Source organism: Antechinus flavipes, chromosome 1, assembly GCF_016432865.1.
Source record: "Antechinus flavipes isolate AdamAnt ecotype Samford, QLD, Australia chromosome 1, AdamAnt_v2, whole genome shotgun sequence".
Classification (NCBI taxonomy): domain Eukaryota; kingdom Metazoa; phylum Chordata; class Mammalia; order Dasyuromorphia; family Dasyuridae; genus Antechinus; species Antechinus flavipes.
This window is the reverse complement of record NC_067398.1, coordinates 425,062,580-425,350,937: the sequence shown is the minus strand read 5'-3', so window position 1 is coordinate 425,350,937 and position 288,358 is coordinate 425,062,580. Positions and strand designations below refer to the sequence as shown.

General features: G+C 33.8%; 1 protein-coding gene across 2 annotated transcripts; it reads right to left on the bottom strand.

Annotated features, from left to right (window-relative positions):
- Window positions 1–57,471: 57,471 nt before the first annotated feature.
- CDH6 (cadherin 6) lies at window positions 57,472–222,358 on the bottom strand. 2 transcript variants are annotated; one of them, XM_051969888.1, is made up of 12 exons: window positions 222,167–222,358; window positions 135,653–136,004; window positions 93,290–93,584; window positions 90,804–90,923; window positions 88,752–88,919; window positions 87,355–87,542; window positions 85,359–85,612; window positions 80,428–80,564; window positions 77,491–77,612; window positions 73,107–73,224; window positions 72,758–73,009; window positions 57,472–60,324 (listed from the first exon to the last, which is right to left on the bottom strand). In XM_051969888.1, the coding sequence occupies exons 2-12, from the start codon at window positions 135,878–135,880 to the stop codon at window positions 59,834–59,836; spliced, it is 2,373 nt and encodes a 790-aa protein (XP_051825848.1). In that variant the 5' UTR covers window positions 135,881–136,004; window positions 222,167–222,358; the 3' UTR covers window positions 57,472–59,833. The 2 variants fall into 2 exon arrangements, with proteins under 2 accessions (XP_051825848.1, XP_051825849.1); XM_051969889.1 differs by lacking the exon at window positions 222,167–222,358 and adding an exon at window positions 142,648–143,827.
- Between the last annotated feature and the right edge of the window lie 66,000 nt (window positions 222,359–288,358).

The following is a 288,358-nucleotide window of genomic DNA, read 5'->3' as shown; positions in this document are numbered from 1 at the left end:
TCTCTGCTGTTCTTTCTAGGTCTACACCTGCAGTGTGGCTTCTTATGCCCAGGAGTATATGTCTGCCACTCATTAGCTTATAGCTTTGTGTTATAGATGTAACACCAGCAAATTCCATGAATGTTTTAAAGTCCATCATTTTAACAAAATACTTCAAATCTATATATTACCAGTGAACTTTATTAGTGTCATCTTACTGGTCTATAAACTCCTTGAGGTTAGTGAGCCATAATTTTTTCTTATTTGCAATATTTGAAAATATTCTCCGTAGGTTCTAGCATACTGTTCTGCACAAAGAAGACAATGTCTTCTTTATTCCTGAATTTGGAGTCAGAGAACCTAAATTAAAATCCTAATTCTACTATCTGGTACTTTTGACCTTGGATAAAACATAGTCTCCCTTGGAGGTTAGTTCCTTCACCTGCAACATGAGGTTGTTAGGCTAGATGACATTTAATATCCCTTCTACCTCTAAAATAATGATTCTAGCTTTACTCAGGAAGGGTTTCTCTTTCTTGTCCTCTCATCTCTGATACAGCACTGGCCTATGTAGAGAGCTGAAACTCCAAAAAGGTGTGCTTGAATCAGACAACCAAGCACTTATTCAGTCAGAGTCAGGATAAGTAAAAGTCCTTGGTCTTTAGGAGGAGAAGTAAAGGAGAAAGACGAAACTGCCATAAGCTCTCCACCTATCTACCTCCCTTCTCCACATTCTTCTCCAAAGTGACTCTGGCTTGTCTTATTCTACCCCCTAATCCCTCCTACAATTATCTGTATATACCAAAAGATCGAGCCAGAATAGTGACTCCCTTTTTCACGTTCTTCTCCAAAGTGACTCTGGCTTGCCTTACTCTACCCCTAATCCCTCCTACAATTATCTGTATACACCAAAAGATCGAGCCAGAATAATGAGAAGGCCATTTTTCAAGCATAGGCTACTAGAGTATTGGCCAATAGGTAATTAGCCTGAAGTGCTCAGTTGTCTGATTCCAGTGTACCTATTCAGAGTTGTAGCCGTTTACAACAAACCACTGCAGTATCTTTGCCAAGAAAACCCCAGATGGGGTCATGAAAAGTCATACATGATAGAAACGACTGAATAACATTAGACAAGAGGAAAAATGTGAACCAGAATTAACAAAAGTTGAAGTATGGACACAGAACAGCTTTTGGAGATATGGAAAAAGATGCAAGGAAAGAAGACTGGGTCAGATAAAGGAATTTTAAAGTTCTTGATCTTGGAGGTAGAGTACTTTCCAGTGATGATAAGATTAAAGGGATGACCATCCCTTTGTGTGGCTGAAAAAAAGTGAAGGTAGAAATCATGGGAGTTATAGTTAATTGGCTGGAAGCACAGGGTATTTAAGGGGTTATCAACAAGCATTAGGAGAAGGGAGTAGAGGCAGTTATCAGCCAGATGTTGAACTTGAGAAAGGGAAGAGAATAACCTCTAGGGCCAATAGGTACAGTAGTCTGGATAAGGTTGTATATATATTATGTATTTCTCCAGTAAAAGGATCACCTATTACTAGAGAAATACCAGGAGTGCAATGTTTGCGGGTGAAAAGTGAGAATGGGAGGAGGATTTGAGACAGGGGAAAATGGACTATAAGAGGAATAGATCTAAAACAAAAAGAACTGTATTACTTATTGAAATAGTGGAGTAGGATTGAAACAGTGGAGTGGGATGGAATAGGAAAGGGAGGAGCACTGAGCTTTGTGTCAGAGTCCTTTTGCTTGGCCAAGATCTTGATGGCAAAGGGCCTGAAGTCCTAGAATCTGTTCCTGGGAAAGGTCTGTCCATGGAACAGAAGCCCTTATTCTATCCCTACATCACAGAAATGGAGAGCTACACCCTGATTGCTGTATCTCAAGGGAGAATAGCAAGTACACACCATAGAACTAAAGTAAAAAAAGATACCTCCATATCTAATCTGCAAGTGGAAAAGGAAACAGGGTATCCATTCATGCTGGTCAAAGATCAGAACAGCTCCTGCTTCCTCAATGTTGATCCTCTAAAGTGGTGGTTGCTCTCCAGCCTTCCCTAATGCTATTCACTTTTCAGGAATCTTGAAAACAGTTGGAGCGCTATATTAAAGGGTTAGAAGACTGTTGCTCTTTGTTCTCAAAGAGGACCAAAATGACATCATTATGTTTAGAGTCAAGTTACACTATGTCCTACTGTGGCTAAACAGACCAATATGAGCTTGGAATGTTCTGGGACAGGTCAGACACAAACAGTTCCTATGAATATATAGGGTGTATTCTCTAACTTTGTGCATCTCATTTTTTTTTTTTTGAACCACTCAATCTGTGCACAAAACCTTTTCTAATGAGGGCACGCCACGCTGGGTGGTCCTGTGCCAGTGTCTCCCATGTCGTACAACCAATTCCAAAGTTCCTAAGAAAGACCTTGAGAGTGTCCTTTTATTGCTTTTTCTGACCATCATAAGAGTGTTTGCCTTGGGTGAATTCTCTGTAAAAATCCTTTAGGCAAGCATATATTTGGCATTAGAACAATGTGGCCAGTCCATTGGAGTTGTGCTCTCTGTAGTAGAATTTGAATGTGTGGTAGAGAAAAAGCTTCAGTGTCCCATACCTTCTCCTGCAAGGTGGTCACAGAATCTTCCTCAGACAATTCAAATGGATGAAATTCAATTTCCTGGTATGTTGCTGGTATGCTGTCCAGATTTCACAGGAATACAAAAGGAGGTCAGCACAATAATTCCATAGACTTCACTTTGGTAGTCACTCTAATATCACTTTCCCAGAGGTTTTTTCCTTCATAACCCCCAAACTGAGGTAGCTCTGGCAATGCTACTTTCCATTTGACAGCATTCACTTGGGATTTTATAGAATGAGGCCAGGGTAAGGACCATCAAAGTCTTTTTATGATAGAGGTATCCAAGGTCTTTATTAAACTTTCTCAGTAGGGTAGAAATAATTATTGAGAAACCATCGCTCAAGTAGGAATAAAATTTTGAATTAAGTTCAAGAGTTAGACACTCATGAAACTAAAAGGATACAATATCAGAGGGGCAGACCCACCAGCAGCTATTTCAATAATCCACCCATGAGGTGATAAGGACCTATATAAATTACAGTTGTCACAATATGAGAGAATGAAGTATATTCAAGAGATGTTGCAAAAGTTTGGATATGAGGGGGAAGACAGTGAAATATACAAGATCTAAGTGGGAGGAGAAGTTGAGACAGGGGAAAGGTAGAAGGTAGAAAGGCAGGAGAAAAAGTTTAATGGGGAAGATAAATGAATCTGTTTTGGACATAGTGAATTTCAGATGTATATTGGCCATCCAGTTCAAGAAGTCTAAAAGGAAGTTGAAGATGTGAGTTTGAAGGTCAACAAAGAAATAAGTAAATTTGAGAATCATCAGCATTAAAAGTGGCTAACTAAATCCATGGTAGCTGATGGGATCACCAAATGTTGTGGTTGTCGTTTTGTTCTTCAGTCTTGAAGAGGACTTTGGGAAACTGATGTTATGACTTGCCAAGTGAATTGGATTTAAGTGAGGGACAGTTGTGCAGTTACTAGCCTCATTCTGTTCTCCAGAACCATCTGAATCCAGTGATACAAACCAGAATGACTGAAGATGTCCCAGATGCAATGGGAGACCTTGGTCTTTTTAAGCTAAGCTATTTCCTATCTCTTAGTTTATCTGAGGCAACTACCAAGTAAAAGTTCCATAGAAGGAAAGTCCCAGATAGAACTCTAAGGGACAGCTGTGGTTAGAAGGCACCTTCTGGAGAAGGATCCAGTCATGAAAACAGGAATGATTAGATGGGTTGAAGGAAAATCAGGAAAGAATGGGGTAGAGGGCCAAGTGTACTTGAAACAAGTAATCTTACAACAAGGTGTTAACTCAGTGGAATTGAGATAATGATTCTCCAGTTTACATGTACTTAGTACTTAGTATAATTCTACAAGTTGACCCCTATTCTACAAGATTGACACCGATGATGATGTACTTAGAGTATATAAGAGCTAAAAGATCTGGGAGGGAAGACAGACTGGGAGATGGAGAAGACAGAGGACTGGAGGCTGGAGGACAGACCCAAAGATAAAGACCCTCGTGATGGCTGTCCTATCTCCTTCACAGTCTGTCTCCTTCATCTTCAGATGGCCCTTGGTCTTAGTGAAGAAGTGAAACAGATTCAAAGGCTTCAGAGAAGTCAAGAAGAATAAAATTTAAGGCCATTGAATTTGACAACTAAGAAATCAAAATCATAATTTTGAAGAGGATAGTTTTGGTGAAATGATAAGGTCAGACATCAGATTGGGGGGAGTTAATGAGAGAGTGACAGGAGAGAAAGTGGATGTGCCTAAGGTAAATGACCTTTTCAAAGGGCAAAAGAGAGAGGATGACAACAGGGATGGAAGAATAAATGAGGATTTTTCTGAAGATAAGGAAGATATGAGCATGTTTGTAGTAGTATGAAAAGAGCCACTGGAGAAGGTTTGAAAATAAGTTAAAGAAAAGGGATGATAGGAGACTAATATGTTGGAGGAGATGGGATGGAATGAAATCATTTGAATGAGCAGAGGAATGAACCTTGGTAAGGAATAAGATGAAGGAGAAAATGACAGAAGGAATATGGATTATAAGAGATGAGAAAGAGGGGAAAAGAGGGAGTTCATAGTAAATGCCTTATTATTATTTTTTTTTTAGCTATAAAAGGAAGGGGCTAAAGTGATGGGAGATTTGGTGAGGGATATTTGAGTCCAGGGATTATAATAATGTTCTTGGATTTTTGTCTCTCATGAACTTCTGGAGTGGGGTATCAGCAGTGTTGGAGTACTAGAAAGGTTTAAAGGATTCAAGGCTAGTTTGGGAACATTATTGAAAAGCTGTTCATTGGATTGAGAGGCCAAGGAGCTATGTTAGAAGTGTCATCAAGGTCCTGAAGATGATAAAACTGAAAAACAATCCTATGAAATGAAATAATCCTTGGCTTTAATCAAGGAATCAAATCTCCATATTTCCTTGAAAGGCCTTGCTGCCTAGATATTTAACTCCAGATGGCATTGATATAGTCATTTGTTCTCATAGCTTTCCACCTGAAATGACTCCAGTTGTGCTTTGAATACCCTAAGGCTGCTACTATTTACCAATACATGCCTTCTTGAATTTCCTTAGCTCTACTGCTTTAAAATTATTCACCTTGAGGAAGAAATTTTTTATGGAGTTTCAAAAGAAAGTATGTTAATAATTTGTATTCTCAGTATTGGCCCATCGTGATTTGAGACCCCCTGAAAAACAACTTATAATAGAAATGCCGAGAGGCCCTTAACTGTAGTGATTCTGCTGCATGCTTCTATTATTATAATAATAGGGGTCTCCAATGTAACTGTTGAGAATACTAGCAGCCCCTGACTAGAATTCATCCAGAAAGATCAAGAGAGAGTCCTAATTGCCTTTCTTCTCAGATCAAACAATTGACTTAATTCTCCAGGCCTACACATAGAAATGTGTTTAAGGAGATTCAAATAGGTTGCTGTAGAGGATTAAGGTTTTCTCTGCAGATTATACTTTTATGCCTTGTAGTTCATAGCTTGGAGTGTTAAGTAGTTTTGTCAAAATAAGCAGAGCTGGGAGGATTTTAAAAACTTATAAATCACACACTCAGAATAACACAAGGGACAACTTTTTTTTTTCCTCTCACAATGATCAAACCATTCTTAATGGGTGGAGTTTGGGGGAAGGGGAGAAATTAGGCATATTAAAGATTAGTTTGAAATTTCAAGAGGCATCCTAGATAAGGGGAAAAAAAACTTCTGTAGGCTTATTGTGTTTATATTATCAAAAATTGTTTCAAGAATGATGAGGCTGAAGAAGCAACATAAATAGAAAAAAGGGATTTACATGTGAATGCTCAAATGCCTGAAGAGAAAGAAGGCCAAAGGAAATGTGAAATCAGACCCTTGAGGCCTCTTAGCAGTACTGTTTTAATCAGTTATTTTATTCTATCCAACCTCAACTCTGCTTATTTAGAAAGTAGTTGGTTACAAAATAAGCCCTAATTTTCTACAATTGAATGTTCTAATAAAAAGAAATGAAATTTTAAAGTCATTCAAACTAAATTCTGTCCTTTTGCTCCATCCACCAACGGCCAGGCCACCATAGATAACTTTTACTTTAGGTGATGCAGTGGAGTGTTAATTCTGGAGTCAGAAAAAGTCCTGATTTCAAATCTGGCCTCAGATATTTACTAACTGTGTGCCTTTGGCTAATTACTTCACCCTATTTGCCTCAGTTTTTTAATGTGTAAAATGAGGTGGAGAAGAAAATTCCACAGGGGTATCATGGAATCATGAGGACACCACTGAAAAACAACTGAACAAAAACCTCACTTTCTCCATCATTAGAATGAGGATACATTCCCACATAAATGGTTTAAAGTATTTTATTACCTATAAAATGCCATATAAAAATCACATAAAATAATCCATTCTTTATTCTTTAGTTATTTTTCAGCCATATCCAACTCTTGATGATCCATTTGGGGTTTTCTTGGGAAAGATACTGGAGTAGTTTGTTATTTCCTTCTCCAGTTCATTTTATAGATGAAGAAACTGAGGCAAACAGGGTTAAGTGACTTCCCCAGGGTCACACAAGTAGTAAGTGTCTGAAACTGAGCTCCTAGGGAGATAATATCCCTCTTGTACTTTGCCCTTTTTCTTTTTTTTTTTTTTTAAGCTTTTTAGTTTCAAAACATATGCATAGTTTTCAACATTCATCCTTGTAAAACCTTGTGTTTCAATTTTTTTTGGTCTTCCCTCCACCTCTTTCCCTAGATGTTAAGTTATGTTAAACATGTGCAATTCTTCTATACATATTTTTCACAATTATCATGCAGCACAAGAAAAATCAGATGAAAAAGGGAAAAAAATAAGAAAGAAAACAAAATGCAAGCAAACAATAACAAAAAAGTGAAAATATTATGTTGTGATCCACACTCAGTTTTCACAGTCCTCTCTCTGGGTGCAAATGGCTCTTTCTATCACAAGACCACTGGAACTTACCTGAATCACCTCATTGTTGAAAAGAGCCACACCTATCAGAATTGATCATCATATAATCTTGCTGTTGCTGTACACAATGTTCTCTTGGTTCTAATCACTTCATTTAGCATCAGTTCATATAAGTCTCTCCAGGTCTCTCTGAAATCCTGCTGATCATTTCTTAATATTCCATAACATTCATACACCTCTCAAACTCATGGGCATCCACTCAATTTCCAGTTCTTGCCACTACAAAAAGGGCTGCTAGAAATATTTCTGCACATGTAGGTTTTTTTCCCTTTTTATGATCTCTTTGAGATACAGGCCCAGTAGAGACACTGCTGGATCAAAGGATATGCACAATTTGATAGATGTTTGTACTCTGTCCTTTTTCAGACAATATCTGGAATATTGTCTTTGTTCTGTTCATTGCAGTTTAAAAACAATTTTTACAAATTGAAACATATCTAGAAGAGGGCAAGTGGTTAGTAAAAGTCCATTCCATTTTGTTGAGGCTCAAGGGGGACCCCAAAAGTGTTGAGGTTCCAGATCAGTGTCACAAGGTATCTCAAAAGAATTTGGAGCCTCAGAGCCATCTCCAAATCAAGGAGCAAAATTTATTATAATTGTAACACCAATTAAACCTGGCTAAGATTCAAAAAAAGTTATCAAAGAACCAGGGGCAAGAAGATAAATTTATAGAAATACATATATATATATATATATATATATATATAAAATAAGAAAAAATTAGAAAAACCAGGTGCTTCATGTCACTGATGTGCTAATTATATGGCTTAGAGGTGAAGTTGAAGAGTGGTCTGATATGCACCTAATTATTGTCTCAGAAACTTTGTTATCTGATGGCCAGCAATGTTTGTGGAAATACAGCATTCCCAAGGTCAGGTTACCTTAGCGTTATTGTTACAATCTCTCTAAGAGCTACACCACATCAATTTGAGGATAGGTTTAAAAAACTAGGGATGTTTTAGTATGTGGAAGGGAAGAGTCAGGTGCCATATAACAGTTGTCCAAAGCTTTTTTCCAGGCCACAACTTCAACCCCAGGTTTCCTTTCTATGAGCAGATAACCTTGTCACTAATTTATGGGGGGGGGGGGGTAATGAGGTCATTCATTGTGAATTCCCTCTAGTTCTTCCTTCCACCCCTAGTTTAAAACATCTCTACGTCCTCACCCATCTTCTATATTCCACTTCTAAACAACCTCCCTTGGTTATTTTATGTGTTTCTTTGAATTATAACCTCATTATAGATGATTCCCATATTTGTATATTGAGGTCTAATTTCTCTCCTGAACTTTTATTGACATCCAAAAAAAAAAAAAAAAAAAAAAGCACCTACCATGTTTAAAGCCTTTTGCTAAGTGCTGAGGTTACAAAATTTAAAAAAATAGTACCTGCCCTCAAGAAACTTATATTCTACTGGGGAAAATATATACACAGCTAAGTAAATATAAAATATATGCAATATATTAATATTTTGTGTAATTTCAAGAATAGGGGATTAGGACAAACTCTTAAAGGAAATGATCTTGATCTGCATCTTAAAGTCTATAAGGGATGTTAAGAATCATTGGTAAAGAAGAGCAACATTCCAGATAAGAGAAACAATTTATATAAGGCCATGAGATGAAATGTCATATATGGAAACTAGTTAGCAAGTGAGTTTGATCTAATGTAGAATATGAGGAAGAATCATATGAAGGGTGTGTGTGAAACTGGACTTTAGGAAAGACATAAAAGATAGATCTAAGGATTTGGAATTATCTACACAGAAATCTTTTTTTTAACTCAAGGGAGCTAATGTGACCATTGACAGAGAATAAAGAAAAAAAGGAAAAAGGTTCAAGACAGAGTTTAGGTCCCATATCTTCAACTACCTGCCAAATGCCTTAACTGGTTATCCTCAAACTCCTTTTGTCAAAAAGTGAATTAATCATCTTCATACCTTCTTTATACATTTCAACTTCCCCATTTCTGTTGGGAAAAAAAATCGTCCTTCTAGTCTTGCAACTTTGAAATCTTGGCTATACTGATTTTTTTTTCTCCCTTATTTGATCAATTGCCGCCTCCCAGTAATTCTATTTCTACAACATTCCTCATATGTCCTGTTCTCTCCATAATGCTTACTTAGTTCAATCCCTTATAACTTATTACCTGGAGAATCATAATAACATTCTCCCCGAATTCAGAGTTAAAAGAAACGTCAGGATTCAGGAAATGGAATCTTCTTGATAACATCTCTGTGAAATGGTCATCCAAACTCAATTTGAACATTTTGGAAGGGGTGAGTGGAAGTGAGGTAGCATAACATAGTGGACAGCCATTCTTGATACCAGGAGTACTTAACTTCAGGTTCTGCCTTTGACATACTGGTTGTGTGTTCCTGGATAATGATCTCAGAAACCTCAACTTAAACTTGCAGTTTGGGGTCATTAGAAAGATGACTACTACTACTTAACTATTTAGGATTCTAGGGTTAACTCTGAAAGAGGTTTCTAGGATTGTTGAATACACAACCCCATTGATGTTCAATCAGTCATTTGGACTTAATTAGCTTTTAGGAGGATTTGCTAGGATGTTATAATAAGAGTTGATATAAAATATTTCACCTTTAATTCCTGCAGCATACTCTCTCACAAGTACACAGGCAAAGTCAAGAACGAGAAGCTTAAGCTTGGAGCGCAATTGTAGTGAGACCCAAATAGAGAAAACATGTGGCCAAAGGGCAAACAGAGTTTCTGCTTACTGCTGGTCCTTTTGGGACATTTGTAGTTGATGTTTGCAAAGGGACACTGTTTCTTTAAGCTATTTCTTTCCTCTAGTGATTATCCTGTATCTGACAATACCTGGGTATATCCATGGAATGTTCTCTATGCTTTGGGATATAGCCTCTCTTTTCTGTGGTGACTGTTGGTCTCTGATAGATCTTTCTTATCTCAAGTCTATACCTTATCTCCTAATATCTTCTCTCCAGGGATGTGGTCAGCAGTGGAGGCAAGAGGTGAGAGAGAGAGAGAGAGAGAGAGAGACAGAGAGAGAGAGAGAGAGAGAGAGAGAGAGAGAGAGAGAGAGAGAGAGAGAGAGAGAGACAGAGACAAAGAGAGAGAGAGACAGAGAGACAGAGAGAGACAGAGACAAAGAGAAAGAGAGAGAGACAGAGAGAGAGAAAGAGAGAAAAAGAGAGAAAGAAAGAGAGACAGAGAGAGACAGAGAGAGAGAGAGAAAGAGAGAGAAAAAGAGAGAGACAGAGACAGAGAGAGAGAGAGAAAGAGAGAGAGAAAGAGAAAGAGAGAGAGAAAAAGAGAGACAGAGAGAGAGAAAGAGAGAGAGAGAGAGAGAGAGAGAGAGAGAGAGAGAGAGAGAGAGAGAGAGAGAGAGAGAAATCTCCCTTGCTTCTAAAATATGATTTTTTGGGGGGTTAGCCTGTCACAATATTCCCTTCTCAAACCAATTAAAGAGAAGGTTGTATCTCATGAAGTGAATACAGGATATGAATAATCTTGTTTACACATTTTTACAATTATAACCATTCCTGTTGATTGAGATAAGGATGTGGATCTCTCTGTGACACAGAAATGGTGTCAACATGCATTGGAAAAGAGAATTCCCTAGTTCTGATGTTCTCTACATTAGTAAAGTCACGTGTTCTTTCTCTATTCAGATCCCATCCTTATTCTAGCAAGGAGGGAAACAATTACCTCTTGATATACAGGCCTTTTTACTTTTGGAGAGTTAATACCCATTTCTACTAATCCTGACTTCTAAGGCCAAGTAGAACAAGTATAACCCCTCTTTAACATGGATACCTTCTATATAGTTGAAACAGTGAATACGGTCTTCCTGTTTGAATCTTATCATTTTAAGACTAATAATCAACCAGAGGAGTGTAGAATATAGTCAGAGAAGTATAATATTTCTGGTGTGAGAGTTGCTGAGCCCTTTTCAAGACTGTCTTCCATCTTTGATGTCTAGCTGATTTAACCAATCTTATCTGTGACTCCAAGAAGATGTGGAATGCACAATGGCCACACCTTGGTAACCTATTTAGACAAAAGGATTAAACCAGGTTGAGGGTAATTGAGGGATTTTAAATCCTTTGATAAATTTAGGATGAGGGAGGGATGTCTACCCTAAGTATAGGAAGACTTCCACTGAGAAATTGTGTGGACAAAAATATTTTTTTCCAATAGCCATGGAGATGTCATGGAACACTTAGAGCTTGATTAGTGTGGAACATGCCTTGGTCATCCACTGCATCCTGAATCACTGCCACTGTGTTGACTCTGTTTTACCACTGAACTGTAAAGGTCAATGACTTTGTGCAACTCTGCCTCACTGAAATCCAATTTATACAGGAATAAAAATATATCACCCATATCATTTTACCATTTTTACCTACTTCAAAGTTCTGTAGTGACAGGTAGGTGATAAAGCACAGGTGAGGATACACCAGGAGCTATAGTCATAACTGCACACAGGTTTCTTTCTGAACTAAAGTAATAATGCAAATAGCCAATCCTCCACATGTTTGAGCAGATTTTTTAAAACTGCAGTGCTCACCTCCTAACATGTAGAAAGGGCTAGAAAAGGTACTATAAAAATTGTCTACTTTACCCAACTCTGACCCATTTACTGCAGCAAACAGGAATCCCATCCCATGTTTAAAACTTCTACAAAAAATATTTAAAAAAAAACCTTTGCAAAGATAATTCCACTCACCATTTGTACATGGAATGTTAATAAAGTTTTGGACAGCACGAAATCCAATAGACCTAAAAGACAAACAGCTCTTGTTGCAGAACTCAGGAGGCAGCACACTCAAATAATAGCTTTGAGTGAAACAAGGTTGGCAAATGAAGCCAACTTACAAAAGTCAGAGCTGATTACATATTTTTCTGGAATAGCTAAAGTGAAGAGAAGGACATAGGTTTTGCAATCAGAGTTAATCTAGTCAACTATCCTATATGCCTACCAAAAGCAGTAGATGACAATGACAATGTGCCATTTTCAGGAAAGCACCCCATTACCATGATCAGTGTCTATGCTCCCACAATAACAAATCCTGATGAGACCAAAGGAAAATTTGATGAAGCTCTGGAAACCCTCCACATCAATATACCAAAAGAAGACAAACTTATAATTCTGGGTAACTTTAATAAAAAACTGGGACAGACTACCAGACATGACAGAAAGTCCTTGGGATGAATGGAACTGGAAACAGCACTAGCAATAGTCACTTACTACTGAAGACTTCTGTGTCTCATGATCTCATCACCAGTGCTGTCTTCTGTTTACCTGAAAGCAATTAAACTTCATGAATGACGGTACTGGCATTTAATAGACTATGTCATTGTAAGGAGAAGAGAAAGACAGGTGTGAAAGTGAGGAAGGCAGCAGAGTACTGAACTGATCACAGACTTAATCTCTAAGTTAAATATTTGCATTCAACTAAAGCAGAGACCCCAAAGCAAGATGACTACCAGAAGAATTCATATCAGCAGATTAGAGTGCTTCTCCCAGTAGGAACAGTTCATTGCTAATTTGGAAGAAAAGCTAACCTCACACATGCTTGGCAACAATGGAGCAGAAGAGGACTAGACAGCTTTTAGAGATTTCATATGGTATAGCACTGCATTTACTCATCTGGGTCAGAACACTCACAACATCAAGATTGCTTTAAGGAAAATGATGGGGAAATTAAGAAATTGCTATGTGAAAAATGGGATCTCTACAGTGTTAGATACTTAAAACTTCTTAAGAAAACAGCATTTAACTCCATCAAAAGTAAAGTGCAAACAAAACTTAGAGAAATGCAGGATTCTAGGCTCAGTAAGAAAGCAGAGGAAATTCAATTTTAGACTGATAGTAACAATCCAAAGTGCTTTTATGATCCCCTGAAGGCTATTTATGGGCCAAAGACCCATAGTACATTTCAACTACTCAGCACTGATAGAGCCACATTGATCAGTAAAAAGGACATGTTCTTGGAGAGATGGGCTGAACACTTCCATAGTGTTCTCAGCAAATCATTATCAATCAATGCTGAAGCCATTGCTGTTTACCTCAGGTTGGAGTTTACAGAGCTGTTGTACTGACTTCACTGTTGTATACCTATGCAATCTGGACAGTACACCAGTGCCATGCCAATAAACTGAATTGCTTCCATTTGAATTGTCTTAGAAAAATTCTGAAGATCACTTGACAAGGTAAAGTACTAGACACTGAGCATCTTTCTGTATCTAAAGGGACAAGCATTCAAACTCTACAGCAGAAAGGACAACTCCAATAGAGTGCTCACACTGTTCAAATGACAAATATAGATTTACCAAAAAATAATATTTTACAGAGCATTCACACAAGTCAAATGCTCATAGACAGGTCAGAAGAAGTAATATAAGAACACTGTCAATGTCTCTCTATTGAACTTTGGAACTGATAGCATGACATAGGAAACCGTAGCAAAGGACCACACAGCATGGTATGTCCTTATCAAAGAAGGTGCTATATCCTATGAGCAATGTGAGATGCACAAATTTAGAGACATTTCCACTGCAAATGTTCACATGGGCTATGTGTACCTGATCTATAGTAGATGCTTTCAAGCTTATATTGGTCTGATCCACCACAATCAGGCACAAAATACTTCAACTCCAATATAATGAGGTCACTTTGGTCCTTTGTAAGAACAAAGGACAATAATTCACCAACTAACCAACCAACACCCGCAATTTCTTCTGCTAATTCTGGTGTAACAAGGTTTTTAGCTTCTCTGCCATCCTTGTCACTTTTATGCTTGCTCCAGTTTGTCAAAGACCTATTTAAAATGTAACCTACCAGGACCTCCAAAAAATACTCCAGATTTGATATGACCAGAGAATTCTATCCTAGAGACTTACTAGGTTTGTGACTTTGGGAAAATTGCTTGAATCCTGTCGGCTCAGTTACTTCATCTATAAAATCAAGGTTCTCAACTCTATGACCTCTAAGATATAGTCCAGCTCTAAATTTATGATCCTAAAATCCTAAGAATATTATTTCCCTTGTTCTGGATCCTGAATCTTTCTCCATGTACTTAAGAATAGATTGGCATTTTTATCTATCATGTCACATTGTTGACTCATATTGAGCTTGCATACCTTGGAAATCTATATATTTCCCCCCATTTTTCTGCCCTTCTAAACTGAACTAACCTTTCATAAAGCTCAAATAATACTCTAATGCATCGATGTGTGTATATGTGTGTGTGAGTATGTATTCCATAGCTCCCTATTTCCTCTACAATAAAATACTCTCAGATCTAGCATTTGACTCTCTATAATGTAGTTCCATGCCTTATTTCACATTAATTCTTTTTGTACATTCTATGTTCCAGTAAAATTAGATTACTAACATTTTTTAATTTATTTCATTAAATCTCAATTACTTTTAAAAGTAATTTAAAATTTTAATTTTAAAATTCCATATTCTCTCCTTCCTTTTTTCTTCCCTCCTTTATCTCTTGAGAAAGTTAGCAATTAGTTATATTGCAAAAAAAAAACCATACACAAACAGAAAACTTAAGAAAAATAAACATTTGTATAATATTTTCTATGTGCCAGGCACTATTCTAATTGCTTCACAATTAATAGTTTGATCTCACAATAATCCCTGGTAGAGGCAATTATTATCTCATTGTATAGATGATATGATTGAAGCAAACAAAAGTTAATTGATTCACCTAGTATCACATAGCTTATAAGTGTGTAAGGTTCAGATTTGAATTCAGATCTTTCTGATTCTATGACTGATTTTTCTATCATTCCAGCTGCCCCTTAGAATCTAATAGGGTAGGTAGCATAAATATGACTACATCTAATTTATAAAGGAGGGAACTGAGGCTTGAAGAATATAAATAACTTGCCAAGATTATTTAAGATATAAGAACCACCATATTAACTGAGATCTTTTGCCTCTAAATCTCAGAAGTCTGGTCAGTATATCACACTTACTGAATGTTTGTTGAATTTATAGAAATTAATGACCTTGCTATAGATTATATCTACTTGACACTGAAATATTTATACAAAAATTCAATATGAAATTTTCATTTTTAGTCCAGTTGTTTTAGAGACAGCTGTAATTGCTAGACCTAGTATAAAAGTCATGGAACAGTTTTTTACTGTTGTAAAAATCTGAATTTAGGAAGCTGTGCTTATCTATGTTTATTTAATGTTTCAAAGTTTACAAAACACGTTCATTACCATAACTCTAATAATTATTGTAGGTAGTGTAAGGACTATTCTGCCCATTTTTACAGTGAAAGATCAGAAAACTGAATGAGTTTAAGTAACCTCCTGCTCACACAGTTAATAAATATTAATTGAGATTAAGAAACTTAGACTAAAAAGGATTCTTAGATTATTCTGACTCTAAAACGTATCATTTCCCATACATCATGATGCTGAACTAATCATATTCTTTTGACATTACATTGTCAAACACGACATTAAATTTAAGAGACACTGGTATTCTTTTTCAAGAGGAAAATCTGTGATTTTGTATTATATATTGAGCTGATTTTTTATTTATTGTTGATTTTTATAATTGTATAATTTTGATTTTATAATAAATAAATATTTATTGTTGATTTAATTTATAATCGATTTATATATTAAGGTAAGTTTTAGAAATAGTTTTTTTTTTCTTTTTTGTGGATGACCTAGAAGGATGTTGCAAAGTTTAACTGTACAATGAAGCAAAAGCAGAGGAAGTCTATTTTAGAATCATCCCCTGAATTGGTAGTTAAACCATACCTATTACTTTCACTGTGCCTTTTATGCAAGGATCTATGATAACAGTTGTATTTCAAAGGAGTATGACCCTGCAAAATGAATTTGTGTGCAGCCTTAGCCACTGGGAAATTCACAGTCAAAGTCAGTGTCTATTTTGTGTGATCAGATTATTGAAGGTACACATGAATCTGTCTTTTAAGAGCTTAATAGCTATTTTCCTTGCTGGCTATTTTATCTTAGCTTGAAAGTAAATGGTATATAAATAAATAAAATAAAACTATAAGCCAATGCAATAGTGTCAAACTCAAATAGAAATGGACCCCTACAGGGGATATATTGACTTAGAATACCACAAATTATTATTATCCATGTTGTGTTGTATTTTTATTTATTTTATTGAAATTCCCCAATTACATTTTAATCTGGTTCTGGCCATAAGAGGGAATTTTGCAAATTTCATAACTCCTGATAGAATGAAGCCTTCAAGTCAGGAAGGCCTGACATGATAGCTATGTGATCTTAGTTATGTCATTCTTAAGCACCTCTCAAAAAGAATTTATAGAGGCAAAGACAATTTCCATACCAAGAATCCCCTCTATTGATGAATAACAGTTCAATTCTTTAAAATAAATGAAAATAATAAGCCTATTTACTGCTGCTGACTTAAACTGCCTTATTTTCTTTGGTAATGGTAGTTGTTTTTTTTAGCACTTAATGTGATGTTTTATAAAAAGGTGACTTTTTTTCTTTACCTACATTTGAAAGAAAATTCATCTATTTTTAGTTAATAATGAAAGTTGGGTCAGAGAAGGTCATGCTAAATTGGAATTTATTAGTGGTAGTCAGAAAGATAGACTTGGACTTCCTCACCACTTACTACTTAAAAGCAAACTTTGCATTTAATCAATAAAGAATTGAAAGGGTAAACACTGAGATGCTCTGTAATTTAAAACTGGAATGCAAACGGGTCTCCAAGCATTTTGCTGTTTTCCACTATAATGCTGTACATATCCTGTATTCCTGTGTTCTATGAAGAGGCCCATGAACCATACTATCAGCTTCACATATTGACATTCTTGTGATATATTGATGCTTTCTATGGGATTATTATTCATCATGACTGAAGTCAGATAAATAAATGAAAACTATAGCTCTCACTTCCCAAGTAATGACATACCCATCATATGGAGATGTGCTTGAAAATGTATTGAATCAAAGTGGTTCATTTTCAAAGGGACCTCTGGGTGTAACACTAGAATTTGTGGGATATCTAATAAGACTTCCTGGGCACTCAGCTGAGTATTTTATGACCCACAAATTCCCGCAATTTCTACAAGGTCACTTCTTGCACATTTGGACTGACAACATGCATGCACGTGGTAATATAAATAGCATATAACTTCCAGGAAACATGCTATTGTAGCCTTGGCCATCTCTAATTGGGACAAGCAACTGCAACGTTTTTTTCACCTTTTTATAGAAAGTGCGAAGTGCAATTATTTGACCATTTGCTTTAGTATAAGAAAGGTCTGTTATGAAAAGCCTATTAAAAATTAGACTTTCAAACAGAACCAGAAAATTGAAGAGAGGTTACTGTTGTTGCTACTGCTGCTGCTACTAGTACAAGACAGGTCAGGAAGAAAGCAGGCTTTTTTTTTAATCTTTATTATGTTTCCAACAATATCTTAATATTTCTGATATCTCCTTAGACAAAAATGTAAATATCATACATAATTTTCTAGGTATGCTTTGGCATTTCTCCTGGAGTCCCCAGTTAAACACTGTGCTAATAGCCCACTGTTTTCTTCTTAGGCTGTTTGATTAAAATATGAAGTAGACCGTTTCAAAATAGCCTATGCCTTCTAAGATTTTTACCCTTATTCATATCAATGTCATGACATACATATCTGTTATTCAATAAGGAGTATGTAAAAATAAGCACTCTTATTACAATGCCTGGCAGACACATAGGTGCTTAATAAATGCTAACTGACTGATTAACTGACTTAAACAACTTTGCAGATAAGCAGGTGGTTGGTCATCAAGGGTGTATAAAATTTTTCCTTGACTGGAAAATATTTTAAGTGATTTTTAGACAAAAAAGAAGCATTTACTTCAATGTTCGCTATGTATAATCTTGTAGAATTTTTCCTTTGTTAGCTTTATTATTAATAGTATTGGCTGATATTCATAAAAGCCAGAAAGTGAACATGAATTGTTTTCCTCATTCAGCATATCTCCCACTGATATAGCAGGTAACACCCAGTAGGGAAACTCCCCATGCTAAAAACAAGTCCGGAATGAGTTGTGTCTGACACTGGCAAGTAGTTCCAGACTTCTGAAGGGAAGAATTCCACTTAGCACTAGCAACATGGATTATGAGAAATGACATTGAAAAGAGGCAGCTCTCTTAATTGAGCAAAGATGGACAGAAGCAGCTACACCCAAAGAAAGAACACTGGGAGATGAATATAAACTGCTTACATTTTTGTTTTTCTTCCCGGGTTATTTTTACCTTCTGAATTCAATTCTCCCTGTGCAACAAGAAAACTGTTTGGTTCTGCACACATATATTGTATCTAGGATATACTGTAACCTATTCAACATGTAAAGGACTGCTTGCCATCTGGGGAGGGGGTGGAGGGAGGGAGGGGAAAAATCGGAACAGAAGTGAATGCAAGGGATAATGCTGTAAAAAATTACCCTGGCATGGGTTCTGTCAATATAAAGTTATTAAACAAAAAGAAAAGAAAAGAAAAGAGGCAGCTCTCCCTGATGGATTTTCAGATGGGTTACCTGGTACTAATACACTCATTTTTTAAACATTCTGGTTTAAGAAGCAATGATAGAGAACATTGCTACTCTGGGAAACTGGCTACCTGTCCATTTGACACTTTAGTGGATCCACTCCTGACTATGCAAGAGATAGGCCCTCTCTTTTGGTGGGCCCAAAAAATGGATTTCAAGTCTGTTCTGCTGTGTATATGATTTGGCTTCTATTACTGTCTTTTTCCTTCCTTTCTTTTTCTGACATCCCATGTAATTTACTATTTCCACTAGATGGCAGACAGAGGACATTTACTTATCTGATATATATATGTATGTATGTATATATATATTGAGTTCCTATTTCATGCAGTGTATTATTAGATGCTGGACACAGGGTACATTCAAACATAAATAAAACAGTCCCTGTTCTGAAGATACTTACAATATAGTAGATTGTAATAATGGGGTCAATGACCAAGGTGGTCAGTTTACATGGCTGCATAAATGACTCCATGCAGGAGATCACATACATCTACCACTAAAAACCTTCACAAGAATTATAGATGACTCAGGGTAGAGCTAGAACAGCCACTCTGGAATATGGGGTGATTTTGAGATAGGAGTACCAGTTACAATGGTCTGGTAATCTATAAAATTATAGATAAAAATCTGGTAGAAATCTACATGTAGATCTATTCCAGTAGACTCTATATTCTATCTATCTATCTATCTATCATCTATCTTTCTATCTATACATCTGTCTGTCTGTATCTATCTATTGGTATATTTATCTGTCTATCTGTCTATATACTATCTATCTATCATCTATTTATCTATCTTTCTATCTATATATCTGTCTGTATCTCTCTATTGGTCTATTTATCTATTTATCTATCTGTTTATCTATTTCTATTTCTATCTATTTGTCTACCTATTATTTGTCTATCTGTCTATCTATCTATCACCTATGTGTATGTCTGTGCTGTTGTTACTCATCCTTGTTTTCAGAGAGGACCAATGACATCACTGAGTAAAGTCTCGACTTGTGGCATGAATCTGAGTTAATTGAGGCAGAATTGCACCGTCATCAGCCTCATTCTCTCTGCCAGAGCCAGCAAAATCCAGGGGAAAGACAAAAGTTAGAATAACTGGCAATCTTCGAGCGGTAGTTTGTGACTTTGGTGTTTTTGTCCCCTGATCAAGCTCCAAGTGCTCCATAATACTTGCTTCAGCCATCTTAACAGCTATTAGAACAAATCCACCCATTCTGTCAGAGGGAGCCTTTGAGAGTAGACATTCTTCTAACTCACAATAGGGTTGAGGCCTCCTGCCATTTTTCTGGCTTATTTTTTGAGGTGAAATGGAGCAATGTCCTAGCTTACCTTTCATTCTACTGTTTTCTCATGATTATCCACAACCAATTACTTTGAAATAGATGTCTTTTCCATATTTCCACCTAGATGGATTTCAGTATAAAGATAGAAGGGTTTTTTGTTTTGTTTTGTTTTTAATGTAGGACTACCTACATTAGTAGTAGTTTTATTCCATGGAAAGCAGCATTATAGCTAGAGAGCTAGACTCAAAGCCAAGAAGACCAGGGTTTAAGTTTTGCCTCTGAAACATATTGGCTTTGTGATCCAGGGCAAGTAAATTAAATCTAGTGATCTCAGCAACTCTTTTTTTTTTTTTGTAATGGCTTTTTATTTATAATATATATGCATGGGTAATTTTTCAGCATTGACCCTTGCAAAACTTTCTGTTCCAACTTTTCCCCTCATTCCCCTCACCCCTTCCCCTAGATGGCAAATAGACCAATACTTGTTAAATATGTTAAAATATATGTTAAACACAATATATGTATACATATCCATTATTTTGCTCAGCAACTTTTTAAGTCTATATTGCAGCTAGATGGTGCAATACCCTGAAATCAGGAGGACCTGAGTTCAAATCTTACCTCAGACACTTTCTACCTGTGTGATCCTAGGCAAGTCATTTAATTGCAATTGCTTCAGCAAAAGACTATATATTGGGGAGTAGAGGGAATAAGGGGGGAAAAAAGATTAAAGCAAAATGTGTCCAGAGAACAAAAGAAAATCTACAAGGAAATAAAAAAAAAATGGATAACTCTGAACACAATATTTACTATTTTATTATACAGGTTTTCTTGAAATGGAAATTTAGTGCTTTATAGTTTGAAACCTTTTATGTTCTGCTGTGCACATTAATTTTTTTCTTTTTAAATTTTTATTTAATTTTAAAATAATAATAATTATAAGGCCTATATGTTATAATGAATGTGCGGGCCTACAAATGAAGAAGGAATTTCCTTATTCCAGAGTTTCCTGGAAAAAAATATAGTACTCTAATATTTGCAAACTACTTAAAAATATATCATCTTATCCTCACAACAGTCCTGGGAGATAGGTCCTTTTATTTTATTCATTTTACAGGTAAGAAAACTGAGGCAGGAAGATATTGATTTGTGAAGGGTCATTTTGAATTCAGGTCTTCCTGACTCCAGGCAAGTCTAAAAACTGAATAATTGCCTCTACAAATGAAATGCTAAATTCAATCCTTATCCTAAGGGTATAGCAATATGGGCATATTCAAAGACTAGGGATATTATAGTTGCAATTCATGCTTCATATAAGGATTATCCCAAAAGATCACTAAGGTCCCTTCCAACTTTTGTATTTTATAGTATTGTAGAACTTGAAAGGATAATAAAGATAATACAAAATGAGAAACTGGTCTGAGAGCCAAGAAATATTTTTCTATGAATCTCCCCTGAAAAAAACACACAGGAGATTAAAATGATGCAACTCATAACACATTTTTTTTTTTGGCAAATTTAGATTTTCCAATAAGTAACTGAGCATGAAGTGGAACTGAATCTATATAGATTTTTATTCTCAAATTTGATAGCAGCCTACTTTTTAAGAGTTTTCTAGGGATCCTCTAAAAAATGGCTAACTTTGCTGAAATTCTATTAGTCCTTCTGCTACTTAAGGCAGTCTTTGAAAGAACATTGGCTCAATGCTGTGAAAAACAATAGCATAACAATTGGACATCACATAATAAGAATTTAATAAATCAATAGGCTTCTGATAAGGGAGATGCTTCTCTTAACACACCATGATTGTATTAAAACTCTATACTTGGAAAATTGATTTGTCTCTGAGATCTCTGTCACATATATTCATAGAAAAGTCTTTAAAAATATTACCCTAGAAGGCTACTGTTTCTGTCTGGAGACTCAGATTTGGAAATTTCTTTGTTAAAATTTCAAATAGAATGATCTATTGGTGACCTGATTTTGATAATTAATTATTACATTCATAGGATTAAAAAAATAAAACAAAACCAATATGTATTTAATGATTAAACCTCCCCTGTAAGAACAAAGAACTTGTATCAATCTCACTCACCCACATTCCTGAAACTGAATCTTCCAAAATACTCTGGCCAAGATTCTAATTTGCAACTTAAATATTCAGCATAATTTTCCCCATTTTACATAGCAACCTTCCTCACCTCTCCTACATTTGACAGCAAGTCAGTTAATTAGCCATATATTTTGGGGATTGGCTTATGCTTTGAAAGACTTTGTAACATTTATAACAAGTCCAGAAAAAAAAATTGACTTCTATTGTCTCGGTGCAACACAAAAGTGTTTAAAAAGAATTAAACACAAAGAAATCAAATCAATCATGATCTTTGTACTTTTTAAAATTTTCCTGGACAAATAAATATAGTGTATAGATTAAGAAAGCACCTATAATATGCCTAGCATTGTACTATATATAGTAGATAAAAAGAAAAAAAGAAGTAGTCCTGCTCTTAAGCACTGCACAAGTACTCACAAAATATTAAAAGAACTACATAAACCCTCTTGCTATGGAAATTTTATAGCATATCATAAACAAAAATCATAAAGGATATAATAGATAAAGCACTCAACTTTTTCAGATTCTTGATTTTTAAAGGGATATAGTGCAACATAGAGCTGTTGGTGGGAGGCCAAGTGTTTATTAGACATAAATACATTCTAAATTATTTTCTTTCTCCTAAGTTACTAAGATAATTGAAACATTAAGACTGTTGGAAATTTAAGAAATCATCTAACCTATTCCCTGTTAATATGTAGGATTTTATCTAAACCTGATACATTATTACATGGGGAAATATTGATTATAATTGTAATATGCTTTGGTAAAAAACAAAACCAATATAAATATATTTAGTAAAAAGCAGTCAGATTGGATATTATGCACACCTATGTTAAAGGGCTCTGTCTTGGAAGTAACATATTTGTGAGGAATTAAGGGATTGATTCATAAGATATTTAAAGGGGAAGATGACCAAAAGGTGTGTGGGAAAAAAAAAAAAACTCAGACATTACTAATACTGAAAATGTAGATATCAACATATACTAAATTATGTGCCTAATTTCCCATCTATTTAAAACATTTATGAAACTGCTACATGTGAATCAAGGTAATGGACAACAGAGTTGCTAAATAATTTCTATTCTGTATCCAGCACTAACACAGAGATCTCCTGTATTCTCTTTCTGAATAGATTTCAATCCCTTTACCATCTTTTGGAGGCTTGAGATATAGCTACTGAGGCTGCTTCTGCTTCCATCTGCTGCCTCCAAGGCTGGTAGCTGGTAGTTGTTCATGAACCATGCTATGATTCTGGCCAGCCTCACCTAGTACCACAGCTCTTCTTCAGACCTCCTAAGTTGTTTTGAGCTTCAAAAAAAGGCATAACTCTGAACTTTTGTTGGTTATGCTACTTTAGGATTCAATATGACACAAAGTTTTAAAATTGTAGGGGAATGTTGAAAAAATATTGTTAAAGTGCTCCTTTTACTCTGTCATCTTGGATCTACCTCCTTATAAATACATTTTAATTGTTTTTTTTAAACTCTTAAAAAAATTTAAGTCTTATCTCTTCTAGGAATTCTATTTAAGTTTGTGCCCAATCTGTGTTTTTCTCTGAGACACTGCTGATAGATGTTTTGCATTTGTATCTTAATAGTCCCACATTGTTCACATAATAGTTCACAATAGTTTTTTTGCCCAATTTTTCAGCCTGGACTTGGCTTTGGACTGAATGTTAAGATTGCACTCTTCCACGCTTCTGGAGAAAAGGTCTGAGCAGGTCTTGTTGCTGTTTTCTGGGGATATTGATTATTGTGTTATTCTAAGATTTTAGAAAAAGGCTGAAGACCTGCGAGTTTTCTGTACTCCTTAAGTGATCTGATCCAGGGCAAAGTTTGATTGTTGACCTTTAGTCAGAGCTTTGAAAGTACCTGAATTATGTTTGCATTTGTGCAAGAGTAATTTACTGCTGACCTGTCTCTATCAGATAGCAAAGGTGGTGGTGGTGGGGAAACTCTCTTGTTTCATAGTGTCAGAGCTGTAGGGTCTCCTTGTCCTCTGCTTTCTAGGCTAGTACTGAAAGGGAAATCCTGCTCTGAACTTGGGGTCTGAGATGCAGAACAATTACTGAGGAAGCCAGAGATTCCCAGAGGTAGGATTTAGGAGGAGGAACATTACTAGTTTTTTTAAGCTAAAGCAAAAATATGAAGTTAGAGATGGATAATTATATATGAGCAACAGCAATAGGGCCAATATGGATAGACTCTTAAATGCTGGGAGTGTAGTCTTTTTTAAGAAGACTGGAAAGAAGGAAGGGGCCACCTAGTAAAGATCTTTAAATACCAAACAAGGACTTTATGTTTGATAATGAAGTAGCCATTAGTTTATTGATTTGGTTGGGAAATATGGCATGGCCAAATTGTACTTTAGGAACGTTATTTTGGCAGTTGTGAGGATAAGTAGTGAGAAAAGATTTAGGCAGGGAGAATATGCTTAGTATAAACATCAAATAAAAAATAAAAGCATTCTAATGTATGCTTACTAGGAGTGTATAACTTGTGCAAAGTCTAAATGGAAGAAAGCATTGTAGAAGGTGAGGTTCTTAAGATGCTCTTCATTAAGACATAGAATATTATAATATATCTTAAATGAGATCCCCAGATCTTGAAAAGAGATTGTACAACCAATATATATTAATTAAACTAAGTTCATCAAGAACACATACTATAACATGCAATTCAAAGCTTTGAAGCACTCTCAAGTGGGAGAATGATTGATTTTGCAGTGTTTGGTTCCAGTAGAGAGAATTGTGGTCAATAGCTAATAATTGTAAAGAGACAAAGTTAGCACAATGTTAGGAAAACCTTCCTAATGATTAGACCTATAGAATGGACTTCCTACAATTGGAGATTTTCAAGTATAATCTGAATTACCATTTATTGAATATGTTGGAGAATTCTTTTTGTTTATAAGTTTTGTCTAGATAGTCATGGAAGTGTCCACTATTCTAAAATTTTGTTATTAGCCCTAAAGTTAATAACTTTAACCCTAAGCCCTAAAGCTTACAACTGTCCCCTGATAAGAATTAGCTTTTAGATAGCTTTAATTTTTAGGACATTCCTTTTTAAATTAAAAGGAAATGTACTTCTACTACTGCCTTATCTAATACTATATAACATAATAGCTCTTTACATTAATAGAGGTAATAATTATCACTTCAATCCTTCTCTTTTCTTGACTTGTTCCTTCTTCTGATTTACATGTGGTGTAGTCTCAAGAGCCCCCACAATTTTGCTATGTATGCTCTTAAGTTTATTAGTATCCTTTCTAAAGTGGTCCAAAAGGGACACAGTGGTTCAGATGTGTATGACCAGGGCAGAAAATAGTGAGATTATCATTTCCTTTTTCCCATACTCTGTGACCCTCTTAACATTGCTTAGGCTAGTACTGACCATATTTTGAACAATTGTTTATCTTAATTTCAAGCAGAACTTTTTATTTAAAAAAAAAAAACTACTATACTTCTCTAGCACCTCACTACATTCACAACCTCCCGAATATACTCCTGACCTTCCTGTGGATCACAAATGCCTGATTCCAAAAAGGTTGTCTCTGTTAGAGAGGAAAAGAACTCTTACATTAAAATATTAGCTTTGACTTCTTTACAATAATCGTTTGAATAAAGATTTTAAAATATTTTTAAAGTTGCCAGCATTTTTTTTTCTAACAGCTTTGATTTTATGGTTTATTCCCAGTGTTCTCACTAATATCCTGAGAATTCTGCTTGCTCAGCACCACTTTTCTCTCAGATTATCATGTATTCAGAAGAGATGAGCATTGTCTTTCTGTGTGTATATAGTACTTGCCCCCTAGGTATTCAAACTCTTTCCTTCTGATTAAAAAGCCTAGCTACAATATTCAACACTTTTTAAAAAAATGTCTTTTCCTGAGTCACCATTGAATATTGTGCCTGGGGATTTCAAGGTCAATATTTGTGATAACTAGATATGGAAACTTTGTAATATGTTGAATTACTACAGGCATGAAAAATCTCTTTTTTTATTTACTTTGTGAGAGTGAAAATGAAAATGTAAAATGGAATGTACAAAAGCTTAGGGAAATATAAGTATCACATCTAATGTGTAATGGAAATAGCTTTACTCCCCACACAACTCTGCATAAGAGTTCAAACAAAAGAATTATCTATCAATAGTGATGCACTTCAAATGCTGTTGTTGGTAAATGATTTTGTGCTAATTTTATCAAAACTATAATATATCCATGGAAATGGAAATAAAATGCATTGGTTTTGAAATAAATGAATTTAACCAACAATTCAAACTGGACAAACAAAAATCGATGAAAATACCTAATAAGAGGCTGAAATACAACCAGAGAAGCCACCCCTCTGGTTAGTTCTACAATGTATGTAATCTGAAACAGGGGATATAAATTTTTAGCAATAAGAGATTAGGTGGTATTTCATTTTCGAATTTAAGAAGGGCTTTTCAATGATCCCAACTTTCTTGCTATGTTAAAAGCCTGTGCCTTCTCTGCCAATCAGGTGTCTGCAACATGTTCCCTGTGAAGTTTATTTAGCCTGGAAAAAATAAGGCTCCGGGAGAACATGATAGCTGTCTTCAGATATTTAAAGGCTGACAAATGAATGAGGGATTAGACTTGTTTAACTTGGTCCCATAGGGAAGAACAAGGAGCATGGGAGGAAGTTGCAGGGAGGCAGATTTATGATCAATATAAGGAAAACTTTCTAACAGAGCTGTCCAAAGTAGAACAGGCTGCCTCAAGGGTGTTGTGTTCCCCTTCACTAGAAATTCAAGCAAAGATTGAATGAACTCTCATCAATAATTGTGGAGATAAGATCTCTACTCCAGAGCAGATTGGACTACAGAATCTCTGTGGTTCATTCCAACTCTAAGATTACATATGTGAAATATATATGATATATACTCTAAGAAATTTTATAGAAGAAGGAATAACCTGAATATAAAAGAAAAAATACGTATATATACTTAAAAATTAATTGAGCAAGTTGTTATTAACTAACTACTGTATTCAGGTATGGTACTAAGCATTGAAAATATGAATAAAAAATGAAACAGTAAGGAGCTTATATTTTACGAGTAAATGAACAAATCTAGACTTTATCAAGCATGATTTTCAGTTATGAAGATTAGAGAAGTGAGCAGGAAAGAACACTAGGACCCAAATCAGGGTTAGAGTGATACACAATTGAATTGTGTAGATCATGCTGTTGGAGGATCAACATTACTGGGTTCAAGAATGGAGTTTCTTATAAAAACTAGAATAGCTGATGGACCTTGGTGATTCTGATAGGAGGGATTTCCTGATAATATTTTAATTGATATTGGTTAGATAAATCTCACAGATAAGTAGCATCATAACCTAGCAAATCATTTTTTAGGGGAGAATATAATCTCAAACTACACCAGGAAATCTGGTGCCAATCAGGTTATATAGGGAGAGGAAATTATATCAGGATCAAGGAAACCATCAGGAAAGCACTGTTCCAACATCATCCAAAAAGTCCATTTTGTGATAAGAAAATAACATTATTGCCTTTTGCCTTCTTCAAATGAGTCCTACGTACAAACATAGTTGAGTTAGCTTTTCCATGATAGAAAATGATGTCTAGATGAAGCTGTTGAACATCCTGGAGGATAAAAAGGTAGTGAAAAGGAACCAAAAGCTGGACTTTGAGATGGACTAGTCATCTAGGGTATTGTGGATGATCCAGGTATGCCAGATTTACCCTGGGCACAATTTTGCTTTCTTTTTCCCATAAGTAAACTAATCGACCATCATTAATTAAGTACCTTCTATGGTCCGGATGCTCAGGATATAAAGACAAAAATGAAGTAATTCCTGCTTTCAAAGACCTTGCATTGCATCAGGGGAGACATCATGCACATATATAAATATCTCCAGATTAAATACAAAATAAATACAAAGTTCTCCCATCTCTTAGAATACTTTGTTCCCTCAAATATTTACTCAAGAACTGCCTTCTACACCAGCTTCCCCTCCCCGCCCCCCATATACTTGTTCCCGGATTTCCCAAAATTACCTTCTATATATTTTGTCTACATTTTCTATATATTTATGTTGTCTCCTCTAAGAGAATGTAAGTTTTTTGAGATCTCTTTTCTTTATCTTTATCAGAGGAATGAGTTACTTCTCCATTCATATGTCTAGGCATAAATGTTCTACATTTGAGCCTCTCCCTGTGTATTACCTATTTGTGTTATCTCTTCCAATGGAAAGCATGTGTTTTTGTAGTATAATACTTCAGGTTTAAATGAGAAATATTTTATTGTTTTTTTAATGATGAAATTTTATTAAATTCTTTGATTGGGATTAATCATGTTCTCTAAATAATGCAGGGGGGTCATGAACTATTGTTTTAAGTGGATTAAGAATTGTAGAGTACCTTCAGTACAGGATTATTAAATTGGTAGATGGGGAAATAATGTTGATATAGCTTATATACATTTTATTAAAACTTATCATTAAGTATCTCATACTCTTCTTGTGGAAAAGATGAAGAGATGTTGGTCCCAGAAGATAAAAGAGCCACATCATGCAAAGGATCAAGAAGAAGCAGTTTAATGTCAAGAGTTCTTAGAGTGAGGAGGCAGAGCCAAGATTACAGAGCCAAGATTATAAATAACTTTAAAATAACTCCTAAATAAAATTCTGGAGTGACAGAGCCAACAAAGGGCTAAAGTAAGACATTCATCTAGCCCAAGGCAACTTAGAAGATTGAAAGGAAAGATTTGTGATACAGACAGTAGGGGGCTCCCAGAGACCACATGGATGTAAAACCTATGCTGGGAGTAGGCACTACAGGTTGTTCTGTTTCTAGGAAAGTCAGAGACAGTGAATCTAGCAGCTAGTCAGAAAGAAATTACTAAAGATCTCAGTATTAGCATTTGATGCAAGACTGGATGCTGTTTGTCAGCTTCTTTGAATATATTCACTTTTGGATCACCATTCAAGAGCAGAGAGAAGCAGTTTTGATGACAAGGAAGCAGGTGTCCTGAAGAGCATCAACCTTTCAGATCTCAGGGGAGCAGGGACTCTGAGAAGTAGTATTGATTACAGTAACAAAGAATCAGAAACCCTTGATAAATAAGAACCATAGCACAATAGGAAAGCAGTGACCAATTCTCTTCCCTGATCACACTCCCATAAAAGCCCTAAAAACTTCTAATCTTCTTGAACTAACTCTGAAAACTAGTGTACAAAAAAAGCCCTCAATCTTGGAACAGTGTCCTCCTTTCCCCTTTCTTTCATGCCAGAAACAGAGTTCAATTTTAACAAAAAATTAATCTATTGATTAGGAAAAAAATGAGCAAACCATAACAAAAAGAACCTGATTATAAAAAGCAACTGTGGTGATAAGATAAACACACAAACCTAAAAGAAGGGTTTTTGACATAACAAGACAACTATAAGCAAAGCCTCAAAGAATACAAGGCTACAAGAATTCCTGGAAAATCAAAAAAAAAAAAAACCACCTTTTTTTTTTTTTTTAACTCAAATAAAAGTGGTAGGGAAAAAAAAACAAGTAAAGAAATGAGCACAAAGGAAAGAAATTATGTAAAGGCAATGAACAATTTGGTAAAAGAGGCACAAAAGAATACTGAAGAAAATAATACCTCAAAAAACAGAATTGGTCAAATGTAAAAAAGAGGTACAAGCTTCACTGATAAAAATATTTCCTTAAAAAGCATAATTGGCCAAGTAGAAATGGAAATACAATAGCTTACAGAAAAAAAAAATCCTTAATAATAAAAGTCCATGAGACATCAAGAAACAAAAAAAAACAAAGTCAAAAGAATTAAAAAGTGAAGAAAAATTTAAAATATCTCATTGGAGAAATTACTGACTTGGAAAATAGATTGAGGAGAGATAATTTAAGCATTATTGAATTGCTAGAAAACCCATGATCAAAGAGTTTAGACATCATATTTCAAGAAATGGTTAAGGAAAAATACATGGATTTCCTATAACCAGAAGGTAAACTAGAAATTGAAAGAATCTACTGATTATTGCCTGAAAGAGATCCCAAAATAAAAACTTCTAGAAATATTATAGACAAATTTAAGAGCTCCCAGGTCAAAAAGAAAAGAATTCAACCAATTAGAAAAAACCATTCAAATACTGAGTAGTCAGAGTTAGAATCACCTAAGATTTAATAGATACCATGATAAAATACTAGAGAGCTTGGAATAAGATATTATGGAATATGCTGGGATTATTATGGAAAGAGCTAGGATTACAACCAAGAATAATTTACCCAGAAAAACTGAGTATATTATTTCAAGAGAAAAAAATGACAATGAAATAGAGGATTTTCATGCATTCCTGCTGGAAAAAAAATGAAGCTGATTAGAAAATTTTACTTTCAAATATAAGACTAAAGAAAAACATAATAAGGCAAACATGAAAGAGAAATCATAAGGGACTCAACACAGTAAAATAAATAAGAAAAGAGTTAAGGAGATGAATGCAATTTTAGAAAAGTTAGAAATGATAGATCTCTGAAGAAAATTGAATGTAAGTAGAAAGGAATATACCTTTTTTTTTCTCCTCAGCTATTTATGGAGCCTTCACAAAAATTGGCCATGTATTAGAGCATGAAAATTTTACAACTCAAATGCAGAAAAGCTGAAATATTAAATGTGCTCCTTCTAGAACACAATACAATAAAAATTACATTCAATAAAAGACTACAAAGCATAGGTTAAAATTAATTGGAAACTAAATAATCTAATCTTAAGAATGAATGGGTCAAAGAACAAATCATAGAATCAACCAATAATTTCATAAGAGAGAATGGTGGCAATTAGACAACCTGCCAAAATTTGTGGGAAGCAGCTAAAGCAATATTTACAGGGAAAATGTATCTCTAAATGTACACATCAATAAAAAAGAGAAAGCGAAGATCAATGGATTGGGCGTGTAACTAAAACAAGAAAAAGAAAAGAAATACTAGATAAAGAATAAATTTCAAAATTATCAAACACCAAATGGAAATTCCAAAAATTAAAAGAAAAACTATTGACAAAACTGAAGTAAAAAAATTCAAGTAAATAAAACTAGGAGCTGGTTTTATAAAAACACCGATAAAATTGATAAACTATTGGTTAATTTGATTATATAAGAAGAAAATCAAATTACTAGACTCAGAACTGAAAAGGATAAACATATCAACAATAAAGATGAAATTAAAGCAATTGTTAGGAGTTATTTTGCTCAATTATATGCCAGTAAAATTGACAATCTAAATAAAATGGAAGAATATTATAAAAAAATGAATTGCCTAGATTAACAGAAGATGAAATAGAATACTTAAATAATGTTATATTAGAAAAAGAATTTGAATAAGATACAAAAGTACTCCCTAAGAAAAAATCTCCAGGACCAAATAGTTTCACAAGTGAATTCTATCAAACATTTAGAGGAAAACTAATCTTAATACTTTATAAATTTATATGTATACATCTATCTCTCTATATTTATATATGTATGCCGTTTTCCAAGTGATAAATGATCAAAGGTTAATAAACGATTTTCAGAAGAAATCCAAGCTATCAGTCAACACATGAAAAAATGTATCAAAACACCATTGATTAGAAAAAATGCAAATTAAAACCACTCTGAGATACTATCTTACACTTATCAGATTGACTAACATGACAGAAAAGGAAAATGACAAATGCTGGGTATATATAAAAAATTAATTGGGATGTTAATGCATTCTCAGTGGAATTGTGAATCAGTTGAGAATATTCTGGAACTATGTCCAAAGAGCTATCAAACTGTTCATATTCTTTGACCTAGTAATATACCACTACTAAGTCTGTCCCCCAAAGAAATAAAAGAAAAGGAAAATGATCATACACCCCCTTTGATGTCCATCAATTGGGAAATAGTTGAACAAGTTGTGGTATATGATTGTGATGGAATACTATCAGGCTATAAAAAATGACCAGCAGGATGGCTTCAGAAGAACCGGAGAATATTTACATCAACTCATATAAGTTTATCGGAGGAGAACTAGGAAGAATATTGTGCTCATTAACAGCAATAGTATAATGATGATCAACTGTGAAAGAGTTAGCTTCTCTGATCAAGATAATGATTCAAGACAATTCCAAAGGATATGAGGAAAAATGCCATCTTTCTAAACCAGCGAGAATTGATGAATTGTGTACAGATTGAATCATACTTTTAAACTTTATTTTTCTTTTGTGTGTGTATGTGTTTTCTTTCGCCACATGATTAATATGTTTGTGTGACTTCACATATGTAATCAATATCAAATTGCTTGATTCTCAAGAGGTTGGGAGAAAGTTGTGAGGGAAGAAAATAATTTGAAAATCAAGTTTTTTTTTTTTTAGTAGCTTTTTATTTACAAGTTATATTCATGGGTAATTTTTCAGCATTGACAATTACAAAATCTTTTGTTCCAATTTTTCCCCTCCTTCCCCTACCCCCTCCCCCAGATGGCAGGTTGACCAATACATGTTAAATATGTTAAAGTATAAGTTAAATACAATATATGTATACATATCCATACAGTTATCAATTATTTTTAAATGTAAAAATTTTTACATGTAATTGGGAAATATTTAAATATATTATCTAATCTACCTACCTACCTACCTACCTATTATCTAATCTTTTAACTTTAGTGGAAGTTAAGGGTTCTTTGTATCTACATCTCTTTGCAAGCTTTAATCAATGTTCCTAGGGGAGGTTTTACATGAGACACAAGTGAAAGAGAGATTTTTGAGATATCAATAAGATTAAATTTGATTTATATAACCCAAGAGCTTGAATTTCTCAGTCATGAGTTACACAGCTAAGTTTGCAAAAGCTCATTTGCAGAGTATTGGCTACCACATGATGAATCTTTTCATCCTCAGTTGAGAGACAATCTTCTATAGCCAGGCTTGTAGTATATATTGGTAAAGAGAGCACCAACTGAAAATTATTAGCCCTTCAATAATATGAAACATATTTATAGGCATCTAGGGAGTACAGTAAATAGAACCAGATCCAGAATCAGGAAAGCCTGAGTTTAAATTCACATAGTAATTGTATGATCATAATCAAATCATTTAACCTGTTTCCTTATCTGTAAAAATGGGTCTGATAATAGACTTTACCTCCCAGGGTTATTGTGAGGATAAAATGAGATGATATTTATAAAGTGATTTAGAAACCTTGAAGTGCCATATAAATATTAGAATTATATTCATCTACTTGATAAACATCAATTAAATAAATACCTTGTGCAATATATTGTGCAACACTGAGGAATCTTAAGGTCTCTAGCTTTAAATCTATTACCCTTTGACAAAGAACTTGTTCTTGAACAACTAATCTAATAAAGGGAATGTGTTTACACATATACACACAAAAAAATCAAGCTACATGGGATGGTAAGTAAGGGAGTACAAGCAAAGTAGAGTCAAAGTCCTGTGAGAAGTTTGAAGAGAGAGGGATAATTTTAATTTGAGCATGGGGTAAGGAAAGATGACACTTGAATCTGTACTTGAAGAGAGAATTCAACATATATCACTGAGGGAGCTATCCATTCCAGACTTGGGGGATGAAATGAATAAAAGCACAGAAATGGGAAAAATCAAGATAAGAACAAGGGATGAAAAGTAGTTCAACTTGATAATAAAATGTTGGGAGTCAGGAGACCTGGATACTAGTAACTAATTTAGACTTATTAACTACAAGACAGCTCCTAGACTTCAATTTCCTTATCTTGTAAATATGAGAGCTGGGCTTGCTAGTCTTTTAGGTCCCTTAGGGCTTTTCCATTCTACTATGGGGAGTAAGATCATGACACCATCATTTATGTGATTCTTCCAAAATTTCCTCTAGTTTTTTTAACCTTTAAAAAACTATTAGGAAAACATTTTTTAAAAATTTTAAAGGCTGTTCTAGTAACCTGTTTAGAACTTTAATTGGAAAATGGGTTGAGCCTTCTTCCAATTAAGCTAATTGAAGTGAACCTCTGATTGGGTCCTGGGAGAGGAGGAGTTCCCCAGCTGAGCCTCATAAAAGAACAGCTGACTTTAGAAAGAAGGAGAGAGGAGCAGATGTTTAAAAAGGCTGGTGAAAGAAATCAAAAGGGATTTTAGTCATTTATTGACTAATACATGCAGGGAAAATAGCCAGAAAAGTTCTGAATAAAAAGCCAAAAAGCTTCACCTGAGGATTCCAAGAAATGTGTAGGAGTCTACTACGAGTATTTTAATTGGAGTGGAGAAATCAATTCTGAGGGGAAAAAAAGCTTTTCCAATCTTCCCCTGCCTCCTCCACTCCCTATTCTGGACAAGTACATGCCTTACCTACAACAAACTCCAGAATATTTGAAATCAAAATTCAGAAGCATCAAATTATCTTCTTTTCTGTCTCTTCTTTTTTGATCTTCTGATCATCAGGAAATAGACATTAAGACAGAAGCAGAAAATTCTGAAAGTCAAATAACTTGAACTGAATGAAAGAATATTAGTAACATTTTGAGGAAATTTTAAGGATAAAATGTTGAATTTGGTTCTCACTATTGCCTCCATTGTGCTGAATGCTATCCCCCATACTTCTGGGTATCCTCATGGACTAATTTGGTCTCCAATCTGATTTGCAGCTTCCTCTGTGCTGATGGCTTTGAACTCTCAGAAATTTTATAGCAAATCAGAAAAGAAGGAGGAATTCAGATTCTGACAAGGAGAATAATGCCAATGAAATCACTAAACCTTCAGAAAGTTTTTTACTTAGTCATGTCATTAGCAAGAAACATTTAAAATTATCTGCTAATGCCTTATATCCTGGGTTTTGGCCAACAATGGGTTATGTAGAGAGCATTCACTGACAAACTGGACAATAATCATAGACTATTTATATTGTTATGTGCCTTATATAACTTGCCTTTGGTCTCAGACCCTGTAGAATAGGGACTGAAGAAAGTAGCAAGGGAGAATTGACCTGCTGATTGGTTTTAACATGAACTTAGCCAGAAAGGTGTGTGTGTGTGTGTGTGTGTGTGTGTGTGTGTGTGTGAAAGATTAGAACACTTCTTACTGAGGAAATTATTTTCCTAATCTAATTAAAATAACAGTAGTAGATTCCAGTTTCTGAAGTCTACCCTTGACCTTAGATAAGAATAGGCTTGTGACAAGAAAAAAGGGAGGTTTAAGGAGTCTTTGCAAGTAGCTTCAGAAAATGCCATGTTGGATTGAAAAGAAAACAAATAGCCATCAAGATCTGTTAGCTGAGGACTGGGATAGAAGAACCATGAAAGACCCCTGGAAATTAGTATAAGGTGAAAAGCTTGCTGATTCTCTAGCCAATTTGTTTAAAAAAAAAAAAAAGATTGGAGGACTTCCCTTTTCAGAGAAAAGAGATATTTTGTTCAGCAAGGCTGGGACTAAAAAGCTAGGGACATAGAGTCAAAAAAAGAGGGTTGGTGTTATCTCTTATAAACCCTAAAGGCTGAATAAATTCTAGATACTGAAGAAGAGAACCTTGGATCTATTTCCTTTATTTTTTATAAAAGACAATGAGCCAGAAAGGAGTGTACTATGAGAAAATTCTACTACTGCTTTGGTAAGAGAAACCTGGGATGCCAGTGTTTCAAGGACAAAACAAGAGATGAGAAAGGAGATAGGAAAACTGTTCACATGTGGATAGCAACACAGATGTTGAGGATGGGGGCAGGGAAGGCAAATTCATTCATGAGCTTCTCCTGGAAGTTAAATTTATTTTTGTACGATACTTTCATATACATTATTTTCTCAAGTGACCCTCTGAAAAAACTTTTTAGGTGTCTTTTATGGGTATCATTTTCACAAAAGAAAAGTTTTAAGGAGAGACAGGAAACAACAAGTGATGATGAATCAAAATACTACCACCATTTGAACCATCATTTTCTCTCATACTGAAAAGAAGTGGGGGGAGAGAGAGCAAACTATAAGACAGTCATTATGTTGTATATTATAAATATTTTCTCATTTGATTCTCAGCAATTTTGTGAGGTATGCTAATATTAACCCTATTTTATAGGTGAGAAAACTGAGGCATACAGAAGTTAAAGTATTTGCTCAGGTCACACATCTAGTAAGATTTAATAGACTCTAACTCAGGTCCAGGTTAGTTATGAACTCAAGTTTTTCTGATCTCAGATCTGATGCTTTCTCTATTGCATACCATGTAGATGCCTCCCTGAGATGGAAACAGTGAGATCTTGAACGTAAGAGTTTTGAATATAGCAGTCGCCCGATAGTAAAAAAAAAAAAAAAACAACTGGACTGACTTTTGTAACATTAAAATTAGTACTGGTGACTCCATTTTGCTTTTATGCACCATTTAGTGAAGTTGTTTTTATACCACTGAAGTCCCCGATTTAGGATGTTTCACAAGTACTCCCCCTTCCCATTATCACCTGATAATAAATGTCACAAAAATCCCCTTTTTCCTGTCATCTTACTGTCTCCCAACCCCTTCCACCAATAAGAAACAAGATCTCCCTCTCTCTCTCCCTCCCTTCCTCCCTCCTTCCCTCTTTTCCTCCTTTCCTCTCTCTGTCTCTCTCTCTGTCTCTCTCTGTCTCTCTCTGTCTCTCTCTCTCTCTCTCTGTCTCTGTCTCTCTCTCTCTCTCTCTCTCTCTCTCTCCTCTCTCTCTCTCTCTCTCTTTCTCTCTCTCTCTTTCCATTTATCTATGTCCTTTTGATCTTGTGTTTCCTGGTTTTTTATCTCCCTTCAAATATTTTGCTTAACTATAAGAAAGCAGGTTTTAGAGTCTTGACTATCAAGATTTCTGGATCAAGTTTGTTTTATAGTCAAATGCATCATCAAATAAATTGTTGACTAGATGCAATTATTTGATTTCTTTCTTTTACCATAACATAACCATAATCACCATTTGATGATTAAAGGGACTGAAACTAATAGACTGCATATGATGATGGGACCTTAGCAAAAGAAACATCTTAAGTACTCTGATAAGATTTCTACTGATGGACTTCCTTGGCAAAGGATCATCTATTCTCAGACCTCCACATTCTTCTGAACCAACATCCAGATGGTTAGATCCTATGGAGGGAACCATGGCAACTGGCTTTAGTAAGCTGACAGATACCCCATCAGGGGTGTTTGGTTGGAGAATATTTAGAAGGAGATAATTAAGAACAGAGCTCTAAAATTATACAAAGACTTGTCTAAAATAAATAAAAATCTCAACGAGTCTCAAATCTCCCTTGAAGAAGGGACTTTCAATTACTGAAAATTAAAGGCTTTGAGATTGTTTTTAGAAAATTGCCCTCACTGTCTTTGATTAACAATTTTTTTCTATGTATTTCTCTTGTATCATTTGTTTTTTCATGTGGTTTTATCAGTGAAAAGGGAAAATTTAAAAAAAAATGGAAAAAGTAAAAACCTTTTCAAGGAACCTGAGTCTTCAGAAATAAAGCCTCTCTCTCTCTTCTTAATATGGTCAAATTAAATCACTAGATTTAAATGTTGTCATAGGTGATTATAAATCCAGGAATAATTTCTGAAACTGAATCATTATATATTCTCATTTACTGTGAGATACAATATTTAATGCGGTGTATCTACTTTAAAGTAATAATTTTCTCGGGGAAAAAAGTAGCAAAGTTTTCTTTAAGTTGTCCTTATCTGTGACATTCCTTAATCATAGGCTTTCTACTTAGACTGAGGTCATAAGATCTTAACTGACCTGCTGACAATTCATGATAAAATTCTTAAGTATTAGCTCAGAGCCAAAGCGGGAAGCTTACAAGTTTACATACAGTAAAATAACAATAATAATAATGTTTATCTGAGATTATTTGGTGATCATTTATGAAAATCATGAATTCATATCTGTTGATAAATAGTATGTATTGTAGTTGTATCTTTGAACCAACTTTGTAACAATAGATCTTAAATTCAAAGATTTTAATCTTGCCTTAGATATGAACAGGAAATACATATTGGAAGCTTACTATAATCAGAAATTTTTCTTGGTTTTGAGAACAACTATCATGCATATACTTTATGCGTGAAACTCCTGTAACTATGCTTAAATTTAAAAAGAAGGTTAAATAAAATTTCTATATATGTGCTCATTCTTAACTATTAACACAACATAAGAAAAAACATAAAGCCCTAAGCTGCAATTAATGAAATTTTGGTATTTGAGGCAAAATTCCTAGGAATTATAATTTGATATTATTGTAAATTTTGATTTCAGGTATGACTGTCTGAAATGTCATAAGTCCAATAGTCCACAATTCAAGGGAAATGCCATGTGCTGCAAAAAGGGAATATATTCTGGGAACTGTTATAGGTGGATGTCTATCCCTGGGGAAAAATTAACAGGATGACATTGGTGTAAAAATACTAAATTGTATTGAATCTTATTACTGCCAGATTTTAACAGAATTACCAAGGAGTCTCTGCAAATGAATTGGAACCAGAGAAGCCAATTTACTAGGAAGAGTCTCCTTCAAAGCTGCCTTAAGAACAGAACTTATTTCAGAATGTCCAAAGAAAGATGTTTCTAGAGACCAGAGACAGCTACTTGGGATTCTAGATGAAATGTGCTCATTAAATGGACATTGGGAATGAGTTTCCAGGTTACACCAGAGACTTGACATTATTTAATATTAATTATTATTATTGTATTGCTCAGGCTTTTTGCTTCAAGGTATTTATGTTTGCTGAGTTTACTTGGTTATCATGGTAATGTATAAAGCTCCCTTCTCAAATTAGTCCATGGTGAGTCCTCTTAAGTAGTTTGATTTATAGCCTGATTTAATTTATTTATAGAGTCTATTTAACAAGGTTTGTCTCCTTTGGGAGTATATCATATTATGACTATGCTTATACTCTCTCTGTCTCTTATCCCACCCTTTAGTACCCCTTAAAGTAGCCCTATCATTTCTTTTAGAAATCCTTAATAGAAAAAAAAATTAAATAGGTGATCCTTGGATTTGAAAAACCTAAAATCACATTACATGAAAAAATTAGCATCAGTGACTCCATTTTGTTTTAACAACCATTTTATGAAGTTACATTTCAACTCCTTTAAAGTCATCTGATTTAGGGGTTTTACAATAATTAGCTTCCCCTTTACATTATCACATGAACTTAAATAATATCACAAGAATGCTCCTTTCCCTTTCACCCCAGTGTCTCAACTTTTTTCCATTAATGAAAAATGAGATATCTCAATCCTTATGTTATCTGTTTTTAATTGCTTCCAAATTGTATACTAAATGTAAGAAACCTTTCGGGTCCTTGGATATTGAGAAATTTTGGACTTTTTTTTTTTTGGGGGGGGGGCAACTAAGTGCATTGTCAAATAAATTGCTGCCTGGGTATAACCATAAAATTTCTTATCAACCATAATTGGAGATTAGGGATAATCCTTGTGATAATTTACCAAGTAGTTTACTTTTATTCCTATCCTTGCCTTTGGGCTATGGATAAGTGGTAGGGGGACAGCATTTTTGTTCTAGCTGTAGGGCTAGAGTCAGAGAGCCATGTTTAATGAAGAAGCCAGTCAGTTTGGTGAAATAGAAAGAACATTGGATTTGGAATCAAGAAAAACCTGGGTTTGAACCTTCCTTCTGATACTCATTGGGATAGATAGGAGGTGGTGTGGAGAAAAGCACTAGTTTGGAATCAGGAAAACTCATCTTCAGTGCAGAGGGCTGGAACTCTGAAAAGGTGTACTTGAATCCAGAACAACAGAATACTTAAGGCTAAGTACCTGCTCGATGTGAGATAATGGTTCTATATACATACATTTAGATGATATGGTGATGTGATGGTTCTCCTCATAATTGGCTCCTGCTGAATGTGTTGTGATGAGGTAATCATAGGGAAGGACTAGAGGTCTGAGGGGAGAGTCAAAGTCTCTTTGCTGCAGTGCTCTCAGCAGGGAAGACTTCAGAATCCAGAGTCCGGGATCCATCTTTGACGAGCTACATGGCAGTTTGCCTGCCTCCTTCACTTTTCCTCCTAAAGACCAAGGACTTTGACCGATCCTGACTCTGTCTGATCCCAAGGCCCTCCAAAGAGCTAGCCCAGACATTACACTTCAGAAGTTCAAATATGGCCACAGATATTTACAAGTTGTATGATTCTAGGCAAGTTACTTAATTCTGTTTGCCTTATCTGTAAAATGAGTTGGAAAAGGAAATGTCAAACCACTCTCATACCTTTACCAAGAAGACCTCCAAATGGGATCTTGGAGAGTCAGACATAACTAAAACAACTCAACAACAATAAATCTGACAACTTGCATCTATCTGTCTCTTACTTTCCTCACTTGTAAAATGGGACTAAATATCTGAAGTATTTATACCAGATAGGGTTGTTGTAAAATGAATCAAATGAAATAATGTATATGAAGTGCTTTGCAAATGTTAATTCCTTTTACAAACACCATAAAGTCCAATGAGTTTAGCAAAATCCAACACAATTATTGAAGTAATCTATGAAATCTGGAGTTTGATAAGTGTTTCTTCCAATTTATTGCACTCATATCTCTGAAATCTGAGCATGTTACGCCCTCCATTCTTGAAACTCTCTCCCACTGCCTTCTGGCTTCCCTTCAAGTCTAAGTTAAAATATCACCTTCTATGAGATTTTTTTTCATCTTGGTTTCTTCTTCTGAGACTGCCCCCAATTTGTCCTACATTTTTTGTATTTGCACAAAGTCACTCTTTCACTAGACTATAAGGTCCTTGGAATCAGGGGCTTCCATCTCTTATCCTCTTTTTTCTAATCTAAGGCTTAGCATAATGCCTGGCACTTAGTAGGCCCTGGTTGATTAGTATGTATGTATGTATGTACATATGTATGTGTTCCTCTATGTATGTCATCGAATATGATAATTTCCTACTGTTAAAGTTTGTTACTCTGAATTATTATTAATTGGAAAGCTTTTGCCACCACTTTTTTGTTTTTCTCCATGACAATGCTTATTAAATGACAGCAAACGGGTATTGGTACTTATGCACCCTTTTTTTGTTGCATGGTAATTCATTAGAGGTGTCTAAAATAATTGTGTTCAGAAGGGAAAGCAAGAATTTACCTCTAATTTCTCTTTTGGGCAAGTCAACCCATACTTTAAAAGTAGCAGGGAACATGTTTGTTAATGAAAACTTATTTTGAATGAAGAACAAAAAGAAAGGCAATTAGAGTTAAGTGACTTGCCCAGGGTCACACAACTTGGAAGCATTAAGTATCTGAAGTCACATTTGAACTCAGGTCCTCCTGACTTCAGGGCTGGTGCTCTATCCACTGTGCCACCTAGCTGCCCCAAGGAAAATATTAGATCTCTCTATTTCATCTTTTATTTAAATTCTCTCCTCAAAAGCCACTAATAGATTCTCATTTCTTAAATATTAGAATTTCAGATTTCTCACTCAGAAAGGTCCTCTTTTACTTGAACCCAAATTATATTTTCAGTCCTACATGGCCTTATTTGAATATCCACAACTTCAGTTTCTTAACTGCTGTGACTAATGTTAGCCATGTCCCAGGCTCTGAGAACAATTTGATCCAGAGGCAAGGCAGTTATCAGTATCTCTAAGTTTATGGCTCAAGTGATTCAGGTGATGAGGCTTTATAAATTGTTGGGGAAAGAAGGAAGAGGAAAGGGAAAGTAGAAAGGAAAAAAAATAACCAAGTGAATGCAGAAATCCAGAAGAATAGTCAAGAAAGAAAAGAAGGTCTTCTTAAATGAGTATTTCAAAGAAATAGAAGATAAAATAAGAGATATCAAAAAAAAAAGAAAAAAAAAAAGAGCAATTGACACAGATTAATCATGCAAAAATGGGCATGATTAAAATCTTAGTGACTTAACAGAAGCAGAAGAGATTAAGTAGAGGTATTAAGGATATACAAAAGAATAGTAAAAGAAAGACTTTAACATCAACCATCACTATAATGGTGAAGTTACTGATTTGGAGCCAGATTTCCTGGAGAATGAAGTCAAATGAACCTTAAAAACCATTGCTAACAATGAAACTAGTGGAGGTGATTGAATTCTAGCTGAGCCATTTGAAATTTTAAGAGATGATGCTGCTAAAATACTACATTCAATATATCAAGAAATTTGGAAAACTCAACAATGGTCACTGGATTAGGAAAAAAAAAAAAAGAAACACATTTATATCCCAATCCTAAAGAAGGACAATGCCAAAGAATGCTGAAATTACTGAAGAATTGAACTCATTTTGCAAACCAGGAAGGTTATTTAAGATTCTTCAAGCTGGTCCTCAGCAGTATGTGAATCAAGAATTACCCGAAGAGCAGGATGATTTTCAGAGAAAGGAACGATAGACCAAATTGCCAACATTTATTGGATTATGAAGAAAAGTAGGGAGTTCTAGAAAACATCTACTTCTGCTTTATTGACCACATAAAGCCTTTATCACTCTTCTTTGAATGAGTCTCAGGTAGTCTATCATTCTAACTTTTGCTTAAGACATTTCATATCTGGAATGAACTTCTTTACCAATGACTTCTCTTTCTTGTAATCCTACCTCAACTTGCAAGTCTTTGGTGAAACTTTTCCTGACTTCCATCTTAGGGATTTTTATTTTTTCTGAACCACTAAAGCATTTTCCTGTATCATGTAATTTGACACAGATTGGTCTGGTAGGCCACTTGTAAGCAATAGGGGCGTTTGAGATATCAACCTAATTTGGACGACTCAAAAGACAAGCTTTGGGTGAATCCAAACCTGAGCTGAGTGGATCCAAGTTAAGCACTGGTTGGGATCTAACCATTCCTTACAGTAGCTATGAAGTCAACTTTATCTCTGCAGTAAACTTTTGGGTTAGACAATTTCTAGTCACATATAGCTAGGTTCAAACAATGTCAATGCATGATAAAAAATGAAAATATTTTCCTTACATAAACTGTCTGTATAGCTCTTATCTATCTGACTAGACCTCGAGCTCCTTAAAGGCAGGACCTGTTTTTCATAGTTCTTTGTATTACTGAAAGTATCTGATAGGTAGGTGCTCAAATATCACCTTCTTCAGGTAGTCCTTCCTGTTTCCCCCAGCTGATAATGCTTTAACTTCTTAAATTGCATTCTTTCTATTACATATTCATCTAGTTGTGTATATACTACCCCTCTCACTAGAATGTAAAATTCTTGAGAGAAGACTATGTTTTTAGCTTCTTTCATAGTGTCTGGAACATAGTCTATGATTTTTTTTAATCAGATTTTTTTTTTTACAATTCATTTTTATTTTTTCATTCTAATTTTTTTTATTTAATATTTTCCCCAGTTACATTCAAAACATTTTTCAATTTGTTTTTAAGATTTTTGATTTCTAGATTCTCTTCCTTATCCCCACCCACAATTAAGAAACCAGATGTGAAGTTATGTAAAACATTTCTTTAAAAGTTAAGTTGTGAAAGAAAACAAAGATTTCCCACCCTAATAAAAATAAAAACCCTAAAAAAATTAAGTTAAAAATAAAGAGAGAGTGAAATAGAGAATGCTTTTATTTATATTCAGACTCAATCAGTTCTTTCTCTGGATATGGATAGGATTTTTTCATCATAAGTCCTTCAGAGTAATTGTGGACGATTGTGTTATTAAGAATAACAAAATAATTTATAGCTGATCATCCTGGAACATTGCTATTATTTTGTATAGAATATATTTCATTTTATTCATGGAGGATTTTCTAGATTTTGTTTATTTTTCCCTGAGAACCTCTTGCTTATCATTTCCCAGAGAACAATAATATTCCATCAGAGAAACTTGCTTGGAAATTTTTTTTTTTTTTACAACTAGCATTGCTAATTGTATTCTCCTCTATTTATTCTCTTTCTCCTTTCACCCTATGCCTCCTCAAAAGTGTCTTACTACCTACCACTCCTGTAGAGCATCAGAAACAAGCAGATCTCCTAAAAAGCTATGCAGGGGTTAACACTCTCTGGGCAACTGTGGATTGATTTGCAGCAGGCTCAACCCTCCTTCATGAGCAAGGCTGAGACTGGGAGGAGCTGACCCGATAGATTCCAAGAAGTGTTGCTGGCACAAGTATGCAATCAATCTGGGAGTCTTCTATATGGACACGTAGGCATCAGGAAGCCATGTCCAGTATAAACATAAGATGGCCTTGGAAAAGAATGCTTGTATCAGGAACCATACATCACAAACTAGACAATTTTATAATTGTTTTGGAATAAACGGATTGGTACTATTAGTTTTTGCTTAATGTTAATGCCTAGCTAGAAGGTAACTATGGAATGTAAACTAATTAATTAACTTAGAGACATCTGGCACTATTGCTACCTTAGCTTAAAGAGCATATAAACCCTGGCTCTCAGGTCAATAAATGGACTTCATTGATGAAACTCCCATCTGTCCTGTGTCATACTATCTCCTCCATGGGACCCTTGAGTTGTTCTCACATTCCCTCCCCTAATATACCCTCTTTTTTATCAACTACCCCTCCTTCCCATATCCCATTCCTCTCCTTTTTTCCTGTAGGGTAAGATAGATTTCTATGCCCCTATTGAGTATATATGTTATTTCCTATTTGAGCCAGTCTTGATGAGAGTAAGGTTCATTTACTTCCCCTCTTCTCCCCCACCTTCCTTTCCAATATAAAAGATTTTTCTTAACTCTTTTTTTAAGGCAGATAATTTGCACCATTCCACTTCTCCCTTTCTGTCCCTACAAGTACATTCCTCTCTCACTCCTTAATTTCATCATTTAAAAAAAAATTTATTCCTTCATATTCCTAACTACCATAATAATGAGAAGGTTCTAATGAGCTAAATGTCATCTTCCCTTGTTGGAATGTAAACAGATAAACCTCATTAAGTTTCTTATGATATCACTTTCTTGATTACCTCCTTATGCTTCTCCAGAATCCTGTATTTGAAAATCAAATTTTCCATTCATTTCTTGTTTTTTCTTCACAAATGCCTTAAAATCCTCTATTTCATTGAATGACCATCTTTTCCTCTGAAGAATTATACTCAGTTTTGCTAAGCGGGTGACTCTTGGCTGTAATCTTAGCCCCACTACATTACACAATATCTTATTCCAAGCTCCTCCCTCCTTCCCCCTCTTCCCCCAGTTCTTTAATGTAGAAACTGCTAGATCTTGTGTTATTCTGGCTGTGGCTCCACTATACTTGAATTATTTCTTTCTGGATGCTTGCCATATTTTCTCCTTGATCTGGGAGTACTGAAATTTGACTGCAATATTCCTGGGAATTTTTATTTTGGAATCTCTGTCAAAAGATGATTGGTAGATTCTTTCAATTTCTATTTTACCCTCTGGTTCTTGAATATCAATAGAGTTTTCCTTGATAATTTTTTGAAAGATGATGTCCAGGATTTTTTTTGATCATGACTTTCAGTTAGACAAATAATTTTAAAATGATCTCTCCTAGATCTATTTTCCAGGTCAGTTGTTTTTCCAGTGAGATATTTCACATTTCCCCCCATTTTTTCCTATTTTTGGTTTTTGTTTTATTGTATCTTGATTTCTCATAAAGTCATTAGCTTCCATTTACTCAATTCTATTAAGGAATTATTTTCCTCAGTGAACTTTTGTATCTCTTTTCCCAACTGGCCAGTTTTGTTTTTTATGAACATTCTTCTAATTAGCCTTTTGTATTTCCTTTTGCACCTATTTCAATTCTGTCCCTAATTTTTTCTCTATCTCTCTTAGTTGGTTTTCAAAGTCCCTTTTGAGCTTTTCCATGACCTGAGCCCAACTCTTGTCTTTCTTGGAGGCTTTGGCTGTAGGAACTTTGACTCTGTTGTCATCTTCTGAATGTGTGTTTTGATCTTCCTTATCACCATAATAACTTTCAATGACCAGAAACTTTTTTTTTGTTGTTGTTTTCTGCTCATTTTCCTAGCCCATTACTCTGCTTTTAACTCTTTGTTAAAGCAGGGCTCTGTTTCCAAGGTGGAGAGTACATTGTCCCAAACTTCAGGGGTTTTGTGCAGCCGTTTTCAGAGATCCTTCTAGGAATCTGACCACAAGCACTCTTTTCTGCCCTGGAGCTTTAGGTGTCTCTGTCCCACTATAGCTGTAAGATCTAGTGTGTTGGCTAGGCTCTGTTGACGAGGGCTGAGCTGGGACTGACACCAGACTTCCACCCCATTGCTACAGACCCTCTCTGCTGACCTTCCAAGTCCATCCTAGTATCCCTGGTCCAAGAGGTCCAGAAACCTCCAACTCTGCTGCTGATTCAGAGATACCACCTCACTGATATGTGGTATGGCTGGGCCTGAGCTAGGATTGCATGCTGGACTCCCACTGTGGTTTCACAGTCCTTTTCTGCTGACCTTCCAGCTCCTGTTTGGTGTCTTTGAGCTGAAAGGTCTGGAAATGACTAGTACTGCCACTGATTCAGAGGTCAGGCTCAAGCCAGGGCTGAGTCCAGGACTGCATGCTGGACTCCCACCTTTTCTGCTGAGCTTCTAAGTTACCTTTGGCAGGAAAATATTTCACTCCATCTTTTTGGGGAGTTCTAAAGTTCTAAAATTTGTTTAGAGTAATTATTTAAAGGAATTTGGAGCAGTTTGGGGGAAAACTTGGGCAAGTTCCTGCCTTTATGCTGCCATCTTGGCTCTGCCTCCCTTAAATAAATATTTGTTGACTGAATGATCAATAATAAGTATTTGGTGATTGATTAGATATAGGTTTCCAAATATCAGATGTGCTTACAGAAAGGTATACTTTTATTTAAATTTACTGTTAAATAAAAAACAAAAACACCCCCCCCCAAAACAAACAAACAAACAAACAAACAAACAAAAAAAAAAAAAAAACATGGTGGAAGAGGAGACAGGAAATAGCACATCTCATCACTGATTTAAAGGTGAATGCATTACTGTTCTGGCACCACCATTCACTAACGAGACCCATAATTCATCCCTCTTTGTCTCTTCCATTTTGTAGAATGCTTCATACTTTTCCTTTCACTTCAGGTTTGTTGTCTGTTACTCCCAAATAGGGCCAGCAGAGGGTGCTTCAACATCATCTCTGCCATTGAGGTTTGCTAATTATTAACTTTTGATCCTCTATGAAAACTGGGTTTTATTTTATTTTAATTTTTTAAAGTTGAATATATGCATAAATCTTTTTAACTAGACAAAAGTAATGGAAAGGAAAAGAAATGTAAGAAAAAAAAAAAAAAACAACAAAACAATATCCCTGGCTTACCTGGATTTAGAGATTAAGTAGAAACCACTTAATTGGACATCAAAAAAGACCTTTGAATATGGGTGCAGTGACTTACTACTGATGATGTTGGTCAAAGCATTTAACAAAATTCTAGAGAAGAAAGAAAGGTAAAGGTCATTCCAAAAGTGTCAGTGGAGAATGGGGAGAAGTAAATCAGGTAAAACATACGGGAGGAAGTAACAATTGAGTTGAACTTTAGAGGATAAGGATTCAACCAGCAAAAAGGAAGAGGGAGAACATTTCAGTTATTAGAAATACTTACTTAATAAAATGAAAAATGTCTAAATAGAATTAAAATTATAGAACTGTTATTAATTGCATAATATAGTATTAATGTATATGAGAGATGCCTTTCTTTTTTATGTGTTCCACCATATGTGTTCCAAACTTTATAAAAACATCCCTTTTACCTCCTATCTGTATTCAAAAAATAAATAAATAATCTTGACACTCTTTCTAGTTCTAAAATCCTAGGAAACCCTGAAAGCAGGCTTCTTTTTCTGACAATTAATCTTAGGAACAGGGGTCTATTGGAGCCACTTCAAGCTGTCAGATTATTGTTAAATATTTAGCGTGAGCATTTACATCTCAGAAAATTGGCAAACACTAAAAATTAGGACTTGAGATATTGTCAGCTCTATCCATCTCCCTAGAGGTGAAATTTTTGTTAGCTACAGTAGATCCCAACTTATAATTTGAAGATTATATAGGCATTTAAAACACCCACACCCACACCCACACCCACACACACCTTTCCTGGGATTTAGAAAAAGAACGGACCATAGGCTTTGTCTATTCCAATTCCTTCATTTCACACATAAGAAAACTGAGGGAGGCTTAAGAGATTTTCTCAAGCTGGTAGAGGTAGTAAGTAGCATGATTTTGATTCAAATTCAGGTCCTTTGACTCTAAATCCAGTGTATTTTTTACTCAGACATTGAAAGTGGTATGCAAAAAGTCTATCAAGAGAAAGTTGAGTGTAAATGTCTTTTCATGTGCCTGTGCCCTTGTTGGAGAGGAAGAAGTGGGAGGGTGATACCACGCACGACCTTAACAGTGCAGCCTGGAAGAACTGAGAGGGTGCTGAACTTGGCACCTAGTTTAGATCCCTGTTTGACTTTGCACTTTTTTGGTCATGTTTCCTTGCCTGCCAAATAGTGATAAAAGATCTGTTACCCATTTGACAGGGCTCTTGAGAGATTTGGATTTGTGGCTTGGTGTATATGAAACACTTTGAAGATTTTATGGTGCTATCTCAATGCCAGTTATTCTTAATAAAAGGCTAAGAAAGAGGTGCTAGGAAATTCTGAGTTTGAGGAAATGAGAAATGTGAACAAATCAATGGCCACGGAGAGACCAAGACTGCCTGCCCTATTCTACTTTCCTCCTTTACTTATAATTAATGTGAAAACTAGAGATGAGCCATAGGGTGAAGAAGAAAGCCTGATTAATGTTTCCCCAACCTAGTTGTGAGCATCACTGCCCAGCTTGAGTCCTCTTTTAAAATTGGAAGCATCAAGATTTTCCAGTTAATTCTGACTGTTATTCTTTTAAATACTTTATAATGATTACTTTAAGGCTTGCTATGTTCTTGAGTTGCTTTATTATATCTGGAGAGCCAAAAGCTTTTGAGAGAAAAAAATTCAGTGTAATATGCAGAATATTTTCTTTAAGAATAAATCCATTACACAAAATATCATCATTACATTAAGACCTATCCCTGTAAGGAAAACCTATTTGAAGCTGCAGTCTTGGAAGCCTTTAAGACAGCTTAGATTTCATTGCTCAATAAGTACATTCTTCTTATGGCACATGGGTCAAGTTTGGCTAATGTTTGTAAAGGATTTTGCTGGCAGCTAACTCAAAGATAAATAAATAGAGGATTGAGGCTCATTCATTGTTAACAGACAAAGAGTTACTAGCTGCCTTTGTTATTCTTGCAAGATAAAGTCCTAGAGGGCGAAATCTTCCCAGCCTCTAACAATATTCAGCATCTGTGAAGTTGAGTCCCTCTTTTCCTTTAAGATGCAGTTCAGGTACCATCTTTTGAATGAAGTATTTCGTGTTCCCCAATTGCTAGTGCCTATCTCCAAAGTACTTTGTATTTAATTGCTGTTGTGTATGTGTGTGCACATATGTATTTATTGACCATATTTTTAATCTCTCTATATTTTATATATATAATTGTTATTTTCTCCATTAGAATGGAAATTCATTACAAGTAGGAATTTAAAAAAATTTTTTTTGTATTTCCAGGACATAGCACGGTGCCTGGCCCAGAATAGGCATTTTTGTATTTGTCAGTTGATTAATATGACCACTTTATTAATATTTGTAGAATTGGATTTTTTTGTTCAGCATTGCAGTTCCCAACTAAAGGTCAAATGTTGAAACAAAATGAGTTAAGAAGTCATGTATATATTGCAAAATTTAATTATTCATCCTTCATGAATTTTATGTGTGTATATGTGTATTGTGTATGTATGTATATGCACACATATACAAAATACACACAATACTTTGTAAGCTTTCGGAGCAATGCAAATAATAAATAGCATTATATGATAAATACACACAAGAGTTATAAAACAACTCTAGAACTAGCCAGTTCTATGGAAGAACTAAGAGTAAAGATCATTCCAGAAGTATAGTGGTGGAATGTAGAGAGAAGGGAATCAGAAAGACATAAAGAGAGGAAGTAACAACAGAGATGAACTTTAAAGGATGGATATTCTACTAGTTAAAAAGAAAGGGGGAGGGCATTTCAAGCATTAGAAATAGCTTGAACAGAGTAATGAGGGCAAATTTTATTTTGAGAGTATGTAGAGGGGAGGTGTGATATGGTATGTATCAAAGTAAAAGAAGAAGTACTATATTTCAGAAGGCTTTGACTGCCAGACAAAGCAATTTGGATTGTTGAGTAGTTGCCCAAGATTCTTCAGCAGAATAATGACATGACTAGATTTATGTGCAAGAAAATCTATCCTAGAAGTTATATGGAGTATTAATTAAGTGCAGGGGTTCTTAACATAAAGTTCTTGATCTTATTTTAAAAAATATTTTGTTTTTCAACTTCATTTTAATTGGTTTCTTTTGTAATCCTATGCATTTTATTTATTTAAAAGCATTATTCTGAGAAGAGGTCTGTAGCCTTCATCAGGCTATAAAGGGACAAATGTTAAGAATTACTGGACTAGAGTGGGGAAAGAGTGGAGATGAAAGGGCATGTTAAAAAGTTAGTAGAAGAGCTCAGGTGATAAGGAAGAAGAATTTATATTAGGGTGGTGGCAATGAGAAGAGAAAAGTGGATGGATTCAAGAGATATTTTAATTAGATCTATTTCTGTTTTTGCTTGATCTGAGATTAGGATTACTATCCTTGCTTTTTTTTTTTTTTTTTTTTTTAACATAATAGATTCTGCTCCAGCCTTTTACCTTTACTCTGTATGTATCACTCTGCTTCAAATGTGTTTCTCATAAACAACATATTGTAGGATTCTGGCTTTTAATCCAATCTACTATTTGGTTCCGTTTTATGGGCGATTTAATCCCATTTATCTTCACAGTTAAAATTACTAACTCTGTATTTCTCGCCATAGTATTTTTCCCATTATACTTTTCTTTTTCCCTTCCCCCTTTCCCTCCTTAACAATGTTTTGCTTTTGACCACCACTTCACTCAATCTGCTCTCTCCCTTTTCAGTCCCTCCCCTTTCTTATCCATTTCCCTTTTTAATTCTGTTCTACCTTTTATTATTCTTCCCCTTTTCTTTCCTCTTTTCCTTCCTACTTTCCTATAGGATGAGACATTTTATATCAAACTAAATAAATCTGATATTCCCTTCAAGAGATATTTTAAAGAGAAAGTAGATAAAATTAGTCACTAATTGAATAGGAATTGAGACACAGGAGCAGTTAAAAATAACCAATTTGGGAGACAAAGTGAGTATTAATATCACAATTAATAAATGAAATGAACACTGTGTTTTGTGGAAAGGCAAAGGTTTAAGTTTGTACATATTGAATTTGAGGTCCTAGCTTTTTGGCAACCTAGTTCTTTCTGTAGACAAATAGAGACTGAGTCTGGATCTTAGAAGGAAGACAGAATTGTAAATACAGATTTGTAAGTTATAACTATAGACATTATCATGGAACTTGTAGGAATGAACACAGAAGAACAATGCAAATAGTCTAGAGACAATTAGCAGACAGCTTAATTGTGAACATTTCTGAAAAAAAAACATTTTTATTTGTGTAAAATTTAGGTAAGAGTATTGAGGACAGGGAAGGACACTTAGAAAATTATTTTCAAGTTTAGTGCTAGAATGGATCTTAAAGATCCATTTTTTGGATGAGGAAACTGAGTTTCCTCAAATTTAAATAACTCAAGAAAGTTTAAATAACTTGTTTAAGTCACAGAGATGGTAAGCAGTCTTGATTCAAACTCAGCAAATTTGATTTTTTTTTTGCATCTTTGACTTAAAAACTAATTCTCTTTACATTACCATTATATTTTGAATAAAATTAGTACATAGTATGAAATTTCTAAAATAGTCAATCTGTAGGTATTAATGAAATGTTAACTTTTAAAGAACCATTCTGTAAATTAGCTGCAAGATAGTGGATTTATGACATATTGTCTTGGATCAAAAATACTTAACACCCAAATATAATGGTTTTGAAAACTGAAATTATTTGTTCTATAAAGAAATTAGCTTATTACATAGTAGGCACTTAATAAATGCTTACTTACTGACTGATTCATTAATGGGTAGCATGAATTTTTCAGTTTAAATAACTGCATTTTAGAAATATCCCCAAAGGTCAGAGCATTTTTTTCCACTTAATAAGGTTGAATTGGGGGTTGGGGAGGTGGAAGGGCCAAATCTTTTTCATGGAAATTTTACTCTTTAGACATTCATAGATGGACTGGACCCATTATTCCACTGAAACAGGGACTTCTGGAATAAGGAAACTCTTTTCCAAAGGATATTTCTGAAACTGATAGTTTTAGAGAGTTGTTTGGAATACTAAGATATTAAGTAACATTAAATCACATAGCCAATTTAGCTTGAGGAAGGTTTTTTAGTATTCAAGGTCAGGTTTCTATCCATTATACAATGCTATCTCTCTTAGACAATTATCCTGGTAGGAATGTGTGTGCTAGCAATGAGTTGGACTTAACTAGTTTTAGACTATTAGGGCTGGAATCAAATGTGCGGTATAACAATCATGTTCCTGGAAATTTTCACCAAAAAAAGAGTCAGACATAGAATTGTCACCTGATTGTCCAAATGCTTTACTTTGTGGCAGCATGTCCATCCATATGGAATTATTTATGTCAAGTTTGAAAAACCTAGCTACTCTTGAAGAAAGAAAAAGAAAAATCTGCAGTGACATCTGTGGCAATGTGACGTAAAAAACATGCATAGTGGTAAATCACTTTGTATATGACAGACACATTATAGTGAGTTGAACCAGAATCATAAAGTTGTAGACCTGTAAGTGGTTTAAAAAAAATCTTATGCTTTTGTTTTTGTTCTGGTTTTAAACGGAGATCATGGTCTTCATATGTAATTAATTCAATGGGTATGGATGTGGGGATGTGAGTAGTAAAAATAAAGGAAAATTGGGAGGAGGTGGTGGTATAAAACTGTCTTTTTAAAAATAAATACACATCAGCAATTAGAATTCATGGAGAAACTTTTTTTCCCCTCTTAATGCAGTAATTCAATAAATAATAGCACTATTTCCCAAGTCTAAGCCGCAAATAAGTCTGCATAACAATGGTGTCTTGAACCACAAAATATTGAGAACCATTATCAAGCTTTGGCCCTAAATGTCTACATGTTCTGAGTCTCAGTTAAAGCTCTGACAATGTATCTGAAAGCTCAAAGCAGCAGATCCAGAAAGGTCAATTTGACTCATTCTTTAGAAAAATAATTTTAGCTTTGTAAACATTAAACTATGGTTTGAGAGAATTGGAGAAAAAAAAACAAGTTAGAAAAAAAACAATTTATTAAGTAATATCATATAAATAACTTGTTACAAAAATTGATTTGCAAAAAGGCAAATTTACTCTTTGTGAGAAATCACGTTTTAAATTGCATTCTTTTCAAATCTATAAGTCTAACAAAACGAAAAAGCCATTTCGGTGAACAAGACATAGGGGCAGGAGGGAGTACATATTGCCCATCTGACCATAATGAAAGGGTCAGCCACACTGAGATGAAAAGTAATCATTCTAGCACTATTTTCATACAGAAAACCTTCCAAATGTATACTATTAAAATATGAAAATCTTAACTGTAAATGATTCTTAGTGCCAAGTAGTAATTGTTCCATCAGTCTCTCTCTCTGCTGAACAAGGGAATGACACTGAGAGTAACTGCATGATCAGAACACTCCAGCTAGTAAATCTTCAAGGGTGGCATCAATTTCAATTTCTACTTGGGAGTATTTTTTAATTAAAAAAGATCAATACCCTCAAACATTTATTTTAAGGGTTTAAAATCACAAATCACAGTAGGGCTCTGCAGCCAGATTGGCTTATCTTGGAACCAGTTAAATTGCATGGAACATTTATTATAAGGCCTTTTCTTTTTGCAGTTTAACTTCCAAAACATTAAAAATAAGCACAAGAAATCTTGTATTTTTGAAGAGTTCCACTTTCCGCCCCCTCAGAGCAAAGCACTTTTACATTGACCATCTTGCTGTATTCACCTGAATGTCTAATAAGTCTATACATTTGTCTCTTTAATCAACACTAAACTAATAGATCATAGAAAACTAAAAGCTATAGAAAGTGTCTCCAGACATATTTACATAAATAGTGCAGTCTCATAGGAAAGACCAAGATCCCATTAGAGTGAAATGCTCTCTCCACAATGCTGGACCCATGCCTCATTTATCAAATTAACCCCATTTGAGGGGAAATTTGAGTTTGTAGCCCATGAGTTTAAAAAAAAAAGAAGTGTAGTTAAGCAACTTGTAAAAGCTCTTTTGAAATTAATCTAATAACCCAATGGCTCTTCTGCTAAGTGCCACAGTCCTGTCTGAAATACAGCTGGTAATAGCATTTGTTTCCATTTGACCTCCTTTTGGTGCTTTCATCTCCTGGCACTGTCAGGCTAGCGTTTTCCCCAAATTAAAACATGAAAATGCATCGTAAATAAGGTATTACAAAATGGTGAGCAGATTAAAGATTGTCTCAGCAATGCTTAAATTAAATCGGCGGTGCAGAGACTATCATAAACTAGTAGCTTTAAAAATGAGATATTTCTTTATTAACTTTTAAGAAGTGTGAGAGTCCATGTATTGCCTTTCTAAGAGTGTTCCCTCCCATGTTAAATACAATCTTGTTCCCATGTTTTTAGGAGAGAATCATCCCTTTAGAAAATTATCCTATAAATAAGCCAAAGGGAGATTAAAGATGTTGTAGCTTTAACACTCACTGAACTCCTGAGTATATGGGTCCATCACTCCATGCCTCTGAAAGGACAGCTCCTTCTTATATGCTAAGAAATAGTTCATATACCAGATTCAAATAACATCTGTTAATCTTCCTGGCTTCATTATTTGATAAAGACACCCAGATTGGAGTATTAATTTAAACACAATGGGTTGCTGAGATTTTGGACCACCTGCCACTAGGTCACAATTTTAGATAAGATTTCATTTAAACAGAACTACATAAAATGAGATTACATGAAGCTGACAACTTTCCCAGGAAACACTTCCCAGCTTGGGGAGAGGAGCAGTCTTAGTATGTTGGAATTTTACACAGAATTTAGGACCCCCTGCTTCTCATAAAATGAAGGCCCAGGGCAGCGGTTCTGTAGGTCTTTTCAGTTTCTGTCTCTGGGGGAAAGAAAAAGCTGGGATATAAACATGTCCCATTTTAATTTGCAAATTGCCTGCAGCAACAACCACAGAGCCACCCTATAAGTGTTCTCCTAGTTTTAGTCACTCCTGTTATTTGTGAACCTTAAATACACAGAAGTCAGTATTACTTGACTTAAATCAACCATATTATTTACACACACACACATACACACACACACACACACACACACACACACACACACTCAAGCCAAGGGAAGCATCAAGATATGATTTGCCACTGAGCAAATTACTATGTTTGAAACCTCCTCTGGTTTTGTATTTCATAGCATTTTACAAGAATCACAAAAGAAAAATTTTCTAAAAGTTGTTTTGGCTTAACAAAGCCAGAATATTTGGGAGAAATAATCTCTCTCTTTCTTTCTCTGTATATGTGTATGAAGTTCTCTGTATGTGTGTGTGTCTGGAATTGGCTATTTAGTTCTTGCCTAGCACCTAAAAAAATGAAGTCACTTTGGATCTGGGAACCTCTTTGAGATTTTCCCTTTCTATGGCCACCCAGAGAAAGATGACAAATATTCTCATGTTAATATATTGATTCATGATTCTTTCCCCTATAATTCTCAGCGAGGCAGATTTCTTTCCTACCATTCATTGCTATATTTCACATCTCTTAGGTTTTGTTTATTGATTTTGTATTTTCGTGATTATTTTGTTGTTGATTTGGCAACTGGCTCTAAAGTTATAGCAAAATTCTTTAATTCCTCCCCCTCTCCCCCATCTTTACTTTGTATTAGTGATGATTTTTTCTTGAATATAAATGTGCTTGAACCCTATTAATGTCCTTGAAATGACCCCTAAGCCCCTTAAAAACTAAGAATAATATATAATGTTCACATTTGACAACTTTTTGTATCTCAAGTGAAAAGCAAAAGGGTGTAACACTGTTAAAACTTTTCTTCTATTCCCTGCTTTTTCCTCTTCCTCCACACCACCATCCGATACCAGATGAGGTGCAATGAAAAACTCAGCTGAAATCCTATTTTTTAATAGCTAGCTGGCACTTTCAACTAGGTTTCTAGCACTTGCTTTTTTAATTGCACACTGAATGGTGTTTTAATTGAGATCATAGTGGGAGAGAAGTGGGGGTAGTGGAATAGAGGAATAAAAATTTGCCTCTTGTTAATTGTTCATGGAAAAATAGCATTCATATTTGATGGATGAGTTAATAAGTACCTCAGAGAACATCATACCGATCCTGTCTTACATGATCTAATTCCTTGGGGATTCATTTGATCAGTTTTTGTGGTAACAAGCTAAATATTCATTTAGATATTTAAACAAAAAACATGATTAGCCAATTCTGGATAAAATGTAGCATTTTAGGGGCTGCAATAAAAGACTTGTCAATCAAACCTTGAATTTAATTCTAAAGAACAACATACTCTTCTTAGGAGTATACAAGATCACTGCAAGCTGACCATATCTAAAGAATAGGTCTTCTATCTGGAAATGAGCAAATTAGTGTCAGGCGCTCAAGAGGAAGACCCGTCTGTGTGGCAGGCTTCCATTTGGCTAAATGTTTTTCTTCCAAGCTTTGTTGTATGACCTGAAACAGAAAAAACTATGGCCCTTTTAATTTTATACTAAATACTGTGATTAAGGTGCTGTTATATTTCTATAAATGCCTAATTATTTTAAATTAACTTTGCTGTTAAATGTTTCAGCAATATCCTGTGGTTATAACATACATAGGTTAATTATAGTGAAATCTAGCTTTTTTATGAATAGCTTAGAATGAAAATCCAATAAATGAGAAATATTCACTTGTGAAATGCCACTTGGTTGGTGTAGAGTGTTTATAAAATGAGTATCATTCAAGAAATAACAAGAAGGCAGTGAAGTGCATTGGGAAGGGTCGAGAGATTAACCTGTGTGGAGGAATGCAGTTTTGTCACTTACTAATTGACTTTGGGCAAATCCCTTACCCTCTCATCCACTTTCTACATTTATAAAATTCTCCATTGGACAAAATGATTCCCAAGATCCTTTTCAGCTCCATTAATCTAATTATAAGAAGGGTAAATCCCAGTTCTGCCACTTACTGCTTGTATGACTTTAGCTAAATCATTTAATGTCTCTGGACCTCAAATTTCTCATCTATAAAATGAGGGTATTGAATCAGATGACTTCTAAGTTCTCTTCTGGATCTAAATCTATGATTCTATAAGTTTGAGGGTCTTGAAAAATGTTTTTCTGTATTTGATTATGTAATAAAAATACTACTTTTCCCTAATTTTTAATCATTATTAATTTTGACTCTTCTATCTACTAAATGGTATATCTCTTTATTAACTTAAATATCTTTATTTTTGTGAGAGAATAAAAAATGGCAATATCCTAATACTCAATTCACAATCAGAATATCTATAGTAAATTAATGTTAACAGAAAATAAATCCCTAAGACAAACCAGTGTATTAAGCATATCTATAAGTTTTTGTTTATATATAAACAAATTATATTTTAAAGATTTAAGTTTATAAACAAAGATTGCTAAAGTTACAGTACCTTGGACATTCCTTATCATTGCACATGATAGGGTTTTTTAAATACAAGATCATGATGATGGTATCATGACATGAAATTTACTAAAAAAAATTTTTTTAAAACTTTTTCATAAATTAGCTCTTTCAAATAAACCACTACATGGATAGTAAAAGTGCAATAATAGGAATGATGCTTTCAACTATTTTTACATTACTTCTTTGTCATGATGTGGAACAATGCTTTTAGTATTAATTTTCAAGGCAGGAATGACAGAATTGCCATGGGAACAAAGATAAAATAAATGTAAAAGAAATGCATTTTTTAAAAAGTTGACTATTATTTTAATTAATACCTTGAACAACCTTGTTTCCCTCACTCAAGATATCCAAGATTTTCATTTGTCTTCTGTAAGCATTTTAATGATAGACTTCCAATTTTATCATTAAATACTACTAAGTCCAATTTTATCCATCTATGGCTATATCTATTTATCAAATCTATTTAAGTAAATATATAGAAATACAAGTAAATTAACAAAACTCAGTTGCAAATTTTAGGTCTCACCTCACCACCAATAGCATGATTTGAGTTATTCATATGTCACTAAATTCACACCAATCAAGAAAAATTTAGTTCAATTTGGTGAAAAGCCTAAAATGCCAGATTTAAAAAATATAGCAAATATTTTATTACTTTCACAAACATGCAGTGAAATTGCTGACAAGAACAGGAGAAAAAGAATTGAACTATCTCTGACAATTTTTATGAGCTTTAACAAATAGCATTATTTGTGATTAGCTCATTTATAGTTTAGAATCTAAATAATATAAACAGTTTATATAATCTCAATTGATAATTTCAATTAGTTTGCTGGTCTTCAATTTAATAAAGTTAAATATTTCCTTTGTTTACACTCCTGATTGCTTGTCAAATTTTTGATTTTCCTCCCCCATATGATGCCTCTCACATTCTTATTATGTTACCTCATAGAGGAAGTCCTCTTCAGTTTTCAAGAGTTATGTGAGCAAAGGTCAAATTGGAAAAGCTTCCAGGATGGGGCTGGTAAAGCACTGCCTTTCATTAATTAGCCTATCTCAGTTTATAAAGGCTCATCACCAAAAGGTTGGTTACCAGGTGATAAATGTTTTTGGCTTCAGTAACTCAACAAGAGGGACTACTGAGGTTTGAAGGAGTTGTGTGACCTGCATTGGTGGGGAAATATCCATAGAGATGAAAGCTCAAATCCTTAAAATATTGAAGCATAATATAATGCAAGGATAAAACTTCAGCATGCCTATATATGGTTCTGAATTAGTAGAGAGAGAATTAAAATTTTAAACTTCCACTTTGTGATTTTGACTAATTAAATTGGTGAATGATAATCACTTAATGCTTTTTGACTTGAAGTTTATCATAAAACTATGATAAATTTATATTGAAATTGTATATTCTTAGTTGGGCTGGCCTACCATATTATATCCAAAGAACAGTGTACCCAAAGATAGATTGATCTATAGAATTTGTACCCTTGATTTCTAACCAACTTCATGCTTTTGGAAGAGTAGTTAATACTGAAAAAAAAAAATACTCAAAGAACAGGAGATAATGGCTAATTGGTATTTCTGAATTACCTGTAAAATTATAGTATACATGACTTTTCATCTCTTTGTCAGTCAATACTAATATTCATAATTATTCTTCCCCCATTACTTTTACTATAATACTGTATTTAGGTTAAATTGCAATTCTTTATCACATCAGTATTGTGTAATGTACAGTTAGGACAGTCATCTGAGTTGAATCAATGAAAGCTAGTCAAAAGAACAGGTGAGTGGAAACAATAATATCCTCAAATATACATTGAGAGAACAAGTAAAAATATTAGTACTTGTCCTCTCTACTACCACTGTGCCTGAAAAACTGGGTTGTTAAACTGGATGCACTAAAAAATAAAACTTTGTCTCTTGGAAACTCATAAAAGTTTACTAGAAAAAGTCTCTAACATTTGATCCACACAGACAGCAGTCATTAACATTTGGAATTGGTAGAATAGAGGACCCTTTCACAGAGCTGTGGATAAATATAAAGAAATAGCCACTTCACATATCTCAATGCTGTATTGGAAAATGAAAAAAAGGCAACATATTAAGAGTCTTTGTCACTGTCTGTGCCACCATACATGTCTGCCAGCTTCTTAAACCGCGGCCCCCAGTCACTAAGGTAATCATAGTCTTGATCTCCATCTGTAGTGACAGACTCCAAAGAGCTCAGGGATTCTGCCACGGAACCATTGCCTTCATATGCATAGGTAGCTAAGGAGTCATATGGCGGGGCAGTAGGATCTGTATCATTTTCCTTTAACCTTTGGTTAATGAAATCTCTGACATCAGTGTTATCCCGTACTGTTGGAGTCCGTCGAGGAAGAAAAAGTGCCTCTGGCACAATATCTCTGCGTAATTTATTGTCTTCTATGGCTTCAGGATTTCTTAGTGTGCCAATATCAAAGGCTTGAGTATCTTCCTCTCCACCACCTTCATCATTGTAACTGACAATGTTATCTCTGATGTCCTCTTTGGAAATGATCAAAGGTTCCTTCTTCCTCTGCCGTCTTAGAGCTGCAAAAAGTACCACTGTCACTAGGAACAGAAATAAAACAGAAGGGGAAGGAAAAGTTAATTTGCTACCCAATTAACGTCAGGGAAGAAATATTTTGCTCAAACAGCCAACTTTTAAAAGTTGTCTGGAAAACTGCAAACTCAACTTTCATGTTTTGAGAATGTTCCCTACCTCTTTGTGCTCAAATTAGGAACCAAAAAGGAATAAGAATTTGAAAGAAGCAAGAATACAATCTAAGTGGAAGATAGAACACAGTCATCATTTTGTCAGTCATTCCTTTTTTTTTTTTGCCTTTTTGAAATGGCAAACCAGTCTCAAGGTAAAAAATAAAATAGCAAAAGGGCTCTAATAAGAGTGCAAATTATGCTGAACACCTAAAATGCTATGAACCTGGTTATGAGGACAAGGCTAGCACCTTTTGGAATGTGAAGAACTCTATATCCAAAATAACTTTGGCAGTAGAATTTCTAACCTCCCCCTATTCCCCTGTGAATAGTATAAAATTAGTCTAAAGTCCAAAGAAGGCTAGTGAATGTGTTTGTGTATCGCTATGCTTGACTGCTGTGCATGGAAACCTGTCCAATTGCAGGTAATATCTAAAGATTCAGGATTTCAAAAGTAATCATAGTTGTTAACATTTCTGGAATGATGACTAAGAGTCATGAACGTTTAAAGCTATCTTGGATTTGAGCTAACAAGCCTAAATGGGGGCGTCTTTTGCTGCTCAAAGTCACTGTTGTTTATTGAATTCTGTGTTTCATGCTTTACAGGAGGCTTCACTTTTTTAAAAAAATTGTGTCAATGAGAATTCAATGTATTTGAACAGTTCAATTCAAACTGATTATTTATAAGTCCATCCATCTGCAAATGAGTAGTTTCTACATATACTCTGCAACAGATACACTTAGAAACACACCGAAAATCCTAGGTTTGAATCCTATCTATCGGTTACTACCTTTGTGGCTAATCATTTAACCTCTCAAGACTTCAGTTTCTTCATACTTAAAATGTAGGGGTTGGAATGTGTTTTCATCATAATAGGATCTAATGATAGACATAAGGTAGTTAGGTACCACAGTGGATAGAGAGCACCCAACTTGGAGTCAGGAAGACTGTTCTTCCTGAGTGCAAATCTTGCCTCAGACACTTAGTAGCTGTGTGACCCCAGACAAGTCTCAAGTTTTCTTATTAGTAAAATGACCTAGGAAATGAAATGGCAAATCACTCCAGTATTTCTGCCAAAAAACCCAAAACAAAATAAAACACCAAATGAATTCATGAAGATGGGGACACAACTGAAAAATGACTGAAGGACAACAAAATGATATACATAGTTAAAGAAAAACTGCATTATAATGAGCAAATAATATATATATTCAGATCTATAACTAAACATTTTAGATCTCAGATAAATTCGATTTAGTGTTATGTTTGTATTGGGAAGGTTGGGGGATTGGTTCTAATGTATAACTTCTCTTGAGCATGTTTGGGATAATCTAGAGTCAGAAGTCGTAGAAGTTAAAGTTACTTAGGAAGTAGGATTTCAAAGTATTTGAGCCAAATATTGGCTATATTGAGAAAGAGGGAGAATAATTTGGGTCTGTAGATGGCAGCAAAAAAGATCTGGTTAGGATAGAGTGAACTTGAAAAACACTCACATATTTTCTTGATTGACTTTCAAATCTCTTTTTTCCTCAGTTCTACAACTTCTTTCTCTTTTCCTCTCCTCTAATTCAGTTCTATACTTCCTGTGGCTAACCTAGACATAGAATTGTTCCCTCCCTATTATTGACTTACAATGGCATCACATATTGCTTTCAACTCTAGTTGATTTTGCAGCAGTGGGGGTGAATATTGAATCTCTCCTCCACAAGATCTTTAAAGCTAAATGAGACCCATCTGAATCAACAGTCTAAACTGAATCTTGCTTTGAGACAAAATAGTTAATAAATTCTATACTCACTTGTATTTTTCCCTATCTCTAAAATATTGGTTAGGCTAGTTTTTCCATTATAGATGACAGTTATCTCCTACACTTGTTTCGCCTGGGGGAAAATTCAAGATGCACCTTCCTTGACTTAGTTTCCTGGTAGCCTAAAGTTAGAGTCTTTCAGACTTTATTGATATCTCTAAAAATTGCCACATCCTGCTGACCAGAATCATTTTCATATATACATGAGAGGCCAGGCAACATCTATTCAAGCTATTGAAGGAGCATCATCATGGAGTATCATTTCTATGTTATGACTGAGTAAATTTCCTTTTGTTAACTGTTAAATGATCTACAAATGTCTCATTTTGTTCCTGAACTCAAACCTGAACTAACAGGGCAAACCTAGCAACATTCCAAGGATTGCAGGATTTTAAATAAGATATTCCTTCTAAATATTATTGGGTTTATTTGAAACCTTTTAATGAATCCTTAAGAGTAAGACTCTATAGCCATCCAGTGAATAACTACTTAGCAATTACTCCAAAATTAGAGGCCCTGGGTTCAAATCCTACTTCAGATACTATCTGTGTAACTTTGGACTGATCTCAACCTCTCTGGGTCTCAATTTTCTCATCAACAAAATGATGTTGTTAGACTAGAAGGGCCTCTGAGACTCCTTCCAGTTCTGGGTGTGAAATCCTAAGATCATACTATTTGATTGACAGCTGAATTAAGTTTAAAAAAGCCTGTTTTTAATGTAACTGTATGAGGAAATTAGGAAATTTCTAGAAAGGTTGTGATTGGAACTGGTGGAGAAGTATATTTATGAGTAAATTTATAGATTAGCAATAAACTGAAATAGACATTCCTTCTGACAAATCCATTATCATTTCCTATCATTCCCTGACGTGTGTGTGTGTGTGTGTGTGTGTGTGTGTGTGTTTGTGTTAGGATAGAGTCACAAGATCATAGACTGAATTGTGAAAGAGACATCAGAGGTCCTTTAGTCTGGGTTCAAATCCTTCCTCTGACATTTACTATATTTGTTATTTTGGGCAAATCACTTAACTTCTGTGTTCAATCCCCTCCTTTATAGATGAGGAAATTGGCCCAGAGAAATGAAGGGACTTGCCCAAGATCACACAAATAGTATCAGAGGAAAACTTTCAACCTAGATCCTTTAGAACTAGTTTAGAGTCATCAGGTATCTCTGAGATAACTTAATTCAATCTTATAATTTTTTCCCCAGATGAAAAGTACATGACGATGTTATTTGTCTGACAGTGGAGAGAAATATCTACCTGTTCATTCATAGTCCTCTGTTCAAACTTGGAATCAATGGTATATGTTGATTGGCTGTGGACAGAAGTGTGACATGACATCAAAGAAATATCAGAGTCCCTTGTTTTCCTGTACTCTCAAAAGTAACCTAAATAATCAGTGATTCAAATTCAGGTAAGGAAGGCTTGTTTATTGGAGTGCCTTAGGAATTTATTTTAATGAATAATTTAATGTTATTTTTAGTTAACTCATCAATAATTTGTAAATAATGATCCTTCTGAAGTACTTAAGGGTGCTTAAAAATTTTATTTTAAAATGTTTCTTAAATATTTCTCCCATAGGCTTGTTTACACTATTAATGTTATTAATAGTAGTGCTATTATGCTACTTGTGCATTCATATGCACTATCCCTGTATTTCTCCCAACAACCTGGTGAGAGTAACTATTATCATCACCCTTTTATTTATGAGAAAATGAAGCTCATTGGGTAAGTAACATAATGTCACAATGGTAGACAATTCCAGGGTTGGGATTCAAACCATGGTCTTTTATGTGCAGTGCTCTTTTCTTTATACTTTGATGTCTATACTATTCATTAAAATCATGGAATTCTAGCTCTGAAATGGATTTAATACATTCTTAGATTTTGCAAAATAAAGACTTAGGCCAGGGTAAGTCTGAATGATCACAAATACAAATTAGAATTGTATTTTTTTTAGCTTATCATGAAAATCCAATAATTGAAATGGAATGATTTATTTTGCTTGTGCTATTGGTATGTCTAAGATTGTATGGCAAAGTGGATATAGTCTTTAGAGTCAGGAAGATATAGATTCAAACATCACCTTTGATGTTTGCTCCACATATCTCTCTAAGACTAAATTAGAAAGAAGTTATTAGTGGAGATAGTTTCTATCCCAGAAATTATCCTACTTTGAACTCACAGAATGGACCAAAAAATCCATAGTTTAAATGAGCCATATTTTTCTTTGCGAAGAGAGCTTTGGATTTATGTAATTGTCTATAAGCAACAGCACAAACTTTGAAAATTAAAATGCAGGCTCCCAAAACTGAATGAGGAAAATATTCTAGGAAAGTGCTTCAGTGCTATAAATTCTATGAACGGTTAAGGATCCTCCACTTTCAGCCATTCCCTAGTGCTATAGCAATAGGTGTTAGAATCAGCAACAGCTTTGGTAGCAGTGTTATTTTCAGTCTCTGGACAAATGAGAATCCTCAAACTCTAAGGCTAGATCTAAAATGTCATATACTTAACTATCACCATATCAGGATTTTCTCCATCATATGTTATTCTTTTTTTAAAGTATCCTATTTTAAATTTAATATTAACAATAACAACACATTAATTTGACATTTTAAATCTTGGTAGGTAGCACAAATACTATTATACTCATTTAGACTTGTGTAGCAGGGGTCTTCAAACTAAGGCCTGTGGGCCAGATGCAGCAGCTGAGGACGTTTGTCCCTCTCACCCAGGGCCATGAAGTTTCTTTATTTAAAGGCCCACAAAACAAAGTTTTTGTTTTTACTATAGTCTGGCCCTCCAGTAGTCTGAGGGACAATGAACTGGCCCCCTATTTAAAAAGTTTGAGGACCTCCGGCTCAGTGTCTGAGTTGAGATTTCAACCCAGCTCCTTGACCCAAAATTCATTTCTCTTTTTCACTTCTTTTTTCTGGGAAAACACCTCCTATTTTTCATGAGGTAAGTCACATTCTCTGAGGGACACAACTCTATTTCTTCTACTTCAATGTCATTCTTCTTGAGTATGTCTCAAGTATTGTCTTAGGTACTGGAGGCAAAAATCTGAGATAGTTTATAAAAGGTAGATAGCAGAAGGAAGACACCGAAATAGATGGATGTATAAGAAAAAAGAACCTGAAAGAACAGAGAAAAAGGAAGACACCAAGGACACCAGACAAGGGGCTTAAAAGAGAAATATAAAAAGGTAATAAGGAGATGAAGAGGGGAAACTGTCCCTGAGTTTAGTTTGCTTGGGCTAAGGGAATTTTTTCCCTACAAAGTTGATTAGAGTCATTGACATAATTAGCATTAAGATCATCTGAAGGACACTAAGGAAATTAGAGGCCTAAGTTTTATTCACTTGCTAGATGTATGCTTTGGGGCATATTTTTATGGGCTTGGTTGCCTTTGTTAACAATTCCTTATCTGCCTGAAAAAAAAAAAGACTAAACCAGGTGTTTTCTTATGATCTTTTCAACTGTTAAGACCTATTATACTTTCTTATTAATGAATTATTGATACATTTATAATTGTTTAAAATTCTATGAAGTATTTTATGATTAAAATGCTTTTCTAAGAACCAGGAATGAAAGTAAAAAAATGACATAATTTTTCAAAATTAGGGATTAATTTTTTTTTAGGGAAGGAAGGAATAAGGCATAGCCTCAAATAAGCATGATTCAGAGTAAAATGTGATAGACAAAGACAAAGAACTCAAAATAAAGTACGTGATGGTGAGAGAGTACAGGATGAGATGAGGGAACAACTAGAAGACCTGTTTGAACAGAAAGGATATGAAGAATACTGTGAAATAAAGCTGGGAATGGAAATTGGAACCCAAATGAAGAAATCCTTAAGTGACAAGTCAAGAAAAGACACTAGCTCTTATGATCTAAATTGCCAGCATGACCTTTTTCTTTTTTAACCTATTTAATGACCAGAATCTAATAAACAGAGAATTATAATAGAGGTTTGCAGGCTCTTTTAGGAGTCTTAAATTCAGAATCACCAGCAAAATTAAAGGATTGGGGATAAGAAATAATTAAATTCAAGAAATGAGTGTTTGATAAACCTGAAAACATAAATTACTTGGGGAATGACAAGATTTGTTGGAAAAACTGCAGATCAATATCGTACACAATAAACCATAATAAGCTAAAAATTCACATGTGATATGAATACCAAATGTCATATCACAAACAAATGAGAAGAGGAAGAGTTCTGGGTAGCATTCGTAGCTATAATTAGGGGGTAAAGTTTTGATAAAAAAAAAGGGATATAGTCAATCACAAAAGATTATTTCAATTACATAAAATTTGAACAAACATTTGCATGAATAAAATAGAGTTAGGATAGGAAGAGAAGTAGTTAGTTGGGAAAATAACTTAGCAAAATTCTGTGTTGCATCACAAATCTTTGATAAGCAACTCATATCTTAGATATACAGGGAACTAAATTAAGTCTGTTATTGTTCAGTCATAACCAGCTTTTTGTGCCCTATTTGGAGTTTTCTTGACAAAGATACTGAAATGGTTTGCCATTTCCTTCTCCAGTTCATTTTACAGATGTTAAAATTAAGGTAAACAGGATTAAATGACTTGTCTAGGATTACACAAACTTCTGAGGTTGCATGTGAACTCAGGTCTTCCTGATTCCAAGCTTACTGCTTTATCCTCCATGTCACCCAATTGCCTCTGAAACCATGTATATAAAACCAAAAGATATTCCACCACAGAGAAATAGTTAAAAGATGTAAATAAACAGTTCTCAAAAACAGAATTACATACTGTTAATAATCATATGAAAGATAGATTGCTTAAAATTACTAATTAGTGAGACATAAATCAAAATATTCCATTTTCAACTGTTTACCCAGAAATCTGGCAAAGTTGACAAAAATGGAAATGGTCAATTTTGGGGGAGTTATAGGAAAACAGGCATAGTGAAGTATTGTATGAATTTTTCCAATTTGCAAAGTAATTTGGAATTTTACTGAAAAAGTTACTAAAATATCTATACCCTTTGCCCCACTGCTAAATCACTGTTAAGAAGAAAAATCCAACATATTCACAAATATTTATAGCAGGACTTTTTATAGGTCTATTTACTTAACCTTAGATCACAATGTGCATGGAAGGGAAATTTAAAATAGGAAAGATAGATCATGAATGAGTTTAAGTGTCAAAGGTGGAGTTTATATAGTAGGGAGACATTGGAGTTTATGGAGTGAAAAAAAAAGTGACATAATTAGATCTGAAGTTTTAGAAACACACTTTTGCAGCTATGTGGAGAATTGATTGCAATGGGAAAAGACAGGGAGACCAATTAGAAGCCCATAGCATTAAACCCCAACCAAGATGATAAGGATATAATACCTAGAACATATTAAGTACTTAGTGAATATTTATTGACTGATTGACTGAGCTAGACTGGTGGTTATATAACTGGAAAAAGGAGGTTGATTATGGGAAATATTCTGGACATAGAAATAAAATTTAACAGCTAATTGGATTTGAGAGGTGAGGGAGAGAGAAGAATGAAAAATAATAGGGAGCCTATGAACCTAAGTAACTGGAAGGATAGTACTATCCTTAATGGAAATATGCAAATACAGAAGAGGATTGGGGAGGGGGGAGAAAATAATGATTTCTATTTTGGACTTGGTGAGTTTGAGAAGCCTATGGAATATTCAGTTTGAAGTTTGTTAGAAAATAGGCAATAGGTTCAGTAAAGTAATATTAATCAAAATGAACATATATATATATTATATATATGCATATATATAAGAAATAATAAAACCCTATATAATTATTATAATAGAAATGGAAATATTCAAAATATTTATAAAATTCAAAAATTACCTGGGAGTCCATTTACCAAGCTTATATAAATATAATTACAAAATTTTCCTTAAAGAAATAAATTAGAGATATATTCAGTGCTCATGGATAGACTGTACCAGCAAAATAAAAAAAAAAAACCATAATGCTATTTAAATTACTTAACAGATTTATGGATATACCAATCAAATGCTACAAGCCTGAAGTTTAGCAGACAGACTATAATTAGCTATAGAGAGCTGTTAATCATCTGCATGAGATGAAAATTAAACCCATAACAGCTGATTAAATCACTAAGAAAAAATATAGAGAGAAAAGAGATGAGGGCCTGAGACTGGATATTGGGTTATACTTGAAGTTAGGAAGTATGTTATATATTATAATCTAGCAAGGGAGACAGAGAAGATCAGATATGTAGTAAGACAGTTAAAAGAGAACAGTGTCACAAAAAACTCAAAGAGGAGAGAGAGTGTTGAACAATGGCAAATGCTACAGAGATAGAATAAGGATTGAAGGGGGGGAATCTGTTAGATTTTGCCCCTGGATACATTATTTTGGAACTTCTTTGACTTTTTCATCATACCTCAGGAAGTTCATCATTGAGAAAACCTTATCATCTAAAAGATCTACTCATCAGTAACCTCTGCTTCTCTGACTGAAAGGTGGAATAATGAAACTGTAAAACCTGAATTTGAGGAGGGGTTCAGTATATATATCTTTTCATTTCCTATCTGGCTGCACTACTTTGGAAATTCTCTGATTTCACCACGCCAGGTACCTCCCACCTTTCCCTCATTTTCAGTTTCTTTTGTGTGTATGTATTCTCTTACTCCATTAGATGTAAACTTCTTGAAGACAGACTACCCTTTTTTAATGAGGTACTGTATTTTCAACACTTAAAACAGTGCTGGTATTTATTGATTAATTAAAAGATCATTTATAACTTCTAAAAGTTTCAATTAAGTAATATGGCCAGAAGACAGCCTGGAAAGGGTTTTGAAATAAACCAGGGTAGAGAGTTTTTTCCCTATTAGTGGGGAATGCATATAATTTACATTTAAAAGTTTAAAGTAAGAGTTTTGAGACATGGTTTTTAGAAACACATTGAGAGTAATTTTTCTTAATAGTAAAAATAGTATAGACATCTATGATTTCATTTTTGCCACTGTTTTGTGACCAGAGATAAGCCACTTCAATTCTCTGAGTTTTCTCATTTATAAAATGGGTATAATTGTACCAGGCTACCCAACATAATTATTTTAACTACACTACGTACCACAAATGGCTGTAGAAATAGCAGGTATTACTGTCTGCAATGTTTTAAGTATGCTTCTCTATGAAGGACTAAATAAATTCTTGATTTCTTCAGATATTTAATCCTATGGAATCCCATACTGTTATTTTTGAGAGAACAATTCTGATTAGTCACATGAGAATGAGAGAGAAATATGTATGATATTATTTGTCTTCTTTAGAAAGCTACACAATATAAAGTAATTTATGGTACTTGGAATTTAGATGTTTAATCTATATGATGTTTGGGTTTAGACAGTGTAACACTTAATATTTAATATTAGTGTATTGCATTTCAAAGTTACTGATGACTTCTATTACAATTAAATCAAGTGATGACAAATTCTCATTTCTTTTTTTCTTGTAGTAGAATTTTGCTGTTATCAAAAACAATGCTACTACTACTACTATTATTATTATTACTAAGTGTTTTACACACAACAACCCTGTTAATTATTCATATTGGAAGTGCTAAAAGTGTTCCAGATAAGAAGGCTCAGGCTTAGAGAGTTCCTTGGAGATTCCTCATCATAAAATATGATTTTTTTATCTTTCTCTCTAATTCATAAAATATGATTATTGAACTAAATGTTTAAAGCTGTTTATAGTCCTAAGTCCTTTGATTTACCCAAGATCACATAGCTCATAAGACATAAAACTTGGTCTTTAAATTCTAAGATTAGAATTCTTTCCTTTTCTAAATCCTATTTTTTGAATTTTATTTGAGGTAACTGAGCCATTAGTTGGGATTTGGAAATCTCTGCTGTGTAGAATGTTTTACTGTAGAAGGATATCTTCCTTTGTGAAATAATAGATGGACTTCTATATTTTCTTTTTGTAAAGAAATTCACATTTTTTTACATAGAATTCCCTTAAAATTTCCAAGGTACACTGCTATGGAAAAAAAAATAACTTGTAGTAAAAATCTTGTTTGTCTTTAATATCTCCCTAACAGGTATCATGTAATCTTTCTACAGACAATGTCAGATATTGAGTATTTGCATTTCCTCTTAGTTTTGGAAAAGTTACTTGATTTCTTCTGGCTATCAAGATTTCTTTCATAGACTTCCATAAAAAAAGCATTGGATTTAAGATTATGTGAAAAAAACTTTAAAAAAACAACTTCTATCTCTGTAAGGCTCTATTACCTACTCTTTGATTTCACCAACTTTGAAAAGATTTTTTAAAAAATCTCTATTATGCTATTATTTTTATTGACTTACATCACTAAAATCACTGAATTTTGTGCATCTTTTCCTTTGCATCTTATTTATTTTCATAGCTTTAAATACCTCCTTCATCCTTAGTTGTCAAAAACTCTCACAGTTCTGATGATGAGTTTCAAAGTTTTTATAATAATTGGTAGCACTGATTCAGACTTCCTGAATATTTCATTCTTATATTACTTTGGCATCCTTTTAGATAAAAATACAGGTACTCATTTTATCTTTCACATTCTTTGAATATGTCATCTGCTTGCTTTCTTTCTTTTTCAGGTAGTTGGGTTATTTAACTATAATGCCCTACTTTATCTATTGGGAACATGAATTTTTCCAGTCCAGTCTCCATATTTTGAAGGGTAGCAACATTTTCTTGCTTCTCAAAAACTGCATAGTTGCTAAAAATTTCTGTCAACTTTTATAGGAAGAATTATGACAGGTCCATTGAGAGTAAAAATGGAAGTTGGATCAACATTTGCTCTTGATTATGACAGATATTCAACTCATTTCTCATGATTCCTAGATGTATGTTTTTCTCTGTAGTAGTTATCTTCCAGTGTATTATGCCATAGAGTCATTTACTGTATGTTGGCCCATAGGATGGTTCTAAGAAATTGATCTGTATTGGTTAGCTAAAAGTAATGGCTTGTGACCAGGGGTATTTCACAGAATGGCATTTGTGAGCAGTGATTGTGGAAGTTCTTTTAACTTTGGAGAAGATCAGGAGCCCTTAAAATAGGCCTAGCTGACATGTCAAAAATTCAGAATCAAAGATTAGTGCAAACCATGGAGAAACACATAATTTTGAAACTTTCTAGAGATAGTATTGTCAGGGTTCTTATATGGTATCATTAAATCTGAAAGAGCAGGATGAAAGGAAGGAGAAGAAAGGAAAAGGAAAAAAAAAGTAACAAAAAGGAATATTTTCCTCAATCTTTAAAAATTGTTTTATTTATTTTTTTGTTCTATTTATTGTCATACACTAATTTCATCAATGTAAAGAATTCCTGTTATGGAAACTGTCACAAAACTCCATATGCTGATAGAAACTTTTTATAAAGTTGTTAAATAAAGTAGTGTGGGAGAGAAGCCACTATAAGTTAAGAGATCACAAAAAGTTTTTTAAGCACAAGCTAATGTTTTAGGAAAAGAAGAACTCTGGGAGGCAGAAAGAAGGAGGGAGTGAATTTTAGGAATGTGGGACAGCCAGCATAAAGACACAAAGATGGGAGATAGTATGTCATGAGTAAAGGAGAAACAAAAGGCCCATTTAGCTAGATTTTAAAGTGTGGGACAGTAGTGTCCAATGAGACTAGAAAGATAAAGTTGGGGCCAGGTTTAAAAGCTAAACAGAGGTGTTTACAAATGTCATACATTCTATGTTCTGTTGTCTAAGACTTTGAGAACCCAGTTATTTCCAAGCCACAATGGAGAGGGCTTTAGTGGAGGACAAATTAAATATTTTATATCTTTCTTTCCAACAACATAAGATCTTATTCAGATAAATATAATGTAACATATGTAAATATAATGTATAATATATTTACATATGCATAAATATAATATATTTTATCCTTTAGCCAAGTTAAATATCAACATAATTGCTTACATTTCTATTTAGCTGTCTAATGGCTATGGAATATTCTGTTCTCAAAAAAAACTTTTTAGATAGATGGATACCTATATTATAGTCACAATTTTACAAATGAGAAAATTCAGGTTCATAAAGGTTAAATGTTTAGCTACAATTATGTAGTAAATAGCAGAGTAGTGATTTGAACTCAGAACCCTCTGCTCCCAGTTAATTTCTCTTTATATTAAACCAAAGTATCTTGCTAAATGAGAAATGTTATTAGAAGGTCTCAAATCATCAATTCATACCTATACTCATCAAAAAATGTTTTTTGGAAAAAACATACTGCTATTCCATATTTCTTATTTTTAGCTTCTAAAGACAGTCAGATAAAACTAGTTCATCACTGAGGTTCCATTACCCATAACTCCACTCTCTCCCATCTCAGTACATATATTTCAATGGGGCAGGTGGGCAAAAGTTAATGTTTCATAATAACCACTGTTCTCCCTTAACACTAGGACATAAGGCCCACAGAGAAGCAGTTTACCTAGAAGTATAATGATGCACAGGAGGATGGCAATCAGAGCACCAGTACTTAGTCCAGTTGGATGAATAAGTGCCTCTGCATTACAGGACTGCATGTTGCCGTGATGATCACATGCACAGACACGGATGGTCACGGTCCCTGTGCTGCTTTGAATTGGGTAGTCATTGTCAGAGATCACCACAGGCAGGAGGTAGGTGCTCATTTCATGTCTATTGTAGCCATTTTTTCGAGTCAAGATTCCTGCTGTGTTGTCTGAAACCAGAAAGCAGCATGGGTAAGTAAAAAAAAAATTATTAAACAGAGTAAGGATGAGAGGACAATCTTTGGAATGCAATTTGTATTAATTTACCTTTGTTGTCATGAATGGTGAAGTTTGAACTGCCGGCAGCTTCAGGAGCCAAGGAGAAGGAAAATTGGTGTCCACTGTAAGGGTCATCCTTGTCAACAGCACTCAGGGTCTGGATCAACTACAATTGAAATAAAGTTGCCGAATTGCTTTTCTGACTGAGATGGCATGACATCTCCATTTGCACTGAACTGCTAAGATTAATGATGAGATTTAAAAGACTGATGGGGAATCTATTGTATTCAAAAGACTGGATGATTGGAAAATCCTTGGATGTAAAAAAAAAAAGCCATAAAACATTATCATTTTGATCTATCAAACGATATTATTTCACTACCTGGTAGAACTGAGGCCATTTGCCAAGGCGGGGAAAAGTCTGTTCAGCAGCTTGCCTTAGTAATTAAATTTCAAGTACAAGGAAAGAAACTTGACTAGATCCTTCCCCTCTCTCCATGTAACCCTGACATGGATGGTTTAGAATGATTAGGTCTGATTTTGACAAAATTTAGCATAATTTTTTTTAAACTGAAAGCAAGAACTTATTTCATGAGGAATTTTATTGAAATCTCACTAATTTGGATTGATGAGGAAAAGGCAATCTAAAAAAAATCTGTAAGGTCCCCTCACAGCTTTCAGAGACCAATGAGATAGCTCCCCTGGGGAGGGGATTGACTAGAGTAGCTGCTCAGGATTTATAGGAAAGGAAATCTAGGAACAGAGAAGGAGCAGCCTAGAGAGGACACAAACTATTTAGTGGAATAGAAAATATCCCAGGATCACTTGGAATGGCCAGCATCATCTTTCATAGGAGGGATTTTATATTTCACAAACTAATTATATGAAGACCAATAATTCTACCATGGAACATTAAGATTTTCTTGAGGGTTATTGAATCACAGACAAGTTTATATGACTCTATAACTCTTCTAAGCAGAACCCTAAAATTTGAACTCAGAACTCATTCAGATTTCACCTGAAAGAATAAGCCACTGAAACATGGGGTCACCGAGGTTGAGTTTGGATTGCCCTTTCTCTCTATGCCTTGAGAGAGAAACAAAGAATGCTGAGTTGATTCACATATCTCCATCCCCATCTTCTCTTTTAGTTCATCCTTTCTACCAGAAAAAGTTTTCCAACCATTTTGTACTGTTTGTCCTGGGTGTGGACAGTATGTGTCCAAAATAGTATGTGATGGTGGGGTTTTTATTCCTAGGATGGGAGAAAAGGGGGTATCTTCCTATTGTAGAATGTAGAGTAGGATTGTGGTCAGTCTTAATTTTAGGCATCTAGGAAGGACACATTTGAATTTTCAAAGGAAAAAAAAAATATAGGGACAAAAAAGGCAAACCATAAATAATGGAGTCTGCACAATATTACATAAAATACCCTTCCTTCCTTCTTTCCTTCCTTCCTTCTCTTCTTCTCTCCCTTCCTTCCTTTCTTTCTTCTCTCCCTTCCTTCTTTTCATCCTTCTTTCCTTCCTTTCCTTTCTTCCTTCTCTCCCTCTCTCCCTTTCTTCCCTCGATCCCTCCCTCCTTTAATCTCTCCCTTCTTCCTTTCCTCCCTCCCTTTGAGGAGGATCCCTCCCTTCCTTCCTTTTCTAACTCCCTCCTTCCTTCCTTCTTTCCATCCTTCCTTCCTTCCTCCCTCCCTCTTTTTTCTTCCTTCCTCCCTCCCTTCCTCTCTTCTATTTTCCTTCCTCCTTCCCTCCTTTCCTCTCTTCCTTCTCTTCTCCCTCCCTCTCTTCCTTTCTCCTTCCATCTCTTCCTTCCTTCCTCCCTCCCTCCCTTTCTTTTCTCCCTCCCTCCTTCCTTCCTTCTTTCCATCCATCCTTCCTTCTTTCCTCCCTCCCGCTTTTCTTTTCTTCCTTCCTTCCTCTTCTTTTTTTCCTTCTTCCTTCTCTTCTTCCCTCTCTTCCTTCTCTTTCCCCTCCCTCTCTTGCTCTGTCCCTCCATCTCTTTCTTCCTCCTTTCCTTTTCTCTCTCCCTCCTTCCTTCCTTTCTTCCTCCCTTTTCTAATTCCCTCCTTTCTTTCTCCCCCCTCCTTCCCTCTCTTCCTTCTTCCTTCCCTTCCTCTCTTCTTTTTTTCCTTCCTCCTTCCCTCCTTTCCTCTCTTCCTTCTCTTCTCCCTCCCTCTTTTCCTCCCTCCCTCCATCTCTTCCTTCCTTCCTCCCTTCCTTATTTTCTTCCTTCCTTTCTTCTTTCCTTCCTTCCTTTCTTTCTTCTTTCCTAACTCACTCCATTATTTCTTTCCTTCCTTCTTTCTTCTATTGGGGTAGGGAGGATAAGGAAACTATTCATATAAGGCTTTCCTTTTTTATTCAAAGGAATGCACTATCAATATACATAGAATGCGAGTGCTAGTAAGAAGGAAGCTTTTGTGAGAAATTTTGTGAAATGGTACCATCTGATTAGCAAACATTTTAAGTAGTATCACCATGTATATGAAAATTTCAAAGAATGTTAATTTGTCGATTTAATTATGAAGTATGATACACTGATTTTTTTCCTAAGACTTTTTAGTATAAAGCATTGGCAAAGGCATTCAGAAATAATATTGAACGTCACAAGAAAGCTAGCCAGGATCTTGGATTATGGATTTTTGTCAAATGGACAATGTGTTCAAAATGTACCCTCAACAAGAATGCTGAGATCAGTGAGTTTTTAATGGGGGAAATATTATTAAGGGACTGGCCAATGGTTTATAGTTTAAGAACAATTCTGTCAAATAGAAACAGAAGCCTCTAAACCAGGGATCCTCAAACGACAGCCCATGGGCCAGATGTGGCAGCTGAGGACAATTATCCCCCTCACTCAGGGTTATGAAGTTTCTTAATTTAAAGGCCCACAAAACAAAGTTTTTGTTTTTACTATAGTCCGGCCCTCCAACAGTCTGAGGGACAATGAACTGGCCCCCTATTTAAAAGTTTGAAGACCCCTACACCATAAACAGGAATCTCTAAGGTATGCATATTGACATAAAGCCACATCTTATTGTCATCCATGCTTTATTCAAAAATATTGTGTAAAATATTTTCTAATTACATTTTAATATTGTTAAGCAGCATTGGGGATTGTTGCCCCATCTGCCTTAGAGCGTATAAATTATGTCTTATCTGGTTCAAATCCACATGGAAGCTTCCTTCCAAGAACATATAATGGAGGGACCTTTCTCCTCTCATCAGAGAACTTTTCTTCTGACTTTTGTCTTAGCTTACTGCATAGTGATGAAAAGCCTAGAACTAAGTATGCCTACAAAATATTTGATGGTCTTTTGCTTTCTTCCCTTAAAGTGGGCACTACTTAATATAATCCTTAGTAGCGAAGGGACATCAGACTCACTTTCATACTTGGCCATCATTTGAGGATGATTGCATGGTGCCTTGTTTTTATTCTTTCCTAATTTTAGATGAATGGATATGGAACAGACCAGCTTATGACCTTGTAAACTTTGAAAGTTTAGAAAAACCATTAGAGGTTAAACCAGGAATTCTTAGTAGAGTCTGTTGCTAACCACAGCAGCTGAGTTCAGTAAGAAGCAAGCCCAGAGGAATGATCTGTTTGAAACACTCATGAAAAAATCCTGTTCAGTTGAACAAGGGTAAAATGTGCCATCAGTGGTGAGACTATGTTATACCAATATGTGAACTTGGTGGGAATTCCATGAAAGGAAAAAAGGACTTTCAAATTTAAGAAATATCCATTACTGGCCACTTTTAGATTGTGAGGAGGAACTGAATGGGTATGGAGGGCAGAGTGTGCCCCCCTTTATAAGGGATATTGTTATACTTTAGTTTATATATGTTATATATTTTAGGTTCAATCTGGTCTGTTATATCTTCTCAATAAATCAATTACCAATTGATTTTGGGGTGATATCATCTAGTCAAATGATTTAGAGAGAAGAAGATATTTGGTGGGGTGCTTGTCAATGAAAGTGCCATAAGACCACAGTCAGTCCTTCAAGGTATTCCTAAAATCCTGAGGATAAAAATATTATTTTGCTGCTCATTAGTGTGAATGGAAGTTTTGGAAGACTCCTTTAGATTCCATACTAGAAAAGCCTGAGTTAAAGGATTGTAAAAGGAATTCTATTTATTAATTTGAAAGCATATAGTGATTCAAATGAATTAGAATTTTTTTTTTCCTAGAAAAGATCCCATGGTTTAATGAATAGATACAACTAATGTGTATCCAGCAGCATCTTTTTATACAGTGGATATGAAGTTGTAAGTAGGTTAAACTTCTTCCCTAGATTTTTATTTATAGGACTAACTTTCTAAGTAGAGACAGCAGAAAATAAAAGTTTAGAACCCAACCCAAGCTGATTTATTACAAATTTTTAATTAATGAGTTTTGATTGTAATTTATTATTTCACTATACTCACCTGTTCTGCCTTTGCTTTTTCACAAACAAAAGTTTCATAGAATTCAGCAAACTCTGGGGCATTGTCATTAACATCCAGCACTTTGATAAATAAAGGTACACGACTACTTTGTTTTGGATTGTCTGTAAAATGTCATAAAAGAAGGAGTTTTCATTTACCAGATTGATCATTCATTTAGTGCAGCAACAATAATTAGCAAATTCACTTAAAATATAGATGAGCATCCTGTGAGCCATAAATTAAGTGAAACTAGAAAACAAAGTAACTAAGTGATAAAAATATAAGTTTAAGTTCAGTAAGAAGGGGATATAAGGTAGAGTAGATTATCCAAAAATGGCTTTTTTAGAGTAATTAAGTTCTAAAAGAGTGAAGCAGTAGATGTTAGAAAAAAGCAAATGAATAGAATATAAATAAAATCTGGGAAGGAGAATGAGAAAGGTATATGAAAGGCTGATGAACTATAAAATGCTGATATGGAATAAAGATATAACAAAAATAATGACTGAAAAACCTAAAGCATACAAAGTCTTTTGATAATTCTGGAGGATCACTTAATTGTGTTATGACATGAAAGACACTGGATTAGGAGACAGTGTATGGCCAATATCAAATGTTTAAGAAGTACTTGTTGGTGAATTGGGATCACTAAATCTCTTAGAGACTCAGTTTCCTCTTCTGTAGAATTCAGGTTTGGTAACAAATAAGTAATAAAATATATTCCAGATCTAACATTCTATGGTTCTCTGGATAAGTTCATAGAGTGGAAATTGAAATTAAATGAATTTCATACTTCATTACTTGAGTATCTATGATTTCTATTAAATTAATTTCTATTAGCTTGGATTCAGTGACTCTGTGACCATCAACTAATATCACATCATTCACATCATCATCATTTCCATCTCCTCCTCCTGCTCCTCTTCCTCTTTAGTGTTTATATAACACTTTAAAGTTAGATTTGAATTAACATCTACCTAACTGTAGATCTAGCACTATATCTCTCACAATCTTTGTAGACTTGAAAGATACTATAGAAAGTTGCCATAACTCAAAAGTGCATCCCTTTATGATAGACTGGTAAAGGATCTTTCCAAATTTACATAAAATAGTTCTCAGGCATCACATCACTGGATCCATGTTCTGGTTTAGAGGATCTCCCAGAACTTCTTCTCTATTGGCACAGTAGAAGAAAAACTCAGGGTCATTTGTAAGCTATTATTTTCATTGAATGGGTATTTAAATGAGGCATTTAGGTGGCATGGGTGGGGAGCTTTGACTACTAAAAAAGTTCTTTCCTATTGATAATAGTGATAATGATAATAATAACAATAAAGCAATGTTTTAATTTCACAGACCTTCTTTACTGTCTTACATTAGCTGCATTCGATAATTGACGTTTTGCAAATCAATCTTATTTTATGATCTCTCTTTATAGCTTCCACTTTGGATCACTTTTTGTGAAATCTGTCATTGTTATTCACTAGCAATAGTTTTCTGGTTGGTTTTTGATGGTTATCATCCCATACTTCATGTACCACAGGAGAACTGAAATAATTATTTTTTTAATATTGAAGTTATTGCAAAGATAGAAGCCTGGAAGATAACCTTCCAAGAGGAGAAATACTAATATTATAGGGTATCCTTATTTAAGAATATAGATGTGTTTACATGAATATACACATACATATACATACATATAACATATATGTATATACATGCACTCATATATATGATTTCCTTCATTCCTGTTCCATGGGTTACTAAAGACTAGGACACTGTGAAATATATGATTAAGAAAGAAGAAAGCCTGGTTCTTGTGATCAGAGCAGGAGATGACCAGTTTATACCCTCTGTGTTCTACTGATCTATCCACAGTATCAGAAAAAACTGATAGAGAAAATTCAGCACATTGCACAGAGATGGGAGGAAACATTTACTAGAGGAAATAAAGAGTTTCAGAGAATGAGCAGGTGAGGATGATGTTTGAACATCCATATTGATGGGATCCTAGAGCCACTGGAAATTATAATGATAATTTCCTCCTGGATCAATGTTGAATGATAGCATTTAAGGAATCTATGATTGCAGAAGAGCAGATGAAGGGTAAGTAGGGGACTACCAAAGGACTACGGGTTGGTAACTGAAAGACAAATAATCTTTTGAATTGTGAAGAATCATATTAAAAGAATGGTGGTCCTCACATAATGAAGTTTTTGGCTATAACAACTCAAGAATACCAGTAGATAGAATGCTGGTCATGAAGTTGGAGGACTTGAATTCAAATTTGTCTCAGGCACTAGCTGAATGGACAAATTACTTCACCTCCATGTGTCTTAGTTTTCCCAACTGTAAAATGGTAATGGCACCTACTTCCCAGGTTTGTTATGAGGATCCAATGAGATATTTGTAAAGCCTTTAATATAGTTCCAGATATATAGTAAGGTCTAAATAAATAAATATAGAAGGTTCTTAATAAAGCCTTTCTCTCTTCTCCATACAAATACATGGAAAGATTTTATTCATCAGAAGTAAAACAAGTAAATAATCTATCTTTTAAAGTTTTGAAGTAGATACAGATATAAATAATTAATAGCTTTGGCAATAGACATGAATGTAGATATAAATTTACATACATAAAGTATATAATATGATAATGTGAGAATCTACTTTGAAGTCCTATCTATAACATCTTGGTAGGTATACTAAGTAAATCAAGGGAGAGAAAGATAATTCTATTTTGGTGATTTCAAAAACTCTCCATGTATAAATAGATAAATGCTGTAGGAAGAAAAAAAATCATTGCAGACTATCTATTATGGTGCTTCTTTTCCTCAAGAGTTATTGAGTAGGATCATCTCTATACTATGACAACCTTCACAAACTCTTAGTAAGACTTCCTGACATGAGAACTAGCTATAATATTTTGATCTGACTTACTGATCTCTGTTGCTATGACAGTAATGTTGTGCCACAGCAATGTTTCTCGGTCGAGAAGTTTAGAGGTAAAAATGGAACCATTTCCAGAATCAATGTTGAATATTCTGTCCATATCAGTGTGTCGATCTACAGAATACCTGAAATGGAGAGCAGAATTTAGAAATAATTTTTTCTTGACTGCGGTTCTAATGTATCCTCAAATTACCACAAGATACCACAATTTACTAAAAGAGTTAGCATTTCATTGTTGTTCCTATTTTTCACATTAAGATGAATGATCCAAGCCACTTTCTAACTCATTTTTCTAAACTCATAACTTTCTAATGATAAGTTAAAGTATAGATTTAGATGAACTCTATAATTTAAATTTGAAGGATTTTCAATGATTTGTCATTTTGCATGAAATTTAGAAGGAGGTCTTTTAATAATTACTATCTTGAACTGGGAAGAGAGAGGAGAAGTTCTGTTTTAGTGGTTCTAAAACAGAGCTTTGCTCTACTTGAACTTTTAATCTTGACAATATGAAATATTACCAAGTTGAAAGTCAATGAATTGTCTTTCATGTACAATGTATTTTTAAATATTTGTCTATTATAGTTAATAGGACTTGTTCCATAACCAATTTAAAAAAACTAATAATTAATGTCATTTCTAAATGGAAAAGTCTACAGAATATTGATTAACAAGCTTGTTTCTTATAGCATAATAGTTTCCCATCATATTCATATATTACAGTTTATTCAATCATTCCTCATTAGATGGGTATATCACAGTTTTACTTTTTTGCCGTCTCAAAAAGACCTACCTTGTATATTTTTATACATAAAGGAAAACCTTCTCCTCTATGGATCTCTTTTGGCTATAGATCTAGTAATGACAGCTGGTGAAAGTCTATTCCCTGTTTATAAGCTTTTCAATGCAAAATTTCAAGTGAGTTGTAGCTATTCACAGGTCCATCAACATGAATGTGTATCAGTGTACTTACTGCCTTACAATTCCTCCCAAATGGACAATTTCCCATTTTTGTCATCTTCATCACTCTGATGAGCATGATATACAGAAGGGGATCTTGGAAGGCTTTAACATGTATTTCTCTAATTAGTAGTAATTTGAGGTTTTCTTTATATGGGTATAAATAGACTGGATTTCTTCCCTTGCAAACTATCCTTAGATCATTTATCGACTGAGGAATCTTTTTTTTTTTTTTTTTGACAAATTAGAAACAGATCCTTATATATCTTGGAACTGAGACTTTATCTTATAAAGGTTTGCTACAAATACTTTTTCAAGTTCATTTCCTTCTTAATTCTAGTTTAATCAGATTTACTTATGCAAAATCATTTACACTTGACTTAATTGATATTATTTACTTAATCTTCTGTGATCCTTTTTATTCCTTTTTGATCCTGAAATTTTCTTCTCTTTGATAGGCAATTTTCACCCCAAATTTCTTTAATTTGTTAATGATAAGACCTTTTATATCTAGGTAATGGAGCCATTGAGCTTATTTTTTTCTAATCTATGAGGTGGTAATATAAATCTAAAATCTTTTATACTACTGTTCATCTTTTCTAGTGATTTTTTTGTCTAATAATGAGGACTTTTGGGTTTATTAAATATCTGGATATTAGATAAACTTGCTTCTTTTGTGTGCTAGGAGATACAGTGAATAGTATCTTGGGTCCGGATTCAGAGAGACCAGAAGTTCAAATCTGATGTCAGACACTTATTAGCTATGTGAACCCGGACAATTCATTTTAACCTCACTTTCTACCTCACTTTCATCATTTTTAAAATAGAGAAAATAATAGCATCTTCCTTCCTGGGTTGTGAATCTCAAATGATGTAATATTTGTAAAATATACTTAGTGTCCATCATATATGCTGAATAAATTTTTCCTTTCTTCCTAATCTATTCTTCTGATAATTTTAAAACCAATACCAAACTGATTTAATAATTACTATGTTTTAGTATAATTTGAGATCTAGTTCTACTAGACCTCCCTATTTCCATTTATTTTCATATTTGTCTTGAGATTATTTTTTCTTTTTTTTCCACTTGAGACTCTTGACTGTTTTCTCTTCTTTATATGAATTTTTTCCTAGTTCTACAAAGTAATTATTTGTAGTTTCATTAGTATGTATTGAAATAGTAAATTAATTTCAATATTTAATTTTTATTTTATTGCTTCATTTTATCCATGAGTACTACTAATTTTTCCAATAATTTGTGTCAGTCTTTATTTCTATGAATAGTTGTTTGTTGCTACATTTATGTAGTTCATATATACATGTATATGTGCATATATTAAGATTCATAGCTTTCCAAGTATTTTATAAGTTCTATGGTAATTTTAAAGGGAATCATTCTTCCTATTTTTTCCTGCTGGTTTTTATTAATATAGCATAAAAATACTAGCGATTTGTATGAATTTGCTTTATAGCCTGCAAGTTTGATTTTATATAAATGTATGTATTCATAAACTTATATCACACACACACACACACACACATATATATATAACATGTAAGTTTATATAGAGATATATGAAGTGAACAAAAATACATTGTAGCATATAATATATCCTTGACTCCTCATTCTCTCTCACCCCACAAAAATATCATTATTTGGCAGGTCTTATTATTTCTACCTCTATAATCTCTTTCACATCTGTGTGATAGCTCTTTACTCACTTCGTCTATTTAACTGGCTTTAACTCTTGTTCATTTCCAATCCATTCCACACGTGGCTTCCATAATGATTCCCCTATGATCACTCCTTTGCACAATAAACTCAAATAATTCCTAGATTGACTGTAGGATCAAATATAACTTCTTTGTCTGGGTTGCGAAGTCCTTCACAACTTATTACCCACCTCTCTTTCTAACCTTAATAACAATTACTCCTTTTTCTTCCCTTTTTTTTTTGGTCCAGTCAAACTGGCCTTCTTAATATTCTTTCCATGATATCCTATCTCTTGTCTCTATGGTTTTGCATTGGTTGACCAGCACTTCACACAATACCTAACATATAAGAGTCGCTTTAATAAATGTTTATTGACTTGCTAGTTGTTCCTTGTGCCTGGAATGTATCCTTTTATCAATTCCTCCTTTTAGGATCTCTTGGTTCCTTAAAAAATACCTTCTACATTATTCTTGCCCAGGGGATAGTATCCTCCATTCTCCACTTCCATTCCCATTCCCTTTTATTTTGAGTATCTTTTGAATGTTCTTCTTTATATATGTTTTCCAGCATATATTAATGTAAACTCCTTATGGGAAGGAAATATTTCAATTTTTTTTTGTATCTTCAGTATTTAACATAGTGCTTGGGAGTTAGGGCAAAAACAAAAAAATGCAAAAGCTCCTATAGAGCTCACAGTCTCATAGAGGAGACAACATGAAGACAAGCTACATAAAAGATAAATTAGAGACAATTGATATTGATGTATTCCATTGCATCAAGGGAATGTTTCTGGGGGAAAAAAATTCTCATAATTAGCTTTCAGATTGACTTGGTCAGCTGCTTCCTTCTTTGTATGACAAAGCAGGAGATAGAGATGACATTTTGAGACAAATAAAAGCATAGAGATGAAAATCTGCTACATGTAACAAAAAGTTGGACAACTAGATGATTATTTCTTTTTGTTACTATGATTCTGGTTGATAAATAAGAAAGCAATAAATTGAGAAACAATCATTGTGCATATGTGTAATATAGCTAGTTAAGCTTGAATTTCATCTTGCCAATGATTTACAAGAAATGATGGGGTATATTTGGATTACTTTGCCATGGCTACCAGACCCAATAGATATACATTAATTTTCTGCCTATACTTTCTCAGCTTAGGACACAGATACTTTTTTGCTTGAGCAGAAGTAATCTTAAGGTGTAAAGGTGGGGAATAGGGCTAAGAAAGATGAAGGTTGAAGAGAAGTAATACTCTTTAATCATGAAAACCTTAAGTTTAGATTCTGAGAGAAAAATGAAAAAGTAATAAAAGTCCCATTTTTACTTTCAAAGGAGACAGCAAGCATAAAAGTATGTATCCAATAGACTCTAATCTGTTTGAAGACAGGAACTGTTGTTTTTCTTGCTGTTTTGTTTTTGTATCCCCAAAATTTAGTACAGTGTTTTGCATGGAGCAGTGCTTAATAAGTATTTGTTCAAATAGTTTTTTAAAATTTTAATGTGCCATAAAATATAAGGAATTCTCAACAATATTGTCATAACTATTTTTAAGTATTTTGAAGTGTGGTTTCAACTTTTGATCTTGGATCGTAATTATGGCCTTTTAGGTTCAAGAATGGTATAACTCACTGTCTTCAAAAATACTATCTTGGAATTTCAAAGAATCAATTTTATTATCCCTTTAAGTTTAGGCTTTCCCTTAAATAAGATATTTTAAAAATATGAATTATTTTTTAGTTACTAAAACAGTGCATAGTGTATTACTCCTTTCAGTACATAGTTCCCTTGCATCTTACTTTAATTATTTTAGGCCTCCAAATTACTCAGCACAAATCCAGGAAGTTACTTATACCCTGAAAATTTGATTCAACCACTAGGTCATTCTGATCACTTCTAAAAAAAGCAGATTCAAGTTAGATGCAGTTTCAGGATTCATTTTAGCTCCATTAATCCATGATTTCAGCATTTTTCATGTATTGTCTATCTAGCTTCCAGTGGAGCATAATTTATGAATAGGGAATTTGTAAGGTACAAGAATTTAAGTTCATTTTCTTATATAGCAAATTTTAGATCAGCATTCTTTCTTTCTCCAATACCATATACAGATACTATGCCTTCTGCTGTTGTTGTTTTGTTTTCTGTCTGTGAGCAGAAGGTGTACTCAAATAAAACATGTAGGCAGATTTTGGGATAAAGACAGATCGATCACAGAAAGACAATATAATAGTATTTTGCTTACTTGACAGGATTCTTGGCAGCATCAGGGTCCTGGGCTGACACTGAGCCTATTGTACTGTTTATCTGAGCATCTTCCCTTATTTGCATGACATAGGCTAGTTTGCCAAACACAGGAGGTTCATCAACATCTTCCACCATGATCCTAACTGTGGCTGTATCTTTAAATGGTCCCAAGTAGAGAAAACGGGACTCCACGCGTGGATTGGAAGCTTCCACTTTGAGGGTATACAATTTTTTCTTTTCAAAGTCCAAAACCTTAGAAGGAAATTGACATTTGTATTGTAGTCACAAAATAACAAGAAACATAATTTGCTTTCTGTATAATTTGCTTTAAAAGTAAAATAAGTAACATGACAACTAGAAAGCTTTAAAGACTAATGGGGTTAAAGGTGCTTTCCTATTGCTCCTGTTCTTTCCCACTGGAAACATTATATAAAGCATTTTCTTATAAATGTGGTGAGCCAATAAATGTGGTGACCCCTTTTCTTTCTGTGTGTGGGTTTAGGATAGTTCCTAAAGACATTTCTTAAGTAGGAAAAAAGTGATGCTATATCCTAGATGGAAAGGGAAACATATAAATATATTCAATGATAGGCACAGCTTTCATGGATAATGAAAATACAAAAACAATCTTGGGTATGTGGACTGCCAGCTGTGAGCTGCTTCCCCCCACCCTGACTCACACCAGTTAGAAGTGGAGGGCATTTAAGTCTAGTCAAATTTCCTTATTTTACAGATGAAGAAACTGAGACCTGGAATGGTTAAATGCCCAAGTGTTGGAGGTAGGATTCCTGGCTGATTCCCAGTTGCATTGCACAGAATAAAAAAGATATACAATTTTATCCAACAGGAAGCTGAAACATTTTGAATATCTTAAAGAGCTCTGCAGGACACCCTCTACCCCCAAATCTCCTCATTAAACGAAGATAATAATGACAACAGTTGCATAAATTGCTTAAAACAAGTATCAGTTTTGTGATTAAAAAAATAAAATTCATAGCCTCCATTGATTTCTTTAAAATGGAAAGAGATTGGCAAAAGGAAACAAGTCTCGTCATAAACTCAATTATTTCTTTACTGAAAATCATTCACTCTACTAGATAAAATTCCAGTTTGCATCTGATAAGGTACAAGGTATTAGAGACTAAAGAACATTAATGTTCACTAATGGGTTTACTAATTGTGTTATGTTGTAAAATGCTGGTCTGAGGAGAATCAAACCATGTTTTAGTGTGTTTTCAGATAATGAAATATGTAATTCAAAGCTGGAGAGTTCCAAATTCATATTACTTGAAGCCAGGAGCACTGATATTTCCAAGACAGGTCAGAGTTTAAACTAACAAGAAGACTTTATGTCATGAGCAATAAAAATAACCCATATGGAACTAATCATAAAATCAGAAAGCAGTGATTTTCTTGCCTCAGTTTATAATCTGATTTAAAATTTTCACCACACTCTTTGTTCTGTATGTGGTACTTATTTTTTATCAGTCTTTGGGTGAACTCATTTTTTCTTTATCACACAAAATAGTAGATAAGGGGAAAATGTAAAATAAAATGACAGAAATACATCTTTATGTTCAACTGGTCATATTGTCCTGGTAATAAGCACCTTAATATACATAAGTATCTTGTCACCAACTGGGGACCAAAATTTTTTTAGAAATAGTTTGTGATCAACCATATCTTATAATCTATTGAAACTACAAACTAACAATGTATTATTTGTTTTTATGATATTGGTTAATTTGTTCTTACTACCATGGGCACATCAATCTTGCTTAAGGACATTAAGGGCTCCTAAGATTAAAGGTTTCAATATATGTTAAAAGAGGGTTTATTGTAGTGCCAATGTCCAGTAATCACCAATGAAAACTGATAGTAATCATTTATAAAAAAAGAAAGAACATTATGTAATATATTTATAACATAGAGAATAATAATAGCATAGTTTTCCTGACTTTAGAAATAGAAAAAGGCAGATGGAAAAAACTCACCTTTTTAACAGTGATAATTCCTTCCTGTGTTTCTTGGTCAGTGATGACATCAAACATGTCTAGACCCTCCCCATCAGTGATGCTGTACTCAATTTCTGCGTTTTCACCTACATCTGCATCAATTGCTTTGATTCTGCCTATTGGTGTACCAGGAGGAGCTGACTCAGGAGTTTTAAACTGGTAAGTGCCTAAAAGAGAAAGAAAGACACACAACATAAAGTGAATATAAGCAAATTGAAAGCAGGAAGTGCTTTCTACTTGCTACTAGTACAAAAAGCTCTTCATGCAAAATATATATATATACAAATCATTAAAATCTTTTGGAGCCTCCTTTTCTCATATCTAATTTGGGAGATGATGACAACTGAACAGCCATATATGCAGTATTGTTGTGAGGCTGAAAAGCAAAACTGCCTGTTAAATACTTTGCAGACTTTAAAGTGCTAGAGAAATGCCATTTATTCTCAAAACAGTAATCTGGGCTCCTTTCACCTATAAACCTTTACTTTCATGACGAAAAAAAAAAATTACTGAAAATCACATTGAACCTTTCTTAAAAGATTCTCTTGTCCAGATAAGTATATTCTGACTCCACGTGTTAGGATAGCTTAAAATGTCATACTCAAATCAGTCATAGAATAGAAAAAAATTATAATAAACAATGGACTTAAATTCCAATTACCACTTGTGAGAATTATAGAATAAAAAATATTAAACTTGTGATGAATGTTAGAGATGATCTTTCTAAAAAGGAAATTGAGGCAGAGGGAAAGAAAATGACTAGTCCAAATTTATGTAGATAATAAATGATAGAGTGAAACAAGATTACATGTTTTTAAATTCATGGTCCAACTATTACTATTAAAAAACTAAAAATAATAATATATCATTCTCTTAAGACATTGTGAGGATTAAAAAATACTATAATTGGCTAAAATCCATAAAATACAAATATAAAATGCCTCAGTGATCAGCAATATATTTGTGCATATATTCTGGAGTCATAGATTTTTGCTTACAGTAAAGTTTGTTGATGAGGAAGGTAAAAGCAAAAATGCTGCTTTTAAACAACTATTTACACTTAAATATTAATCACTACCTTATATAAAACACTAATAAAAATAATATTAACAAAAATGTTCTATAGCATGTAGTCATATTAAATATAATTATATAATATTATTAGCACCAAAATATTACGTAATATAAAACACTAGAAACAGCAGTCATCACCATCTATTTAAGTGTAGGTAATATATTTAAAAATTTTAAGTGACAGTACTCATTGGATTCCTCTTATTTACAACAATGATAATAACTGAAATGAAAAATCAATTCCATAGCATATGGTGTATAAAAGGGCTTTGCAAGAAATTCAATCTGTCAAGTATCCATACTCTGAGGAAAACGCGGAGGATTGTCATTCACGTCAGTCAGGGTGATGTTCACTGTGGTGGTGCCAGATAAACCTCCCATCTGGCCTCCCATGTCTTTAGCTTGAATAACCACTTGATATTGCTCTCGGTTTTCTCGATCCATGTTGAGCAATGCTGTTTTGATGATGCCTACAAATATGAGAAATCAGAAATGGGAGACATGTAGACACTATTGACTTACAAAATGCATTAAAAGATTCATCAGTATATAATCATTACCTATGACTAGTAAAAATATTGTGTCACAATTCAGGTCATCAAATTATGATAATTCCATGTGGCATTTTAGGATGTTAGCTGTGTGATATAACATCTATAAATAATATATGACACTTATCTTAAGCAAGGTCACATATTATATTGATCTTATTAAATCTTTTAATTTTCTTTCTGATTTACACCATTTTCTCATTTAATTGGTTGACAGCTAAATGTGCTTCATACTACCTAGCTTCATACTACATAGCTACCTAGCAATTATGGTATTTTTTTCATATTTGCAAAGTGCTTTACAGGCATTTTCTCATTAGATCCTTATAACCTTGTGAGGCAGGTTCTATTATAATTCCAATTTTACCGATAGGCAAATTAAAGTTCAGAAGAGAGGTTAAATTATTTTTTCAAGGTCACAACTCAATATGTATTTAAAGAAGGATTTGAACTAAGGTCACCCTGACTTCTACTCCAGAACTCTATTCCTTATATAATTTTGCCTCTTAATGACTAATAAAATGAACATATTCATAATGAAGGCTGGAAAAAATACGGTAACATTTCCTTCAAAATTGTGAGGAAAAAATCCCACCAGACTGTGGGTAAAAGACCTGAGTTTGGAGTGCCACCTCTCTCACTTTTGTCATTGTTAACTGACGGTTAAGTCAACACCATCAGCATTCTGAATTTGAGATCTATAAATTGGAAGTAAATAAAACTTTCACTACCTGTTTGAAATACCTATGTGAATGCAAACCACTATCATGTTCATCATCATTATTGTTATTATTAGAATGTTAGGGCATTTAAAGTTTTCCTACAGCTGATTAGAAGCCGGTTTCCCAATAGTGAAGGTATATATTATTATCAGAGAAACATAGAAGACTTAGTTTGGAAAGATTTTCAAAAGTCAGCTTGTCCTCTAAGAAGAATGTTGTTTTATACTGTTAACACTCTATCAAAGATTACTGGAGAATATGATCTATTTTTCTTTGGTAATATGTTGCAGTAATAAAACTATTTTTTAAAAAGAAGATAACTACTTCCCCTTACTCCCAATTTTTTTCCCCTAAAACAAACCCTTCACTTTAGAGTTCAAGTTTATTTTTTTGATGTTAACTCTAGAAGAATTAAACAGCTGCTTACCATTCTTTGATTCTTCAACTATTTAGATATAAGCTAAATAATCATTTTTTCCCCATTGTAACTTCATTCTTCTGATTCTGTATTGACTTTTCTTCAAGGTTATACCCAGGCTGGAACGGTGGAAGCAGTGCAGGGTTTGTAGTCAGGAAGAATTCAGTTAGAATCCTGCCTTTAATGCTTTATGAATTTGGACAAGTTATTTAACCTCTCTAAGCTCAGTTCTAAACTTATAAAAACCAAAACAATTCTAAAATAATAAATTCAAAATAATTTTCATTTATGAATCTAGCTATCATAAGACAGATTGTTAATTTTGGTAGAAAAATGCTTAAAATGAATTTGAAAAGGTGAATTCATTTATTTCTTTAATTCACAGGGAATATTTGGCCTTCAGCTCTATCCAATCATAAACAAATAATTTAAATCACCTGTAATTTTTATTTTAAAATGATTGAGTGTTCATACATACATTTTAATTATATTTATTACACTTGGCTTTTTTGATTAAAATAATTCAGTTGTCACATTTGCAGATGTTTTACTCTGAGGAAAATGAAAGTACTTTGGTGTTTTCATGTAACATGTACTAGATTGATTTAACATGTTATTTAAATTAATGATATTATAAGGGATTTAATGATATGAACTTCTAACCTGTTTCAGATTCAACTGAAAAATAGGGTTGTCCTTGAAGAATACTGTAGACTACTTTAGCACTGTTTCCATAGGTGGGATCATCAGCATCAGTTGCAGTGACTTGAACAACAAAAGTACCTGGAATGAAAGAAAAATAAATTTATGTTGATTTAAGAGATTGGATATTACATTTTTAAAAGGTAGATACACATCAAATGAACACAAAATATTACCCTTGAACACAACCACACTATATCATAATTTAGGAAGAAAAATAAGAATTACTAACAGCTAGAAAAGTGCAAAGAATGACAATTTAGATAAATAGAGGAATGGTGCAGTTTTCTTAGAAAGATGAATTTAAAATTTTGAACTTCTGAGAAGCTCAAGAAGGATGATATAATAGAAGAAGAATTACATTACAGTTTAGACTTATCTATTACCACTTCTGCTATTCAGCAAGCAATTATTAAGTTCCTATGATGTACCAGACACTGTGCTAGGCACTGAGGCTATAGAGGGGAAAATGAAATGGTCTTAGATCTCAAGGAGTTTACATTCTATTTAAAAAACAGCAATAAAAATATATACACTATCAATACAAGAAAATTGGTAGGAAGTGCTAAATCACTGTGTAGCTTGAGGATAATCAATTAACTTTCCTAGAACTAAATTTCCTTTTCTATAAAATTAGGCTGAATGACCTCATGTATATCTTCCAATTGTACTATCCAAATGTTTAATAAATATAAGAATTCAAATAGTATATGTTAAAATCTGCAAAATTAAGAAAGAGAGATATGGAAGAATATCAGCTCAGTCATTAAAATCTAGGACACTAAAACCAGGAGACATTTCTTTACCTATAAAAAGAATTAATTTTTGATTAAGTAAAAGGACAAAAACTTTATTTAACAATAAAAAAATTACTAGTCACTAAATAAAGTTTTTCTCCCTTTATTTAACCAAAATTAGTTCTTATAGCTAAACAGATAATTAGATTCATGTATTATTCAAAGACCTGAAATAAATCATCTTTGGGCACAGTGCTCACTGCCCTTCAGATATGAAGGGAAGAAATAAGTTCACTGAATATTTTTATGCCTATTTAGGAAGAAATGAACTTAGTGTTTGAGAATAACTTTTGACCAATGTTACAAAATTTTTTTGATGTATCTTTTTTAACTGATGAGAACTACTTTCTCCACTTAAATATATTCATTTATTATTTTAAAAATATATTTCATAGGATGTTAATAATAAAAATAAAGAGAATGATTTTCATTAATCTGACACTCAAGAGTTATTGTTATTTATTCCAAGCAGGAGGGGATATCTTTCCTTGAATGGCCTTCTCTTAAAAAGTTTTCATTCATATTGTAATAATTTTGCTCATGGATTCTGTTTCCTAGAGGAAAAAATGCAAATAACAAAACCTATCATAGCCAAAAGTTTGCTAAGCTACCCGTTATTTTAATAAATTGAATTGTTTCAAGACTGGGTAGATCTACATAAGTAGACTATAGAATTTATGATCTCACTTCCAGAAAGACTATAAAAAAGCTTTCTTTTTATTATTTCAGCATTCTAAAATGTGGCTGTAAATGTTAATGAAACTACAAAGCAAACATATAAGTTGCTTTGATTCTAATAGTACCATAAAGGAAGTCTCTTGATAAGGTTTTCAGTTACAGCAGAATTTTTCTTAATTTAACTTTTCTTTTTACCTTCCACTAATGTTTAAGAATGAAATCCCTAAGTATTAGATTTTATATAGGTAGTGGGAGTTATGGATAAAAAAAATCAATTTAACATGTCAAGTGTTGTTACAATTTCTTAACCTCCTTGATCATTGATTCCTTGATCATTACCTCTGATTACCACTTATATATCATGCATTTTTAAAAGCTTCCTTTGGTTTTATTTCAAAGACATTTATTTTTGCAATGTCCAGTCTATCAATGTCCTTTTTGGATTTTGTTTTCCATTAACAATGGTTCTTACCTTCAGAATCTTGGAATAGACATTTGGGGATTTACCTATTGCCATTTTGGGATGTTGAAAACTGAATCCAATTGGGATAATAAAGAGAAAGGGATAGAAATATTTTACAGAAAGTGGGAAGACTCTTATGTTCCAGATTCAGAGGAATATCAGGAAGAAGGAGAGGGAGCAGAATTTTTGATTCCAGTATGATAGGAAGGGACAAGGGATTTCATTATCTAGTTTCTTCACACAGCTCCATTCTTTTAATATATTGGAGAAAGCATTCTCTTCTGTGATTTGTGGAAGATAAATCAAGGATAACATTCTTGAATATTGAATCAATATTTAGAACCAAGAGTGACTTTAAAAGTACATTAATAAGATTTGGGGGACATGTTTATTTTTAAAAATTCAGCATCTGAATTAATCTAATGACATGAATTTCTTTATTATATCATTTTTAATAGATAAAATAAAGAAACAGATAAATTTGGGCATAATATTAAAATATCACTTACCAACATCAGACATTTCAGGAACAGTGGCAGTGTAAACATCCTTGGTGAACATGGGCTCATTATCGTTGATATCATGGATCTTTATGATAAATTCAGACTCTGGTTCTACTGGTCTTCCTGTTCTTCTATTTATAGCCTGAGCCCTAAGGATATACACTGGCTTCTCTTCTCTGTCTAATCTCTTGGTGGCCTGAATGTCTCCAGTGTTTTCATTAATAATGAAGAGATCTCCAGCTCCATCTCCTGAAAGGATATATTTAAGTGATCCATCTCCTCTATCTTGGTCTGAATGTAACTACATAGAAAAAAAAAAAGAAGGCAAAATTAAAAAAAAAAAAACAAACAAGATGATGACATATAATTTGTCAGCAATCATTCATTCTCATCTAAAGTATTCCAGGATATTTCATTTTTTGTTATTATTTTGTACTTTCTAATAAATTCACCTTACAATTAGATGAAAAATATTTCTAGTCCTAGAAAGATTGAATCTGAAAAGGGTCCTGTAGATGTCAATGACTTAGCTTAGGTGATACTTTGAGGACTTTTTGTTTGCTAAAATTAAAAAAAAGAAGGGAATGGAGGTGACTGATCATTATGTTCCAGGGCCTAGCATCCCTCTTCTCATATGCACTTTAAATAAATATCAAACTACATATTTAAATCATTTTAATTCTTTGTGCTAATTATAATTTTTTGTGCTTGTACTTGTCATTGATCTCCAGATACCAGGTCTCTAGACCTGGATATTCTCTCCATTAGCACAGACTTCATGTAAGCATCCTCAAAGCAGGGACAATTTTATTTTTGCTCAGATATTTGAAGCACTGAGTATGATTCCTGACACATAGCACATGGCACATTTACTAAATGCTTATTGATTGGGAAAAACAAAATAAGACAAAGCATTAATATGGTTTTGCCCTAATCCCAATGATATAATTAACAATATCATGTTTGAAGGCTCTTTTTTGACTTCAAGAGGCAACTCTAAAATTTCAGGTTTTCATATCAGTTACAGATATTTTAAAGTGCTAAAGCCTTAAGCAAAGTTTCCAAAGTTGTAGATCACAGGTGCTACCATTTCACAGGCCATCCGATAATCCAAAACTAGTCACCAGTTGGTTTTTATTTAGAACTGAATCTGAAACTAAATGTTCAGGACTAATGTGCAAGTATAGAAAGGCAGCACATAATTATTCTGCTGTGTAGTTTTAATGGAAAAGGCTATGCTCAAAGGACACATGGTGAAACATACTATTTACCTCTGGATAGAGAACTGACAGATTCATAATGCAGATTGAAACATTTTCTTTCTGTCTCTCTGTCTTTTTCTCTCAATGTAGCCAATATAGACATTGGCATAACATATACATATTCATAAAATGTATTTGTTTATTTGTAATGGGGTTTTGTTTCTTTTGGCTTCTGAATGGATGGATGAGGGCATAGGAGAAAGAGAATATATGGAATGGAATAAAAAAAAGAATAAAAAAAAAAACCTCTGTGCTTAAAAAAGAAATATCACTACTGGTTTGATTCTTACCTAATCTCATCATAAGATAATTAATGTTCAATTGAATAAGTGAAATTGCTTCTGGAATTAAATTTAAAATAAGGATTTTAGAAGTTAGATTGTAACCTCTTTATGGGAGTGGCTTTTATTTTCTTTTATCTTTGCATATTTAATTTCCAACATCATGCATTTTTAAAATATCCATTGCATTGAATTTCCTCCTACTCCATTCTCTCATTTTAATCTATAAAAAATTGAGGGTTAGAAAGCTTATATGATTTGCCCAAGAGCAACCAACTAATTGCTGTGATGGTGGGAAGATTGGAAGAATTTGGAAAACCTCAGATATTTGAAAGACTCTTATGCAAAAGAATTAAATTCATTTAGCCCTGCCCAAGAGGGCAAAAAAAAAAAAAAATAGAAAGAATTGGATGAAGGGTGCAGGAAGGCTGATTTAGGCTTTTTGTAAGGAACTATTAGAATTATTCAAAAGCAGGATGAACTGTTCTGAAAGGGAGTATATTCTTCTTAGCTTGGAGGAGGGTGGAAATTGTATCGAAAGCTTTTGGTGAAGTACAAATTGGGCTAAATGACTCTCAGGTCCCTTTTGATTATCAGATATAGTGAATATGTTATGGTCTTGGACTTATCCACCACAGAATCATTATGGTATCATAACAGAAAATGTCAAAAGCCAAAGAAACACCAAGCATAGGGTTTCATTCAAATTTCTCCAGGTGGTTATAACTTTACTTATTAGTTTGGGAGAAAATAAAAGTGGTTTTTAAAAAAATCATATATAGTTTTTGGAAGCAATCAGATAGAAACAAAAGGAAAAGAAATCTAAAAAGAGTTGTATAAAAGTGAGAAAAATAAAAAGAATGGTGTAAATAGAGATGTGCTAAAGAAACCTTAAAATATGATGGCAGAAAAAATAATGTGACATTAAGGGAAACAACCCTATATTGGGAACCAAGAATCTTGGATTTTGGTCCCAGTTTGGTGGGATCTTGGCCACATCTCTTAACCTCTACTGGACATCAATTTCCTTTTCTATAATACAAGGCAAGTAGGCTGGACATCATTTCTACTTCTATGACTCTCTGATCATATAAGATATACCCATCAGAGAAAGTTTAATTGTTCCATTAGTTTTTAAAAACTGAAAAGAAAATTAAAATACTATTTAATCAACTCAAAAACAACTAGTTTAACAATGCCTAAATCAAATATATCCTCAGTTGTAAGTCTGTGCCACCATTTGTTCCCTTATAAATGAATGGTCTTAATTCATATTGAAGAACATTGAGAACTAGGCTCTGCTGATTTTGAAACATACTTTTTTACATATAGGTCATAGCAAGTATAGTGTATCTTCAGTGGTTAAATCTGATACCAAACCCATCATGTTTTCACTGGGCAAAAATTGATGTTTGCACATATGATTTATTTGTTCATATTCAATTATCTAGATTTGTCCTTGACTGGATAGTTATCATGACCATTGACAAATAATTACAGCAAATTTAGTGCTGAAAACTATGTCTGGTCAAAGGATTTATTCAGATAAAAGTAATCTAAAACTTATTTTTAGTTGTCAAGATAGACCATTCTGATAACTTATAGAATAAACACTTATGACAACATAAAAGGGAGGATGAGAGACCAAATAATATGTACTGGGAATAGATTTGAGATTTTGAGTCTGATTTATTAATATTTGAAAACTTGTGGAAATCTCATCTTTTTACCCCAACAGTGTTCAAAAGTGAAGCCATTTAGCCTCATCATTCAAGGACATAATATCTATATACCCTGAAATATAACAGGCTCTGGTGACTATTTTTATTCTTTTTTTTCCTTCCCCACCTTCATTTCCCTTAAAGTACTGGCACTTTCTGATATTTTCTTAGAGAAAGACAGAAGCAATGACACTGCTAGTGACTTTATAGTGATAACTATGAGACATCAGTAGTTTATTGAATACTCTGATTTTAATTGTTTTTCCCCCTTCTGTGATGTCATTTATCATAGCCACTGTAAAAGACAGAAGTTAAACAATAACAAATAAAAGGTTGTAGACGGCCTTAGGCATGGACTTACTAATTTCAGTATAATGTTGTTGTTCCATTAAGTTTAATCATCTGGTTCATTCTTAATGATTTGCCATCAAGTAAAAATTAGCCAGCACCCTCAGAACACTGCATCTGTGAGCCAATGGCATCAGGTATCTTTTTACTAAAATACTTGATAACAATTTATTTTTGAAGGAACTCTTTCTTTTTCTTTTTCTTTGGGGGGGGAGATTACTCATTTATTCATAAGATTATTGTTTTTCAACTTTGGGAGATCTTAAATTTCATCTGGAGACTAACTACATATTCAAACAGATTATGATTTTTTCCCTCAATGTCACATAAGTAATAACGGGAAAAGCAGGGATTTGAAGTCAGAATTTCCAACTTTAGGAGCAGTACTCTTTTTATTCTACCATGTTCTTTTATCCATTCTGCCATTTTGTTTTGTTTTGAGTTATATTTTGGCATATATTACAATGAGCATGACCAAATGAAATAGATAGTTAGAGCAAAACCAATTAGACATTTCACTCCTATTACATTTGGTCCACCCACACTGTCAACAGTATTTTGAAGCAAATTCAAAGTTATTTTTCTATTCCAAGGGGTTCTTAATGGTCTTAAGAGCTTCATAATGTACAATACTATTCTTATTAACTACTCATGATTGACTCCCTGGCTTTGTCAGTAAGCAAAGTGAATCTTTTAAGAACAGGAGTTATTTTGATTGAAAAGGCTAGTTCATAAATACTAGCTTAATTTAGTTACTGAGGATGAGTTGTCTAGAATAGTACAAAGGATACACTGTAAAGAAACCTAGCTATTGCTATATGTTATTGTATTTTGAAAAGTTGTTATGACTGTTACTTTTCAATGTTTGTGGAATTTTGTAATCATAAATATTTAGTCTATAAGGTCATTCTGTGAGATGTAGAAATCAAAGAGAGACTATAGAGAGAAATGACAGTTTGACTGGAGGTGAAATCAGGAAATGAATACTATACCTATGGCAAGAACCTCTCTAGGCTAAAGAGGCTGCTTTTTAAGAGAGAAAATATCTTTAATCTAGTTAAGTTAATAAGCCTTTAACCAAATCAAACCAGCATAATGTTAATGAGCCTAGCAAATACTGTGAGGGCTTTCAAAAAGAATGATAGTTGCATTTAGAATCAAGAAGAAGTGACTGTTTTTTTTTTTTCTTTCTTATATTACATAGAGATTAAATCACTGAATGAAGATTTATTTAAGTGAGAATGTTTTTATTAGACAAAAGTTTCTGATACTTTTAACCCATATTGTAGCCTATTTTGTTTATCTTTGCCACTACAAAAGTCACACTAGAGTGTGTAAGAATTATTGAGATAACAAATTGACTAAGTTAGTTAAAGTGCTTTAAGTTTTGTGTCAACAAAGACTTAGAACATGTTACAGATGAAAAGTATGTCTATATTTGCCTGAGAAACAGACTAACTAAGTTCATTATTTGGAAGTTGATCATTAGGTAACACATTTTGTGAAGGATAATCTAAGACACAGAAATAATACAAAATGATCCTATGTAGTCTCATTCAGTTTATATAATAATGACACAGAGAGATAGAAAAGAGAAGAGAATGTTAGAATCTGTTCTTAGGTGTGATTGTGATAAAGGCAGGGAGCCAATCATGCGTAGTTAATAAGAAAGATATTGTACATTCGTTGCCCTTAAAACCATTAAGAACCCATTGGACTAGAATAACTTTGAATTTGGGTCAAAATTCTATTGATAGTGTGAATATGAATCATAAATAATATAAATGAAATGTCTAATTGGCTCTGCTCTAGATACCTATTTTATGTAGTCATGCTTACTGCCATGTCTGCCAAACTTTCATTCAACTGTTGGTACTTCTGCCTTCCAGTCTTTCATCTCTAATTGCTTAGTAGGTATCTTCACCTATAAGTCTCACAGATAACTGTAACTCAGTATGTTCAAAACAGAACTCATTACCTAACCTCAGATTTTCTCCTTTTCCTAACTTCCCTATTATTATCTATGGTTCCACCTCTTCCTTACCTAGGCTTGCAGCTTAGGTTTCATGCTCAGCTCCTCATTTTCTCTTCTCCCTTAAGCATGATTGCCAAGTCCTATGGTGTCTTCATATCTATCATAACCATCCTCTTCTCTCCACTGTAACTGCCACCATTCCAGACAGATCCTCATTACTTCAAGCCTCAATTTTGTCTTCTGATCACTCTCTCTGCCTCCAGTCTATTCTTCACTCATCAAACTGATTTTCCTAAAGTGTAGTGATCTTCCATATCAGTTTAATCATGTCACTCCCCCACCCCACATTTTGTAAACTCCTGTGGCTCCCTATTATCTCTAGGATCAAATATAAAGTGCTCTGTTTAGTTTTTAAAGCACTTCACAAACCCAGCCCCTTCCCACCTTTCTAGTCTCCTTGTACTATACTTTTTGTATTTTGAGCTCCAGGAATACTTAGCCTCACTGATATTCCTTGAACAAGAAACTATTTCCCAAATGTGAATATTTCACTGGTTATCTTCAGGACTTGGAACTTTCTCCTTTATTTCTGTTTCCTAGAGATTCACCTTAATATTAGTACCTTCCTTCTCAGTTTATCTACAATTTATCCTGCAACTGTCTTGTTTTTACATAATTGTTTATATTTGACAGTGGATTCCTTGAGCACAAGGCCTCAAGAAATTAGCACTGTTCCTGGAACTTAATAAGTACTTAATAAATGCTTGTTGACTTAATAGTTGATTTCTGCCCAATAACCAATAGACTATACTATTGGAAGAATTGAAATAGATCTATTTTGGAAAAATTTATAAAATAAAATAAAATTGCAGCCATATAAAAGGACTGCTTAAAGGTTCTCAGAGAGGTGAATAAAGGAGTTAAGGTAGTTGGTTTCACTGTGCAAAGAAAAAAGAAAAACTAATTTTATGGTTCCCTTAAAATTCTGGTAGGACAGTGTTACTACTGAGCTTATATTCCAAAGAGATCATAAAGAAGGGAAAGGGATCTGTATGTGCATGAATATTTGTGGCAGCTCTTTTTGTAGTGGCCAGAAACTGGAAATTGAATGGATGTCCATTAATTGGAGAATGGTTGAATAAATTATGGTATATGAATGTTATGGAATATTATTGTTCAGTAAGAAATGACCAGTAGGATGATTTCAGAAAGGCCTGGAGAGACTCACATGAACTGATGCTGAGTAAACTGAGCAGGGCCAGGAGATCATTATATACTTCAACAACAATACTATATGATGATCAATTCTGATGGACCTGGCCATCTTCAGCAGTGAGATGAACCAAATCAGTTCCAATGGAGCAGTAATGAACTGAACCAGCTATGCCCAACGAAAGAACTCTGGGAGATGAGTAAGAACCATTACATTGAATTCCCAATCCCTATATTTTTGCCTGCCTGCAAATTTAATTCATAAACATACTACTTTAGGATAAGATCCTTTTCTGAATCCTCAGATACAGATAAATATGGGATTCAAGCTTCAGAAAAGTCAGATTTTTTTCAGCAGCATTCACATTTATGGTGAAAACCAAGTCTCAGAAGTCAAGGCAAAATAATACTTCCCACCTTTGCTTCCAGGACCTATCTCTTCTCATTCAGATTTCATTTTCTCATTTGATTGCTCATCCCCAAACCTCATTATTAGTTTATTTTCTCTAGGAATAAATGGATGGATGAATGAGTAAAAGAATGAATAAAAAAACAGTAACTAAGACCTTTTTTTTTTTTTTTTCAAAGCACTGTGCTACAGATGAAATACAAAATTAAGACATTCCTTGCTCTCAAGGAAGATACATATTAATAGGGGTGAAATAACTTGTATAAGAGGTTTCATATGCAAGTCAAATAGAAAGACCCTATCCTTCAAAAAGTATAGAAGCAGATGGAAAAATCCTTTTAAATGACATGCTCATTGATAAAAAACTATTTTCTGATATTAAACCCTTTGAAAGCACCCCTGCACATTTCCTTCACAGGCTAATTGTATACTATTTCAAAGTCCGATTCTTTTTGTACAGCAAAATAACTGTTTGGTCATATATACTTATTGCGTATCTAATTTATACTTTAATATATTTAACATCTACTAGTCATCCTGCCATCTAAGGGAGGGAGTAGAGGGAAGGAGGGGAAAAATTGGAACAAAAGGCTTGGTAATTGTCAATGCTGTAAAATTACCCATACATATAACTTGTAAATAAAAAGCTATTAAAAAAAAAAGAATTCTGCTAGGAGACTTTTGAATTCCCTTCTAACTCTCAGGGTCTGTGAGTGTATGTCTTTCTGTGTATATCAGTTTAAGGTACAAGACCATTTTTAAATTATCCTTAGGGAAGAGGATCAATGATTAGGAGTAGCATTGCTTCATGAAATAGAAAAAAAAAATCTGTTGAAGGAGAAATGTTATCCTAAAATTTGTCATATGACCCAACTGAGCCATTTATTTAGAGAATATTTGTAAATGAAAATTAATGGTAACAAATAGAGGTGAACTGGAACAGATGTGCTAATCTCTTTATGATAATTTATTCTCATTAGCAATAGTAGTTGGAAACACATTTGGATTAAGTCCACTTTGCATCTGCTGCTTTGCCTGGTTCCAACTCTATCAGTTAAACTCATCATTTCTGATCTCATCACCATGCTGTTAACTCAAGCCTTGATTATCAATGGCTTCTTTTAGCCTATTCTCCCTTCCTATGGAGGAGAGAGACCAAACTCCCCTTAAATGTCTTCCTTTTAAGAGAGAAGAAGCTGGACCCTTCCCATTACATTTTGCATCTGTTCTTGTTTTCAGCAGCATGGAAGAAGATGCCCCTTACATGATACTCTGTGGCGACTCCCCACCCCACACTTTTCTGGCTTCTTTTGTTTGTTATTTCTACCTTTTAGGTTGTAAACTCTTTAAGGAGAGGAGCTGCCTTTCTTTCCATTAACTGTAAACCTAGCACCTACACAATGCCTGGTACATAGTATTTAATAAATGTTTACTGAATTGAATTGGATGTGACTTTACTACTTAAGTGTCCAGTGTAAGGTAATAGCACTTAACAAATTTAAAGATGCATCAATTTAAAATTGCATCAGTTTCAAGATATTCTAAAGATAGAAAGATTCCAATAAAATAAAAAGAACACAGTTCTTTGGGGAAAAACAAGGTGTGGGGAAGAGCCAAAGGATTGAAGTCATCAACAATGGCTAGTTCATATACTTCTTTTTCTTATCTCTATGAAATTTTTGCAAATAATATATGTATTATACTGTCAGAATTCTTTGATGTGTCAGTTTTTCTGAATTTCTTTGCTTCCCATACCTTTTTAATTTTTATTGTAGGAGAAGACTTACTGGGTAAAGAAAGTGGGAAAGGGTAAGATACACACACATATATAGGCAAGCATATCTACCTACATAGTAATGTAAAAACAAAGATATCTTTGATGAAAGCATAAAAAGCAATACTTTAAAAGGTGACTTCTCACAGTAGAGTACCTCTTGTATGTCCAAATAATGCAAGATGTTTTGACAGTTATTTTTTTAAAAAACACATAAACTCATAAGAATAAAATATAGACTTGAATGTTCTCCTAGGCAAACCATCTCTGACATGTACACTAAAATGCTACAAAACTCTATGACAAACACAACATTGAGTAATGACATTAAGCACAAACAAGGAAAATTCTGATCATTTAATGTCCAAATGAAAGGATTCACAAATTAAGGATAGCTTCTTTAAATCTTCCTATTTTCAAAGACAACATATTAATTGTATACTCTACAAAGTCTTCTTAGTGAAACATATAGTGATATATCATGCTAACACATTGATTTAAAAAAAAAAAAGAAAAGAAAATTAGATATTGGCCAGACTATAATTTTCAGCTAAATGGATCATGAATATGTCTTTGACAAGTGCTGAATATGTATGATTCTCTATGTACAGAATTTTAAAAGGAGATGGGAACAAGGAAATTGAAGAAGATGAGGATTTAATTAGAGAAACTGCCCAATGTGACTGTCACAAAATCCCTTCTAGTTAATGCCAATTTGGGAAGGTTCTCAGGTCATAGGATGGACTTTTTATGGTAAATTTTGGAAGAACACAAATGAGACTCTCATGGGAAGGCGGGCAGGCAAACATGGGTTGAAATCTGTATCACTGGAAGAAACTATAGAATTTCAACATTTACTATGTGGCTATAAATCAAGAAAGACCATGATTTTGAAAGAATCACGGGCATAAGTAACCCAAAGGACAATGGAAAGATTCAAGGTGCAAGTAAATCAACCAAGTTGTGAACATATTCTTACTTTTCATCACTTCCTATCTATCTTTATCCATTATTTGAGAATTGACCAAAAAAAGACATTAATAAGAAGTGATTATAGATAGAAAGAAGATAGATCAATCTTATATCAGGAATGAAAGGTGAGAAATGATACAGCTGAAAGAATTGAAGAGTCATCTCCTGTATATTAAATGGAATTTTTATGAAGGATTTATAGACAGATACAGACCAAAGTTGCATAGGATGAGAATGCATAGGATACTTGTGGTCAAAATTGGTAGAAGGGACATTCATATCAGCAAAATCCCAGATTTATCTAAGTAATTTAAACTCATCCAAGATCAATAATTCAACAAACATTTCGTAACTACAACAGCATCATAATAGGTATATAAATACAAAAAAAAAGCATTGAGGCAATCTTAGTCTTCAAGAAACATATTTTTTAAAGGGAGATGACATATATGGCAACAAATATAATACATATTAAATATAATTTAACAAACTTGAGAAAGGAGAGATCACTTTTGAAGATTTCATGGAGGAAGTGCCACCTGAGTTAGATCTTTGGAAAATTGCATGAGAAAAAAATACAGAGATGAGAAAGAAAGGATGACAATGGGAGGGGTGAGTAGTATAGTATGGCTGGAACTAGGGATCAGAAAGGGGAATGATGTGACAAAAGAATGAAAAAATATTTCAGAATCATATAATGCAGTGGCTTAGTCTCAACACATGGCAATTTATTGTGATTTTGTCTTAGGTACTACTCTGAGAATTTGTTTAGTCTAAGCCTTGGTAGTCAATTAAAAAAGACCAGGGAGACAGTGGTGTAAATCAGATGGAAAAGCTTCTCATCCAGGTAGTCTGGTTGACTAAAACAAACTAATCACAAAACAAGCATTTTATCATTTTCAAAACAGTTTGATTGTTTGGATTTAAGGAGGCAGAAGTAAAGATAATAAAGGTAAAAAAAAAGTTCATTCCTGAGATTTCCAAATCAAAATGAGAATGGCAGGTGCCATCTTTTTATTCACAATGCCAAGCACAGTGGCTTGTGTGTAGTAGGTACTATGATACATTGTTGTTAAATATCTTATTTCTTTAATTGAACCTGGCAGATTTCCCAAAGCAATAAACTCTTCTTGTGCATGGAGGCTGTTCTAAATAACCCACCCTCACTTTGTCTTCCAACTTGATCCAGAGCAGTTACAAAGCATAGATATCTCTGAAAATATAGGGCTTTGAATACCAGGCTCAGGAATTTTGACTTTATTTAACAGGCAATGAAGAGCTATAGAATGATTTTGAGCAAAAGATTGACATGATCTGTGTATCATTAAGAAGATTACTTTGTCAGCAGGGAAAGAATAGAAGCTGGAAAACCAGTTAATAAATTACAAAATCCAGACAGGACATGTCACTGTTTTAACTAGGAAAATGGCAGTAAGAATGAAAAAAGATTGAAAGGACTTAGGGATGTGTGGAAAATAGGATCAACATGACTTGGCGATTGATAATATATATGTGAGAGGGAGTGAAGAGTCAAAGATGATGTTGAAATTTTAAATAAGGGCAGCTAAGAAGATAGTAATGCTATCAACTGAGTGTGAAATATTGGTGGTACATCTAGCTAGATACATCCCAACAAGTAGTTTGAAATATAGTACTTATTTTTTAGAATTATAAACAAGAAGGATTCACAGTCTTTTTATGACATTTCTGTATATATGGCTTTCACATTCCTGTGGTTGCCAGACTATACAATGATGCCACAGAATACCTGACATATACTGTCACCTTAGTGGCAGGAACCTGAAGGGTGAGGTAAAATTCTTAGCTGGAAACTGAAAAGCCTAGTTAAATATTGCCTCAAACCTCAAAATAGTGATAAATGTGACTGGTAATATCACACTCTGTGAAAAGAAGTGAACAGAGGTTCATTATAGGTATAGAAAGTTGAGGCTAGAAGTAACCTTCCTGACTCTCTTTAAAGCTTAAGGAAATAATTCAGCAAACTTGTCATAGGCACTCTTCATTTCTAATGAGTCAGATCCCAACTTGAGTTATCAAAATGAAAAAACTGGTGGAAAGCCACTTTTTCATTTAGGAATAAATTATTTCATTATAAAGTATGTTTATTTCCCAAACAAAATAAAACTTAGCTCTAATTTGTTTGGCTAGACTCTGAAAAAAAAGAAATTATAATCTCTAATCTATATAAATTTATGATACACAGGTAGAATGGACCTTAGAGGTCTAGTCCAAAACCTTCATATAACAACTGGGGAAACTGAAACCCAATGAATTGAAGTTTCTAATCCAAAACCTTCATGTAACAGATGGGAAAACTAGGACCCAATGAATTGGAGTTTCTCGACTAGGTAAATGGTAGAGCTGGAGTACAAATTCAGATTTAACTTCAAAGTCAGCAATTTCTACATCTACATTCTACATTTGAGCTGCTTCAAATCTGAGAGTGTAAACACAGATACAATAAATGAAACATGTAAATAAAAAAAACCAAAAACTCTTTAAAAAGCAGTATAATTAAGTTGCATTTGGTTTACATTATATTTGTCAGTGTTAAGTGTTTATATTTTTATGTCAATGTCTATATGTACGTATATATTTATGTAAAGAAAGATAAATGAATAGTTGGAATGAGACTAATGGGAAATAGTTCCCCTGGTAGATTTAAATGTAGACATAATTCAGTAAGCTTTTACCACTTATATGACTTATAGAAGAAAGCTTTCTGGAGATGGTGTGATTTTTAAAACTTAAAAAATGGGAGATTGTAGCCTAGCACTCATATGGAAGAGAGGAAGTTATGATGTGATTTGGAAAGTCAGAGATGAGAGTCAGATGATCATGTAAAAAAAAAGTTAGGTGCTAGTGTTTAGGGTCAACAGCATCATTTGTTTATATCAAGCATCTCTCCAAATATAATTCATGTAAGGAAATGAACGAGTGTGTGTGTGTGTGTGTGTGCGCGCGCGCGTGTGTGTGTGTGTGATAGCTAGGTAGTACAGTGAACCAATCATTGGGCTTAGAATCAAGAAGACACATTTTCATGAGTTCAAATCCAGCCTCAGGCACTTACTAACTATGTAACCCTAAGCAAATCATTTATTCCTACCTGGCTCAGTTTTGTCATTTATGAAATGAAATGGAGAAGGAAATGGCAAACTATTCCAGTTTCATTGCCAAGAAAACTCAAAAATGGGATGATGATGACTCAGGCAAACTGAAACAATTTAACAACTATATATAATAAGCAGAAATACTCATGAAACAATTTAATGACCATATATAATAAGCAGAAATACTCATGAAACAATTTAACAACTATATATAATAGGCAGAAATGCATATATATATATATATATATATATATATATATATACATACATATATACATACATACATATATATGTGTGTGTAGCCATATAACCAGATAGCCAGATACAACACACACATATATTCTATGACTTTGATATCTTTGAAAATGTAACAAAATAGAGCTGCAGGATAACCTCCACCCCAAAGTTGTTTCAGTTACTTAATAAAGTAACGGACATTTTGAGAAACAATGTGATTTGGCAGAAGGAGCACTTGCCTTAGTTTTTTAAAAAAGAAACAAATCTGTAGCTTAAGTACTAGATAGAATACCTTTACATGTTGATGTTCATAAATGGTTAAAAATTTTATAGTTTTATTATATGATTTTGATTTTCACTGTTTTATTATGTACATATTATACCTCATTTTAATCCATATTTCAGTGGTATAAAACCAAGACTAAAAACCTCTAATTGACTACTTCCTTAAGATGATATGACTAATAAGGGATGAACCACTTAAGTGTTTTTATTTATTTGACCTGTGTCATATACTTCAATGACACTATAAGATCCATGAAAATAGGGGCTTTCTGAAAGTTGTATTAGTCCCAGAATATAGCAAAATGTTTTACATATGGCAGGTACTTAATAAATGTTACTACTAATTGAATCATTGGCTAGAATGAGAATTTAAATCTTTTTAAGCCTAGTCCAATGCTCCTTCCATTATATCACATTGTTTTTTAAGACATCTTTGATATATGTCATTTCCATTTGAGATTAATTATATTAAAGGGATATGAAAGAGCATTTAGTTAACGGAAACAATTTTGGGTTAGAAGCTAAGAAACTCAGGTTCTACATCTAACATTAGCTTCAACTTCCTGAATTATCCTGAAGTTGTTATATTTTCAAAGACAACAAAGTCATATAGAATCTTATAATGCCAAAATCTTCTGAGACCATCTAGATGTACCCATTTATAGGTGAGAAAGCAGAGACAGCAAGTCACTTCTTTCTTTTAATTCCCAAGTCAATAATAATTCCATTATACTATGCTGGCTTTCAATGATAATTCAGAACATCCACGTAAGAATAAATATGTCCAAGTCATATTCAATATTTGATTAGTAAGTACTAAACTTCTTTCTTATGCTCCTGCAAAATTGTGGAGTAGAGTGGAAGACTATCCTGAACAGCTTATGTCAAACTCTTTGGTCTTATAATATTCTACATTTGTATATATGAAACACCAATAATATTTTAGTGTCCCAAAAATGTCAGTGCAGATTTTTAGCAATGAGTTACTAGAACATCAAATGTCTTTTTGCCAAATATCTTACAACACAATCATTCTTTGCATCAGTCATCCAGAAATTCCTTGCAAGCTGCAATATTACTCAGGACCATGGATCAGAAAAGATTCAGAAGTCAGTACAACTATTTCATTTTATAACTGAGGTCTATAAAGGTCACAAATGTTAAGTGAGTGATGGGACAAGATCTGAACCCAGGTTCATTGATTCCAAATCCAATCTCATGGCTGAATGAATGCCAGAGACTTTAATGTCCATTACATCTAGTTAGTTTTTTAGATCTTCTTAAATTTTAATTGTAATTAACCTATTTAACTTAAAAGTCTCAAATTAATCTACTTAATCCATAATAAATATGTGCCAAACTCTGTGTAATACCTAATGTAGAAATGGAATGCATCCATTTATTTCATGATAAGCATAAGGGAAATTTATATTAAATATTACCTAGATATTTCCATGAATAGTAAATATTCCTCAGAATAAAGTCTAACTATGAGTTAAATAAGGTTTACATTTTATATAGTTAAATTCATATTCCACAATATAGCTACAAACTTATTCTATAAATAATAATTTTTATATGGGACAATAGGATAATGATGACCAAAATACATGTGAATAATTTCCCTTTGTTCTTAACTTTCAATGAACAGTTAATATCTTAGAATTCCCTAATCAAAGCATAAAGTAAGCTAAAATAATTTTACTCTGTATTAATGGAATAGATTCATCCCAGCAAAACTGTGATGCAGCTTGAAATTTTGTAAACTAAAACACACACATACACATACATACACACATATATTTGATTCATTAAAGAATTAAATTTGAAAAATCAAGTCAGCAAATTAAAAAAAAAACCTGCTTTATAGATTTAGTAACCACCTCTAATTGATTTGTCTCTTTAATTGGTAAGTTTTTAATATGTTGTGATATCCTATACCAGAAGAAGATTGAACTAGATAGTCTGCAGAGACTTCCCAATTACTTGGTGTTGTCCTTTAGTCTTCTTGGGAGAAGGTATGAGATGTTGCAAGAAAGCATACCTTCACCATACCCTTCAAAAACATCAGAATGTAAACAAAATTTTTCTAAATAAAATTATTTTTAGGAAAACAGTTATTCACAATAAAAACCAAACAGAGAAGTTTCAATACAATGGAGAAACATTATGGATCAAAAGAAACAGACAAATCTCCAGAAAATGAATACGTTATAAAAACACACCAAGAAGTTGGGGGGAAAAACCCTCCGAATTCTTTACAGCCACAATAAAAAGGATAATGAACAAACAAAAGGAAATAAATGAAGAAATAAAATGAACACACACATATATATATCACAATATGAAGCAAAGAAGGAACTGAATAAGACTTAGAAATTTTAGGACAAATGATGATGAAACTCAACATTTGAGAAATTTCTACGTAAAATACAAATGTATCAATAGGCTCAATGACAAACATAACAATTCTAACTTCAGGAGAGAATTACAGAAACAACACAGAAAGCAGAAAAAAATAAGTCCAGAAAATCATGCCACTGGAAACAGAGTTGGAATTTATGCCAGCAAAAGTAAAAGATCCAAATTTCCAGAAATCTTATATGTGGCATAATAGATAGAATATTTGGAGTCAGAAAGAACTGATGTCAAATTATGCCTCAAAAAATTGTAGTCCCTACAATCATATAGGGAAATCATTTAATCTCCTTCAGCTTCAGTTTTCTTTTCTCTAAAACAGAGGGGGTTATATTCAGTAACTTCTAAGGTTCCTTCCAACTACAAATTTATTATCCAAAAAGAAACAAAAACAAAAAAGCCACAATTAAACATTTTGCATTGACACATTATAAAATAAATTACTACCCTTCATTAAGTTTCTGTGATCTTTTGTTTTTATTTTGAATATTTCCAAATTGTGATGAAAAAGCAACTGGGGTTAAAAATTAGTGGCTGCACCCAACTGAAATTGAATTAAAACACTGTTTTGGGAGACTTTACCCTACCTCCCTCTGGCCTTTTGAACTATCACAAATGACAGTATCTACAATGGACAATAATTGTAGAAAGTGAGTTTGATATTGAAAGCAGATATTATACTTCAAATAGTTGACCAGCAATAGTTTTCTTGAGTCCATCTAACCTTTTATGAATATTTAATTTCTGTAAGGAATTGTTACATTGCTGAATGACTACTTCAGCAACTTGTGGCACTTTTCATGTCAGTATTCTTCCAGTGAGGTCATAGAATTACAGAATTAGAGCTAGAAGATATAGAGTCCATTTGGTCTATCTCTGCTATATTACAAAGGAGTAAACGGAAGTGAAGAAAATATTTAAGTTGAGTTACTTGCCCAAGTTTACACAGCTAGTAAGTATACAAGGTAAGTCCATTCAGTCTATCTCTGCTATATTACAAAGGAGTAAACGGAAGTGCGGAAAATATTTAAGTTGAGTTACTTGCCCAAGTTTACACACTAGTAAGTATACAAGGTAAGATTTGAATTAGGGTTTTTCTGATTCCAAGTTCAGTGTCCTAATAATTCTGCCATATTGTCTCGTAAGTAATATAGCAATAATCATAGACCACCATTATCTCCAAAGAATCATGCTTGTTTGTAATGGGCTGAGGCTTGAGTTGATGCACTGAGGTCCCAAGCACATGAGGCTAAATAGTAATTGGACCATACTCTATTAATATATAAGCTTGGAGAAAGAATGGCCCCCACCCACTCTTTGTGCAAGTCCTGATGTGTTGTATAGGAAATGACGATTTTGGTGGGTGGAGGCAGGGGAGTGGAAAAGGAAGGGGAAAGAAAGACTTTTTGCATTGCCATTGCCACGGTTTGCTCAGCTCACATCTCTCTCTGTTAGCTGGCTTCCTGTCGCAGCTGCCCATATTGCTATTGCAATCTTTCTTACCTATATTTGCTATCACAATCCTTATTCATCTCTTCACTTCAATAAATATTGAAGATTTTTCCCTTAACCTGAATTCCTGACTCCAGCTGATTTTAAATACGCGGTCATTACACTTGTTGGTGGTCTAAAGGATACTGAGATTACTAGTGTCTAAAGCAAAGAATATTTTCAATAATGGCTTGTGCACCATAAGTGAAGGAAAGACATTTTATAAGAAAATTTATAAAGGATGAAAGAAGTGGGCCATTCATACAGAAAGAAGGAGAGGCAGATGGGGCAATCTGAGTGTTTCACTGAGATTCAAGCAATATTATTAGACCTAAAAAACCCTTTCAGTAGGGTATCTTCTAGATATCCTCTAGAGAGAATGTGTCAAGGAATGTGTCAAAGATTGTAGAGGATCAGAAGATATGGTTCAGTTTTATCTGTAATGATGTCATCTCAAATCACTGAAACTGCAAAGTCTTGAAGAAACATCATTTATCTAAAGTATTTACTGTATATTAGTATGCATAATAAATAATATGCTAAATTCAATTAGACAATTGTTTATTAAGTTCCTGATATATGTTATGTACAGGATCAAGTACTGAAATGGACCCAAGAGTAAACAGTACATGGCTCCTGACCTAAAATATTTTAGTGTATTATTTAGCGTATTTTAGTGGTAGAAAGATAGAATCCAAAGACTTAGCATTGATTTCTAGCTCCACTATTTACTATCTATGTAAACTTTGGCAAATTGTTTAACTTCTTTAAACCTCAATTTCCTGATTGAGGAAGATAATGAAGATACAAAATGAAGATAATTTTGTATTCTTCATGTTCTTAGGGATTAAGATAATATCAGTTATGGTTGTCAGACCACTTGATAGCACAAAACTTTATATAAAATTTTATATGAATGTGAATAATTATTGTGCAGGAGAAAACACAATGATAAAACTTGGAAATGAATTATAAATGAGATAAAAAGAGGTAGGAGATTCCAGAGGCAAAAAGTAGTGTGTTACTTCTAGTTAGAGCTATCAAATGCTGATCCTACAACAACAATTATTCATTTAGAAGCAAGAAGAGGTGAATTTGCTCTGAGTACAGGTGAGTACAGCATTTTATGATTAATGTGTGAGTTTTAACATTGATCTCTTGGTTTTCCACTGGGATACAATTTGCTATTTGAGCTCTTTCAAGAGCAATATGACGATGATCTTACACATATACCCCTCTACTTTTGGTTCTTGAACTATTTTGCTTACTTTGGGCAATTTTGCTTGACTTTATTTCTATGCCCTAGGGGAAAAATAGTCCTCTTGTTTATGTCTCTTTTTTTTCTTTTCTTTGCAAGATAATTGGGTTAAGTAATTTGCCCAGGGTCACAGCTAGTAAGTTTCTAATGTCCAAGACTAAATTCGAACTCAAGTCCTCCTGATTACAGATCTGACATTCTATCCACTGCACCATTTTTTTCTGCCCTGCTTTCATCTCTTGGTTTTTAGCCCTCTGATTTTGACTTTGAATTGTGTCCCTATTTTGTTTCTGCAAGAGCAGTCAACCTCAGTTTCTTTTTCTCTAGCTTAAAGACTGACCCTATTGTGAAGGATGCTTGGCTGTTTCATGCAAAAGTCCTTATGTCTATACTGAGCTAGTTAGGAGTAGGAGGCAAAAAAAAAAAAAAAAAAAATTCAAAGAGATTCATAGATTTTTGAAGCTAGTTTGGATTTTTAAGGTTAAAAAAAAAGGGGGGGGGTTGTTGAAGGAAGTGTTTTCCAGACAGACCCCGGGAACAACATTTTGAGTAAAAGGTTCAGTCACAAAATATCACAGGACAAATTTGAGAAATGGCATGTTGCAGGGAAAATTATAAACATGTGCCTGTTTCATAATGCTCACTGATATATTAAACTTGTTCTTAGTGATGGTTTTGAGCACGAAATCTCCCTTTTTAAAACCATGGAAATGAATGCAGCTGTGTTTATTCTAATGTGTGATATACACATTTGCATATGGCTGTATTTGGAATATAACTCCTAACACAGACACTGAATGGTTTAAGAAATTCTTTTTGAATATACAGCATACTTTCATAGTTTTAAAACTATAATCTTGTCTCCATTTTTCTAACTACCCCCCACCATTAAGTAAGTGCATTTTCTGATAAAAAAAATCCTAACTCCACTGCATTATCTCTGACAAGAGAACATTTATACTTTTATAGTTGTTCGCAACCAACATCATTAAAGTTCTCAACTTGCAGAATTAGAACCTATTATCATAATTGGAAATTGTGAGGGGAAAACACAGCCAAAAACAGTTTCACCAAATCTTCTTCACAGCCAAAACAACATTTTTTAGGTTCGAGAACAAGCACTATTCTAATGTTCATTTACAAAACTTGCCAAAATGCCAATTGCTTCCTCATTTTCATGTTGAAAATGTTTTCTAGATTAAAAAAAAAAGAATTTTACATGCAACTATAGATATATTCGTAAAGCCTCTCTACATTTTGTAAATGACGTAGACAAGAATTGGATTTTGTTTTATAGGATTGAAGCCAGATGAAATTACCGAGTTGGATGATTTACATTAGGGAAATCAAATTCCTTATTTAATATATCTCCATTTTATGCTGTATATAGTGACTCTCTTGAGAATTTTCTGTAAATATCTGAAAAAGTGGATTTAGATTTTTGTTGATTGATGGATTGATAACAAAAACATTAAACACTTTTACTGTACACAATATATTGTGGAAGGAGAAAAGGAGACAAAGAAAAGAACGTTTTAGTCTCTGTCCTCAAGGCAATTTACATCTACTAAAGGAAGATGACACAAATAAATACATCATGATATAATGTAATTAAAGAAGAGGAATATAAAGTGCTATTAAAGTAGCAAAGAGAAATAATTATCAAATAAGAGTATCAAGATAGGCTTTCTGGAAGAGAGAACAATGGATCTGAACATTAACAAGTGGGATGTCAACAGATATATAGATAATGGGCATTCCAAGTTTAATAAATGATATGGGGAAATGTTTATAGACAAGAAGGTGGGAAACATAGGTTGGGGACATAGATTGATTCAGTTTTGCTGTAGAGTAGAATACATGAGATGTTTCAAAAGGCAGGAAAGTTAAATGAAAGCCAGATTGTTGTAGAACTAGAATTCCAGGCTAGGTAAATTGGTTTTTATTCAGTAGGCAATGGGGAACTATCAAGGATTTCTGAGCAATGGAATGATATGATCATACTTAGGAAAAAGGAAGACTAATCTTTCTATTTTATTATTATTATTATAGCTTTTTATTTACAAGTTATATGCATTGACAGTTGTCAAATCTTTTGTTCCAATATTTCCCCTCTTTTCCCCCCTCCCCCCAGATGGCAGATTGACCAATACATGTTAAATATGTTAAAGTATAAATTAAATACAATATAAGTATACATGTCCAGTTATTTTGCTTCACAAAAAGAATCAGACTTTGAAATAGTGTACAATTAGCCTGTGAAGGAAATAAAAAATGCAGGTGGACAAAAATAGAGGGATTGGGCATTCTATGTAGTGGTTCATAGGAAGACTAATCTTTCAATTGTATGCAGGATGAGTTGGAAGGTAGAAAGACTGAAGACAAAGTCCCTGATAGTGGGCTGCTAATAATAATCCAGAAGAAAGGTAATAAGGTCTTGAATTAGAGTAGACATGATGAGGAAAAAAACATAAATGAAAGATGGTTTGGAAATTACTTTGTACATATTTATATTTATTCATTTTATATTTATACTATACACACATGTAGTATTGTCTACTCCTTCGGGGATTATTTCATTATTTGTAATTATATTTCAAACATCTAAGATAATGCCCAGAACACAGTAGAAATTTAATAAAATGACTGTTTGATTGGCAAAGGTCTATCTTTCCTACCTTTTCTTGTTTCTGTTCCCTCTCTTCCACCTGCCCTCACCACTATTAAATACCTCTGATCCTTGACATTACTGTGTATATTTTTTATTATGTATATGTATACATGAAGTTAAAGCAAGTGGTATAGATAGAGCAGTCAGGTGATGCAGTGGATAGAGCATTGGACTTGGGAGTCAAGGAAGGCTCATCTTTCTGAGTTCAATCTTCTCAGACACTTACTATTTAGATGACACTGGGCAAGTCCTTCCTGTTTGCCTCAAGTTTCCTTGTCTATAAAATGAACTGGAGAAAGAAATAGCAAACCACTCCAGTATCTTTGCCAAGAAATCCCCACATGGAATCATGAAGAGCTGGACACAATTGAAATGACTCAATGACAACAAAATACGTGTCACTCCTCCTATAGTCTGCAAGTTCCCTGAAGGTAGGAATTATTTCATTTTTGTCTTTTTATTATCAGTACTTAATACACTGGCAGGGTCATAAAGGCCCTTACCAAATACTGATTGGTTAAGCCAATTGCTGTATAAGAAAGGATGGAATCAAAGATGACTTCAAGGTATAGTTATATTATACTTGAAAATGCTATTTTTCAGAAATTAGTATGGAAATGATTAGCTCATTTGTAGGCATGTTGAATTTGAGGTTAACTCAGGGATTCCAGTGAGGTCAAAAAAGAAAAGTTAGACATGTATTGGTCTACCTGCCATCTAGGGGAGGGGGTGGGGGAAAGGAGGAAAAAAGTTGGAATAGAAGGTGTTGCAAGGATCAATGCTGAAAAATTACCCATTTAGATGTCTTGTAAATAAAAGGCTATAATAAAAAAAATAATAAAGGAAATGAATATCACTAAAAAAAAAAAAAAAAAGATGTTAGATTCCCTTATAGATTAGTTACCTTCATAGGAAAAAAAAACAAAAACAAAAACAAAAAACAACTTTTTTTTTTTTTTCTGGCTAAAAGCAACAGAAGGAGAATCCATGTAAAAAGGTAAGGATACTCAGTGCAACGGCATCACTACCTCTTAAAACAAAATAAAACATACAAAACACATGTCCTATGATTAGTTATTGTTGTTGTTCAGTGTTTTTTCCCATCATGTCTGACTTTTCTTGACCCCATTTGGGGTTTTCTTGGCAGAGACACTGGAGTGATTTTTTGTTTCTTTGTCCAACTCATTTTATAGATGAGGAAATTGAGAGAAATATGGAAAAGTGACTTAGCCAGGATTACACACCTAGTGAATTTCTGAAGTCAGATTTGAATTCAGGAAGGTAAATTTTCCTGACTCCAAGTCAGGTGCTCTGTTTACCGAACCATTTAGCTGCCCCATAGCCAGTTAGTATTATTCTTTTATTCAAAGAATGATTTACAATTATTTTAATGTAATCATTCAGTAGGTTATTTAAATATAAAATCACAAAGAAGCAAATTTAGTCTAGGAATCTTTTTTTATACATCTGATTAATCATTCTTTCTACAAAAGCAAATAAAAGCCCAACAATAATTAAGTCTGAAAGCCCTCTGCTTCTATCTTAATAACCCCCTTAATTATTTCAAATTATCAGAAAAGTCTTATGGATAATGATAACTAACACAATGACTTGGCAGATCTTTGTATTATTTTATATTTAGCCCCTTTAAAATACTCTTTATTTAGAAAGTGAACTGGACTTGGGTTGCTAAATCTCATATATGAGCAATACTTTGTGATCCTGAGTAAGTTGCTTAATTTCTTTGAGCTTAGTTTCTTCAATAGTAAAATCAGGATAACAATGCTTAAGCTATCTACCTCCTTGGGTTGTTAGGAGGAAAGTGAATATAATTATAACTTAAAGTGTTATGGAAATGTGAAATGTCATCATCTTTCATTTGACTGGGGCTGCGGGAAAGTCAATGTGAAAATGAATGAATATTTTCCCTGGAATTTTTGTATTGTGTATAAACATTCTCAATTCACACTCAATAAACAGCTTCTCGATGCACTCAAATAATCGCATAAAAGCTCTAGCATTGACTGTGATGCCAATTTACTTTGCTCAATTCCATTTTGTGTCCTTTGGTAGATTTAGCAGCCACTGAAACCTACCTTGCATTATGGGGAAGAGAATTTTTGGCAGTGTGCTAAAAGCTAAGGAGTTCTTAATCTAAGCTCAAGAGAAATTTATTAATTCCCTTGACAATTTTCTTTTACACTTGAATACCTTGAACTGACACTTTAATGTCAAGAGGAAGTAAAGTAACTACCAAATGATAAAAACTACAGTATAGAAGTAGTTCCCTTTTCTTGGATTTCAAGGTGAACTTCATCTGCTCAAAGTTCTTCAAACATTGCATAAACCAGGTTGGGGATCTTTTCTATCGATTACAAAATTCCTTGGTTCTATTTGTATGGACTGAACTAAGTCTCAGACAAGGTTATTTTGCAACATTCCACTGACACAAATGATATAAGACCTAATGGGTTTTATCATTCATTTGGGATTTTATCAATTAAACAAATGCCTTTTAGTTTATTATCAGCTCCAAGCTATTTCTCCCCCTAAGTATGGTTTATTGCCCCTAGCTGCTATCCCGGAGGGGCATAGATTCGTGCATGCTGTAGTGTATGGTTCCTCCCAGGCAGATTGTGACAGCAGACTGGGCTGTTGTTTACTCCAACATTTTCAAACTCACAAGCTCACACTAAATCAAGCTGAGTGCCAGATACCCAGGCAGAAATTGATTTAGTACAGCATTGAATCTCAGCAGTTCAGATCTCACTTCTCTGGCTTAATGTGTAGTCTCTTTAGCCATTGCCATTACTAAGCATCATAGACCATCCTTTTCACATACACACTAATGCACAAATATTTAGCCTAAGTTGAGGCATATGTGTGTGTGTGTGTATGTGTAGGTATATATACATATATATACACACAAAAAGCATATTGATATCATCAAAAGCATATTAATTCTGGGACTGAAACTTTTAAAAACTAATTCAGGCATGGTGTATGCCTGAAATGAGGGTACTCTACAGAGGTCAAAAATATACTATAAATTCTTTTTTATGTGTATCTCAATTGGGATTTTAGAATTTAAAAATGTTTTCTAAGTATACTCTGTAGAACATTTTCGAAACTTACCATTATAGTCATAGAAACAGAGGTAATAAATCCTAGGGAAAAAAGTGGTAAGCTCATTTGTTAAAGGTTTCTTTTCCTGGGAACCTGCTTACAGAATCTTGAATGATTACACCTCTCTAGTTTGCTCTCTGGCAAACCACCTGTGAACCTTATGTTGAAGAGAAATTGATATTTCACAGTTGATTGCACTGGTAAAAGATGCAATACCTGGATAGTAATGCTGTGATTAAATTAGAAAATATGCATATTTGAAATCACTAATAATGAAATTTTCTTGGGACCAATGAATATAGGTTGATAATATGCCAAAGAGCCAATTGTTACTTTGCTTTAAGTTTAAGCTCTTTGGATTGCACAGAATTTTTAAATTTTCCCCACTATGTCATTGGGAAACTTTCTGTAGCCTTCAGTAGATGTAGACTTTAAAATAACAAATAATAGCATCCTTCCTTTTCTTGTGCTCACAAAAGTTCCTCCAGTGTATATGAGTCTGAAGATAACTGTGATCCTTTTTGGTTCTATCATCACTTTTCTGGTTTACTTGTTTTTTTCCCCCATCTTTCTATCTTATTGTTTCACTGGATTGAACCTAAACTTGTTGATTTTTTTTTTCTGAGTACAATTTCTGCTATTACTTGCAGGATTTCTGTAACAGTTATGAAATGGCATTTGACTAAGATCATGAGAACAGATTTACAGCTGGGAGAAGCCTCATGTCATCTAGTTTTGATTTGTCATTTTACAAATAAGAAAACTAAAGCCTAGGGAAGCAAAATGATTTGTCCAAGATTTTATGAGTGGTAGATGGATGAACTAGGATTATCCATTTTCCATTTTATTACATAGAGCTTTAAATAGTAAATAAATTGTAATCTTTTTGAATGAAACATAGAAAGGGACTAATACACTATTTTATCAATCATATTTCTCTTTAAAAGGCAAGAAAAACAATGGTTTTTTTTTTTTTTTTATGTGAGCAATTGCTCACATCTATGTGAGGACTCTCACATCTATGCATCTATGGCAGGACTCCAATAGATTGTTAATGGTTTTCTTTGGAAAAGACAATTCATGATGTGGGAAAGATTAGAAGGAATAGATCTAACAAACTCAATTTCTTCATCTGTACAATAAATGGGTTGAATGAAATGATTTCTGAAGTCCTTTCCAGCTCTAAATCCATAAAGGGGGAAAATGTAGATTCTATTCACATATAAACTACAAACTATAATCGTAAAAGGATGCAAGCAAAACTGTAATCTCCAATAGAGAAATAATTAATTGCTCTATGTTCAGCCTTTTCTCAATTGAAAACAACAACAACAAAAAAAAAACAAGTAAAAGATAACAAAAACATGAACTTTAACACAACAGTCATAGTATGAGGGAAGAAAGTAAACTAGATTCTCTTTTTTGGGGGTCAGTTTTGAATAACATCTAATCTTGCTTTTAAAAAATCATGCAAGGGGCAGCTAGGTGGTGGAGTGGATAGAGCATCAGCCCTAAAGTCAGGAGGACTCAAGTTCAAATCTGACTTCAGACACATAACAATTCCTATCTGTGTGAGCTTGGGCAAGTCACTTACCTTTCATTGCCTTATCATGTGAGCAAAATCCAAATAAGAAAGTTGTTATAACTTTTTCATAGCATAACATTTCACTTTAATGCCAATTTTGTCTTGGTAAGTTTTTTTTTTAATAATCTTATTCTAAATTATATTTAATAGCACAAATCATGGAGAGGCAGCATTAAGACGAAATTATTTTTCAGAAATGAATATTCCTACAGGGAAAGTTAAAAAATGATTGGTGGAAAATATAGCTAGTAAAAATGAATAAAAAACTTGTGTCCCATTTCACTTTCCTTGATGGCACATCACATTCACCTGCTGCCATCAGCTACTTTCTAGTGCATCATGGGTTTCCCTACTCTTTCTCAGGTTTTTTTCTTTTTTTACCCTGAAAGAACATTTATTTGTTTGCACATTGGTATTTCTTGTGAATTCTTAGAAAATGAATTTACTTTTTATCCTTCAACTCTCTGCTTTGGCTTCTTCCAGTTTAGCTTTTCATTTCACACTGTTAAAACCACTGTCATTGAACTGATATTTAATTCAAATAAATGCAGCATTTATTAAGTATCTACTATGTGTGAGATACTTTGTTAGGCACTGGAAATGCAAAGATAGAAAATAACATCTTTTGCCTTTTAGCAGCTTATGATCTGATCAGAGTGAAGAGATATGCATGCAAATAACTAGTATGTTAGAATGTGAAAGAGTCCATATTTTTTTCATAGCTAGAGAGATTTGAGGAAGGAGGAAGAATATGAGCCAGGTGTCACTGAGATGCTCCTTTAAAGATAGAGAGTAATTTATTTTTGTTTCTTATTATAATTTAAAATTTGTATCACTATCTTTTGTTTTTATACCAACTCCAACCTATTCATTGTTTTCTTCATAACCTACACTCTTTCTACCGTTCATTATTTTTCCTTGCTAGCATTCCCACTCTGGTCTCTACTCAACTTTAACCTCTTAGAGAACCAGTTCAGTTCTTTCCTCTATTCTCAAATTTCTTCTTTATTTGTTTTTTTGCCTCTCATTTTGTCAAATCCCAATCTTGAATTGTCTCCATCAACTACTTCTTTTATTCCTTTTTATATACAGCTAGACAGAACTGAAAAGAAATCAAGAAAGGGTTTATAACAAAATTAAGTCAAATCTCAACTAGACTCATTTCAGCAAAACCATCTTTTTATTACTTCCTAGTTGATTTTTGATTATAAGGCTATTTCAGATCTTTGCTTCCCAAGCTTTCTCTACTTTCTCAATTGGAGACCGTTCACTGAGAATTCTTCTTTTCCCCTCTTCTTTATCTGACAACTTCTTGACAACATCCTTTACCATTTCTTCCTTTATTCCAATTTCTGATGAAGATATAGTTCTACTCACAAAGTTAATTTCTCTATATGTACTTTTCATCTCATACCTTCCTTTCTCTCTTCTTTCTTGGTTATACTCCTTTAAAAAATTATCATCTCTTCTTCCTTTCCTTTCACTCACTTCTCTGTCCTCTGAATTAAGATTTGCATTATTCACTTGAATTCATCAATTCACTTGATATTTCTCCAAAGTTATTGAGGATCTCCTTTTTAAATTTTTAAAAATTTATTGACTAAAACAAGAATTTTAAAAACAACATAATAAAAAGATGATTGTAATGAAAATGAAATCTTTTGTTTTACCACTTTAAAAAATATATAACAAAGTTATCATGAAATTTTCTTTCCCCCTTTCTATTTTTCTCCCCTTTCCCTATCCTAAAGATGGTTACCATTAGACACAATTATGTATATATGCGTGTGTGTGTGTATGTGTGTGTTTGTATGTGTGAAATCTATATATACTTCTATTTATCACTTCTTTCTCTGGATGCAGATAACACCTTTCTTCATATGTACTTTATTGTTAATTTAGATATTTCTAATAATAAAAATGACATTCCCTCAAAATTGATTTTAAAACAATATTGCTATTACTATGCATATTCTCTTGATACTCCACATTTTTTATTTTCATTATTTTGTGATAATTTCTTAATTGTCAAATCTATTCATCCTTCTTGATCTCTCTCAAGCATTTCACACTACTGATCATCCTTTCTTGCTAGAAATTTTCTCAGTATTGGGTTAGACTATCTATCTAACCACTCCTTACGGTTTCCTTTACTGATTCATCATCAATTCCACTTCCATTAACATTGGATGTTGTATAAGACTTTGTCCCAAGTCGTCTTCCCTGCCATCCCACTATACTTTCTCATTTAGTGACCTCATTAGTTTTCCATATATTCCCTAAACATTTCTGCACGTTTCCTTTACTGATTCATCATCAATTCCACTTCCATTAACATTGGATGTTGTATAAGACTTTGTCCCAAGTCGTCTTCCCTGCCATCCCACTATACTTTCTCATTTAGTGACCTCATTATTTTTCCATATATTCCCTAAACATTTCTGCACAGAAAATCCTCAGATCTGAACATCTAGTTTTTGTTTTTGTCCCCTGTTCTTGTTCTACATCACACACATACTACTTATTAGAAAATTCAAATTGGATATCTTTTAGGCATCTGAAACTCATAATGCCCTAAACGGGTACTCATTATATTTTTTACCTAAAACAACTCTTCTTAATTTTCCTTTTACTATCAAAGACATTGCCATCCTTTCAATCATTATTGAATCAATCAATTCAATTTACAATCTTGATGTCACTTCAACTTTTCACTCTCACTCACCCAATATAAACAAGCAGTGGACAAACCTTGCCATTTCTATCACCATAATATCTTTCACAAATGCCTCTCTCTCTACATAGTCACCACCCTTGTTTAGAGTCTCAATACCTCTTCCCTGGATTATCAAAAGAGGCTGCTGTTTGTTCTATCTCAAACTTTTCCCTAATCTTAATCTAACCTCCACATGATTGCCAAAGTGATTTTCCTAAATACTACAGGTCTGACCACACCATCGCCCTAAATAATAAATTCAGTGAATGCTTATCATTTCTATATCCAATTAAACTATGGTTTAGCATTTAAAGCTTTTTATAATCTTCTCTATTTTTCTTATTTTAAACCTTACTCCCATCTATATATTCTCTTATTTAGAATTTATATTATAAATTATCTATTATATTAGAATATGATTTATGGAACCACTTGTGATTTTAAACACATGATCATCAATTCCCTATCTATATCTTTGAGCTGGGTGACCCTCAAGCTTCCATGTCTTCCCTCCCTTCCTCTGCCTCTGGAAATATCCAGTTTCCTTTGAAACTAAGCTCAATAGTCATCTTAAGGCTACATGAAGCCTTTTCTGATCTCTGAAATTGTTTTGTATGCTCCCCCTCCAAATTGTCTTTTTAAATTTTATGTCTATTCCGTATATACTTTCCCCCTCAATCAGAATAAATAATGAACTGTTTCAATTTTGTTTTTGTATTCTCAGAGATTAGCACAGGCCTTGGTGTCTAGAAGGTATATAATAAATGTTTTGCTGATTGACAAGCAATACTACTTCCATATATTCTCCTTCCTCTTCTATTTTATTAGTTCATTCCTTGTTACAAATTATAAAAGATAGGAAAAAGTGGTTCAGGAAAATCAACCAACACATCAGTCAGAGTTATAGTACATACTGTGGTTCTCCTATAATTTTCCACTTCTATAAAGAAATGAAGTATTTGCATTTCCTCATCTTTTCTTTAGGACCAACCTTAATCATCATAATTTTTCAGAATTCAGTTCCACTGTTCTTGTTCTTTTCATTTACATTGCTGAAGTTAATGTGTGTCTTTTTTCCTGGTTCTATTCGTTTCGTTTTACTTATATTGACAAACTATTTCTCTTGAAAGAATAGTATTTTAATTGGATATATCTTTTCTAGAAATGTGCAAATATATTAAGACAGGAAAAGACAGGAAGTGATCAAGCTTCCAGTCCAGTTTGCCTAAAGAATAGGGTGTGGGATGATATATAATTTGTAATAAAGCTTGAAAGAAAAGATTGTTTGAAACTAGATTTTGTAGAGCCTAAATGCCAAATTAATAAGTTAGTATTTTACTAGATAATATAGGGAAAGATATTGAAAGCTTTTCAGTGTGGGAGTGACATGGTGAGATTCAAACATTAGGGAGGTGATTTTAGTAATACTTTAAAGAATGACTTTAAGAGAAGAGAAACATACAAAAAACTAGTCAAGAGGTTATTCCAATAATTGAGAAAAGAGGGAATAATGATTTGAGTTAAGCTATTAGTATAAGATGGAAACAAGAAAACATGATGATGATTAGATCTGAGGCATGAGGAAAAGTGGCATTAAGAGAAATACATATTAAGGAGGTACAAGATAAGGATATGGAGATGATGAGTTACATTTTGACATGTTGAATTTTTGGGGAAATATAGGTGGAAGTATTCATCAGATTGCTAGAAATTTAAGATTAGAGATTAGAGAATCTTTCCAAGAATCTCAGATGAGGATTCCAAAGACCACATAATTCAATTTCAACCTAAACAAAAATTCTTTTTGCAATGTGTCTGAGAAGTTGTGCCTGACATTACTATGGAAACAGAACCCATCCCCTTCTAAGACAAGGCAGCCCATTCCTCTTCAGATAACTCTAATTGCTGTAGAGTATCCTCCCACCCACCCCCCACTCTCCACCCCACTCCCCAGACATCAAATATAAATTTACCTCACTGTGATTTCTACTTGTACTCTTAATTCTGTCCTCTGTAGCCAAGCAGAAACCCTCACTCCCCTATTCCTGGAATAGACTTTCCACTTCCCACTATCTCCCTACATTAACTTGAAAAACATTAACTTGTTGTCAAGCACTTTGGCCCTTATTTATCACTGATGATCCTTGCCTACTCCCAAATTTCTCCCATCAGGGATTCCTTTCTGTGAGTTAAAATGTGCCTGAAGTAAAGGCTGATTGTTTTTTTTTTTTTTTTTTTAGCATCATTGGTCAGTCTAATTATTTGGTCCAAACTTCTAAGTCCCAAAACAGTTTCAGTGAATTGGGACACCTTCCTTTCCTTCAAAGCTTAACCTCATATGAAATCTATTCCATTATATCTTTGTTTGCCTTTCCAGGTAAAAGATTTTTTTTCTCCTCAAACTTTTCATAATAGTTGCTCTACATCTTTTCTCACTCTTCCTTATATCATTTTTATTTGGGAATATGCCTTCTTTTTCCATTAGATCAAAGCTTCCTAAGTACAGGATCTGTGTTTCACCAGTCTCAATGTCTGACTTAGTGCCCTGGATCAACAAGCATTTAAATGTTTATGTAATGAATGAAGTCAAGCTGGAGATTCCAAGTGGAATGGTAGAAAGACTTGTTTATCATGACTACATTTTTAAAAAGTAATACCAGGTTAGGTCATTCCTTCCAATTCTTTCTATTGTTCAACATATGCCTTTGTAAGAATGCCATTTTCTGGAGAGCAATTTGGAACAATGCCCAAAGGGTTATAAACCTGTGCATACCCTTTGATTCACCAGTATCAATACTCTGTAACCCAGAGAGGTCATAAATGAGGGAAAATGTTTGCATCAGCCCTTTTTGTAATGGTCAGGAACTAAAAATTGAGTGATTGCCCATCACTTGGAGAATAGCTGAATAAATTATGGTCTATGAATGTAATGGAATATTATTGTTCTATAAGAAATGATAAACAGAATGATTAAAAACAAACTTGGAAAGATTTCATAAACTTACGCAGAACCCACAGAACATTGTATACAGTAACAAGATCAACTATGATGGACTTGGCTCTTCTCAACAATGCTGTGATTCAAGGCATTTTTCAATAGACTTGAGAGAAAATGCCATTGGCATTCATAGAAAGAACTCTGGAGAATAAATGTGGATCGAAGAATAGTATTTTCACTTTTTGTTTTTTTTTTTTTTTCTTTCTCGTGATTTTTTTTCTTTTAGTTTGATGTTTCTTGTCCATGACAAACACAGAAATGTGTTTAAAAGAATTGTACATATTTAGCTTATATCAGTTTACTTGATATCTTATGAAGGAGGGAGGTAAGGAAGGGAGGGAGAAAAATTTGGAACACAAAGTCTCACAAAAATGAATGTTGAAAAAACTATCTTTGTGTGTATTTAGAAAATAAAATACTAATGAAAACTAAAAAGAAAGAAAGAAAGAAAGAATGCTATTTTCTCTCTTTTCTTTTTTCTTTATAATTTTCCTGAGGGTTAGAGTCTGTACAATAGCAAACTTTTTTGGTTTCCACCTTAGATTCCAATTTTTTTTTTTTTTTATTCAGAGGAAAGTTTTGTGGACAAAAACTTTCTGATCAGCTATTAGAGTCAAGTTCATATCTTTTCTTATCTTTAGTGTCACCTTCTAGTCCCAAAACATCTACCTCAAGAGGACTTATCATCAGTATCTCTTTGATTATTTGTATATTTCTTTTGTAAAGATTGGGAATCAAGTCTGTTCAATGCTATTTTGGAATTCCTTCTTTTCTCCCTCCTTTCATTTTTCATCAGTATTTTAACAATAGTGATATACTTCCCATTAGTAAAAAACATTTCCCTCATCTTTCTCTCCACATTTATTCTTAAAGTGCATTATCTGTGATAACTTCTTATACTCTCTTTCTGACTTTAATTTCTCTTTCCTTCAGTTACCTCTAAAGTCCCATCTAAAGTGATCTTTTATGCCTTTAGCTCTGTCACACCATTCTTGCCTTCCAGTCTTCTGAAAGCCACTCTTCCATTTAAAATGTTTATCCTTATCTTTCACAAGTGAATAGATTTTAATCTTTTAAAATGCATTTCCTCATGAATATATGCAGTATGTGAACAAAGAAGTTGAAGGAAATATAAATATTTCTCCAGTGAAATACTCTGTAATGTTGCTTTTCTCCGTATTCCCATGAATCATAATTTTAACTTCAATTCTTCATTCAGCCTTCAACAATCCTTGTTACATTTCTTTTTTGATGCATTGAAAAAAAAAAAAGGCACCAAAAACTCTACTGATTCTTTCTTGTCCTTTATGGGGAATTCTCTTCTTTTCTTCACTCGTATTCAACACTGACTTGAAAGAGAAGTTTTTAGTGAATGCAGACACATTTAAAGTGCATACTGATGAAGATTATATTTCATTGTCACCCAAAATGCTGTTTGGTGACATCAGATATATGCAATAAGACAAAGAAAGCTACTTTGTTCCTATGTGTCAATAATATAAGAAGCCCTAACATTGTCTGAGATCTATCATGACTGTAATGAAAAATCAATGAATCATTATTTATTAAGTATTTATTATGTACCAAGTACAAAGAAAAACAAATATCTTTTGTATTTTGCTTCTTGGCCCATTATTTAAACATATGATGCTGATTGCAACATGTTCTTGGCTTCCCATGTTTAAAATGATATATTGACACTATTCATAATTTCAATTAGGCTGGAAAATTTAGTGGTTTCAATTTGTAGGTTGTAGTATAGATTTACTTAGCTATTAACCACTGATTCTCTGCAGGTTGGCATTTTATTCATCACTATGTTTAAAAGGAGAAGAGGCTAAAATGACATTTTCTTTGTGAGAAAGTGATACTTTAAAGCCCAATCATGTTATATTACAAAATTATCCCAAAACGCCATGGATTGAATTATAATTCAAAGCAAGTTTTCATCCCATATTTACTTGGACCTTAGAAAAATTACATTTTGAAGTAAATTAGAGACTAGGATGCTATTGACATGTATCTCATGCTCATTCAAATGAAAAAACCTTAATAGATAAGAAAAAGGGATTTTTGACGAGGGTAAAAATCTTGTATAAATCTTGACCTTTGTGATAAACAAATCATAATTATCAACTTAGTAGTAGTATATTAAGTATATAGGGATTCATTATATGAGTATGAAATACTAAAATTAATTTTCTGGCAACTTATATCCCAGTTCAACTTATGGGTAGACATGGAATCAGAGAATAGGTCAACGAATATAGATGGTTATAGTTAGGTAGGAGAATTGCTTGAAACCTCATCCACCTTCCTGTAATTGTGAGTGTTCATTTTGTATTTCCTTCTGAAAAACAGACTTGTAAGCAGAAGAAAAGTCCCCATAGGCAAAATGATACAGAAGACTCAAGCAATTGTATCACACATCCAAGGCTGATTCCCATTTTAGTTTGATTATCTTATTTAGCTGCTTAGTTTTCTGTCACTTTCACTGCCTGCAGGGAATATGGTAATAGAAGCAGCTAAAGGCCCTGGTCAGATATGCTCATTCCTTTGCACCTTGCATGAGCTGCCTTGTATGGAGTTCACTTCAGCTGTTAGGAAGAGCCTGCTGCTGCCCCAGACATTTCTCAGCATCCCTTCTATATCATGAAAATGCTTTGAGCAAAGCACTTCCAGATGCAGCAAGATGAGGAGCTCATCTTTTCTTTTGTTCCTTTAACAGCATTCCTGTATTTAGAATAATCAAATACTCTCCCAGAAGCTATGATATTGATGATTCATGGCAAAGTGGTAGTAACTGCAGAAAGCAGAACTCCCAATTTCCTCCTGACACAGATGGATTCAAAAAGATAGCAAATGGTGTCTCATCATCATGCAGCAAATAAGATGTTTCCCCTAGTGAGAAGAGACCAAGGCAGTGGCAGCACTTGGCCAAAAAGGGAAGCAGAAAGATTATGATCAAAATTGATAAAGAATTCTTTGTCACAGACATAATAAAATGGAATAAACTTAGCTCTACAGAGAAATATAAAAGAATATTCTCTAAAAGTGTGTTTAGTGAGTAAATATAGATACTACAAAATACAACAACTAGTGGATAGAGCACTGGGTCTAGAGTCTGGAAGACCTGAGTCCACATATGGTGTATAGTGTCACATACTTTATAGCTATATGACCTGTGCAAATCACTTAACTCTATTTGCCTCAGTAACCTCATCTGTAAAATGACTTGAAGAAGGAAATGTGTAACTACTGGGAGGCAACCAGGGAGGGGCATGGGGAGAATTTTCTTATCTTTAAATGAATCTTTGGAGTCCTTAAGTAAGCCTATGTTGCAGTGGGCCCTTGTTGAATTCCTTCCATTGACAGGATTATCTTGACTCCACAGTAATCATATAGAATCAGGAGAACAAGCAACTCCAAGATTATTCCTTGACTATATAAGGCTCTACCCTATCCCTTGTCAATTCCTGGTTCATTAAGAATTGACCTCCTTATGACAGGAAATTCTCTAGGAACTTTGACTGCTTATGGTATGTTTTTTCTTGTTATGACTAGTTGATCAGGAACTCAGCCTGTCCTCCCTCTCCCCCTGCGTTGTTATGGTGTTTTCCCCCATGATAATGATGAGATCTGCAAGGGAACTTAACCTGTGTCTTTCCCCCTTGTTAAATTGGTAAACTCCCCATTGAAATTTAACTTGCCATTAACAGCTTAATAAAACCTTTGCCTTTTGATTTGGAGATGGTCTAAGCCTACAAATTCTCATGACACCTCATGATATCTTACAACATTGGCCCGAAGCCCCAATATATTTTTGGGGTTCAGCCCTTGCACCCCACCTTTTCCAAGGTATTTTTGCAGCTTCAGGACAAAAATAATCTTTATAATATACTATATTGCAGCAAAAATTTACAGGGGGAAAAAAACCTTAGACATGTTTATATGTGTATGCATGTGTGTATATATGAGTTATATATTTTATATTTGGATTCAAAAATTTAATAACAGAAAAACAGGATGTAGAAGGGAATGACTAGAAACCAATTTATGAAAAAGAGATCTGGAGTTAATTAATAGTATTACATGGTAGCCAAAACATAATCCTAAACAAACAAAAAACCTCCACAATCTCAAAACAAAGAAAAATCCTAACTCACCTTCCCCTAAAAGGGGAGAGGAGAAGCAGTCAGCTAAATGGAATAGTAAACAGAAGATTGGGTCTGGAAGCTGGAAGTCCTAAATTCAAATCTAGCCTTAGACATTTATTAGTTGCATGACCCTGAGCAAATTACTTAACCCTGATTGCATTTTTTTTTAAAAAGTGTTTTATGGTAACAATGTTACATGGTAGCCTGTGTAGACTGCATTAATAAAATCAGTAGGTCCAAAATGATAGAGGATAAAGGATTTTAGATTTAGATTTGAATGATATCATAGAAATCATCCCTTTGTTTTACAGATAATGAAGCTAGAAAACAATGACACTAAGTGATTTGACCAAGATCTTGAAGATAGTAAGTAAAAAATCTTTGATTTCTGCCACTAGTTATTTGACTCTAGATCTGTCATTCTTTTTGCTGCCCATATGAGTGATTAAACTTTATACTTTGAGCTAACCAGACTATAATTGTTTTAATATATTCCAGATGCTAGATTTTAGAAAGGACACTGACAAATTAGAGCGCATCTATCAGAGGCTGATAAAGACACAAAGAGAACTCAAGATTACTATATATGTTATAAAAGTTGCCTGAAAGAATATGGTCATTCTAATTTAGAGAACAAAGGAGTTTAGAGCAGAGTCATGACATCTATTTTCAAGCATTTTTGAAAGGCTGTCATATGGAAAAGATAGAATAATATAAGTAAAACCTCCTAACAATTAGAACTATCTCAAATCCTCAATGTGTAGAGTATTCCCTTTTTCTAGTATTGTTGTTCATCTCTCACTTTCAAAGAGGACCAGTGATATCCCAGGGTAATATATTAACTTGTGTATGAATTGGATTTAATTTAGACAGATTTGCACAGTCATCACTCTCTCTCTTCCTGAATCACTGAAGTCCAGTGGCAGGACAAAAATCATGATGGCTTCTGTGGCCTAGAATGCAGTGAATGATGTTGGAATTTTCAATTTCCAAACAAGCTCTAAGTGCTCCACAATGCCTGCTTCAGTCATTTTCATGCTGTTGGAACAAATTGTTCTCATCTCACCATTCCACTGTGGGAAGTCTTCACATAGATATTAACCTACCTCACCAACGAGACCTGCCAATTACTCTCAGCCTGGTTTAGCCTATCTACTGAGAGAGGTTTTAGTGTGACCACTGATAGTTTCTTGGAGCCACAGATGAGAGTTGGGTGATAGGTAGATTCAAAAATGAATGAGCAACCCTGAAAGGGGCTCAGCAAGCCATTAATAGAGGTTCTAATCCTTCTTCAACACTTCATGTACCCCACAAGAGTTCTTTAATCAGAGACTGGATGATCATTTTGATGGTGGTGGTAGGTGGGAGATGTACTAAAAGGGATTCTGCACTAAAAGACATGAGTTAGACTCATGACCTTACAAATTCCTTTCCAATCTCATCTTTTGTGAAGCCACAGAAAAAAACAGGCTTCTGAGAGAAGTAATGAAAAATGTCTAAACAATTAAGTGTGTTCAAGAGGTTGTTCCCCTTTAGTGGAAGCCTTTATAGGAAACCTACCTCTTGAAGGTTTTGTTCAAGAGAATTCTGTCTGTATTAGACTTGATGTGCACAGATTTGTGCATTCCAATTAGTACATGTTTTTGTAGTACATTAGTAGTAGTAGTACATTAAATGCCCAATTTCTTATCTAATAGATGGTAATATGGCATATAGTATAAAGAGTTAGAAATTCTACCATTTGCTAATTGTATGACCTTGCATTAGTCACTAGGGTTCTCATAGATTCAATTTCTTTATCTGTAAGATGAAGATGATAATGACTACACTGCCTTCTTCACCAACTGCTATGAGAATGCCTTGTGCTAATGATGTATGAAAGTCCTATCCAAATGGAAATGATCTTATTTGTTTTCTTATTGAACCTAATCTTATCTTATTATTCTGCTGGATTCCTTATGGGAAAAGGAGAATGACAATTACATCTCTCAATGAATTGCTGAAGGATATGAAACTGGTAGGAAGGGAGGAGCAGCAGGAAAACATGGATGGGCAATTTCTCTCTGCAATTTCTTTAATTAATAGGACTAATGCATGCCAAAGATACAGGGAGTATGTTTGGGATACTTATTTACTAGCTGATTCTTAGGTCATAGCAGTGTTTATGGCCTCTTTTCCATGATGTAGTCTTTACCACATGACCCATGCCTTTGTTAACCTCCAGATCAAATTGCTATCATTTTCTCTGTTTATTCTTTAAAATTGCTCTGAAAGCACTTCTAGTGATTCCAGTGTTTAAATAAAGAGCAGCTGGAGACTGGATGTTTCTAATAAAACATCTTTGATTTGGACTTTGCTTTCTCTATGAGGAAGGTAAGACATAATTTTAGCGTATTTAAAATCACTGGGCAACTCCAGTCAATGGTGTAATTCTCCTCCCTTGCTAACTCCTTTTTGGAGTTAGTCTGCTTGCTATGTGCCACAATGTCAGGACCTGAAACTCCTTTTAGGGTTAGCCCCATAATCCTCCATTTGCTTTATAGGATCTCCACAATTTCCCCTTGCTAATTGCTAAAACCCCTTTTCCTTGCTAAAACCCTTGTGGATTTAGTCTGCTGTTAGTAGCAATATAAATCTTTCCTTCTTGATTTGGAAAATAAGATAAAATAAAATCATTGGGCAAGATCCATGTGTTTACAAAATAATATACTTCTGAATCTATACATAAGAGTGAATAATAAATATGTATAAAATGCGTATAAAAATGATAAAATATAATTCATAGTGCCATTTTATTTTTGACCTACATAAATAGAAGGTACTTTTATTTGTTCATTAGACTGGGGTAAATGAAGTGACTTGCTGTCTACCCACAAATCAGTAACTAAGCAGCCAGGATATGATTTTTATGCTTAGTCAGAACAGAAATTGTACAAAACTATGGAAATCCAGGCTTGTTGTTTCAGTCCTTAGTGATTTATATAATACACTGTATTTAATACTATAATACACGTGTGCATACATATCCATATATACAGATATATCTATATACATATACATATGCATATCTATACATACACACATATACATCTATACACAAACTAACGTAGAAACATCAACACACATATAATACATTCACAAACATATAGATACATATACAGAAATGTTAATAAATATATTCATAATTAGGAAGTAATCTTAATAGCAATTTGTTAAAGTTCCACTTAAGACTCTGACTCTCTTCCACAACAATGCTATACTCATACCTCCTCCCCATATATATATACATATACACATAATATACATGTATATATATATATATATATATATATATATAACTACCTATACATACATCTGTATTTACATAGGAATGCATGTGTGTATATATGACTATAGTATTGTTGTAGAAGGAAGGATGGATGGAATCTGAATTGATTTGTTAATGTTTCTGCCTTGACCACTTTATATTCCTAATTCTTTTCTTTCCCATTCTTTTTTTTTTTTAAATTTGAGATTCTGTCAAATATCATAATCAGACAATTATAGAGAAGTGAAAAGTCAAGATTGTATTAGGATTTGTCAATTATCCTCTTGGTATCAGACTTCACAACTTGTTTAGCAATATGACCAATTTCACTCATAATTCTTTTTTAAGTTTTCTCTGTGGTTAGCCTTAGACTGATCAATAAAATATGCTTTTAAAGATCTAATTCCTCATTCATTCAGAATAAGAAACACATGCGGGGAGGGCAATAGCTACTGAACACTAGCTATACACTCAATAAAAGATTGAGAGAATTGTGATCCATGACAAATGGTAGATGGAAGCTGCCTTTATAAATGAGTGAGACTACAGCAAGGAGTATATTGGGAGGCACTAAGTTATTCTCTTCCTTCCAAAGCCCCTCTTTCTAAAGTATCAAATTTGCATATATTTCATGTTATCTTAGAAATAAATCGCTCCCCTAATAAAATGTAAACCCCTCAAGGGCAGGAACTGATTCGTTTTTGTCTTCTCATCCTTAGGAATTAGCACAGTGCCAGGCACACAACAGATGTTTTAAAAATATTGTTCATTGATGAATTGATTTATTGATTGTCCTATCACAATAGCTTACACTTATAAAGCACATGAAGGCTTGCTTGCATAATACTCTTCTTGTAATGATTCTGTAAGGAAGGTAGTTCAAATACTATGACCCTCATTTAAGAGATGAGGAAACTAGTTAAGTGACTTGTTCATGGTCACACAGTTAATGTGTCAGACCCAGGGATTCAATGCCAGTTCTAAGTATCAGAGCACATTTTTTATTTTACCACACTGCTACTATCAATCACATTAAAAGAAAATATAAAGTAACTTTTTTTTTTTTTTAGATTGATCCCTGCAAATGCCATTCTTTGGCTGGAATATAGAGACCATTTATACTTGATCTACCATGACTTTATTCAGTGCATATATGTTGCTTCATTGCATATAACATTTAAGATGTTTTCATCAGAGAATATAATTTCTGCAATTTTGTTACAAAGTATTAAGCTATTGACTAATCTCAATTTTCTTGTGTGCCTCTTATACAACTTCATCCACAATTGATTCTGACATCCTATAATATCCTGTCCCTTCCTTCTTAAAATTATGACAGAATTGTTGCTACAATGCACAAACAGAATTCGAGAAGCAAAGCTTTAAAGCACATTATTGAAGTAGGATTTAGGGATGCTGAATAAAAAGCACCATCTGTTGTTAGTACTTAACACTAATAAAGCACTTTTATATTTTACAAAATGCTATATAATCATTTTATATCAAATATCCTCATAAGAAGTCTATAAACTTAGAACTACTCAAATTTCAGAGAGGAAAGGTACTGATGAATAAAGAAATTAAAATTTTTCTTCAGGGCATCATTACTTCTGAGATTCATAGTAAATGTGTGTGTGTGTGTGTGTGTGTGTCTGTGTGTGTGTCTGTGTGTCTGTGTCTGTGTGTATGTAAGGGTAAGCTAGCTCCTCTGGGTCTTACCCTTTGCTCACCCTTCTATTGAATATTTCCTCTCAAACATTGTTCTCCATTAATAATTCAGTACATTTGAACAATGATCAGAAGAAGTTTCAGAGCCATTGAGGACTTTTTCTTCATTGAAAATAGGGGATATTTAGATATAGGGAATAACAATATATGGTACCTTTTTCTTTCTTCTGGGATATTTTATCATTTCCTAAGGTGTGAGTTCTGACACTCTACTTCAAATATGTGTGAAAGTTTCCTGGTGAACACTGGAAGCTCTTAGAATCAGTAGCATTCATGTTATTTACAAGCTTTCTTAGAAGAGATGTTTGAAAAGATGGTGATAATCAAAACTTGTCTGTAAAGATCGTATCTTTTAAAGTCTCCTATTTTGCTGTATCCATGTCCATTTTCTCATCTCTATAGCTGAAAGGATGACTTTTTTTTTTCTCCTGACAGTATCATTATCCTTAAAGAATCAAACCTTTCTGTCTCTTACATCTTCGCTTGCTACAGAAATTCTGTGCCAAGAATGTAGCTGACAATTTAATTTCTGTGAGGCTCAGGCTGAGGACATAACCAAGCCTCATTTCCCTGACTCAGCTCTGGCAGCTCTGTAGGGGTTACTGTAAAGAAATAAACAAAATCTCCAATACACTTCTGGGTCAATAAAGTGATCAGATGAGACTTGCAAACAGCCTCTTTACATAGATATTTCTGTGAACTTGACCTACAATTTACAAAAATAATTTTAATCTTACTACTTCTGAAAGCTTTTGAGGGCAAAATCTCCCACCACCTAACCCATTACCACATAGGGTGGTAATGTAGTCAAGGGCTAAAGCATTCTTCTTCTAAATGAATGAGAGGAGAGCATGGAGTGGTAGAGCAACCAGGAAATAGTTAATTTGGAGCTGACAGGCAATGTGCTAAGCTTAGACTGTTGGCTTTCACAGTGAGAAAATGAAACTTTCCATCCCTCAGAGAGCAAAAGCTTAATCACTATCACACTATTTTTAATGCATCTTGCTTTATAGCATAACTGGACTGCATTTTTCATGTGAAGGTAAAAATTAAAGGATTTATGATAATCCTATGTGGATGGTTGTGGGTGTTTCATTTTGACGAGAACATTTTCCTCTATTCTTTGTTAACAGTTCTCAGCTTCTTGCTATAGTCTTCTTACCCGAAACTACTCAAGTGAAAAAAGTCTTACCAGATAAGCAACAATTCTTAGTGTACAGAGGCTCATATCCTCCCCAGCTATTTATGAGAAGTGATTTCTTCAGGCTTTTAAAATCAGAATGTAAAAGTGTGCAAAGGAATCCTACCTTGCCAACATACTGATAATCGGATCCTGTGTATTCCTCCAAGAGGAAGAACTGATTCCACATCCAGCTCCTTTTTGCTCGATTAAGCTCATTCTTGCTACTTCCAGATAGCTCCAGTGTCTTTTTCTTCTCTGGAAAGCCACTAGTCCTCTTAGAGAAGGGGCTTGAGAAACTTTGGTAGGGCTGACCAACCCAAAAAAGCAGCAAGAAGTAATGGTAAGTTCTCATTATGATTGCAGGGCTCAGTTGTAGTGCCTTTTGCTGTCCTTAAAGTGCTCAGTGTTACTGCACTGTATTCAACCTCATTCCTTCCTTCTTTCTTAGTGTTCGTTGCTTAGGTCTCGGAGGATATCTGAAAGAATAATAACATATCAAGCATTTTTAGAGATACTTAAAATTCAGTGTTATAGCAAATAAACTGGAAAAGTAGAACAGAAAATGAAATAGGATTCCCTCTCTCCCCTTTCCCCCCACCCCCACTATCTCCCACTCCACCAAAAAAAAGTCTGCTATCAATTTGGAAAGGCAGAAAATGACCTTTGAACACACTAAATGAAATGTGTGTTGGGTAGGAGACAAGTGCTTTATTTCCTATTTTCTATTACTTAGAAACCCCTGTTTAAGTATCAGCTTTGATATAGAACAAAGTGTCACAATGGATTTATTTTACTAACTCTTTCACATCTTCACATGTGGGCTGAGATCTGGTTAGAGGAAATTAGTCTGGCTGTTCCTCATTCTCTTTGCATTTCTCTTTTCCTGCACAAATCCAAGGGAATGAATATCATGGGCAATTGCAATATAGTCCAATTGATTAAAACCTGGCCTCCATTATGCCTTATGTCTAGTGAATCAACTGTTTAAACTAGATTCTTTAAGAAATTAAAATGTCAATTTTTAATTTGCCAACAAAGCTTTCATGGAAATTTCACATTTACCACATTATCGCAGTGATGGTAGTGAACTTCAAGAGCCTTACAAAGTATGGTACTATGAATTTGGGGACTGTAAGGGACCATCTGGTCCCCCACCCCCACCCCACTTTTTTTTTGGTCTTACAGAAGAGGAAGCAAATGTTCAGAAAGGCAGGCAACTGTGAATGGGTTTCTTTGCACAGCAATGGATATTTGAAAGGTGGTTTTTTTTTTTTTTTTTTTTTTTTTTTTTTTAGGAAAGGGTAGGTGGCCATTTAGTTGAGAAGTACTTTGACCAGGTATTACTTGTATTAGGTGGAGAACTATGGAACACTCATTCAATTTAAAGACCCAGAGAAACAGCAGAAGTTAATGGCAGAGCTGGATCTAGAACTTAGGTCTCCTGATTCCCCAGTCCATGGTTTGATTCCATATATCCTATACTTCATGATTTCATGTGAGAGATTAAATTTTTATTAAAGATCCAAGTTTTCATAAACAGGATTTCCTTTAGGCTTTGAATGGTATTTCTGCAGATCCTGGGCCCATGCTACTCTGCACATCTGCTACAAATTGGTTTACCAATCTGAACAATTAAAACAATGAACACACATATTCTCTTGCTACTCCTAGTCCACATTTCTCAGTAACAATCCAAGGCATAAAACCATACCATTAACTTCTTTATCTGATTACTTGATAATGGAATGAGTCTGTTTAAACAACAACAAAAACGGATTCCAAGTACTTCCCAAAGCAGAACACAATAACAATTAACCAGTTATGTCATTTCCAACAAGGCAATGAACACATTTTATATTCACAGATCAGCATTTTGTTTTGATTTCTTTCCCCCTGCACTAGGGAGATTTGCACACTTGGCTCTTGTTACCGTTAACAGGAGGTGCAACTGTAACTACCTTTTGCATCAGTGAAATTGATAGCCACCTATCATCTGGCTTGGTGGAGACTTTCTGTTGAGATAGAAATAGGGCTCTTTATGGTATTCAGCATTTTTTGAACCTTTATTACATTATCGTACTTCTTCCTGACAACAGGCAGGGGAAGTTGGAAATTCCACAGGTGGATAAATGAGTACTGTGACAATTAACACTGTTGGCTGAGGGCCAGTGAACAGGATTCTTGCCTTTAGGTTGGCTTTTGGTACAGGTGCAGCATGATTGATGATCCATTAAGTAATGAGCAGCTTCTCTCTTTTTCTTCATGGCATATGGATGAGGTGTGCACGGAGGAAAGCCTACTAATAAATCTACCCTCCCTCCCCACCTTTTCCCTTTCTATTATACTAGTTCAGATATATGTGAGGGTTCAGATACATGAAATCACACTTTCCCTTTTTCCCATACTCTTAATTATCTGCATAGAAAAATCCTGTGGTGAAGAATTAGACATGTGTGCTGCATCCAATGTATCCCCTATGGTGCTGGCAGGAAAAGAATGACACGGGGAATGGCCCTGTCAGCTGTTTTAAAAGGCAAAATCATAAAGGGCAGTTTAAAGGAAAATCTATACCCGTGAGTTTTTTGTGTAAATTATGCAATCTGGTGCCACTCAGATGTTCAATATTAGCTCTTCTATAGTATTACAGATATGAAATATAAAATGTTCATGGGCAGATTTTTTTCCTTTCAGGAAAAATGTGCCCTAATGGCAATCTGAAGTGTGTTAACCAGTGACTCAAATGTTGAAACCTAAGGTTGAGGGGCTATTTGCAATGAAACATTCAATATTATAGAATTTCTATGAATAATTCTATAGTAGAGAATGTTAAAACAATGAATAGGAGAACTTAAATCACCCAGTGTTTCCTTGCACTGCATTTCTAGAGTGGAACTTTATACTGATATATTCAGTAATAGAATACAGATCAGGTTAGACAAATTCTAAGGATTCCCATCTTCTATCTTTTTTTAAACTTTTCTAAAAGCAACAGAAATTAAAGTAGAAGTTGTTACATGTGGAGATCTATTCCTGAGAATAGAAATGTGCGCAAAACTCTAATGAATCCTCTAATTGTTTTTTTCACTGCTGTGGAAATTTCATTATGTGATTCATTAACAGTATCAAACAAATGGGGGGGGGGGGCGTCAGAAAATGTCTTCAAATGTTACAACGATGGAATAACTGAAAAGTCTTTAAACTAGAGTCTGCAAAATTATTTTTCAAATATTTTGATAATTCATTTCAAACAATTGTTTTCCTTGGTAATTCTATGAATTTTGTTTTATTTTTATGCATTTAAAGTCATTTTAAGAAAGAATCCATAGGCTTCACAATACTGCCAAAGGGGACTGTGAAAAAAACAAAAGTTAAGAACGTCTAATTTAATTGAAGGGAACATAAATAGAAATACAGCAGAAGTACAATACCGCTTGAAATTTGAACATTTAAAACAAATCTTTATTTGTTCTGGTTAATTTTGAAATGATTTTATTTCATTCAGGTTAAAAAAAATAGGAATTCCATTATCAGTTGAAGAATTTTCTTCTTGTGAAAAGAACATGGTATCCTATAATTGCTATTTTGAGAAGCAAATGTTTCAAATATTTATATGTAACATGTTGCTATTATGTAGTTTTATCAAGTATAAGAATTTGCCTCACTTCCTACAAACTGCACAGAAATTTTAGATTATGCTTATTCCTAACCAAGAGAAAAACCAACTTAAATGGTGATCAGACCAGTAATAGGATTCTAAGAAATCTTAGTTACAGGATGATGATTTGAAATATCATCTTCAGAAGGAGAAAAGGATACATACTATGCTGAGACTTCAAAATGTGTGTCAAACCTCTTGATTCTGGGGAAGCTAGAGTAATAGCTAGCTAGCTTGTCAAGGCACAATCAAACACATGCCAGTTCATTTCAAAAAAAAAAAAGAGCAAAAAATCAGAACTCAAGGTAAAGAAGCAAAGATGAGATAGAAAGAGGATTTTAAAAGGAAAGGTTTGGTATCTTACATAAGTAAATGTTTACTCTAAAGAGAATTTTTTTTAGGAAAAAAAAAAAAACACCCAACATCAAATCCTCTTCCCTTGTCCTTATGCATTCTCTAGCAATGCAGAAAACTTCTCTGAGTCCCAACTCCAGCCCCCCCAACAATATTATTCAATATCACTCACTGTCATGCATGAAAGTAAAAAGCATTAAATAACTTTAATATATACTCTTATTTTAATTTCCTTTTCTTGGTTTTATTTTCATAATTATCTATGTTTGTAGGACAGGTGTGTGTATTTCTTGCACTTTCTGAAACTACTCATATATGCAATTGGTTAATTCAGTCAAGACAAATATATGCCAGGATATGGGTATCTCAGTCATAAGAAAGATATATGGTCTCAGTCTAATTTTTAAAATGATGAACTTTTGGGCAGAAACTAGCCCAGAATATTTCCACTTATGATAATATATAACTAATTCAAATTCTACTAATTATGAATTTGTAAAATTTCAGAAAAAAAAAGCTGAAATCTTTCTTTTGAAAGCCCAAAGGACTTTTATGATCAAACCCTTTAGGGGTAAAATTTAATAGTGTAAATAAGATTATATAGGAAGATGTCTAAAATAATAATAGAACAAACTATTTTGAAAAGTCCCTCAAGCACTTTTGAAGGAACATTTAGCATATAAACACTTGATATGCTAATTCAAAAACCAGTCTCAGTTATTCATTAAAATGGAATGCAGAATCATAGGATTATAAATTTAAGGAGGGAAAGAGATCCTCTAAGGATCACAACAAAGTAACAATTTAAAAACTGTTAGGTGTTTGAAGCACTTTTCCACCTGGTTTCAACCTAATTTCCTAGCTTTATCATATATTACTCTTTTTGTTACTTTAATCAAATTGACCTTCCCTCCCTATTCCTCACACAGGAGTCTTCATTTCCTATTTCTATATTTTTTGGCAGGTTGTCCCCCATTCTTGGAATGCAACCCTCCACTCTCACCCCCAATTCCAGCTGTTAGAATTCTTAGTTTCTTTCAAAGCTTAATTCAAGGATCATCTACATGGGATCCTTCCTAATTTCCCACAGCCAGTAGTTCTTCTTGCACAGATTATCTCAAATTTATATGTATATCTTTTGTATGTTTATGGGATCATCTCCAGTCATCCTGATGACTCCCTCCCTTTCTTCTTCTCTCCCTCCTTCCCTTTCTCCTTTCTTCACTTCCTTCCTTCCTCTTTTCTTTTCCTCCTTCCTTTCTTCCTCCATTCCTTCCTCCCTCCCTCCTTTCCTTCCTTCCACCCTTATTTCTCTCACTCCCCCCCTTTCTTGGTCTCCTTTCCCTTTATCCACATGGGGAATCATACACTTATAATACACAAATATAAATTTTGTTTGCTGAAAACTTGCAAGACATTTTAGGTTTTATGGGCTACATTTTCCCCCTTTTTCCTAGCTATTTATTCTACCATTAAAAACAAACAACTGGGGCAATTAATTCCTTTGTCCCATTTGGTTTCATTTATATTTCCTTTAAATACAACACTGGAAAATTACCAATAAAGCCCATTGGTATTGAAATGGAGTCACTTGACCATTTCTTAAACCCAAATCACTCTTTCTTACTGTTTGGCCAATAATAGGTCCCAGCTGAAGCCTCACTAGCTTATTTTTTGTGTTTTGATGAATCAATTATCTATGTTCGGGACAGAAACCCTGAGGGTCTTCCCCTCCTTGTTTGATTTTTTTTTTTTTTTTGAGTAGGCAAACTAGTCCATCTTTTGTGTCATTTATTACCCATCTGTAAATCATTGAATGAGCATTGCTTCAGATAAACTGAAATATAGGAAAGACCTTAGCTTATAAAGTCCAAAGTCTCTCACTGCATCTGGAGTCATCTGTAGTATCCCTGATCTATGTCTTGTCACTTGACTCAGATGATTCTGGAGGAGAGTTAGGCTGATGACTCTGCATAGTCCTGCTACACTTAAATCCAATTCACTTACAAATCAAGACTTCTAGTTCCTGATGTCATTGTCCTCTTTGAGAAAGAAGGACCACCAACATACATATTTATATATGTACAAATTGTCTCCCCAGATAGAAGGTAAATTCCTTGAAAAAAGTAATTAAAAATATTTCTGATGCTTAAAAGAGTGCATGCTACAAAACAGCATTTAATAAACAATGTTTTTTGATTAAAAGAACACACTTATGACTTTTACCATCCTGCCTTGAGAATTAGTAAAGTAATACAACTACATTTTCTTTACCAAAGCTTTAGAATTAGACTTTTCACTAATTTATTCCCCTAATTAATTTTGGCCAGAACCAGGTGATATTAAAGCATTTTTCTTGACTTGGAGATTCAAATGAACTTGATCACTTTAGTGGGCTATAGCAGTGTTGAGGTTTGTTTTGCCTGTACCCAGAGGATAGAATTAAAGCTAATGAGTGAAAGTTGTAAGGAGTCAGGTTTCATTTTCATATAGAAAAAATAAAACAAAATAGTTAACTATATTCCAAATTGAAGCACTGCCTTATTAGTGAATTCTGTGCACTTAGACACTTATAAAGGACAGTTAAAAAGGTAGTGGGCTAACCAGGAGAATGTACTGTCTCAAGAAAGAAGGTATGAGAGAATAGAGTGCAGAGGTGCTGCATTCCACAAAGTCAAGGAGGATGAGAATTTTTTTTTTTAAAAAAGGCGGTATTAGTAAATTAAATAATTTGTGCTTTTTTTTTTTTTTTTTAAAGCTTTTTCCAATGGAGTGATTAGAGTAGGGATTAAATGAAAGAGGCTGCAGAAAAAGGATATATCAACTATAGCCATTTTTTTAAAAAATGGTGGTAAAACCAAGTTGAAAGATAGATGATAGTGACAGCCCCTCTACCCCCTTCCCCAACTTCAGATTGAAGAAAAAATTTCTCTAATCATTCTCTATGCAGCTGCAATTTGGGATTTCATGATCTCCATTGAAAACTCATACCTCTTCAGTATTTACTGCCCCTGGAATCCTTCCCTCTTTCTCATTTCACAAATTAAAGGGTAGACATTGAAAATCTTTCAGATCCTTTACTTTTTAAGGAGGGCACACAGGACATTTACCTAATAACTTCCTACCCAGGCTGGGGGTCTTCAACATCCTTCTCCCTCTTCCCACTGAACTACTCTCTCTTTAACCTTCCCAACCAAGCTTTTTGGCTTCTTTTTACATGTTGGCTTCCCCTTTTAGATTGTGAGTTCTGGAGGCATGATTCTGTAACAGGAAAAAAAGAAAAAAGAAATATGAAGTTAACAGCTTAAGAACTCCATACACATCTCAACTCCAAGTCTCTAAGAATTTTCAATGAAGTTCTGGTCAGATTTTGATCTACATCAGCAGCAGACTCATTAATATGATGGAACAAAAGACTTATCAAATTCATCCTTCTATTTCAATGGTTCCCAGCTCAAAACTCACCTTAGAAACTTTCTAGATTTACTTCACAGGTTGTTTTCCTGAATATTCCCCTACTATCAGGACCTCATATTTACATAGTAATATCTAACTAATAAATGACTTTTACATGCCTTAGTGCATTAAATCCTCACAATAACCCTATAAAACCCATTTTACATCTCAGCCATCATGTTCAGAGTGTGGAAATGAGTTGTCTATGGTCACATAGCTGGTAAATTGTAGGATCACAAATTAAATTTGAAGCAGTGATATATTATATTGGAAAGTTCATTTTCTCTGAAATTGGGTTCATATTCCAGCTCTTCCACTTGGTGATTTGGTCTCTTAATGTCTCTTGAATTCAGTTTCTTCATCTGTAAAATGAGAGTGATCTCTAATGTTATTTTCAATTCTAAATCTTAGAAACCCACTTCTAATTCTAATTTTAAAAATACTTTATTACAAAATTTCTCTAAGAATCCCAATTGTTCCCAATTTGTACAATATTGTCAATGGTTATATTATTCTGATTTTTCAACTAAAGTGTAAGGTGCTTAAAGGTAGAATCAATACTTTCTTTTGCTTAAAATTCTGCCCATAACTCCTAGTATAGTGCTCTCTACATAGCATGCTTTTAGTTAATGTTAACTAAGCAATATTTAAGCCTTATCTAAGGCACAGAGGTATCTCTGTAATGTTGCTATCTAATTCACAGAGGAACAATTCAGTCTGTGAGTTATGGTGAGGAAGTTAAGCATAGGATATGAATTCAAAAGACCTAGTTTATGCCTTGTCTTCTTTACATACTAGCTGTGTGACCATGAGCAAAACATTAAGGTCTCTGAGCTTCAAATGCCTTATCTATCATTTAGGAATAAAAATAAGTTCATTACCTGACTCAGTGGATTGTTGTGAAAATATTGTATTATATATAGTAAATGTATCAATATGGGTTGTAACTATTATCATATTATTAAAGTTAAATCCCTTAATTCTTGACCTATTTTCTCATTTTGTATCTTCAACGGAGACAGACACAATTGTTAATTATGAGTATTTAAGTCATATTTTTACTTTATCATTTTAATGATCCATGACTTTTGGATATGCACCTTCAGTTCATCTACTCAAATCCTGACATCCTTCTAGTCCCATAAAGTTAATTTTGGTGAAGGTAAAGGGTGTTAGACCAAGAAATTGGTCATGATTTTTTTATTGTCACAGCAACTCAGGAAACAATGCTAGGATCATAGATTTAGAACTAGAAGGGAGGTTGGAGACGATTTAAAACTCACTTAAAAAGATAAGGAAGCCTGAAGAGGAGAAATAATTTGCTCAAAGTCACACAGGTGATAAGTGGCAGATATATGTTTCAAACCTACATCTCTAGACTCCCAAATCAGGACTTTTCCCAATGCACCACACTCTCTCTTACCATATCATGTTGTGACCTGCATTAATGGAGGTAGTAGCCATACTGATAAAAATCACAGGATTTCTTAAGCAGGAAAAGGGCTCAGAGTTAAAAAGAAAAAGATCAAAGAACTGTGAAATAAAAGGAGAAGATCAGAGATGTGAAATGCCCCTATAATATATTAAATAGAATGAAGAAGAATGTAGATCTGCAGGCATTTTGATGGAAGTTGAAATACTAGTTAAGGCAAAATCTTCAGGAAAAATGTAAGCTATTCCATCTGAAAAGTTTTATACCTAATCAGGTTTTGCTCAAGATCAATTTTCTGATCTCACAAAGACTTTCTGTGTTTTGAATAAATCGCCAGATGCTTTGAATAAAAATGGAAACATGTCATTGCCAATCATTACCTGCTTTGACCTTCTTCATCAGATGTTATGACATCAGGAGCCAATTTTCATGTTTTGGTGCATATTTCAAATGAAACCTTTACCTCTAAAGGCCTCATTTGATTTCTCAGTAAATGTCAAAGTCATTGTTGAGTGAAATTGGTGCAGCTTTATGTCCATAATCAGTTTTATTGAAATGTGTCACACAACACTGGCATCTCTCACCATAGAGCATTTTCTTTTTGCCAATGGGTTGGGATGGCAACACAACCACTTACTTGAGCCAGATTTCTTTGTAAATGCTTCTATTTGTAGATAATATGCCAATCTGTTTGAAAACTGATGTGCTTCCAAATGACTTATTTCCACAATATTATACTTGCTTTGAAATTATGTTTGACACACTGTATTAATGAAAACAAAAACAAAGTATATCACTGCTCCTAGTCTGATCAGTCTTGCACTCAGCAGGCACTCGGTAAATATTTTCATATTTCAAATATTTGTTGAAGGAAGTACTGAAAAAAAGTACTGAAGTGGCATATTAAAATAAGACAAAAACAACTTTGGTTAGACCACCTGGAGTACTTTGTCCACATCTAGCTGCTGTATTTCAGGAAGGTGATTGACAAATTGCAATTTCTGTAGAGAAGGTCAACCATGATGAAAAGAGACTTGGAACCACACTAAATAAACACTGATTGAAAGAATTAGACCTGGATAAAAGAAGACTAATTTAGGAATCATATGAGAATGCTCTCCAAGAAGCTATTATGTGGAAAAGGGATTAGATTTATTCCTAATAACTCCAGGTATCCTTTAGGGCTCTCTCATGGTCCTCTTCTCTTCTCCTGCTATATTATTTCACTTGGTGATCTCATTAGATTTCATGGATTCAGTTATCAGTCTCTATACTGATGACTCTTAGATCTACTTATGCAGCCTTAACCATATTAAACTGGATGTATGTAGACATCTTAAATTCAACATGTTCAAAACTGAATTCATAATCTTTCCTCCCCAAACCCTCCCCTTTTTTCTTACTTCCCTATTATTATTATAGCATCTTTCCAGTCACTCTACCTGTTCCTCTCTTTCCTTATTTGCTATCTCTTGGCTTCCTTCAAGTATTAGTTAAAATCTAACCTCTTGTCAGAAAACTTTCTAAATCTTCCTTAACCTTACTTCTTGCCTTTCATCTGAGATTATCTCCAATTAATTCTGCATATCCTTGTTTGTACATTGTTTATATTTTGTACCTCTTACCACTACCCATATTGGACTAAACTCCTGGAAAGCAGGAACATTTTTTTTTGCCTGATTTTGTATGCCTAGCACTTAACATAATGTCTGGTACACAGAAGATACTTAATAAATGTTTGCTGACTTAGCTTGTTCTCCTTGACTCTAGATGGCCTGATGGCCTTTGAAACTTCCAAGTGAAAATAGTGAGACTACTTTATCAAGATTATTTTAGATAAAATTCATTCTTTGGATAAGAACTAGATCAAATAACTTCCAAGGTCTCTTCCAGCTCTGAAAGTTTATAGTTCTGACCAATGTCACTTCCTTCACCCAGCTTATCCTTTTAGGTTTCATGTTTTAGATTCAGGTCCATTTAGTAGAAAAGGAAGTGAAGTAGGAAACGAAGGAGAAGATGTTTTCTGTCAAATATGCTTTACCTTAGCTATTTATTGTAGGGGGTTTTGACATTTTCAGCAGCAGAAACTATTTTTAGATTGTAGAAGTGCATAATTTATTGAGTCAGCTTTTCCCTGTGCCTGTACTATACCTTCTGCTTATAAGTTGGGTCCCTTTTGGAAGCTACAATAACTTAGGTTAATCAATGCCCTTGAAACAAGTCAGGAATAAAATAAAATTATGAGTATAAAATATTATTTGAAATTTCATCTTCACAAACATTATTAAGTGCCTATTGTTCTTAAGATGCTCTTTTAGAAATTGAAGTGGAGATAGAATTTATAGTTTATATATGAAATGGCACCTATCCTCATGAAGTTTATATTCTAAAAAGACATTATACCTTTTATAATGACAAATTATAAAGGTAGATAAAAGCCAAGTGCTATGTAAGATCTGGGGGGTGGGGGTGGGGAGTGAGACTAGAGAGGCAAAAGGCTATTATCAGGAATTTGAGGAGGCTTTCCTGATGAGATGATCTTAGAATTAGCATTTGAAAGATAAGTAACAATTCAACATGGTGGAGAAGAGAAGATATTCCAGGTGAAATGGGAAACAAGGTTACTTGTGGCATGGAAGTGGGAAAGGTTAGGGAGAGTAATTTGGCTGGGAGTGGGTGATAGAGTATATAGAGGGTAGCTGAAAAGGAAAAAGGAACAAGTATTTATCAGGCATGTACTATATGTCAAGTGCTCTGTTAAACACTTGACAAATTATATTTCACTTGATTCTCAAAAAACTCTTAAGGTAGGTGCTATTATCATCTCCTTTTCACAGTTGAGGAAAACAAGATAAATAGCATTAAATGACTTGCCCAGTATCACACAAATAATGAATGTCTGAGACTGGATTTGAATTCAGGCCTTCCTGACTCCAGGTCTAATATACTCTTATCCACTGTACGACCTACCTGTCTCAATAAAAGTACTACAGACTCAAATTGTCAAGATCCTTGAATACAGGGATAAGAAGTCTAAAATCTACTTAGGAGATAATAGGAGTCATTGAAGAACTAGGAGCAAAAAGAGTTGTATGATTTGACCTACAAATGAGGAAAGTTAGAAATAGCTTTTCTCTTTAATATGTTTTATTTTCATGTTTTTTTTTTTTTTGTCTCCTGATTCTATAGTTTGCACTTTTTTCAAGTTATGTAAAAGAAGTAAGGTTAGCCCTGTGTAAAATAAGAGTTATCAAATTTATATTATTTGCCTTTCTATGCCAATCTTCCTTTTTATGCACTCATTTCTATGGAGCTATGTATAACTTAACCTCTCAGTTAAATAAATATAAAATGAAACCTCAATTTGTTTGCTTCTCTAAAATGAAAAAGTTGCACTAGATAACTTTCTAAGTACTTTCCAGATACAAACCTATGATCAGTCCCAGTTTTTTGATTTTCCTTTTTCTTCCTCTAGGAAGTCAATTGTTTCTTACTGATTTCTGAATGTCCCAAATTCACCACTTTGTCATCTTTTCTTTACTCTCCCCCAAACTCTAGGCTCTAAAATTACCTCTCATTTTTTTCTCAAAATGCCCATGTGTTAGGATGACAATGTGATTATAATAAACAGATTCAGGTAAAAATTACTCATCACTTAATTCTCCTGGGATGTTTGCAGGTTTTTTTAGGATGTTTTTTTGATAAAAAAAGAAACAAAATAAGTTTAAAAAAAAAAAAAAAACCAAATTGCTACAATTTTAGGGACCATGATAAAATGAAACAAAGACTTTCAATCCATGGGGAGGAGAAGCTATTTTTGGTCCAGGAATATCTTTTCAGAATCTTTTGTATGTTATCACAAAAATGAGATTGAAGTGGAATTAATCAGATATAAATTTTTTGCTGGGATAGTACATACAATATAGGATGATACAAGTTAAAAGTATCAATAGATCAAGGAACATGGCTTCTCAGCCTGGCTTTGCTACTAATTTCCAAAAATATTTGGGCAAATGACTCACTTAGATTTTGTCTTCTCACCTTAGAAATTGGATTGATGGTCATCTGGAAGAACAAAAGGCTATCAAGCGAATAACTGGGGAAAAAGAGGAAGGAAGATAGCTTAGTACCAGATGTCATACTATATATAAAATGATAATAATCAAAACAATCTGGTATCAAATAAATAGAATGGTTGATCAGTGGAATAGATTAATTATATAATACACAAGTATGGATGCCCACATTAACTTAATGTTGGATAAGCTCAAAAATCTCAGCTATTGAAATAAGAAATCAATATCTGACAAAAACTTCTGGTGAAACTAGAAAGCAGCATGTCAGAAACTAGTATATATCAACATCTTACACTACATACAAAGATAATGGATACATGACTTAGGCATAAAAGTGGATATGAAGCAAATTCAGGAAACATGGAAAATCATTTATCAGCTTTGTGAAGCTGATAAATTTTATTGTCAAATGAGAAAAAAAGAGGATTATAGGAAATAAAATGGATAAGTCTGACTACATGAAATTAAAAAGATTTCACATTCACAAAAGTAAAAGGAAAAAAAATAAGGAAAGTAGTAAGCTGGGGGAGGGGGGAATTATAGCAAGTTTCTCTGATAGAGGTTTCCTTTATCAAATATATCAGGAAGTGAGTCAAATTTATAAAAAATAAAAGTCATTTTCTAATTGATAGTCAAAGGATATGAAGAAGCAGTTTTCAGAAGAAGAAATCAAAATCATCAACCGTCACATAAAGAAATTCCATAAATCACTAATAATTAGAGAAATGAAAATAAAAATGACTCTGTGGTATCACCTCACATTGGTTAAAATGACAAAAAGGGAAAGTGACAATGCTGAAGAGGATGTGAAAAAATAAATTGACTAATGCACTTTGGGTGGAGCTGTAAACTGGTCTGATTATTATGAAGAACAATTTGGAACTACACAGAAAAGAAATTAAAAAAATAAATTGTATTTACCAGTAGGAAGCAAGGAAACAAGTATTTAGTATGTATTTTGACAAATCTTATTTCATTTGATCCTTATAGCAACATTGGATTTTTTTGATATATTTGTTGGCATGTCGTATGCCCCATTAGATTGTAAATTCTTTGAAGGTAGGATTATCTTTTGCTTCTTTGTATCCTGAGTGCTTAACACTGTGCCTCTTCCATAGCACGTGCTTAATAAAGATTTATCAATTGATTGTCTAGGTTGGATAAGACATTCATTGCATTCCTTTCCAACTATAATAATTTTGTGATTCATAGGATAAGAGGGCAGTCCTCTCCCTTTCAAAAGTGTCACAGATTCTTAAGATGTCTATCTAAAGGACAGATTTCAGGGAGTCCTGAATTGGGACAGTGGGGAAGGGAATTGCCTTCATTTCAATGCAATTTCTTTCCTTTGCAATTCTATATGTTTTATTTTATTCATTTTAAAAAATTCTTAGAAATAGATTCTACCACTACCAAAGGGGCCCATGACACAAAAATGTTATGAAAATTTGTATTGTACAGTCTCCTTATTAGAGATTCATTTCAGTTAACAAGGTCTTTTAAAATGCACCTTTGGGTAAAATCTGTTGTTTAGAACAGTCACACTTTAATTAGACAAACTTTATTCCAATACTTTAAAAAACAAATTGTAATTGCAGTGATGATTGTGAGCACTCTTTCCAAAGAAGCAGATTCTAAATCCTTCTATAATTCAGATACCTGGCAGCAAATCCTACAATGAACTGCTCACAGTTTCCTGAGGCTGGACCTCCCAAAACAGATGCCTTGTCTCTTCTGGTGCCACAATCTAAGCATGTCCAACCTGAGAAGACCTTGCAGAGATTTCATTGTGCTGACTCAAGTTTGACTCACGATCAGGCAGAATTATGGGAAGAATCAAACACCTTTAGAATGAGACAAAGACCCAGAAAAACCTTTTCTTCAACATTATTTTTCACTTGAAGCCCATCTTAGAAGAAGGTTGGGTAAAGTGGATTTTATTCCTGTCACAATTTTTATTTATATTTTTGCAGAGGTGGGGACTGAACTAGGTTTTCATTCTGCTCCTGGTGTAATCCCTGGGGTCCACATTAATTCTTTTATAGAAGAAGAAATCTACTTAGCAAGTGATATTATATAACGCTTAATTTTTGAAGAGCTTTCACAATGATTTTAAATTAATTTTTCTTTTGAAGAACTCTGGATGATTAGGCCCATTTTATAGGGAAAATTTAGTGTTGTTGGAAAATGTCTTAAAAGAGTTAATTCAATTTGTTGTATTTCCTTTAAGTGGATAAATTGCTGAAGACATGAATAAAGATATATATGTATTTATTGATCTAGGTCTATCCTTGCTGACTGACCAAAACATTAAATTTGGATCAGATAGAAAGATTCTCTATCTTGCAGTGGGATGTTGAACATTTTATTGGTTTTGATTAGCTTCATTTAAAAACTTTAATTAGAACCTCTGTTTACTTGAGCCAAATTGTGCATAAAGTATTATGCAAAACATTTTAAAAGAGAATTTTAATTATATCACTAAAGCAATGCCCTTGTTCAATGTTTACCAACATTTGCCAGAAGAAGTTAATTAATACATATTTAAGTAAGTGAAGGATGAAGATGGAAACTAAAATATATCTATATATCATTTATTCTTCCTCAAATCTCACTGCAGTTGTCAAAGAAGGTCAATCTTTAATTAAATGATGACTATCACAGGGCAAGAGGACAATTAAGAACAATAGGAACCAAGAAAAACAATGAAAGCCAATGGGGAACTAAATTATTTTAAAATTTATGAAAAATGATTGTTCAAAATAATCACTCTATGTGAGTTGAACTACTTCAGCCATCAACTCAAGCACTTTTCAATTCTGTTCATTTTTTCCTTTTTTTTCCCCTAGAGTCAAATATAATAGCTTAAATCTGAAATTGATGTGTATAACATTAGTCTGAAATGGGAACATTTTTCAGATCATAAACAAAGTAAAAGAGTTTTCAAATATAAGAGTACTTGAAGTTCAAGAAAAAATCTTGAATAACATGATATGTAACTATAAGGATAGACCTTATAGAATTGAATTTTAGATACTTATCCTAATTCTCTTGCAATTTACCAAACTCACATAGCTTCTCAGTTTTCTACCTCTTTTGAACATAACTCCATTACTATTGATAATCAGTAGACTAATATTACTGTTTACTGATGACTAACTTGATATATATGTGTGTGTGTGTATATATATATACACACACACACACACATATATATATATATACACACACACACAAACACATATATCTATGTCTATATGTTATATATAGGTACATACTAGGAACACATGCATGAATACATGATATATATATGTAAATATAACAAATATGTATGAATATTTATAGTTATATATAGACTACTGTGAATAACAATTGATGTGATTGTTTTCAAAATTAATTATTTCCATTTTACAGACAAGGAAACTGAGCTCAAAGAGGATAAATGACTTCTCCAAAGTCACACAGCAAGGAAATAATAGAAGCAGATTATGAAGGCAAGTCTTCACTCCTATTTCTACTCTCCTACCCAGGTTGCCTCTATGCAAAGTAGAGGATCATGATTACTTGATAATATACTAAGCTATTAAGATAGAGTCATTTTCACTAGGCTTAGCTTTGTGAGAATTAAAAAGAAAAATTATGCAAAGTATTTTTGAAATCTTTATGAGAAAGAGCAAATAAAAACATCACAGGCATCATCATCATTACCACTTAGGGAATTATTCATTTGAAAGGTATCTCTAGGGAATCATCCTTTAGTCTTTCTTTATCCTTAATCATGTTTGATATTAGAGATCACCTGATTGGAAGCTTCCAAAGTTCAGTAAAATATTCTCATATTCCAAATACAGGCAGTTTTTCTAAATTTAGCTTAAAGCAAAACCTTTTATAACACATACCTACTCTGGTAAGCAGGAGAAATATTTGACTATTATCTTTGCAAGAAATGATGGATTGGCAATCAGTCATGTATGGCAAATGAATTGCCATTATTGATTGGCATATTGATTATTAATAGAATTTTGAGTATTGGATTTTGGAAAGATACGTGCATGATTTGGAGAGATGCAAAATCTGTCTTGGTGGCACATAGCTCTTATTATTTGTTTATTTACTGATTGACTAATCCTGTACCTTCTCTAGTTGTTCATCCACACCTGAACTCTGGGGATCCAAAAGTTCAAGGAGGTATTTATTTTGTGCATCCCTGATTTAACCTTTTTTGATGCCTGGCCAAATAGATGCTCCTCCTCTTTCCATAAAGGCTCATTGATTTTTGTATTCAGCATTTCATATCAAAGAGTAAAATATCAATATATATTAATTAACAAATGAATTGATTATTGAACTCAACAAGTATTTATTGAGTACTCACTACATGTGAATCACATTCTGTGCTATGGAGTAATACATTCTAAAATCTGAAATCTTTCTGTTTAGTTTTAAGGTAGATGAAGAACAACATCTGAAAGAGACATAAAAGGAAGCTTGTTGAAATGGGGAAAAAATCTTATTTGATTTTTTTTGTTGTTAAAACAGAAAGAAAAAAAAAATTAGTCAGGGGACATTTCAATAGTGCCTTTTCTTTGTCTCTTCAAATTCACTTGGTAAAAAGAGCTCAGTACTTTCAGATACATTTTCCATGATAATAGAGAGATTGAAGTGTTCCAATATAACAATCAGCACAGCTGCCAATTATAAAATGAATCTCCCTGAATGTGCAAACGAACTCAGAACATCCTTTAGACCTACAAGCAATTGTCATTTCTAGCTATTGCTGGGGGATATCTGCAGAGTCTGGGACTATTAATGGAGTGTAATCTAATTGTCCTTTCTCCACAACAGAGTGGAAAGTTGTATAAAATGATCGTTTTTTTTTTCTCCCTGTAAGTATACACCTGCTTTTGAAATGTTATAAAAGCCTCCTTTGAAGGCAAGGAGAAAACTTAGGTGAAATTTTGGAGCCTCAGCTTATTAATTCCAGCATTATATTATAATTCCAGGAGGCTACAGTGCTGCTGTCAATGGCGTAAAACTTCTTACAGATAACCTTAAATAAAAAACAGGAATCCATAGTTATAAATATCCCCATTTCACATTTTCCTTTAGCAACAGCAAAAAGTCTCAATTAATTGAATTGCAGCCAACAAGGAGAAATGCCAGTAGTGCAATACTCCATGATCTGGGTCATGGGTAACCATTAATTAGGATGCTAAGGATCAGCATTAAGGTACTCAAATTCAAGATTTCCATTCCAAGGCTTCCCTGCCCCCTTCCCAGGATGGGTATGGAATGAAGGGGACCAAAAAATACCATCTCAGCTAGCATGAGAAATAAGGGTGCCTTTCCTCTTGTTCTATTTGTTTTTAAATCCTTAAAATTTTCTAGAGATATAAAGCCCAGCCACTCCTACCCCGTAGCATTGTTAATAATTTCTGTAAAACATTTTAGGTGAGACAGAGTTGTAGGGTGCAGTAATTTCCATATAATCATCTTAAAATGAAAGTTCTGTTCCTAAGCTGTCAAAATTCAGACCACAGGAAGCTTAAAATGTTTAGAGACTAGTGGGTTAGGGCTGACCTGGTCTTCTTGACAAAGATAGGGTAACAGACCTGAAATCTGAAATGGTAAATAAAAGAATTTAGAGCCCAAATGGACTTGAACAAGTTGTAATTACTTAAGCTCTTCTGTGGCCTTCTTGAATATAAACACTCTAGGTATTATGTGGAAAAGAATAGCCAAACTAAGATATACTTTCCTAGGAAAGGCAAGATCCGTATATCAGGAGTGCTCTGAGAAAAAACAAAACAACAACAACAACAACAACAACAAACTTTAGAGATCATCTAGGTCAACCCCCTCATTTAAAAAAAATAGATTTTAATTGACATCTTATATTTTTAAATCATGTAGAATTTCACCTATATTTTTCCTGCTCATCTCTCCCAGAGAACCATCGCTTGTAACAAAATTATTTTACAAAAGAAAATGGGGAAGAAAAAATTCTACAAAATAGTAAATATATCGAAAGAACCTGACATTTATGCAATATTCCACACTACCTATCTTCTTTCTGCAAAGGAAATGGGAGACTGTCTTTCTTTTTTTAGGGTCAACTTTTAACCCTCTCATTCTGGGTGAGGAAACAAGGTGGGAGGCTGCCTAAAGTCACACAGATGATAAGAAGTACAGCTAGGAATTGAAATCAATTCTTCAGATTCCAAAGGTGACTTTTTTCAACTGATCAGAGATGATTTCAGTAGCAAAACTGTGTAGGAATAGAGGAGGCACAGAAAAGGATGAGATACTAGTTCCTTCCTTTCTAAGAATCTCCTAAAATCCAGTTTAAGACTTAATTACAGATGACAATTTTTAAATGAGTTTGGCCATTGTGTATCTCTCAAAAGAAAATTTATTATTCCCAACTGGAAGAAAGTAGGATCCATTTTCTCAGAGAAAGGAACAATGGAGAAATATTGAACCCTAGTACAATGTGGGGGAAAGAGTGAAGTAGCTGATTAGAACTGGAACCTAGGGATTTAACATCTAGGGCCCTTTGTCTCCACTCTTTCTGGAAAATGGGGAGGGGGGGCAATCACTGGAACAGCAACACTGAACTTGTAGAATATTGTAGAAAATTTTAGAAAACCTTAATTTTTTTTTTTTTGTTTTCTTTCCCTTTTTATTCTAGAAAAAGTTAGTCCCAGCTATTAACTTGATGACTCTTTATTGTAGAGAGATTTGCTTAAACATCTCAACAAAAGTGTTTTATATTCCTTCCTGATACTGAAAAACAAAGACTCAAATTGAGCTGATCTTAAATTTATAGAGAACCACCAATTTAGGGTATAGCTTGGTTATAACATAATTATTTTATTGTGAAATGACATGATCAAGACAAATTAATATGGTGCAGGTTTGTATCATTTTCTGATTGCCATCTCGTTTTCTTACTACAAAATCAAGAATGTCAGTCTCTTTTATTTTCAGAAAACTCAAACTTTCTTGGTTCTTTAACTTTTGAGAAAAAGACAACTCCACAAATTTCCATATTTTCTATTTCCTTTTGGCTGAATGAAACAGGAAGGAACAGCAAGGAGAAGAGAGGAGGGGTTAAGTGAGTTTAGTAACAATTGGAACAGAAGTTTAAAAACAACAACAAAAAAGATTAACATATAACAATTCAAAGTTCCCTGAGTCCCAGGATAGGACAACCTAATGAGACATTTGTAAACTGTGACATATTCATGCTTAAAAATTTATGTATTGGGGAGCCCAGAGGAAATATGTCCCCTAAAATCTATTGCTAAAAGCTTGACAGGAATAAACTTTTTCCTGAAGACGAAACACAGCTTCTCATACTATCTGGATTTATTGTTCGTGTAAGTTTCTTCTAGTGAGGGATTTCTGGAGAGGAAATGTAGGTATTTTTTCATGTTGCTTTATGGTAGGTGAGTTCAAACAGGAAGAATTCCAAGAGAAAATCAGTACAACTTGTTAGCATCCAATTTATCACTCACCTATGCAAGATTTACTACTTGTGTTAACCTGAAGGAGTCTGAAGAATAATTATAGGACTAAAACAAGTACCAAAGTAAAGAGATGAAAAGAACTATTAAAGAGAAGGCTGTCATGAAAAGAAATGGTACAATCAAGAGAATTTTCACAGTGTTCAGGAAATACTTTATTATAGATTTCTTTTTTTTAAATTAAAATTGTCTAGTAACTTAGTTTGAAAGTGAAATATGCACATTTATCAGTGAATATATTGGATCTACATAATAGGACAAAGAGGGAAACATGGAGAATGATAAAGGTGTTGGCTTTTTTTTTTTTTTCTGTCTCCTATAAGTCATTACTGATTTCAGCCTACAGAAAATTTCTGTATACATTATTTTAAAATCATTTTGAATTTGGTTTGTCATCTAAGGAGATAAACAATAAATTAATAGCAAGAAAGTATTCCCCTCCCCCCATCCCTATTTCCCCAGAGAAAGCTTCACTGGTCCAAGTGAAAGGTAGGATTTTTTTTTTTTTTTTTGAGAGGAGGTATGAGGAGGAGAACCATATATATTATTAAATGAAAATCCCTTAAACAATTTCTCTTATGTTGGCTATGAACCTTTGTATTTATGAGATTGATTTTTAATTTTTTTAAACTAAACTACATTAAACCTTAATGGAAAAATCTTTAGAATAAGATTGTAACAAATAAATAGCCTCCAACACATAGATCTTTGCTATTGCTGCCTTTTCTGTGTTGCAGTCATTTGGGGCTAGAAATTCATTTTTATGGGAATTGCTTGTTTTATCAGTAAAATCACTGAAAATCACATTCTGTAAAACTTTGGAAAACTTGATGAGAAATGTTTATAGGATCAAAGGATGATATATTTGGAGTTGGAAAGAACCTCAGAAGCCATTAAGTCCAACCCCTTCATTTTACAGATGAGGAAACTGAGACCCTGAGAAATTAAATGACCTACCCTGATTGCAGAAACAATGACAGAGACAAGTCTTTCTAAGCTTAGAATTTTGATATGATAGGGTTTTACCTATTTATTATTTTGCTGCAAAATAGTTCCCCCCCATTCCTGAACACCTTTCTGATACATTTAGAGTACTTTATGAATTCCAAGTCAACTCAATACACATTTATGAAGCTCTTTCTATGTACCTGGTACTGTGCTAAGTACTGGAGGTGCAAAGAAAAGTGAAAGACAGTATCCTTGCTCTCACAGTCTAATATTTAATTACAATAATATAATTATAGTTGTTTGAATTATTTTGGTTGTGTCTGGCTCTTCTTGACCTCATCTGAAGTTTTTTTTTTTTTTGACAAAGCTACTGTTGCCATTTCCTTTTTCAACTCATTTTACAGATGAGGAAACTGAGGCAACAGGGTTAAGTGACTTACCCAGGGTCACACAGCTAATAAATATCTGAGGTCAGATGTGAACTCAGAAACATAAGTCTTTCTGATTCCAGGTAAGTCACTTAATGTCTTCTGAATTCAGTTTCTTATCATGGGCCTAAAGCCCAAGGTAAGATATAAACAAGAAGAATTGGAGATAACCTCACAGGGAAGGCACTTAGATTAAGGAGGATAGATAAAGTCTACTTGCAACTATCTGAGACTTGAAGGAAAGGGAAGGTCATGAACCAGATGAGAAGTGATAGAGTTCAAGGCACAGAGGATATTCAGCAAAAATGCTTAGAGATAGAAGATGAGGTATCTTGTGGGAGGAAGATCAAGGAGACCAGAATCTGTGAATTTTGGAGTATGTGAAAGGGAATAAGGCATGAAAATACTGGAAAGCTAGGAAGAGGCCAAGTTATGAGGCAAATAGAGATTTTTATATTTGATCCTGAAAGTAATAGGGAATTATTAAGGTTTATTGAATGAAGAAGAGGGATGACATTATCAGAGGTATTTTGAGTAGACATCTTACTTTTAGACCTTAGATGTTTCAGGATGCATGTAATTAGTTACATCTCTAATACTACTGAAGAAGAGATAGAATCAGAAAAGCTAACATAGGGTTATGACAGACTATTGAGCTAGAATTAATCTTAGAGATGAATTCATAGGATCATAGCTTTAGAGAGCTCAAGAGGGTATTAGCTTCTGAGGTCTCTTCTAGCTCTCAAATGTCTCTAATATTATCCCCCTTCTTTATTCAAGAAACCCCAATAATTGCTGAGGCAATTGGAATTATGTGATTTGTCCAGGGTCACACAGCTAGGAAGTATTAAGTGTCTGAGGCCGCATTTGAACTCAGGTCCTCTTGACTTCAGGGCCTGTGCTTTAATCATTGTGCCATCTAGCTGCCCCATTTTCCCTCATTTTATAAATGAAGAAACCAAAATATGTTTATATTCAGTGTCACCAAGGTAGCAAGTAATGTTAATAAGATTCCTGTTGAACCCAGCTAACATTTTAGGATAAATAATTAATACTGTTTTAAATATAGGCAGCTATGCTGTTGAATGGATAGGATACTGGGTCTGAAATCCAAAAGACTCATCTTCCTAAGGTCAAATCTGGCTTCAGACATCCTTGGCAACTCATTTAACTCTGTTTACCTCAATTTCCCCACCTGTAAAATGAGCAAGAAAAGAAAATGGCTAACACTTCAGTAGCTTTGCCAAGAAAATCTCAAATAGGATCAGAAAGTGTTGGACATGATGGAAACCGATGAAAAAATAAAAACAACATAGAATCATAATTTAGACTCATGCCCATTGGCTGCAAATACAGTGCTCTCCTGTGCACCATACTACAATTTTTTCTCTGATAGCTGACCACTACTCTGGTATTTTCAACTGCCACCTATCCAGTGCAAGTCTCCCTAACTTCAGAATCAATCGAGATTCTGAGAATTTTCTTTTCCTTTTGCAACTAAGTTCTATTTTTTTTTAAAACTAGGTGGTTAGATGCTGTAATGGGTAGGGTTCTCCTGTACTTGGAGTCAGTAAAATGTGAGTTCTATGCCTGCTTCAGACACTCACTTAGCTATATGACTGGGAAATTTAGTTAAATTCTTTCATCCTCAGTTTCTTTATCTATAAAATGAGAATATAATAATAATTACCTCACAGTATCATGATCAGAATCAAATGAAATTAATATTTTGCAAATTGTAAATCTCTTTGCTAACCTTAGAGTACTATTCTAATGATTAGAATCCTAAATTCAATTGTCAGGAAAGACTCCTGAGGCTGACAAAAGCTGAGGATTCACAGAGACCAGAAAGCAGTCTTTGTTCATAGCTAGTCTTGGGCTAGTTTGACTCATACCAATTAACTGATTTGATAAAAACAAATCAACAACCCCCATCCCCCACTGCTCAACAAACAAACAAACAAATATTGCCTCATTTGTTTTGGGCAAAACAGTTTACAAAGGCCAGTTTCTTAAACTACATTGAGGAGATACTGAATTCAGCAAGATATATCTTTAACTTGCAGAAATAGGCACTGATATTTTTCAATTATTTCCTCCTCTCCTCCTTCCTTCCCTCCTTCCCTACTTCTTCCCTCCCTCCTTTCCTTCCTTTTTTTCTTCCTTCCTTTTCTCCCTCCCTCCCTCCTCTCTCCTTTTCTTCCTTCCTTCCTTCTTTCCTCCCTCCCTCCCTTCTTCTTTCCTCCTTCCTTCCTTTCTGTCTTCCTTCCTTCCTTCCCTCTCTCCCTGTCTCCCCACCCCTTTCTGGAGACTCAAAAGTGTTAACTAAACGGGTGTCTGATCCAGGATTAGAACTCAACTTTTGCTGACGCCATGTACTGCAATCCTAGTTTAACTGCTACTCTTTGTTGCAAGGAAAAGTTCTATTTGGGCTGTACTGAAAAATGACCATAGTGTAAAATCAAAAAGCATCAGTAAACCTTTTTTTTGAAGCCAGAAAAGATAAGTTGAATGAATAAATGGATGAATGAACAGAAGCAATATTTTATAGTGCTCAGTCCAGCATGATCAAGGACAGAACAATTTAAAAGTGCAAATCTAAAGTTTACTTCAGACAGTTTTGGTGAGTTTGGCATCAAGCCTAAATAACAGAATTTTTAAGTCCTCCATTGTGTTATTTAACATAGTTCTAAACTTTTAATTCTTTTTTGCAATTTCTAATTGATTTTCTGTTACTGAATTTGTATTATAACATCAAGATGTTAGTGCAGAAGAATATGTCCAGGGGCAGCTAAGTAATGCAGTGGATAGAGCACTAGCCCTGAAGTCAGGAAAACCGGTGTACAAATCTAGCTTTAGACACTTAATATTTCCTAGCTGTGTGACCCTGGGCAAGTCACTTAACCCCAAAGGCCTCAGTGGAAAAAAAAAAAAGAATATGTCCAGAGAAATTTACTCCTTCTAATGAGTGGAGGTTGTTTGAGAAGATTTTTACATGTTTTAATTTATAAAAATTATATGGTGGTGGTGGTGGTAGTTGTGTTGTTGTTGGCTTGATTCTGTACCTGAAGCTCCTCACCTCTCTAATTGTAGTAGAGTGTTGTATTTTAGTATGTTCTCTGGGACTGACATTGGTTTATTTCAATTACTTACTGCCTTTACTTGAAATTTCTTTACATTGGATTTTACTTGGTTGACTTTTATTGTTGCTTCTTCTAGTTCTATCTGTTTCTGAATTGGCTCAAACAAAATTTTCAACGTTTGTCATGTGCATTTCTTAGGATGTAACAGTGTTTCTACTATATTAACATTTTATTCAATCATTTCCCTATTGATTGGAACTTTACTTCTTGGATCTTTTTTCTTTCTTGGATTTTATTTAAAATAGGGGTAATGTCTAAAATGTATTTGTTTTACTTTTTATATTGCAATGCCTCTTTAAATCCAGAAAGCAATGCTAATCAATTTTCATATTCTGAAAAAAAAAAAAAAACCCAACAAATTTTTCTACTTGTCGAATTCAAGAAATATCTATGACTTCATACATAATCTGAACCATCAGATCATATTCCTTTTGCCAGTTGATGAAGTGCCTGAGAAAATATTTAAAATCTTTCATACTTAAGAAGGGCAGTCGATTAGTAATAGTGTATATGCTAGAGAAGGATATTACAAGAATCATTCAGTGACCGGACATTCTTTTGTGTGTGTCATATGAGTAATCCAGGTGTGTACCACAATGTACTAGCTCCATCCAGAAGGCTTGATGCTTCTCATGACATAATTATTAATCTTAAGGGAAAGTATCTCTTCATGGAACAAATTCCCTCTCTGACCTCAGTACACCATGATACATTCCCTCTCCCCACACCTCACAGGCTGAAAAATCATTCTTCTGCCTAATTCATTTGTGCCCAGTTACAGAAGAAAAAAAATGCTAGTAAGTAATGGATAAATGGGGTTAAGGAAATGATGAGAGAGGTATTCTTTTCAATTGTCTGTAAGGTCCTTTGAAGAATTGTCCATGTTAAAATGATATGCTTTTTCAGGGCATATCATGAAACTTTCCCCCTTCCCTTGATAAAGTGAAGGCCAATGAAACTGGTGTTCATACTTCATTCCAGTGCCAGAGAGATATGGATTCTTGGCTACTCTCTGCCTCTTCTAATTTATAACCTTTGAGGAAGAGCATTTTTAAATGAATACTCTTCTTTTTCTATGACAGACACTTCACTTATCATCATACAATCCACTATCACTCTTTAACCCATCTCAAAGATTAATATATGTGTGACTTTCTAGCCACACACTTTGTTGTGAAAGAAGCAGCTTCTACATTCACCTTGCTACAGAGTAGGTTTTAATTAGCCATACATTTATAGGCTGTTCAGTCAACCTTATCTTTGGGGATGGTTTTTTTAGATTATTTCATATTTCATACAAAAGTCTCTTAATGATCTAAGTTTATCATTTTAATTCCTAAACACAAATAAGAAAAAAAAAAAAAAGAATGGACTTTCCACCACAAAATAAAGTAACAGAGATATTCTTTTTTGCAGATGTGAAGTAACAATGAACAATTACATAGCATTTTAGAGTTTGCAAAGCACTTAACATATTATTATCTCATTTAATGTTCACAGCATTTCTGTGAAGTAGATCTTACCAGTACTGCTATACTTATGTTACAGATTAGGAAATCTGAGGTTCTGAAAGATTCAGTATTTTAGCTATAGTCACATAGACAATTTCAGAAGTCATATTCATGCCAAGTTTTTCCTGTCCACTACGTCACTTTATCCTTATATTGTGTATATAATCATTGCTCCCCTTTTAATATATTAAAAAATCCTTCTGAGAGAATTCAGAGGACTGGAAATGATGCAGCTTGACTTTTAGTTCTAATTCTTATTACTAACTAATTTTGTGGCCTGGACAAAGTATTTAATCTATCTGGGATTCAGTTTTATTGTTTGTAGAATGAGGGTTTTAGATAAGACCATATTTCTAGAATTCCCTTTTAGCTCTAAAATTCTGTGATTAAAATTCTGATTATATTGATTTCTTACTCAAAAACTTCAAATGGTTTCTCATTGCTTATCAAATAAAATATAAACTCTTTCATTTAACATTCAAGACTCTTCATGATTTGTCTCCACTTTACCTTTCTATTCCTAACTTCCAAAACCCGTTAATAATTTAATCAAACTGGACAGCTGCCAAAGTAATTTTCCTAAAGTGCAGGTCTAAACATGTCACCTTTTCCTCCCCCCTCCTCCCAATTCTCCATTTGCTTCCTCACAGCTCTAGGAACAAATACAAGTCTTCTGTTTGGCATTTAAAGCCTTTCACATCCTGCCCCCAACCTCTTTACATAGCACTTTTAACCTTATTGCACATTATTTTCCTGCATGCAAAGTCTATGATACACTTGGGCATCTTTATATTCCTCATTTATAGCATTATATCTTTGAACCTCTGTGCCTTTGATTTGGTTATATACCATGGCTGAGATACACCTCCACTTTGCTTATACTTCTTGGAAATCTTAATATTCTTCTAGATTTAGCTCAAGCACCACCTTTCTTATGATTCCTTTCTTGACTGTACCCCTTACCCAGTAACACTTTTTATCTATTTTGTATAGACCTATGTATGTACAAATTCTCTCTTCTGAAAGAATGTAAACTCCTTGAAGGAAGAGATTGTTTCACTTTAATCTTTTCTTTTTTATCTCCAGCACCTTTCACAGGGTCCAACACCTAGTAAACACATAATACGTTGCTTATTGCTGAGTAGACTGATTAAATGAATTTTCTCATCCTTATCAACCTTTGATGCTTTGCTCTTTTGATTATGTCTGCCTGATATAATCTCATTGTTTGATTCTTACCCATTCTTCAAGGGCCAGGTCAAATGTCACTTCCTTCATGAAATCTTTAAAGTAGCCTGGTGAAATATCAAAAGCATTGGAATTGGAGCCAGGGGTCCTAGATTTGGCTCATAGCTCCATTATTATCCCTATAACATCTTTGATCCTCAGTTGTACCACCTGTAAAATGTAAATAATAACTTCAGACTTGGAAGGCTACTTGGGAAATCTTGCTTTTACTTCTGTTCAGTGAATGAGCAGCCCATTGAGCATATTCACCTTTCTTTGTATCTCCAATCTGTCTTGCTACTGGTAAAGAAGTTTCTGAAAACATTTGTACAGGACATCAAGGAAGCATGAATCAATCAATGTCGAATACCCTTTGCATATAAAGTCCATTTAGATAACATGCTTTATGTCCAGTGCACTTTCAATAGAGTAGTGCATAAGGAAAGAAATGAAATGAATAACTGAATAAGGTAAAAAAGCAGACCTATCTTCTATAAAAACCCTTTTATGATCTCCCTTAGTGCCAGAACTTCCCTTTTTAAATTATCTCCAATTTATCATGTATATAGTTTGCTTGTACATAGTTGTTTTTCTATTACCTTTCTCATTAGATTATAAACTTCTTGAGAGCAGGGACTCTTTTTTTTCGGGGGAGGGGAGAGGGTGCCCTAGTCATAGCTAAGTGCTAAATAAATGCTTGTGGAATAGCTGAGTAGCTAAAATTAAACTTTTAGAAAAATCAAAACAGAATATTGAGACCAGGTTTCTAGTCTTGGTTCATCCTGCTAATTGGTTCATGACATCAGGTAATTTGAATCAAATGACCACAGAATTTTAGAGGTGAAAAGAACTTCACTGACTTTTTAATTCAATCTATTCCTATTAAAAAAAAATACAAACAACAACAACCACAAAACCCCACTACAGTATGACTTTTAAGTCAGGGATACTTAACCTGTGGTCTGTTAACTTTGTGTGTGTGTGTGTGTGTGTGTGTGTGTGTGTGTGTGTGTGAGTTTTATTTCAGTGTAATTGATTTCCTTTGTAGATAATTTACTTTATTCACTTAAAAACATTTTGAGAAAGGGTTCATTTCCAGGCTTCAAAGGGGTCCATGAAAAGAAAATGGTAATGAATCCCTGTTGTAAGTCATCATCTTTTTATGAAAAGGGATATTTTGTCATCTGGGGAAATAAATTCTACTTTTGAATAACTCCAATGGTTAGGAAGCTTTTCCTTCTATCCCTAAATCAACTCTTTGCAAATTCCAACTAATTATCGAACCTGTGGTCTTCTATAGTCAAACAGATCAAGTTCTCTACATGGCAACTAAGAAAATCCAAGAAAGCTCTCCCCCACATTAAACATGATCAGATCCTCTTACTGCTCCTCATTTGACATGGGATTCAGAGGTCTTGGATTCTTGAGTTTCCTCATCTGCAAATGTGGATCAAAATGCTTTCTATCAAAATCATCAGGTTGGGAGGCTCATCTGAGTTAATAATGTGTGCAAAAGACTTTGTAGTATTTAAGGTAATTAATACAGTGTTACAATCATTTATGTATAAATGGTTATCTTTTTAACATTAATAGTTTGAACTGTATAATCAAACTTGCATGAAATAATGACGAGTGAAATGAGTAGAACCAAGAGAATACTGTACACAGTAATAGCAATATTTTTCTAAGAACAACTTTGAATAACTAAGTCATTTTGAGTACTATAAATACTCAAAACAACTACAAATGACCTATGAAGGAAACTGCTATCCACATTCAGAGAAAACTGATAAATAAAAATAATGTATAATATGGTTTTGTGTATATGTATAAATACATACATACATACATATTCACATCTAATGGTAGCCTTTTCTGGGGCAGGGTGAGGAAGGAAGGAGAAAAAAAAAGTATACAGCAAAGAATAAAAGAAAAATTAGAAGAAAGCATAGAAAGGCAGTGTAGCTTTGGAAATTAGATATGGTATTTATTATGTAGTTTTTAAAAAAGTAAACTGAAAAACTGAAATTTATGGTTTTTATTAGATCCTTTTTTTATGTTGTACTGTGTATTTGTAATTGTTTTTGGTCTTATAGTATTTAAGTTCAAAGTGAATTAAAAATAGTTTCAATTATATAAAATATTTTGCTTTTTAATAAAGTAAGCATTTTACTTAAAATAATAACAATAACAATAATCAATCTTTCTAAAGACAACACTATTATGGAGTTTGTGAAGAAAAACATTTTTTTTGAAGATTAAGTTATTATGTTATTACTGTCCTAAACATGCTTTGTTCTTTCCATTTGGAGTGGGAGCAATATTCTAATGATTGCTCACAAGAAGTTTTTCCTTAAAAGGTTTGAGCTTTCCCCCAGACTTCATATGCTCAAGAGAGGTGCAAAAAAAAAAGTTCCTTCCAGGTCATCTTAAGTTAAAAATAGCCACTAGGGCTTCATTCTGGTTCTAAGGGTTGGCTACCAAATCTTTTTTTTTTTTTTTTTTTTTTTAATTTATATAGCTTTTTACTTATAAGATATATGCATGGGTAATTTTTTCAGCATTGACAATTGCCAAACCTTTTGTTCCAATTTTTCCCCTCTTTCCCCCCACTCCCTCCCCATGTTAAAGTATATGTTAAATACAATATATGTATACATGTCCATACAGTTATTTTACTGCACAAGAAGAATCAGACTTTGAAATAATGTACAATGAACCTGTGAAGGAAATCAAAAATGCAAGCGGACAAAACCAGAGGGCTTAGAAATGCTATGTGTGGTTTCATACTCATTTCCCAGAGTTTTTTCGCTGGGTGTAGCTGGTTCTATTCATTATTGAACAAATGAAACTGATCAGAATTGATCATCATATAGTATTGTTGTTGAAGTATACAATGATCTCCTAGTCCCGCTCATTTCACTCAGCATCAGTTCATGTAAATCTCTCCAGGCCTTTCTGAGATCCTCTTGCTGGTCATTTCTTACATAACAATAATATTCCATAACATTCATATACCACAATTTATTCAGACATTCTCCAATTGATGGGCATCCACTTAGTTTCCGGTTTTGGGCCACTACAAAGAGTGCTTGGCTACTATATCTTGATGGACAACTAGTTTTACTCAGCTGAATCAGTTTTCTGTATCTTGTAATACCGAACGTAACTATCCCCTATTATGGCTAAGTAAATATTTTTTATCAATTGTGTGAAAGGAGTAATATCAACTAAGTTAGGAAAAATAGGTGGAAGCTAGACAACTGAAGTCTTTAAATTCTAGGTTGAGCATTTTGTTTCTTCTTTCCACAGATAATAGAAAGCAAATAAGCCTGTGTGTTTCATTTTTTTCCCAATATGGAATTTAAATTACCGGAAATGACTGGCATTAGTCAGTTCTAGCTCATAATACTACCCTAAAATGATGTCTCCTTCAAAGGGATATATGGCTGTACTTTTTTTTAATGACCTGTGCATTGTAATTATTTCTGTTTACCTTTCAGATTAGATTGTAAACCTCTTTGAAGCAAGGTCAGATCATATTCATTTTTCTATTCCCCATACCATCTTTGCTCATTAAATCCCATAGTTCTTTCTTTTCTAGTTTTCACATTTGACAAATTTAATAGAATCATGTGATCACAGAAGTGGAAGGAATATCAGAGACCAATTTTCTCATTTTCCAGGTGAGGAAAAGGTAGTAATAATTAGAATGGGCTCTAAGTCCAGGATTTCTGACTCCCAATCCAGTATTTTGATGCAATGATATCATTGAAATGTCAGGTAGAAGACAATATGTGATTTCTAAACTCACTTAATTATCTTGGGTTATACCAGAGGATCTAACTGAAAACATATTATATATTGTGTACAAAAGTAATTGATGAACCTTCTACATTTTTCTTTTAGCCCTATAGTGTATGGTTGTATTTCATATCTCCTAAATATTCATAAGAAAATTTATTAGATATAAGAAATCAGAATAGGTTTTATCTGGACCTGAGTTATCAATAACTTTTTGGGATAACAAAGATTACTATTCTGCTTTCCATCACTTGAATAAAAGACTTCATATCCTTCTACTGGACATTTTCATTAATTGACAGGAGCTACTTAGTAATATTGAAACCATTCTTGATTCCTTTTTTCCCTTAATTTTCCCGCCCTCTTATCTAATCAGGGTTAAATCTTATTGATTCTACCTTTATAATATCTCTCATAAATGTCCAATTCTTTCCACTCACAGTCACTCTCCTGATCAGGTTCTCAATAGCTTTCATCTAAAGTATTAAAATAGCCTGTGGCTTGGTTTCCCTGCTTCCACTCATCACCATGTTTAGTGTATGCTCTTCGATATAGCTGCCAAATAAGAAATCCCCAAAAAGAGGTTTAAGCACATAATGATCAGACTCAAAAAAAACCTTCTGTGGCCTCCTATTGAGGTGGCTAGGTAGTACAGTGAAGAGAGTGCTGAACTAAAGAGTTAGGAAGACGAAACTTCAAAATTGGCTTCAGACATAGCTGTGTAACCATGGACAAATCACTTATCTGCTTTCTGCCTCAGTTTTATCAACTGTAAAACGGGCATGATAATAGCACTAACTTACTAGGGCAAATAAAATTAATATTCATAAAGAGCTTAATATAGTACCTGATACATAACTAGTAAATACTTAAATTATTTACTTTCTATTATCTGTGGAAAGAAGAAACAAAATGCTCAACCTAGAATTTAAAGACTTCAGCTGTCTAGCTTCCACCTATTTTTCCTAACTTAGTTGATATTACTCCTTTCACACAATTGATAGTCCAGTAAAACAGGTCTATTCCCTACCTAAGCTCAACTTACCAATTCACATTTCTATACAAAGCACCAGTCCTAGATTGTGCTCCCTCATTAAAATTCCTGGCTTTCATGAAGGCTCAAGTTAGATGCCACCTTTTATGAGAAAGCATTCCTAAGTTTTCAGTTGTTACTTTCTCTCTGTTGTATGTAATTCATAAATATTCATATTTGTATATGTGCCTCCCATAAGAAAAATGTAGGGGTCCTCAGTCCCTCCGAAAGTGATTGCTTAATTTTTGTCTTTGGATTTCTAGTTCCTGGCACAATCCCTTGCTCATAGTCGTTGTTTAGTGTGTGATTAACTGAGAAAATATAGACAGAATTAATTGTGACTTGAGATTCCTGGCATTTCTAGAAGAGATGTGTTTTAGCAAAACTCATTTATAAGGTAAACTCTTTGACTTAAAATAACTTTTCAGAGAAATAGCATAGTAGTAGACCTTGAGCTACTCTTGGGATCTTAAAAATGGGCTTTTTAATATAGTTCTGAAGTATGATGTCTTTGTTAACTTGGATAAGTCACCCAGTCTCTTAGTGTCTCAGACAACTGTTTTAGACTGAGTTACCAAAAAAGTACCATTCTTCACTGTGAGAGGGAGTTTCCTCCCCATTAAATTTCTTGTAGGGCAAGTAGGTGGTATGGTTAGAGCACCAAACTTGGAGTCAGGAAGACCTAAATTCAAATCCACTCTCAATCACTTATTAGTTATGTGATCTTGAATTAATTCTCAGTTTTTTTCATCTGCAAAATAAACTGGAAAAAGAAATGACAAACCACTTTCATATCTCTGCTAAGCAAGCGCCAAATGGGATTACAAAGAATTGGACACAACAAACAATTGATCAAGAAGTTCCTATAAGGAAATCACAACTCTAGTCCCATATATAAAAACAGTAGTACATTTCCAAAAGAAAAATTTCCTAATGCAAGTAGTCCTTATAGATGAGTCAATACTTTAGAGCCACAAGTCAGTTTTTTAGAAGCTGAAATATATTTTCCTTTAGGAATGATGTATTATAAAAGTGGTTAAGTTCCTATTTTATCCTTCAACATGTGGGCTGAAATCCTAGATGATGTTAAAAAAGACACTATAATGATATTACAGTAATAAAATAAAATGATATTGATTTAAAAACTACTTTAAAAATTGATCTTAATAATTCATAATTTTAGCAAAGTAGCAGGATACAAAATAAATCCTCATAAATCCTCAGCATTTTTATACACCACCAACAAAATCCAAGAGCAAGAGATACAAAGAGAAATTCCATTCAAAATAACTGTTGATAGCATAAAATATTTGGGAATCTACCTACCAAAGGAAAGTCAGGAATTATATGAGCAAAATTACAAAAGAGTTTCCACACAAATAAAGTCAGACTTAAATAATTGGAAAAATATTAAGTGCTCTTGGATAGGCCGAGTGAATATAAAAAAGATGACAATACTTCCTAAACTAATCTATTTGTTTAGTGCTATACCAATCAGACTTCCAAGGAAATATTTTAATGATCTAGAAAAAATAACAACAAAATTCATATGGAACAATAAAAAGTTGAGAATCTCAAGGGAATTAATGAAAAAAAAAATCAAATGAAGGTGGTCTAGCTGTACCTGATCTAAAATTATATTATAAAGCAGCAGTCACCAAAACCATTTGGTATTGGCTAAGAAATAGATTAGTTGATCAATGGAAAAGGTTAGGTTCACAAGACAGAATAGTCAACTATAGCAATCTAGTGTTTGACAAACCCAAAGATCCTAACTTTTGGGATAAGAATTCATTATTTGATAAAAACTGCTGGGATAACTGGAAATTAGTATGGCAGAAATTAGGCAAGGACCCACACTTAACACCATATACCAAGATAAGATCAAAATGGGTCCATGACCTAGGCATAAAGAACAAGATTATAAATAAATTAGAGGAACATAGGATAATTTATCTCTCAGACTTGTGGAGTAGAAAGAAATTTGTGACCAAAGATGAACTAGAGACCATTACCGATCACAAAATAGAAAATTTTGATTATATCAAATTAAAAAGCCTTTGTACAAACAGAACTAATGCAAACAAGATTAGAAGGGAAGCAACAAACTGGGAAAACATCTTTACAGTTAAAAGTTCTGATAAAGGCCTCATTTCCAAAATATATAGAGAACTGACCCTAATTTATAAGAAATCAAGCCATTCTCCAATTGATAAATGGTCAAAGGATATGAATAGACAATTCTGAGATGATGAAATTGAAACTTTTACCACTCATATGAGTGTTCCAAATCACTATTGATCAGAGAAATGCAAATTAAGACAACTCTGAGATACCACTACACACCTGTCAGATTGGCTAAGATGACAGGAAAAAATAATGATGAATGTTGGAGGGGATGCGGGAAAACGGGGACACTGATGCATTGTTGGTGGAGTTGTGAATGAATCCAACCTTTCTGGAGAGCAATCTGAAATTATGCCCAAAAAGTTATCAAACTGTGCATACCCTTTGATCCAGCAGTGTTTCTATTGGGCTTATACCCCAAAGAGATAATAAAGAAGGGAAAGGGACCTGTATGTGCCAAAGTGTTTGTGGCAGCCCTGTTTGTAGTGGCTAGAAACTGGAAAATGAATGGATGCCCATCAATTGGAGAATGGCTGGGTAAATTGTGGTATATGAATGTTATGGAATATTATTGTTCTGTAAGGAATGACCAGCAGGATGAATACAGAGAGGACTGGAGAGACTTACATGAACTGATGCTAAGTGAAATGAGCAGAACCAGGAGATCATTATACACTTCGACAACGATATTGTATGAGAATGTATTCTGATGGAAGTGGATTTCTTTGACAAAGAGACCTAACTGAGTTTCAATGGATAAATGATGGACAGAAGCAGTTACACCCAAAGAAAGAATACTGGGAAACGAATATGAACTATATGCATTTTTGATTTTCTTCCCAAGTTATTTTTACCTTCTGAATCCAAATCTCCCTGTGCAACAAGAGAACTGTTCGGTTCTGCAAACATATATTGTATCTAGGATATACTGCAACATATCTAACATATATAGGACTGCTTGCCATCTAGGGGAGGGGGTGGAGGGAGGGAAGGGAAAAATGGAAACAGAAGCGAGTGCAAGGGATAATGTTGTAAAAAATTACCCTGGCATGGATTCTGTCAATATGAAGTTATTATTAAATAAAATAAAATTTAAAAAAATTGATCTTGATGTCATTAAATTAAATAAATTAAAACAGGGATAGATTTAATTAGAGGAATTTTGGGATAGATCCCAAATTATGGGTATTGTTCAGGGGATTCCAGGGAAGGACTTTAGAAGTTTCTAGGACCAGGATTTTATCATATCTAATTTCCCTTGAATATTGAACTTTTTAAAGTTAAAATTTATTAAGAAACTGAAGGGTTTTTTTAATTGAGACTATTGGCCATTGGCCCTCATAATTTTGAACCATGTTTAAGGTAATTTGTTTTGCTCATAAACATAATGAAAGGATAGCTGGTCTACTCATTATTGACCATTGACATCACTGGTTCAAGGCAGTTTTATTGCTTGTTTTTATAGCAAAAATTTGCTTTGTTTCAAAGTTTGTTGCTTAGGGAGTGCAGTTCAGTGGTCAATTAAAATATTTTATTAAGAATTGAATTAAGAATATGGATAATTATGTGACATGTTAAGTATTGCACTGTATTATTAGAGTTGTAATCCTCTTTATATCTGTTTATTCCTCCTTTTACAATTTGCTGCATGTTGCAGATTTCCTGATCATTAGGACTTTTTAGGAATTTCATTCGTGTCTCATGATTCCCTAAATCTATACATACAACTACTAAAAATTTTGTCCTCTTCTTTTTGTTAGGTATTTACATTGTCTAATATAGGTAAGCTATTTTCACCATTTCCAGCAAATCATATTCCTGTATAAATTCTTTATAGTAATGGCTTCATCTCAGATTAAATGAATTATTTTCCTAGTCTTGTAAATCCTTCACATTCAAAATTCTGTTTATCAAACCTTTAAACAGAGGGATTAGTGCCTAAGGAAACAGATGATTCCATTTCTCACCAAAATACTTTTTTATACATAATTTTAGAAAGTGTTCAATGTATTGCTTTTTAGAAAAGCATAAAAAGGGAAAAATTTCTAGTGGAAGAAAGAAAGGCAAAATAATAGGAAAATTGTTGAAAGATATATTTTAAAGCACTAAAAGTGAAGCGTAGAGGGGGAATCCCAATCCAAATTGTCTTGATCTCTTGCGTCTAAATAAAAGGTCATGTTTTCAAGTGTCTAGATTAAGCCTTTCTGAAGCTGGCATTTAAAAATGTGTAACCAGATAAAGAAGAATACATGTAGGACTTCAGATTTTCTATAAATCACTGATCTACAACTGTAAATCCCTTCAGTAAATATACATACATATATATATATGTATATTTATATTTTTATAAATTATATACATAATACATGTTCTAATATACTGATGAAAATATACATTATAAAACTTATACTTACAAAAATTTTAAAGTAATGAAATAAAAATGAAATTAAAAAATGAAATAAAAATGAAATAAACAATAGGGTGCCACCAGAGTTTATTGAAGAGAAATCCTGTTCAGAATTGCACATTAGGAGAATCAGTTTGGAAGTTGTGTGAAGAATAGATTGGATGAGAAAGAGAAACCTGAGGCAAGGTGTCCAATTAAGAAGCTTTTCTTATAGACCAGGCAATAAGTAACGAGAACTTGAATAAACTAGGGTAATGGCTGTGTGACTAGAGAGAAGGTGACATATGTGAAGGATGCTGTGGAATTAGAAAGAACAAGACTTGGCAAATGGATGGATATGTAGGGTGGTTAATGAGGATTGAAAATAACACTAAGAATGGAGATAACCCTCCACAGTGATTTGGAAGTTCAGAAGAAAATTGGCTTTTATAAGAAAGATAATATAATAAAATCTCTGATACAAACTGCAAACTACCCATGCTTTCTTATTTTTAATAACTTACTCTATATTGCCCAAAATGAAAAGAAAGGAAGTGAGCCTTTTATAATCCCTCACTGCCCTATAGCACAAAGCCACTCCTCAGAAAGGTGCCCTGTAGCCATGAAATGCCTTGAGGATTAAGATGTGGGTTTTCTGAGTGTTAGGAAGGCTGCATTGTCATCACCTTGGAGACTACAGTAGTAGGGAACAGACTGAAGAAAAATAACAATTGTTTCCATACACTTACTCAGCCATGGACTCAGAAAAATTCAATTCATGAATTGAAGCCCCCTGGGGGCATGGTGAAAACTGCTATAAGTGTAGTCAAATGAGGCTAATGATTTCATCTACTCTGAAGTTTTTAATGATCACCTCTATGTAGCTAATTCTGAAGTCAATGCTTCAAGACTCAGTATCTGGTCTAAGCTGTAGTACATCATCTATAGTTGCTTTTAGGTTACAACTATTGACTTTCTGTCTTAAATGCTCTAAAGTGAATGCCTTATCATCACAGCAGCTGATATCCGCTTATATCCACCATTTTAGTTCAAGTTCATTCACTTGAACTGTTGTGGTCTCCTATTTGGTCTCTCTGCATTCAGTCTCATGCCTACTCAATTCATCCTCCACAAAGTTGCCAAGATAATATTACTAAGACACAGATTAAAATGTCACAGATCTCTAGGTGGAAGGAACATTAAGATAATTAGGCTAAATCCTCATTTTGCAGATGAGAAAACTGCAGCACAGAAAGATTAAGAGATCTTACTCAACGCCACAAAGAAGTAAGTGGCAGCTCTTGTGATTCCAAATTCAGGGTTCCTTCCATAGTCTGATCACGTCACCTCATGCTCAAAACCTTCCAGTGATTATTTATTCCCCTAGGATAAAATATAAACTCTAAAACTTGAAATTTGAGATTTTTCACACTCAGTCTCCCACCTACCCTTCTGATTTTGCTTCATGACTTTTTTTTTTTTTTTTTTTTGTTCTAGGAAAACTGAATTCATTATCAGTTCCCAGGACTCTTCTTCTCTAATCTCAAAAATCCTTTAAAGGATCAATTAAGAGGGCACCTTCTTTTCAAGTTTTCTTTTTCTAGTTAATCATTAGTTCTCTCCTTTTCAATTTTCCTTGTACATATTTGCATCTATTCAATAGATCATAAACTTCTATTTTATTATTATTATAATTTTTTTTCCCTGAGGCAACTGGGGTTAAGTGACTTGCCCAGGGTCACACAGCTAGGGTATATTAAGTGTGTAAGACCACATTTTGAACTCAGGTCCTCCTGACATCAGGGCTTGTGCTCTATCCACTCCACCAACTAGCTGCCCCAGAACATAAACTTCTTCAAGGAAGGTGTTTCATTTCTGTCTATACAACACAAGCGCTCAGGTTAATGCCTTACACATATAGGTGCTAATTAACTTTGTAGAATTGAATCATATCTTTCCTGAGCTCAAAATCCAAGAATTTCGGGGTTAGAAGAGATCCCAGAAGCTATGTAGGCTGAAACCTACCTTCATATTAATCCTTTCAACAATAATAACTTCCAAGGAACCTCATTTCACTTTTAGATAGCTTTGATTGGTTAGGAAATTTTAACTTAAATCAAGACTAGGTCTGTCTGCCATTCTGCATTGCTCCTACTTCTGTCCTTTAGGATCATACTGAAAGAAGTCAAATTGATCTTCCATATTTTAGCCCTTCAAATATTTGTATACACTTATCATGTCCTCCATTTTAAGTCTTCTCTTATTCTATTGATACATCCCCAATTCCTTTGGAGATTTTAACTTGCCTAACAAGAGTGCTATATCTAGTATTTAAGGTCCTAAACAATATAGTTCCAATCTATTCTTTCAGGCTTATTTTATCCCCTTCCAAAACAGATACTTTATGGTTTCGCCAAGCTGGACCAGATTTCATCCCCTTCCAAAACAGATACTTTATGGTTTCACCAAGCTGGACCAGTTGTCAGACTCTGTATGCCTTTTTTCCTAACTCCTTCCATCTATTTCTGGATACCATTTTCCTCATGCTCAGAACAGACTCCTCCTTTCCCTTCACATATCTCCACCATACTATATTTCTTTAACAATTTTAATTTTATTGTCTCTAGTCTGAGGTAGATCATGTAACTTGCAGAGATAGAACTGGAAAGCTGCTCTCTAATCCTCCCTTCCCTTAAAATGTGTGGCTCTGTATAAGCATAGCCATTTTACTTAGTTGATCTACTGCTTCAGAATGACCATAAGATTCAGGAGCTCAAGTGTAGAATTCTTCCAGTGACGAGTCCCCTTGCAATGAAATTTTTAAAAGTCTCCAACATATGGGACTTAGCTTGTTTTTTCATGTGATAGGTCACAAAAATGTGTCTATTCCTTTTTTTCTAAGGTTATTTGTAAAGCTGAGTCAGTACATCACAGGCTGAATTTACTTGGCTTCTTCATTTTTTATATATGTTATTTCCAGAAAACCTCATTTGTCAAGCCAAAAATGTCATCAGAAATTGAATGACCAGCAACCGTATGTATGTTTATGATCAGGTTTATGTAGGTTTCTCTACATAATTGCATAAATCTTACTTTTTATGGACATATATTTACATGACTCCAAAATAGGCCTTAGACTCTACAATAGGCATTAGAAACAACTTCTAAATAAAATCTGGTTGTTTCGGAAAAAAGACACATCCAAACTGAGCTATTCTCTTTGTCTTCTAAAATGCTGTAACAAATTAAAAGCAGCAGGACAGAACTGAAGAAGTTGGTGAGTATTTAATATAGTTTGAGGCAGGAGACTTCATGTAGTGATGAGCATTATCAGAGTCTACAAGCCTGCCAAGAATGGCCAGGGTTGATTATTCCAAAGAACTAATCAGGAAGGATAGACAAATGCATTTTTATCATATCTGTCACTTTCATATGGGGTTCATATCATCTCTTTATTAAATAGATTATTATAATACTTTGAAGGGAATAGAATGAATACAATATCACAATATAGGTGGAAAAAATGGGTGTTTTTCTTAGCTGTGTGTAAACTATGAAATACAATAGGGATAAATGTCAAGTATTATCATTATTTGATGGTGGACAATTCAAGTTTTTCTATTCTTTTTCTGCAACTAACCAAAAAAAAATCTCTAACTAGAAACATAGAAAATTTGTTTAGATCTAATTTAAATCATTAACAGTTGCTTATTCTTTATTTAAAAAATATTTGTTTTAATGAATTATTATATAGTCTCTAAATGTTTAAAAATTCCCAATAAAAAGTTTCTGTGAGCTTTTAGATGGTTATATGTTTCCTAAAGTCCAGAAAGTAACTATAATAAAATTATTTAAAATAATTGTCAGCGATTTAGAAAAATGTGTAGGATGACTCAGTAAAGTATAATAATTTTTTATTCATAGTGGTCAATTGAAAGATTATGCAATCCTCCTTTTATATGCAGATGCATATAAAATATTGGAAAATTTTCAATAGGTGACAATATGCTCTGTTCTTTGTTTAAACAGAGGTTTCTTAATTTCCTGATTTGCTAAAATATGAGGCCCAAATGAAATATTTTGTATGGATCACATACTTAGCTCTTTCCATGTTTAAAGAATGAAAAACTAATACATATTTTGAAAATGAGAGATCATCTTTTCTTGTTTGTTTCCTGGAAACAAGAAATCATTCATTTGGGATGTAATTTATTACAGAGAAATTTCAGATTGGGTGCTTGTTTCTCTAAAATGAAGAGTTTTACCCATCAATCATTCAGAAGATTTGACATTATATAGTTCAGTCCAGTTGTGGCTTAGAAAGGAAAAAAAGTTTGAGCAATAACTTTCCCATGTCATTACAGCAAGCTGAACACAAAATAATAATTAAAAAAATACAATGCAATTCAGACTAAAGAAACCTCTGGATGTGCTGTAAAATTCAAGTAGTCTGGTGGCAACATAGACTGAAAGACAAGCCAATTTAGAAAACAACAGAATAATATTTGAGTATAGCTGTCATTAAAAACCTTCTCTGATGCTTTATTGTGGCACAGAGGTATCTCTGGCTTTTTGAAAAAGATACCAATGGAAACTGTGAAAAATTAACATCTTGGGCTTTGAATATAAATTTAGAGATAGATTATATCTCTACTTCCATGGACTAGTTTGTCTAAATTCTGAAGGACTCATTGCCTGAAGGTTAGTCATCATTTGATTATGATTAATATTTTTGGCAACAGCAACCCCTGAAGAACATTTGCTGAAGTATGGAGAGTTGCCATCTGCACTCATGCATTGGTGTCTACACCAGTGAAATGGATTTTTAAAGAAGTGAAGCATGTGGAAAGAAAGCATTAAAAGTCTTAATATGAATTTTTTTTTAGGGAACTTTATTACCTAAAGTTCAAATTTGTGGAATAATCGGCTTTGAAATGTCACATATCTCCTGTACTCCAATGATGAGATTAAAAAACATCCATAAAAAGAAGCCACATGATACCTACTTTATAATAGAAAATAAAAATTATTTCATTCCCCCATGGTTATATTTTTGATCCTTAGTCAGATATCTTGCTTTTCTATATATGAAATGGGCATGGAATATCTTTTAATAGGTAATATCATTGACCACAGTGTGATAAGCTCATCTATCTATTTTAAAGAGGTATTATGAAAGGCCACATACTGTAAACTATGGCTGACAGGAATTTATGAAAAAAACAATGTACTAAATAATACTCATATAGAAAAATGAATTCAAAGGCTCAACATTTTAGAAGATAAATACTTTTGAAACAATACTTAACCTAATAAATAATAAAAGGGGGTTAAATAGAAATAAATTGGGTAGGAGCTAATCTATAATTTGGGATACATGTTAGAGTTGCTTTTGCAGCAAGGGAATGTGTGGTAATGAAAGTTTCATGGAGAGAGCTCATTGAGATGTCAGGAAAGTATTTTTTTAAGAGGAGAAATGATTGCATTTCATTCCCTCCACTTCTAGCTATAGAGGCTTCATAGATGATCACCATTAGATAAGATAAATCTTAATTTCTAGTAACAATTCCTTGCAATCAGGGATTATTATCTCATTATCATCTTATATTGTTTATGCTCAACTTTTGTTTGTACCTCTTAGGCATTTAAAGTCATTTCTTTTTTTAGTTCCAGTATCTATGGTACAATGCCTGGTGCACAGTATGTGTTTATGAAATACATGTTTAGTGGTTGGTTTTATTTTCTGTAATAATAACTTTTATGTGAGATGTCTCCATTATTAGAATTTTAATTTTTTGAATAAAGATAGAAACCAAATTTTATATAAGCTTTGCAATTTCTCATCATCTTTTACAGTACCTTATTGAACTGCTGAATTTTTGAATATTATTTTTATCCTCTCTGTCTTGGTCTCTCTCTCTAATTCTCTCTCTCTTTCTGTGTGGGTGTCTCTGTTTCTCTCCCTAATTCTCTCTCTGTCTATGCTCTGTGTGTGTCTGTGTATGTCTGTCTGTCTGTCTCTGTCTCTTTCTCTCCAGGTTCTTCATGGTATACATGGTGTATTCTTTTTCTAATCTATCTAGCTCATACCTCCTTCGGCAGTCAGATGGTCATCCATTCCCAGGTGCTCACCATATTGAAGTTAGATTTAGTATGGACATCTAATAAGCTTTAGTTCACTGTAGCTCAGTACTCCTGAGTTCAAGAGACCCACTGACCTTAGCTTCCCTGGTAACTAGAATTATAAATGTGTTGGTATACCTGGTTGATTCTTTTTTTTTTTAATGCATATCTGTATATGTTCCATATATAGGAATTACTATAGAGTAATAAATTTAATTTAATAAGTAACACAATCTTATTATTCCATCTGTATGTTTATGTAGGATATTTAGCTTGATTTTTCAAAATAGCTTATGAGGTATTACTCTGTTCTTTGTACAGAATACACATCAACCTGTGCTACATATATATAATATTTTATAACTTTTACTTAACAAAAAATATCTTCATGCAATTACTATTGTAGCAAATATTTCTCTAATGTATGTATGTTTATTCATTTGTTGAACTTTTTAGGCAGGAATGAAATTATACCACAAGAACAAGATTTTATTGAATTATTTAGTTTTAATACTTCCAATGATATATGATCATATCAAATATGGATATTCCTTCCAATGAAAAAGATTGTAACCTATCCATATATCCCCATCCTATGAAACTCTTATTCATAACTTCCCATGTATACACCCCAGAGGGGTCAATGTGGGAAAATGATCTTTTATATTGTTTTGGGATAATTACATTGTTTAATCCAACTTTATGTGATTAAAGGTTGCCCACACCAGAGTATCATCTGACTCAACTTTCTAGGAATGCTGGAAATAACTATGAGATATTTTAGGTTCCCAGATTTTTGATTCACTCAAAAGCATTCTTGTTTTCAGTTACTAAACCCAGGACTTGTGATAGGTACTGTCAAGCTTTCATTTTGGATTCCCTTATGTGGAAATAATCAATTAAGGTAAAGCCCCAGATTGAATTGAGACTGGGAGAAGCTTCCTACAGAGGGTGAGATTTTTAGTTAGGATTTAAAGGAAACCAGGGAAGCATTTCGGGTGTGGGGAAACAGTCAGTGTCTTTGGATCACAGAAAACATGTTAAAGGTGGAAGTGATTAAGATAGAGAAGATTGGAAAAGTATATTTTTGTATGGGGAAGGTGGAGATTATGAAGGCCTTTGAACACCAGAGGATTTTATATTTTAGCCTAGAAGCGATAGGAAAACACTTGAATTGATTGAAAAGGCGGCTGACATAGTCTAAGTGTGTGCTTCACAAAGATCACTTTGACAGATGAGTGGAGGATGGACTGGAATCAGGAGAGATTTTTGGCAGGAAGAACAATCAGCAGGCTATTGCAATAGTCCAATTATGAGGGCCCAAACCAGGATGAGACAATGTCAGAGAAAAGCACTGAGCCTATGAAAGAGATGTTACAAAGGAAAAACTGATAGGCTTTGGCAACAGATCAGATGTGAAGAATGAAACAGAGAGAGGTGATTGGAAGCATTCTGAAACTTACCCTTAATAGTAACAGGGAAATTCACAAGAGGGAGAGTTTGGGGTGGGGGGAGATAGTAAATTCAAGTTTGAATATGTTGAGTTTAAGATGTCTCTGGGAAATACAGTTTGATACATCTCGTAAGTAGATGGAGATGCTATATATTTTGTATGGAAGTGCTCCATGAGGGCTTGTTTACAAAGATTATAGTCAGTACCATTCAGGTAAGTGCTCCACAAAAAAGAGAATAAAATAATGTTATTAAAATTTGAGGTGACTTTGTAAGATTATTTTGGAAGAGTTAGAAGTTTAAATCCTTGACTTTTATACCATATAGAAACTTAAAAAAAATATGATATTTGTCTTGGATGAAATCTGATACTTTTCTGTTTATCTCAGTGGTAACATTGTTCAATATTCAGACATTTTTGTCACTGAACCTCTAAATTAATATGTATACTATCTCTATTTTTTCTCATCATCATCTCTTTCCATCTTCTTCCTTCCTTGTCAAATGAATTTTTTCATAATATGAATTGTGGCATAGATAATCACTTTCTAATTTCTATCCATTATGTTTGAGCAAATATCTTTGTATTCAATTGAGAAGAATAATGTTGTCAAAGCATGATTCCATCTTTGAAAGGTTAAAATAGAAGTAATTAAAAAACTCATAGTTCTTAACTTGGGTGGGGAGGGGGGAGAGTTATTTGCTTGTGTTTTTTTTCCAGAAAAAATTTTTGTTTATTTGTAAATTATCACTTTTATTTGTCACATTTCTTGCTGGAAGCTGGAATTTTGTTTGTTTGTTTGTTTTGTTTTGTTATTTTTTTTTCTGCCGATATCAGGAGGGTGGGTCAGATAAATGTTTCTCTTCTGAGTTGAAGGAATTGTAAAGTTATGTATGTCCCAGAATTTAGGATTTTACAAAGCATTATCATACTTCCAGTAGAGGGAGCCCCAACCTCTGTATAGAACAAATTCCAGGGTGTGTGTGTGTGTGTGTGTGTGTGTGTGTGTGTGTGTGTGTGTGTGTGTGTAGGGTGGGTGTGGGGGAAAAACTGTACTTGGCACTTCAAGAAGGAAAGGAAATAGGGTGGATAGTAGTGGTTACATAAATTATATGTAGAATGTAATAAAGTGATGGCTAGACAATATAAAGCAAAGGGTGCCTTACCATTCTAAAAACATTTGGGATAGTAAAACATGTAATCCTTCTACAGTTTTCCAGTTATGTATTTAATTGAGAACAAAAATGCTTTCTGAGAACTTCAAACAGCCCAGCTGGAAGCATAGGAATTAGCATGAAGTGAAATATTTATGGGAGCTTAATACTGTTTAAGACTCATTTTTCTCCTGCCTTAAGACATGAAGCCCAATTAACCATTTCTAATTAAATAGCTGAAAACAAAGTAATGTGAGTTAAGAAATTCCAGATAAATGTTAACATCTATGCTGCGAAATTTCAAAAAACAGATTTTTTATGCAGAAGTAAAGAATGTGAAGATGGTCAAGGAGTCACCATCACTATAGAGATAATGAAGCTATTGAGAATGATTTATGGAGAAATATCACTTCAGCATTAGTTTCCAGGCATCTCCCTCTTAACAGAATATTCTTTTTGGTAGTAGGCTCTAAGAAATATTCTTGGGAAGTAATTTATAACTCTGAATTATGTGTCAGGAAATGTGGCTTTAAAAACTTTCTTAGCCACTTATTACTATTTGTATGATCACACTAAAGAAAATTTTCCAGGTTCTTCCAGTTGTGGGTTCTTCTTGATCACTACCAAGAATTATTTCATATTTATTTTGTGTATATGTTTTCTATTTTCTTCTCTGTGTATATTTTGTTTCCTTCCTTGGTTGAAATGTTAAGTCCCTTGAGGGCCTCGCTTCTTGTCTTGGCGTGCTCAATACTTAACATAGTTTCTGACATATAATAGACATTAATAAATGAACTTACTGAATAAAGAAATGCTTAATAAATTTTTAAGAATAAATTGAATTAATTTTACCTTTTATAGGCTCAGCTTTTTAATCTGCAAAATGAGGATAATACCTGCCCTCCCTGCTTTACAAGTTGGAAATTATATGCAAAGGTTACAAAGTAAATGTACATTGATATTATTATAATCACATATGAGAACATATTTACAATACTTAAAATACAGTGAAATGCCAATAAATTTAACTTACAGGAATTTCAACCCTAAAGAATAATATTCATAAAGACTAGTTAAGAATGAAAGATTTCCTGTAACTCTTTAAGGACCCAGACTTTAGGAATCTTGGGCATTTTTGCCATTACTTGATTTTAAAACCATTATGCATAAATACTAACATTTTAGAAATCATTACTATGAATTTTTGAAACTACCAAGAAAGATTAAAAATTTGGCCTCTATAGCCACAATTCTAAATCATAAGATTCAAAATTATGTTAGAAATTTGTAAATAAGTAGTAGTAGTTGCCATAAAAAGAAGTAAAATGTACAAGAATATGTTTCTATCAAAAAATAACACCCCAATTTAAAATAATATGTAATATTAGAATAAAATAAAAGAGTAACCCCTTCCTACATATTTTAACACATTATAATCTGCACTTTGAAGCATTTATCTAGTTTCACAACTTTACATGTTTTTTCCTAAGGTTCATATTAATTTATAGATAGAGGTAGTACAGTGGCCAGAGTAGGAGGTTTGGCATTAGGAAGACTATGGTCCAAATCCCAACTGCAGCATTAGACAATTGGATACCCATGTGTGAATCACATTACAAGAAAGTCCTTAAGACTTCTCTATAAGTCACAGAAGAGCTATAATTAGAATACATTTGCCTATTATGTTGTAGTGCTTGAACATTCCTCTAAATCTTTTTATTAATTCTTTAAAACACAATATATGTAACTAGAAGCTTTGTTTCATTTCTTAATTATTTTTGTGTGCAGTTTGAATCCCTTATCATAATCACTTTGTCTTTAACTGATCTTGTTTTCTGTTCTACTTACGAACAGTGAGGATTATCATTTAGATGGCTTTTTGATCATAGCTTTTTAAAAAATTCATTTCCGTTTTTCTTGATTTATTTGTTTCTTCTTACTGTGCCTCTGAGTTTTCTGCTTTTTTTTCTTCATAAAAGCACGAATAGCATCATGGATATAAACACTTTCCATTGTATGTGGTTGTTCAGTAGTGTCTGACTCTGTAACCACATTTGGGATTTTCATGGCAAAGATTCTGGGGTAGTTTGCCATTTCCTTCAGCTCATTTTAAAGATAAGGAAAACAAGGCAGAGTTAAGTGACCAAAGTCACACAGCTAGAATGTCTTAAACAGGATTTGAACTTAAGAAGATGGTCTTCCTTACTCTAGGCTGTGTAGTCTATCCATTACATCACCTAGCTGCCCCTTTTGTTGAATATTTGAGAGCAAAATAAAGAAAGCAGATTTTGCAGTAGTCAAAATTTTCAGTACCAAGTAGTTTGGTTGAATGGGAAGAGCACTGGATTAGGACCCAGAAATAGCTGTATTCCATAGTGCAATTTCCTTATTAACCTTAGGTCTCATTTTACTTATCTATAAAATGAGAGGATAGACTAGACAATCTCTGAAGTCTATATTTAGCATGACACATATTTATTTAAGACATATTATACATTAAGGATAATACATATAAACTATCTGCATATAGTTTATATAAGCATATATATAAACTATATATAAACTAATTTTTTTGTCCCAGATTGTCTTTTGCACTTAATGCTTTTTAATCCTCTATGGAAATAATTATAAGGAAAGCAACAGAAGACAAGTTTTCTTCTCTATGTGATTTCTGCCCATTTCACATTTCATGTCTTTTTACTATAAAAAAAGAAATAAACAAACCCAACAGACCTGAAATTAGTACAGGTATTTGTAAATACACACACATGCAATTAGGTTTATGCAACTCTAGTCATAAACTAATTAAGTTGAGCTTGATCCCATGTCAATTCATGATAATAAAGTATAAACAAGACTCACTTTAAACTTGGAGCTCCTATTATACTGTTTCAGACAGTTATAGAACCAATCAAGAGTTGCAAAGGCAAAAAAGATCACAAAAATCACATAATCCATTCCCTTATTTACAGATGAAGAGAATAAATAACAAATTCACAAAAGGAGTAGCAAAGTGAAGGCTTGAACCTAGATCCAAAGCAGAGCTCTTTCTGCAATACTACACAGCCATTCTTTAGGCCGCAGACCCAGTTTGAGACTTTGTTCTATAGTCTAGTCATGAAATATCTCAGAGAGATGTTAAATACTTTATACAAAGAAGTCTCAGATAAAGGAATTTCTTTACTAGCAGGAGCTCCATTCACAAAAGCAGAAAAAGCAAGTTAATTGCTCCACTTAGCAGCTTTTCGAACACAAAGGAAAAGAGGACCGAAAAAAAATCCTAATAAAAAATAACAACTTTTAGCTCAACTTCTGCAATTTCCAATTCCTTATTCAATGAGTTTCCCTATTTCTTGAGTCTGTTGGACAAGAGGATCAAGGAAATTGACTCCTACATATCTAGGCTCCAATCTGAAACAATTAATGTTCTCTTTTTCACAGATTGCCTTAGGGTGTGTAAGTGTGTACACACTAGTATGTATGTGTATATATACCCATATAGAATATTCTGTCTCTGTCTCTGTCCCTGTTAATATCTTTAATTCCAAAATCAGATAATTTGAAATTGCCATTTCTAGCTAGATTTTAAATTGTAGATTTGGGCATTTCTCTGAAAACATGGAACGTTTACCTATCCCCCTTCCAGTTGGTTACTTTACTCCTTCTTTCTTGTCCCTGACCTACCTATCTCCCAGTAAGGCTTTTCTATTGTGTTTTCTCCACATGAAGCTCCTTCAGATATATATATATATCATGTCTTCACACACTGAAGGTGTGGTTTTCAGTTAGGTTTTTAGCTACCTTAAGATCTCCACTCAGTCATTTTATAGTCCTAGGACTTTGTTTAAAAACAAAACAAAACAAAACAAAACTTATTTTAAATTTCTAGCATCTAAATTTTGTCTGCCTTTATCTTCCATTTATCACACTGTTTCTATGGAACTGTTAGCCTCTTGCAACTAGGTTACCCAGAGTCTGGTGTCAGGAAAATCTGAGTTCAAATTCAGCATCAAGATACTTACTGCTTGTGATCTGGGCAAGTCATTTAACATTATTTGCCTAATTTACTCATCTATAAAATGAGCTAGAGAAGGAAATGGGAAACTAATATCTTTGCCAAGGAAAACCTGAAAGAGTTACAAAGAATTGGATATGACAGAAAAGACTGAACAACATATTTTTCCTGTAGTCATGTTTTCTTATAATTAATTAAAAATGTTAGATAGGGATCATCTGTAATGGTGATAAAAAATGAATGCTTTTTTTTTTTCCTGTGTGAAAAAGTAGGTGTTTTCTGGGTAGGGACTTTTTTTTTTTTTTTTTTCCAATAGACATTTTTAACTGAGCTCTGTAGTAGAGATAGTCACAGAGGAGCATAGTAGATATCATTAACCAATTAAGCCTCCAGTATAGTGTTGAGAGGACATGGAAGATAGAACTTAATTGTGAAACAGATGACACTACTCAATTCTAATTGTCATATCCTGATCCAAATCAAGGGCATTTGAATCACCAGCTGAGGGAAATGGACAGCAGAATGCATTACATCATCAGTCTCACAAACCAGCAGAACAGTAATTATGTTGCCTCTTATGATTCTTAAGAAATGAACCAATTAGAAACTTCTTTCTTTTTTCTGGATAATCACTAATATTAGGGGATTCAGTGACCAGGCATAAAGGTAAATGAACTGCCTTTTCCTACATCCATTGCTGAAAAAAATTAGAATACAATTCCTAAACCAGGATTTTTACTTTTTTTTTATTCTTAACTATTCCCAATCATCATTTTTTATAAACATGAAAATTAAGTACACTTCTTGGTTTGGTCAGTAGCATCTGAGTAATTTAGAGCTGAAAAAGCTTCCCAATTGGAACAAGTCATATAATTGTAGAACTCAAACTGCTTTAGAAATCTATTGCAAATACTCCTCAGCTTAATAGGAGAAAAATTTTCTAGAATTTCTTATTCTGTTTTCTATTCAGTTTAAGGTCCCACAAAGATAAAGTTTAACAAAGTACACTATTTAGGACACTGACATATGTTACCCACTTTTTGTATTGAAGTACCAAAGTTAATCTTTATGATAAAAAAGAGGTAAACTATTCTGAAATTCTTAAATAATTATACAAAGTCACTGATTCTGCAATAGTGAAGCTTATTCATTTATTCAATTTGAAATGTAGTAACACATTTTAAATCAATTCAATAAATATTTTAAAACTGCCTACCAAATACAGAGCATCATACTAAATGCAGGGAGATATGACGATAAAAGAGTTTAGTGGAGAGAGTTGTAATGAAAGCACTGAAGCTGGAAAACACAGGATGCATCTTCAGAGCAATGTTTCACTGTAATGCAATTTATAAACTAAGGAATTCTGTAAGATAAGAATGGAAAGATAAGGTATTGCTGGATATGGAAGGATCAAAATAAAAATGGATTAATTCAATAATTCTACCCATACTTTTGTTGTCATTTAGTCACGTCTGACACTTTGTAATCCCAATTGGGGTTTTCTTGGCAGATACTGGAATTATTGATTATTTCTTTCTTTGCTCATTTTACAGATGAGGAAACTGAGGTAAGCAGGGTTAAATAATTTCCCCAGGGTCACATAACTAGAAAAGTATATGAGGCAGGATTTGAACTCAGAAAGATGAAACTTTTTGACTTTGGGGCCAATACGCTATTCACTTTGCCATCTAGCTGCCTCTTTGTTTTATAGTTGAGACAAAATAAAACAAAGAAAACACCTATCCCATACTTATTGTATTTTTAAAAGCTTAATGATAACAGTAGGCTTGGTTGTTTTATGTTTCTCATGTGAACTGTAGTCTTGGCATATCTTCATTCTATTCTAAAAGTTGCAGTTTAATAAAATAGACAGCTAGATATGCATTTTGTATTCTATACACATAAGTGAGAAGTTATATTTAACATATTTATATATACATATACATATGTGTATATGTATATATATATATATATGTTATCATTATTGGGTTAAAGAGAGAGATAGCAAGGAGGTACCAAGCTTCATTTTTTTGTGAAGAGAGCAAAAATATTCTGAAATTCTTAAATAATTTTGCAAAATTACTGATTCTGAAATAATGAAATTCATTCATTCATTCATTAATTGGCATGAATTTATCCATCTGATTAATTTCTAATTATTTGTCTCTAATATAATGGGGGAATAAAACATCAAAAGACAGCATAGTGTGATGACTAGCATAGAAATTTTCAAATACTAGGTATTTAATAAATGTTTAAGTGAACTTAATTAAATGGACAGAAAATGGACCTGTCTCTGCTAATAATTGACTTTATGATCCTGAATAAATTATATTCCATCCCTTTGCTTTTGTTTTCTCACTGTGAAATGCTAAATCACTTTAAAGTCTTCTGAATATCCCCCCAACCATTCTGCCCCCCCCCAAAAAAAAAACCCTCCACCAAACCTATATTATGAAATGTCCACTAAGACTTCAAAGTAGATTTGGTGCTAAGGGCAAATATCCCTTCTTTCCTCCATAGATTCCCAAACACAAAGGGTTGTTCTTTACTAGAGGAAACTTAGTATAGTGGAAAGAGTTGTAGAGGACTTGGAGAAAAATTAAAGCTTGGTTTTTGCCTCTGATATTCACTAGATCTGTGACCATAGGTTAGTCCACTTAACCTCTAAGGGTTAACCTGTCTCATAGCATAGGTCTATCTCCTATTTTATTAGACAAAGTTTATAGAATACTTTGAAAATTTAAAGCACTCTATAAAGTCAAACACTACAACTACTGCAGCTGCTACAACTGCCACTCCTCTCCCTCCTCTTCCTCCTCCTGTTGCTGCTGCTGCTGCTGCTACTACTACTACTATTACTACTACTACTACTACTATTACTACGACTACAACTATTACTACTACTACTACTACTATTACTACTACTACAACTATTACTACTACTACTACTACTACTATTACTACTACTACTACTACTATTACTACTACTACTACTATTACTACTACTACAACTATTACTACTACTACTACTATTACTACTACTACAACTATTACTACTACTACTACTACTACTACTACTATTACTACTACTACTACTACAACTATTACTACTACTACTACTACTACTACTTCTACTATTATTACTACTACCAAACATGGAAGCTTCTGGATGAGAATGGAGCCTAGGATTACTCTCTGATTTTATCAGAAATCTCCTGGAATATAAATATAAATAAACTCAACTCTTAGTTTTGAGCTTAAATTATGAGTTTCTAGAGATGAAATGGGATTTTCCGACTTTTTTTGTGCAGGAATCAGTGATAAAACTCACCATGGTAAACAGGAAGGTGGAAATGAGGCATTCTCTAATTCTGTAGTATGTGAAATATGTTATATTTGTGAACACCAAAAAGAAGAGATGTGGGCAGGAAGGACAAAAGAAACTTCTCTGTAATCCAACAACAGCTCACTGCATGTCAATTCTATGTATTTCAGAAAAGTTTCCCCACATAAACATAGGTTCACTTTCATATATTGAAAGGAAATCAGGAAAAAATAAACCCAAACCACGGAAACTAGGGACTAGGTAGTTCCTTAAATTGGTGAACTAAGCATAGGAAAATGAAGATAAATAGGATTGCTTAGGAAAGTTTTTCATTAATGAGGCATCTGGGTAGAATAAATGCTAAAATTTGGAGTTAGTAAGACCTGAATTTGAATACTGCCTTATATATTCACTTGCTAAGGAACTGGGCAATCCACTTAACTTCTCTCAAACTCAGTTTCTTCACATGAAAATTTAGGATAAAACTAGCACCAACCTCCCACCTCTTTGTGAGTATAAAATGATATGACACATATAAAACATTTTGAAAATATTAAAGTCCTATGTAAATGCTTGCTATTATTATTATTAACTTCTGAAAGGATCAGAAATTCTAGATTAGGTACCCTCCATTTTGAAATGTTATAGTTTATGGTTCTTGGGGAAAGAAATATACAAATTCCTAATAGTATCCCACATAGATGATTTTCACATTTTGAGGCTTTTGGCAAGGTCACTTGATCTCTTTTTTTTTAAACTCATTTCACTTATTAGTAACCACTGTAAAGATAAATATGCATTTCACCCAGTGAAGTCCATAGGGAACCCAATGCAACCTAAAATACTAGTACTAAAATGCAACATTAATCGAAATTGATGAAAGACAAATCATGCTATGGCACACTAATTAGTTTTTTTTAAATAAATCATTGAGAGCAAAGCATTTTACAAATAATTACAAAGCAGAATAAAATAAGAATCTCATTAAACTATTTAAACAAAGTATTGGATTTATAAAACAACTAAGTTCCACATTAGAGAGCACAAAGATGTTTCCCAGAAGGAAGGATAATGTTACAAAGCTACTGTTATTCTGAAATCCTAATTTTATTAGCAGCAAAGTAATTAATTTTTGTGACAACAAATTCTTCAAGGAGAAATACTGAACTTCAACTCAGAGGAATGCAGCCTAAATAAGGAAGATGAAATATATATTTTGTATTACACAAGTCTCAGGAGCAAATTTCCCCACTGCAAGCCTCTGTTCTTGAAATGCAGTTCATTTTCAAAAGGCTTCCAAACCAATCCACACCACTCAAAAGAGAAAGATAGTTAAGATCAACATGCTGATGAGTCAAGTAGGAAAGACAAAAAAGAGTTTTTGTTTTGTTTTGTTTTGTATTTTTTTATCCACTACTGAAAGACTCACTAGATAGGAAGCAACAAAGGATGCACTAAAGGTTTTTTCTCTCTTTTTTTGGTGTGCTTGTTTTTATCCTGGAATGTCAAAAAAAAAGATTACATTATCAATAAAAATATTCTTCAAAATAATAGGCTCCACTCAAGTCCTAATCCAATGTTTCAAGAGGAAGTGAGCCCAGGGATACTGTAGAATGCAGGTTTTCAAAGATTCTGCAACACTAGAAGATTCTGACAATGGAACCAGAGATGGAGTATGATCTGGTCTCAGATATTTGCTGGCTGTGTGGTCCTGAGCAAGTCATTTAACCTAATTATTTACCTCAGTTTCCTCATTTACAAAATTAGCTGGAGAAGAAAATGGTATCTTTGCCAAGGAAAACCCAAATGGGTTCACAGAGAGTAAGATATGACTGAAAAATGACTGAATAACAACAACAACACATGGATAACATATATTGGTAGAGGATCAATCTAGCTAAGCTTAAAGAGATTCCACATCATTTTATGCTTTTAAAATCCAGGTCACCTCTAGCTAGGATGAGGTATCCAACAAAGATATTGTGGAAGGTCTTATGAAGATTTTAAAGGTGAAGATATCTACATCATTTTATGCTTTATTTTAAAAATCTTTTGGATTTTAAAAGGATATTCAAAAAAAGTAAAAACATATTTAATCAAAATGTAGGGGTTGAATGCTGCCATACAAAAATCAATATAGCCAAATCTAGAGATGCTCGCCCTCAGATTGTTGGCCATCAACCTTGATGGTGTCCAAATGCACAAGATTATCTATATTGGGGAAACAGGAACAAAATATTATCATTTCTAATTATTTTAATCTAAATTTTAAAAAATCTACTAATTTATATAGTGATTAATAATGGTGGCCTAATTAGGTCTATATATAAGACAGAAAGGTTATAAGTGGTATATGAGATATTCTGAGGCAAAAGTGAGAGTTCTACAATACAGATAAATTGACACTGACACCCTCACTTGTTTATTGTGACATATAGAAATTTACATATTACACATTAACTTTAAACTAAATTAAACTTTACAAAATGGATAAGTGGCTTGAAAAGATTTCTGTAAAGGAACCAAAGATTAAAGACAATATGAATAATGCAAAAAACACAAGAGAACAACAAGAAAATGATAATTTTCTTAATAACAAGAAAACCTAAAAATTCCCTTGGGCCTGGTATGAGTATTTCATCTAATACAATCCAAGATAAAAATAACAATGATCTAACCAGAGCTAACAAGAAGTCAACCAAAAGAAAACTGAAATTGAAAGATTATTTGAAATAAGGATTTACATCCACTATCAGTAATGTTGAGTCTCACCCTAAATGTTTATTTTGACTTTATATATTAGCTAATAATACTATGAAACAATCACAATTAGCATGATACATACAAAGTTTTTTTTTCCTGAAAAATGGTGAAAAGATATAACCTATAAAGTTTTCATATCAGTATAGTTGAAAAATGTGAAAATAGAATTTTCTAGACTTTAAAAATATTCCAACAAGTTTTTAAAGGGCTTTGAATCTATTTGTAAAAAATATAAAGTGAAATATTTCCCAATTAGTTTCAAGAACAACTGAATGATATTAGGGAAAATAGAAATTTACTAAGTTTAAACAAACAAACAAACAATCCCTTTATATTATCAGTAAAGGAGTGCCATGATTTAGCAAGGGCAGACAATGATTAACTTTTTCCATATGGATCTACATATATTTTTTGAGCTATGAAAACTACTTTAAGTATGAGAATAAATTTTAAATTATATTCAGACCTTTAGCTGCTGTTTCACAAAGTGTTAAATCAAGATTTTAAATATAATGAAGATATTTGACTATATCATTCTTGTTAAAAATCAAATATTATGAATAAAATCGATTATTTCAATTTTCTGTATCATTAATAAAAATAATTTGAAAACATTCTTATTTCTACACTATCTTATTCTTTTAAATATATTAATGTTTCACAATGTAATGCATATGGGTATATGTTCACAAATTTTTGTTGACAGAGGTTTGTGATCAAAAGAAGTTTGTAATACACTGCTCTAAGGAATAGAGAAGTAGCAGAGAATAGGGAATAAAACACTGACACTGGATTTAAAAGACCTTGACTTTGAAACTTGTACCTGTATCACTTTAGACTACCAACTCAATCTTCCTGTCCTCATCTATTAAACTAAAGAGAGTGGATTAGAGATCCTCTATCGTTTCTTCTACCCCTAGATTTATGATCATATGATTTGTATCAAAGGAGGGCAAATTTATAGCACAAAAGTCTTAGATCTTTGGTATTTTTGAAGTCAGAATTATTGTAGCTACTATATGCACAGGCACTGCACTAAGCTTTTACAAATATTATCTCATTTGATCTTTGCAACAATACTTTGACATGTAACAGAGGTATATTAATGGTAGTCATTTGAAGGGACCATAAAATTGATCTAAAAACATCCTACCTGTACATTTTATAAGGCATAGCATCTGACTAGCTAACTACAAATAATAATACATATTTGAGTAAATACTCAGTAGAACCTCTGTAGGAATACTTTTCTTTCAAAACATGTTCCTGTTCAATAATGTTTATTATGTGTTAGATTATAATAAGCAGACAGAAAGAAAGCAGTGCTTCCAAAGATGTGACAATAATCAACAATGAGATGAATTTCCTAAAAAAATGAATATGGATGATGGACTGAGAGAATCTTTCCCCAGATGGGAACAATCTCTTCTATTAATTTAATAAAGAAGGGGGAAACTGATCAGCAGCTGGCTTCCTTGCAGCCTGATGTATATGCAGACAAGTCCCCTTAGTGGTCTAAACAGGGGATGTTTGTCATAGCAAAACACACAGAACTTCCTCTTTTAATTATGAAAGGATGGGAGGAAAGACTAATGCTCTCTTTTCATGATGGTTATTATAAAAACCACTCTGATTTAATCAGAGCTTTATTAGATTAAGCTAAGTAAAGAGAAACACTGAGCAAAGAGAATTCCAGCATCCTTTCCAGTTTTTTGATTCAGCTCTTGGCCTCTGCACGAATGTGTAAGGCATTGCATCTTTGGACAAAGTGAGTCTGCTCACTGCTTCCAGGCTTTCTAAGTAAAGATACTAGTTGGCAGAAGGCATGGTTAGAAATGTCTTCTAGATTGAATAGATTCAGAGATTTTGGGTTAAGAATTTAGGACTCATTATATACATTTGGGGAAAAAAGACTGTTTTTCATAGAAATAAATGGTCATGAATTTAATGTCCTTTTTTACCACCTCCATTTTTTCATGAATGTTCATAAATTATAGTTCACTTAAAATTAATTTCACACCTTTTGTTCTAATTAATGATAACATCGAAAAACCAGGTAAAATATAAAAAAAGAACACTAGTTCTAAGGTCTAAGGATCTTGGTTCAACATATGGAGATGAAGAAAGGAGGCTTGGTGAGAAAGGCTGAAAACCTATCCCGTCACTGCTATCACCAGTGTTCCCATTTGGAACTCAACTTCTCTGGACCTTGTGGTTTCCTATTTGGAAAATTATAAAACTGTACTAGATATTATCTTAAATTGCTTCCATATCTAAATCTATAGTTCTATAATTCTACAAACTAATTAATTATTTTGTTGTTCTTGTTGTTGTTTTTGTTTTTTGTTTTGATGTTGTTCTGGTGTATGTGCATGTGTGAGTGTGTGCATGTGTGTGTGCACATATGCAATGAGCTGCACAAATAGTAATCCTGCTTTGCTGGAACCTGAGTTAACTTTTGGTGAGCCACATTACCTGTGGCTTGGAGCTGAAGGATTTTTTTTTTTTTTTTTTATGAGATAGAGAAGCTCTAATAGTCCATAGAGACAGAAAGAACCACACACTTAGTACATCCTCAAAAGAGAAAATATGTCTGATTTTTGTCTGAGCCTTTGGTTGCTTCTTCTACTTATGTCACTTTCTCAAGACTGGATGATGATATTAAATAGACTTCCAGATTTGGAAAAATCTCATGATTTTGAAGGGTTGGGCCTCCAGGGTCCCTAGTCAGAGTTGATTGGTAATTGAAGATGGCTTCTCCAAGAACACCTTTTCTAGAGAAGATAACACTAAAAGGATAATGAGTACAAGCCCTGGGGTGAATGAACAAAAGACATAGATCTTTAGGAAGCTTTTCACAAAATGTTGAAGTGAGGTTAGGATGAAATGCCTATTCAATAGTCCCTCTAAGTGCTTTATGTTTAATATAAACCTCCCTAGAGAGTATAATTGGATTTAGGGGTTATGTATCATTTTTTAGTCCTAAGGTATGAGTCTTTTTGTGTTAAGTATCTGATCTACTTAGTATTTTTCTGATACCTTTTAGGGACATCTAGATTTGAGCCATAACCAAGCTTTAAATGATTATTTTCTAATGCTGAGAAAATATTGGGGAGATTGTGAAGAACTGAGGAATGTAAGAAGAACCTGAGTCCTTTCTTTAGAAAAGAGGCTCCTCCAGGAATGAATCTGTGCCCTTACCTACATGAGCTAGTAGCCTCTTAGTGGAAAGCGGCTAGAACAATTTTTTTTCTCCCACAAAATTATTATTTTGTCTCCCTGACTCCAAATGCTTATATTGTATCTATGTGCCATCCTGATTAGAATATTATAACCTTATAATAATGAAGCTTAAATAGTAATACAGTTAAAAAGATATTGTAAAGATATTTCAAATTAGTCACAATGCTTCTAAGTTCAAAATGAATGATTACATTAATTAAATTATTTAGTAATTCAGTTATCAAAATCTATCAAAACAAATAGATTTTAAAGTGTCTAATGATAATGGGATAAGCAAAACACTCTCTGACATTTATTAACTAAATTTCCAAAAAAATATGTCAACAATCAAATGTTCACCACACATTCAATACTTTTAATGGAAAAGTGATCTGATTTGGGTCTTCCTTCAAATGTTGCAGATTGCAACCAATCCTAAACATACATATATACACACACAAACATGCACAAACACATAAACAAAACAACTAAAAGAAAGGGCAGTCAGGGTATTTCTTTACTCAGAAGTGTGACTGCTGGAATACTTTGTTATGTCAAGTGAATTTTTAAAAATGCAACGCTTTGTAAAAAGAGATAAAGCTACCAAATCAGTTTGCTTAATTTTAAAAATTAATAGTTTTCAATAACTCAAAACTAATTAAAAAACCAACATTAACCTGTGTAAAGAATTTTTAAGAAAACAGAATTTTTTATAGTGTAAGAAATTTTAGAGATCATTTATTCTAATGTCTTTATTTTACAGATAAGGAAATTGAGGCCCAATTTCTTATAGTTTATCTGTAAACATTCCCTGCTATGGATTTATCAGTTAATTTGCATGGCTAATTAATGATAGATTTTTTTGCAAGTGGACAATAAATTGAATCCAGATTTGAATAAGAAATAAAGAATTTTCCAAATCCATATTCTAGTTCCTTTCCCAAATATATGACAAATAAATTTGTGACTTTTTATCTGCTTGGTTTGGTGTTGTATAGACCATGTGAACTATTGCCATTGATTTTTTGCAAGCCTACAGTCTGTAATAGAATCAAAAAATGCTTAGCTTAAAAAAAAAAAAAAGGTTTTAAAGCATGTATTTTTAAAAGAGGTAGTAGAAGAAAGGGGAAAAAAAACACATTTATTTTATGCAACACACTGAATAAGTGCTTCACAAATATTATTTTATTTGATCCACACAAAAACCTGGGTAGGTAAGTACTATTATTATTATTCCCATTTCACAGTTGAAGAAACTGAGGCAAAGTTAAGTGACTTGCCCAGAGTCCACAACTAGTAACTATCTGAGGATGGGCTTGAACTCAGATCTCTCTTACTTCAGGTTTAGTTCTTTATCCACGGCATTATTTAGTAGGCTCTAGAATAAAATAATACTTCAGCTGTTATTTGTGATCTTCAGTAGAACAAATCATAATCTATCCATATTTTCTCAACTTCTGTGACTTTCTTCTATGAACTTCCATAATCTTCCAGAGAAATTCTACTGGCCTGCTAAAGGCCTTTGGACTATTTCAGTGCTTAGGTTGTCATTTCTAGCATTTTTTTCCTGCTTATCCACCTCTTGTACATATCTAACCCTTTTCAACAGGCTACAGTCTTCTTCAACCCACACCATTTCTCCATTGACATTTGGATCATTTTCTATTTTGATTATTTGGAGAATGCACTTCTCAATGATTTACAATCATATAGCACTTCTGAAATAATAGTTTTCTTTCAGGAAGTGAGTTAGAATAACAGAGAGTCTATATAATTTCCTGAAATCAATGTAGTCCATTCTCTATTTCTTATTTATTTTGGATTCAATTCATTGTGCACTTGCAGAATCTGAGCAGGATATATATTTTAATTAATTAGCTCTATTGGCTCTCTTTTCAACTATGTACCAGAGTTCAAAACGATAGGGATTCTTCATCCACTTGAGTTTTTCTTGAGTGGATTGCTAGGCTGAATGCTTTTGAGAAGTTGCTAATTTCATTTAGGAGACAATATTCTGTAACCAGAATCAATTGTGAGATTTTAACACCCCCATAAGAAATTCTCTTGGGCTATTTTTTGGGGGAGTGTGGTAAATACATTTGGTGAATGTCTTCATTTTATCCTTTGTTTGATACTGATAGTCAGAGGAACAACAATTATTTCTGCTGTTGCATTTATCAAGGAAACTTGTTTCATCTTTCTAAATATATGAGAGACACTTTGGGGAGGGAATTTAATGATGCACTTTGTTTTACTGAACAAAATGATTTCTTAAAATATATGCAATCAATAAGGAATAAGCACAGAAGGATCATGACTCTTTTGTACCTTTACATCAACTGAATGGATGTGCTCTACTAGAGAATTTATTAACTGATATATTATGAGGTCTGGAATCCAATTTAATTTAAAAACTTTTTCTGTTCTCTTTTACTTCATAAAAGTTGCCTCAATATCCCTGAAACAGAAACGTAGGTGTGTGCATATATATACACACATAAAAACATACATGCACATATATTGTTTAAATATACAGTATATAAAAGCATATTCCACATAGCGCTTCTATTATAGATATATAATCTGCAGGAAACACTCAGTTTTTAAGTGAGGTAAATTTTAATGTGGTAAGCCCATAAGTCTGATTAACAACAAAAATCAGAAATCTTATTTTCAATCTGCCCACTGAATTAACAAGTAGAAGGATATAATCTATATCTAGAATTACATCATTTCAGAGTGGGAAGGAACTTCAGCAGTGATCCAGTACAAATTATATTGGAAAAATAATTTTTACTACAGTATAACATATTCTATTGATGGTTACCCACCTTCTGCCTAAAGACCTTCAAATAATCAAAACAAAGTATCTCCTGAGGAAAGCCCACCTCATTTTGAATACTTCTAAGCCTATAGACTTTGTGTAGCTTTAACCTAAATTTGTTTACATGTTATCTTGTACCCATAGAAGAAGGAAAGTATCACCTTCATACACCCACATCTTCAGCCCCAGGTCTAACCCTTTCATTCTTCCAGTGATTGGATTTTCTTTTCTACCCACCACTCTATTTGTCCATACACCCCTTCCCAACCATCTCCTTCATACAAATTATATTTCAAGGAAAAATGATTTGAAGTATTTAAAATTCTGTTTAATAATATATTATTCAAGTGAAAAATTTATAATGTGCTTTGGTATTTTTGTTGATTTTCCTTTATGATGCAATGTAATTATTTTTAGAAATTTTCAAGCTGAATGTACTTGGCAAGTTTTCCTATTTTTAGCCCTTACTCTAAATATGTCTTAAAGCTATTGATCTGAAAAGAACAATATCTCTTCTACATCCCAAATTATGCTCCTCTCCATACCTGATTTTGTTTTAACACATATTCCCTACAGTATATCTCTGAAGCTTTTAAATGATTTTTAATTGATGAAATTGATTGGCTATTTTATATGTAGTTCATGTGAAGATTTTTTTCTTCCTTAGAAGTTGTATGAACTATAGGATCAAAGGATCATAGCAATAAGGCTGAAGAGATAGTTAAGAAGACATCTGGCCAACTCCTTTATTTTATTTTTATTTTTTCTTATAGGTATAGAAGGTCAAATGACTTGTTCAGGGTCATAGAGGTAGCAAGTAGGAGAGTGAGATTGAACTCAAATCCTCTGATTCTGGAGCAAATACTCTTTCTCCTGTACTCTACTGATTAAAGGGACCATGGTTCAGTTATTCTGGTCTTATGGAAATGACATGCAAATACAGAGAATTAAATGTTTTTATTTGGTTCTAATAGGCTCAAGTATTTAATTTAGAAATCCTGTTGATGCATGGGTGAATAATGCTATTATTGTCTCACAAATGTGGCATCTAATGTTACTTGGTTTATTATTTATTAGTTCATTTTGTAGTTAATCTTTTAACAATTATGCTTGCATTTATCTTAAGAAAACTCTGAAAATAAGATAAACCACAAGAGTCATCTGATTACTGTTTACTGCAATTATTTTTTGACTCTTTAGCCTTCTTTTTGTCCTGAAACTCGGGGATATTTGATTTGGACTTCAATAATCTGAATTTGAATTTTGACTTGTCAGAACTTAGCACAAGTGCCTGTCACATAGTAGGTATCTAATTAGTGTTTGTTAATTGCCTAGTAGGCAGTCTTTTAAACTCCTCTGTAATGATATTTCCTCATCTGCAAGCTAGGGATATTAATATTTCTAGTATCTACCTCACAGGCTTGTTGCTGTTCCTCTTATTTTTTAAAATAATACCTTTTTATTTTCAAAATATATATCAAAATAGTTTTCAACATTCATCCTTGTAAAACCTTGTGTTCCAAATTTTTCTCCTTCCCTTTCCATATCCCCCTTTCCCCTTGACAGTAAGTAATCCAATATAGGTTAAACATGTGCAATTTTTGTTCATATTTCCACATTTATCATGCTGCACAAGTAAAATCAGATCAAAAAGGAGAAAAAGGAGAAAGAAAAAAAAGCAAGCAAACAAGTTGTTGTTTCTCTTAAAAATTAATTTTTTATAAATGCAATTTTTTAAACCTCCTTGTACCTTCTCAATAATTTCCCTCCTACCTTGAAGAAGAAAACTGCATGATTAGGCAAAATGACACAACGTATTGCTTAGGGCCCATTACTTATTAGCCCTTTGTTATGAGGCAGGGGGAGGGGCATACGTCCCCATCAAATCCTAAATGGAGCTCCTCACAGTATTCCCACCATTGATGAAAGTTCTGATGTCTTTAAATGTTATTTTCCTTTGCACTATCTTAATCAATTTGTAAATTGTTTTTTTATCATAGGATGTCCTTGAGGACTGAATGAGATAATATGCTGATCAAACCCTAAGCAAATAATAATTATAATATCTAGAAAGTCAACAAAAATATGAAAATTAATTATTTTAAACTTTGTAAAGCACTTTGCAAATATCTTTGCATTTTCTCATCACAACCATTCTGGAAGGTAGGTGCTATTATTTGCTTCATTTTATAGATGAAGAAAATGAGTTGTTCAGTAACTTGCTTAGGATCACTCAGCTAGTATTTGAGATTGGATTTGAACTCAGATCTTCCTGACTATACTTTTAGAACTCAAACCATTGTGCCTTCTAGTTGTTATCATTATTGTGTTATAGCTATATCATAGACAATATCCACCACAACCCCACCTACCTCCAAGTAGTAAAAAAAAAAAAAATAATTCCTTGAGATTGTATGTGGACATTTTAAAATAGTTTGACCAGAAATCGGAACATAATAGGAAAGAGCTTATAATTTTGTTCTCAGTTCAACAATCTGTCTCTGTGGGATAATGTCTCCTCAGGTGAACTATATGTATATTTGTAAGAAAAGGAGAGAAATATGAACGGTAATCATTTGTCATTAAAAATATCATAGATCTTGGATATCTTGTGTTGTATTTCATATGTACTGGGCTCCATAAACTCCATAAATTTCCCAAATTAGAACCAAAAATGCAGAAAAGGGGAATGCATACTAAAAGTATTATTTTTTTAATCCCCAAATTTTAAGACTCAATTCTAAAAACTGTCATCACTATCAAAATAATATGCATCAGTAAACATTAATGGGCAGAAATACTGAGAAAGGAACCGACAGTTTCAATTTAGTTCTCTCCACGATCTGGTTTCACATATTCCTGCTCCCCACTTCTTTTTAGAACCTAACCTAAGCATATAGGATCCTGCTAATTTGAACTTATAGGATAGAATGGGCACATTTTTGCTTGTTCTGCTTCATAGAAGACCTTTATTACATATGTGACCCAGATCCATCTCACTAATATCCACTAGCCCTTCTAAAACTAAAGATCTTAAATTATTATAAAGCACTTAGATTGGTTCTGTTGAGGCCAATCTTAATTAGAACTATTGTGGGGCAAAAAGATGATGGTTGTTGGTCTCCAGGGCTTGGGGGTGGGCAGAGAAAAGGAATTGTTTGAAAAGGCTCTGATGAACTTTACTACATAAAGCCATATCATCTAAATTCTTTTTATGTTTGGTTTGTGCTGTGTGTTTAGTTTGGTTCTAAAATCTCCAAAGCTGCTGAAGAAAATGCCTCCTTCTTTCTCCCTGTTCATCTTTCCTCTCTTATTCTGCTTCCCCTTTGAAGAATGTTTCCTACAAGTCCTAGTAAGCAATCTGTTCCCTATAAAGATTTCTGGCGAACTGTGACATGCTAAAACAGGACTATTGCTTTTATGGCCAATACCAGAATCTTACTGAATCTATAGGGGTAAAGGGTGGGAAACATATGAAAAACCAACTCACACTAGAATGAGGAAAACACTGGGATATATGATGCCCCAGACACGCTACATACACAATTTTCTGCATGCTATGCCCTATGGCTTGTGCTGGAACAGTCCTGGTGGGGGTTAGAAACTGTTCAGCAAACATTTGCTTATAAAATCAAGTGGAAATTAATCATGCTGAGGGCAGATCACTGGTATTAGCAAAGTCACAAGTGAAAAAGAGAAAATGGTGGATGAGACAATGTGGGAGTTTTATAAAGGTGTTGCTAGCAGCTCTTTAGTAGAGAGCTTTTAAGTGATGATGTTGTAGTTTTTAACAAACATTATTTAAGAGCCTTTTAGAGAGCAAGCTCCCCTTTCCCAGAGGCATCTGCCAATTGACAGTACTATAGGGAAAGAAGAAATAGCTTCCTAAAAGGCTTTTAAAAAAGAAATATAATCAACATTTTGTGTAAACCTGTTTAAACAGCAGTTTACTGCTCTGCCTGGGCCTCCCTTTTTTCCACCAAACAATCTGCTATTTTCTTTCCTCATCTGCCCATCTTCCACAATCCAGCATTCCACAGATTGTCCAAACAGCAACAGGATTTGCAGGTGAGAGACCACCTAAGATTTTCCTTTTCAGCTGAGATGACTCCAGCTGAAGATCCTCCCAATCTGACTCCTACATATTTTTATGTAGGATATATCTCTCTTCTCCTTTTCAAGGTTTTTATGGTTTACTCTGACCATAATACTTCCTTTTTTTTCTCTCTTGTCCTGCTTTCTCTGTCCTCTATACATTTTCTAATAAGTCTTCTTGCCCAAATTCTTTCTTCAAACCTTAATATTAGGAATACCACCTCCAGGATATCTTCCCTGATCCAACTCACCTACAAATGATCCTTCTTTCCCTTGTCAATAAATCAATCAGCATCTTTAAGCATCTACTACATGCCAGGTACAATAGTAGGTTCTCAGGATTCAAATGCACTTTCTTTGACCTTCCTTCTGCATTTTATTATATTCTAATTTGCATGATAATTATTTTTTTGTTAATGTTTCTTCCTTCCTTTCATCCTGTAAAGTTTTTTGAGCGGTAGAAACTATGTTCTTTTTAATCTTTGGAACCTGCCTCTTCAGTAGCAGTTTGCACAATGTCTTACACACAAAAAAACAGGTAAAGAATGTTTGGTGAATTGCACTGAATAGCAATGAAAACACAGCAACAAAAACAAAATGAAAAACCTCTGTTTAAAGTCTCATTTGTTTGAATGGTAAGGAAGTTTCTCTACTTTTTTCATTACCAAATACTCCATATATGCTTGGGAAATGATTCTGTTTGGACAATGATAAAAATGACTATTAATTATATTACTGATTATATCACTTACTTTGGATATAGGCTTATTGAAAATCATTCATAGTCCTTCACTAGTCTTTAAAAACATGGAATTATGAAAAATTAGAAAATTAAATAGAAGGGGAAAATCTCAGGAAGACATTTAAGAATCATGGAAACAAACAAACAAACAAACAGATACTCTTCAGGCAGCAGCAGCTCCCAATGTCCTCATTTTTTCTATAACCTGTTGAGGTGTTTCTTTTTGTATGTTTTAATTTCTCAAAAATTTTATTCTGTGCTTTCTTGCTACTTGCATTTTGTGCTGTTCACAATCTCATCGTATTTCACTTCCTCTGAGCTTTGGTTTCCTTCTATATAAAGTAGAGATAACAACAAAAACAACAACAACAACAAAAAATCCCCAAATATGTATTCTTTATTTAAAAGCAGAAGTATGGAGTATTGGATAGAGAACTGGTCTTGCAGCCAAAAAGATCTGAAGGTTAATACATGTATACAGTGGAAAAATAATCTAACATTTCAGTACTAAGGGAAAGTCATTTAACCTCTGAATAGTCTAGGCTTTTCTTTCTCCTTTTCTATTTCTTCTTATCTCTCTCTGCCTCTGCCCTATCTTTTACTTATTTCTTTGTTTCTTTGTTTCTTTTCTTTCTTTCTTTCTTCTTTTCTTTCTCTTCTTCTTCCTCCTCTTCTTCCTCCCCCCTTTTCTCTTCCCCCCCTTTTTTCTTTTTCTCTGTCTTTTATCATATTGGTGCCAGTCTTATATGAACATCTAATTGGCTTTAATTCATTGAATCTCTGAACTCTTGAATTCAAAAGATCTTGCTTCAGCCTCTTTAGTAGCAGAGATGCCAGGCATGTTCCACCATGCCTGTCTTTTCCAGTCCATGAAGGAAAATCAATATGCATCTAAATTACTGAGAAGATGCTGATTACATGGGTAGGGGTTTCTTTAGTCAGAGCTCTCTTTCTTCCTCTCCTCTCCTCTCCTCTCCTCACTTCTCCTCTCCTCTCTCTCTTCCTCTCCTCTCTTTCTTCTTTTCCTTTCTTCCCCTTTCATTTCCTCTTCTCTTCTTTTCTCTCCTCTCCTTTCCTCTCCTCTCTCTCCCTCTCTCTCTCTTATCCCTGACATATCTTCTAGGGTTATGCAGAAAATACCTTAAAATTTTTTTAAGCAATTAAACATACATGAACTATTTTTTTTTGATATAACCAATATATACAGTGATGAACACAATTAAATCTACAATTTTTAAAAACTCATTTTACCTTTATAGGATTGATCAGAGTTGAGTGAGTTGACTACAAACTTTCTTTTGATGAGTGCTATGGGGGATTGGAAAAGAATCTGAATTTAAATCATATTTGGTAAAGAAAAAGTACCCCAATCTGTAAAGTACAAATAACTTACTGTATTATGTGATGAAGCAATATGGCATAATGCTTAAAGAGTTCATCATGCAATCATGAAGATCTAAGTTCAAGTCCCACACTTATCTGACACATATTGACTGTATGACTCTTGGTAAATTAATTAATCTTTCTCAGTATTCAGGCAGTTTTCTATGACTACACTATACATTCAACAATAGCCATAGAATCTATAATGATATGGATACATAATTGCAGTCAGATACAGGATAAAAAAAGAAAAATAATAAGAAGAAAGACCCAAAGCAAAATGAGAGACTTTTTTATTATTCTGCTTCCAATTCCCAAGTGATATCACCACCACATTCCAGAGATTGCAGTATTTAGTCCCAATTTATGGAATTATAGTGGAGAAATCAAGGAATCTCCAAGACCCAAGGTAGTTTATTTTTATTTTCTGATTGAGATTACTAAAAGAAATGAAAAGGAAATGTACTTTAGAATCTGACTCAATATTTTGAAGCAGGTAGATGACAAGAAACTCAGGGCCAGAGTGCCCTCTTTCCCCTCTCAAAATTGAGGATGAGAATCCCATCTCTTAAATATGAAAGGTTCTTTAATTGCAGATTTTGCCCCCAGGGTGCTAGGCATAAAGGACATCTCTGTCATGTTAACATTTCTATGAAAGGGTGAAATCATGGAGAAAGGACTTCCTTTAAGGGAGTAAAATATATTAAAAAATAGAGTTAGTCTATTCTGCCATTCCTCTACAATGTGACAGGTCTAAGCAAACAATTAGGAGGAAAAAACACCACTTTTTCCCCTACTTATTTGATCGGATAATGGAGGAAATAAGGAAAAGGTGGGTTTTTTTTTTAATAGACTTTCACTCATTCAACATTTGTCATGAGCACTATGCTAAGATATTTGAGAATTTTCAATCATTTATCTCACTGTAATTCCATAAATGTACAGACTTGGCATTAAGGTGTACACCTGTGAGGATTTGTTTCCATTTTCTTAAAACAGAAAAGGGAATATCTTCCAACAGAAGCACTGGGAATTTTTAGCAGTAAAATGAAAAGGAAATTTTTCTATTGGGATTTTTTTAAAAAAACCAAGAATTTTTAGAGACTATTTAAAAGTCTCAATCAATGGTTACAATTAAGATCAAAGCATTTTTTTTATTATAGCTTTTTATTTACAAGATATATGCATGAGTAATTTTTCAGCATTGACAATTGCAAAACCTTTTATTCCAACTTTTCCCCTCCTTCCCCCCATCAAGGCAATTTTAAAAAAAGAAAACACTTTGGAAAAAAGCTAGAGAAACTAAGGTTAGAGCCAAGCTGTAGAAAGCAATGGAGATGCTGATAGACCTTTTAACTCTGTTAAAGTTATTCTTTCAGTGAAATCATGATGCCAAAAATGAAATTCTCTTTCCTTCCAGCCAGTTGACCTTTATATCTCTAGTTAAAATGCTTTCTTTCTTTCTTTTTTTCTAATAGTTTTCAAAAAGAATGTCAAGCCAATTAAAAGCCAAACAAGTTTATTTCCACTTAGAGTACAACAGAAGATAACAGATCTATAGGTGGAAGGGACAAGAAAGATCACTTAGTATACCCTCCTCATTTTATAAGTGAGGAAACTGAATAAAATAAGTTAATGACAAAGTTCTACATAACAGAGCTAGAATTTGAACTCAAGTTCTGATTCTAAATCCAGCTCACTTTGTCCAATATAAATACTGATTTTTAGAATTTGGAACCTCTCCCAAGTTCTATTTGGCACTTGTATACTTTTCCTACTCAACTTAGTTATTTCTTCCAGGTCTAGTTATCCTCCAACTCCAGTAATGGCTTTTGGTAACTTTCTTTTACTGTTTCTTGGATATTTCTACTAAATAGTAAACAGTATCATACTTCACCAACATGTAAGTACTGTAGTCTAACTACTCAGTTTATATAAAATGAAATAGTTTCTTATTAAGCTAAAAAATCTATGTTACATAATCTTGGTTTAATGAGTATCTTGTTTTATGTAAAAAATGTAGAGAACCTCATTCGAACCTCTAAATTTTTGCTCCGTGTAAAGTATTATGTTTGGATAGATATGAAGTTTGGTTAACACTTGGTCTCTGCTTCCAAAAGAAATTGAAGTCAGGTGAGGGCTGGAGTGAGAGACATTAATAAAGATAACTCTAATGTACAACATTAAATGATATGTTCATTAAGAAGTTAAAAAATAACTGGTGAAAGAAAAGATTATTAATGACCAGAAAGTTCAGGGAGGGATTTATGTAAAGGATGGCATTTAAGTTAACCAGTCAATAAACATTTATTAAGTGTCTACTTAGTGCCAGGTATTATGCTAAGTGTTAAAGATAGAAAAAAAGGCAAAAAATAGTCCCTGCTCCCCAAGAGATCACAGTCTAATGGGAGAGACAACATACAAACTATGTACAAACAAGATTTTTCTAGATAACATTGATTTTATCCTGAAAGCTTTCACAGAAGATGTATTATACAATAGGATGCCTTGTAGTCATTATAACAAATCACAAGAATAGCCCAGGTCACATCCTAAACTACACCAATCATGGCTAAAGTTTGCATTGTCAATGTGTAATGGGAAACCATAAACAGTTTCTACTCAGGGGCTTCATTGGCCAAAGTAATAATAATTAATCCAAAAACTAAGAACTTAATAAGGAAAGTGAAAGTCTTTTTGGAACAATACTTCCTCCATCCATAGGTACATGAATCAGTACTGACTGATGTGTGGCAAATTCTCAATGATCTACAAAGCTTTTGCTACAAAAATCCTTATACTTTCACACTCATAAATTTGTCCCCTATTCCCTATTCTCCCTGAAACTTTCTCCTCTTTCTTATGACTTTAAAATTTAACTCCTAGTCCTCATTCTTTGGCATTAAATCAGAAAGGACAGCCACAGGAAAGAATTTTAGATACTTTACCATCATGCACTATAGGCTGAGTTAAGGAACGTTTTTTGAGCGCCTAACATAGTTCCTAATACACAAAATCCTTTTTTAATTCTTGTGATGATTGTGACAAAAGACCTAGGTGATCCTTTTTTTTTTTTTTTTTTTTAGCAATTTCATATTCTTCATTTTGAGTTTATTACCCAAGTCTCTGAACTTGGTTTTTTAGATGTTGATAACTATATTTCAAAATAACTGGCTTCCTTTGTAATCCCATGTATCTTCTTTTGTGAACTTAAAGATGGTACTATCAAAGGGGTCTATGACAAAAAAGGCTAAGAAATATATGTTCATAAATTAATTGAATTAAAAGGAATTTTGAAAATAATTTATTAAGTTCCCAAATCGTGATTCATATATAATATGTATATAAAATGTGTGTGTATGTGTGTGTAATTCTCAACAATATAATATTTAGTATTTATTTTGAAGATATCCATTTAATGATAACGCATTTCATTCCGACTTCATATTCTCTCATTTCTTTTACCCCAACTAAAGCAACTCATTTTATTTTGTGCAGCATTAATAGTTGACAGTTTTTCCTTATTATGAGCTAAAATTTGCCTCCTTATAACTTTTATCTATTTATTCCATTTCTGTCCTCTAGGACCAAGCAGAACAATTTTTCTTAATAATTCTTGAAATGTTTGTAAACATCAATCATTTTCTTCCAAAATCTTCTCTTTTACAGTTTGATTGAACTCTAGCTTCTCAGTATCCCTTCTAAAATGCAGGTACACAAACTGGACATAAAACTTCAGTGGTAGTCTGACCAACACAAAACTACCATCTTCCTCATTTTGGAACCTATTTGTTGTTGTCGAGTCATTTTTTCAGTCCTGTGCAACTCTTTGTAACCCCATTTGGGGTTTCTTGGCAAAGATCCTGGAGTGGTTTACTACTCCTTCTCCAATTCATTTTCCAGAGGAGCAAACTGAGGCACACAGGATTTAGTGATTTGCCCAGGTCACATAGCTAGTGAAAGTTGGATTTGAACTCCAGAAGATGTCTTCCTGATCTAATCTCAACATTCCATGCATTTGGACACTTATCTGCCTATATACCTCTAATGCAATATAAAGTCATAATAACTCTTGACTACCAATTCCCATTGCTGGCTTATACGGAGTTTGAAATTCATTAGTTTTTTTGTTTCACAAACATTTTTTGTAGACACCTCTCCTCCTTCTATATTTGTGCAATCATTTTTTTTTAAACCCAAAGGTTTTTACTTTTTGTCCCTACTAAATTTCTCTGCATGTCACTATTACAGCTTGAGCCCTTATCCCCACTCCCCCCAAAAAAATCAGAATATCTTTCCACTGTCTAGTCTTATTGATTAGAAACAATTCTTTTACTTGCCTCAGTTTGGCTATAACATGTCAAAGAGTAATTTTATTAAAAGAAAAGAAACACCACAGCACTTGGATGTAGGGAATGTAATGAAGAAAAGAGATTTCCTCCTCCCCTCCTCCCCAGCTCTCTCTTTGTATCTCCAGCACTTTTCAAAATGCCTAGTACATAAAAATAAATTTAATAACTTCATACTGAGTGATTCCATAACAAAACTGTCTATCCAATTTGAACAGATGACCACTCTGTGCTCCTTATTTTAGGATATTGTAGATGCTCCAAAAAAGGCAAATGCACTATTTTACACTGAGTACAAACATCTAATATAATTGCTTCAAAATGTCTTCTCCCATTCATTTTTCCCCTTAAGCTTAGTCAATTCTTGTAAACTTTTGGTCATCCTGTCTACTTCGAGATCTTCTCTGTTGCCTATTTCTTTTTCTGGTGACATCTTAGTCTTATCTTGTCATTTCCAAGGTCTAGTCTCTTAAAGGAAGGCTTACAAATTCTTCCTGAGTCAAATGATATAAATTACTTGTTTCTTGGGAGACAATATGCTATAAGCAGAAAAACTGCTGATCTGGGTTAGAAGTCTTAGTTATATAGTTTCAGCTATACAACTAACTAGTTGGGGGACCTCAGAGAAATCACTTGGTGTCTTTGAGTTTCATTTTCTCCATATGTAACATGAAAGGCTGGACTGATATTTAGAAAGCATCTTTTAACTCAAAAATTCCAATTTTAGAAATTTGTTTATTTATTATATTTAAGTATATAGAGTCACTGAAACATCCTCTCTAACCTGACTGCTAGTCAGGTTCACAACTAATAATAGTTCATATTTACACATTGCTTTATGAATTACAATATGCTTCGTCTGCATAGTAGGTGATCTCATAATTATTCTCGATTCATACCTATAAAATCTGATGCTTGGTGACTTAACCAAAGTCATATAGTTTAGAAGTGGCAAACTAATGATTGAAAAACTTAGATCTTATTTCTACTAAACAAAACTTTTTTTTTAGCTTAGAAGTTACCAGATCAGGGTCATCTCATTACTCATGAAGAAATGCTCTCCTTCCTGAACTTTACCACCTCTCAATCAACTCTCATTAGGCATTTAGTGGTCCTAACCAAGTTATTCATTCCAGCCATCACTGTCTCACCCTGCTCTTCTGAAAGACCCATTAAAATTCATCACAAGCAGATTCTAAAGGTTCTGGAGTTTCACTCTCAGTTCTCCTAGATATGAGCCCTACAGAAGTTGAGGCACATCATTCCTCCTATAAATAACTGTGGTTACAGTGTCAATAGAGCTTTGAACTCCAACAACCAAAGGTGCTATCACATCAGTGGGACTAAAAGACTTGGACTTATTAAGGATTATTCAACCAGCTTAATGATAGCTGCTTTAAATCAGAATGCTTTTAAGGTCATAATTAACATTTAATGCCTAAATAACATCAGGAAACATTTGAGATCCTAAAATGCAGTCAGCCTTCCTGTACAGAAGCAATGCTTGTAGCAACAAAGTTTGCTGGTTAGAATCTATGTAAAATTGCTGTGGAGAGAGTCAAAGTAGAATAACCCCGAGTTGGTCAAGTATAATCAATGCTAGAGGACTACCCTGAGATGTGGACTACCTCATTTATAGTCTTCAGTGGGGTAATGATTCTTTTAAAAGTCCTTAAAGTTAAAAAAAAAAAAGGCAGGGTGAGAAATAGAAATGAGCTGTGCAAAGCAATTTTATAATGTGAAGTCAAAGGAAGCGATATATGAAACTGGTAGAAAAAATAGGTTTTATCAACCAGAGTATATATTATTGTTATTGGTATATAAATGTGATAATATTGGTCTATCATGTGTAGGAAATGCACTTTTGTTTGTCCCCTGCCCAGAAGTGGTTTTCCCTGAGCCAGCCACTTTTCAACTGATCCCCTTTGGGAGCAAGACTAAGCAAATGTGAGACAGCAAAAACTTGGGGTGAATCTGTGGCCATGCATGGGACTAATTTTTTTTCTCTGCCCAAAGCTAAATGACCCATATGGGGAAACACCTGCTGCTCTGGCCTTAAATGTACCATGCTTTAAAAAAATAAGGAAATCTGTCACATCTTTTGACATGAAATACAAAGATATAAACAGATATGCTCAAAGGATGAAAATGCAGGATATGGTTTCTTGATGAATGAAATTCATATTTTATATAACTCTATGGTTTCAGAGTTCTTTCACATATATTACCTCCTTTGAGCTTCCATACAATCCCATGAAGTCAGAACTACTAGTATTATTATTCATTTTATAAAAATGAATCTGAGAGCTTAATGACTTGTCCAAATTCCAGCTTCTAAATGACAAATGCAAGGTTCAAAATAAGAATAACAAACTCTAAGTCCAGAGCTGCCTTAGACTACTTTTGAAACTGAAGCTCATATAAACAAAATACATATACTTTAACCTAAACCTCTTTCTCAGTATTGTATCTGTATATGTTTATGTGTAAATATGTTTATATACACACATATACACATATGCATACACACATGTCTATTTATCTAGCTAGGTATATAGAGGATTTCCCAAAACTCTTAGTGTAGTTTTAAACTTTGAAACTTCACTAAGACTTTTAACAGCTTAAATATACACCTTTATATGCACATTTACACATGCATATATAAATAAGTGAATGTATAGATATGTAAATATACAAACATGTGTGGGTTTACATGTGTGTATGTGTATGTATAAGAAGGTTCCTAAACTAGAGAATATAGAGAAATTTCAAGGGGGTCAATAGATGTGGATAGGAAAAGAAATTAAATTTATATTTAAGTAAAATTATTTTTATTTGTAATGTTACACATTTTGTTTTATACATTTATATTATTCTGAGAGGCTTTCCATGGGCTTTGGCAGACTGCCACAGGAGTTATGGCACAAAGAAAGGTAAGGAATCCTTTATATACATAATACATATCTACACATATGCTCACCCTGTCTGATTTTTTTTCCTTCACGTAATTTCACCATAAATTGTTTTAATAAAAAAAGTCAGCTACAAAAATTACTTAAAGATTAGAAATGAATTTAAAGGCATAAACAATTACATTTTATTTGAAGTAGCCAAGATTTGTAGCAAAAATAACAACCATAATATAAAAGAAAGATCGTACCAGCAAGAAGAACATTAAGTTTACTTTTGAATCCTGAAAAGCTAAATATATTTTAAAAATATAAACTTAAAGATCTATCCCATTTCCAGATGCAAATTTAGAATTAAAAAATCAAAATGACAGAGTGCTGCTAATCCTGCTTAGGAAGATATAAATTGTTAATCAAGCTTCAGGCAACATTGTTTAAGACCAAGTTTAATAAAAAACCTGCCTAAAGGAAGAAGAGACTTGGTATCCGGAATCTGAAGGCTGGGTACCCCCACCGGCATCTTTATACCCTCAGGCTCTCAGGGCACCATTGATATGGTATCCTTTGAAATAGGACCTCTTTTAAAAGATTCTGAATTATTAAGTATGATGTTATTAGAATAAAAATATAATAAGCCAGATTTTTCACTGAAAAGGAATGAATTTGAAAGAAAATAAAGTTGGCAAAATATTTATCTAAGTTATTATCATTTGATCCAAAACTGGTGTAGCATCTTTTGAAAATCAGCTTGTTAAGTAACAATATTCAGCTCAAATGCTTTCAGGTAATCATTCTGGTGACAGAGGAGCTATGTTATAATAAAGTTACCTCTTTATTTTATTAGAATTTATCTATGCCATAAAATTATTTACATTTATTCCTGAAAGACTCTTACTGTCTAGAAATTCCTATAATTAACCTTCCAAAAATCTTTCCTGAAAAATCATTCTTAGGGAGCAGTTATTTATCAGGTAAGCAGAATGGGGAGGTAATTGTTTGACAAGCTAAGCATTTCTTTAAGGTTTTGTTTATCCACAATTTCTCATTAGTACCCAGATTGTTCAGCTTAACATACAGCACCAATTTTATTCAATACTTTGAAATCTTCTTGCATGATGTCATGGATATTACTGCATATTTCTTAATTATCATCAAGGGCCATTGGTTGAGCTGTAGTATTCTATGACTGGTTTCTTTCATCAGCCATGACAATCAGATTATCACACAGAATGCAAACAATTTTAAAAGCTATTTTAATATGATTATAAATTGGAGCACACACATATGCTAAATGAATACTATCAGCTTCCTAGGAGCACAATGAAAAGCTTCTTGTTTGCTGCTACCTAATTAACCTACCTTTTGGCTGTTTTTTGAGGGATTGATTTGTCTTTTGGCTTATTTGGGTTCCTCTAAATCTCTATTTTGTATCAAAATTCTATCCAAGATGCTGGGGCACATTTGATGTGATGGTTTTTTTTTTCTAAATTAGTAATCTTATCTTTTTTTTTTTTTTTTTTTTTTACAGTCTAGTCCTCTCCTTTTCCCTGATAACCAATATAGATCTTGCCACAGAATCTATTAATGAAATTTGTAGACAACCTACAACTTCTATAAGACAACTTCTATGCTTCTATAAGCATAATGCCTAGAACACAGAAAATGCTCAATAGATATTTACTGAATCGATTGGAACTGGGCTTATTGAAATATTTTGGGAAAATAAAAAATAAATTGCTAAATAGTTAATTTGAGAAATGTATGCACCCCCACAAACAATCAGAGTTCACAATGGGAATCCTCAACATGCCACCTTTCTTTGTTCCATTTCAAAGGTGGACTCCAGTCTCTTGGACAAGATTTGTTTGCCTGCAATGACCACATTACCTTTTCTGAATGCAGAAGTTTTTCCAAATTTTGTGTGCTCCCAAAACCTTTTCATATTTTCAGGTTTGTGACTGACTTCTCCTAGAGGGCACTACAGATTAACTAATTCCTTCAAGCTCTTTTTGCAAGGACTACCTCCCTTAGTGATCTCTTCCTGGGGAAAAGGCAAATAAGGGAGTCAAGAAGAGAGGAAACCAGCTGTAGCATCGATTTTCATCAGATTACCTGCCTTATTGAATCCAGTTTCTTCAATCTGACAAAAAATCCTAACCCTTTACTCTTAAGTGAGTAGTTGTGAGATAAAAACAATAACTGGGAAATGCTGCTGCTCAGGTTTGTTCAATTAGGATTCAACATGGAAATTTATAGGTTATATTTCAGAACACTGAATTGGTGAAGAGCAGATTCTGACCGTTTTGTGGTGACTAGTGAAATTAGAACCTGTTGCTAAGGGAAGCTCAGAATCAAACATAGCAGAAGCATGGATGACAGCACACTAATGAATCAAACCAAACAAAACAAGTCCTTATAAAAGGCAACTCAAAATGGAAGATCATTTTATTCTTGTGACTGACACATAAAAAAGCAGGATTGTAGGTCTCTTAAAAATAAAATGAAGAGGCACTTTCAGGAATCTAAATAAATATCTTTTGACATGTCTTGCTCAATAGTGTAGAAATCAGACTTCAAATTAAGGATGCCCCTTTTCTGGTTCATAGGGTAAAAATTAGTTGAGATAATCAGATACAACTTTCTTATCCTCTGAATATCCATCAATCAACCAGGAACTCAAATTAACGTCATACAAACTTTGAGAAAATTACACATAGTACAACTTCATCATTCTTGCTAAGGTAATCAAAGGATTCTTCTCAATGTACAAAAGTACAAGTCTGTTTAAAAGAGGTTTAATAAAGAGAACAGTAGGTGAGCAGCTTTTGACTAATCTGGATTTTGGTCTGCCAATTTAAAAGGCATAGTCACTCTTCTTCACTCTACTGGGGTCCCAAAAAGAGAACTAAACACTAAGATCAATTGCTTTTCCTTGTAAAATTATTCCACAAATAGATAAGGCCTTGATAAAACCACAATGATTACAATAACTAGGTCATTCCCTCTCCCCTCCCTCCCCACAAGCTGCTATTTGTCAAGAGTCCTAATGATCTAGTAATAAAAGCACTACAAATAAGGTGAGCCTATTTTCTTTCCCAAATATTAAGCATCTGATTTGACATAGGATTAAGATACAGCAAGATTTTATTTAAAGTAATAATAATCATAGCTAATATGTAGAGCTTGAAGGTTTGCAAAATACTTTACAATACTTTACAAATGTTATTTTAATTCCAGGATAACCCTAGGAGAAAGGTGTTATTATTATACCCATTTTACAGCTAGGGAAACTTAAGTAAACAAAGGCTAAATGACTTGCCCAAAGGCATATGACTAGTGGTGTCTGAGGCCGTATTTGAAAGTAGATCTTCCGGATCCTGATTTTAGTGTTCTATCTACTGCTCCATCATCCACAACGAAACAAAACAAAATTAGAAAAACAAACAAACTTAAAAACCTCTTTATATAGAGTTTGAGGATCTAATTTCCAATTCTAGCTCTATTATTTAAAATTTGTATGATCTAGGAAATTTATTTTGCCTCTCTAATACTCAGTTTACTTATCTGTAAAATGATGAGGTTGAAGTAATTAATCTCCAAGGTTTCTTTTTGCTCTAAATAGATGATCCTATGAAGATCCTGAAAAATTAGAGGCAAATAGGAAGTCTCCATAGATTACCAGAAGTTTTCATTTCTTTTATTATTTGATGGATGGCTGAAATATATCAGTTTAATATACTGTAGCTGAAAACTCATAGATTAAATATTAACTACCTCATTTTAGCTACTAATTTCAGTAGTTTCTATTTTTGTAATAGACACAAATAGACACATACAGGACACACCTTCTTCCCTACCCTCAACATAAACATAATTACTACAAATTCATAGTTATATTTCCTAGCTTAACTTTTAATTTCACTTGTTTCCATAATTTAATAGCACCAATAAATAATGAAATATTTTCAGCAGAAAAAAGGAGAAAAATAAAAGACTACCCATGATACTTTGGGCAAGATAAACACTATTGATTTTTAAAATGTAAAACAAAGAGAAGGAAACAATTTATGTCTACATTTTCCTTCCAAATATGTAATTCTGTTTATAATTCAAAAATTGCATAATTATAATCTAAAGAATATAGAGATTTCTACATGGTTATTTTAATGGTAAGATTTGTGAAAGATAGAAAAGCATATTGGAAAGTACCTTTAGTTACCAAATCAGCATTAGGTGATAAATAGCTTTTTGACTTTTCTTCATTCTTCATTCATTGCAACCAATGAGTCAACAAACATTTATGTTTGCAGATTCTTAAAACTTTGGAGGTCTACTTTTCTCATGTTATATACTAGATACTATGTTAGGTACTGAGGAAACAAGAGAAAAATGAACAGGCTCTGCTCTCAAGGAACTTCTATGTCTTTTGAAGGATACTACACACATACACGCACACACACACACACACACACATATACACTAAAAATAGGGAAAGCACAGTTCTAGTATTTTACTTTGTTTTCAATACTGTGGCATACTAGTATGTTTTAGTATAATACTTTATTTAAATTTTTTTAAAACTGAGAGAAGAATTCTTCATTCAGCAATTCTCATATGAAGCAAGTGTGCTTCTGGGCAAGACACACCAATATAATTCTTTATAATGAAAAGAATCATAGTTTATGCACATATTGAATTTGATGCCAAAGAAATACTAAATGACAATGATGTTGATATGAAAGGAAAAAAAATGTCTCTTCACTTATCAGATAGGCTAGAAATCAAAAGAAATTTTACCTAATAGTGGCAATCAGGTAAAAATTACGCTGAGAAAAACTAGAGAGAAGGCATTCCTTTAAAGGGTCCAGTGAGCCTGAGATGCCCTAAGGTGGATAAAAGTCATATCTGTGAGAGGAAAACTAAAATTACTTAATTTTTTAAAGTTCCTTCACTCTTCCCCATAAACTCTTCTCTCATTGCAATGAGTATCAGATGATGGATTCTTGGGTCACCAAAATCTTTATGGAAAAACAAAGAACTCAAAATGTCCACAATGCTATTTCTGTTAACAAAGTCTTGCAAATATTTTTTTAAATATAAAAAAAAAATCGTGTAAGAAGTTTATCTGAGCTCAAAATCTGCCTCTTTCTTGACAAAAACATATTATTTGAATCTCTTCTATTCCTTTTTACCCTCCCAGGTCACCCATAGGTCCTTCTATGCCTGAAATTAAGCAAGAATCTATCCTTACCACTTTTTATTGAGTTCCCCAATAGTGCAAGTTGTTCCCATAAGCCTCAAGTCAAAAGAACTTGAAGTTCACCATATTTATATTCCTTTGTGATTCTCATTAGATTCATCCTCAGTTTTTTTAACTTCTGGCCTCTTTGACCACCACACATAATTAAGGCTGCTCTAACACAAAACACAATTATTTAGTATTAGTTGAAAATCTTGTCATTACTGTCTTTCACCACATTACACTATTTGTAGGTTTCCTTAGTTTGTGTTGGTATATTTATTTTCATCACTATTGTCTAAGAAGATAAGCCCTAAGTCTCTTTCCATTACATTGGTGTGGGAAGGAAGATAATAGCAAACAAGGGTAACAATATTTTAGACCTATATTGATAACAATAGCAATTGTTAATTATTATAAGAAAGTCTTTTTAAAGCGGTAGGTAGGAGAATTCTCTCTGAGGTTCTACATTTTGAGTTGGCACGAACTGTAATATTTGTTTTCAGATAAGAATTCAAATCACCTTCTTGGAAGTCAGTCTCCTTAGCTGATCCCTGAATGTAGAAATTTCATTCAATTTCTAGTTCTGTGAAACACTCAGTGAGGTCCCCTTCAGGCAATGACTACCATCTTACAATTTGCATTTCATGACAGGCAAGGGCTACATGATAATCATGCATATGAAGCTGAATTTCTTATGATAGAAAATAGTAATTCCACATATGGAAAAATGTCAAATCTGAACCTTTGTTTCTATTTTCAATTTGCCTCTGTACTTTTCTTATCCCCCCCTTTTCCATTTCATTCACTTGTTACTAATCCATGATCAACTCAATTAAGCTAAATTTTTTTTGTGCTTTTCAATTTCTGTTGACCTGTGGGCCAACTGACTCTATTATAGAAGTATCATTTAGGTTAAGATAATTCAAAATCTTCCATCAAGGAAGGTTCTGTATTATTTCACTCATGAGTTGTATTCCTCAACAAAAAGTCTATATATCATCAGGAAAAGATTGAGGCAGAAGCTGCTTTATCAATACCAAGAATCAAATTTAATAGTAACATTCTAACTGTAATTAAAATACTCTGCCTACAAATCTAAACAAAGTAGAATGATAAACTTAGAAAACAAATACAAAATCATTGAAAAGAGTTAGTAGGTAAAACAAATTGAAATGATATCTAAGTATAGAAGGATAAAAGTATCCAGTATCTTTTGAACATAGGTTATAGTGGAAATAATTGCATTTATTAGAAAGGGGCATGATCACTTCATTAAATTCTCTTTATGAGTACTTCAGATAAGTTCTTGGGTAGTTCAAGTCAAGTTAGGCTTTTTGCCTGAAGTATTTAGTTTATTGAATCATTTCTCTGCTATTTTTTGGCTTCAGGAACTCATCCTTAATGTATTTTTTGTAGTAGCTAAGGGTACATTTTACCTTATTGGAAGATCACTCATTCTTTCCCACCTTCCTATCTGGTTGCTTAGAGGGTCATAAAAACTCTCCACCTCAAGAAATAATGATGGTGTCTGACACAGAAGGTCTTAGAGGTCCTCATATAATTCACTGTAACAAAGAAATGGGATGGATAAAAAGACAGAAACAGAGTGCTATGGATATTTTAGAATAGTGTAATCTTTTGGATTTTCAGAAAAATGAAAGCCCAACAAAATATCATACACCCAATTTTAGGAAAGCACCTCAACTCCTTTCTTCTACAACCAATAAATAAACAAACAAAACTCTAAATATAAAATATATCCCTTCCAATATTTTCCCCAAATCATTAGAATGGTGTCATAAAAGTAGAATTGACAGATAATTTTTAAAACATTCTTTTTTCACAATTTAGCACAATGTCCCAATTCTTTATATTTATTATGTATTATTCAAAATTTTTTAAGCCAGAAAAGGTTGGATTATCTACTTATTCACATTTTTATGAAGCAAATAAGGTAAGCTCAGTAGACATAGGATAAGCTGCAACACTATTAAGAAATGCAATTCCGACTGAGTCATTTCTTTCCATTTTTATGAGGCAGACCCCAATTCTTATAGACCCCAAAGAATGGGCTGCCATGACTAAGCAAGGAATATGAAGAAACTAGCTTCTGCCGGATGTTATCTCATTTGGAACACATTTCAAACTTTAGAACAGATTTTTAAATTGGAAGTTGAGCCCTGTATAGTGTCAGCAGAAGAGACTGATTCACCACAGAGAACTTATCTAACTCCAAATGCCAGCAAATGCTTTTTAAAGGAGTAGGGTACCCAAAAAGCATCATAATAAAACAAAATTATGTACTAAAACAGACAATCCCCATTGGTGACATCCACATCTAAAAATCTGTTGGCTCTTTTTAACAAATACTTATATATGAATGGGTATTTTCTTTAAATCAGAAGCCACTAAATCAGCAAAAGTGAAGAAGTTCTAAATATTTTGGAAAGGGTAATTATGTTCCCACAACTTTTCTCACAGCCATAGTTTTTATGTTATTTTTTCTTGAATCATAACAGTAATGTCATTGTAGCATGGGAAAAGGATTTTTTAAAAGTGTAAATCAAACTTAATTATTAACAAGGAAATAACAGTTGCTTAAGGAAGTACATTTTTGGCAAGGTTTGGAAAAAAGGAAGTCTCATTTTATAGTTTTCTATGAATGAAAACATATTGCTACTATTTTAATTTAAATATATGTGAAATTCTCATTATGTTTAAGTCTTTAACTAGAGACATGGAAAAAAAACAAAGTAACTATGAGGTACTACAATTGGAGACATCTACATAAGTAAAAAAGATGATGAGCCACTGTCTACACAAAGAAATAAAGCTATGCTAGACATGCATTTTTTTCCCTTTCTTTTTAATAAACTGCTAATATGTTTTCAAAACTTTAGACAGCAAAACTCATCCTGCAACTGTAAATCTGAGAGAAATGCACAGGATGACCCACTAGAGGTCCCTTCCAACCAAAAAAGTTTCTAAAATTAAAAGAAAATCACTGCATCTGTTAGAATAAAGAGGAAACAAACATATGCAGAGAACTAGGACTCAGGAGGGGTGTCCACACATTTCATATCCTAAGGAATAGAAGGTGCCCTTCATGAAAACACTTGGTCATTTTCCAGCCAAGTTAATCATACTATTGCTCAATTTAAAAATCAGAACTTTTTGCAAAGTCCAATATACTAGTTGAAACATTTCTAGCAAAGAGTATATACTATCTGGCACTATGTTTAGGTCTATAACTATGCTTTCAATCTCAGCTATTTCAAATATATCTGAAACAACATTTTCAAAAGACATTTTCTCCTTAAAAGGAATATTGCCTCTAACAGTAAGTTTCTACTTTCAAAGCTGATGGAAGTGGTGGGTGGAAGAGGGAAGGTGTACATTTTTGATAGCAAGCAACTTGGAAAATGATGGGTTTTGTTTTTCTATTTTATCTTTTCAGTGTTAGTATTGAAAAATGTAATTGGAAAGAATTAATGCAAAAACGTAATATCCTAAGGGATTGTTAAGTCCCTACAGGGATTCTCACATGCCAATTCCTTATAATGGTTGCAAAAGATAATTGCAGAGAATTATAGTAGAACTGAATCATTGCCATTTTCCTTGAAAAATATGTTGCTGTTTCTTAGGATTTTCTGGATAAAAAGGTTTCTCCGTTTAACTCAAAAATATAAAAAAAAAAATTAAAATAGGTAGAAACATACTATATATCTTGTTTCCTTTCTTCACCTCATATACTCTTCCAACTAGCCAAAATCTACAAGTGTAAAGAAAATTCTAAATGATTCCCCTCCCACCCCCCACCCCCCACCCCCAGTATACTGCTGGATTCTTTTATGACTCCTGAGCAAAAGGAGCTCTCCACTGAAAATCTGCCATGTAGCACAAACTTCACCCTCTTTATGACATAATGAAGACATCTGATTGATCATGTTCATTATATCCTCCCTCCCACAACTTGTTGACTTAGTTTTCTTTAAAACAGTAAAGTCAGAAATCACAGGGATTAAAAAAAAAATCCTACACCTTGGATCAAGGCATTTAGGAAGAATAAACTATATATACACATATATGTATGAATGTATGTAGAAACACTTAGATTCCCATGCTAATCTTTTTAGGTACACACAACTACAAAAGGAAAAGGTAAAACAGATCAGATACTACTTTATTGTACTTTGAAGATTATTTTTTGATGTTTTAGCAAAGAAAATGCTATGTTAAAGTTACATTTTTCTTGTTTCCTTTTTCCAATGCACAAAATGCCTCTTGCAACCCTTTTAGTACTGGAAAAATTATATATATATATATATATATATATAATGTATGTATCAACATGACATAGTCAAATATGTACAAAACTGTTTCTGCCATATATATATGTGTGTGTGTGTGTGTGTGTGTATATATATATATATATATATGTTTTACCCTCCTCCCCACCATTTCTTTTACCCCCAAATGAAAACTGAAGCCATAGAGAGCTACTTAAGTAGTCTGGTCATAGAATTTACTTTAAGAGTTGTAATAAAACTCTCTAGCATGAATATCACAATCAAATTCTTGGACAGAGGTTCATTCTTGAAATATCATCAGCAGATGTATGGGTATTCTGGGTATAATTCAGGTCATTAAACTTCTTGATCCTTGAATGTCATCTAGAGTTTCTTAGTTGAACATACACTTGCACTTACAAAGAACTGCATTTAACTCCCCATAAAATATGGATTTTATTGCAGCAGTGACAACACTTCTTCCTCTCACCCCCCCCACCCCCCACTGACCTCCATAGAATCACTGATCACCGGGCACAAAACTCCTTACACAAGAATATCTAAATCCAAAATTAGATCCATGTCTGTAATTGCAGCTATGTATAAACTAAAACAAAACAAAACAAACCCACTTACCAGCTTACTATGATTTATTCTGGACACTGATTCATTTAGGATTAGGTATAAGTATCCATTTTTCTTCTGTCAGATACCTATAAAAACTACACACACTTGCTCCCGTCCCTGTCCCGAGAACACAATGATATCGAGAAGACTTGGCGTCTGGTCTGTCATCTTCCGTAACAGCTCCAGGGCCGCACATCCACCAAACCACTGACTTTTCCCTCCATCTGGGTTCCACATGCAGAATACTGCACTTTATAACAGGGGACTTTTCTCTCAAACGGAGCCCCTGTGTACCAGGTCCACCAGAATACACTGTCCAAAAAGTAGATGCAACCAGCTTCCTTCTCTCCTTGTCTCTAGCTAACTACTCACTGGAACTAAAGTTTTCCTGTTCCACAAGCATTAGTATATGCAAAATGACCTGGACTCAAAATACACCTGACTAAGCTTTGCCCCCTCCCTGGGCAATATAGAGAAGTGTCCACGCCCGTTGACTCTGCTCCCAAGGGCGCCGGCTGCCCGCACAAAAGAGCTGCCAACTTCGCAAAACGACCCAGTGTCAGCCGCAGCTATCAGAGAAAGAGCAGAAGCGAGTGAGCTCCTGCAGAAGGCAGAGAGCGCTACATTTGCCCTACATCACTCAGAGCCTGGAGGAAATCCTTACCCGCAGACACAGAGCCCTCGGCTTCGTGGAGAAGCACACTGGTCAGTCTGCGGTCGCAGTGCCTCTCCACCTGGGAGTGAGCTCCCAGCTCCCGGGGCTGCCTGGTGTCTCCACCTCTGGCCAAGCTACCCGCACGGAACTAAGGGTTTGACTCTTAGAGCATCTCTTTTAACTCTGGCAGGCATATAGCGGAAGCTGACGGGACCTCTAGTGGATTGTTTTCCGTTCAATGATAAAATACAAGGACAGAAAACACAGCTATAAAAGCAAATCAAACACCCCAACAAAAGAAGAGATTACTTGAACCCTTTTCCCTAGTTACAAACATGGAAAAATTCTGCTACCGGTTTCTGCCGCTGCGGCTGCTGCTGCTGCAGCCGCTGCTCCAGCTGCTACTGCCCCCACTGCCTTCGCTGCCGTTGCTGCCGCCGCGGTTGCCGCTGCCGCTGCTATCGCCGCTACCACCGCTGCCTCCTCTGCTCCCGGAGCTGCTGCTGCTCTGTTAGCTTACACAGTTCCCACTGCTTCCTGCTTAAACTGCAGCACTCAGTATGGGAAGGTGTTGGGGCTTAGGGAAAGCAGGCTCTTCTGGGCACATACTGATTTGCAAGTGAATGGAGTGGGAGGGTGCAGAGAGAGGAGGACTTTGTTAAAGAACCCCGGTCTCACCCCCCCTCCCACCCTCACCCACCCCCTACTCATGATAGAATGACTCCCAGTGTTTGAAGTCCAGAGCAATCAGCTCACAGTAATCCTCCGTCAGCGGTAGTATGTGCGGGGATTTTTTTTTTTTTTTAAGGTTACAAACATACTCGGAACTTGTGTGAGTCCATATGTTTCTCTCCTTCTACTATTGAACTGTCGCCTTCATACTATTATCAGAAGTGACTGAGCATTCCCTCCTCCCCCTATTCCCCTCACTAAACAATTACAATTTCTCAGTAAAATAGAACCATGTTTTCAGTTATCAGATCAGGTTCATAATGTTAAAGAATACTAAATATCAGCACATATAATGCATTTCCCTTGGGACAATTCCTCCATTTATCATTTTTTAAGATGTAAATAAAAGGTGACCTTCACACATACAAGCTATACATCCATACATTCTGTCCTCTTGCCTCCTCCCTCCCGATTAAATGAGTATTTTTTAATTTAGTTTTTTTTTTTCTTTGTTAATGCTTCTGTTTGGTAGCATCAAGAGGCAGTACCAGAAAGACCTGTTTTCTAGGGTTTAGAAAAAGAGTCTAGAAGCTCTAAGTCTTGAAGTCTATCTTCTGGCTCTGACAACTATCCGTTGCCCAATGGTGGTGGAAGTAATCTAATCCTCTCTATTGATAAATGTCCTTCTTTGTAAAATGCTTTAATGCAAAGCGTGTGGGAGGGGGAATAACGACAGCACAAAGATATTTCTATATTCTAAGCTTCTGAAAGTTTTTGTAATCCATAGATGAAAGTTGTCATACCAGTGATCCTTTAAAGTAAGTACTTAATGTTCACACAATTTCTCAGCTATCTAAAATTAAGAATTAGAAGAATAAAGGTGTAATCATTTGATAAATGGTTTCTAATATCATGAGTTATTTTAAATGATAATATTTAAAAAACTTAAATTCAAAATTGCTCTACACAAGATTACCAGATGGGTGATTTAGGATTTTACCCCCAAGATGGGGTCAGTTTGAAAGGGAACTTGCCAGAAAAAGAATTAAAAATCAAGTTCTGTCCATTCAAAGGGCACATGAAAATGTCGGTAACCCTCTAAAGAAGATTTCATCCCTAAGGGTTCCTTACTATTAAGACTTCCAAAGGCAAAGCTAGATCGGTTTTCCCTGTATAGTTAAATGGGACTGGCTCTGAAGTCTCCTAGGAGAATATTTTACTTCTCCAGGAAGATGGCCATTTGCAGTGCCAGTAAGAGTGAATTAAACTGAAGCTGAGGGATTTACAGCAGGTCAGCAATATTCCATCAAAATATATATGGAATTGACCTTAGTGTAGATGGCTAAGATATTTGGCATCACAATACCTTCAGTTTTTATTCTAGAATGGGATGTTTAAATTTGTAACTACCTTAACAAACAGGAACATTTTTTTTTTCTTGTACACCTATCTAAAATCTTCCCATGGGATAAAAAAAAATCTGTTTATCTGTGTCCCGCTCAATAGTTAATTTCTTAAGTAATCTAGATGTGTAATATATCTGTCAGACTATACACCAAGTGTGAATGCATATGAAAAAAATAAAAAAGAAAACTCAGATTTCAAATACTTCTAACAGGAGAGAGTTATATAGGTAGTAAGAGTTATGTAGTTATAGTCTGATTTATTTTTAAAGCCCAGGTCATGGGTTCAATGACCATTTGATATGGTTAGCCTTATAGGCAGAAAATCATTCTACTGTGTCCCCCAGACTACACTTCAAATTCCAGTCAGCCTTTTCACAAAAAAAAAAAAATTCTCATGAGAAATTATAAAGAAAATGTTTTAAGTTAGTGCAATCAAATACAGCTATGAATCCCTTATATTCCCCTTTCTACCTCCAAAAAACCTGTTAAAAATGAGGAAATTTCATTATTCTGGCATATCTAGAACAGTTATACTCATATTCTATTTTTTTTCTTGATACGATTAAAGATTGTTGCAAACTCCTGAGTAACAGATTCCTAGAATCTCAAAATTGGAAAGGTCGTCAGAGGTCATCTAGTCCAACCCATATCTGAACAAAAATCTACTGTATAGCATATGGGACAAGTGACTCTTCAGAATGCTGCTTGAAGATTTCCATTGACAGGGACATCTATGTTCATTCATAGCAGTCCATTTCATTTTTGCATAGTTAAATTTGTTGGGAACTTTTTCATTGCCTTTGACTAAAATCTGCTTATCTGCTTGTCTGCATTTAATCTTTTTTGGACCAAGAAAGACAACTTCTGTATAATAGACATTCAAACATTTGAAAATAGCATATTTAGGGGCAACTAGATGGTGCAGTGAATAGCCTTGAAGTCAGGAGAACCTGAATTCAAATCTGACCTTAAAATCCTTAATACTTCCTAGCTACATGAGCTAGGTTTCTTAACCTCAATTGCCTCATCCAAAACAAAAGATATCACATCTCTTCTAAATTTTTTCTCTTCCAATTCTTTAAACCATTTTTAATAGGGGATGTATTACAGTTTCCTGGTTACTTTTCTTGAAAAGTATTTGGGATTGTCCATATCCTTCTTAAAATGTAGCGTCCAGAACTTAATATGATTATTTAGACAATTCTATATTTGAGACTTAATAAAATATTCTCAGTGTAGTCTAATAAGGACAAAGGATAGCAGAATGATTTTTCTTCTTGTTTTATATAATATATCCATTAGTGCAGTTTAAGATTAGCTTAGCTTTTTGGCATTCCATATAGTACAATTAATTCCTATCAATGTTGTGGACCACTAAAACTCCCTGAAATTTTTTAACTACAGCTTTCCTATTTTATATTTGGGCAACTAAATTTATATATATTCTGATTAAATTTTAACTTCTTAGTTCTATACATTGTTCCATCCTATTAAGGTCTTTTTGGATCCTGAATCTATAATTCAATGTATTAGTTCTTCCTTTCAACTTTGTGTCACTGGAAAACTTGATGAGCACATTACTTATGCTTTCATCCAAGTAATTTCCTTTTTTTTTATTATAGCTTTTTATTTACAAGATATATGCATGGATAATTTTTTAGCATTGGCAATTGCAAAACCTTTTCTTCCAGTTTTTGCCCTCCTTCCACCTTTCCCCTCCCCCAGGTGGCAGGTAGACCAATACATGTTAAATACTATATATATATACATATACATAGTTATTTAACTACACAAGAAGAATTGAACTTTGAAATAATTTATAATTAAACTTGAAGGAAATAAAAAAATGCAAGTGGACAAAAACAGAGGGATTGGAAATACTATGTAGTGGTTCACACTCATTTCCCAGAGTTCTTTCACTGGATGTGGCTGGTTCTATTCATTATTGAACAAATGGAACTGATTTGTTTTATCTTATTGTTGAAGAGAGCCATGTCCATCAGAATTGATCATCATATAGTATTGTTATTGGCATGTATAATTATCTCCTGGTTCTGCTCATTTTACTCAGCATCAGTTCATGTAAGTCTTTCTAGGCCTTTCTGAAATAATCCTGCTGGTAATTTCTTACAGAGCAATAACATTCCATAACATTCATACACCACAATTTATTCAGGCGTTCTCCAACTGATAGGCATCCACTCAGTTTCCAGTTTTGGGCCACTACAGGGTTGCCACAAACATTTTTGCACATACAGGTCCCTTTCCATTCTTTAAAACCTCCTTGGAATATAAGCCCAGTAGGAACACTGCTGGATCAAAGGGTATGCACAGTTTGATAATTTTTTGAGCACAGTTCCAAATCACTTTCCAGAATGCCCGGATGTGTTCATAATTCCACCAACAATGTATCAGTGTCCCAATTTTCCCACATCCCCTCCAACATTCAGCATTATCTTTTCCTGTCATCCTAGGCAATCTGACAGGTGTGTAGTGGTATCTCAGAGTTGCTTTAATTAAAAAAAATGATTATTATAGTACCAAAAGTAGATTTCCTGATGTACTTTATTAGACTCCAATGACACTCCATCCAAATTTACACGAACTCATTAATGACTTTTATTTAGGTTCAGTCATTCTAAATCCTAGCTTATTTCTTTCCACACGATCCACAATATTGACTTAAGAGACTCTAGGAACTAGTTCATCTGGATAATCTGATGATTTAAATACAATGAGAACAGGTAAGTCCTCTTTTAGTATTTTTTTCACTTACATTGAGATTTCTGATTGACCATTTTCCCCTTATCTTTTCTAATCCAAGTGACATTTTCCTTGGTTGTTATTAAGTTGTTTCAGTCACATTCAACTCCTTATGACCACATTTGGAGTTTTCCTGGCAAAGACATTGCATTGATCTGCAGTTTATTTTACAGATGAGAAAACTGAGGCTAACAAGATTAGGTGACTTGCTTAGGGTCACATAGCTAAGTAAATATCTGAACCAAATTTTTTTTTTAATAATTTTTTATTGATAGAACGCATGCCAGGGTAATTTTTACAGCATTATCCCTTGCATTCATTTCTGTTCTGATTTTACCCCTCCCTCCCTCCACCCCTTCCCCGAGATGGCAAGAGTCCTTTACATGTTAAATGGGTTGCAATATATCCTAGATACAATATATGTGTGCAGAACCAAACAGTTTTCTTGTTGCACAGGGAGAATTGGATTCAGAAGGTATAAATAACCCGGGAGGAAAAACATAAATGCAAGCAGTTTATATTCATTTCCAGTGTTCTTTCTCTGGGTGTAGCTGCTACTGTCCATCTTTGATCAATTAAGGCTCTCTTTATCAAAGAGGTCCACTTCCATCAGAATATATTCTCAAACAGTATCATTGTTGAGGTATATAATGATCTCCTGGTTCTGCTCATTTCACTCAGCATCAGTTCATGTAAGTCTCGCCAGTCCTCTCTGTATTCATCCTGCTGCTGGTCGTTCCTTACAGAACAATAACATTCCATAACGTTCATATACCACAATTTACTCAACCATTCTCCAATTGATGGACATCCTTTCATTTTCCAGCTTCTAGCCACTACAAACAGGGCTGCCACAAACATTTTGGCACATACAGGTCCCTTTCCTTTCTTTAGTATCTCTTTGGGGTATAAGCCCAGTAGAAACACTGCTGGATCAAAGGGTATGCACAGCTTGATAACTTTTTGAGCATAGTTCCAAACTGCTCTCCAGAATGGCTGGATGTGTCTGAAACCAAATTTGAACTCAGGACTTCTTGACTCCAAGGTGGGGGCTCTATCTACTGTGCCATCTAGCTATTCCTAATAGAAAGAATCAGTTAAGTGGAATGATTCAACATCCCTTCATCATCCATTAACATTGTCATATTTTCCCCTGATAAGGGATGTTGAGGGCAGACTAGCATCTCTGGTTTGAGGCTTTGTCAAACTCTCTTTAGGGCTTCTCATCTACTTTTGGTCCCCTGACATTAAATTCTCCTCTGTAGTTCTAAGAAGCCATAGCAAGTATAGTGGCCACACCCTGGCAAAACCACTGCAGCAGATTGGCTAAGATAACTGAAGTACCTCAAATTCATTGATGAGTTAGACAGATTTACCCCAGGCATGGGAAGACTGACAGAATAGCAGAATGAGAACAGTTTATTCCAATTGTCACAAAGATAGCTGAAGCAGTTTCTGTGTAGTCCTTAGAGTTTGCTTGAACTTCAAAGATGTGGGGGTCATCCACTCATCCCAATGATTCTGACTTTTGTCTTATCACTAGAATTAAATGTCTCTGGAAGAAAGAGTGAGGCTTACGATTTTGCATAACTTAACCATACAAATCTAATTCATCCATAAGCCAAGACATCACTTTGTGATGTCATCAATTCTTTTTGAAACAAAGGATGCACAAAAAACAAAAATTCTCCTCTAGCAATAGCTAGTTCTTTGCTCTGTCTCCTGCTTCCTCAATGTAACTTTAAAAAATCCTGTTAGCTATTCTTAGAGTTCACTACCAGTCTCTCATTATATTCTGAAATGTAAGGTTCCTGACAATTTTCTTACAAGATTGTGCATTTCTTTTGTATTCATCCTTCCTTAGCTGATCTTCTTTGTTTTTTATCTGTCCTTTTAAAAAAGCTAAATTGTAAGTCCCTCTGAATTCATAGGTATCTTTTGAAATAGCTTCCTCTCCTCATTGTCATAGAGATTATTTGTAGTATTAAAATTTTATTTTTGAGAGCTTTTCATTAATCGTGTGTTTCCTTCCCTATAAAATCTTAGAACTCAGGACAGGATGATCCTTGTTCTTTTAATGAATGATTTGAAATCTGCTCTTCTTAAATTTCAGGTTCATATCAGCCTATACTTAGCTTTCCTTTCTTCTATCCCAGTTTATAAGAGGCAGCAATAACTGTCTTCAAAATTTCCAATCATATCTACTTTGGAAGTTAATTATTCACTTCTACTAAGAATCAGGTCCAGAATAATAGCCCCTCTGGTCACTTCTTCCATCTTTTGAGGAATGAAATCACTGTTGAGATCAATTAAGTATATACACTTTTTGCTTTTGGCAGATATAGAAGTCTAGTAAATAACCTGATAACCAAAGTTTCTCATTACTTTTATGTCATGGTACAGCTGTGATTTGTTTTCTGAAGCTTCTTGTCTATATACTTCCACAGAATTTTACTTCTCTTTGTTTCTTCATTGATAAATATTCTAATACTCTCTAGCATTATTTTCCTCTCCAGTTTGTTAATGTTCTTATTGAGAATATATTCTTAATATATACTGTTAACTGTATCACCTCTTGTATCTATTCTATTCCTCTTGAATGAAGTATGACTTCATACATTTAAAACTAGAAGGGACCTTAGAGATCATCAAGTCCTACTTCTTCACTTTGAAGATGAGGAAATTGAAACATAGAGAGATTAAGTCACTTGCCCAGGGTAACACAGATAGCAAGTGTCTGAAACACAATTAGAAATCAGATTTTCTTGATTACAAGTATAGTGTTCTGAAGTTCACTATATTATGCAGCTTTATTTCATAGCCATAAACTATGAATCTACTTCTAGAAATATGAATATGAAAAAATGTGATGGGGTCCCAAATATATCATAACATAACTGATATTTCTGAAACTCTAGGGAAACAAGATAAGAGAGAGGCAATATCAATGGAATACTCTTTGGGTAGGAACTACAAATATTTCTACTGAGATAAATGATAGGAACAGCTAGACAGTGAAATGGAGAGAGTTCTGGGCCTAGAGTATGACTGGAACAACTAAACAACAAAAAGATAAATGCACACCAAGCAAGATATGTATTTTCCAATATTTTTTGAATAATCAATTATTGCTTTTATAATAGAATGGCAATCTCATCTCAGGATCAATCTAGGTAAGTCTTCCTGATCTTTATATTTAATTAATCATAATAAGTAGACTATAAGGACCAAGATATTTTGAACTGAGATATATTAACAAAATTTTGGTTTACCTGGATTATATACATTTTTGTTACCATTCATTTTTAAAAACTGAAAAGTTAATTCTATATGTGGCCACTAGGAGGACAAAAGGAAAATCATTTTAATTGAAACTATAGTGTAAAAAAAAAAACTTATTAGTTTTCAGGGATATGGGGTGTTAGAAGGAAGAATGGTTAAGATCTTAGACTTTGTAAAAATTCATAGTTCAGGATATTTAAATTTTAAAAATTATTTATTACTAAATTATGAAGGATTACTTGTCTTTTTGTGAATTCTACTTGTAATTTTTTGCAATTATGTAACATGTAGTCTTAATCCATTACTCAAATGTCATTGAAATCCATTCAAAGTTAAAGGCAGGATGCTTCATTAAAACCTTTAATAGGCATTAATTTCAAACATAATCAACCAAATTTTAGATATATTTTGATACTCTTTGATCTCATTTGGTTAAAATTGGCAACTTTTTTGAAAGACAAATGCAAAACCATTGAATGAAAACAAAATCTAGTGATCAAATTGAAAGGAGTTCATTTCATCTGTTTAGAAAATTTGAAATAGGTTTATATTGAATAATAAAATATGATTACCAAAGTTCTTCTTATTTATAGTTTATTGCATTTTCATGCATTGTCTTATTTGATTCTTTTTTTAAATAGCTTTTTATTTACAAGTTATATGTATGGGTAATTTTACAGCACTGACAATTGCCAAATCTTTTGTTCCAATTTTTCCTCTCCTTCTCCTCACCCTCTCCCCTAGATGGCAGGATGACCAGTAGATGTTAAATATATTAAAGTATAAATTAGATACACATTAAGTATACGTGACCAAACCATTATTTTGCTGTACAAAAAGAATCAGACTCTGAAATATTGTACAATTAGCCTGTGAAGGAAATCCAAAATGCCGGCAGGCAAAAATATAGGGATTAGGAATTCTATGTAATGGTTCTTAGTCATCTCCCAGAGTTCTTTCGCTGGACGTAGCTGGTTCAGTTCATTACTGCTCCATTGGAACTGATTTCTTTCATCTCATTGCTGAGGATGGCCAGGTTCATCAGAATTGATCATCATATAGTATTGTTGTTGAAGTATATAAGGATCTCCTGGCCCTGCTCATTTCACTCAGCATCAGTTCGTGTAAGTCTCTCCAGGCATTTCTGAAATCCTCCTGCTGGTCATTTCTTCCGGAACAATAATATTCCATAATATTCATATACCACAATTTATTCAGCCACTCTCCAATTGATGGGAATCTACTCAGTTCCCAGTTTCTGCCCACTACAAACAGGGCTGCCACAAACATTTTGGCACATACAGGTCCCTTTCCCTTCTTTAGTATCTCTTTGGGGTATAAGCCCAGTAGAAACACTGCTGGATCAAAGGGTATGCACAGTTTGATAACTTTTTGAGCATAGCTCTAGTCTTATTTGATTCTTATAATCATCTTGTGAGATAGAGTAGATTGTATTTTTGATCTTGTTGCAGATAAAGTAACAAAATCAGAGAAGTTAAATGATTATAAATAAGTTCACACAGTCTGTTAATTAGATTTGAATCCTTTAGCAAGCAATTCATTGTGAAATCTTCATTCAGCTATTTAATTTCTGTAGATGTCAGTATCCACATCTATAAAAACAAAAAGTTAGTAATAGCTCATTTTGAAAGTTTCTTGTTATGCTAAAATTTCATGATTTAAAAAAAAAACTTTTGGACAAAGAAATTGAAGGGAGTGATGTTTCATTTATGAGTTTGGAATGTAATAGATCATATATTTTATGTTAGATTTCCATGATTTATTTTCCTTTGACTTATTTCAACAAAAGATTAATTAAATGCTTGGCATTGGCAAATGAAACATTCAAATCAATCTAATTCATCAAACATTAGGCTTCTACTTTGTTCTTAATAGCTATGTTTAGATAGTAATTTAGGGTTCACAAAATGCTTTATATATATTATCATATTTGATCCTCATAACAATTCTGTGAATTAAGTATTATGATTGTTGTTGTTTTCATCATCTCCGTTTTTATGAGGAAATAGAGATAGAAAAATTTTGATTGTCTAACGTCATAGCTATTATGTACCTAGGAAAGGGAATTATGTTATTGTATGAATGTAGTTTATCACTTTGAAAGAAGGAAAGGATAAATAAAAAGTATTTTAAAATGTTTATGGCATACTAGGAAATGTGCTAACTGCAAGGAAAAAGAAAAAGAGAAGAATAGGCCCAATCCTAGAAAAACAATATAAAATAAAAATTTTCATTTTAATAAGGGAAAAGAAGAGCCTTAGAAAATGGTATTTAGAGAGATGTGATTTGGACTAGGTATTGTAGAACCATAGGTTATCTGATTCACATATTTCTTTTCAGAAATGTTTGATTTGATTATTCTCCTAAAATCAGAGGCAAAAAGTGGATTTGTGTGTAAATATTAAGTAATAAAGCATACATGGGTCATAAAATGGGATAAAGGTAGCCAGAGAGTAAACAGAATTGGATAAACAATCAAATAATGGACTAGATTGTAAGATGGTGATCCTGAACCCAAATTCCAAGTTTGTTACTTTCTACTTTCTTATGACCTTGTATAAATCATTTTACTTTTATTTGTTTCCTCACTTCTAAAAAGAAGGCATTAGATGATTTCTGAGAACCTTTCAGCTCAAAATTTATGATATTATCATTCTAGTTTCATTTGAAAATCATGAGTTCTTCACATTTAAAATCATTTTTGTATCAGCCCTTCAAATATCAAGTTTTTGGTTCTATTGTTTTATTTATCTTTGTGTCCATTTGCCCATCTATCATCATACTCTTAAAAAAAAAAAAAGAAAAAAGGTGAATGAAGTAAAAGTGTCAGGGAGGATTGAATTATCCAGACAATTACTTTGATGATTCTGTACTTCATTTTGTATATATATATATATATATATATATATATATATATATATATATATATATATATATCCCTAGATTAAGGTTTGAGCTAGGGTTATTATGGTAATGATGACTGATTTCATGGGTGTACCCTATGACATTAATTCCTTTCCCTCCATCACCTCATTTTGCTGATCTATTCACTTCTTGACCCTTGAGGCTTTAAGGTATATACAAGATAAATTATTTCTTACCTTAAAGGTCAATAGGATTCTATAGAGAGCTAGTTAAAGCATTTCCTGATAATATTTTTTGGTGTGTACATTTTTCTGCATGATTTCATATGGTCCTTGATTGAAATAATGCAAAAAATTAAATTTTTATTAAAGCTTTTTATTTACAAAACATATGCATGGGTAATTTTTCAACATTGGCCATTGCAAAGCCTTCTATTCCAAATTATCTCCTCTCCCCCAAACTCTCCCCTAGATGGCAGGTAGTCCAATACATGTTAAATATGTTAAAATATGTTAAATCCAATATATGTATACTTATTTATACAGTTATCTTGCTGCACAAGAAAAATTGGATCAACAAGGAAAAAAACTGGGAAAGAAAACAAATTGCAAGCAAACAACAGAAAGAGTGAGAAGGCTTTGTTGTGATCCACACTCAGCTTCCATAGTCCTCTCTTTGGGTGTAGATGGCTCTCTTCATCGCTGAACAATTAAATTGGTTTGAATCATCTCATTGTTAAAGAGAGCCACATCCATCAGAATTGATCATCATATAGTCTTATTGTTGCCATGTATAATTATCTCCTGGTTCTGCTCATTTTACTTAGCATCAGTTCATGTCAGTCTCTCCAGGCCTCTCTAAAATCCTCCTGCTGGTCGTTTCTTACAGAACAATAATATTCCATAATAGTCATATACCCTAACTTATTCAGCTATTCTCCAATTGATGGGCATCCACTCAGTTCCCAATTCCTTGCCACTACAAAAAGGGCTGCCACAAAAATTTTTGCACATGTTGGTCCCTTTCCCCCCTTTAAGATCTCTTTGGGATATAAGCCCAATAGAAACATTATAATGCAGAATTTCTTAAGGTTAACCTAACATGAAAGTATTGGACCTCTCATATAGTATCTTAATAAGAATTAGGTTATACTATTGTAGTGTGTGTGTGTGTGTGTGTGTGTGTGTGTGTGTGTGTGTGTCTGTGAGAGAGAGAGGGGGAGAGAGAGAAGGGGAGAGAGAGAGAGAGAGAGAGAGAGAGAGAGAGAGAGAGAGAGAGAGAGAGAGAGAAGAGAGAGAGAGAGAAGGAGAGAGAGAGAAGAAGAGAGAAAGAGAGAGGAGAGAGAGAAAAAGAGAGAGAGAGAGGGAAGAGAGAGAGAAGGAGAGAGAGAGAAAGAGAGAGGAGAGAGAGAGAGAGAGAGAGAGAGAGAGAGAGAGAGAGGAGGAGAGAGAGAGAGAGAGAGAGGAAGAGAGAGAGAGAGAGAGAGAGAGAGAGAGAGAGAGAAGAGAGAGAGAGAGAGAGAGAGAGAGAGAGAGAGAGAAGAGAAGAGAGAGAGAGAGAGAGAAGAGAGAAGAAGAAGAGAGAGAAGAGAGAGAGAGAGAGAAGGAGGAGAAGAAGAAGAAGAAGAAGAAGAAGAAGAGAGAGAAAGAGAGAGAGAGGAAAGAGAGAGAGAGAAAGAGAGAGAGAGAGAGAGAGAGAGAGAGAGAGAGAGAGAGAGAGAGAGAGAGAGAGAGAGAGAGAGAGAATGGGAAAAAAAAGAGTAGGTAATGTCAGGTTGAAATTTAAATTCTGATTTTTATAGTGGAAATTTTTCTAGTGGGAAGCATGTGAATATTATTTAGTTCACACTTCTTTTGAATCCCTCTGCATGTTGCTGCCTCTGCAGCAGTTTTCCCTGAAAAGTTATACGAACTTCAGTGAGATTTTGCGATAAGCTGAACTACTCACAGCATGCTAAGTTTTGACTTTGTAGTGTAAACCATTGTTGTTGAGTAGAACACAGGTTGCTAGTAACACTGTTGGACCTGGCATCTGACCCAGATTCCTTCTGTTTATTCCTTGCTGTCTGGTGCTTCCATTTGATTTCTCCCACCATCTATGGCTCATACTACAGTTCATTGTGGGATAATATTTTGGGTTTGTATGTCCAAAAACTGGATTTACTGAGTGAGGTCTCTGCACAGAGCAGATATTCCTGCATGTGATTTGCCCACTCTGATCTGAGGCTGATTCAAAGATGCTGATGGATTTTGGAGAATAGTCTCTTGGGAGGTGGCAGCTTGCCACAATGCCATCAGTTTAGACTAATGATTGAACAGAATTCTCATGAAGCAGATGGCTACTAACCACAATATTAATATTATTTTGTTTTGTAAATTGAGAAAAAAATTAGTAGTTAGAAGGGGAAACCTTATTGGACTTTTGTGAAGAATAGGTTGCAACTGAAATATCATGTCACCAAGATCTCTTTTACATGATTTGATTACAAATGAAAACTATATCAATTTTAATGAATTATTACCTTTTAAAAGCTTTCACTACTAAATATTTTCTTTCTCCCTATAGGTAGCCTGTGGAATAGATTGCTCTTCTTTCTTATTTTAAAGGGATCTATAGCTAGAATAAAATAATCACTGAATGATTTGTTTAAAGATGAAATTGTTTATAATTTACAAAACTTGACGTTCTTTGGCTAGTTGTCCATAGTCAAAGTGAAGTATTTAAAGCTAGATAATCCAGGTAGGAAATTCATTTCTGCCTGGATTAACCCAATAATTCAGCCAAAATCAAGGTTATTTCTATTTGAGCTCTCCACGTAATTGCCTCTATTCTCTGCTTTTCCTTGCCAGTGATATTCTGGCCTATGAGAGTTGAGAGTAATGGTGGTATACAATCAGGAATCAGGCTAGCACTGATGGCATTGCAACCATGTCATCTGTTGGAGGCCGCTAAGGGGCTGCCAGTCAGACATAATTTTGCCATGTGTACCAGCAGTTTGGACTCTCTAGATATTATTTTCATGATCATTCTTGTATACACACACATAAATTATTTAGGAACTGCAAATATTGGGGTTCAGGAAAATTCAGCTGATCTCAATCTCTAGAACAAGGCTTGTAATATCACAGCTTAACTGTTTTCAATGGAAAAACCTGGCAATACTGATCAACCATTTCACATTCAATTCTCCAATGTGCTTAAAACTGAAAGTAGGCACAGTGTGTAGCCCTCTGTTCAGGCCAGGTGTTTGGAAATGATTTTCACTTGATGGGAAAAAACATACTAATTGTTGTGACTTCCCCAATTTACCCACATGCAAAGATAAAAGAAAAGAAAAGAAAAGAAAAGAGAAATCTAAAAATCAATTTACAAATTAACATGCTTTCTTAATTTTACACAAGTCAAAAAAAAAAGCAAACAATAGCAATGGAGGAAGGTAGTGAAGAGTGGATGAAAAAGAGAACTGTTAGTATTTTTTTTTTGGTAGGAAATAAAACAAAAGTTGAAAAAATGCACACAATTATATATTATTTGTGTACAGGTGGGTTTTCTTGTAACCTTTATCCTTCAGATCCCCTGGTTCCAACTTAAAAGAAAGTGTGCAGCATTATTGACATACATTTCACAAACAAGATTGGTGATTGAGTTTTCCAGCCTACAAGTGATCAGAAGTCACAAAACAGAAGAGGTTATACTTCAAGAAAAGAGGGAATGTTAGAGGCACATGGGAGACAACTAGCAGCTTAACTTCTGAAAAACCAAAGAAAAACCCCAAATTCTAAACAAGCAGATAGGCCTAAAGCTCTATTATTACTTTGCATATTTAGCATATTTAGCAGTGGAAAAAAAAAAACTTTAGTACTCTAAGGAATCTCTAGTATCACCCCCTCTTTGTACAGATCAGGAGACTGAATTTCAGGTTAGGTAAGTAACATAGTCAGTCGAATGGCAGACCAGGGCTGGAATGTAGGGCTTGCCTCTGATTCAGGAATCAGAGTTTTATGATCATTTCCATTGCACCCTTTCCTCTGCATTAGGTAATATTCAAAGTAATGACCCTAAGGATTCAAGAAAGTTTTAATTATTGTCTGGTGCAATCTGTATAAGAATGCAGGGAAAGGAAAAAAAAATACATTTTAGAAAGATTTCCATTAACAATGGTTAAGATAAGTGGAGTTTAGGCACTTTGTCAGTTGCATGATGTTATAGCCTATGGAAAATAGCACATTACACATCAGTACCAGGTAAATAAACTATCAATGTTGGATATTGCATTTAGATTGGCATAAGGAATAGAAGGTCACTAAAAGTGCTAAAATTTGAGAACTAAGGACAAGCATCTCACTAACCAGTCTAACTTCTACTATAAATACTAGTTCTGCGGCTAGCTAGCTTCTGCATTCATCTTGTATTTATGCATATATGGCCATTAGAATGTAAGCTTTTAGAGGTCAAAAGTGGTTCTCTCTCTATATATAACTAAACACTACTTGCCACTATTAAATACTTAATTATTATTTATTTATTAATTAAAATTATACTCCTCTATATTTTGAAGATTTTTTTAGTTTTTAATGATCTGCTCTCAAATACATAGAATAATAACCTTACTCTAACTATCAGCTAAGGTCTTAGTAGGAGACAGATTCATTAGCTTGCTGTCTGAGAGTAAAGCTTTGTGGGAATGTAACTATAAAGCAAGTTACCTCTGAAAGAGACTGGGAACTAAAGGGCTAGAGAAAGTGAAAGACCAATAAAAGCACAATTTGGCCTGCTTAACTACTTTACCTACTTAGGTACAACTAATCTGATTCTCAGAGAGTAGAGAACTGATGTAAGTTATTCGAATAATTCAGGTATGTGTATGCACACATGTCTCTGTGAGAAGTGGTGATAGTGCAGTGTTCCTTGTAATACTTTGCTGATAAAGTAAACTTTATTAAGGCATTAATTTTCCATTTTCTTAGTCAAATCAGTCCAAATATATACGAGGATTGATGGAGTCTCCCCTTCCCTTTTCCTTGTGTGAAATCATAGCCTCTGACTCTCTTTACCCCATGCTTTAATCTGCGAGGGTAACTGCAGCTGGCAGATTAGCTGGCTGCCCTTTTTCACTACATGGCAAACTCATTGAGTTAATGACGCTGGTTTGTTAATTTGATGTTTGGGGCTTTGCAACTCCACGATCCTTATTTAGTTTTGTGCAAGGAAAACTCAAGGACGATTAGCAGTGAGACCGATTTTCCTGACTAACTTTGGCAACTAACAAATTTAGGCCACTCCAGCTGCTATGCCATATACTCAAATTAGCAGCTATAACTTTTTTTGTAAGGGGCCATAATAAGTGAAAAAAGGACAAGAGATGGGGAGAAACCAGGGTCATAGAGAGTTTTGAAAGTAAGCCAAATATTAACAATGTGGCCCAGCTTGGTTATAGAGTCCAGCAGTGAGATATGTCAGTGCCATGTCCCTAGTGGTAGCATACACTTTATAGCAAAAATGTTTAGTTCAGAGTAAAATAGAAGAGAGAATATGAAGCACTCCTTCTTTATAGGAGATATAGAATCATAAAAGCAAGCCATGTTCACATGGTCATATTCACTTCTCTTTGACTCAGAATTTTAAAAGCCTACTTCCATGTCTAGTTTACTACCCACTAATCAAATGCAATTAGACAATACTTAACTCTTCATCTCCACTACTTTTATATTATTATTAGTTTTATGGAAATCACAAGAATAGCTCACATTTGTTTAGCACTATGAGGTCTGCAAAGCACTTTTATACATATCTCATTTCATTTTGTGGGGGGAGTGTTGGGATAAGTATTTAAGTGCCTATTATGTACCAGACACTGTACTAAGTGCTTTATAAATATATCTTATTTGATCCTCACAACAACACCATGAAGTAGGTATAATTGTTATCCCCGTTTTACAATTGAGGAAATCAAAGCAGATAGAAGTTAATTGATAAGCTACATAGCTAGTGAGTGTCTGAGGATAGATTTGAACTTGGGTCTTCCTCAGTCTAGGCCCACTCTATCCATTCATCCCCTAGAGCCCTCTGCTTTCTTAAACATCCCCTTGAAATATGTGCTATTGTTATTGCCTTTTTTTTTTAACCAATTAGGAAACTGAGGTTATGAGGAATTATTTTACCTAAAGTCACAAAGTTCATAAGTCATCACTTCATCTCTGAACATGAGTTTGCTCATCTAAACTTTCACTAACAACTCATATGATTCTGTTAAGAACATTTCTTTCCAATTCCCGTCTTTGCTTTTTCACTTTAGTCTATGTTGCTTCTCTCTCAGTTAGTTATGCTACTCATCCCAAAGAACATCCCAATTTATCTCAGGAGAAATATAGAAATAGCCAAGATACTGCTCTGTCTTTCATATTCCCTTAGCCCTCTGTAACCAAGACAAAATTTGACTCCCAAGTAGGATTGTCCATGGCAAGCATTAGTGTACCTCACCATCGCCTTTCATGTCAGGCTTAAGTATGATTCCTCTCAGGCTAACAAACCTCAGACAGTTAGCAAGGGAGGTAGTTACCCTGAATTTATAGGCCGTCTGTGGCTGTTGACATCAGCTTTAGTTGGCTAATAAAGTTTTTACTCTCAAAAATTCTGCTTTCCTAGGACAGTGCTACTTGCTGTTTATGAGTAAATTGAGGAGGTAGTTTTGCAAAATTTAAGTGGCTTTTGGGGGTGATAGTCATTACAGCAGTGACCTATGTTCACCATCATGAAATCCATACATGCCTGTCTGTCACTTGTAGTTCACAGGAATTGTTGCTACAACTCTGCCTGTGGTCATAAATGTCACTGACTTTGTGCCTTCATCTTCTCTTTCTTCTCTGGTCCTACTGCTATTCCATCAGATGATACTTCAACTCCCTCACTAGCTTTATACATCCTCACCTTGGGGATAACAACTACCACATGACTGCATATCATCATCACCTAAAGAGATATAACATGATTTTGGTGCTTCCTGGAAGATGTTCAAACAGATTGAGAATAATACACTAGATGTCTCTTAGTAAAATGAAAAAAAAAAAAAACCTAGCATCTTTTCAATGCAGTACATGGCAGCAACTGCAACCTGGTTAGCTTTGCAAATGAGTACAAAATGTTTTCCACCCTACAAATATGCTTTATTACCTACTGTCTCCCTAGGAACTATGATACTGTGAAATTAGCATTCTCCACAATGTAGCTAGCCAGCATTAATCTTTACTCACCTTGGGTGAGTGAGTGATTGTTTGAGTAATTGTATAGTTTCACTGAGCTACATCACATTTGTAGCTATGGATTGCTATCACTTTTCCAGTTGAAAAATTAAAGAAATGTTGAAAATTTAAAGTCATTGTACTTTATTGTTTTCAAATCAAATACATTTTTTACAAGTATAATTTTTCTACCCATTTCATATCCAGGCTTTCTTTTGCATGCATTCATTCAAAAATATTTAATAAATGTCTGGAGTATATTAGGAATTATGGGGGAGATTAGATGAATTAAAAATGACACCTCTCATGAAGAAACTTACAATCTATTAGGAGAGATATAACAACTTCACAGAAACTACAAAATATAATACATGGTATAAATGTCATGAATAGGATATAGGAGAAGGAAAAAAAAATCTCTTTTGACTAAAGATGAGACTTCACTGAGGGAGTGGTATTGCAAATAGATCTTGTAAGATGGATAAGTCTTTGACAGGTAGTTGTATGAAGAAATAAGTTTTCAAATATTCCAGATTGTAGTATTGTAAAGCAGAGAATAGAATAGAGAATGTAATCCAGTTTGGATGGAGCACAGAATACTGAGTTATAAGTTTAAAAAAAAAGGTAGGCTGTGATCACATTATGCAGGGTTTTTATTCCATGCTAAGGAGTTTGGTTTTTTTAATTTATTTGTGAGATGGAGCTACTAAAAAGTTTTAAGGTGAGCAGCATAAAACTTATGGTCTAGGTCAATTAATCTGTCAGGTTTGAATAGGACACATTTAAGAAGAGAGCCTCAAGTCAGGTAAAACAGGAGTTTGGGACAATTGTCTCGATAAAAAAAAAATCTGGCCCGAATCAGAGGCAGAGGTACTAATAATGTATATAAGGGGATGGATTTGAACAAAAATGTAAAAAATAATTGACATAATTTGTTGACTGGTTCTTTCAACTTCCACTTACTTTTATATACTATCTTCATTAAAATGTAAGATCCTTGAGAAAGAGGACTGTGTTTTTACCTACATTTGTATGCTCAATATTTAGAACAGGGTCTAGTTTGGTATGAACTTAAAGGTCTGAAGGAGAAAGAGGCCTCAAAGGTGATAGTACCTCTCCAGTTAGTATTGTTAAATCCCACCACATCTTCTGGTCTCAGGACTCAGAAAGTATTTCTCTTAATTCTAAGGCTAAGATATTCAAATTGATCTCAATGTCAGAGAGGTAGGAAACACTAAATGTCTAGTCAAAACTATGTAGGAAGCCTGCTTCAACTGCAAAGCCTGATTCTTATTATGTTGAAAAGAATTATCTTGTTCATGCTAAGATTTTTCTTCTCTAGGGTAAATATTCCTCTCTATTCTTTCAGAAACGTTATAATTTGAGTCCACTCACCATCTTGGATAACTTCTTATGAACACACTCTCTCTTATTATTGCCCCTTCCAAAACATGTCACTCAGTATGGAACACACTATATGGTCTAAAGACAGAGCAGAGTATGGAGGAAATATTAACTCTCTCATTAGGGCTTCAGGGTTTCACTTAATGAAACCTACAAATCTGATAAGCATGTTAGCCTTTTCTACCTTGCAGGCCACAAAAATATCCAATCTTTATCACAGGAACTATTATCTAGCCATATTTATTCCTTAATGTATTTTAGATCTTTAGTATAGGAGTTCCTTTTACATTCTATAGTCGGGTTATACAGTTTTTTTTTTTTTTCAGTGAATACAATAAACATAAAGCAAATCAAAGCTGATGAAATCCCTCTGTCCTCCTTGCTTCCATCTCTCAAATTGAAAGACTACTTGACTGAGGCCATAAGTCCAGAAAATTTCTAAAATATACTTCAGATGGTCAGAGCAAGTGATGTGGAGTGCTCTCTGTATAATTATTGTCCTCTCACATACTATTTTATGCAGTAAAGACAGGGAACAGATAATCATCAATCAATCAACTTGTATTTATTAAACACTGACTTGTGAGCAAAACACTGCCAATAAAAGCCAAGCAACTCTTGCTCTCAAGGAGTTCACAAAATGGAAAAAAACAACCGTGTTTCCCTGATAATAAGACCTATCCGGAAAATAAGCCCTCCCCTTACATGTAAGATTCCCTCCCCCGAAAATAAGCCCTATTGAGATTGCTACTGTAGTGAAGGTGATCCCCTGTGCTACATGCTACATTACGGTACCCTCTGTATGCACCGTTCCCCCCCCCCCCACGTGAAACGCATGCTGCACTCAGAGCTGCATCCAATCAGAGCTGCAGCAGTGAGCGCGTCATCCTGTTCTTCCCCAGTGATTTGCTTGCTGGCGCCATTGAGAGAATTAAAATAAACCCTCCCCTGAAAATAAGCCCTCTGGTGGTTTTTTCTGTCCGAAAAAATAATAAGACAGTGTCTTATTATCAGGGAAACACGGTATGCACACAGACATATTGGAAATAGTAAATTATCATATAATCTAATGAAGAATCCAAAAAGGGACCTTCATAGTACTTACATACTCACTTGATATTTGTATTCTTGATGGCTTGAATATTCATTTCCCCATATCTAGGGTTTTTGGTCCACTTTAAATAGATCTATAAAACATTAATTATGTTCTTAATATCTGCAAGGTATTGTACTAAGCTGTAAAAACAAAAGAAAAAAGATGACCCATTCTCTAAAATAACTTAATTTTAATAGGGGAAGAGAAAACATAAACGAAGATGGAAAGGGAGAGAAGAGGTAGGAAATGGGATGATAGTCATATGTTGAGGAAAAGGAGGATTATAGAATTTGGAACTTGAGGAGGGCAGAAAAGCTAAAAAAATCCCATCTCCAAGAATATAGTTTACAGATTTGGAATCTAGAAAAATATAGGTTCAAATTTTGGTTTTGCCATTCATTATCTGTGTAAATTTGGTTTGTATAGCCTACAATTCTCAAGTTTCAATTTCCTCATCTACTTAATGTGGGAGAAAGAGGAGGATTAGAATTGATCTTGAAGATCCTTTCTTACTTTGAATTATATCTGAAATGCTTACTTTATTTTGTTTTTCCTCTGCTATATTTCAAGTAGTTCCTTAGAGGAGATTCTTGGTGCTCTGAGACTGTAATACTTCTTTATCATTGCATGACAAACCACTGAACAGAATGCATGTTTTCAAAAATTCCACTTTTATTTGCTCCCTAAATTTAAGCTGTAGCTTTTGCACTTAGGATACCTAGAGTCTCCTTGCCTCTGATACAGAGCAATAAAAATCAATTAACAAACATTTATTGAGTGCCTGCCATGTATCTAGCACTGCACTAGGTGCCCAATGGACTGTTGCAGAAATAGAACAGAGTTCCTACACCTTAAAGAGATTGCTGGGTAACTGGGGAGATAGAACATGAAACAATTAGAAAACAATTAGTCAGCAGCCTATGTTATGGCACAAGCAGACTTTTTATTGAAAATATTTTCCAAATTGGGTGGGGTAGGTAGCAACTATAATCCCAGCTTCCATATTTTCACAGTCATTGAGGCTGGCAAGCAGATCTCTTGAGCCTAGAGTTGTGACCTGAAGTGAGTTATGGAGGCCAGGTGTATGCACTTATTTTTTTCTTTGAAAATTCAACATTTAATAAATATATGTTGTACAAAATGAGGGGGATGCAAAGATAGAATATGATATCAGAAGACAGGAGGACCTTCACCCAAATCTAGTCTCAGACTTCAGTTTGCCTCAGTTTCCCAAATTACTAAATGCGGATCATATAATCTCCCTCACAGGGTTAACGCAAAAACCACATAAGAAAATGTTTGTAAAGTTTTTAACAGCTCCTGAAACATACCGTAGAAGGTACTATATACTTCCCTCCTATTGGTAGGTACTATGGATAAAAAAATCAAAAGCAAACATTCCTGCCCAAAGAAGCTTACATACTACTAAAGGGAAGCTATGGTCACAGATGAGACAATATAAAATGTAAACAATGTAAATATGAATTGATTTCCTGGAAAGGTGAACTTGAGCAGAAAGAAGCTAGGGATTACAAAGCATAAAGGTGATGGGAGATAAGTTGTTCCAACAGTCAGTGTGAGATACAGGATATCATGTGTAAGGTGTGGTCAGAGGACTAATTATATTAATCATTATCTCCCATAGTGTATGCACTTATTTTGACAATGATCTGTTGATAACTGCCCCCTGAGAGAAGAGGGGCCATTAAGTTGCTTAAGGCAACTCAGATCAGAAATGGAGCAGTTGTAAAATCAAACAGTAGTAGGATCAGTCTTATAAATAGCCTCTGCACTTTCAGCACATCCTGATCAGCTCTATATTTAAGAGAAGCACTGTGTTTAAAATAAAATAAATTAAATATTCCCTAAGTCCAGCTTGCTTTGGGGAAGGCAGCAGCTGTCCTTATCCTATATAGTACTGAATTTGCTCTGCCTTGGAAGTCCGGCTCTTTCTCCCTGCTCTTGAGGCTTTGACACAGATTTCAAGCTCTGCTTTTTGGCCATTCCCAAGTGCTTTACTGATGCTGGCATTTTCAATCAATCACTCATGCAGATATGCAAATACAGGTCTGACTAGAAGAAAAAAAAATAAAATAAATGTCAGAAAATTCTATTCTCTTAGAATGCCTAATTGGAAACTGAAATGCCCAGATCATCCTGGGTTGAAAAGGTTTTTTTTTTTTTTTTTTTTTTTTTTTTTAAGCTTGAATTTCTATGCACTTTCATGTTGGCTATGCCTTTTCTAACACATCATTCTTTATTTTAACTTAATTTTCATTATTATGTATTCCTTAATGTTTTGTCTGGGAGTATTTTAATTCTACCATGCCTTCATAATACATATGCACATACATACATTCATATATATACATATACATTACATATACACACACACACACATATATATATATATTGTTAACATCCTTAAATATCTACTTGTTTCTGTGAATATCTTGTGGTTTTCATTCATAGCCTCTATTTCTTTGCCCCCACAAATAACCCCAAACCTTTCTTTCCATCTCTCCAGTAAAACTATTAAAATAGCTCTCTTAGAGATAATCAACAACCTCTAAACTGCCAAATTAAATGAATTTTTCTTTGTTCTTATCCTTCTTGATCAATCTTCAGGCTTCAATCTTGCTTTTGATATTTGCTGCCTATGTAATCTTAAGCAACTCATTTAGCTTTCCCCAGATCTCCACAAGGTCTCTTGGTGCTATAGGAACTAGAGCACTGGACCTGAAGTTAGGAAGAACTGAGTTCAAATTCAGCTTCAGACATTAATAGCTGCAGACCATGGGTAAGCCATCTGACCTCTGCCTACTTTAGTTTTCTCAATTTTAACATGGAAAATAATGATATAATACCTTCTACCTTCTGTGATTATGAGGTTTGAGAAAATAATTTGGCAAATAACTTAGCTAACTTAGTTAGTATGGTGCCTGGCAAATAGCAAGTACTTAACAAATGTTATATTTCCTTTATCCTTTCAGTAGATCTCAGTTTTCTCATTTGGAAAATGAGGGGATTGGACTACATGGTTCTTTGTAGTTTTATGATCCCATCCTTTCTCTCCATGATACTCTTCCTATCCTTTTGGCTTTTGTGAGAGTACAATTTTTTGATCCTCTTCCTATCCTATGATAAAAGCATGATTATAAGATTTAGAGTTGGAAGGAACTTTAGAATTCATCTAGTCTGATACATTAATTTTGCAGATGAATAAAATGAGACTTGGTGAGGGGAGAGAATTTCTTACTTTCAGAGTCCGAAGCCCTGAATTCAAGGACCTATTTTTTAATTTATTACCAGGACATTAGAAAAGTTATTTATTCTCTCTGGGATATAAAATGAGAGGATTAGACTACATGGCCTCTAAGGGTTTTTGTTAATTCAAAAGCTATAATTCTATGACTCTTTAAAAAGTTACTTGTCTTAAGTCACAAATAATAAATAACAGAGTAATACCAGAGCTTAGATTCAAATTCAGGTCCTTGGACTTCAAATACAGTATTCTTCCTGGCTTTGTACACCCACACCCACACACACACACACACCCCCCCCCCCCCCCCACACACACATTTATTTATTAAGAGTATTGTTGGAAGGAGCTATGGGGCAAACTAGTTCTGTCTTTACAGGCAAAAAAAAATAATGTCCACTATAATTTGCCCAAGAAATGATTATCTATCTTTTGCTTAAAGATCTTCAACAAGGAAGAATATGAGGGGCTTAATAAAATTAATAAATTAATAAATAATATTGATGGACTCTAAAATTCCCACAACTTCTTGCAAGACTTTTATGTGATGATTTTGAATTCAAATGTTTGTCTCTAGTTCTCATTCTTTGTGGGCCTTTGGAGTACAGCTATCTGCTGCAAAGTCATAGCACTTTTATCTCCACAATATTTCTTACATCTTCCTCCCCAGGTTCCTTTTTTATTATTAACATCCTAATTCATGCCTTTTGAACTCTACCTTTGTAATTCGTATAAAACAAAACAAAACAAAAAATTTCTCAGATTAGTCTTCCTGGTACTTGAGAAGATCAAATCATTCCCATACCCAAACATCTTTAATGACTGGCTAAATAATTAGACATTTTTCATCAAATAAAGCAAAAACCACTTATCCTTTAATTTCCCTATCCTGTCTGTTGGCACACTGCCTATTCTTCAAGACCCAATTCAAATGTTTCCCACTCTGAGAAGCCTTCCTTGATCTAACTCCCACAACCAGAAGATATCTCCTCATCTGATCTCATCCTCTTCTGCATGTTATAGCTTTGTGCATTTACAGGAGAGAAAGAGATCAGAAGGATACACAAAAACTAACTGCATTTTGTGGTTGTTATGATTATTATTAAACAATTAAGTGGTACAGAAGGTAAAAATCTTCTGGACTTAGAGTAAGAAAGTCATGTTTTTGAATCCTGTCTTGGACATTAGATATGTTGAAGGATTATAAGAAATGTGGCAAAAAACTTATTGTGGTGTTGACTTATAACCTTAGTTGATGGCAAAGCTGAGACTGTAGCCAACATGCATAGGTATGTGTATAAATATATGTAGGCATGCATATTAATTGTTTATATGTGTGTGTCTGCTAATGTAACTGGTATTTACTTAAAATTTATATATACTGTTTAAAAATAATTATATATAATTTGTAGTTTGTGGTTTTATGTGTGATTATTTAATTTTTGTTGTTTTAGAATGTTAAATTTGTAATAAAAACAAAACAAAATATCTATCCTACCAGGTTATAAGCTCCTTGAAGGCAAGAGGTTTCAAAAGATCCATTATTTTATGTATCCATGCTTTGTTAGATAGTCTTTGTAAATTGGTGTGCCACCCACTGATCCTTGAAATTCTTCTTTGTGTAAAGCCTTCCATGATTCAATACTTAATTTGTTAGACTGCTTTTCAGAACTCTATATTTGGGGCCTTTCTCTTTTTTATTTGTTCTTTGCTGGCCTCAAACTCAGCTTCCAATGTTAAGCTAGAGGAGGGAGAAAGGAGTGTAGGAATTGTATCTAATAATAATGATAATGATATATTTTATATGAAGCTGAAACATTTGTAAAATACTTTCATTATCAGATTATTTGATCAATTTGATCATATTTATCTATGTAATTCCCCATCTTCCAACACAGTTCATTGCAGATTGGATTCCATATCATGGGTCTGTCCCTAATACCTATTTTACATTATGTACTTGATGTCCTAAACAAATTTTAGTAAAAATATTCTCTTGATGAGGAAAATAGGAGTCAGAGAAACTGATCCCATAGTCAGCTTGTAAGCAGCAGAAGCAAAAACTGAAGCCAATCAGGTCTTTTGGATATCAAGTCTAGGATGTTTCATACAACATATTTTTCCTGAGCTCATAGGTTTGGTATTTCATTTACAGAATAAACTTGATGGCATTTATGAATGCCTTACTACTCTTTTACTGAAGAGTGTTTCCTAAAACAAAAAGCACATTAAGAAAAGTCCCTTGCTTTCCCCATATGATGAATGACTGAACTTCAAATAAGAGCTAGTTTTTGGTTAATAGACATCATTTCTTGCTTCAACCACTGATACAGAACTATTTTAAAATCTTGAAAAATACAAGTTCATACTTATAACTATATATTTCTGTATTTTCCCTTTTTAAGTTGCCTTTTCACAGAGTATCTTTCAGGGATTTCTGGGAACACTTCATTTTCCATTAGACAATGGCACAGAGGAGTTGCCTTTTAAAACATTCTTCTCTTCTCAGCTCTATGCTGTCTTATTAAGGAGCAAATATTTATTGTCCCTGAGACAACTTCTTTATTTGTAAACTAGAAGTCTCCATTTATTTCAGAGGCTTCTTTTGGAGGTGAATTTAGAAAACAATAAATATAATTTTACATATAAAATGGTTGAGTTGCTTCAATATAAAGTCCATAGTAGGGAAAATAGTACCCAGTTCCCTCACAGAATCTATTGATATGGTATGAACCAAAACTGAATCTCATTAAGAGTAGTCATGGGAAGAAGGGAAGAAGAAGGAACATTTCTTACTCTCTTTGGCATGATGGGCCTGATAGATCCTGAAATCCTATAGTTCAAAAAGGACTTCTAAAAAAAAGCCTGTCAGAGAGACTGCTCTGCATCTGCTTTTTATAGCATATTAACATTTGTTCTTTTTCTACCAGACTATAACCTTGTGTGATGGACTGACCACCTAGAAAATAAATATTTTTTAAAAAGTCATTTTTGCTTCACTTAGCACATCACACTATGAATTTTAAATCTCTTTTTAAAAAAAAGTGAAAGGAATTAGATTCAAACAAATAAATAAAAAAGTCAGTCTGAGGAAATATAGATAAGGTAATATTTCTATTACTCCAGCCCCATCTTCTTTTGGCAAAACCAGGATTCAAAATCAGGCAGAACCCTGATTATGAAAGCAAGCAAGCAAGAGAAAAAAGGAGAGAAAGAAACATGAATACAGAAAAGAAAGAAGGAAAGAAAGACAAAAGAAAGAAGGAAGTGGAGGAAAGGAAGGAAGAATGGAGGAAAGGAAAGAAAGAGGGAAGAACAAAACACTTCCTTTTTTGATCTAGAAAGTTATCTTAATTTGGTTAGAGCAGCAAAGATATCCGTTGCCCACCTAGATGCATCACTGGTAGGTATTTCTTAAGGATGACTTGGAACACAAATTCAATTCATGCCCCATATCTGTTCCAGAAAGCAGAGTATTTACCTAACAAGACAACACTGTATAGTACTTTTGTGACTTTTAGAGTTTTCCATCTCTATTCTTCCATGATCATTTAATGTTGGTAGAAATCAATAGGTGGCATAGACTCTGAATCAGGAAGAACTGAGTTCAGATCTTGCTTCAGATATTTATTAGCTAGGTGACCCTGGTCAAGTCACTTAATACTGTGCTTCAGTTCCTCAGTTATACGGTAGCATCTAGCCTCCAACTCTACCCTCTGTTGTTTTGAAGCTCAAATGCAGTGTTTGGAATACAATGTCTTAATAATTATTTTTTTCTTCTCCCTTCCTCCTTTCTACTCAAGATAGAAAATGAAACTGTATGTGGAATTTTTTTTTTTTAATCAATGGTCAAATGTTAGAATTGAGGATTCTTCATTTAGTCTAATTCCATCAAGTTGTGGATGGGGAAACAGGTTCAGAAGGCGAAGTGTTGTTTAGAAACTAGGATTTGAACCTGAGGCCTTTGTCTTTCCATTCAGTCCTCTTGGCACTATTCTGTCTCTGAATAGAGAATAAATCTATTCATAGTTTTCATGAGATTTAGAGTTAGAAGAGATTTTAGAGATTAGCTATTGCAACCTTCCTGATTTTACAAATGAAACAAGTGGTGACCAGCAAAGAAGAATAACTTTCTCAAAGTCACAAAGGTAGTATCTGAGGGATGTAAGATTTGAAAGCAGATTCTGTGAACTTCAACCCAACATTCTTTCAATTCTTTTCTAGGAAGCCATTTCTATTGGTGTATCTTGGCATAAAAGCAAGAAAATAAACAATTATAAAATTTGTATTGATCTGATTTTTTTTAGTTATTTAGTTAAGTGGAATGTAACCTCTTTCAAAATATGAACCTTTTTGGTTTTGCCTTTGTATTTTCTGTCTCTGGTACGTGGTAGCCAAATACATATTTATTGAATTGAATTGCAACTTTCCTTTTCTTGTCAGTTATTCAGTCAACAAGCATTTGTTACTATGTGTCAGGCACTGTGAGAGTTACTGACTTTAAGGAGTACACAATCTAATGGGGGAGACAACTTGCAAGCAACTGTATATAAACTAGATATTTACAGGAAAAATGGAAGATTTTTCATCAGAGAGAGGATATCAGGATCAAGGAAGATGAAGAATGACTTTCTGTAGATTTGATTTTAGCCAGGAGTCAGTGAGAAAGCAGAGAATCCAGGAGACACAGATGAGGCATAAAACATTCCAGGTATGGAAGATAAATAATAAAAATGCTCAGAGTTAGGGAGTGTATTTCTGGAATAAAAACAAGGGAGCTAGTGTCACTGCATTGCAGAATCTCTCTGTGTGTAGTAATGTTAGGGTGGTCATGTGTATATTATAATCTATTTTAAAAATTAATCAATTAATATTTATTTATTTTTAAGTTACACATGTACATTCATTTTTTACATATTTCCATGTGAGTCATGTTGGAAGAGAAAAATCAAAACAAAAGGAAAAAACTACAAAAACAAAACAAACAAGGAAAAAAAGGTGAAATAAGTATATGTTGATCCATTAAGTCTCCATAGTTCTCTCTCTGGATGCAGATGGTGCATCCATCTAAATTTTGTTGGACTTGCTTTAGATCACCTCATCATTGGAAAGAGCCAAGTCCATCACTATTGATTATTACACAATCTTGTTGTTGCTATGTATAATATTTTACTGGCTCTGCTTGCTTTATTAAGCATCACTTCATGTACATCTTTCAAGTTTTTTTGTAAAATCAACCTATTTATCATTTTTTATAGAACAACAATTTTCCATTGCTTTTATATATCATAACTTATGCAGCCACTCCCCAATTGATGGGAATCTTATTTCCACCCCCCGCCCCAATTCTTTGCCACCACAAAAAGAGCTGCTGCAAACATGTTTGCTCATGTGGGTCTTTCCCACCTTTTTATAATTTCTTTAGAATTCAGACTCAATAGAGACAAATTCTCTGCTGGATCATACAATATGTACAATTTGATAGCCCTTTGGGAATAGTTCCAAATTGCTCTCCAGAATGATTGGATTACTTTACAACTCCACCAACAATATGTTAGGGTTCCAGTTTTCTCACATCCCCTCCAACATTTCTCATTATCTTTTCCTGTCATTTTAATCAATCTGATAGGTGTGTAGTGGTACCTTAAGAGTTGTTTTCATTTCCATTTCTCTAATCAATAGTGACTTAGAACATTTTTTTTCAGATGACGTTGATGGCTTTGATTAAATTCTCTGAAAACTTCCTATTCATATCCTTTGACCATTTATCAATTGGGGAATGACTTGTATTTTTATAAATTTAACTCAGTTCTCTGTATATTTTAGAAATAAAGCCTTATTAGAAATACTGCTATAAAAATAGTTCCCCAGCTTTCTGCTTCCCTTCTAATTTTGATTGCATTGGTTTTGTTTATGCAAAATCTTTTAAATTTAATGTAATCAAAATTATCCATTTCACATTTCATAATGTTCTCAATTTCTTATTAGGTTCTAAATCCCCCCCTTCTCCAAAGATCTGATAGCTAAACTATCCCTTGCTCTTCTAATTTGCTTACAGTATCATGTATAGTGGAATCTACATGTAGACTAAAAAGGAGAGAGAGGTGTGAATGCCAAACTGATGATTTTATATTTAATAATGGAGTTGATAGGAAGCCACAAGAATTTATTGAATAGGGAGGCGATTTAAGTGGTCGAATATACTGAAAATTAATGGTACATACAGCTCAGTGGATAATGGATTTGAAAGGGGAGGGACTATGGCAAGGAGAATGACCAATAGACTATTGTAATAATCTTGGTGAATCTGCATTAAGGTGGTAATAGTATCAAGAGAGAGAAGGAAACATGCATGAGAGATGTTATGAAGGTAAAAGTGACAGTTCATCACAATAGATTGGGGGTTTAAGGAGAGTGACAATAGATTGGGGATTTAAGGAGAGTGAAGAGTCTAGGATATCATGTAGGTTGTGAGCCTGTGCAGCTGGGAGGATGATAGAATCCTTTACAGCTAAGTAATTTTGGAAGAGAAAAGAATTTGTGGGGAAAGATAATGGGTCCAGTTTTTGACATATTGAGTTTATATTTGGGAAATATTCATTTCAAGATATCCAATACACAGTTAGTGATGTAAGACTGGTGGTCAGCAGAAAGGCTGAGATTAGACAAATAGATTTGAGAATCATGTCATCATAGAGATGATAACTGAATTCATGGAAGCTGATGAAATTATTAAGTGAATTATTGTAGAGGAAGAAGAAAACAGCTCCTAGAGCAGAGGAACTCTTAAAAGAATCCTTATATTTTGTATGTATGACTTGGATGAAAATTTAGCAAAGGAAACTAAGAAGGAGTTAGTAGAAAGACAGAAGGGGTATCAAGAATGCCATGATCATCTTCTTTTATCTCTGATTCTCTTTTTCTAGTTTTCCCTTTCATGTTTTCCTCCTCCCTCATTTAAAAAAGAAAAACAGTATAAGATTCTGAATAAAACTGGACTAGAAAAGTGACAAATCTTATAGGCTTTCTTAAGCAGCTGCTTTCTAAATGAAATGCAATCAGAAAGATGAAATGGATCAAGGATATGCAAAATCTGAGATCCCTTCCATTTGAATTTAATTATTTTGTTTGCTCAAGATAAATATGTATTTTGAATAAAACTTCTAAATCATTCTGGAGGGTATCACATTTATCTTCTATATAATGTCTGTATGGGTGACTGAATAGCAATGGCAATGATAGATGGCCACTCACAATTAGGTCAAGAGTTTAAATGCAGTTCAGTTTGGCATTGACTAAAAGTCCTTTTGATCGGATGATTGTTCAGTGACCTGGATGAAATGAATTGGTCTGTTTGCTAGTGAATAGCTGTCCATGTCACCAGACCACCACTGTAACTGGTACTAATTGCCTCCCTGGTTGATAGCTGCAGAAAAAGGGCTAAAGGGGATGTAAGGAAGTGTGAGGAAATACACTGTCTCCTCACACCATCGCTCATTTACTGAACTCATTGTGCTAGGTCATCCTACAAAGCCAAGAAGCATGGAGAAATGCATTCATTGTAGTAATCTGAGTTACAATGTGCCTGTCTTCAGTGACATGTCTTCAATCCTCTAGATTGTCCCTCTGACCAAATCTTTTTATATGCTAAATTTAGTTGATCACCTTTACCTCTGGGGGAAAAAGAAGTAAGTAGCAGAATAATTAGATGAAAAGATCCCTTTGAAAAATGATAAGGATTTGCTTCATCTAACAACAAGTTTGAAAGACTAATGGAATTACACCCTTTAGGATCTTTATCATTAAATTCAGCTCAGCAAAATGCCTGCTATGTGCTGCTTATTATGTTAGGTATAGATCAAAATATACAATTGCATTTGTGCTACTGATCACAAATTTTACATACTGAGTACTTTTTTGTTGATTTTCTAAATCACATAGGTTTCACAAAGGTTTATTGTACTTAAAAGGTCATTTAGATTATTATTGACTTGTAGTATACAATGCTTTATTGTTATGCTAGTGTCTACTCTATTTAGTACCATAAGACTATAGAAAACTCAGTAGGATTCAATCTGTAATCTTTTCTTACATAAATCTAATTATGTTAGATTAATCTCTGAAACATGATATAATATTGGCTATGGTCTCCAAACAACCCTTGATATCCTTGTGTTTGGTCAATAAACTCCACATGGAAAGTGTATGCCTTAGGTGAAAGCATGGCAATCTTTTAGTATTTCCTGACCTAAAATGTTTACCTTGTTATTACTTTGGGTGATACTGAAGGAGGAGAAGAACTGTTCCCTTTAAGATTATCACTCTGAGATTATGTTCCCTTTGATCAGGATCTCTCAGGCTCCAAGAATGGAGACAGAGTCCAAACCTTTCAGGATGGAAGAAACAACTCCCAAAAAAGTTCTAAATTCTCATTCAGTTGAGGAATCTTGATCTGATCTGTCCCAGGCCCCACTAAGATAAGGAATATAACAGCTTCCCTCAACCAAGGCCTTTGCAGATGGACCTAGGTAGCTCACTCAGCTGCCAGGACCCTTCTGCCCGCTGAGAAAATATTCTCAGTGCCAAAACTCCATTTTCAATAGATCTGCCATTATAGAAGTCATTCTCTTGGTAAACTGATTTCTATACAACAATAAATTTTCATTTTGCAACTAATAATTTGGGAATGAGTGAATTCTTTCACTCTTAAACTTGCCACTGATTTAAAGGGGATTCTTAACAACTTTCTTATTCACTAACCTCTTGACCATCAGGAATTGAGACCACTCAAACCACATCAAAACTATTTAGTGGAAATCGCTTTTAATTTTTGATATTTCCAGACATAGCAGTACCTAGAATACTGTGAGCTTTTGAATTTGACCAGAAAACCAACCAAGAATTTGAAACTGGGTAGTAATTTTTACTTGGTGGACTGGTGGACTGGAGGACAGAATCAATCTTAAGTTTTAAAAGAATCATGTGGGCATTTGTCATTCCCTTCTCCTACCCCAGATTCGAAGAGCCCTCTTTTCCTTCCTTACTTTTGCCTTGTCAGAGACTTGCATTTTCTCTGAGTCTTAGGGTTCCTTACTACAAAGCAATCAGTACATAAAGAGCCATGGAGACTTTTCCAATTACCAGAAGACACAACTTTTAACCATTTCAAGGTGTTAGAATATTTAGGCATACTTCAGAGCTATTGTGGATTCTGTTTCAAACTACAGCAATAAAGCAAAAACTACAACAAAGTGAGTCACAAATGTTTATTTTGCTTTTCCATGTAAAAGTTATGCTTATGTTGTACTGTAATCCATTATATTTACAATAGTTTTATGTGAAAATATATTACTTAATTAAAATATTTTTTCTAAAAATTGCTAACCATTATCTTAATCTTTAATGAGTGTTTTTTTTTTTTTTTGATGGAAAGTGTTTCTTTGATATTGATGGTTGCTAAAAGTTAGGGTGGCTGTGGCAATTTCCTAAAACAAGATGACAATAAAGTTTGCTGCATCTATTTTCTCTTCCTTTCATTTGAAAACTCAGAGGTCATTAATTGGCCTAATTTCAATATTGATGTGTCTCAGAAAATAGAGAGGCCCAAGAAGAGGGAGAGAGACAGGAACAGCAGGTTGATAGAGTAGTCAGAATGGACACAACATTTATTAAATTTGACATCTTATATAAACATAATTTGTGGTAACCTCTTTCCCCAAATTGCAGCAGTTAACATCAATGATAACATCATAGATATGGCATATACTAATAATGAAAAAGTTTGAAATATTGTGAGAATTACCAAAATATGACACAGAGACATGATGGGAGCACATGTTATTGGGAGGAAAATGACATTGATAGATTTGCTTGATACAGGGATGCCACACATCTTCAGTTTATTAAAAAAATAATGACAACAACAACTTAATATCTACAAAGTGTAATAAGGTGAAGTACAATAAAATGAGTAATGCCTGTTGTATCAAAAACCTCCTGATTTTTTGAAGCAAAAGTTAGTTTATAGGCTACAAGAGTCAGGCATAACTCTAATTCCCTTTCAAAAATGTGTGTGTATAAAACATGGACTGTATTCTCAGAGTGCATATATTTCAGTAGAAAAAAGTTTTTTACTTCACGCTGAGATATAATAGTGGTTGGTATTTGTGTTTTCACTGCAGTAGCAAAAAATTTTAAAGTGTTTCATAATGATTGACTTACCATTGTAAAATGGTAGCCTAAAAGCTGGATTAGTGCAAATAATGAACCTTGTGAAATGGTCATATTATTTGAATTTGTTCTTTTTATTTCCATTCTTAAAGCCATATTTTATAAATCAAAATTTTAAATAAAGTGAATTCAAATGCATTCAACCATTTCACAGTATTCATTATTCACACTAAGTGGAATCTAGCTATGTATATTTATCTGTACTATTTAATGATTGGCAGCATTGTTTAGTGAATAGAGTGCTGGCTTTAGAGTCAGGAAGACTTGGATTCAAGTTTGGCTCTGACATCAACTATGCGATCATAGGTAAATTGATTAATCTCTGTCTCAAGCAACTCACTATAAATTAGAAATGAATTGTTTATCTACACGAGGAAAGGGAATTTTCACACTGGGAGTTTCCTAAACCTATGAAATTACAGAAGTGGATTCCAGATAATACCTAACAGCTAAAACCTTTTTCCATTCCCTTTTTACTTTTACCCTCTAACCACTGTACCTATACAAGATATTCGAAAATTTTGGTTAGAAGGTCGAGGTTTTTAATATCATATTGATTACTAGATTACATGTTGAATGAGATTATTCTGGTGGTAGTATGAATAATGGACTGAATGCAGAAGACAACTGGATGATGGGATCACTTATTTGGAGGGCATCACATTAATTCAGATAGATGGTAAGAAGCTTGTAGTTGGTAGGCACCTTTAGGAACAGGAAGGAGGAATTGACTGCAAGAGATTTTATAGTAAGGGAACTGGCAGGAATGGAAAACTGCCTGGATATGATATGAGAGTTCAGAAATAATAAAAGATTATGAACATAATCAAGAGCATTTGAAAGCAGATAAACAATGTTGACAGAGACAGAAAGCATGAAATCAGAAAGAGTAAACTAAGATTTTGAGAAAAAAATTTTAGATTCACTTTTGAACATGTTGAATTGGAGAGGTTGGCGAATGTCCATGTGATGTAAGACTAATAGGATTAACTTCTGTTATTATAGAAGTTGGCAATTATATAGGGGAAAGACCAGATATAGAACATATATAACTCAATATAATAGGATTAATAAAGTACTGATTCAATGACAACCATTAAGACACAGAAATTACTTTGTTTTTCATAATTCCTTTTTTATCATGGGATTCATCTATAATGGAATTATATATGTAGTAAAACAGAGCAAAAGATGCCTGATAAAGGGAAAAAGTGAGCTTGATATTGATAGTTTTATTGATGTTTCTCAAAAGTTTCAAAGATGAGAAGAAAAAGGCAAAACATGTCAAAGGAAAAAGAGTCCTTTGGAGAAACAGCAGTCATTTGAGGGAATATTTTAGACCAGAATTTTAATTTTATACATGGGCAAAAAATATCCACACTGAAATAATTAACACTTTGGAGATGAGTCCAAGGGATATATTTGTGGTAATTCAGATGCCAAGCATGAAGGCTCTCGATGTCAGCGTTAGAAGTGGGGCAACTTTTTTTAGACTAAAATTAAGAAAGAAGGACAAAACTTTTGGAATGGTCTTTGAGGTGATACTGCAGAGTGGGCTCCAGTATTATATTTTTGGATGGCTAATGAAAGGGGAATGATGTATTTTCAGCTGATGAATGATATGGCAGCGGGATGATATTATGTGGAAAACAATGAAATATCATAAAGATTTTGGAATTATTTGGAATTGGGGTAACAATAAAAGTTCAGAGAAATGCATGACAAACTATTATTAACAGTCTAAATTATCTGTTATACAGCTTTTTGCTGAGATGCTATGAATTTGGCTCAAGAAAGAAAGCATTTAAACAAAACACAGAAAATGTTAAAGTATTTTAGGGGATGCCAGCAACCATAGACAATATAGGGCTTGCATTTTGGGTATGTTATGTGGCAAAGGTGGCCATGCTCATGTTATAGCTAAAGACTGAGCAGATGCTTATGTCTGCAAACATGAAGGAATAATCATCACTCTCACAAATTAAGCTTCTGTTTATAGTTCTATTGTGAAAGAGAGAAGGTCATTTACCAGCTTATGGAAGAATTTGCCCAGCACTTATCTCAGTTCTCAGGGCTGAGCACAGTGCCTGACACATAGTAGGCCAAGCCCGGTTGTTCTGACATTAATTTCCCTTTTGCTGCAGTCTTCCTCCTTGTGTTTTATTAATCACCTCCTGAAAACAGCATTACCATAACATATCTAACATACCTCAAAATAAATTTTAAAATATCTCTTTTAAAAACAGTTTGTAAAGTGACTGCTTCTGACCCTGTTATCTATGTGTCTTTTAGATATTCCCATTTCCTGCATGGTGCATATCACACATATTTCCTTTAAAGGAGAGAACATGACCCTTTAAAGATAGCAATATTTAATTTGAAAAGCATAACAAATCTCCAAATGATAAAATAAATAGGCACCTTTCCTGCCCATAGTTTTAGGGAGTTGAGAACAAGCAAACATATATTTACAAACATGAAATCTTCATTCCTTAAAAATTTTCTTAGACTAAAAACAGTTTATTAAAAACAAAACAAAACAAAATAAATCAAAACTCCCCAAACCAAGACAGAACCAATGTCTACCCCATGGAGAAAAGCAAGATAACATTGTCTGGCTCCTTTTTTTTTTTTTTATTTTGAATAGATTTTTAAAAATATGTATAGAGAAGTCTTCATGAGAAATAGTACTCTATCAATGAAGTTTTGAGGCAGATCTGAAATTTTTAACATTAGAGAATTGTCTTAGGTACCAAGAAGTTCTCACAGCAGTACATATTGGTGATGGGTCTTGAATGGAACTTCTTTTGACTTTTTTCTAGGTCAGAAGGCTCCTAATTCACTTTTTTGTTTTTCACTCTTACAATATGATAAAATAAAATAAATATTCTCATAACTCTATGAAGAAAGGAAGTATTGGGTATGAGGAGTGAGATATGTTTAGAATTTTCCACTTGGTTTATAGGGCAAAGAGATGATGATAGGGGTCGTCAAAAACCAACCAGATTTTCAAGTAATAGAAGTATACAGAATCTTTAGTTTTTCCCCTAGTGGTAGTGCTCATACTGCATGCAATAAAGTAAAATTTTCTAAACTCTACAAATATATGTAGAGAAGGAAAAAAGGCTATAAAGAATTTTTCTTATTTTAATTTTGATGTAGAAATACAATACAGCAAGGTGAAGCTTTTGCTTGCTCATTTGAAATTACAATAGGAAGAAGTAATGCCTAATATCTATCAATGGACTAATGTCCATCAGTGATTAATAAATTAGTAGATTATGTCTATGTTCATACTATTCTTCTTGAGTTAGTGGTTGTTTTGTTGATTTGTTTCCTTAGCTGGCAGAGATTCAATATATAAAATGAAGTTTTTGAGCTTGTAAATGTAGTAAATTACAGTTTTTTTTCTTCCCAGGGTTAGTTGGTGTTTGATTTTATTTTTTTCTCATAGTTTTTCTTATTCTAGAATGTTGTTAAATATTTAATTCAATAGTTTCAGAACAGATATAGCCTACTAAATTTTATATTTCAGATGAGCATTGGCTATTACATTCATATTATCTCCACACACATAAACAAATAAACAATTTCTCCTTTTTCTCTTTTCCATCTGTATATATGTATAAATGCACTTACATATATATATATATATGCATATATATATGTATACATTGTATGGATAGTAAAAAGAATATGTGATATTTGTAAATAAATTGGATTTTAAAGAATAAAGACACAAAAAAGAAGAAATGTTTTTGAGATTAACAAGAGTAAATTGGGAAGTATAGTTTGTTCAAAATTGGAAGATCATAATTGTATAAATAAAAAGTTTCAGGAAATAAGAGACATAATACTTCTCATGTGAAATGGAAACAAAACATAAAATGGAGACAAAACATTTCTCATAGAAATGGAAAAGAAAAGAATAGTAGACTATTAGAAGCACAAACTCTTTTGATGAGGTTAACAAAAACAATAATCTGATAATCATGATTCTGGTAGGAAATTATATTTAGAAGTCATACAATTTGTAGCTTGAAGAGATCTTAGATGCCATCTAGACCCCCTCTTTACTCATTTTTAGATGAGGAAACTGAGATCTAGAAAAGTAAAATAACTTGTTCAAGATCAAATGGTTAGAAAGTGTCAGAACTAATATTCAGCCTCAAATCTTCTGATTCCCAAATCACTGCTCTTTCCACTCTACCATAAGGTCTTCATAGTGGCAAAAAAGAAGACTGTCAGAGTTACTTATGATTAATGTTACCAATTTTTGATTCTCCAAAAACAAGGGAGTGTGGGGCAGCAACTGTCATGAATACTTTTGAAATAAATTCAATATGTTCAGAGTAGACATTAAAAGAATGAATTAAGTAATGGAACCAAATAAAAGAAAATAAAACAACTTAGAAAAATCCCATGAAAGAAAAGCAGAAAGCAAAGGAAATGAATGAAGGATTAAGAATAGAATATCCATGCTAAACATTTTATTTCCTGACCTATAATTTAATTGATATAGGGAATTCATCTGTGGACAGTGAAGCAGATGGGCAGATTCTCTATAATTTATAAATTTAGAGAATTGCTTGGGGGTGCTGAAAGGGTCAGTGACATATGCTGGTTTCTATATCAGAGGCAGGACTTGAAACCATATCTTCTTGACTCCAAGGCCATCTCTCTATTATACCAAGACATCTGTTGCATGTGCAAAAATGGACACATTATGAGTTAAAGGGAAATGTTAAATGGATTAGTCATGTAAAAAGGAACCAATAAATTGAGGGTAAATTTTAAAGAATGCTATATTGTGCACTACCTTAGGAAACAGAAATCAATAAAAAGCTAGAAGAGAAATATAAACTCTCAAGTGTTTCATCTCAATTGAATCATGTTAGGGAAGTTTTGACTTAATTGCTTTTTAAAGCAATTAATTATTCTTGATTAGATAATTTTAAAATTTCTTCCATTTCAATGATGCTGATCAAATTAAATACACATATCAGCCAAAGCACAAAGCTAAACAAAAAAAATCAAAGCTAAATCTGAAAGTCACTGATAAAAGTAAAGGGAGCAATCTTAAAGCAATGAATTAAATTAATACTTGCATAAAAGAATGCTTTTGTCAAACTTTATCCCAATATCTTGCACGGTGTTACCAGGTTTTAGACGAATGCTGACATTTCTATGCCTGTATTTGCCAAGTAGCTTGGTGCAAGTAAAGCCCTTTTAAAATTTTGGTGTAAGAAAAAAGCAGCTTCCAAAAAGAAATATTTCAAAGAGGATAAATAAATGTTTGTACAATCAAATGAAATTGATAAGAAAGCTCTGTTAATAGTATTAATGATAATGATTATTCTCTTGACATTAAGCTGTTCCAGTTATATTTTCATGCTTTTCCCTAATATCGAGTGTTAATCAGAGCCCTAGATCGCCGGTTTTACCTTCATATATATTTTTTTCTTTTGTCTTCTTTCATCTTCTCTTATGAGAAGCTCCCTAATGACAGATAGCTAAGTGAGGATGACAGGAAATGGGATCAGCAACATATTTTGGTCATTCATTTTAGCTATAATTCCAAGGCCTTTGGATTCCATGGACATAGGGAATTTATTCAGAAGTTTCCCTCTTGATGATCACTCTTTTTCTTTTTGTCTCTTTTGTGAACTTTGCTCCAGACAAATTAGCCCTGGGCACAGAATACTTATGAGATTCCAAGAAAGATACATAACACAGGAAAAGGGAGCTTTCATTCTTTTCCACTTACTCCATTTAGGTCCCTATTTTTAGCAAAACATCAGTCATTTTTATGTTTAATCCCTCATAAGAATGTTATTAATCTACTATTTTCCAGAATATGTTGTAATTTCTTCTGATTTTCTTCCAGATCTACATATTTTAGCCTCCAGGTGCTGGTTAACTTTTTTTTTTTGAGAGAGACACCCACACCCACACACCTACTAAAAATATGTCTATAGACACCAATATTTAGCAAGGATAAAAAGTTTGATGAGGACTAGTTTTTTGAACCAGTTGTCTACACACTTTAGGAAATTTATTTTGCATTAGTTATTAATCTAGGGAATGCAAAGACAACCAGTATAAGAATTTTAATTTAATATTACTTTAAAATTATTAGGGAAATTGGGGGCAAAGCAAGGACAATAAATTAATTTAATTCTGCCATCAATATACAATATTTTCTCTTTTTGAAGAACAGATCTGAATAAAAGACCTTTACATCAAACCCCTAGATTTTTGTGAGACTATTCAAAGCAAGCTCTTTGCATCCTTCTGCTTCAATCATCTTCTTCCTCTAGTTTATCCTGAGCAATATTGTAAAAATAATCTTTCTAAAGTGCAGCTTTAATCAAGTCACATCATTGCTCAAAATTATTTAGTGGATCCCATCTGAAAACAAGAATAATGGTCTACTTTTCTTTTCATTCCCCTCACCAGTGGATGTCTACATGGTTAGGAATTTAATATATAGTTATTTAATTGACTTTTGATTTCTGTTCAACTTTATATTGCTTTGAGAGAAATGCTTGTCAAAAAATAAACACAAAGAAAAAAGATTCCTAAAACTCAAGTGAAAAGTAAAAGAAATTTTCTCATCACTACAAAGATTGGTATCAGAATATGACAAATATTTTTAAGTATGAATCTAGGAATGAAGTAGTTTCATGCTTGCATCCAAAATCTGTTACTGACTTGCTATGTGATCATAAGTAAGTCCTTTCACCTTTCCAGACCTCTATTTCTTCATACAATCACAAATATTAGGCCACTTGAAACTCTTAACAATCATAAAGCAATGGAATTCTACTGTCTTTATGAAGAAAAAATCAGATGATATTTCATTCGGTTGGCCTGAATGTTACTTTTCTAGCTGAGCTCTTGAAATAACCTCTTCCTTAGTCTATATTTATTTAGGCAAAGTAAGTGAAAACTAAATATAGTCATTTATATATTTAGATTTGAGCCCCCTGATAGTTTAGAGAAGAAGAGGGGTTTTTCAAAATTGTTCTTAAACTTTAATTCTAATTTGTTTTGGGACATCTAGCTGATTTTATGTTTCAAATTCATGATAAATTATTGAACCACCTATTTCATTTGTCTGCATAGTCACAAATTGGGAAACAGGAAAGTGTCTCAGGTATTTCTTTAATTGGTCAGCATTCTTAATTATGAATATTTCAGCATAAATAATTTTAAAGTGTTTTTGAAGTTTTACTGACAAAACAAATATCAGAGAAGTACATGTTTCAGATCATTGTAGAAATTAATAATCAGTACCAGGAGGATAATCTGTTAACTTCTGTCTGTCTTGTCTCATATGAGACAACAATCAGTCAAATGGATTTCATAAATAAACCTAGAAATAAGGAACTGTCATGAGTAAAAACAGATAGATAGAGAGAGAGAGCGAGAGAGAGAGAGAGAGAGAGAGAGAGAGAGAGAAACAGAGAGAGAGAGAGAGAGAGAGAGAAACAGAGAGAGAGAGAGAGAGAGAGAGAGAGAGAGAGAGAGAGAGAGAGAGAGAGAGAGAGAGAGAGAGAGAGAGAGAGAAATGGGATGGGGGATAAGTTAAGAAAGGGGAAAATTTTGTTATGCTAAGGTTTAGGAAAGAATGGATAAATCATAGCAACTACATATTTATTGGGAGGTTTGTGAGGAAAGATCGCAAAAGGTCTTGTGATAACTTATGCAAACCTACAGACAACATAAATAATATTGCCTTTAAGAAAGTAAAAATGACAGGTTCTCTCTGTCTGGAGCGTGCCAATCTTTCATAGTCTTTTTTTTCTTGTGAAAATGACAGATTCTCTTGGGGCTTGTGATATTTCTTTCTTTCTTTCTTTCTTTCTTTTTTTTTTTTTTTTGCCACCACTGTGTCTTAGGATCCCTTTTGGGGACTGGTGAGCTTCAGACTGCATGTTCACCAAGAGTCCAACTCTCTGGGGAAGAGGATTGTTTCGTTTTTACATTTCAGAAATATTTAAGTGTTATTCTTCATGATACAAACACCCTGCCTTGGTGTCAACTTCTGAGCTCCTCCACTCTATCTTCTGTCAAGCAATTTTCCAGAAAGTCACACATCTGCAAATTTAGATTCTAAGAAACCTATACAACATATTGAAATTAAGTAATAATTGAAGTGGCAACTTGCTGCTTCAGCAAAAGGGGGCTTATTGGGGTATATTTTTAGCACTTGGGATACTACTGATATAATAATATGAAATCACTCACAAAAATAAGCAGTGTTGTAGAGGATGTAAAAAGGGAGACAAGAACAAAGGATTGTTCTCCAATCAAATGCAAATGCAAATGACCCCAAAAATTCTGAAAACAGTCTTTCTCTCTACAATGAACATTTTCATGCAGTGAAATCCATTTTTGAGACTCATTAGCAAATGCTGTGATCTTGCTTATTTTCTGTAGCTGCGTCTGGTTCTTTCAAATTGATTAGGAAACCTCTGATGTGGGAGAGTGAATCACAGAAGTACTCCAGGTATTTCTGTAATTGGTTATCATGCTTAATTACAAATGTTTCAGCACAACCAATTTATTTTGAATTTGATTCCTTTACCTTTCTGTTGCTGTTCCTTCAGTGTGATGTTTTACATGAGAGAAAAAGTAAAAAAAGGAGGGAGATGGAGAGAGGAAGAAGAGACACACACACACACACACACACACACACACACACACAGATGGACAATAAGATAGACAAACTGAGAGACCCAGAGAGAAACAGAATCAGAGACACAGAGACAGAAACAAAATTGAAAGAGGAAAAAAGATGAGAGACAAAAAGAGACAAAATCAGAGGGAGATCTATAAATAAGATAAATTTCATTATATGTATATGTTTTTAGCTAAAGTATAAAATTTATACACTGATTTATTCATACATACTCTTAATAATCATTTTAAAATGATAGAAGTGGATAATGTGTATATATTTTGCAGTGGGTGGTATCTCTATTAGCTACTCATTGGCTCTGATAGTCCAGTTCTGTCATTGGTATTATAATTGCCTAATCTTTATGTATTCAAACCCACTCTCTCCTATACTCTTCAGAAATAGAATAAAAGAAAATGTGGTACCACATAACGCTCTCTATTCACAGTCAGGAAGTAAGGAAGATATTTGTGCAGGGAGAGTGGGGAGTGGGACTTCCATTATCTCCTCTTTAGGAGTAGTTCATCCACAGAGTAGGGCAAAGTGACAGAATCAGAAAGTAGCTATTAGCAAAACACTGACTTCATATTTCTCCATCCCAACATTTGTTTATTTTACAATGTACCTGCAAACCAAATAAGAAAAAGAGATAAGGAAAAAATGATTTAAACTTCAGATAATTAGATGAGGTATGAAAGACATGTTTTTCCTGCTATACCTATCTGAAGACCCCACTACCACAGGGAAGTTGCTGTATTTTTGACATTCTTTTTATTTGTTCTTTGGCATATCTGGTACTAATTTTAACTATTGAAGCATAATTAAAAGAATCCTTTTTGACTCAGAATTTCTAACTTTTGTTGAAGTAATTACACCAAAAAGATAACAACAACAACAACAACAACAACAACAAAACCAAACTATCAATGAGGAAAAGGCTCTATGTGTGTATGTGTGTGTGTGTGTGTGTGTGTGTGTGTGTGTATACTCATGCACCTGCATGCAAAATACTTACATTGAGTATTTAGTGATCAGATTTACTAGATAGATAATAAGAATCAGAAATTTGGAGTTGGAAGAGGTCGTTTATTCCAACCCATTCATATTACAAATGATGAAAGGGGAGGTTAGGTTATTTATCTAAATTACACAGCCAGCTAGTAGGAAAGCTGAGATTAGACTCCCAATTTTCGATTATTCCCAATAGATTTTTCCTGCCCAATATTGTTAATTAGTTCTCTGAAAATGCTGTTAGGAGGAACTATGTTATAGGGGATTGTTAGTCCCATAGGAATAAAATTATAAATGTGATTATATTCCAATGAGGCTTTGTAATATTGCAGAATTTGGCTGCAAAGTATCAACATTTTCTGAAATTATATCTGGGAAATATTATGCTTGCTATTGCTTATATCACCTTTTACCCATATAGACACAACCAAATAAAGAAAAAAAAATCTTAAAATACTTTTTTTTCCTGTAGACCAAATTATGAACATTCATTCTATGAAATGGGAGATTTTCTTTCCCTATTAGGTTGTATTATATTATTTTTGATGTGAATACAAACAGTGGTTATTGATAACACTGATAACTGGAAATTAGAGTAGCCTCTTTCATTTTTCCAAACCTGATGAAAACAGCTATGCTTTCTTTTAATGTAAAAGTAAATTCGTAAAATGCTTTCTTTCAGCAAAGCTATCAGTTTAGCCATCCAAAGTATTCACTCTTAGCACTTCACATAAACCTTTGCAAATCATAATCAAGAGTAGGAATTAATCTAGGGAGAAATAACCATAAGAAACATGCACATAAATGTGAAAGAAATATATCCCAAATGGAGATTTTACAGTCACTGAGGAAAAAGCTTTTCTATCATATTAGTATCGCCAAAAGAATTCAGAACTCAAAAGTTTGAAATGACAGTAAAGCAGATTGAAAGCAGTTCTCTCTGAAAGATCTTATTCTCCTTTCCTTATGTATTCAGGACTCTCCCATTAAGCAAGCTTATATGCAAAGGGAAGAGAACAGATCTAATTATGCAGAGCTTCAGTTAGGGATTGTGTATTAAAGTACTTTCCAGAATTCTTGGAGATCACTATAGAGCCTGCTCTCGATTTTTCAAGTTAATGAGGGAAGCCTTGGAATAGATTATCCCAAGCCAGAGTTAATGGGCAAATGGGCTAATTAGCATCCATTCAGATATCTATTTAAACAGCTAATTGAACTTAATACATTTGTATTAGTAGTTGGGGGGGACCCCAAACACTGAACATACCACAAATCATTAATATTTTAACTCAAAGACTTGTTTGTTCGTTTGTTTTTTTAAATCCTCTAAGGATAGATAGGTCCTTAGAGAGGACTAACCTATGATTTTATAGGTATAGGGTAACTCCCAGATGAGACAATTCCCTCTTATAATACAATATATCACCTTATAGTCTTTGAGCAAAGGTTCTTAACTTGGTATTTGTAAACTTTAAAAAAATGATAAAATTGTATCAATTTTTTTTATTCTTCAACAGGCTTTTCTCCTGACATTTTTTTCTCTACCATGTTCTAGTGACTTTCTCCACCCTTTTCAGTTCCTTCCAGAAACTTCAATTTAAGGAAAATGTCCAGACTAGCTATAGTCACCCCCTTTATTTTTTTGTAGCTTCTATTCTTGACATTCTAGACTTTTTCTATTCTTGACATTTCTAGACATTCATGGAAGAACATGCACTTCCATGTTAACACTTTTTTCCCTGATTTCCTTTCAGCTTCCTTGTATTATCTTTCCCTGTTAGAATGTAAGCTCTAGGTGGATTATGGGGCATAGAATTGAATCATCTTTTCCTATACTAAAATGGATTAAAATCTTGCAACTGACCCAATCATGGTCATTTGAGCTACCAATTCTTTAGCTTATTGGGTCTTTGGAGGCATAAGTTCATAATAAGTGAATACCCCTCTCAAAACTTGTATTTCTTAAACCAGTATGGAATTAAACTTCGAGAGAGAAAAGGGTCTTTTTTTTTAATTTCCCCCCACATCTGGGAAATGTATGATCTTAAAAGGTGGTGATCTGGTCTTAATAGTGTCAGTGAGGAGTAATAGACATGCTGCAAGTGCAATGTGGTACCAGTAGAATATTAAAAGACTTGTGGTGAGGGTCCAAATACATCATTTAGATCCTCTGCAATATGTAGTAGGATCCAGTGGAAAGAGAAAAGAATGTAATGAGACTGAGTGTTAGATCTCACCTCTGTCACTACCTGCATGCCTCTGGCAAGTCACAACCTACCTGGTTTAGTTTCCTCTCTAGTAAACTGAAGAGATTGGATTAGATGGCTTCTAAGGGCTCCTCTATCTCTAAATTTACTATCTTATGATTTGTGAAAAAAATTAGGTAAGATTCATATCAAATGAGAAGGCATGAAAGAGGTGTGATCTGTGCTCATACAGAGTAAAATCAAGAATATGAAGACCATTGAAGTGCTAAAAATGTTAATTTACAGATTTTGAGAAAGGCAATGGAGGAAATGGAGATATATATATATATATATATATATATATATATATATATATATATATATATATATATATATAGAGAGAGAGAGAGAAGAGAGAGAGAGAGAGAGAGAGACAGACAGAGAGACACACACACACACAGAGACAGAGACAGAGACAAAGACACACACAGAGACAGAGAGAGAGACAGAGAGAGACAGAGACAGAGAGAGACAGAGACAGAGACAGACAGACAGACAGACACACACACACACAGAGAGAGAGAGAGAGAGAGAGAGAGAGAGAGAGAGAGAGAGAAGAGAGAGAGAGAGAGAGGATACAGGAATGGAATATTATAGAGAAAGTCCAAATAACTATTGGAAGATTTAAATAAAATTTCTACAACTAAGCTACAAGAATAAGTATAAACTTTAAGATAGTATAATTTCCTTGGACTCTTAACTGCGCCTGGATTATGTTTTGTTAAGTAGTGTCTAAATTTGGGAGATTGAGAAATGTGGCTTAAAAAGAAATCTACCTGGACCTTTTCACAGAATAATGTAACTTTAAATTCCAAAGAATCCTAAATTGAAGCCCAGAAGGATTATGGGATTTTCAAAAGAAAATATCTGGTTAGTGGCAAAACTGCTTCCTTACTCCATGGCAAGTGTATTTCCCCTACACCAATATGATCATTATACACCTTTCACAAATAGTTAATTGATGATTTGTTAGGTTTATTAAGTTAAAAAAACAGGAATCATAATAAATGTGCTCTGTGTTCTTTAAAAATAAAGAACACATGACAGAGTAAGGCTGAATGTTGGGAATAATGAAGGAAGTAATGTAAAGAGCATGCATTGAAATGACAAAAACTTGGGTTTGATCTTGGGATCATCCAGTTTTAAATCTCATGATCAAGGCTAATACTTAACAATGAATTTCATATAATGATTAGAATTTTTTTGACCAAGTTTCATATCTTTGCATAGAGGAGGCTAAAATTAGCTAGAACATCAGACTAAAGATGTGAGGGGGACATGGTCAGAACAAGGAAAAGGAAATAATATTTGGTGAGAAAATTTCTGACAAAGTATGAATGCTCATGATTAAAATAGTGATACATTTATCCTGCTATGAGATGCTTAAGAGTATTGGAGATCTGTGAGATGCTCAGAGACAGGGACAAGGGAATGAGAGGAAGGGAACAGAAGAATAAATGAGATGCCTTCAAAGCTGACAAATGCTCATGGATTTGCTATGAAACTCAAAAGAGAGAACTCCCAGCTGGAGAATAAAAAAGTACAATAAAGCAGTGCTTGCTTGAGCCACAACAGTTAGAGAACTAATCTTGTAATAACCTACAATTTGTGCCATTTACAATATGCTTTTAAATGCATGTGCGCACTCGCTCACTCACACACACAAACATGCACATCCTGTCACTGAACTAAAATCTTGAACAAATATATTTCATTGCATTTTTCTGTCACTTTATATACCTCCAATTTCCTGTCACTTTTCTTAAATAAAATGAAATCTATTTTCAGGTTTGCAGGTGCTAAGAGGTTTTGTCAAAATTTTCTTTAACAAATGGATTTGATTTAAAAATGCAGAAAATGGATTTCAATTCTTAAATTGAAATGCTGGACTAGGTACCAAGTACATTTTGATTTAGGACAGGCCTGTGCTCATGCCATTAATCCCACTTGGACAGTGTCTTAGATATAGAAAAAACCTATTTGAAAAACAGAGATATTCAGATTTATCAATGAGTGAAGGTCACCAGAAAGTCTTTTCCTTGATTTTCTTTAGTCAAAATTATTTTGAAGCTTTTTGTTCTTTTTGTGCAAATGGACAATTCTACTTTCTCAGCAACCTGGTTGGGGGGAGGGGCAGCATGGGATTCAGAGAGTAGTCAACTGATGCATTAGAAAAAAAAAGGGGATAAAATACTTATATATATATATATATATACATATATACATATATTCATATATTTCAATCACATACCAGCTTCAAGTTTTGAGATATAGTTGCCTGGGAAAAAAGGGTTATCATTCTCTTACAATATTCAGGATCACTATCTGCTCTAACACCCTTTTAAAAGCTGTATAAATAGCATCATGGTTAAGTTAAATAATCATTCACTGTCAAAATTAGAGTTAGAAATAAAATGTAGAATTAGTTAATAAAAAATTTCTCTCATTTCCCCTCTTACCTCTATAAAAAAAGCAATTTCAATGAATGATTACTGTAAATATTCACATTTTAAAGAATATTTTTCTTTGCCTACACATATTGGGTGTGTACAAAATGTAGAAACAACATACTAGAGGTTTAAAACTTCCTAAATTAAAACAAAAGGCAATTTAAATATTAAAAATGAAATAAGCTCAGTTTTTAGTAAAATAATTCATAGATCAAAAATACTCAGGAGTACAGAAGTGTTTCTTGTTCACTCCATTACATCTGTAGCATCCCTGAAGGCACAATGTTCCAGTGACTTTTCCTTTGAGTTAGTTCCTAACCAAATGCTTGTTTCATTTACTTATTTATTACAGAGATAGGGAAACATAGTGAAATTCTCTAGATCTCATTCATCCTATTAAAAAAACTTTTTGTTTCCCTAAAAATTTGCTATGGGGATAAGCACGTGAAAGTAGTTAGTGAACTTTTCCTCATGAGAATAGCTTTTGCAATGAAGGTGAAAAGAAGAAAATTCTTTTTTTTATAATACATATTTACATCTTAGCACCTGCCTGTAATGGAGAATTATTCTTTATTTCCAAACATGATTTGACTATGCAGCTTCTAAGGATTGAAGGGTCTTCTGAAGATAGCTCAACAAAAGGAAAATCAATATGCCATGCTTATTCTACTCAGGCTATTCTTAAAACTTTACATACATAGGGTCAGATTCTTTTATCGACCATCTCCTTAGTCTGGTTTTCTTTGTATCTTTCAAAATACCATCTTCTCTATCCATGTCAGTTTGAGAAGTCTTATCCTGATCAAACTTCCAAAAATGCATTATTGCTCATTCCCTGGTACATATTATTTTAATCTCAGACCAAACATAAGATTTTTCTCTCTGTCTCTGTCTCTGTCTCTGTCTCTGTCTCTGTCTCTGTCTCTGTCTCTCTCTCTCTCTTTCTTTCTCTCTTTTTCAGAGATCAATTCAGAGATTGTCTAACGATGGATACAATCATAGCAACAAAGAAAAATTTCTTTGTAATTTAGAGAGAAATTCTACTTATTTCTGCAGTGATTCCTTTGCTGCTCTTCTTCCTGAACACTAAGGTAAAATTACCCTATAGGTTAGACTGGCCCAAGCTACTTGTAAACAGTTTTAACAACTCTAGGCTCATAAAACTTTTTGTAGGGATTATAAACTTACATATTCATTATTATGAACATATATTTATAAAACCAATTAAACGCATTTGAAATGATTTACATTTTAAATAATAGCATTAAATAATTACATTTAAATAATATCATTTCATCCCACAAAACACCTGACTTTAAAAAAAATAGCTTTTTTTTTTTTTACAAATACTTGCAAAGATAGTTTTCATCATTTACCCTTGCAAAACCCTGTGTTCCAATTTTTCTCCTTCCCTTCCCCCATCCCCTCTCCTAAGACAGCAAGAAATCTAATATATGCTAAAAATGTACAATTCTTCTATACATATTTTCACATTTATCATGCTGCACAAGAAAAATAAGATCAAAAAGAAAAAAAGAGAGAGAAAACAAAAAGCAAGCAAACAACAAAAAATGTGAAAATATTATATTATGATCAATATTCAGTCCCCACAGTCCTTTCTCTATATGTAGATGGCTCTCTCCATCGCAAGTCAATTAGAATTAGCTGAAATCACTTCATGGCTGAAAAATAACTATATCCATCAGGGTTTATCATCACATAATCTTGTTGTTGTTATGTACAATGTTCTCTTGTTCTACTCACTTTATTCAGCATCAGTTCAAGTAAGTCTCTCCAGGCCTTTCTGAAAAACACCTGATTCTTGATGCTATTGAAAGACCATTTAATTTCAAGTGTTGAATTTGAAGTCCTGGGATCTGAGTTTAAAGCCTTGCTCTGCCACTTCCTATCTGTTTGAGACTTGGGAAAGTCACTTTATCTGTGTAACTTTGGTTTCTTCATCTATAAAATGAGATGATAGATTTGATGTCCTAAAAGGCCTCTTCTGACTATAGAACTTCTTAAAATCATGTAGCTCTTCATCAGGATACTTTGTCCACTCATTCTGGGTCACTTTTTTCTAATGGTTATAATTTTTTTAACTTGGGCTAAAAAATACTGGATGAATAAGTTTTACTTTGATGTACTACAAGTTCAATATATTAGCAATGTAATATGGCACTCAGAAAAGCTTAGTGTGATCTTGAGCTACATCGTGAGATAAGGTAATAGTCTCTCTCTACTGTTTTTCTGTATTGCTCAGACTGCACTTGAGTTTCTGTGTGTAGTTCTGGGTTCTGCAGTTGAAGAACAATGCCATTGAAGAGTGTTGAGAAAAGGACATTTAGAAAGGTGAATGGACTTGAGTTCATATTGAAGATTAGATTAGTCACTGCAGCTGCTAAATAAAGATCTTTGCAATTCCACGATTCTGTGATTCTGCAGTTTTTTTTCGTATTTTTCATTTTCACCTATGAATTATTTCATAAAAGTTTTGAAAAATTTTATTTTTAAATGGTATCTGTAAGTCCTAGTTGTATTATACTACTCTATAATATCACTGCCCCAGTAGTGTGTTGATAAATGTTTAAAAATGGCTCACAAAACTAAAAATATGGATGCATGAGGCACTTTTAATTTGACTTTACATTATTAACATTTTGCTATCATTTTCACAAATCTAGAAAATAAAAAAAATAGATTGTCTAGATTTGTAACTTTTGCTAATTTCCAAAGTGTAAATACACTAATACTGATAATTTGGCAATTAACTCTCATGATCTGGCTCCAACACTATGTTCTCCAATTGACTAGCTTTTTCTATTTTTAGATATTTAGATTGCTTCCAATTTCCTTAAATTACAACTAATGTTATTATTTAAAATAATATTTGAGTAGATAACTTTTGTTTTTATTTTTAATAATACTATTAAATTATGTTTCCTGAAACTATTATTTGATCAAGGCACAAAGAACTTTAAATGTTGAAAATTATAATACAATATTACCACTGGTCTTGCAGACATGATAATATCTACTGCTCCACTTTCAATAGTCCTCAAGGTCTCTTAGAGCTCCATCTGGAAACTATTTAACCTGCCAACTCATTCCTTTATGATATTTTCTATTCAGGGAGTATTTGAACTCACTGGAATTCTAATTCTTTTTTCCATCGATGCCAGCCTTTTCTATCATGTATTACTCCCCCATCCCAATTATCAATTTAGCTAGAATTTAGGTTACTACCCCTTTCTTATATTCTGGCCACCATTTCTAGGATGAATGCTAATAATGCCAAAGCAAAATTATGAAGGAAATAGTTTGCCAATAGTACCTGTTATGGATATTGCCCTTTATCAATGTATCTCCCCAATCCATCCTCTATCTAATACTTTCATGTTGTCCATAATTTCTAATTTATGTAGAACTGCCCAGTTCCCTACTTGGCTCTGTTTTCCCCATGTTAGAATTATGCTACTAACCTTTTCTTCTTTTTTCTCTTCTCCCTTCTATCAATCCACATAGGTTCCCTTCCTAGTAATAATGGCAAATAACCTTCTAAAATTAGTGTAAAACCAAAAGAGTGTCTCTAATTGTGAAAAGAAATATAAACAGACACAAATGAATCTTTCCTCTTCAAATTATACCATATCAAACTATACCATATGTGCCTGTCTGTTTAATGACCTGGTCTGCCAGTTTTGGGGGCCAGTCTGTCCCACTTCCGATGGATCTGTATCTTCTAGATCCAGTATCACTATGTGTGCTGACATATTTAGATTCAAGATAACAGTGAGAATCTTGGTGTGTTGTAGGGCTTTTTATGTGCTTTCAAGAAGCAACTGAAAAAGCTCTGTTATTTGATCCTGCTGATGTTTTCTCTCAGACAGCTGCCACCAGCACTGCTTGGCCACGTCCCTTTTATTTCCTATTCCCTTTTAACTGTCTAACTTACTTTGATATGATTCTGTCTCTCTCTGTAATGGCAATGAGGGAGGATGTTTTTTCCCAAGGCCAAGGCATGATATGCCTTTTAATTCATGTTAGGCAATATTACCTTGCAAATGCAGGAATGAATTAGGACTCTTTTGCCTGGACTAAGCATGTTTTCAACATGTTAGGGTTCTAAGAGTCTGTATCAGGACATCTCATAGACTTGACATTCACTTACTCTGTGACAGCCTGGGTGGTTAGAGATTTTATTCCAGACTCTCCCATTCATTCACCATGTGACTTAGGATGAATCATACAGTGAATCTGTACAAAGCTTCCCTTTTTATAAAATGGTAAAATTAACATTTTTTCCATGCTGACCTGTCAGAGATACTGTGAGGCTTGAGATCAAGTCACAAAGTATTTAGAAATCTGTGACTGAAAGATATCACTTACCTATATTCTTAGGTTAGAGGCTTACAAAGCTTATAATAAAAATGATAAATGCAAAGACTACTTGATCTTGGAAAAAATATATTTTCAGGGAAAATTACTTTGTACAATTAAAGTTTTTACATTTTTGTATTTGAATGTTTTTTTTTTTACCAATAGAATTATTTAATATTTCATCCTAGAGGAGAAATTGTATGATTGTGCTAGTAATTTAATCAATGGAATGGATCTAAACCTCAGTAAATTCTCTTTAATGGGAGAGTTAATATGTCATTAGATACCATGACCTGATTATTAACTATTCCCACAAAATTGAGAATAAAATAGGCACAATATCTTGTATTGCAACTTTCTTGCTAATCTTTTGATATCTACTTAACAATACACTCTTTTAGTCTTGAATTTTTCTCAGCCTTTTGCTGAGATGCAAGCACTTCACAGGTAGGATACATTTCAATCTCACTTTAAGAAACAAATCTAGTTTTAATATAAAGTGATGAAATTTACATATATAATATATAATGAATTATTATAACATATATTCCTTTTTATTTTGAGAATTTTGTATTGCTGGAAATTTTCAACTCTTTGTATTAAGTGGCAGCAGTTTGCCATGGTTCCCTCTGGGGAGAGATGGAGCATATGGTCAGTTCCCAAGTTTCTGAAAATGAAAATAGTCAGTATCCACTAGTGAAATGATATTAAAATTATGGAAATTGCCTATTCCTCTCTAAAGACTAAAGCTGTGATTTCTATCCCTGGTTTTTGTGACCCTCTAGAGTATTTTGTATTATCCCATTAGGTACCACTAAATTCTCAAAATAAAACTATTTTTAATTCATTCTAATTTTAAAAATAAGTATGTGCCAAATAGAACTTAGAAGGGAAAGTAGGGTTTCAACATCAAAGAAAAGATAATGCACTAACTTCACAATAGTTGGGAATCATTGGACTAATTGATAAATCAATCAGTCATCAAGTATTGTGCTCTAATATCATGGCAATTATTATTGTGACATTTATTTTTCTGAAATAAAAATCTAAGATGATTTTTCCCAATAGATGTGATTAAATGATTTTTTGGACCTTTAGATGTCAGAAGTTGTTCATTGTGTTGTAACCAGAACCAGAACACCTATTTCTCAACTGGAGGAGAAAAAAGGGCATTGTTGTCATAGGGCTATAGCTAAGAGTTTTCCATTGAACAGACCTGAAGTTATCAGGATTTGGTGAGTCCAGAGGATTGATTATTAGGTGCAAAAGACATACTGGAGTACAGAAGAAGACAATTTTTCTAAGGACTAGAAATAATATTTGTTGATATATGATGATCAATATCCAAAGGGAAAAATAAGCAATTGATGTCTAAAGTCAGGATCATTAAACTAAGGCATCATATTTTGCAGTTGGTCTGAATGAACAAATGAAATAAATGAAGGCAAAAGGATTTATTTAATGTTTGCTATGTGTGAAGCATTGTGGTAAGCACTGAGCATAAAAAGAAAAAGAAAAAGTTGTGATTATACTCATTTTTAAGGGACTTGGGTTTCAACTGGGGAAGATTACACACAAAGGAAAGACAATTCAACTTTAAAGTGATAAAATGGCCTGGAAATCCATGGGGTAGAATGGAGGGGCTAGCAGAAAAGCCCAGTAATTTTGCTTGTAATAATATAACATCTCTAGGAATATTTAGACTGCGTCAGCATGGTAGATGGTAAGGCTTGATCAAGGACTATTGATTCTCATATTATCCAAGCATAATGAGTAAGTAAAGCAGCCTGAATTGGGAGAAAAAAGAAGAAGGAAAAGCAAAGGTATGAGGGGGGAGGGAATTCCAGTGATGGTGGCTTTTTGTGCTTCCTATTGTAGTTATTACTGCATAATTATTACATCCTTCTTAAGACTCTAAGATTAGCCCTGAGCAAGTGAGGGTTTTTGAAGCCTCTCTAGTTCACAATACTTCATCAGTGTGTTTTTCATCGTGATTATCAGTCCAAACAAATTAGCTTATGGAAAAGTTTAATGATCATGGTGTAGTCAGCTAGATGGTACAGTGGATAGAACACTAGGTCTGAACTCAGGAAGACCTGAATTCAAATCTTATCTCAGACACTTATTGTGTGACCCATCGCAAGTCATTTAAATCTGTTTGATTCATTTTCCTTAACTCTAAAATGAATTGGAGAAGGAAATGACAAACCACTACACTATCTTTGCCAAGAAAACTCAAATGGGGCAAATCAGATACAACTGAAATTATTTAAAACAACAACAACAATAAAAAATTGACCATTAAGAAAATTAAAATTTATGCTCTATTATTTGTTTATTAATCTTTAATAATTTTCTTTAATAAAGTTAATGTAATTAACTACTTTTTTCCTGTGACTGTTTTAAAACATGGTTCTCTGTTTCTGAACTTGGTTCAGAATTCAGTTTGTCTGTAATAGGTTGTTTAAAAAATGAGCTTTCCTGAAAATCATTGCTCTATTCTTGCCCCAAGGTATTTAGGTGACCTTGGGGGATATATGTGAACATAAGGATATCAGGTCTAATATCTTTATAACACCAAGGTATTTTTCAAGAATATCTGGTTTGCTGTGCAAAAAGCCTGGACATCTTGCACCTGGAATTAAAGAAAGGGCACTTTTTTAGTCTCAGGAGAGAAAGAGGAGGATCATTGTTCACCTCTATTACTAAACTTCCAACATACTATATTGTTCCCTGCACCTCAATTCTGTAACAATCATGATGCCCTCAATCCCACGATGTCATTTACCCTGTTTTGTTCTTTGTTGTATTTCACAAAACCTGTAAAAGAAGAACTGTCCTTTTCCTTGGAATCTTTGGCATAAATTGATACAAGTATTGACCCCATTTGTTGATAGGCAGCATGCCCCTGTTAATAGATATTATCTTGCTTGGAGAAAAATGTCTCAATTTCCTTTTTTGTTAAAGTTCACACTTAATGCTATGGTGATAGAATTGATACAGTTGATAGAAAAATTTCCTTTCAAGAATCTGACACATTCTCACTCAAATGTAAGCAGATCCTTGGGAAAGTGGGTTAAAGTGCAGACAGGACATGTCACAAAGAAAAAAAATTTAGCTCCTTTAAGTATTTTTACTCTGGTCCTCAAGTTGTTGCCCTTAGGTAAGAATTCAAGTTCCATGGGTTCAATATTTATTTCTATATTAATGATTCTGAGCACTTTTTATTCAAGTTTGATATGTAGTCTTGAATCACCAAGTGTTTATTGGCCATCTCAAATCAGATGTCCTTCTCAAATCCTCAATGTCCAAAACAAGTTATATTTTTTTCTAAAAATTCTTCCCTCTTCCCAATTTCTTTTTTTTCTTTAATCCTCCTCCCTAGTTGCTTAGGTTTACAGCTTCAGTGTTATTCTGAACACCTAAACTATTCCACAAATGAAATCTATTACCAAATTTTTCTGTTACTACATTCATATGTAGTATGACAACAACAACAATATTGAGGCTGAACTTCATTATCTATGGATTATTGAAGTAGTTTGCTGGTTGGTGTCTCTGCCTCATCCTCTGCTCACTCTAGTATCATCACCCAGCTGTCAAAGTGATGTTTCTAAAGGTATAACTATGTTCCCTTTGTGCTACTCTTAAGTTCCTATAACTCCTTATTACCTACATGACTAAGTACAAAATGCTCTATTTGGCTTTGAAAGTCCTTAAAAACTTGATTCTTTCCCACTTTCCTAGACTTCTTTCTTTCCTCTTCTTCATATGCTCTCCAATATAACTTATTATTGCTATTCTTGCTGTTCTAACATGTATGATGCTTGATCACAGCATCTTGCCTCCCACCAGGCATGGAAAATGCTCTCCTTGGTCACCTTCATTTTCTGGTATCTTTGGTTTCTTTCAAGAAGCAGCAACAGTTCCATCTTCTTCATGAAGTTTTTTCTTTCTTTGTCCCTCTACTAGTTCTTTCCTTTTGAGATTACTTTCATTTGCATTGGATATATTTTGTATGTACATGATTCTTTTCATGTTTTTGTCTTTCATTAGACTGAGTCCTTTGAAGAATGGGAGAAATTTTATTTTTATTTAGCACAGTGCCTGGCACATAGTAGATTAATAAATGTGTCTTAAGGGATTGTAGCCAACTTTTTTATTTGCTCATTCTTTCATTTATTTATTTACCCATCCATCCAAGCATCCATTTATTTATTTATCTGCCTTTCTATATATCTACCTATCTATCCATCTATTTATTTATTTTTAGTTAATATTTCCCTTGGGGCAACTAGGTGTCTCAATCTGAAGTAAGGAAGACGCATCTTTTGAGTTCAAATTCAGCTGTAGACACTTACATGCTGTGTAACCCGTGGCAAATAATTTAACCTTATTTACCTCAGTTTCTTGATCTGTAAAATGAGCTGGAGAAGGAAACAGCAAAATATCCAATATCTCTGCCAAAGATATCTTAATTGGGTCATCAAGAGTTGGACATGACCCAAAAAAACTGAAAAACAGTATTTCCCTCATTGAAAATATCTTAGTTTTTCCAACTACAATATCGTTTTTAAAACATCTATTGAGTAACTATTTTATATCAAACATTGCATTAAATGTTTTACTATCATCGCATATGATCCTTACAACAAGCACTGTCATAATCCCCATTTTGCAGATTCAAAAAGTGAGAGAGGTGTAAATGGCTTGTAGTAATTATCTGAGGCCATATTTGAACTCAAGTCTTTCTGATTCTGAGTTTAAGGCAGGCTGGAAACAAACTTTATTCAAAAAAAGCTATTAGAGTTACATGAACTCAAAAGAATGATGAAGTAGTTATTCCAGTGGAAAAAGTATAATCTGCCACACTGAATCAAAGATCCATGTGATTACAAGAAACATTGTTATTTGATCCCACTTGTATTCTCTTTGTAGACAGGTTCAGAGCTTCTGGGTCTAAGCATCTGAGATCAGAAATAAATTCATGAATGTTTATTCTACTATTTACTGTTCTGTGTGGTGTTGGGAAAATTACTTCACCCCCTGAATCCCAGTTTCTCCATTTGTAAAATGAGGGTATTAGTTTAGATGATTAATAAACTGCATACTTCTTGAGGTCAGGGACTTGAAAAAATGTCTTTATATCCTTAGTACCTTTAACAATACTTTGCTTATTAAATTGGATTCACTGGATTTCTAAGTTCTTTTTCAACTTTAAAAGTCTATGAATCATGAAAAGAACATGAGACTAATGCTGCAACAATGTACTGTTTTGAGATGTTATGGAAAGCTGGGCAGGGTCATCATTTTTCCCTTAAGGATTGAACCTGTAATTTCATTGATATCAGGAATTCCCAGATGAAAAAACTTCAATGCAAGTTAATTGCATTTTATAATTTCAGGCAGCTGTGTAGTACTGAATGGTGAAGGGACTTGCCCAGAGTCATACAGCCAGAAGGATTTGAAGTCTGGAGGTCAGCTCTCTATTCAGTAAGCCACTGCATGGTTGTAAAACACCTCTATAAAAAGGTGAATCATTACTACATTTAGAAATCTGAATTTGATCTCTCAGTGCACTCCAGGCCAAAAAAATCTCATTTAAGTTGTGGCTACATTCTTACATTTCCTGGAAATAGGTCCTGGAGTGGTTCAGACAGTGAATTAGATAATTCTCATAAGAAAAGCTTGCCTTACTATATTTTCCCCAGATTATTCTGTTTTAAGAATTATAATTATCCCATCTATTAATTGACTTTAAAGAACAAAGATAATGCTGGAGAATTAAAGTAAAACATTAAGACTTGCCCAATTTTTCATTACTGCCATTGCTACTATTGCAGTTCAGCCAAAGTTCAGTGAGCCTGAAGGAAGGCTGCTTCCTGATACTAATAGATCAGTATGAGTCCCTGCTCACCTCAACACCCATCCTTTGGTTTAACTTCTTTGTTTAGGATACCAAAAAGATTATCTTCAAGTACCTTTAAAAAGGCATGCTTATATATAATCCTCATATGCTCATTTACTTTCTTTCTTTATATGAGAGCAAAAATCAAGAATTCTCTGGAGCAATTTCTTGACTTTTAGAATCTAGTAAGAAAGGAAATTGCATTCAATTTTTTTTCTCTCATACCTTCCGGGAAACCATATTCTTATAATTGGGTATTGAAATTTGGGCCAGGAAAGCCTGAGCAGTATATGGAATAATAAATAAATAATATAGCTTTGGCTGTTTACTGGTCACGTTAATCATTTTTGGGGGGAGAGGAAAGAGCATATATATGTCAGTTTCAGGCTAGAATTTAATTTAGATTCAGACTTTAAATATGTAACATACAATGCAAATATAGGATATATTGACTTATAATGTATAAGATAGTATCCTAATGAGTTAATTATTTTTGTAAACAGGATTACCTAAGTCTAAAGAATTGCTATTTCTTTGGCATGAAACTTTAAGGAAAAATAGCATGGGAACAGTTACCAAGCTTCATGTCCACAGGGATGGAGGATAATGTCTGTAGGGGCTTAGCTGGAAACAATGCTATTCCCAGGGCTCTAGGGCTCAGGGGGGTTTATGGGTTGCTCAGGGAGTACTACCATCTCTGGCATGAGGGATGGATGAAACCTTTTCAGGGCTGCTCACCCATCTTTGGTGTCCACCTATTTCCCAACTCTCATTTGATACTCCAAGAATTTATAGCATGTGGAGCAGCCACACCCTGGTAAAACTGTCTTAGCAGATGGACTAAACTAGAGTGAGGGTAACTGATAGTCTCAATCCATTGGGGAGTTAGGGGATGTCTACCCTAAATATATGAAGGCTTCCCCTGGTGGAAGAAACCAGTTAGAGTAATTTGTTCCAGTGGCCATGAAGATGTCTGAAGCAGATGTTATCAAGTGCTTAAAGCCTGCTCAGACATAGAAGATGCCACGAGCATCCACTGCATCCCAGGCTATTGCCACTCATCCTGATTTTATTTTTCCATAGCACTTTGATGCCTCTGGAAGAGTGAAGCTGATCACTTTGTGCAACTCTACCTCCCTTAAATACAACCATGAGCAAGTAAAAAAAAATGTCACTAGTAATATCTTTGGTTCTCTTTAAAAGTGAAGGGCAAACAACAGGAGGGTTCATAATCTTGGGTTATATTGCACTATGGGTATGAGGAAAAAGGTAAAGGTGATGTTAGAAGTCTGAATATCCAGCATGTTCTAGAAGTCTTTTTCTTTCTTCCAGGATGACTTGCTGCTTACTTCGCCTGATTTGTCTGGTCTGGAAGTGACTGTTGGTTGGCAGTTAGGGATGGCTGACTCCTTTTCTAAAGAATTTGCTTTCCTGGATGATGGCTGTAAGGAATGGGCTGGAAGCAAGGCAGGTGTTTTGTAAATGAGGGGTGATGATTCTCTTAGAACTCCTCTGCTTATCTGCCTATTAGTGACAGTTGTTCAGCAATTGTTGCTGCTATTGTCAATAAGGAAGCTGGATCCTTTCTCCTTAGTGATAGGTGTAGGATTGCTAGTAGTTTGAGCGACACTGTTTTTATTTTATTTTAATATCCTTTTGTTTACAGGTTATATGTATGGGTACCTTTACAGCATTGACAATTGCCAAACTTCTTGTTCCAATTTTTCCTCTCCTTCCCCCCACCCCCTCCCCCAGATGGCAGGATGACCAGTAGATGTTAAATATATTAAAGTATAAATTAGATACACAATAAGTATACATGACCAAACCGTTATTTTGCTGTACAAAAAGAATTGGACTCTGAAATAGTGTACAATTATCCTGTGAAGGAAATCCAAAATGCAAAAATATAGGGATTGGGAATTCAATGTAATGGTTCTTAGTTACCTCCCAGAGTTCTTTCGCTGGGTGTAGCTGGTTCAGTTCATTACTGCTCCATTGGAGCTGATTTAGTTCATCTTATTGCTGAGGATGGCCAGGTCCATCAGAATTGGTCATCATATAGTATTGTTGTTGAAGTATATAATGATCTCCTGGTCTTGTTGAACGACATTGCTATTTTCAAGGCTCTTGTTTCTTTGATTTGAACTCTCTCCATCAGAGTGTAGCAGGGGTCCTCAAACTACGGCCAGCAGGCCAGATGCGGCAGCTGAGGACGTTTATCTCCCTCACCCAGGGCTATGAAGTTTCTTTCTTTAAAGGCCCACAAAACAAAGTTTTTGTTTTTACTATAGTCCGGCCCTCCAACAGTTTGAGGGACAGTGAACTGGCCCCCTATTTAAAAAGTTTGAGGACCCCTGTGAAAGGTTTGTAATAAGCAAAGTTGTGTTCCTAACTGCCCAGGACAAGCTGCTTCCTGTCTCTCTCAAGGATACTTTGCTATCTCAGGAACTTGGAAAACTAAACGAGCCTTCAAAATTCCTGTCCCAAAGACCTCCAGAAATCCATGAAACTCTGGTTTTGAAGCTAGACCTAAGGTTGGAAATACATCTGAATTACTGCAGCAATTGATGAAGATTTTTATATATGTAGCATTCACCATCTCCAAATTAACATTTTGTTTTTACTTTCTTTTATATAAATTATCTATCCCTGCCCAAGAGAGTCTCAGTTTCTTGGGGTTAAGAACTTTATGGTTTTTGTGTTTATATGCTCCATGCCAAGAATAGTGCTTTGCATACAAGTGACATCCAATAAATGTTTGCTGAATTCAATTATAACACAATCACACATTTTCAATAAGAATCTAATTTCAATAGAATTCCGCTATAATATTTAGAATTAGAAGATGTGTGTAATTCCCATTTGGGTTGCATCACCTGTTTCTCTGGGCAAATTACAAAACTCCTTTGAACTAATGGAGGTAATAATATTTGCACTAGTTATCTAGCAGGGTTATTTAAAAAAGAGAAATGTATGAATCTTAATTTGTATAAGAACGAGCTTCTCTTTTTTCCTTCCTTCCTTCCTTCCTTTCTTCTTTTCTTCCTTCCTTCCTTCCTTCCTTCCTTTTTTCTTTTCTTCCTTCCTTCCTTCCTTCCTTTTTTCTTTTCTTCCTTCCTTCCTTCCTTTCTTCTTTTCTTCTTCCTTCCTTCCTTCCTTCTTCCTTCCTTCCTTCCTTCCTTCCTTCCTTCCTTCCTTCCTTCCTTTCTTCCTTCCTTCTTTCATTCCTTTTCTCCTTCCTTCATTTTTTCCTTCTATTGGAGTAGGGAGGACAAGGAAACTATTCATATAGGCCTTTTCTTTTTTTTTATTCAAAGGAATGCACTATCACTATATATAGAATGTGAGCTCTACTATAATTGAATCCATGAAATGTCACAAGATTTATGTTCAGTAAGTTTTGGAGAACATGTTATTGGTATTAAAGAGTTGTGTAAGTGTTTTCAAAAGCATGAGTATCTAGTTCTGGGACCTCCTAGTAAAAATAATGTACAGAAGAGTCAATAATAGTGCATACAGTAAGAAATCAATATTAAGGAAAATAATTAGGTATTTTTCACTCCTACTTTCCTAGCTGTATGTCTTTTTAAAAAATTTAAAAATTCAGATCATACTCTAGAGTGATTCCCTTACTTCCAATTATATTGATTATCTTCCTAACTGATAGCACTATTGGAAATATTTTTATGTGTCTCCTGAAATGCTCATGGTTTTAAAAGAGTTTAAAAGATTACATTACTGTGAATTGTCCCATAGAGCTCTTAGCCATTAAACATCCTATCTGAAGTATAATTCAAATGTATATAATGTGAACGATTCCTCCCACTGTAGGCTATTGGTATAAAAAGAATAGAAGAACCAGCACTGGTTTGGGAATCAGAGGACTTGGTTTTGAGTTTGACCAGTTAGTAATTACATTACTCTGGGTAAGTTATTTCCTTTCACTAAGCTTCATTTTCCTCATCAGTGAGATGAAAATAGCATTTGCATAGTATACCTCTCATTATAGTTATCAGGAAAGTTCTTTATTGATTTAAAAATTCTTAAATATAAGTTATTATTGAAGAGACAATATAGTCTTTAAAAAAATTCAATAGTATTTTATTTTCCAAATTCATGTAAAGATAGTTTTCAACACTTGTTTTTGTAAGACTTTATGTTTGAAATTTTTCTCATTCCTCCCTTATCTCCCCCTCTTCTAGACAGCAAGTAAATCTGATATAGGCTAAATATGTTCAATTCTTTTGAACATATTTACATATTAGAAACAATATATTCTTATCTCAATTCTTTCAATAGGAAATCATTATGATATTTCATGTGTCAGAAATTTGAGGAAAGACAATCTTGGATGTTCAGTATGTAAAACACATTTTGCATAGGGTCATCATAATGAACTTCCTTGCTCATTAAGATGACATTTTCCTATGCCCTCCCTTCTTCTTTTCCCTTCCTCAAATATTTTAGTGCTTTTCAGTTGAGACTTCCTCACATAGCCAATTTACACAATGATCCAACCTAACTGTCATTTGACAGCAGAAATCAAGCATTTGCTACACTTCTTTCACTTATTTCATTGCCTTGCCCTCCAGTTGTCATAAAAATACTGCACCTTCTCTGTTCATTGTAGAATGATCAATTTCTATTCCACAACTACTCCTTGACACATGATTTCAGGTCATGTACATACACTGCTCAAACAAGCCCCAGGAACCATTAAAAGTATTATCTCTCATGTTTACTTGAAAATCTACACACTTCCAAAGATGATGCCCAATTATATTTTATGAATATTTTTCATTTATCCATATTGTGAGATATGCCCCATATGATCTTTTGATATTTAAGACTGCTTATTTGAGGATGTATTTTTGATATAAATACATCAAGAAAATTCATATGTTGATCACAGCTGAAATTGCCATTTTTATATCTGAATTGTAATTCAGTTGTTGCTTTGAGGACCAAAGTCCTCCAGGGAAAGTCTCAAATTTACATGATGTCTTTCAGGGCTCAGTTATGTATTTGTAACTCTGTTTCAGCCAAGAAAGGTGTAAAATCACAAATGAGCAAGTAACTCCCCATTGGCTATATCTGAGAAACTTTCAAATACATTTCTGTTTATTAAATTTTTAATAATCAAATATTAATAGACCTTCCTAAAATTCTAGTTTAAATCTCTATCAATAAATGGGGGTGACTTTGGGTTGTTGAAATTTGTCAGGGCAGTGCAAACTCTGGAAGGGCCTACAAAATCATTTAAGGTAAGGGAAAAGAGACAATTTTTATCTATAGTCTATGGACCAGCCAATATAAGTATGGCAAGTTCATCCCCAAAATTTGACCTCTAACTGAGAAATATTTTTGACCATGGTATTTCATATGGGCCATCTACTAAGATGTAAAGGAAGTGAGGCTTCTATTAATAAGAGAAATGCCTAACTTTTATGAAATCATACATATGTGAACTTTTTTTGATAATCTCATATTGTAAAATTATTTTTGTTTTAAATTTTATTTACTATTTTCCTGTTACATTCAAAACTTTTTTTATATTTGTTTTTAAAATTGTTGAGTTCTATATTCTCTCCCTTATCCTCATCCACAACTAAGAAACCAATATGAGAACTTTTAAAATGCATAAGATTAGGTTTAAAAAATCTAGCAAAAATATTGTCAAGAACATGAAATTGGGCAAAAAAGAACAGGCAGTAAGCAAAGTTTGTTTTTTGATAACCCATCAAATGTTTCTGTAAGTCTCTTTATTATTTTCCCCTGCTTTCTTGCAATACTAACCCAGAGTATTCATGTTTTTAGGAATCATCCTATCAGAGGAAAGCAATTAGATAACTTCACTCATGCTACAATGGTAGTGATTTCATGATTTATCTTTTAAAGTAATGTAGGAGAATGAGAACCTAACAAGGACTTAAAAAGTGTGAGTTTCCTGTTTGCTAGCCTATCATTTTAAGCTATATCTACTAGTCTAAAATTCCTTAGCTTTGAAATGAGGACAATGATACTTGCTTACTTCATGGATTCTTGAGATATTAAATAATGGATTGAAAGTATTGTTCATAATTATAAAGAGGTATATGAATGTAAACATTTTTATTTTGTGAAAGGATATAAAAAAGAGGGAGAAGTTTAAAGGATAATATCTTTAATGATGGTAATTTAAACATAGTTGCACCTAGGCAATATATATATATATTATATATACTACATATATATAATATATATATATACACAATTAAATGTAATATATGATTGTTTATGAATATACTTATATACACATACACACATATATGTATATATACCGATGTACATATTTACACATATCTGTATGCATATATATATACATACACACACATATATATGTATAATATACACTTATACATAAACACACACAAAGATTTTTTGGCATTCCTCAAACCATAGGACACAAAGAAGTCCCTATTCTCACAGGGGCAGTTCTAGGGTGAAATAACTATCTAAAAATATATCTCAAATCAAGTATCTCCGATCACATTGGACAATAACTTAAAACTTTTGTGTAGGTAAAATTAGGTATGCTTATACATACAAAGCTTATACATGCTTTATTTCTGAGGTTTCCAAATAGAGTAAATTATGAACTGCCTTCCTTTAGATTTGAAAACTAGTGGAGCCCTTAGCCTATGGAGTTTTCATTTTCTTGAGCTTTGTGAATGAAGCATTTCCTTACTTAGTCATCTATCTCTCTGGTGATATCCTTCATGCTATTTCTTCCTAATGCCTTGTTAGTAATATATTTAATCCTATGTCCACCATGCACTTCTCCACTGCCTTTTGGGTGATCCTTTTTAATTCTTTGCACACTGCTGTATTCCCAAGATCTCAGTCAGGTAACATCACAAAAAATATTGTAGAAAAGATGGGCTTTTGTATCAAATGACAAGTTTGGGTTATTAAAAGTACCACATAATTTCCCAAAGGATAACCCAGCTTTTCCTCCTCCTGTTCAATTCTGTCAGGCTCATTGTCCATGGGCAATATTGGCCTGAACTATACTTACTCATAAATCCAGTTTTTCCCTGTGTGATTAGTTACACAAAAATCCTATGATTGACAATGTTTTTTTTTTTTTTTTTTTTTTTTCCTGAGGATGTTCTTCATTATTCCAGGCTTGATCATTATAATGACATCCACAAACAACAGTGTCTGGAGGAACTTATCATCTATAGAGAATCTTACTTCTGTGTGAAATATATTTGGTGTTTCCCTATAATGGTGGAAAGACATTGGCAAACACACATTTTTGTTTTGGTCTCACTTTCTATTAATAATCAGAGGGTAATAGAATGAAGTGACCTCTGTTGCATCTTTCAAGGAATCTTATATGATTTTGGTGTATTAGAGGAGGGCCTTTAACACAACATTTTGTTCTGTCTAATCAAATGTTTTTATATTCACCAAGTAGTAAGTATAGTGGTGTCTTGTATTCTCTGCTTTAAGAATTTAGTTTGTGAAAACCTACCTGTTCCTTTCACTTATTTTCATTAAGGATTTTCTAGAAGCATGAACAGATTGTTCTTGGAAAATTTGTAGAGATAAGAAAGTAAGCATATGGCTCAGTAATC

Bases quoted from the DNA above. Each gene is read 5' to 3' on its own strand.
- CDH6 (XM_051969888.1), bottom strand. From the start codon at position 135,880: ATGAGAACTTACCATTACTTCTTGCTGCTTTTTTGGGTTGGTCAGCCC. The intron at 88,920-90,803 runs GTTAGAAGTTCA...TCATATTTGTAG, and splicing joins TTCAGTTGAATCTGAAACAG to GCATCATCAAAACAGCATTG. The intron at 85,613-87,354 runs GTGAGTTTTTTC...TTTCCTTCTAAG, and splicing joins GAATTATCACTGTTAAAAAG to GTTTTGGACTTTGAAAAGAA.